At 50.1% G+C, this 226,321-nt stretch overlaps 5 protein-coding genes across 7 annotated transcripts; 2 read left to right on the top strand and 3 right to left on the bottom strand.

Moving 5' to 3' along the window:
• Window positions 1-840: 840 nt before the first annotated feature.
• BSG (basigin (Ok blood group)) lies at window positions 841-32,018 on the top strand. The gene is made up of 9 exons (XM_020794108.3): window positions 841-1,068; window positions 19,757-20,104; window positions 22,095-22,254; window positions 24,688-24,776; window positions 25,704-25,840; window positions 26,147-26,423; window positions 28,925-28,949; window positions 29,733-29,802; window positions 30,854-32,018. The coding sequence occupies exons 1-8, from the start codon at window positions 1,011-1,013 to the stop codon at window positions 29,788-29,790; spliced, it is 1,152 nt and encodes a 383-aa protein (XP_020649767.1). The 5' UTR covers window positions 841-1,010; the 3' UTR covers window positions 29,791-29,802; window positions 30,854-32,018.
• A 10,357-nt stretch (window positions 32,019-42,375) lies between these two features.
• HCN2 (hyperpolarization activated cyclic nucleotide gated potassium and sodium channel 2) lies at window positions 42,376-90,328 on the bottom strand. Its single transcript, XM_072978198.2, has 8 exons — window positions 88,782-90,328; window positions 68,423-68,846; window positions 57,442-57,603; window positions 55,044-55,262; window positions 53,373-53,519; window positions 51,269-51,509; window positions 48,931-49,095; window positions 42,376-47,755 (listed from the first exon to the last, which is right to left on the bottom strand). Exons 1-8 carry the CDS (start codon window positions 89,495-89,497, stop codon window positions 46,734-46,736), a joined length of 3,096 nt encoding a protein of 1,031 aa, XP_072834299.2. The 5' UTR covers window positions 89,498-90,328; the 3' UTR covers window positions 42,376-46,733.
• A 4,216-nt stretch (window positions 90,329-94,544) lies between these two features.
• POLRMT (RNA polymerase mitochondrial) lies at window positions 94,545-129,008 on the bottom strand. Its single transcript, XM_020794159.3, has 21 exons — window positions 128,657-129,008; window positions 126,648-126,743; window positions 125,035-125,675; window positions 124,127-124,257; window positions 122,179-122,368; window positions 121,842-121,988; window positions 119,920-120,081; window positions 113,200-113,370; window positions 112,476-112,715; window positions 110,471-111,256; window positions 110,111-110,233; window positions 109,305-109,427; window positions 107,897-108,076; window positions 106,233-106,319; window positions 105,232-105,345; window positions 101,188-101,240; window positions 100,320-100,418; window positions 99,706-99,778; window positions 98,030-98,121; window positions 97,215-97,288; window positions 94,545-94,991 (listed from the first exon to the last, which is right to left on the bottom strand). Exons 1-21 carry the CDS (start codon window positions 128,991-128,993, stop codon window positions 94,942-94,944), a joined length of 3,969 nt encoding a protein of 1,322 aa, XP_020649818.3. The 5' UTR covers window positions 128,994-129,008; the 3' UTR covers window positions 94,545-94,941.
• Window positions 129,009-131,527: 2,519 nt separating this feature from the next.
• On the top strand, window positions 131,528-140,717 carry GPX4 (glutathione peroxidase 4). The gene is made up of 7 exons (XM_020794161.3): window positions 131,528-131,704; window positions 135,840-135,934; window positions 136,280-136,424; window positions 137,493-137,644; window positions 139,202-139,226; window positions 140,064-140,123; window positions 140,454-140,717. Exons 1-7 carry the CDS (start codon window positions 131,630-131,632, stop codon window positions 140,484-140,486), a joined length of 585 nt encoding a protein of 194 aa, XP_020649820.1. The 5' UTR covers window positions 131,528-131,629; the 3' UTR covers window positions 140,487-140,717.
• Window positions 140,718-147,301: 6,584 nt separating this feature from the next.
• SBNO2 (strawberry notch homolog 2) lies at window positions 147,302-215,832 on the bottom strand. 3 transcript variants are annotated; one of them, XM_072978199.2, is made up of 32 exons: window positions 215,646-215,832; window positions 195,127-195,363; window positions 194,412-194,491; window positions 188,910-189,033; window positions 175,262-175,447; window positions 170,454-170,555; window positions 169,989-170,079; window positions 169,098-169,258; window positions 168,750-168,883; window positions 168,028-168,118; window positions 167,270-167,413; window positions 165,986-166,103; window positions 165,021-165,126; window positions 164,041-164,194; window positions 162,773-162,949; window positions 162,117-162,214; window positions 160,582-160,664; window positions 159,400-159,627; window positions 158,264-158,421; window positions 157,451-157,582; window positions 156,163-156,298; window positions 154,978-155,090; window positions 154,146-154,217; window positions 153,648-153,756; window positions 153,365-153,439; window positions 151,464-151,607; window positions 151,031-151,125; window positions 150,565-150,657; window positions 149,575-149,709; window positions 149,387-149,463; window positions 148,810-149,000; window positions 147,302-148,000 (listed from the first exon to the last, which is right to left on the bottom strand). In XM_072978199.2, the coding sequence occupies exons 2-32, from the start codon at window positions 195,253-195,255 to the stop codon at window positions 147,441-147,443; spliced, it is 4,296 nt and encodes a 1,431-aa protein (XP_072834300.2). In that variant the 5' UTR covers window positions 195,256-195,363; window positions 215,646-215,832; the 3' UTR covers window positions 147,302-147,440. The 3 variants fall into 3 exon arrangements, with proteins under 3 accessions (XP_072834300.2, XP_078235016.1, XP_020649833.3); XM_078378890.1 differs by lacking the exon at window positions 215,646-215,832 and adding an exon at window positions 203,151-203,275; XM_020794174.3 differs by lacking the exons at window positions 188,910-189,033; window positions 194,412-194,491; window positions 195,127-195,363; window positions 215,646-215,832 and adding an exon at window positions 181,183-181,356.
• Between the last annotated feature and the right edge of the window lie 10,489 nt (window positions 215,833-226,321).

Raw genomic sequence — 226,321 nt, forward strand, 5'->3', positions numbered from 1 at the left:
TGATGCCTATGGAAACTGGAGGCGCGTGAGACAGGCCCCGAGGAGGGCCCCATTCCATACACTGGATTTTTGCAATCCCGAGTGTACAAAACATGAAAGCTGGCAGAAGTCATCTGAATCCGTTTAGGCTCTAGATGCGAAGCCATTTGTGCCTTCTTGTTGCCTTCGCCAGAAGTCGATTCCGGTCTGCTGGCCTGGAAACGACGGATTGGCCCTCCAATCGACTGAGATTGACTGCTCCTGAACATGGAGGCTCTGTTTTGTTCCGGTGAAGGGCGATTTGCACCCCCCCCCGAAAGCTCGCCGTTTGTTGTTTTTGGCCTTTTTGTTTTCCACTGCAGTATTTTAAGGGCCGACGGGAGGGGTCGCCTGATCCTGTGTTTGTGTTTGCAAATAATCAGAGTAGGCAATGCAAATAGCCAGCCCAAAGCCGGGGAGCTGGCCGCGGACGGAGGGGCGACGCCGGGGAATGAAGGTCTCGTGTCCCTCCGTGGCCTTCGTAGCTCCCTCCGGAGGGGGCGCCCTCAGCGGCGTCCGGCTCATCGAGTGCTTATTTGAATACGCCTTCCCGATTGGGCGCCTTCCTGGAGTCCGGGTGCGGATTGGTTCTAGGGACGCGCGTGACGGCCGGAAGGTGGCCAAACCGGGGCTCGTTCTACCCGGTTTGACCTCCAACCCCTCCCTTCCCTCGCCTTTTAGCCCCGCCTTTATTTTTTTCTAACTGGCCAATCCTCAACCGGCGTTTTTCTATTGTCTCTGATTGGAGCCGCCCGCCCCCTCCTCGTCCTCTTCTCCCGGCGTTTAATCTCGAATCCCCTCGCTCCCTCACTCCGCCGCCGCCCCTCCTGATTGGGCGTCCATCCCGCCTTTCAGCACCCGGGCACCCAATCGGGAGGAAGGGCGTGCTTGGGGGGGGGGTCCCTCCCTCTCGCGACCCTCCGGCGGGAGCCTGGGCTAAAGCGGAGAAAGGCGCCGAGCGCCAAGGCAGGAGGAGCTCCGGGCGGGACGGGATGTTGCTGACGCTGCTGGGCCTCGTGCTGGGCGCCCTCGGGGGCGCCGCGGCGGCCGGTAAGGGCGGGAAAGGGCGGGAGGGAGCGAGTGAGGGGCCGGAGAAAGGCTTGGCCCCGAGGCGCGAGCCTGCGAGGAGGAGGAGGAGGAGGAGGGTGAGCTTCCTCCTCAGGCGAAACTTAAGACGGCTTTTTTCTGAGGGGAAATTAAGACAATTTTTTTGAGTTGAAATTGTGATTCTTCTGAGGGAAAACGAGGATTCTTCTGAGGGGAAAATATTTATTCTCAGGGAAAGTGAGGATTAGTCTTCAGGAGACATCTTCCTTCTTTGGGGAAATCATGATTCTGAGGGAGCGTCAGGAGGATTCTGGAGAAAAATCATTCTTCTGAGGGAAAGCGAGGATGATTTCTGGAGGGGGATTCTGAGGCGAAACGGGGCCTCCTCTGAGGAGACCCTGCTGCCCCTTCTGAGGGGAAAGCGCGGGTGGGGAGGGTCTGGAGTGGACTGGGAAGCGGGGGGGGGGGGAGGCCGCTGGTCTGACGGGGGCGGGGAGAGGAGAAGGGTCGGGGGAGAGGGGGCCCCGGCAAAACGAGGGGAAGGAAAAGCCCCCCCCATCTCATGGGGCGCGTGGGAGGGGGCTCCGCTTAGCCTCGCCCTCGCGGGGGGGGGAGCCCAAAGTCCTCCTGCTCGCGGCCCGATTGGCTCCGGGAGGGCGGGGGCGCCTTTTTCTGTTTCTTGCGCCCCCTGAAGAGACGGGGAGGGGGTCGGAAGGCCTAGGGGTCGCTTCCCATAAGAGAAAGAAAGAAAACAGCTCCCCCTCCCACGATCGGTGACGCGGGTGGAAGCACGTGGGGTGACGAGAAACGTGGAGAAAGACCTTAACAGACCGGGAGGGGGAGGAGGAACTCACCAGTGGCAGCCCTGAGGGTTCAAAGCCTGCCCGAAAAGTGTAGGTGTGTGTGTGTGGGGGGGGGAGGATCTTCAGCGGAAGAGTCCAAGGGAAGCGGGGGGGGAGGGGAGGGAAACACTCAGCCTCCCTTCCTTCCCAGGTCGGTAAATTGGGTGGGTGGGAGCCTGTGCAGCCTGTATCACTGAAACGTCACAACCGCCCCTCCTCCGAGAGTGCTTTCAGCGCTGTGGGGGAGTGTCTCGATAGCCTCCCTTTGGTTTATGGTGGGAGAAGTTGGGGGGGCACATGTTATGGGTTGGTCTGATGTGGGGGGAGGCATCGGGCAGGGAGAGGGGTCTCATCGTCCGATGAGAGGGTCCGATGTGGGAGGAAGGGGGGGTCTGCCCTGTAATGGGCGAAGGTGGCTAGTTTTATGGGGGGATGAGAGAGCACCCTCCCACAATCTCCAATGGGAGGGGTGGCCTAAGAAGGTCCCCCCATCTTGTCATACAGGAGTGAGGGGGAGAAGAAGGTGGCCTCCCTAAGGCATTGTGTCAGGGATGGGTCTGCCTAGAAGGGGCAGGAGGGGAGAGCCTGTGGAGAAGAGAGGGGAGGGCCCCCTTGTGCAGGGGCAGCTGGGGCGGGCAGAGGAGGGATTGTGTTTGAGGGAAGGTGGAATGGCAGCAGAAGAGGAGGCTGGGCCCTTGAGAGTGGGAAGCCTGATGGGGGTGGAAAGGAAGGAGAAATAAGTGAGGGGATCCCCTCTCTTGTTACTGAAAGAGGGGCCACGGATGCCCCCCCCCCGAGTGTTGCGAGAGGCAGTCCGCATTGTGAAAATTATCAAGGAACAGGGGTACAAAAATTAGTACCAACCTTGAAATGGTTATGTAAACAAATTGTGTAAAAGCATCTTGCGGTCCTGTGGAAGCATGGGCGAAAGGACCACGTCATTCGTTGAGCTGGGCAAGATAGCGAGCATGTGAATATCTTCGGGCAAGGAAGGCCGCCAGCAGCTGAGCGCTGTCCTGCAACACCTGTCCTCTATTGCAATCCCTTGCTCCCTCTCTGGAACTGGGGTGCCCTTTGTTACTGTTTACTTGCAAAGTTGGGGTGCTCCCCCCATCCCACCCTTCTCCTGTTCATAGTTTTCTCTCACAACGGTCTAGCAGAGGGTTACCTTGACATTGGTAATAACTGCAGTATTGTTAGTTTGGCAAAATATAGCCACAATAAATATAACGTGCTGTTGCTTGCAGGCTGCCTGCTTGGATAGATGGAGGAGCTCTGTTCCTTTGCAAATAGCACTTTCAAAGCTGAGAATACAGAAACAGTGCATCTCTGTCGGAGATGTATGCAAAGATGCTTTGCACACATGTCCCTTATATAATAATCCTTGTTGGTGAGGGGGGCAGTTCAGGCCACTCTGGGGGTGAGAGGTGGATGGGCTGTTTTGGCTCTGGCTTCAGAGGCCTTTCCCCCTGTCCTGCGGTGCTTTTCCTACTAGGCGAGCATTTGCAGTTTTGGAAGAAATTCAGTGGAGGCACCGTTAAGCACTCCTGTGGCTTGCTTGCATGCTCTCTGTGTGTGAGAGGACCTTAGCTCCTGAAAAGCAGATCTGCTCCTTGGTTGAGCATCTGAGGCCTAGTTTTTACTCAGAAGACAATCCTGTCACTTCATAGGATTGTTTCCTCATGCAATGAACACCCTCCTTCGTACACAAAATGTTTTTTTATTATTATTATTTTAAAGAAGTGATTCTGATTAGCCTTGGCCCTGGTTTATTTCTGTGTTGTCTGTTGGAGCACTTAATGCCTCTGCTGCAGCCCAGATTCTGTAAGAAGAGAGGTTTTGTGACCCTCCAGGAGCCTCTGACTGGTGTTTGCCCATTATCCTTGCCCATCATGTTTTAGGAGCTGCAGTTTGGAAATTCACAGTTGGGTATCCTTTTGAAGCATGTTGCAGTATGAAGAACTGGCTCTTTATGTATATGTTTTCTTAAAATATGAAGCATATGTAAATATGTCTCCTATCTTAACTAATTAAGTTTGAAGTACTGTGTGTTATCAAGTCCTTAATACATGTGCCTTTTGAGGACACACTATTTTTAAGAGAACAAAAGCAAGCAGCCCATTATTATAAGTCAAAGCAGTCTTATAATTTTCCTTTTGTTACAGGAGGTGGGCAACAGCAGTGGCAGGCACTGCGGAGGTGGAAAAAGAGGGAGGCTTAATAACCCTTTTTTTCTTCTCTGATTTGGAGAGAATTCTTGGTGCTGGGCCAGAGGGTGAAATGTTATGGAATTTCCCTGGTTGGATTTGGAGGAAGTGCTTGAAGGAGAAGATGTATGAAGCACAGGGAAGAAGGTTGTGAGAAACCAGCCTTTTTTTGGGGGGGTGCAGCAGAAAATGCCATTGGGCCCAAATAGGTCAGGGGACGAAAGGTTGTCCAATGCCACACAGGGCTTTGTGAGGTTAAAGCAGTCTTCTGAGGGATTTTGGGAGGATAAAGAAGTACAGTTCCTTTGCTTTTAAAAGGGGCACAGTTGGTATTTGTGCTCTCGCTGTACCAGCTGATATTTAAGATCCTTTGGGAGACAAGTGGCATATAAATATTTTGAGTAAATAAAGAACTGAATGGTCTGGACCGCATTGAGGGAGTTGAGAGCAGTTTGTGTTCCTGTAACGGCCAACATCTGAACAATATATGATTCATCATCTGCTAGTTTGGGCCATCTTTCACTCTAGACTAGAGCATCCAGGTCTTCTTGGACTACAGCTCCCAGAACCCCCCCTGGCCAGCACAGTTGATGGTGAAGGCTCCTGGGAATTGCAGTTCCAAGGACACCTGGGTGACCCAAGGTGGGGAACCAGCCATTTTTGAATATTTTTGGCTATTGCCATAAATGCTATATGAAAAAAATAGGTGGCATCGGGATTGTGTAAGTTGCAGAAAGAACCTTGTAAGCCCCTTTCAAATATGCGAAGGGCCCCCAGGGGGGCACATGCCCCCACTGAGAATGGCTGCTCTAGAGCAGTGGTCCCCAACTTGGACCTCCAGATGTTCTTGGACTACAAATCCCAGAAGCCTTCACCCGCACCTCTGCTGGCCAGGATTTTTGGGAGTTGAAGTCCAAGAACATCTGGAGGCCCGAGGTTGGGGATCACTGCTCTAGAGGATAAAGGAAGCGAGTGCTGTCCTTCTATTCTGGGACAGGAGGAATCACTCAGGTTCTGATTGAAAAGGGGTGGAAAGAAAAGAATTGGAGGGTGCTTTCATTCTCAATAATTAATTCAAAATATAGGTCGTACAGATCTGTAGGCTAGCGATTGCTTTATCATGCTTTACTGCTTGGCTCCTGGAAGGAGCAAGCTCTAGATTTGCGGAAAGTACTGTATTCTCTTGGCCTGTGTGGCTTTCTGCCTTTTCATTGCTTCTAATCGCCCACGAATTAATTTGAATACATATAATACGTGGTGTGAGGAGTTAAAATTGGGAAAGGCTGATATTTTCACTTGACATCCTAAAGAAGCTCTGCCCAGAAGAAATTTATACTCAGTCATGGCTCTTTGAGTGTCCGATCATAGAAGCTGTGGAGAGAGCCATCATTCTTAGCTATTTTTTACAAAGGCATGTTTAATATGCTTTTTTGATCCCTGACAAGAAATGCCATCTCTTCCCAATTGTAAAAAATCTAAAATGTCATTTTAAAGGGTCTCTCCATTCTCTTTGGAATATCTGCCCATTTTTCATGTAGCTGTCAGGTAACGCATTAAAGGTTGCACTCCTGTTCCTGTTTTCTGTTTCCAGTGCAGAGCTGGTCTGATCCTGTTCCTCCTCCTCCCTGCTTGCCCGCAGCTTTTCCCTGGGACCAAATGGTAAAATAAAATACACAGGGCACACACTGCCTTCTTTCTAACTAAGAAGGCAAGGTTGGTGGGAAGGAAATGGGTCTTCAAGCTCAAAAGCTGACTATGCATGGATTATATTCTGGCATTTCAAGGTTTTAAAATTGTTCTCAGCTTGCTTTGAAAGTGATGGGGGTGGGTGAGAACCGTCTTCCTGTGCAAATAAGGTCTGACTTCCTGTTTTTGCTTATCTGAAATAAGCAAGGAGCATTTGTAGGTAGGTCAAAACAAGGACAGGTAACTTGTGTCCTGGGAGGGGCAGATCAGTCTGGATCTGTACACCTTTCTTGTCTTCGGGGCAACGTATGTCTCAGAAGGAAGAATGAAAAGTTGTAATGCAGTTCAAAAATGGGGAGTCCAGAAACAACGTGTCCAAAGTGGTCATTTTCTTTCCATGTTTGTGAAGGGAAAAAATACTGTATTGTATCCTCATCCTCTGCCCACCGTCATAAATCTTTGGCCGTTGAGGTAATAGAGACGACTCTTCTTCCCAATATAGTTCATCTCCGAATGTAGTGTCCTGCAAAATTAGCTGGACATTTAAACTATCACTTCTCAGTAAGGTACTCTTGCTTTTATTGTCTACTTCTGTTTGTTGGTTGGTTTTAACAAAATGGCTAAGGCTTATTAATGTTAAGCTTTAAAACCCAAAGGAACTCCTCAGGATTAAAGAGTTTACAAGTGCAGCCTGGTAGTTAATCAGCTCTCGCATAAAGATCTTTCCTGTGAGAGTCTGAGGACCTGTCTCATTCTGGCAAGCCTTGCTTGTTTTGTCTCCTTCTGCTGCCCGTTAGCAATATTTCTGGTTTTTAAGACTTTTTTTTTTAGAATATCTCAATGTAAATAGCTAGTATTTCTTGTCCTCATTTCTTTATGCAACACTCTTGATATCTGATGGTTGCCAATAAATTTCAACACTGTAAATCTATTCCCCCCCCCCCCACCAGCTTTATGGTTTATTTATTTAAAATATGTTCACCCGGCTTTTTGCCTTAAAAAGGTCCCAAGACAGCTTACCTTTATAAAATACATTATTTAAAGCTAGGTAAATAAAGGAATAGTGAAAAGGATCAAACAGATACCACTATAAAAACGGAAAGGAAAACCAATACCAAAAACACATTCAAACCAACAAGACACAAAAATCTGTTTAAGAACCCCACTCAGGGCCGCCAGTTATTAAGAGAAAGCTCGCCAGAAGCAAAAGGTCTGTGCCTGCTTGTGGAAAGACGGCAAAGATGGGGCCAGCTGGGCCTCCTGCTTCTTCCATCTTCTCTTCCACCCCTGTCCCAGCCCACAGTGACCTCCGGGTGGCATGGGCTTTGCCTCCAGCCCCACCACGCTTTGGTGGCTGTTCCAGGTTTTCAGGGGGCCTGGGGCGCCTGCTCCAGAGAGGCAGGAAGCCTTGTTCACATAGACTCTATGCATTCGCGCTCTGGCGAGGAAAGAGGAAGCGAAGGAGAGGGAGCTATCCTGTTTCGTCTGTTGCAGCAAAAACAGCAAAGAGCCTTCCAGTGCCTGTAAAACTGACAAGTTGTTTGGCATGGGCCCTCAGGGACAGGTAGCCCGCTTCTTCAGAAGGTGCCACTGGCCTTCCTGCTGTGCTTATTTGGAAGTGTATGGCTGGCATTCATCATCTCCGTAGTCATTATATGATATGGCTAACTGATTATAGAAGAGGAAAGCGGTAGGAGGGCCCTCTGTTCCCAGTGAGATTATATGCAAGGGTACCACAGAGCGTTTCCTGGTGGGCTTTCTGTCCTTCTGCCTCTTTATCTGGCTGGATGAGTTCTGTTTGTCTCTGTCAGACCGACATGGGAGTTTCTCACCCGCTGTTCCATGTCCTCCTTCTCCAGCCCTGATAGGCAGGGCCTGTTTGTCCGCCTTCGAGGCCAGGGCGCTTGTTCTCTGGGCCCTAAGGCTTCCTCTGTTGTGGAAGGAACATCAAGACTCGTATAGTTCAGTTTGGTAACTGTGTTGCAGACACCGACCTCTGTGTATGAACCAGGGGATTAATGTTTGATCACACCACTCTTGGAGCAGATCATTAGCTTAGCTGCCCTCAGACCGTTCATGTGACCCAGCTTTTACAGTTAACGTCTCGCTCCTAATGGGACGAAGCCCCGGGAGCTCAGCTGCAAAATGGAAGCCGAGGGCAGCGTTCTTGTGACATAAGCAATGTTGTTTCCAGTGTTTCTCTTTCGCTGGTTAGTTCTGAGGGGCTTCACCTTAGCCGAGGCTGGGAGACGGCTCAGTTTTCTTCTCTTTGGCTAACATTCAGTGGATGTGCGACACTGACTTATATGTTGAACTGTATTGCTTCACCTAGGCTGTGGGTGGGAGCCGTTCCTAGTCAAAAGTTTTTCTCAGCACAGCTCACATGTCCTTTTAACTTGGAAGCCCTGCTGGTTGTGATGAGGACCGCGGGTACAAGGAAGGCCACTGCCAAACTTGGCATTTCTCTTCAGCCCCTTGCCAATTCTCCTCTTGTTTTTACTCTGATTTCTATTTAGACTCAATACCTGGAGTCTTCCACAGAGGCACCCCGCCAAAGTTCAGGAAGTTTCCTGCAAGAAATTAAAGCATTCTGGGAAAGGAAAGGTCTGCTACTTTCTATGCTTAAACAGTTGCCCCTGTATGAGGTTGACCAAATTCATGATGGTATCAAGAAAGGTTTGTGAACGGTGAATCTTTGTGGGAGGGACTGCCTGTGCGAGAGAGCGCATGCCAGTTTTTGTCCTCCTTGCTGTCTGCAGCCTATCCTCTCCTCCCTCTAGTGCAGAAATGGGAGTGTCTGTTTATAGTTGAAGGTGACTTTACTTCAGTGTTAAAGAGGAGGAGATCATGTGTTTATCCTTGGGACAGGGTTATGTATGAGTAGCTCCCTTTCAGAGGCTTGGTCAATGCTCTGCAGGAAGAGAAGTGCATCCATATAGCCCCTTTCCATACCCTGGTGTTGCCCTGGCTGTCCTGGACCCTACAACCCCTGTTCTCCTTAGCAGTGCACTATGAATCTATCGGGCAGGAAAAGGTCACGGCTGGTGTTTTTTTTTTACTGGTTTTCTGAAGATAAAATGGCTGCATATTTGAATACTATATATTAATTTCACTAACTAAGGCACTGCCCTGGCTTGTGGAAGACTAGGATGGCTACTCTATGTGGTTACTTTCTTGACTGTCTTCGTTTACTATCGTTTACTTCCCACCCAATTCTTCAATTTTTCTGAAGTCCCTCTTTTTAAAAGGCTGCACCCTTTGAACCCATTATTCTGACAGCCTAGCAGGGCTGCATCCCTAAGACCTCTGTTTCCTTTTCCCTAGAGTTTAATCAGGAACATACCTATCTGGCTCAAGCGTCCGAGGGCTGAGTGAAGACCTGACCTCCGTCCCATCAGCCGCTCTGCTCTCTCGACTTGGGTGCTGCTTTGGGAATCTCTTGGCTAGCAGTCCCCTTTGGCCTCTCCACGGGGGTCCTCCCGACGCCTTGGCCCTTCTTTCGGGACCTCTTGTACTTGACAGAGGAGGGCTATTTTAACTTGTCTCCCCTGTGAATTCTGGAGTTTATAAGGAGGAGATGAAAGGGCAGCTGGCTTGTCTTGTCCTGTGGCTAACCTAGAAGAGGGCCAGCCCCTGTAACCTTTGCCGCTTGTTGAGTCCATGCATATCTCTGTTGCCCTTCAGAGGAAAGCTATTCCCAGGGTGGCTCATGATAACAGAATCAATGCAATAAACAAAGTAAGCAGAGTAGCCCTAGATTATGCGCTGATTAAATTGTGAGCAAAGCTTCTTTGTTTCGAAAGCTCTATACCAGTGAAAATATGCTTCCAATTGCATAGAAAGCTCAGAGGATTACAGGATGCCCAAGTGCAATGTACATCGTAGCGCCTGCAAAAAAATTCTTAGGGTGCCAGTAAGACTTAACAGGGGTTTTGTTTGACATAAGCTCCCTACGGACTAACCCCCTCTTGGGATCCAGAGGACGCCGCCCCCTCCTTTCACACACCTGAAGCAGTGGTTTAAAATCCACAGAAGCAGATGCCGAATCAAACATTTTGCTGCTTTTCCTGCAGCAAACTAACATGGCATTTGCCCTTGATAATACCATAAAATTTCCCCTTTCCATGAGCTTGCATTTTTCTTTGGAAGGAAGTAAAACAATACTCCAGCCAGCCAGCACCTCTTTCGCACAGAGCGGATTTACAGTATTTTCTATTCCATTGGCATCCCCCCCCCCCCCGCAATCAGAGCAACGCATACAAAATCCACAGATAGGTGATACTTTTCTTGAATCTTCTTTGAAAATAAGAAGTCTTAAGAATTGAAGAGGCAGACATGTGCCGGGCTGTGCCTTTAGCCTTCCTGCGTCCCATTTGGCCTAAGGAGGACTTCTATAATGCTCAGAGGCTTGCTTTTGTGTGTGTGTGTGTGCATTTACAGTTATCCTAGCAAAGCTATAGCTGGCCTGTGGATTTGGAATTAAAGACGAACTGCTGTATTTCAATGTGAGCTTTCGTAGGTCATGTCTGCATCCTTAGACCTTTGCTCCTCTCTTACTTGAGCCACGGAAGCTCCCATAATATCAGGTGTCACAATGTATTTTTCTGTTTGTGTTGAACGATAGGCATACACAGAGTGAGATGGTGGCTTGTTCAGGTTCTTATGTGTCATCAAGTCGCCTCTGACTTACAGTGAGCCCTAATAAGGTGTTTTGGGATATATGAAGTGTTCAAAGAGTTGTTTAGCATTGCCCCCCATCCCACACGCCAGGCTTCCATGGCCAAGTGGAGATTTGATCCCAAGTCTCCTGCGGTCTCCTGAATCCCGAATCTTTGCACAACACCACATTGTTTCATGGTAGCCAGGTTAGTCAGCAGCTCCCTGTGTTAGCACCCAATTTTAGGTTTCAGTTGGTTTCAGTTCTCCGGCAGGGAATAACGGATAAGACAGTGCATCAATCAGACTATATGTGAGTCAATTTTTTTATTAAACATATAGCTGGACCTCGTCTTAAAAGGCAGATCGGGGTCCAATCATCCATGTAGTAAAGCATTTTATAAGATTCTTACACAAAATACAATAAGCACAGCATCCCCTTATTGGTCTCCTGAACCCTATTTGTGCTTGTTGGGTCATCCTATTGGCTGTGGTAGATGTGAGAAAAAATATCCAAATTGCATCCCAGGGTTAGTGGCTGCCAAGTTTGTGAATGTGTGAACCATTGTGTATTTAGAAACATGTTACAATCCTTGCCTGAAGCGCTGTGAATGTTATTCCGAGTTGGCCTTGGTTCTCACAAAGCTGTGTAGGAATGTTTCTGTGAGCACCAAATGGGAAGAGACAGTTCGATACTTTGATACAAAATGCATTGACTATACAAAATGTGTATAAGGTACATATATAGAATCTCATTATAGTAAGGAAATAGTGAAATCATATTTCAATTACAGGTATAAGGTATGATTACTTGTGTAAAATGCTGATTGTGAATGCTAAGTACATGTGAATCAAATAGCATGTGTTGTCTTAAATTGTAAAGCCAGTACTTTGTATATGTTATATCAGAACCTCATCCTTGCCCCCTATCTATCACCTGCTAGCACAAAAAAGTTTTGTGATGTTGTAAAGACCAGCAAATTTATTATAGCATAAGTGTTCATCACATGTGTGAAGTCTTATCCAGAGTTGCACATGGAGGAGTATAATGGTAGACTTCAAACACTGAAGTGGAGGTGGTGGGATGAAATGCAGGAAGGAAGTACTGGATTGGGGCGGGGGGAAGGATTTCTGTGACATGTCACATTTTCTCTGCAACCTACATTTGAACCCATAAGCCATTTCAAATATGTTTATGTGTCATCCGGCCATTCTCACCAGATTACTCATAAACATGTTCCACCCAGAAGCTCAGTGATAGGTTGGGGGGGGGGGATAACATGTCATCGAAAACCTCCCCCAGATAATGAACAAAGAGCTTTCCAGAAGACTTTTGGGGTGGTAACATGAGCATCCTCCTGGACTATTATGGGGCACGGTGTAGACTTTTGATCCAAAATCCACAGTCCTACAGAAAAACTCAGTCCTACTCAAGCCCTCGGAGGCACAGTGAAACCTCTTGCTGAATGAGTTGTTCCATGGTACAGATGCCCGCCTGCCTTCCCTTTGGTCAGCTGGAGAGTGGGCTGGCTGGCTGTTTCTCTTTCCCCAACATTCCCCTTTCTGATTGCATGGCTGTCTGCTCTGTTAGGCAGAAGCCGGCCTCTTTGCTTTCTTGTAGGGCACTGTGGGCCTAGACGGGCAGGTCTATGAACTTCGTAGTGGGTGACATGATTAGGCCCTGTGATGGTGTGGACCGAGCAAGCCCCTGGTTCTGTTCTGTTTCATGGCCCATCGCTGGACATTTACCTTTGGTCATTGAGCGCATGCCTTCTATCCGAGGCCTTTGAGGGCGAAGTCCAGGAGCCTTAATTGCTTAGCGCTTGGAAACAGGACACATAATTAGAGGGTTACCATGTAATCAGGGTAGGATTGATTTAAATCGAATTGATTTGAACCATAGTTTAAAACACTACTCAGAAAAACTCAGTTTAATCATGTGGAGTTTCCCCCCCTCTTCAAAACTCCTGCTTGTTACAGCCTTAATGCAACAATCCTGTATTCATCTGCACCTTTAGGCTAATGTTCTGTGAATAATTCATCTGGACTATGGCCATTGACTGCATAAGATTTACGCAAGTGTTTACTTGCCATTGTGCAATTGATTCTGTGTGTCTGCTTTATTTGGGACTGGCAGTTGGTACTAGCTCCCCCTCATTCTAACATGTATAACCATATATGTTAGAATTTAGCAATTCTATAGCCACTGTATTTCTTATGTACTTATAGAGTGTTCTCCACTGAACTAATGGTTAATCGGCCATTGTCTGAAGATCAATAAACAATAAATCAATAAAAGGCTGCTTCCAGATCTTCCGAAGGAAATAACACATCATTTAGAAAAGATAAACAGATACCCAAAGATGCCTTAAAGGAATGTTTTCTTTTTGGATAATATTGTGGGAAACAGATCTTCAAAGAAATCCCCGTCCAAATTAGCTTTTATGATCCTATATTCTGTATTCTGTTGTTTGGTCGGACTTTTCTTTACCTGTCTTTATTACAATTTACGTATGTCATTAAAAGTATCTCAGCTCGCTGAGTACAGACTTTCCTTAAGAAAAACCTTGCAAGATGACATCTCTTTGGCATTTTCTAACCAAAAAGGCTCTGTGTCGCCATCTGTACACTTTGGAAGAGACAGGTGAAAGGCCTGACTCTGGCTACTCAGATGTTGCCTGGCAGCAGCTAGGGTTCCCACTCTCAGAGGGAGTCAGCATCGTGACTCAAGCAATACCAGAGATTTTATTAAGGCTTCCAAGAATTCCCGACATTACGTCCTGTTTGGGAGGCAGAGGGGCAGGATGGTCCCGGAATAGCTTCAGGTGTCAATCAGTTGTTGCTTCTTGTTTCCACATAGGGCTGCTTAGAAATCCAGTTTGAGAACAGGAAACAGTTTGCTGATATTTTATACACTCTGTAATTTGACAAATTACGCAACACATATTATGCAGGAGCCAGTACTGTAGAACTAGAAATACGTGCCTGGCAAAATCCATCTCGCCATGAACTTTTGGACTTTACATCTAAAAGTAACTTTCCTGGCAAAAATTTGGACTTTGAATTCTTCCCACTGGTACAAACCTAATGAAATGGTGTTTTTATCCACGAAAGCTTGTGTGTCATGTGATGATATTTTGTTGTTGTTGTTTAGTCGTTAAGTCGTATCCGACTCTTCATGACCCCATGGACCAAAGCACGCCTGGCCCTCCTGTCTTCCACTGCCTCCCGTAGTTGTGTCAAATTCATCTTGGTTGCTTCGATGACACTGTCCAACCATCTCATCCTCTGTCGTCCCCTTCTCCTCTTGCCATCGCACTTTCCTAACATCAGGATCTTTTCCAGGGAGTCTTCTCTTCTCATGAGATTACCAAAGTATTGGAGCCTCAGCTTCAGGATCTGTCCTTCCAATGAGCACTCAGGGTTGATTTCCTTCAAAATGGATAGGTTTGTTCTCCTTGCAGTCCAGGGGACTCTCAAGAGTCTCCTCCAGCACCACAGTTCAAAAGCATCCATTCTTCAGTGGTCAGCCTTCTTTATGGTCCAGCTCTCACTTCCATACATCACTACTGGAAAAACCATAGCTTTGACAAGGCAGACCATTATCAGCAAAGTGATGTCTCTGCTTTTTAAGATGCTGTCGAGGTTTGTCATCGCTTTCCTCCCAAGAAGCAGGCGTCTCTTAATTTTGTGGCTGCTGTCTATTTGCCAGGAGGTGATGGGACCAATGGCCAGGATCTTAGTTTTTTTGATGTTGAGCTTCAGACCATTTTTTGCGCTCTCACCCTCATTAAGAGGTTCTTTAAGTCCTCATCACTTTCTGCCATCAGAGTGGTATCATCTGCATATCTGAGGTTGTTGATATTTCTTCCGGCAATCTTAATTCTGCTTTGGGATTAATCCAGTCCAGCCTTTTGCATGATATACAGTGGTGCCTTGCTTAGCGACGTTAATCCGTTCCAAGAAAAATGTTGCTAAGCGATTTCATCGCTAAACAGAATTAAAATAGCTCATAGAAACGCATTAAAATGTGTTTAATGCGTTCCTATCGGCTTAGAAACTGACCCTATGCGAAGATCCTCCATAGGGGCGGCCATTTTCGGTGCCTCTAAAGCAAGGCAAAACAGCAGGAGGCCATTTTGGAACCGCTGATCAGCTGGCCGAAAATCGGGGCTTTGCGATGATCGCTTCCCCACGATCATCGCAAAGCGATTTTTCCCCATAGGGGCCATCGCTAAGCGACCGCTCTGGCGATGGCCAAAACCCCATCGCTAAGCGATTTCATCGCTCAACGGAGCGATCGCTAAGTGAGGCACCACAGTATTCTGCATATAAGTTAAATAAGCAGGGGGACAATATACAACCGTGTCATACTCCTTTCCCAATTTTGAGCCAATCAGTTGTTCCATATCCAGTTCTAACTGTTGCATCCTGTCCCACATATAGATTTCTCAGGAGATAGATGAGGTGATCAGGCACTCCCATTTCTTTAAGGATTTGCCATAGTTTGCTGTGGTTCACACAGTCAAAGGTTTTTGCGTAGTCAGTGAAGCAGAAGTAGATGTTTTTCCGGCACATGTTAGCAATTTGGTCTCTAGTTCCTCTGCCCCTTCAAAATCCAGCTTGTACTTCTGGGAGTTCTCGGTCCACATACTGCTGAAGCCTACCTTGGAGAATTTTGATCATAACCTTGCTAGTGTGTGAAATGAGTGCAATTGTACGGTAGCTGGAGCATTCTTTGGCCTTGCCCTTCTTTGGGATTGGGATGTAGACTGATCTTTTCCAGTCCTGCGGCCACTGCTGAGTTTTCCAAACTTTCTGGCATATTGAGTGTAGCACCTTAACCTCACGATCTTTTAAGATTTTAAATAGTTCAATTGGAATGCCATCACCTCCACTGGCCTTGTTGTTAGCCAAGCTTTCTAAGGCCCACTTGACTTCGCTCTCCAGGAAGTCTGGTTCAAGGTCAGCAACCACACTCTCTGTGTTGTCCAGGATATCCAAGTATTTCAGGTATAGTTTTGTTTCTGTTCATGGGGTTTTCTTGGCAAAGATACTGTGCCAAGTAGCTTGCCAATTCCTGCTCCAGGTGGATCGCGTTGAGTCAGAACTCTCCACTATGACCTGTCTGTCTTGGGTGTCCCTGCACGGCATCGCCCATCGCTTCTCTGAATTACTCAAGCCCCTTCACACAACAAGGCAGCAATCCATGAAGGGCGATATTTTTTTAGTGGTCTATAAAGGTTTTGCCTGTGTCCGTCACAGCCTGTTTTTGTATTTGCATTAAAATCGATGCTCCAGTCCAGGAATTATTAGACCCAATTTGAAAAGCTTCTACAAAAAGAGTTGTTTTTTTTTTCTTGTTTCCCAATACAGATTTAGCATTTGTCATTTGTAATGAGCTCTTTGATTGAGCTAAAACTCTACTGGAGCTTTTAGAAAACAAAAAGGATTGAAACAGTATGCTAGCAAGCAAGCAAGCAAAATAACTTACTTGCTTGGTACTGCTTAAATCCCTTTTATTTCAGTGAAAATAATTGGATTTAAATAAAAACTGCCCTTTAAAAATTTGAAAGAAGTCGTTGGTTTCCTTATATCTCTTGTGTGCAAGAGACTTTGTGGTAATCTGCCTGGCTTTCTAAGTTTATTTTGTTCATTTCATGCTGTGATCTGAGAAATGTTAGCTGTAAGTTGTAAGTCTCTGCCCACCTTGACAAAGAGTTTGGCTTCCAGCAGAAAATATTGCAGTAGGTGATGGAAGCTGGAAGTACATCATTTACCTAGACCCCCAAACCCGGAAAGGTTCAAGGACAGGCATGATATTTCTTATCCTTCTTGACTTAAATTTTTCAGAACTACTTTATAAGTACAGGCTTAAATCTGTACAAGGAGCTGCTCTGATTTAAACAGTATTAGGGTGTGGAACTTGAACGCACAAAACTAAATGTGTGTGAGAAAGTCATACTGTATAAGCTGCTTATTTCTGGTTGGGAGGTCCTCCTGCAGATTTTTTTTTCATTTAGGCTTGTAAATGGATGGTGAGAAAATGGAAGGGGGGGGGGGGAATGTTTCCAGCAGTTGAGCAGAGAAGCTTTTCTAAACTTCTGCTGTGGTCTTCGTGTGGGATGGCTCCTAACTAGTGGAGTTGCTGATCAGTCACATTTAAAAATGGAAGAGACAAAAACTCTAAGCAGTTACATCTCCATATGCCTTTTGGCTTAATTGCCATGTCTGGCTTCAAAGTGCCTGACCAGGCTACCCGGTACCAACCTTACTCTCTCACTGTGGGAAAGCTAGCTGTGCATCTCGGGCTGTAGGTCTTGAAAAATTCACCACATTCCCATCGTGATGTGGGTAGAAAGCTGTAGGCGAGAACACACACACACACACCCTGTCAGCACCACATAAGGACCCCTTTTCTTCAAATGTATTTGTATGTTTGATTTGTACATTGACTTCCTCCCAGAATTTGGACCCAAGGTAAAACTGAACCAAACATATGGATGAAAAATGTGTTTGGGGAAAAAGCAGGCACAGATAAAGACGATCGTGCTAGTTTAACTATGAAATGCTGCTGGGTTTGTTTTTAAACCCTAGAATCTCATTTTTGAAGAAGCACGACACAGATCCATTAAAAATTATTTTATTAAAGTGGCGAGGAGATCCAAGTAGGTCTTCTTCCTTTCCCCCCACAGCCGTCTCCCCGTGGGGAATGCTGTTTCCAATTCCTCTCCCGAAACCTGTCTGCCCTTCTGTTTGCCAGCAGAGCCTCACTCAGTATACCTCAGCTCCCTCCTTCCTGCCTCATCTTGCCCCCACGGCTCCCTGACATGTCCACGGAGAGCTCAGGAGCAACGATTTCCAACATGCTGTTGCTTTTTCATCAGTGACCCCTGAATGGCTCACTTCCTATGAACCAGGAGGCACTGGTGTCATTCCCCACCAGCTTTTTTCCCCCAAGTTACAAAACCAAGTGCTCATCGTCACACTCTGTGAATAGCAGCCACTTCCACCTACTCCATGAAGCAGGGCTTTGTTTTGTCCCTTGCAAATGGGATGCCAAGCCATTTCACAAGGTGACTCCCGACATCCAATGTTACACCCCAACGAGTCTCAGTGGCTAACAAGCATCATTTGGTATAAGCTTCTGTGGGCTACTTCCGTCCAAAGAAGCAGGGTGCAGTCCCTGAAACCTGATGTTAATTTTTTTTTTAATGAGCAATGTTGGAAAGATTTTGAAATAGGATGTATTTCGGCTTTAAGGAAATGATTGCAAGTCCCTGAATGGGAGACTGTTTGAGGGCCTTTGCACATGTTGCCTTGAGTTCTGCCTTGTCGCCTAGTGGTCCAAACTACGCATGCAAGACAGTGGTCTGAACCTGCGTGCAGGACGCCCTGGACCTGCGTCAGTAGCTTCTTTGTTCCAGTTTAACAAAGGGAAGTTTTCAATCCTGGGTGGCCAAGAAATGGAAGCTCTTGGTTCTGATTTAGAAAGAGGAAAAATGAAAACAAGCCCTCAATTTTGGGGGAGTGGGTGTGCTTAGTTCAGCCCACTTTTAGTAGGGGCGTTCCCTTCCTTTCTTCGAATCTTTTACAGCACCAGCATCACCAGGCAGAATAACTGAGTGATTTATACTTTCAATAAAGACATTCAGTTTCCATATCAAGTCCCTCTTGTGACTTCTTTAGACCAGGCGTTTCCCACTTGTGGGTGCTGTTGACCTGCAGTTACAGTGTTTTGTGTTTTGGTACTTCCTTGCTGTGTACGCACAACTTAGTAAAGTGGACTTTGCACCCATTTGCTGTAAAAAGAAAAATGTGACTGTGATTTTATATATGTACAGTATATATTCTCTGGACTCTTTACTGAGGTCATGTGCTAAATTTTGCGAGACCATATGCCTGCAATTCCATTGCTGAGAGACCCAAGGAGGCCAAAGGTTTATGTCACCGAGGAGCTTGGAGAGAGAGTTTATTAAATACGCCGGTAATAAGGGGGCCCCACACAATGCTCCCCAGTCACTCTGGCCCAGGCATGTGCTAGATATTATCCTCATTGGGGTCAGCTGACCACATAGGCCACGCGAGGGTGAGCAAAGAAAGGCTTGTTTCTCTTGCGCAGTGCACACGGGGACACTCGCCCTTGTTTCATGCGCCAACTCTGCCATTGTGCAAAAGGCTTTTGTCCGTGTACTTGGCATGCCTGGAAAAAAGAACCGGACGGTTGTTCTGTGAGAGCAAACTCTTCCATATGGACAATGGCTAAGCTGCGTAACGTCTGTTGACAGTGCTGAAAAGATTTTTGGCATTACTTGGTGAATGACTTTTGTTCCCCCCCCCCCCCCCCGGGTTTTGCAGAAAAGGATAGAGGCAGTGGGCTGGTGTGATGCTTGTACTGTATGAGAGATTTTGAAAAATAAGTTTGTGAGGTCTTTAAAAATGGGTAATAGGCCTTGAAAAAGTTCACCCCTTGCTCCTTTCTGTTGCTTGTATGCAGATACCTCTAAAATGGAAGGAAGCAAGCTGCACGCATCAAGAGTGGGTGTGTGTGTGACCAATTGACGCAAAGACGTCTGTCTCATGATTCCCCTCATTATTTCGCTGCTGGAAATAATCTCTCATGGGAAGAGCAAAGGGTTTTAATTTATGAAAAATGTCCAGAAATGGCTGTTCATATACAAGTTTCCTCAGCCATGGTTGCGTTCGCCCCAAGTGATATAATGCTGCCGTACAAGATCCATCTTTGAAAGCGAGGCCTTGAGGGGTTACACATTGTTCTTGAAGCGTGACCAGCTTGTGTAAGTTTTTTGTGTTGGAAGGCTCCGTGGCTGTTTCTGAAGCCCGTCAAAACATTTTAAGTGAAGGACACAGTAACCAGGTCTCTCTGTCCTAAACCAGTCAGTGCTTCCTTAAATGTGAGACCGTGGGTTGTCTCCACGGTGGGGAGGTTTAACAACAAGGAAGAGCAAAGGAATGGACATGATGATGTCTCAGCGATTGAGCTGTCCTCCCCTTTCTTCTAGACCCATATATAAGCAGAGCCGTACCCTTGGGACATTCTGGTATCAGCAGGAAGGGCATGAGCGGGAGCTTGGTCCTCTCCAGCCTGTTCTGAAATCAAAGCACTTTCTGGGGAGGGGGAGGGAGGCTGTGGGCCAGGCCCTCCGTACTCTTGGGTCGTTCCCTCTTGTGACAGAAGCAATTGTCTCCAGTGTGTCTCTTGAAGTACCATTACTGTTGCTAACCTCTTTGCACTCTTTTCCACTAACGCTTTGCACTACCCCCCTCTTCAACTCGTAGCTGGCTTTATAAAGTCGCCGCTCTCTCAAAAGCAGCTGACAGACGACAGCGTGGAACTCTACTGTGAGGCGGTCGGCAGCCCCATCCCCGAGATCCAGTGGTGGTACGAGGGGGCTGATCCCAACGACACGGCCATCCAGCTCTGGGACGGGGCCTGGCAGGACCGGGTCAAAATCAACGCCACCTACAAGCAGCACTCCACCAGCACCATCTCCATCGCCAACCTCACGCTCAACGACTCGGGCACGTACGAGTGCCGAGCGAGCAATGACCCCGACCGCAACCATTTGTCGAAGAGCCCCAAAATCAAGTGGATCCGTTCCCAGGCGAACGTGATTGTCATTGAGCGTGAGTGCCCAACCCCCTCCCCCCGGGTGTTGGCGTCTGCTTGGGCACGGCGAGGTCTCAAGCTTTGTCACACCTCTGTGCCCCCCTCCCACCCCACTTTTCACCCATGTTCCCTGTGAGAACCCACCGCACCTCCCCTGTGTAGAAAGCAGAGAGATCTCCCCCATCCTCCCCACCGTCAGTGAATGACCTGCTCTGGCCCTACTCAAAAAGGGTTGTAACTCCCCACCACTACCATATCAGCAACCACACCGCCTGCCGATCCCGTAGACCCCAAAGAGCTTTTTTAAAAAAACAAAAACAAACCGTGCCCTTTTCCCTTGGGTCTTCTTGTCAAGAATTGCCAAAACAAGCCTCTTGGCTCCGTGTCCAGCTGCCACAAGTGAACCCAGTCTTTTCCCTTTGGCTGTTACCAATTCTTCCTAGATGTACACCTGCACATATATACCTCTCTCTCTCTCTCTCTCTCTTTCTCTCTCTCTCTCTCTGTTTAGAGTCTTGCTGCTTGGATGCTTTCCTAGGTTGCTCAGGGGCACACGTGGTGGGGTGGGTTAAAACCCTCCGGGTTTTTGGCCTCTCGTGATTGCAACCGTTTTTGAAATGGCCGTACTCTCTCTGCAACACCAATAGCCTGCTTAGTTGTTATGTGCTGTGGAGTGACTGATGAGCTTCCTGACCCTGTTTCTCCTTACCTCGTGCAGAGCTGAAAGTCCAGGCTTCCCATCAGCAAAAGGAAACAGCTTGCTGTAATGACAGAAATGTGGAGCTAACAAATTGGATGTGACATTCCTCTGTTTGGGTATTTGACAACCCCTGCTGTTTCGCTACGGGGTCCTCTTGTCCGGGTTTTTCACATCTGTTTCCAGGAAACCCGGGAGGGCCCTCGAAAGATTGCCGAGGGTTCCTTAATGAGAACATCCGTGAAAGCTCTCTGTCGCCTTGCAGAAGAGAGTCGAGTGTGTTGCAGGGTGCCTGCTCGGGCCACGCAAGGTGACAGTTGTGCAATACCGGGGCCCTTTCTGATGCCTGCGTACTGTCCAGCATGCCCGTCAGTCCCCTGGGGGTGACCTGAGCCTGCTTTAAAATGATTGTGTAATTATTGCTTGGGGGAAAGTCTCAAGAATGTCTTTCAGCCCTGTGGTTCCCCTGCTGGTGGGAGAGGGTGTTGGGGAGATGTGTTTGGGGGGGGGGAGAGGCTTGGCTTGACTTGACTTGGTTACTGACAAGGGGAGGGAAAAGTTTGCAGTCACTTTTAAATGGAATTCCCAGGTGTGATGGTTGGCCGAGACAGAGAACGTTCATTGCTGTTGCGAGCTTGCTCAAGAGAGGGCAAAGGGACCTTGCCATGTTTTTCCATGTGAATTGGCTCCCAATGCCTTTGGGTGGCAACCTCTTTAAGCCCTTGACAGCCCAGCCTGTGTCGAGGAAAAGGGTGTGCCTGCAAGGGCCGTATCTCATACCTCCCTGGACCTCAGACCCACACTGTGTAAGAACATCTTACAAAAACAGGCCAGATTTCCATCCATCTCTTGAGCAGTCTTTATTTTGACTGAAATATTAGCAAACCCGGCCAAAGATATAGAGCAATGAAGATGCAGGCAGCTCCATTTCTTAATCAGTGGAAACTTTTCCTGGAGCCCCTCCTTCAGTTGCATATTTTTGTTTGACTCCCATGTTTTTCGTAATCCTGTCATACGCACATACCCCAATTTCTCTGTTTAAAGTTGGTATGTGTAACATGAGGTACGGTGGAGTGGAAGCTCCTTTAACGCTCACTAGGGAGTGCAGGTTCCCACTCCTGGTTTGCAGCCTCAGCGTTTTGGTTTTGGTGATAATGACACAAAAGTATAAAAGCAAGTTGCTCTTTCTGTGTATACAGGTAACCGAGCAGACGCCTAGGGGTCCTTTATCTCTCCTTGAAAGCTGGAAGGAGTCTGTTTCGGCTGCCTTGTCCTCACTGAGCTTTATTTTCTACTCAAAACAACAACAGGACCTCAGATCTCATCTACTCCGGAAGTAACGTCTGGCTCAAATGTGGTTATTTCCTGTAACATCACTGACCCACCGTCACCCATCAAAAGCCACTACTGGATGAAGGGGGAGACGAGGCTGGATTCGAACGAGACGGCTTTGGGGTTCACCTCATACATGTAGGTAACTCTAGGCCAAGGCATTTGCTCCAAATGATGAATCTCGGAGCGGCATTGTTTCCCCAGAAGCATTTGTTTCTGTTCAGAGACTTTCTGTGCTTAAACATCCTAAAGTAATTTGCAGGTGACAATGCATGCTAAAACTGGTCAGTCAGAACAGTAGAATCCATTACAGCGATTCATTTTAAAAAGAAGCCCAGGGTGGCCAGTATGGCTGACCGTTTGAATCATCAGGAGAACGCTTGAGCAGTCAGTCACACCTTCAGTTAACAGCGGGAACAGTCAAGGCGGGAGGGCCCCCTAATCTGAAGGGGGGGCCCTTTCCACACCCTGTGCACAGACCTCCTTTCCTCCATCTGCAGCCCAAGGAGCTTGGCTCGCCCATAGCAGAGAGATAAAGCAGACCGTCTTGATCTCTGGGGATCCAGAAGGGCGCAGGCAGCCTGCGATCACCTCTTCTGGAGCTGGAACATGGCTTGGGGTTTCATTGACCCCTGTTTTAATGACTGTTTGGCTTGCCAAATCCTTGAATGTGCTGATGCCACCTAAAAAAATAATTTTAAAATCACCCCCCTCGGTGTTGGGGACTCCCTGCAGAAGCCAGAGGCCACGTTGGCAGTGGCCGAGGACGTTTCCCTTTCTCCTTCAGAGCGCTTACTTGGAAGTACGACCTATTGTATCTAATGGGACTTCTTGTCAGGGAAGCACGTACAGGTAGTCCCAGACTCGGGACGGTGGGAGACGGCGCTCTCTGGCTCTTTCAGCTGACGTCTGGCAAGGGAGATGGGGGGGGCACTCCTCGGCTTTTCCTGTGGACAAGAAAGCACACAACGGTGCCCGTCTCTCTCCTGACCTCTCAGAACCTGCTGGGGGCAAGTAGCTGTGCTGCTGGAATCTGGTTTTTGGCAAGCACTTAACCCAGGGAAGGTTTATTTATCCCTCGGGGCTTCACTGAAACGAAGGGTGTCACACAGTGTTTGGGCCCTTGACAAAACCGCCGGCCTGTCCCTCTTGAAGAATAATGCTCTGCGCTAGAGACACGAGGCAGAGGCGCAGACTTGCGTGCCTGGAGAAGTCCAGTCAAGCCAGTCTGCCTCTTAAACCAGTGCTTCCCAACCTGAGGCCCCCAGATGTCCTGGGACCAGCTCCCAGAAATCCTGACCAGGGCAGCTCATGGGGAAGGCTTCTGGGAGCTTGAATCGGAAGAACATCTGAGTTACCCAAGGTTGGGAACCCCTGCCTTAGACTTTGGGTGGGCCCTCTGTGGCCAGCTGTGGCTCTCTTGCCCACCAGTCTTGGTCTCAGTGGGAGGATTTCTGCCTCCTGTCCCTCCCGTCTTGTCCATGTACGCTTTGAGGCCGAACAGCCAGCCGTTTTTGTCTTCCCATTGTTAAACCGAAAACATCGCCCTTGTTTGATATCTCCTGGCTTCCCGTCTGCGTCTCTCTGCTGGCAGAGGCCCAGCGAGCTGGGCAGGCGTCACGTCCTTTTCCACGCGGCTGAGCCGACGTGCCTCTCTCCCCATAGCAACCGGGAGATGAGAAAGGATTAAAGTATTTATATATAGCACTCCCTCACCCTGCAGTCTCCCGTGTCTGCCCTCAATTTTCTATCCGGGCTCCAGGTTGCGAAGAGGCAGAGACACCGGAAGGTTGGCCAGCCTAACCGAGCAGGGCCTTCACCCTTCTTCCGTAACAAGGGCTCACAGCTCTTCCAGCCCCACAACTAAGTCTCCCCCCCCCAACTTTCCCCCCTCTACAAAAGAATGGGGTGTGTTTATGTTCCCTCAGGAGGTCCAGCTAATCCATGGAGTCCGGTCAGAGCAAACTTCCTAACTGAGACGTCCCTGTTAGGGTTACCTCTTCCGCTCAGGATGGATTACCTCTCTCTCCCCCCCCCCCCGCACGCCTTTCTCCCTTTGCGCTTTAAAGCCCCTGAAAGCATTGGTAGGAATTTCATTCCGGAGAGAAGCTGGACGTTCGGGCTGCCTGTGGCGGCTGGGCCCCTGCCAACTCCTTCCCTACCTCTTCTTTTTTTTTCAGTGCCTGTTCTCAAAGGTTGTAGAAAAATAAATCACACCACATGGCGGGGGGTTTAGTCGTTTGCAGTCAGGCTAGGGGTCTCTCCAGATGTGGTTGTGCAGGCTGGGAAGGGTGGGATTTGGAAGGGGAACAAGGTTTCCCCCATCCTTCTTTATAAAGGGGGGGGGGGAGGGAATGCGTGCCCCTCCAGTGGTTGTCAGACTGCAGTTGCATCAACTCTTCCCAAAGGTGTGAGGTATTATGGGAGTTGGAGTCCTACATGATCTCGGGGCACTCAGTTTGGCACCATAACCTCCCACGAGGTACAGAGGTGCCCCCATGTGACCCCCAGAGTGGTCACATGGCATGCACTCTGCTCATGGCACTCTCCCACACTCCTCTCTCATTCCAGGATTGCCAAAGTGGACCCCGAAAGCTCGGGAGAGTACCACTGCGTCTTTGACACCGTTCCCATCTCAAGAGCGACCGTCTACGTGAAAGGTGATCTATGGTCGGACTTTTCTTCCCTACTTCCTTGGTGGGTCACAGAGGGAGGCTTGGCATTTGAACTGCTTCTCTTCCTCTGCTGTCGCTCGTGAGCAGGAAAGGAGGCGCTTGCCTTTCCCACCCATTTGCCACACTGAATAGCCAAAGGAGGGTGGAGTCACCCATTTACCCACCTGGGCCTACTGGGAAGCAGAAGGCAACAGCAGAGCCCCCATTATTCACACAGACGGTCGAACTTTCCCAGCCCCAAGCGCTACAAGCCGGGCTGGGAAAGTTCGAGACCCAAAATAACTTTTGCCAGTGAGTGTGGACGGGACTACGTTAAGTGTTCTGGCGACTTGCTTCGGGGCGCGAGGGGGCACAGCACTTTTATGTTCCTCCACACTTGAAATGAGATCCCAGAATACAGTCCGCTGGATATTTCCTGGCTCGTCGGCCGTGGTGTTGGACCAGCCCTCGTGAGATCCAAGCGCCGGTCTCGAAGGGGTCGTCCAGTCGCCCATTGTGACCTTGGTCACTCTCTCTCTCTCTGTGTGTGATCTACCTCGCAGGGTTGGTGCAGTGATAAGAAGTGTGCCTTGAACAGGTGGCAGGAAAGTCGCAAGACCCTGTCAGTCTGAGCAAGGCCAAGTTGCAGGGAACTCTGTTGACACAGGATGGGCTGGACCGCAAGTCCCCTCTCAACCAGGCTTGGCCACTCTGGCTGCCATTGGAGGCGCTTCTTACCTAGTTCTACCTGGTCAATCCTTGCTTAATATGCACTGGTTGTTGTCCAATAAGTGGCAAACGACAATCGGGTTTTTGTGTGTGACAGTTTGCTCAGCAGCCTGCCCTGACCCTTCTTTACTGTCATTCCCCCATGTGTGGTTCCCCCACCACTCCTCCTCCTCCTCCTCCTCCTCCTTTTTCCTGCTTTTGCAGTTAAGCCCCATGTCTTCGCCTACAAGAAGTCAGAGCACGGGAACGAGAAGGACACAGGCGTGCTGACCTGCAAAAGCCACTCTTACCCTCCTGTCACCCAGTGGTCTTGGTTCAAGGTGGTGGATAACGTGCCGGAGGTGAGCGTCCCGGTGGAAGCGAAACCTTTTATTCTTGCACAAAAACACGGGGTGGGGGTGGAGGTTCTTCCCTGGCTCTGTGAAGCAGGAACGGCTTCCCCAGTCAATTCGCAGTGTCCCCGGCACCTGGCTTCGGAGATGGTCTGGTGGCAAATGGTTTGGCTTTCCCACAGGGGCAAAGTTTGAGCTGCTCTTCAAGAGAGAGACAAACACACAGACAAAGAGACAGGCCGGTATTCGGGAACACTCTCTCTTTTTCACGCTGGCACACAGATCTGATGGCTTTCTTTCTTTCCTTCCGCCCAGCCCATCGTCAACGGCTCCGAGGAGCGGTTCTTCATCAAGTCGGAAGGCAACCGGACGGACCTGCGGATCGTCTCCCTGGACCTCGAGAAGGACCCGGGCGAGTACATGTGCAACGGCACCAACGAGCTGGGCGAAGGGAGCGCGGTGGTGAGCTTGCGGGTTCGCAGCCGCCTGGCAGCCCTGTGGCCGTTCCTGGGCATCGTGGCCGAGGTGCTGGTCCTGGTGACGATCATCTTCATCTATGAGAAGAGGAGAAAGCCCAACGAGGTCCCTGACGGTAAGGAGAGGAGGACGAAACGAGCGTGCTTGAGAGAGAGGCTCTATTAGCATATCAGCTTTCAGAGGCAGGAACCTGAGACCAGGAGGCTTTGGGGTCCTCCGAAACAGGGTCCTTTTCCCTAATTCTTTGCCAAAGGATGGATCGCACCACCTAATCCTGAAAGGGCTACCTTGCTCCCTGTCCCAGCAGAGCGGGCTTCTAAGATCCATCCGTGGTTTTCATCCACCTTGAGATCGGGAAGGGCTTTCCAGATGTTGTTGGGGAACAGCTCTCCTAGGATTCTTCCCTGTTGGCTCCACCGCAGTCCAACCTCTGGAGGAGCATATTTTGACCGTCCAGTAGCAAGAGTGGGTGACACCTTTTATTGGACCACTCTCTCTATATATATATCTCAGTCAAACAGCAAGCTTTCATGGACGAAATCCACTTCCTCAGGCTGCCTCCTTCACAGACAGTCTGGAAAAACTGTAGACAGAAATTGAGGCGACATGGCCGTGAGGTCTTCTGGAGGCTTGGGCCTCGGGTGTCTCTGCAGCGAGACTTGCATTTTTCACACCCTCCTCTTGAGACCAAAAGGCTGCCAGGTCCCTTGTTGGTTGCTTGAAACGTGAAAAGTGCCCTTTTAGCTGGGCGGGTGGGGAAGGACAACCCAAAGACCGAGCAGACCCTCTCACAATGTCAAGGGGTTCTAATTTGGCTCATTCCGCCAAGCGGGGGCAGCCCGTCCTGCCAAATATAAAGTCAGACAGGTGTTTTCACCCAGTGAGTGTGCATTACCCAAAGCCTTTCAGATCTTCTAGGGTTTCTGTTTTGGCAAGGGGGGAAGCAAAGCGCAGCCTTCCAGATGTTACCCAGCTGTCCCCTTTTAAGGGTCTTGAGGGAAGAGTGGTCTGGTGTCACATAGCCAAAAATGGGAAGCACAATGGGAACAGCCTTGTTTTGTTTTGTTGTACTTGATACCTAAGACTTGGGCTGCTCTCCTCCCCCCCCCCCAGCCTGCTTTGATGTTCCACTGGAAGGCAGTGAGTCAATAAAAGAAGCTTTAATTTGCAATCTGGGAGCAAGGCTTTTAACAACAGGGCCTTTGGGAGGTCACTCTTAATTCAGAGGCTCGCTGTCCATCGGAAGTGAGCGGGGGTGGGGTGGGGAGATGGACCAGGCAGAACCCCAGTGGATAAGGAGGGCCTTTTCCCCCTCCTTGGCATTATCTTTGCATTTTCTTCCTTCTTTCTCCTGCTGCGTGTCTCTTTCTTGCGGTAAGTCTACGAGCCAAACCCAGCTGTCCCACCATGTCAGTCTCCTTGCCAGCTCTGTGTGATCCGTCTAGGGCAGCCGTGTGCCAGTTCTAGCGCCAGGATGTAGCCCGCGGTGCATGTATGCAAGAGAGAAGTTGGGCTGTCTTCTCTCATGGGCCGCTTCCCTGTTTCCGAGAAGCTGGCAGGCCTACGTGGGTCTGTCTGCGCCTGGTTCCCCAAGGCCACGCGCTGCTGCTGCTGCTGCTGTTGTTGCGCGCTCCAGTCGCCCTGCAGTGCACAGGCCCCAGCCTGGAGCCTGTGCGTGTGCTTCTGCCTTCTCTGGAGCCTCCCCCTGCTTGCCTGCTTGTACGTACCTACAGGTTTGGGGCTCTAAACCTGCCATACCCTCAAAGCTGGGGTGTCTTGCTCTGAACCTTAACCCGGCCCAAAGCGGTTAGCTCTCTTGAAGATAGTGAAGGGGAATACTCAGCAGTACGGGGAGATCTGACGCTAACCAGCGGCATGCAGGTGGACAACTTGATAGAAGATTTTGGTTTGGAAAAAATACAGTTTTGATTAAAATATGAAAAGTTTTAAGAAGTAACCCATGTAACCTATCCTAGCCACAAGATGAAGGTGTGGACGCTTGAACACAGCTTTCTTTTGTAGCCCTCCTGGTCAACCCCTCTGCTCTTAACCTGCCCCGGGGGTGTGTATGCCGGTGGCTTAAGTATAGTACCTGTGGCCTGGCTGTAATTTCTGGAGAGATTCCCGCAGCCGTTTCTCTCTTTTCAGCCCATACAGCAGCGTCCCCAGGCTCTCAGGCCTGTTCTTGAGTTAAGCCAGAATGCCAAGGCGCCACATTTGCTCCGGGTGTTCCCAAGCGTGGCTTTTGGTTTTTGTCCTTGTGCCGGTTTAAATTTCCATTCAAAGGGGTAAACAGCACCCACAGCGGCTGGTTGGCTCAGCCACTTTCATGTTGAACGTGACAAAGTTGTTAAAGAGAAACATTATATTGTGTCAAGCCACCCTCAGAAGCAGTGGCAGGTGACCTGTTCAGCGGGGGCAGGGGGTTTTCTACTCTTGTAAAGATTTGTGGAGGATTCTTCGCAATTTTAGGAGAGATTCTGCAGGGAGAGTTTTTGGGACCAAGCGAAGGTGGTCCAGGGGCCGAGAGAGCCCAGTGGGTGCCAGTCCAACGGAACTGACTTTCTAACCATGGCTTTCCTTCCTTCCCTTGCCTGTGCCTTCCTCGGCTTGAAGATGACGATGGAGGGTCCGCACCTCTGTAAGTACAGCGATGGGCTCCTTAAAGCTCCAGAGGTGTCTCATGGGGGGGAGGCGGAGAGATGGAACAGCCAGGACTCTGAAGCGCTTAGAAACCACAGGGAAGCACGTGGTTCCTGACAAATGCCTGCAGGTCGGTGGGCTGCTCATTTCAGCCCTCCTGGCCAGGGCAGAAGGACCGAGTAGCTGTAAACAGAAAGAGGGGAAGAGTCCAAAGGGCGCTGAGGGAGGCTGGCCCTCTCTGTTCGGGGTTGGGTTACGAGCCAGGAGCAGGGATGCCATTCCTGGGCGGGCCCTGAGAGTAAAACTGGGCATGAAAGGCCGTCCACCTGCCCAGCTGGCTACTGGCTCTCTTCCTAGCAGGGTCAGGGACCCACTTATCAGCCCTTAGTATGCGGGGGGGGGAAGGTGGGTGAGTGGGTGGGTGTGGCGTTCTTGGTTTCTCAAGAAGTTCAAGGAGAAATGAAAAACATGCAGCTTGCAAATACAAAGGAGAAGCGGCCTCATCTCGCAAGGCTAAGGGCCACATCCTGCCTTTCTTGGTCAAAAGCCGGACACCTTTCAGACCAAGGTGTAGATGCTGGGCGGGCGCTGGCTGTGCCCGGCCAGCCCCTCCTTGTGAGACCCTGGTGGCTGCTTCCTGAACTAGAGCCGTGGCCCAAACGGCTGTTGAACAGGAGCCAGGCCTGCCTCCCGTACTTCATCCCGTGGCGGTTGAGCGGGGCAGTCATCTGCTTGCCTCTGTGCTCCCTGACGGGCCCTGTTGGTTTTCTTTTGCCTCCAGGAAGAGCAACGCTGCGAATCACAAGGACAAGAACATCCGCCAGAGGAACGCCAACTAAGCCGACAGCCAGGTGGGGAGAGAGCCCCGTTTTTTGGGGGGGGGGGGGGAGGCGTTTGTAGCTCCTTCCAAAGTTTGGCCTATCCTCCAAGTCTTCCCCGGCTCAGTAAACGGCTCTGACAGTTCTCCTCTTAGGAGCTTAGTCCTTCTCAGTTGGCCCAAGTTACATTTTCCCATCCTGATGGCCTTCCCCACGTTGCTCAGGGACCAACTCCCATCGTTCCCTGCCAGCACAACCAAGGGCGATGAACATTGGGAGGGTGAGCGTATTTTGCCAGCCCACGAGAGAGGTGGTCGCGCTGGAGTGCAGCAGAGGACCCGAGTTTGAATCATGCTTGAAACATGGCATTTTACTCCCTTGGGTGGTTTTGGTTCAGCCTAGTCTTACTTTACAGGGAAGTTCTGGAGATAGAATTGGGAAAACTCCCATCACATAGACATTCATGATAAAGTCAGAGCAAAAATGTGGCTGGCCAGTTGCTGAGAATTTTCTCCACGGTTCGCTCAGCCTTGTGGATGAAATAACTGGTTTCAGGAGCAGGAAAGAAGAGTTGAATAAGGCCGTTCTAGATGGGTGAGTGGGACACACGGTCAGAAACCTACGACCCTCTCCGCCGAGATCAGCTGGTCCTTGAGCTTCATCGCGCTCGTCCGGAATGGCATAAAGATCCCTTTGTGGGCTGTTGCCTCTTTCACTTCCTTGTCCTCGTCTGGCACATTCTGAGTCGTCCCCATCAGGTGAATCCTGGGGCGCTGCCTTAATATTATTGTTATTATCAATCTCATCCTCATCTTAGAATGGCTGAGCTGGAAAAGAGGACCCTCTGAATCAGGGAGTCCAGCCCCTGTCAGGGAGACTCCGTAGGGGGAATCGAACTCCCCACCTTGGCTCCACAGCCAGAGACCGAAACCCCACTGGAGTGATCCATGTAGCAGCTAAGGGGTACTGAACCCCTACTCCTGGAGGGTTCAGATCAGGGGAAGGCCAAGGGCAGCAGTGGGCTAACCCTCCCTCTAACTGGTCTCTTTTTCTCTATCTCTTTTCTCTCTCTCTCACCTCCCAGGTGACGGGCTAGCTGAGCCTCTTGCTTAGATGTCTCCCCTCTGTGTGCCTGCTGCACCGAGAATTACGCTAGCACATCCTCACAAAGAGTGGTTAGCTTTCACTTTTAAGAGAAACTTAAGCCTGTAGAGTAAACAAAGAAAATTTTCTCTTTTTTTAAAAGGAAAAAAACAGTTGGAGGCATTTTTTTTAACTTGAAAGTTTTAACTTTATCACCTTTTTTGTATTGTTTTTGTTTGGCTTGTTCTTTGGGGGGGCTTCTTGCCGTAGGTCTCCCTATTGAACCTCGGGTGTGAAGGGGACTGGAACTGAGGAAAAGACGTATAGAAAGCAGAAATATATGTATTTCTGTCCTCCGTGAAGCCATTCAACAACCAGCAACCTCTCCTTGCCCCCGCCCTCCCGGCGCGCACACACACACACATACACGCACTCCGAGAAGTGAATAAACCTTAGTCAGGCTTCGTGAGGCGCTCTTTCCTGCCTTTAAAACATCAGGGCTCTGTGTGTGGCAGGGTTGAGACTTTGAAAATCACACTCCCTGCCTTTATGTTGCACCCTTTGAGCCGGACTGCTTTGTTCCGAGGCAGATGGGAGCTGCTCAAGCTCTTGCTGGAGTTGCGATGGGTGTGTGTGTGTGTGTTTGGATTTCCATTGCCTGGGAGAGACTCCTGGCATTTACAGGCCAGGATGGTTTATAGATTGGCCCAGCCCCCCCCCCCAAATAAAGCCAGTGGCCCTTCCTCTTTCTTCCCGGGGGGGCAGGGGACCCCATTCCCTGCCCATTGGCCTCCAGCAGCTCTCACTTTTGCGTCATGAGAGAAAGAGCACGGGCACACGCACACGAAGAGAGAGAGGCGCGCCACATTTCTGGAAGACGAAAGGGCCGCTTCCTCCGCACCTGGCCTTTTGCTGCCCGGGAGGCCGAGTCCCATTTCCAACCTGTGGGTGCCGCCTCCGCTACTGTGATCAGCGGGCCCGGAGCCCCAGGGTGCTTTCTGCTGCCCGACTCCCCTGATGGAGAACTTTGCTCCTTCAACAGCTTCCCGAGTCCGGAAAGGAAGAGGAGGCGCTCACTCCACCCAGGCCTAGGCCACTGTTCAATTTGGTTCCCATGCGAATAGCTCATGTGCTGATTTTGTTCCAATAAAACAGCCTCACTTCTGTTCTGTTTCTCTTTCTCTCTCTCTCTCCCCTACCACTGGTTCTCATCGTTGAGTTCTCGTGTTCAGTTCTGGCTCCTGCCTGATTTGAAGACTTCCAGATGCAGGGTAGACCCCCTAGATCTTAGAGCTGGAGAGCTGGAAGGGACCCTATTATCATCCTCAACTTAACTGCGATCTTGGTACATCAGAGGTGGAAGGGAGCCTCTGGATCATCAAGTCCAGCCCCTAACAAGGAGGCCCAGAGGAGGATTTGGAATTCCCAACCTGTGGCTCTCCGCAGCCAGAGAGACCTCAGCCATTGAGCAACCCAGCGGGTGACGGGCAGAAGAGGGCTGGAGTGGTTGCTTTTCAGATTTGGGGTCACCCCCAGAGGTTGCTGACTTACCCCTTCCAGCAACCCAGCTGGGGGCCTTGTGGAGCTGTGGGTTCAAGAGCAGCCGAGCCTTGCCGTCTGCCTTTTAGAGTGGAAGCAGGGGCTGGAGGCTCCTGTTGGAGAACTGGGCAAGGGAGGAAGAAGAAAAATGGAATTTAGGTGGCTTGGTGGGTGAGAGAGAAGGGAGCCTGGTGGAAAAAACGAGAGAAAAGAGAGAGATGCCAAGAAAGGGGAGGGGGTAGTGATGGGGAGAGAGAGGAGCTTTAAAATATGTCTCACACTGGATTGGGAAGCCAACCTAGGTAAAATAAGTGAGGGGGAATTGGGGAGGGGAGGTGAGCAGGGGATCCCTGGAGCAGGACAGAGAGAGAAGTGTCAGGGAGAACTGCAGAATGAGTTTGATTCCAGGGGACAAACCACAAGCGTTTGGGGCAGGAGGGATGGAGAGAAGGGGGGCTCGTTCTCCTGGGCTCACCCTGGCAGGTTGCACGTGGGCCCTCCCTCCCTCCCTCCCGAGGGTCCTCGTTTGCAAGCCGACCCCTTCGCTGTGCTCAGCGGAAAAACCGAGCGGGGTTTCAAGCTGACTCAGCCCCTGGCTTGTGGGGACCCAGCGTTTGGGTCTGGAACCACCAGCGCTGCTCTTGCCAGGCTGCAAACTGGGACGGGTCACAGGCCCGCCTGGCTCTCCCACCAGGTTTTGGCACTGTTCCCATCGTCCCGTCGCATCGATCCTTCCCACTTGGTAGGACGCCAGCCGGCCTGTGTCCCCGCTGAGTGCTTTCCATTACCCAGATTTGCCCCCAGGGTCGTGTGATCTCAGAAAATCAAGGTCTCCCTCTGGGCCTTGCCAGAGAACGGGGTGCAGAGGAAGATCGGTGTGTTTGATCCCCCCCCCCCAAAATTTGCAATTGTGTGCCTTAGGAAGGGTTACATCTTTGGTAGATAGGGTCCCTCCGAGGTCCCACAAACCAGAGGGGTAGAGAAGCAACCGCTGGCTCCTTTTTCTCTCTGTGTTATCACAAAGAAATCCTCAAATGGGTGTGTGCGCAGTGGGCCCCAGATGTTCTTGGCGGAAAAAGAGCAATTTTTCTTTTTTTTTTTAATGCAAAAAGACACACAACTTTTCAAGGTTTCAGATGAGGTTGCTGTGCTCATCTGTGCTAGCATAACAGGCAAGAACAAAACAAAATCAAAAACTGTTGCACCAGGTTTTAAACCATCTTACTGGTGCCCCCTGTAAAGTCCCATGTAACTTATGGCATCTCATGTCTAGGACCTGCGAGGCATCGCTCGGCTGGCACTTTTGCCAGTTCATTAATTAATTTGAAATATTTCTCCTCAGTTAACCGCAGCAAGCAACACAAACTTTCCGATACAAACGCCCAAAGAGGCATGGGTGATGAGGAAAGCTGGAGACCCCAAGATTTCAAAAACCTTCAAGGGTATCTGCAAATTAAAAAAAATGATACTAGCAAAAATGTTCTGTTAACGAAAACTGCTTGTTACCTTTGTTCCTGTATTACAAACACAGGACACGCACAGTCCTCCAGCAAGCTAAGATTGTTCCTCTGTTAACTGAAAATAGTATATAGTGCAAGTAAAAGTGTTTGCTGAGCTTTGCCCGTCTGTTAACCTGAATTCTTCTGCCAAGGTCAGTGGGACACAGCCTCCGAAAGGTTTTATGGGGCTTTCTGGAGAAGCCTGGCCTCTTGCCGTTTTTCTCTGATGAGCGTTTTCCCCTTGGGTCCAGAAAAGCCAGTAACAAGGCACCATTTGTGATGATTTCCTTTTAATGAGATTAAATCGACTTGTGGAAAGTGGAGAGGAGCAGGGTGAATCGAAAAGCCGGACCGGGGGGGGCAGGGTGGGGGTGTTTGGAAACAGGTCATCTGGCATCAATGAAGGGATTTTTCTTCTCCTTTTTCTGGAGGAAAACTGGCTAGGGCTGCCTCCGTGTGGTCGAAGCAATAAAATCTGCATTTATTTTTGAGTTTCCAACCACACGTGTACAGGACACAGCAGCCACGAGAATTCGGGTTGGTTAACCTTTCTTTTCTTGCGAAGCCATCAACTGCAGATTTGAAGTCCGGATGCAAGAGGCTAACTTAACACCGGAGGAGAGGTTGACTACTCTGGCCGTCTGTCTCATTCCGCTGGGTCAAGCCTCGGCGGAAGAAAGGTGATGACAGCAAAATGCTCCATTTGAGGGCTTGTTTGGAACGGGTTTCCCGTTTTCCTGGGTTGTGGAGTGTCTACGCAACCACATAAAATGGGCACACAATGAGCACAATCTGTAGCACCCGACTCCGGCTTGGACTCTCCTTCGGGGGTTCAGAGTCCATTCCCCCCCCCCAGCACTTACATATACTGGGCAATTGATTAAGCAAAGAGGGTGGAGGTGTTAAGCCCTGGCTGGCTTCTTCGTGGTCCACATTCTGCGTCTGAAAAAGCCCCCACACTTCCAGCAATTTTTAGGCCTCGGGAATGCCTGGCCGCCCGAGGGTGCCTACCAAGAATGGCCGTCTTGGACATTAGTGGGCTGCCATCCGCACCTCACGTCTGCCACCCATCTCCCCAAAGTTTCCTCGGAACAGTCTTCCCTGACCCGGTGCTTTCAGAATGTTTCCGGCTGCAGCTTCCACCGGCCCCATCTGCCATGCACTAAAGTAGAGGACGATGGGCCTCATCAAAATCAGTTGGAGAGTGCCAGACGGGCTGTGGCAGCTTTAGAAAGAAAGTTTGTTTGACCTTGATTGTCCCCCTCGCCTCCCAACCTGCTTTTCCACCATTTCGCTGATGGTTTGATATTCCAGAAGGTAGACTTTTATGTTCCCGCTTAGTTTATAGCATATTCAGAATCATGAGGACTAGCATCTTAATATGATTTTATGGGAAAGGGCCATTGTTTAGTGTAAGGCATCCTAGTATTTTCTGAGAAATAAAACAATGCTTAGCATCTCAAAAGAAAGAGGATCACCCACAGATAACAAGGATCCCTTTGCCAGAAGCGGGGGGGGGGGGGCTGCAGCCGGCCCTAGCAGACTATTCAGGGGCTAGATAGACAAACCCACCCAACAAGGCTATTTTCTGTGGCACCATTCCTAGCTTCCAAATACAACCTTTTCGAACTCAACCAACCAGTCCAGCTTTTGCCTCTTACAACACCCTAAACCGTGCAACCTTCTGGAAGACACAGCTACTCGGAAGCAGAACCCTTTCAATGCAACGGCACTTGCTGCCAGGTGGATCCCAAATCGGCAGAAAATTCCTTGTACTTGACATACTTTGGGAAGCCCCCTGTAAAACCTTTCCATTAATCTTGCTCCGTTCAGGATGTTTATGGCTGGCCAACAGGCCATTGATTAAAACATAATTAATGGCAGAGAAGCAGATATTCTGATCTCTCCATACAAACTTACTGCTCCATTGGGATCCTTCTGCTTCGCAGTTCCATCAAAGTCAGACCATCATCACACTCCTGCCCGCCCCCCCCTCCTTGATTTCCCTGTGAGCTTGGCCTGAAGGTTTCACTTTGGCTTATACTCCACCTCCTGCATCATGCAGGTCCCGAGGGTTATTATGCATAGACATCTGTGATTCCCAGGGTGGTGGAGAAGAGCGGAGAGGGCAACCAAGGTAGGGCACGCCGGTGCAAGAAAAAGTCCATTTGGCTTTAAATCCCTGGTTGTGGTGCATCTTCTGGTGGCTAAGTCGGAGCCTTGCAGCATGGCCAGAAAAGCCCTTAATTCAATATATTGAGGGTCGATTGGACCAGATCCGCCCCAAACCTGAGACTCCATTTGGTGCCAGCTTCGACAGGGCAAACCCAGAATGGGACATGGCTAAAACTACTCCCAGGAGATCATGAGCAAGCGGTGTTTTACATCCCTTGCCTTTTTGCACCGAGGCAGCGGCCCAACTGGAAAAGTTCGCTCTCCGGCCACAACAGACTTTCCAACAGATCAGCACAGGCTGGCCTCTATGCAGAACTAACATAAATGGACACAAAAGCAGAAATTCGAAACAGTGATATTCAGAAACCAGTGGGGGGGGGGTCATTTCGCAGGGTGGCCACCCTGGGAAAAAAATAACTTAGAGAAACTCTGAAAGTAAATGGCTAACAAGGATACCAGAGGTTCGACTCTGCCTTGTTTGGCCCAAATCAAAATAAGGGCCGGAAGAAATATCAACAACCTCCGATATGCAGATGATACCACTCTGATGGCAGAAAGTGAGGAGGAATTAAGGAACCTTGTAATGAGGGTGAAAGAGAAGAGTGCAAAAAACAGCCTGAAACTCAACATCAAAAAAACAGATCATGGCCACTGGTCTCATCACCTCCTGGCAAATAGAAGGGGAAGATATGGAGGCAGTGACAGATTTTATTTTCTTGGGCTCCATGATCACTGCAGATGGAGACAGCAGCCACGAAATTAAAAGACGCCTGCTTCTTGGGAGGAAAGCGATAACAAACCTAGACAGGATCTTAAAAAGCAGAGACATCACCTTGCCAACAAAAGTCCGCATAGTCAAAGCTATGGTTTTTCCTGTTGTGATGTATGGAAGTGAGAGCTGGACCTTAAAGAAAGCTGACCGCCGAAGAATTGATGCCTTTGAATTGTGGTGCTGGAGGAGGCTCTTGAGAATCTCCTGGACTGCAAGGAGAACAAACCTGTCCATTTTGAAGGAAATCAAGCCTGAGTGCTCACTGGAAGGACAGATCCTGAAGCTGAGGCTCCAATACTTTGGCCATCTCCTTGGAAAAGACCCTGATGTTGGGGAAGTGTGAGGGCAAGAGGAGAAGGGGACGACAGAGGATGAGATGGCTGGACAGTGTGAAGCAACCAAGATGAATTTGACACAACTATGGGAGGCAGTGGAAGATAGGAGGGCCTGGCGTGCTCTGGTCCATGGGGTCACGAAGAGTTGGACACGACTAAACGACGATCCCATAAAGACATCCATACAGATTCCTTCATAGCATCAAAACTCTACTGTGCATAATAAAAAATAATCCTGTGCCATCAAGTCAATTCTGACCCTTTTCAGCATCTTCCAGGTACAGAAGACGGTTCCCCCTTTTCCTTCTCTCTGGGGTGCCTCGGGATTTTGCCACTTGCCCAAGGCCACCCAGGCTGGCTCTACCCCCTAGGAGGCACTGAGCAGGATTCGAACTCCCAACCTCGGAGTCAGATACATTTTTTCCCACATCACTGCGAGTTAAAACGCCTTTTCTGCCTTCAGCTAAAAACAACTCCTGTTTGATAAGCAGGAAAACAAAAAATCTTTCCGCTAACATTTCAGGAGTCACCAACTTCGAATTGTACCATCGCTCCTTATTTTTCCAATGGCCCCAAGGTCCTTTGCTGACCGGCCATTTGAAAGCTTCAGATTTTCTGCATCGCACAGCATTGTGCCTCATCCTCGTAACCGGTGTGCGTATAAATTCATGCACCCGAAAAAGGGTTTATGCCCTATAAAAAAACTCCATCATCTTACAGTAGCCACAGGACCCCTGCCTGGCAAGCAGTGTCTGGTGACCTCATTCCCCTATTTCATTCTAATTAAAGCTAATTAAATTTTAGGGGAAATGTCTGACCCTGCATTACTCCCAAGAGGACAGTCTTCCCTTCAAAACTTCAGCCTCTTTTTTTTTTAATGGCACCCAAGTATTCAAGAGGTGTCCTGCACTTCCATTCTGTGTTACGAGAAAACAGAATGAAGCTTCCACCTTACACTAAAATCATCATCATGACTGCCCTCGCTTCTATCATTCTAAAATTCCTATTATAGCAATATCTTTCTAAGGAGATTCTAAGATGGGTGCAAGCTTCTGAAACCTCTAGGTCTCTTATCATTTCCTCTGAAATTTAATTTTAGCACTAAGATTTTGAGTGGAGTGTTTTCATTAGGCTTAGGATGAGCAAAAAGCGGATGGAGGATTTGACTTGGGTCCGTTAAGTCCACTGTGTTCCCCACCTTGGTGGGTTCATCATCAACATCTTGGAACTCCAGCGCTGGGAAGGGACCAGATTGATGATCAAGTCCAGATTTCAGAAACCTCCAGCTGAAAAAAGGGGGTTATGTCCATGAAAGCTCAAGACCTACAAAACTCAAGCATCACAAGATTCTTGGTGATCTCTTAGCACTCCTTAGTGGCCACCTTTGCCTAAAAGTCTTAATATTAAATTCGAGCACAAATGTTTGATTCCCACAAAGCCCTGTGAGCAGAGAATTTCACCAGACAATGTCAGCAGAATCAAACCAGAGGGCCCTTTCTTGATCTCTTTCCAACGCCAGAGTGTTGTATCACAACACCCATCATCCAAAAGCATCTGCAGGCTCCATTTTGCATCGCCAACTGTCTTCAAGAACCAAAACCAGATGTGTTCCGATTAATTGACTTTCTGCCTTCTTGGGCATCTCCAAATTGCATGGCATTTTTTTGTTGGATGAAATTTATTTATTTATTTATTTGCAAGCTTTTTTTAACTGCACCATTACCATGTTATAGAGAGCTCAAAAGCTTTCCTCTCCTCTTAACTTTTTCACACTCCAGTAAAGGTATTTATTTACTCACTCCGAGAAAGACAAACCAGCGGGTTCTAGATCAAATCATGCCTGAGCTCTCTGAAGGTGAAAAAATGAAACTGAGGCTTGTTCCTACTTCGGGCACCTCATGAGAATGCAGGATTCCCTGTAGAAGACAGTGATACTGGCAAAGGTGGAAAGCAGCAGGAGAAGAGGAAGATCCCAATGTCAGATGGACAGACTCCCTAAAGGAAGCCACAACTTTTGAGATTGCAAGAGCTGGGTAGGGCAGTTCAAAACGATATTTTGGAGAGCACCATAAATCGGAAGCAACCTCACGGCACAACCACAATAAAGGTATGACTCAAGCCGTAAATTACTTTAAACACATACATGTGTCTAAAGAAAAAAATGCTTGTTAATGTTTTTTTTAAAAGCATACTTAGAAACAGACACACAGAAACGCAAAGGCCTGACAGATTGTGGCATTTTAAGAGAAATTAGCAAATTAATCCTCAGGATGTGCTTTCATGGACTAGCTGTCCCGTTTCTCAGAGCCAAAAATGCACCCATGAGATTGTAAACTCATTATGCCACCTGGGAAGGAAAAAAAATCATTAGCTACAAAAATAGCATTAAAATGGTAGCCATCTTGATGTTATAGTTGCCCACTGAATAAGGTATTTAAACTACCCTGTGCCATGGTTGTTCTCAATCACATACATACATACGTACATATGTACATACATAACCAGCCAGCCAGCCAGCCAGCTATCGGGGCGGACTTGCGTTTTAACCCCAAATAAACTTTAATCGTCAGTCACATCCAACTACTGTACAACGTTCTGGATGAAAGATTTCCCTGGATGTGGGAGGACGACCACCTCCTATATATTTATTTATTAAATTTATACCCCGCCCCTCTAGACCATGTCTACTTGGGGCGGCTATGAACTCTAGATGGTGGGGATGATGGGAATTGCAATCCCACTCCCCTCTGACATACTGCCAACTCTTCCCCAGGGCTGGTTGGAAGCGGCCTCCTTCCCCCGGCTTCCCCGCCAGCTTCCACTGGGAACTAGCACGGCAAAAGTAACTTTTGCAGCTTCCCAAGAACTGGGAGACGGGTTTGCTCCCAAGCCAAGCTGCTTCTCTGCTGCATGAACCCAGCCGGAGACCGGACAAGGCTCGAGGGCTTGAGCGGCTACTTTTCAGACGTGTCTGCGTTTAGAAATCTCTAGTTTTAAAAGGCACCCATAGGGAAAAGCCTGCCCCATATTTCGGAGAGGCCCCAGCATCCCATTTCATCCCCACCCGGGGGACGGGACCTGAGCCTTTTATTGAGGATCATGAGGACTAGAAACTTTGCCCTAGTAGCATTGGGGGAGCTGGGCCTGGTCTCTCCATGTGTCTCAGACTACAACTCCCACGATCCTTGGTCAAGGATGATGGGTGTCGAAGGCCATCCAGAAAGCCAAAGGTTCCCCACGGTCAGTAAGAGCTGACAACGTTGGGCCAGGTCTCTTCCTTCTCTGCCTCTCTCAAGCACTGGCTGATAATTAAAACAGCATCTGTGCCTTTTAATTAACGGGATGAAAAAGACCCCCTTGACGGATCTCTGCACACTTGACGCCTGTCCCTACCTCTTGTGGTTGTTTTTGTTTCACGGTTCACAAGCTGCATGGGGTGAAAAACGCCCTTAAGATAAGGGGGAAACCCAGCTCATTACGGGCAATTAGGAAGCTTCTGGCAATGATGCATGACTTAACGAAGGCCCCAAAGAAACAGGCTCGGTTGAGGTCTATGGCATTTCCCCCCCCCTCCAATCAACTCTAGTAGGGATCCTTCCTCCCCCCCCCTCCGTCCTTCTGCACCAGTTACAACTCATCAAGGCTGTATTAAAAGGGGAAATCAGAATTAAGAGCATCACAAAACATGAAACCCTTTGAACACATCTGGAGGCAGTGAGGTGCAGTGGTTAGGGTGGTAATGCCACTCCGGGGTTTCAATCAACCTTCCCAGGAGCCCTGCCAGCTGCTGAACCCTAGTCTCCAAATTGGTTCAGCCACCTTGGAGAGCTCCCTAAACTTCGGACTCAAACCCTCACCTTGTGCTCACGGGAACAAAGATGGAACATGAAATAGAATTATAATAAATTGGAGGGTGCATGATTAAGAAAGCGAAACGATTGGGGAGAATAACCTCGTTTGAAAACTTTTCTCCAGGCCTGGCAGGCTGCGCCACAGGGCCAGGGGATGATGGGTATTGTAACCCAACACATCTGGCAGGGTGTCCCGATTAGATTTGTCTGAGTCCAGACCCATGCTCACCTCTTTCGCAGCTCATCTGCTGGTCACAATGTGATGCGACCATGATTCACACACAATGCCACACTACAGGGCATGAGGGGGTGATCAAGGGAGCAGGCAAAAAGACACTGAAGTCAATTAACCGGGGAAATCTGTTACAAACAATGATAATTATCTGCCAGGCAAATCATGTGCCTCTTTCTTCGTTTTATTCTCCAACTCGACAAACTGTGTTTTCTCTCAACTATTATAATAATGTTACAACTGCCGAGCTGGGAGGGACCCCTAAGGGTCATCCAGTCCAGCCTTGTTCATGGAGGCCCGGTGGAGATTTGAACTCCTAACCTTTGGCTCTGCAGCCAGATGCTTAAACTCCTGGGCAATCCGGCAGTTCAAATAGACCTGTGCATCCCAAAAGCCTGCCAAGTTCCATTTTATATCCGATTCCAAGACCTGCAGTCGGATCCGCCAGGTGCACTAAGGTGATCTGCAATTCCCAAATGCTCATCCCCAAATAAAATCTGTGGGTCTTGAAGGCTCATTGCCGATTTAGCTGCAACAGTGTAACACGGCGACCTGTCTGAAAATTCTGGCTTTTGTATTCAAATTCCGCTTCTTTGTTTTTTGCCCCCACATGTGAGATAAAGATGAAATACATCTCGCTTACAAGATCAGGTGTTTTACAGATTGCCACAGTAATAAGCACAAAAATGAAATCAAACTGATACAAGGAAATAAAGCTTTATCCCCCAAAAGCTTAGCAAAACTCAGGTGCTGGGGAACCCTGCAACCAAAATGTAAAATGAATCAAGTTCCTAGTCCTTAAGGTGAGAAAAGTATGTTTGAAAGTGTAAGGGAGTGAGAGAGAGAGAGAATACTGGTTGGTGTTCTACACCGAGGCTGGTTAAAATTGACACAGATTTCGCTCCCACCAACATACAATGTCCAAAATTTCCATGACATGAAGAAAAGCCATGAAGCCAAACAGGAAGGCAGTAGAATCAGCTCCGTAAAATGGCAGACATTTGGGATCCTTATCCTGGTTGCAAACCGGAGGTTCTCCTCCTCTCCCGCTACTCGAATCTGGGGTTCATTTGGCCCCAAGCCAGAAAGAGAAAAGAAAAACACACACCAAACATCACAGTTCAGTTCTGCCATGTTTTATTACACAGGATGGGTCCAGATGAACAGGCGGACGTTTCGTCCGAGGGGCGGAAAAGCAGCCGTTTTTCAGGGGACAGACACCCCCACCGCCCCCCACCGGCCTTTTCAAGCGTCCGCTCCATTTTGCCGGAACCGGACGCTGGTGGGACCTTGGACAGATAAGGTGTGCGGCTGGCAGAGGGGGGGGGGGAATGCTACTGCGGAAGGATGCGCCCCAACTCATAGCTTGCCTCCCCCCTTCTGGGCCTTCCCATAGAAGACACCCCCACCCTGTTACAGAGGTCATTCGTTAGCAGCATAATTAAGGTCACTAAAAAAGGAGATGTTGACATCACCTCTCAGACAACCAAACCGAACCCAAAATGGCAATCTCGGTGGGGAGGGTCCCCGCCAGATATGGGGGGGGCCTGAGCTTGGGGTCCCGAGTGAAAGACACTCCACCGAGTTTCAAGGCCAACCCAGGGGAGAAATTCAAGAATTGCAGCCTGGACTGGCATGAGCTACAGCATGATCCTAAGAAAAGATTTTTTCTCAGAAGGAGGCCCTCGGTGGGGTGGATGCTGCCGGAAGCATGGTCGCGACTGTAGCCCAGCTTGCAAAAACACACACACAAACAAACACACAAAAGACAGCATTTCAAGAACATCTCCCCCCTTTTAAAAAGATTGACCCAACCCTCCTTCTCGGCTGCAATTCCAGCCTTGACTGACATGGGACGGCATTTTTCCTCGCCGTCTCTCCATCCCTGTAGGCTCCTTGCAGGCAGATGCAGAAAGGGACCCTCAGCTATCCCTCTTTCCAGGGCACTCGATTTAAATATATAAAAATATGCTGTCTGCAATTTTTGCATTTTGGGGAAAGGCTGGGATGAACAACTGAAGGCAGGGAGGCTGGCTGGCAGACCCTGGCAGCCAAGGGCTTTGGGTTTTGACCCGAACTTCGCCCAAGCTCTCCAAAGGGGCAGAATTCTACCCCTAGCCTCGCTCTCCTGTAACTTTCGGATTAAAAAGTGGATCCTCCCCCTGAGGGTCAGGCATTCCTTCTAACTTTAGATATTTCTGCAACTGGAAGAGAATATTTCAAGGTATGCTCTGAGGCACTCTTGTCTTTCCACCCTGTGCAGGTTTTAAGGCATTACAAATTGCACTAAAGGTCCTTTTCTTCCAGCTATGAAACGCTGGCGCTATGGCCATTGTGCTTCCTTTCCCAGCCGCCCGGGGCTGTCCCTTGTGCAGCCTGTATCTTGTCACACCAAACTGTTTCGCCCTGGGTTTTATCTGGTCTGGTTATCAAGGTCCTAGCCCTCATTGTTTCCTGGAAGCAGCCAGGAACTGAAAAACCAGAGGAGGCAGTGCAATAACCAAAGCAATAAAACAATTAAAAAAAAAAAAGACACTCTGAGATATGTTTCCTCTCCATTTCGCTTTCCACCTTGGGGTTTGACATTATGGATGTTTAATGCAATCTTGCTGTACTAATATTTGGGGGGGGGGGATGCCTACATTTCCTACAAGGAAAAGGCCAGCTCCATTTGCATCCCCAAAGATACTTCTTGGTTGATTTTCAACTGGCCACTTTCTAGGAAAAAGATCTCCTTAGAAGGAAGAGAGTTTTTTGGGGGGGCAGGGGGGGAGAGACGTTAAGGCTTGAAAGCAGAGACATAAAGAGAGACTATTAAAATCATTCTCCTTGCATATGAAGAACTACTGGTGTCTTCCATTTTGCTTCAAAATATCAAGTTTCTAGACATCATGGTCTAGAAAAAGTGGGCCATAAAGGGCCCCATTGCGCTTCCGGTTGTTTCCAACATGTCTGGTTTTGAACATGTCTGCTTGGAAAACAGAAGGCCAGAGAACACACCATCGCTCCCGCGCTTTCTCGCCTGGCCAGCTTGTTCTCTGCCTTCCCAATTCTCCTAGAAACTCGTAAAATTTGCCTCAAAACTTCCACAAACCGCACCATCGACACACGCAAACTGACACACACACACAAGCCCTGAAAATTAAGAAACTGTATTCCAAAACTGTGCATCCAAATCCCATGTGGATTTCAACCACTGGAACAAAGATTGACGCTTCACTCTTTCACACACTCCCACTGGCAAAACTAGATATATATTCCAGATATATTTTAGGGGACCATGAATAATCCCGGGGAATGACTCTCCCCGGGGACCCTGTTATAAAAGTGTGAATTCAGGCATGTCAGCCTGTCAGTGGGAGAAAAACACTCCGCAGAAGAATGAACGACCCTTCCCTGGATGTTCTATTTATATATAAAAAGAAGATAAACAGAACCACCTAGGCTAAAAGGACTTTCTCTGCATGTTATGGCTGAGAATTTAGCTTTCACAAGGAAAAAGGCACCAGAAAGAAAGAAAGGCATGAAGAAGGAAGGAAGGAGCGAGTTGATGATGGAAGGAAGGAAGGAGGGAGCTGACAATGAACGCAAGGAAGGAAGGAGCTGATGATGGAAGGAAAAAAGGAAGGAGCTGACAATGAATGGAAGGAAGGAGATGATGATGGAAGGAAAAAAGGAAGGAGCTGACAATGAATGGAAGGAAGGAGATGATGATGGAAGGAAGGAAGCTGATGATGGAAGGAAGGAGCTGATGATGGAAGGAAAAAAGGAAGGAGCTGACAATGAATGGAAGGAAGGAGATGATGATGGAAGGAAGGAAGCTGATGATGGAAGGAAGGAGCTGATGATGGAAGGAAAAAAGGAAGGAGCTGACAATGAATGGAAGGAAGGAGATGATGATGGAAGGAAGGAAGCTGATGATGGAAGGAAGGAGCTGATGATGGAAGGAAAAAAGGAAGGAGCTGACAATGAATGGAAGGAAGGAGCTGATGATGGAAGGAAGGAAGCTGATGATGGAAGGTAGAAAGGAAGGAAGGAAGGAAGGTAGAAAGGAAGGAAGGAAGGAAGGAAGGAAGGAAGGAAGGAAGGAAGGAAGGAAGGAAGGAAGGAAGGAAGGAAGGAAGGAGCTGATGGTGGATGGAAGGAAAGAAGGAGCTGATGGATGGAAGGAGATGATGATGGAAGGAAGGAAGCTGATGATGGATGTAAGGAAGGAACGAGCTGATAATGGAAGGAAGGGGCTGATGAATGGAAGGAAGAGTGGGAGGGAGGATGGATTTATGATTGATTGAAAAAAACAATACATACAAATTATTCTCCATGGAAAGACCACCAGAATGATCAATAGAGTCCCCCCCCCCCCATAATACTGCCAGTGCCGACTGGAGACTCCCATTTCCTGGGGGGGTGGGGCATGATGAATCTACTCCATGTTTTCTTCCGAACTTTGCAGGAATTATCCAAGAATTTGAACCCATCTGGGAGAGAAGATTTGGGACTTTGGATCCATCTTGACAGCCAGGGATGGTCCGCCAACTCCCCAAAACAGGTTCCGCACCTCAGATACCACTTGTAAAGTTTGGACCGAAAATGGGAATGGAATCTAGCCACCCACCCACCCCGGTGGGGGAGAATGGGTGGGGGAGAATGGTGTTCCCCAGCCTGAATCCTGCCACCCCAGATAAGTCCTCTGTAAACAACAAAAAGAGTAAGTTTCCGCTAGGAAAAGCGAGAGGACTGTTTGAAAAGGATTTTTCTCTCTTCTGCCTGACCATGCCAAGTTCGGACAAAAGTCCGGAGCAGACCCACCCCCTTCCCCTCGTCTGCATCCCGCCTGATCCTCTTCCTTCGGGGCTCGGCATGGAGCATGGTGTGTAAGGCGCGGCACACACAGTTTTTCCCAAATAGATATACATTATTATTATTTTAGATCTCTATCTATATATATGTATATATTTTACACACATTGGATTAATTTGCGCGAGAAACTAGATATGGCTTTCTGTGATTCAGTCAAGAGCAGGGGAAAGGGGGGGTGAGGTGGAATGGAGACGGTAGCCAAACTTTGGTCAGGAACAATGTGGAAATGGGGGAGACGCCTGCTCCCCCAGATCTTCCCTGGTCTCCCGGCCCAGGAAGCTGTGCGCCCCCCCCCCATTGAGAAGCCCCCTCATCCGGCATCCGCTTGCTTTCCGAGGAGGCAAATTCCCATAGACCGCCTCCCCGTCCTGCCCCAATACAAGAGACAAGAGCAGGTGACCCCCCCGAGGGTCCCGAAGGCCCCCCTCCTTCCCGTCGCCGTTTCGGGGTGAAGGCTGCTTTTTGCAGAGCGAAGGATGGTCAGCATGACAGAAAAGGAGCCACAATGGATTTCACTGAACGGCCCGCTCGTTCGGCCACCCCACGGGGGCTCATGGACTCTTGGACTCCACTTCCCCACGACGCGTGCCCCACGCCCTCCCCACTTGGGGTCAAGGGTCACAAATTGGACGGAAGCTTGGATTTGGCCGCGTCCGTATCTGGAGGAGGGCTGACCCCAGAATCCTTCCGGGCGCTGCCCGAGTCCTGCTGGAGACTGGCTGGGGGGGCCCCCGACCCCGGGGCGGCCGGGGCCATGTGGGGTGGCCCCGGGATGGTGCCACGGGGGGTCGCCTGCGGGGGGCCTCCAGAGCCCGGGGGGCCCGTCGAGGAGGCGGGCGAGGCCCCCTGCCCGGCTGCGATCGAGGTGGTGGACTCATGAGCTGAGAACGGGGGGCTGATGGTCTGGGGGGCCCCGTGGGGGAGGGAGGGCTGGGAGGCCGAGAGGGGCCGGGTCTCCTGGCTGAGGCTGCTGGTGGGCAGGGCCTGGGTGCTTTTGTGGGCCGCCAGGCGCTGTGGTGATCCGGGCGGCTTCGGCTGAGTCAGCGAGAGCTGGGAGCCCGACTGGCCCTTGGCGCCCCCATACGGGAACGTCCGGCTGGCCCGCGGGCTTTGGGAAGGCGGGCTGGAGACGGCGGAGGCTGCAGGCAGCGGTGGCTGTGGTTGTGGCGGCTGTGGCGGTCCGGGCGTGGGCATCGGCGTGTTGGCACTGGGGGGTGTGTGGCGCGGGGCGGCGCCCGGAGGCGGCAGGACGCCAGGCGGCGGCTGCGGGTGGAGCTGTGGCGGGTGGTGGTGCTGCTGGAGCAAGGCCGGCGAGAGGGCGAAGGGCCCCGGGAGGCCACCCGGGTACGGGAGCCGGCGCACCATCCGGGGCGAGCCGAGGCCCACGGGCCCCACCAGCGGGCCGGCCATCTGCGGGCAGAAGCTCATGGCCACCGCCTGCTGGAGGGTGGCAATGGCCGAGGTCACCTGGGGCTGTGGTGGGGCGTAGAGGGAGGCGGCGTGCGGCTGGAACTCTGCCTGTTGGACCATCTCCCGGTCGTACTTGACGATCTCCTGGATGATCTCGTTCTCCTGGTTGTTGAAGACACCCGAGTTGAGGTCGTGCTGGACTTTGTGCAGGAGGATGGAGTTCTTCTTGCCTGAGGAAGACCAAAGGGGGGGGGCGTGAGATGGGGGTCGGACCCACAGGCACCCAAACCCTCGACCGGCCTTGGCGGCTCTCTCTCTCATCCACCGAGATCTCCAAGAGCAGCCTCAGCTCCCACCCATCCTCCTCCTCCTCCTCCTCGTAGAAACCACAGAATAACAAGAGTGGGAAGGGGCCTCTTAAGCCCATCAAATCCAACCCCCGGCTCACGGCAGATCGGCCAAAGGGGCTGTCTCAATTTCTCTTGAAGGCCTGGGAGCATTCACCGCCTCTCGAGGTCGTGGGTCCCATTGTCATACTGCTCTAACGGTTAGGAAGTTTTTTCCCTGAGATTCAGCCCACATCTGGCTTCCTGTCGTTTGAGCTCCTTATTATGCGCCCTGCACTCTGGGATCAACGAGGAGAGATCCTGCCCCTCCTAACTGCTTCTCCCACCACTCGGAATGGACCTAGTTGAGATGTGGGAACCCTCCTGTGTCCCTTAGCCCGTGATTCTCCTGTTTGGAGGCATGCGCTCGCACCCATGGAAGTGAGCCGACGGGAGCCCTCTGCTGAGAATCAGCCCAAAGAACTGGACGCACCAGCCTCTGATGGGGCAGAGGATCTGGCTGGCCCTCCAGATCCCAGAGACCCGTGAGCCTGATCCTGTGGATCGTAGAGAATAATGAAGTTGGAAGGGGCCTCTAAAGCCATCGGGGATACAACCCCTTGCTGAGTGCCGGACAGTGGCCTCGCTTTCTCTTGAAGGCCTCCAGCACTGGAGCGTTCACCACCTCCTAAGAGGAACGGATTCCCTTTTCATACTGCTCTAACAGTTAAGAAGTTTTTCCTGACTGTCAACCGAAATCTGGGTTCCTGCCGCTTGAGCCCATTATTGCACATCCAACACTCCAGAACGACATGACCACCTTTAAGTGGCTCAGGGCAACATCTGAGGAACAGGGAGGGAAGAAAGTGGGAGGCACAACGTTCATTGGCAACCCTAGCATTGAACTGCTTGACTTCTACTTGGGAATGATGAGAGGTCCTTGAGTGAGTTGGGGTCTCCTCAGAGGTGAGCTCTTCCCACCAGGGAGGGAAACCTGGGAGCTACGCTCGTCCTGTGGGTTCGATCCGGCCCTCCTCTCCCATAAACTCCACTCTCCCCCTCCCTTGCCAAGTCTCTACCTATGCGGTCGAGGCGGTCAATGGCCACCGTCTCAAAAGCGCGCCTCATCATGGGGTACTCTTCCAGGACTTCGTTGAAGTTGTCGACCGACAGAGAGTAGAGTCGGCAGTAGGTATCGGCCCGTACACTTGCTGTGCGCCGTCCTCGCGTCAGAAGGCAAATTTCTGGAGAGCGAGAAAGAGAAAAAAAAGAAAGATTGAAAACCAAAATGTGTTCCTCATTTAGAACATAAGATCCCCACCACCCATCTACACATACCCTCTGGGTGAAATACCATCTTCATCCAGCCTCCAAAGGGTTTCAGGATTGGGAGAGACCCTCTATTTCTTTATTTGAAATATGTTTACCCCGCTTTCCTCCTTAAACAGGAACCCAAGCCAGCTAGCAGTATCAAAAGACAATATTGAAAAGCTGGAATGCAAACTTGTTTGACTTGCATGCAAATATCACATCGAACCAATGCCACACTAAAAATGGTGAACAAACTCAACATGCACACAAAACAAATTCAAAGCAACAAGGCACAACCGTCCATTGAAAAACCTCACTCAGGCAGGCAGGCCTTGAGGGAAAGCAAACGGTGTAACTTTTACACCCACAATTGCCGTTAAGAAACCTCCCAAGATGTTCTCTCCGGAAACCTGCGTGGCAAGATTTGACATGCCACAGATCATGCCTATAGAGACGCCTGAACTTCAGTAACTTGCATCCCAAAGTTATACTGTTTGTGTAACTACGCAACAAGATTCCAGTCCCTATGAACTAGCACCTCACTCAATTTTCTGGATTTGTTTGAGGGACGCAGTTCAAGGATCTTGTACCCTTATAATCCAGGAAGAGCCCACAGCTGCCTTTTCGGTTTTTCCTTTTCCTCAATTGTCTCTGCCTGAACGGAGGTCTTATCGGACCCGGACAACTTGCAAACAAGGCTAGCTTGTTGTTTTTTCCTTATCCCTCCCCATTGCTCTTTCCTCTCCTGTGCCGCCTTTTTCATGGCCAACCTAGAGGAGGAGAGCAGGATCGTCTTGTTTGATCAGATGTGGGCGAGCCCTTCCAGCAGAGAAGAAAAGGATGGCACAAATTAGGAACAACAACAAATTTAGCTCTCGCAGTGAGAGAAAACTGGATGTGCCTTTACATCGCCATCTGCCGGTGGGAGAGGACAACGAAGCCACTCCTTGCAGACACGTCATCCCTCTACAACGTGACTGGTTTTAAAAGCTTCCCATCAGACAGACGTTAAAAGAACCTGCCGTGTTTGCCCGGAGGACTGAGAGCTGCAGCCACCTATTAATGCTGCAGTCCTCGTTCGCTCCGGCGGCCCAGGCGACCGACAGCCTTCCAGTTGGCAAGGGGCTGCACCCACACGCTCCTCCTCTTCTCCCCCAACATCTCGCCCCACAGCAGTTCAGGAATAGCAGGCTTTGTGTACCTGACCCCATGGCAAAGGAAGAAGGCTTCCCCAATCACAAGAGCTGGCTGGCTTCTGAGTAGACCCACCGGGTTTTCCCAGGAAGTTCAAACCCAGTTGCAAACCCACCCACCCCTACGATACTGAAGGTGGAACAAGCAATTTGGAGCTGGCCACAGGTGTGGGTAGATATAAAAGTGTTGGTATAGCTTGGTGGGTGGGCGGGGAGGTGGGCAGGTAGGTGAGGAAAAGAGAGAGGGATAAATAATCTTCGATCTTAGGATGGCAGGGCTGGAAGAGACCCTGTGGGGTCATCCAGTCCAGCCCCTGTCAAGTGGGGATTTGAGCTCCCAGCCTCTGGCTCTACAGCCAGATGTTCCCCTATCCCACAGCCCAAGAACAGCCCAGATAACAGCTCCCTTCAGTACAAGAGATTTTGGGGTTTTTGCAAGGTTTTTAAAAACTTCACGACTTGACAAATGTACCACAACTCTCGGAAGCTGTTGTGGTGAACTCACTTCCAACTACTCTTCTATTAAGAATGGGAAGAGGCTGTCTGGTTGGTATCAGTCAGAATTGACTTGGCAGCATATGATGATGATGGTTAGGTAGGTATTGAAGTAGATATGTGATAGATAGATGGATAAAGAGAAGGAAGGAGCTGATCATGGAAGGAAGGATGGACGGACGGACGGACGGATGGACAGAAGGAAGGAAGGGAGCTGATGATAGATGGATGGATGGGTGGATCCATGATGGGATCCTGTAGGAATCTAGAAAGTTCCCTCTGCTGTTATTCCAGGAGGGCCAGGGAGAGATCCGCCCTTGGACGAAGGGCAACTCCCCGCTCGGCCCCACACCTTTCTTAGGCCAGAGTCGCAAAGTGGGATCTTCAGCCTGGGAGACACCCTCCCAGCCGGCCTCACCTCCAAAGTAGGAGCCGTCCGACAGCTTCATCTCCTTGTTCCCTTTGGTCAGGACGCTGACCACCCCATGCTGGATGAAATACATCTTCTTCCCAATGGTCCCTTCCCGGATGATGTAGTCGCCCGGCTGGAAGACCTCAAACTTCAGCTTGGTGAGCATCGCGGTCACAAAGTTGGGGTCGGCATTGGCGAAAAGCGGCATGGAGGCCACCAGCTTCCGGCAGTTGAAGTTGACGATCTCCTGGCGAGCGAGAGGAGAGTTAAATGAAAAAGAGATGAGGATTAGACAGAAACGCCAAGCTTTGGCTGTTCCGAGAAACTGAGGTTCTTTGCACTCCTGAAAAAGAGGAGGAAAATTTCTCAAACCTGACCATAACTAAGCTCGAAAGGAACACATCAGACGTGAACCCTGTGACTTACAACTCGTACTTAATTGCAGCCACAAATTCCATTTACAGTGGGGTCTCTACTTAAGAACGTCCCTACTTAAGAACAATCCAACTTAAGAACAGCTTCATTTGCTAAATTTTGCTTCTACTTGAGAACAGAAATCCAAGATAAGAACAGGAAAAAAAACCTTTCCTGCTCTTTTTTTAACCTTAGGTCATCTTAGGTTAAAAAAAATTCTCCCCCTAGTGGTAGAGTACGTATTAACCAGCTTTGCATTAGTTCCTATGGGAACTAATGCTTCAATGTACGAACGCACCTCTACATAACAAAAAAACAGCCAGAACGGATTAATTGGTTTTCAGTCCATTCCTATGGGAAATTTTGCTTCAACTTAAGAACGTTTCAACTTAAGAACACCATTCCAAAACCGATTAAGTTCTTAAGTAGAGGTTCCACTGTAGTTTCTATGGACGGAAAAGAGCAGATACGGATTAAATGGTTTTCAATGCATTCCTATGGGAAATGCAGATTCAACATAAGAACTTTCCAACTTGAGAACCACCTTCCAATACGGATTAAGTTCTTAAGTAGAGACCCCACTGTAAAAACAACAACATGTAATGAGTTTACTGGTGTCCAATTTTCTCTTTATGGTTTCCAGTTCCTTTTAGAAGTTTCTTTGCATTGTGAGCCAAAATGTCCCAAGTTTTATGCTTCTCTTTTACTAAGTCTTAGTTTTGGGGTACGGGACTCATGGAAAAATAATGTTTTAAAATCTGAAGGAAATACTGTATAAACAGTAAGTAACACAATGGGTTATTGTTTTTCAAAAACTCTGTTATGAAAAATAATTCTCCTGTGTTCCATTCTTAGTTGTTTTACCCTTACTGCTTCATTCCTTTAAAATAAAAACTTCAAAATTTGTAAGGGTGTAGCATAAAATCTGGCATTGGTTGGTTGAGTTTAAGAAAGAAAAACAGCCTATTCAGTCATCAGCAAATGGATTGTCATTAATTAATTAATTAGCATCATTTCAGCCAGCACAAGCCTCAGGTCATTTCGAACAGCTTGTTCACCTGAGTGTTTTGAGTTTTTTGGTTTTTAGTTTAATCAACTGTGAGGCTTCCCTTTCTCGCAAACTCCTTTTACATAGTTTTAAGTCCTGTTCACAGGTGAGAATATCAGATATTAAAAAGGATAGAAGGATTTTGTTGAAGGAAGCAATAGCAGCATTTGATCAATGAATTAAACTAGTAATATAGTGGATTTGCCACTGGGTAATAAAAGAAAGGCAGAAGGCAGTAGGGAAAGAGGAGGACCAAATATGAGATGGATGGACTCCTTAAAGGAAGCCACAGGCTTGTATTTGCAACATCATCATCATAAACAACACACAACATCAGCTTTAAAGTACAGATGAAACAGTGGTATACATTCTTAGTTCTGCTCTGTGGCAGAGAATTATGGACTTTGCAACACTATGGCAAACATCCCATTGCGGATTTATATATCGGCATAAAGGGAAATGACTTGGAAACCCATCGCTCTTTGTTCCCAAGTGCTGGTGGCGTTCCCAGTAATCGTGGCTTCCCAATGCAAGCTGAGACCCAGACCATGTCAGCCGACCGAGGGTCTTGTTTTATTTATTTATTTTATTTTATTAGATTTATACCCCGCCCATCTACTCTGGGTCCTGGGCGGTGCCGCGTTTTACCTCTCGCAAAGGTTCGTTCAGCTCCTCCAAAATGCTGTCTTCATCGAACATCTTCCCCTGGTACCGATGCTCGTAGTAGTCGTGAATTCTCTGGCGGAAGTCAGTGGGCAGCTTGTGGAAGGACATGTACTGTTCCACTTGCTTGTACTGTGTGAGATGGGGAGAAAAAAATTCATCAATGCGTTGCTCCCTTCTTACAAATGCCTTGAGATCCATATTTTGAATGAACCCGACACTCGGTTGTTTCTGGGGGGGGGGGGGGTCTACCGGGGGGGGTGTATGTGGGTCTCCTTCCCATCCGGATCCCTCTAAGGATTTCTGAAGGACAAGACATGTTCAAGGAGTGGCTTCCCACCATCACCCTCAAGACAGTCTCTACGGCTCATCAGGATTTGAACCCAGGTCTCTGTGGCTCTACCCACTGCTCAGTCTGTCACTTCGCCAATCAGTCACAGAAGGCATGGGGCTAAAAAATCAGAATAAATTGCCTTTTTTTAAAAAAGTCTGTCAACCAAAAAGGGGAAAAGACAGGAAAGCCGGCCAGACGTCGGCTTGTTTCAAACTCAGCCCTGCCTGGCAGGTGGCCCGACTGGGAATAAGCCAGCCACACGATCGAGAAAAACCACCCACTGAATCATTTTCCATCAAGAGGACTTTGAGGGACGAAAGCCCCAAGACCACAGCAAACGTGGAAGCCTCTTTTACGCATTATCAGGAAATCCTGGCAGGCAGGGAGAGAGAGAGAGGGAGAGGGTGAGGGAGAAGGAGAGGGACCGGCTTGTTCCCAAGAGGGGCTACCTGCCAAAGACTGCTATTTGCCAAGATGGAGGTGAGAGGATGCCACCCCCACCACCCCCGTCCCCAGGAGAATGCTGCTGCTGAGCAGAAGCCCGACTGGCAGCTGCCTCCCGGTCGTGGCTGCCTCGCGCTTTCCTCTGCAGGAGCCACGAGGGCATGTCAAAACCCAGCAGAGTCCAGAGAACAGAAGTGGAATAAATACATACATACTCACTCCACTGAAGATTTCTGCATTTAAAGCAGGACTCTTATATTCTTCCGTGGAGGGAGATTCCCAACGAAGCTCAGGAAAATGACTTTCCAACAAATACAGTCCAGAAATGTGCTGACAAGGGGCAGTAGGTCATTCTGTGAGGTTTTCAGGGCCCCCCCATTCCCCCCCCAAGTAATTTTTTGCAGCTTCGATTTCACATTTGTAAGAATTCTCAGAGTTTGGGAACCACACACATCTTGAATTGATTTCATTCCTCTGCCGTCTTTCCCCCAGAATTGACTGAGAGCCAAAGTAGCTTCCAGGATGGTTTAAAAGCAGAGCCAATTAAAACAGGTAATAAAACATCAAACATTAAAAACAGAATTCATTAGGGTTTGCATACAACTAAAACTCCTTAAAAACAAAATCAATTAAAAACGGCAGTACTTTTATGCAGAAACTAGTCCGTTAACATTCAACGTGTTCACTTTGTTAACTTTTACTGTTCTTTTAAAAGGTTGGATGCAGTTAATGCAAAAGGAGTGGTTTACGTGTTGACAGGTTAAATCTATGAAATTTGCTTCAAACTCTGAGGAGTCTCATTTCCCTTGGCAGGGATTTTCATGCGCACCCATCGGTTTCCACCCACCCACCCCCACCGCCCCTTATCCATTCCGTACTTTCTCCTGGTACTGCCGCCGGGAAGAGTCCAGGGATTGGATCAGGGCCGTGGCGTGGCCGATGAACATGGCGTAGCAGGTGGCGCCTACGATCATGCTCAGCATGGTCAGCCAGATGTCGGTCATGCTCTCCGGGGCCTGGCGCCCGTAGCCGATGCACAGCATGTGGCTCATGGATTTGAAGAGGGCGAAGGAGTACAGTTCGCTCCACGAATCATTCTGGAGAAGCAAAAAGAAGGCGACTCAGGGTGCGCACCATAGCGCCCGGCCTGTGAGCTACAAGTGTGCAAAGCATGTCGGATTTCACCAGCTGCTTAGCTCATCTTTGCTGCTGATCAGCAAGTGCGGCACCTTTTAATAATAACAATGATCTCAGGACGGCAGAGTTGGACGGGACCCCTAAAGATCATCCAGCCCAGCCCCTGTCAAGAAGACCCCATGGGGGATTCGAACTCCCAACCTTTGGATTCCACAACTAGAGACCAAAACCCCTACGCTATCCAGCCAGCTAAATAACTGAACCTTAACTTGGACATTTCACACCTTCATCCTTATCGTCTTACAACTACAGAGCTGGAAGAGACCCTTAAGGATCATCTGGTCCAGCCCTGGTCCACGAGGCACACAGTGGGGGAATTCGAACTCCCAACCTTTGGCTCCACAGCCAGAGACCTCCACCCGACAGAGCTCTCCAGCAGTTCTTCAGCTGCCTTTCCCCACAACTCTTACATTGTCCATTCACACTCTGGGCACCTTTATCTAGACTGAAAAGTAAAGGATAAACCGTTTTTAACTCAAGAGGGTGGGCGGGTAAGGAATTGTCTTTTGTTTTTCTTATTTTCGCAAGGTTCATCACGGGCCGGGGATGTTTGCAAAAGCCGCTTCTGTGTTTTCAAAAGGATACTTCCTCCTCGGGAGAAAAATATTTTTTGTAGATGGCCAAAGATCTACAGCCACTAAAAACTTCTTTTGTGCTCATAATACTCCTTGCCCCATTCCGGGTAGAGCACCCAGTTTGGATGAACAGGAACTCATAAAGAGTCACGACAGGTCCCGTCCTCCATGGACGAATAATTCGCCCTTTTGCTTTGTATTGGAAAGGACATAAAGAAACCAAAAATCAAAGCGGGAAAGACTCAACACCCAGGGACAGCAAATCACTCAGAGAGGCAACAGGAGAACTCTCCCAGCTTTGAGTTTGTAACAGCCTAAGGCGTTTTGGAGGGATTTCCCAGAACTCAGAACCCTTCGTTTCTGTCTAGCCTTTATTTTTCTAGCTTATGGCTGGGAAGACCTGCGGAGTAGCTGAAATACAAGTCAACCAACAACATAGCCAAAAGACCAGGCTATTTCTGCCTTGGATTTATCGTCTTCAGAAAGACACAACACGAAAGGAAAAACAAATGTGGAGGGAAAAGGAACAACTCAGGCCAATGACCTCCGAGTTCCCATCCCCTTAGCTGAGCCCTGGGGAGTGGGAGGACCAGCGACCGCTCCAGACACCATGGGTTTTCAACCTGGGTGTTGAGTCTTTTACTCTGTGATTTTTGGTTTCTTTACGTCCTTTCCAATACAAAGCAAAAGGGCGAATTATTCGTCCATGGAGGACGGGACCTGTCATGACTCTTTATGAGTTCCTGTTCATCCAAACTGGGAGCCGTCTGATCACTCAGAGAAACTGGCCTGTGGAGGTTATTATTACAACTCCCAACGAATAGCATGGCTGGAAAGACAGCACCAGAAACCAACCACAAAACCACTTGGGTGGTTGGTATCTAAAGAATGATTTGTTCCAATTTTTGCTTTCATTTGACAGGTTCATGGCCCTCTGAGTCCCTATGGGCAAAAAAAAAATAAATAAGAAGAAGTTCTTTTAATCAATGAAGAGGGAATGAATTAAAGGAGCAACAGGAAATGAGGTGTATTCCTAGTCCTCATTGAGGTCTTCAGTGTACACCTAATGATGGACTTATAAAGAGACGACCAGGAAAGAGAGCAGGAGGTTTGAGATGGCTAACATTTCAGAAAGTTTTGTTCCCAAAGAGGAAAAAAGGCGATCTATAAAGGCTTTAAATTGGTTGGTGGCACCCAAGCATGTTCCCGGTATTCACTGAAGTTCTTAATGAACCTCAAAAACAGTAGGATCCTACATATCCATGGGGGAATTGGTTCCAAGCTCTCCCACCACTGCAAATGCTGAAAAAAAAATGAATTACAGTACTGTGTAGTTAACACTATACATATCACATGGTCTCTGGCTCTCTCTAGTGGCCAGTTCTGACAACTTCATCTTTAGAAATATTTTTCTAGGATTTTTCTTTTAATATTTTTCAGAGCGTGGATGAGTGAATCTGTGGATACCGAAGCCGCAGATAAGGGGGTCCTCCTGGGCACCTACCACCATGCCATTGATGGAGACCCAGCAGTCTCTCGGGAAATCCTGCAGCATGGGGACGAGGAACTGGAGGCAGCCATCCCAGTGGCACAAGAGAAGCATCATCCCAATGAGGTTGATGATCCGCATTACGGCACTGGCCAGGTCGTAGGTCATGTGGAAGATCTGCAGCAGAAGGGGCAGAAGGATCGGGGGTGGGTGGGAGGGGAGAGACGAAAGATAAAGAGGAAATTGGTCACCATAAATCCTCACCATCTCTCCCCAACGTGTTGCATCCTCTCTGGCTCTGATTTAGCCTGAATGTTGCAGGGAGCTGTCCTGACAGGTTGAACCCTTCAGCCTCCTCTGGTAAAGTTTGGACTGAGACCCAAAGCAGGTTCACAGTGCTCACAAAATGTATGGAGCGATGTGTGGCGGATGATGAATTAATAGCTTCCTGAAGACGCTATTATGAAGAACAGCCCTCCTTAGGATATATTTTGGGCCCAACAGGAGATGGGCGAGAAAAGACGAGATGCGCTGGGGGAAAAGTTAAAGGCAGTAGGAAAAGAGGAAGAACCCCAATGTGAGATGCATTCACTCCAGAAAGGAACCACAACATTTGAGTTTGCAAAAGCTGAACAGGACTGCTAACGACAGGACGTTTTGGAGGCTGCTCATTGATGGAGTTGGAGGCAACCTGACCACATAATGCCAACAAAAAATCAGAGGTGATTTCAAGGCAAGTAAGAACGATAAAACATATCTAGAAGTCACCCTTTCCAGGGCTTAATCCAGATTTATTCCCATGTCCAGCACGCCACTGATTCCAGTGAGTCTACTTTTAGCATGATTAAATCTGGATCCACCGTACAGTTTTCACGCCCCAGGCCATTTGCAATGTGGACGAAAACGAAAACAGTCAGCGCATCATCCAGAAGCAGCCCATAATACTCATCTCAGAGTGGCTGGGAGTACAATTTAAATCAGGAAAATCAAATGCCTAGAACAGATCCATATCGTTAACCCCAAGGACAGCCTATGGCACAATATAAAACCACCTCCCAGAAAGACACAACCCATAATATTAATCCCAGAGCAGTTTGCAGTATAATTAAAAACAAAACATTTAATAAGATACAGCAATACACTCATTAAAGGTAATAAACCAGCAGCACCATTAGCACAGTGCCCAAAAAAGGATCATAATTAAACACAGCAAAATAAATTTCCGGGTTTTTAAAATATCGTTGCCGCCACCAGCTGTTTCCGAAGTCCAGCCTTTTAAATGGCCAATGAGGATACAGAAAATGAGGGAGGGGGTTGATAGCTAAGATATAATTCAACTGCCCGGGTTTCTTGGTGGGGGAATTTTCACCCCGGATGAAAAAACATTTCTGGCCACTGGAAAGAGGAACAGCTCAGTTGAAAAGTGGCCGCTTCACATGCCATTTATGCTGATATCTTGTAGCAGGGAGTTCCACCATTTAAAGACTATGCTGGGTGAAAAATATCCTTTCTTTTCTTACTGTGGTGAATCCCCCACTTTTTAGCATCAATGGGTTTCTAATTTCCCGAAAAAGAGACAGAGAAGCTTCCCCAGATGTATCTTTCGCACGAAACACCTTGTTTTATACGCTTCAGACATCTCCTGATTTAACCACCTTGTTTTCTAGGTTAATTGGATGCCGTTTTTATCTGCTTTCCTCCATAAATATCCACGCTATGGCCTACATCAAATGTGACGTGGGGGGAACCACTGTGTTTTGGGGTGCTCCCAATACAGTTTGCCAAACACACATTTTGGATCCGCCTCCTCTGGTGGTTTTGGAGTGCATGAGAGAAAGGTTGGAAACTGCTGCACAATTTTGAATTTTTTGTTAGATCCCTCCCAAGAGTAGTCCACCCCCCTTTGCTCATCCACTGGCACTTACAGTCTCCGTCACTCAGCCTGAGACACGAACAGTCGAAAGAAGAAAGGGCTTCATTACTTACGAGTGAACGGATTAAACAACAAACTGACCGACATGACTGCTTTCACCAATAGACTTCACTGCTTCCAACAGACAACACACTCACAGACACAGAGCACTTTGCAATGACAAAGAGAGATGTCAAAATAAATAAAATAAACATATTATAGGATTGAGGTTATACTGTTTCCTTCCCCCTATCGACTCCGAGGGCTGTAACATGCACTCAAAGGCCCTTTCCAAAAGAAAATTCTAATTCTAATTAATCCTCTCAAAAGCATAGATCATTGTTTTTTTTAATGAAAAGTCCCTAAAGAAATAAAACCACAGCAATCTGAGCCGAAGGAAGCATAAATTAATCCCATGTTCGTCAATTTCGACAGGCTAAATTATTCATAGGAACACACACACACCCGTTTTGAGCGGAGGAAAAGCATAATCACTTTTGAATTATACGGATCTCGACTTCAATTATTCCAAATTCCTAAGGTTTCCAATAGGAAAGAAGACGCCCCTCCATGAATCGACTGCAGACTTTCTTGGCCTCGTTCTCTTGGAATTGAAGAGCTGAAATCCACTTGTGAATTTCAAGTCAAAACTCCATGTCGGAAGGGCTTCCGCATTTATTTATTTATTTGTTCGTTCGTTCGTTGTTCTCAGCTGCAATCACACGGATTTCATCCAAGTTGGAAATATGGCTATCCTAAATTTTTTGGTAAAAAAACTTTGAAGTCATGGTTTTGGTGTGAAAACATATTTTTATTTTTTTTTAAAGTTCAAGGGGATTTGAGCAAAGACACATGGTTTTGGGCTGGACTCCCTCACCCTGGGCCATTTTGGCTGGGGATGATGGGAACTGGTGTCCAAAGACTCCTGACAAACCAAAACTTCCCCATCCATGCACTGGTTGCAGATGACAGCATGGGAGCTCAGGCATTTTAACAGTCAGGGTTGGACTAGATGACCTCCTGGATCCCCTTCTGCCTTTGATTCAAAGCACCCGGCGCCCCTAATGAATTATTATTCAGAAATAAACTTTGAGAAAGGCAGTGTGGTCTACGGGAACTTTACAATTGTTCTACCTGTGGGTGGGGAACACTCGGCGGCCCTCCAAATATGTAAGACTACAAGCCTCATCACCCTCACCAAGGAAGGCTAGCAGAGAGGGCTGATGGGAGATGGAGTACAACGAGATTTGCCCAGGGAGGCGGGTTCCCCACTCCTGCTTGAACTGGAAATATACACAAAAAAACACCCAAGCATTTACAAGTGGGTAAGGGCAGGGCATCTCTTGGCTCCCCAGAGAGAAGTGGCTCCAGGATTCGAACCCGCAACCATCCTCATCCTGAATGTAACGTCCTCATCCCATACCACTAAGGCAGCTCCGAATCCCATGAGCACTGAGATGCAAAGCAATTCGGCACAGCACCGGGAACAAATTGTGTGTGTGTGGGGGGAAATCCAGTGCTTTGATGCTAAGATATTCACTTGTTACCTCGTTCAAACCAGCCGGGTAATTACCGGTACCACTGAAATTACAAGAGAGCAGGTCCTCCTAGTGATGCAGTTCAGCTGAGGAACGGAGGTGGACGGATCACACCTTTTAATACGCGATAGAGCCTGCCTGAAACTTAATAATCTTAAAACGGCCGTGCCAGAAAGGAACGATGGCTCATGGAGTCCAGCTGCTGTCAGGGAGGGCCAGAAGGGGATTCAAACTCCCAACCTCTGTCTCTGCAGCCAGAGACCTCAACATAGGACGGAAAAGGATCTGCTGGGATCCAGCGCATCCTGGGGGCTGCATTACGAGGGCAGGGCCCTGCAGGACTTTGAGCCAGGGTGCTAAAACCTAGGGGGCACCAAGATTTCCTGCCAGGAGGATACTGTAAAACCGGTTGGAGTTGTTAACAATCTCACAGGCTGCCTAGAGCAGTTTTCAGAGGAGAAGTAGAAAGGAGTAAGTAGAAAGAATACAAGGGTTTGTTACTTACAGCTGAACCGTTCAAGCAGCCAACTGGTCAACATGACTGCTTTCAGCAAACAGACCTCGACAGCAACCGACAGCTTCCAACAGACTCTTGGGGGGGGGGGAAGGCGCTGAGCAGAGAGGGGAGGCGAATTCAGAGGCAGGAGGGAACCATTGGTTAGTCCTGGATAGAGTGAAAGGTCCCTCTCAGCCACACCTACGAGAGGCAACCTGCGAGGTTGTTAAAAACTCACCCTTTGCTGCCGGAGATTCTTGATCGCTGACCCTGAGAGGCTGGAACTCTTAGGGTTTGAAGTAGAGAAAGCCAAGTCCGCCACCTCAACAAGGGCCCCGTTGTCTTCCAACCACTAGGCAGCCCTCCCAATTTGGCTTCACTTTGCCTGCTTCTCTCCGTCGCGATTCAACACACCGTGCCTGCCATCATCTCCTGACGTCTTGCTCTTTGGGAGAGATCATGTACCTGATTTCCAGGGAACAGATCCTTCCAAAACTTTGACCGCTCACTTCGCTCTACTTGTCAGCAAATAAACAGGCTGCATTGTGAGTCACCGGTTTTATTTTGCTCTTCTCGGTCACCGAACGGCTTTTCCTTCATCTTTCATGAGTGGTGCATGGACGGAGATCGGGAACCCGATACTTATGAAGGGTCTTCCTGCTCCCTCTGCCTGGCTGAAGACCAGCCTCGAACCAACACCACCAAGGTCTGGCAGAAGGGCTGAGCCTCCCGCATGTCGTGTGAAAAGAAGCTTTAGAGGCTGCACACCAAACAAAAGCAGACAAGGTGACGCAGCAGCAAAAAAGGCTAACACCATGGTTGCACCCAGAGAACTCTAGTGTCCCTATCAAGGGCAGCAACATGATCACTCCCTTCTGTTTCAGACAGGACTGGCTGGGAATGATGCGTCCAGTTCTGGGCACAGGTGTTGAAGGAGGACGTCCACAAGCCAGAATGCGTCCGGATACCAAGATGATGCCACTGGCCGTCTGTTGGCTAGGCTCGGGGGGGTTCAGTTACCCCAGTGGCCCCAGGCCGTTGAACATCCGCACAGCCTTCTCGTGGACTCAGAAAGGAGAAGCATGGCATGGGTTGCTGGCATCTTTTTCAAGTCCTTCTGGGCTTGCTCTGCGTGGGGCCTCGTGTCCCAAAGTGAACGTTCTCTCTGTTTGCGCCGCAACCCTTTTTTTGCATGGAGGATGGAGACGCCAGCGGGAGATCCGTGTTTTGCTCTCCGACTGGAGGCTGGAAGGCTCGACCAGGCCTCGGAAACTCTTCCTCAACATGCTTCTCAACCCCCTAAATTGATGAAAAGGAAGGTTTTCATCAACCTTTCTTTGGCTGGACTCCATTGAGTAGAAAGGCAGAAAAGCCGATCCAGGCTAAACACACCAGGAAATGCTCTAAAGGCAAATGAATGTCACGAAAATCTTGGGTTTTCAGGATAGGAGATATTGAGTATATTGTTTTGAAATGCTGTACCTGCAATACAGCCACACGAAACGAGACGTTCGCTGAATTTAAGGTCCCGCTCTCCCCATCTTGATATTCTGCATTTTTTTTCACCCTTTACAGTAAAATTTGCTAACCTTCAAAGAAACGGTCAGAGCAGCCTCGTGACCACTTGTCTGAATCCTTTCAGAGACATGATGTTCCCCCCGCCCCTTTGGTGTGTGTTTCTTCTTCAACCTGAGAGTAAAGACAGCGTGACGAGACATCCCCGCTTAACCCCGTGGCTGAATGAAGCTGTTGGACTTAGCAGGCAAAGTGGGGCCGCCTTCCGAAGGTTGCTTCGACTGCAATGCCCATCCTCCTCCTCTTCACGCCGGCTGAGGCAGATGGGACTTGGAGTACACTGCTATCTTTGCCAACCCCTAATTGAGGCCAAGAAGCAAGCAGCCTTGGGGGCCCTCATTCAGGTGGTACTCCATTGAATTCTATGGGAATTGCTCGTGAGTAGAGGCAAAATTCTTGGGAGGAAAGTGATGACAAACCTCGATAGCATCTTAAAAAGCAGAGACATCACCTTGCCAACAAAAGTCCGAATAGTCAAAGCTATGGTTTTTCCTGTCATGATGTATGGAAGTGAGAGCTGGACCATAAAGAAAGCTGACAGCCGAAGAATTGATGCCTTTGAATTGTGGTGCTGGAGGAGGCTCTTGAGAGTCCCCTGGACTGCAAGGAGAACAAACCTATCAGTTCTAAAGGAAATCAACCCTGAGTGCTCACTGGAAGGACAGATTCTGAAGCTGAGGCTCCAGTACTTTGGCCATCTCATGAGAAGAAAAGAGTCCTTGGAAAACACCCTGATGTTAGGAACATGTGAAGGCAGGAAGAGAAGGGAATAACAGAAGACAAGATGGCTGGACAGTGTCATCAAAGCTACCAGAATGAATTTGACCCAACTCCGTGAGGCAGTGGAAGATAGGAGGGCCTGGTGTGCTCTGGTCCATGGGGTCACGAAGAGTCGGACACGACTAAATGACTAAACAACAACAACAAGAGGGGACCCGGCTGGTGGAGGCCCAGGACGGCAGCCTTCAGAAAACAAAAGAGTTTATGTAGCTTCAGGCTATTTTGTAAACAGAAAACAAGACAGGTCTCTGCTCTCAAGGAGATTACAGATTTTCAGGTATCTGCAATATGTGAATCACCAAACATCCTCTTATAGAGTCTTTGAAATCTTTCCCACAGGAATGTGACCAAGACTTTCAACACAATCCTTTGGCCAAGAGCTTTGTCATTTTTTCCCTCTCCCCCCCTCTCCCCCTCCCTCTCTGCCACAAGGCCGTTTTAAGGGGCTGATTTCTGTCCTGGTGGAAGCGTCGCTTGGCGTTTAATGCTGCTTGGATGACCTGCTTCAGCACATCACGGGTTTTAATTCTGCTCATCCATGGTTCCGGGCAAACGAAGGGCAATCGGGATCTGCAGAGGAGTCCAGAGACTCAGGTCTGAAATCCACAGTGTGGCCGAGTTGATTCAAAAGGGGGATAGAGTGGAGGAGGCGAAGGAAACCCAAATGCAGACCAACTCGGATGCAGGAGGGAAAGCTTTGGCGGATGGGGGGCAAAGAGGGAAAGGAGGCACCTTGGGATGGCTGGGAATCTGCGCCGTGAGCTCCAGGATCCAGCTGTCCTTCTGCATTGCAGAAGGCGCTTCCGGAGGAGGGCTGGAATGGCACAGTCGGCTCACAGCGAAGCTCGTACGGCCTTTACCGTTTGGTCTCTGCAGCCCCAGTTTGGCCCCCATCATCCTCTCTCTACAAGGTGGGATCTGGGACTCAAGGCAGAGTCTCCCCTCCTCCCTTGTGTGGGGTGGGAGGGAGAACCGGGCTGGGACAAGATGCTCCTTGCGGGACCCTCCCGCTCGGCTCTGCGGCAAAACCCGGTGCCGTCGGCCGGGCACAATCCCCGGGAGATGTTGGTGATCAGGCGACCAGTGCTGTGGCCGAGCCTGGCCCAGCTCCAGCAGGAACAAACCTTTCCGGCTGCCCCAAGAACCCACTTCCGATGAACGCAAGAGGCATCGGAAAACCCACACTGGGTTCAATCACGAGTCCGTCTTCCCCTGGACCCCCGTTTCTGGTGGGGGTTGGCAGGAGCCCCCAAGGAAGCCCGCAAATGGGACACAAGAAAACAGCCGGCCACTGGTGGGGTGCTGAACCCCTGGCCTGACAGGCGTATCTCCAGCCCCCCCAGCCAGCCAGCCTACAGCTGAGCCAAAAATGCAAGGACTTCCGGGCCAGCAACGTCCAGAGGGCCACAGGCGGCCCACCCCACGTTAAAACCAGCTGGCCATTCGGATGACACCTCCCATCGTCTCCGACCACTGCACCTGCTGGCCGGGATTTTCTGGGAGCGGAAATCCGAAGCGACTCGTGGCTCAGGGCTTAAACTGCAGCCGAAACTCGGCTCACGACCCGGGTTCCACCCCTGGCCACCGGCTTGAGGTTCACTCAGCCTTCCGGCCTTCCAAGACCCGAGGGAAGGGGCTCTGGGTCGCCTGCGTCATTATGCATCACCCACCCAGCGAGCACTTTCCGCGCTATGAGGTGGAAGACCTCCGGGTAAGATTTCAGACACAAAGGGGAACAGACGCCTGTCCAATATTCCTGTAGAGGAAAAGACTGGCTTAGATGACAAGGGAAAACAACCTTCCAGACTCTGGGGGAGCGCAGTTCCCAGCATCTCTCCTCACTGGCTAAGGCTGATGGGAGCTGTAGTCAAACAAAGTCTTCTGGCCCATCCCAGCCCTAATGCCGGATCCGCGCCTCCTCGGCATGGTTCCGACAGGTTGGGAGACGTGGCTGTGTTGACCCCAAGACGTTTCTCCGCCTGAAGCAGAGAGTGGTTTTGGCACCTTCCACCCGAGACAACGGCCGGCCGCCATCCCCGGCTAGTGCCAGCCCCTGGGTTTCGGCAGATCGGTCTGAGAAGGGCTTCCGTGGGGGGCTTTCCCACACCAGCTTAGGTCCTGGGTTCGCCTTCGGTGGCCGGCCCCTCTGCCATTGTGAAGCAACTCAAATTCAGTGCAGGCAAAGAGAACTACTGAAACTCTGGAACCTTCCACCTGAGCCGGTAGGGAAACCTCCATCCTAGCCCCCTCCTCTTACCCCCAAGATGATGGGACATGTTTCCTCCCAGTGGCATGGGGTTCCACTGGAGAGGGAACCAGCCACCTTTCAAAACTTCCCATAGCTCCCTTAGGTCATGGGGGGCCGGGCGGTTTCAAGAGGCCCAGGACCTCCCAGAACCGGTCGTCGTTTTTATATACTGTATATATATAATGGATCTATATATTGAGGACCCAGAAAGCTCCCTTGCTCCCTAGTGGCAGATTTTTAAAAAAATTAAAAACAATCAAAGTGAGGGTCCTGAAAGCCGGCCCTTCGGGGCTCCCCCTTCAAGGACCCAGAGGGGGATTTCGGAACCAAAATGCTTCATTTACATCGGAAAAAGAGGGGGACCCTCTGCTGACCCCTCCCTCCAGGCCCCGGTGCCACGCTTTTGAGTTTCCCAGAATGCCTTTGCCTGGCCTCAGCGCCAGGCCTGCCAATTCTGGAGGCAGTCGGTTCCACAGGCACACAGCTGGTGTGCAGCAGAACCACTGGCCAAAAAGTTCAGCCTAAACCCGTGTCGGCACATATATCTCTGACGGTCGCTTGAAATATGTTCATTTTTTCCAGAGACCCATGTAGCAGGATCTTTATAGGGGGGTCTCAGCTGTTTTATCAGCCTGTCCCACCTCACAGGGCTGTCGTGAAAAGAAGTAAAGCAATATGGAGCTGAGAACCAGGTTTTCGACCCATGGGAGACAAAACAGCCATGTCCCTTTTTTAGAAGGAAACTGTGGGTTTTAAAAACTCTCCTAAATAAAACATTATGATTACAATTAATAAAATGACTCTTTAAACCAGGGGTGTCCAACCTTTCACCTTCCCTGGGCCACTAGCTGTCCTTTGCAGCCCCGCTCCAAGCACGCTTACCAGCAGCTGCGATCTCAAACAGCAGAGGCTGCCAGCTTCGACTCCGGCGGCTTTATGGGGCCGGGAGGGGGTCCACCTATTGACGGGGACGGCGCAATGCAGTCACGCAGCCCCCCCTGTCCCCTCCCCTCCCACTCCTTCTTTCCCTCTCTCCCCCTCTCCTGTTGTGACATGCCCCGGCCACATTCCAGCCGCAAGCACCGTCAGTGAATTTTGAAACTTTGGAATTTCTTAAAAAATAAAACATTGCACTGGGCCGTATTATGAGCCAACCTGGGCTGCATGCGGCCCGTGGGCCGTGGGTTGGACAAGCCTGCTTTAAACCCTTCTTTTCCCCACTGGAAAATATTATTCAGTAATTATTTTATTTAACAGACTTTAAAAACTCTTTTAAGTTACTGCAAAGCAGAGGTAAAGTGGGGCAGGGGGAAAAGAGGAAGACCCACATGTGAGATGGGCTGACTCAGGAAAAGAAGCCACAGCCTCGCGCCCACAGTAACGGAGCAGGGCCATTAATGACTGGATTTTTCTGGAGGCCACTCATTCAAAGGGCTCCGATAAACCAGAAACACCATGATGGCACGTGACGACAACCAGCGCAAGAAACCGCTGTTCGTTTCAGAGCATCAGACCAAACGATGTTTTAACAGCAAATGCATTATGAAAGAGAATCGCAAAGGAGTAACACAACAAGCGTTACAAGAGGGAAAGAAAACCAGATTATGCCGGTATTTTTAAAAGGTGGGGCAGCATCTCTTATGAGAACACAGATGATTGGGGGGGCAGCCTTGAGCCAGATATGGGCCAGGGCTTTTCCATCTGGTGTGCAGGCCTCTGTCATTATCTCCCTTCAGCAATTAGAGATAAGAGCTCATTTGAAGCCAAACCTCTGGTTTGTGTTCTAGGATGCCAGAGTAGGCAACGGGGGGTTTCAAACGTGAACCGAGCTGCATCCTGCATGCTTAGTGAGGAAATAAAACATCCAAATTGGTAAAGATTACATCTGGAGCCACCCTCTTCACTTTGACCCCACGCTTGCGCCTTGCCAAGTTCTCAAACATTCAGTTTAAAATAGTTAAGACACACTTTCCCAAACTAGAAAAAGTCAGGCCAGAAATTCATTCCCCCCCCCCACAATCAAAATAGAAAAAACCCCCACAAAAGCTAGGGAAATTTGAAGGCAGTCAGAAAAGAGGAAGACTGAACATGAGATGGTTGGACTCAATAAAGGAAGCCACAGCCTGGGGGTTGTAAGACTTGAGTGGGGCTGTTAATGAGAGAGCCTTCCAGATATCATTTATTCAAAGAGTCACCATAAGTCAGAAACAACTAGATGGCACATCATAGCAACGATCCACTCTTATACCTTAACTTCCACTCCACATAGACACTTTAACTTCCACTCCACATAGACACTTTAACTTCAACCCAACATAGACACAAGAAGGGATTCTATGAAGAGAAACATTCTCTCTTGAGTCCATTAAACACTTGATGGGACTTCCTTCCCACCAAATCCAAATCACTCTAGACTGGGCTCCCTCCCCAGTGGCATCTCCTCTTACCTCTTCCCACTGGTGGATATAACGGATGAGCCGAGATAGGCGAAGCAAACGCAGCAAGCTGAGGATTTTAGTGAAACGGACAATGCGCAAGGCCCGGGCTGTCTTGTAGACCTCCGAATCAATCCCTTTCTCCACAATTAGGAAGATATAATCCACCGGGATGGAGGAGACGAAATCCACCACGAACCACGTCTTCAGGTATTTCTTCTTGATCCGCTCTGGATCCAAGATGATTTCCGTATTGTCCTCGATCACGATGCCCGTCCGGAAGTTCATCACCAGATCCATCAGGAAGAAAGTGTCGGAGACCACATTGAAGACGATCCACGGGGCCGTGGTCTCGTCTTTGAAGAAGGTGATGCCCACGGGGATGATGATGAGGTTGCCCACCATGAAGAGGAGCATGGTGAAATCCCAGTAGAACCTACCAAGAGGAGGAGGAGAAAAAGCAGCATAAGAACAGGAGAAACCACCCCAAAATTGAAGCTGAATTGTTTCTCCATGTGGCCTCCTATCGCTGGCTCTGACCGGCAACTGCCGTCCAGAGACCTCCAGCCCTATGGAGCAGATGAACCCTCTTGAGTGTACACTTTGGATCAACAGCTCTCTAGAGGTCGTCTGAGAAGGTTTCTCCCAGCTAACCTCCCACACGCTCCTTTTGACCTGAAATGAAGGAGACTGAATCTGCATGTTTTTGCCCAAAAGCTAGTGGCTTAACCCTGGGAGATGTCCTTCTTCAAAATACACTATTTCTAGTCCTCATGATGCTGAATTACTGTAGCAGTAAATTTAAATTGAAACTTTCCCTTAGAGGAGGTTGAAGTGGCTGCCTAGGGAGGCCGGTGCTGCCTGCTCTGACCAGCAGCTACTCTTTCCAGGGATTTTCGGCCCGGATGGGTTTTTCCCATCCCACAATCCTCACTCCTTTCAAACTGGAGGTCCTGGGGTGGGATGGGGGCTTCCCCTCTATTCAAGAGGCATCGGCGCCGGCTCGTTCATCCAACCGGACCGCCACGCGTGGCGTAGGTGTCAGACCATCTCTCACACTGGCCTACTTAGCAGGGCTGTTCTGCGAACGGAGCAAGGAGACCTGATGCCTTAAAGTAACCGGAGCAAAAATACATCAGCCTTTCCATCAGGCTTCTTCAAAATCTCCCTTTTTAAAACCTGTTTTTCAAGCTTCTCCTACTTATAATAATAAGAATAAAGGAAGGCTACAATAATAAATAAATAATTTATTATTGTAACCTTCCTTTATTCTTTAAAACTATAAGCTGCCTTGGATCCTTTAGACCGCATGTAAATATTTTTAAATAAATACAGTACATACTGAGCTCATAGAAATGCAAATAAAAAGAGATAACCAAAGGAAACTGAAGGAACGTGTGTGTTGATATATCTCGCTGCCTTTCCTCATAGCCACTCCACATCTGCTCTCACCGTCTTCCACCACTCCCTGATCGAGAGCTTTCATTTCACGATGGAAAGAGCAGCAAAATACAAGGTTTGTGGCCGAGCAAGATCTGAACTCAGGACCCCAAAATCTACAGGCTTTGGAGGGTACACCAGCTTCAATGCCTCGACACCCCGATTCATTTAAAAAAAAATCTTTAAGATTTAAAGACGACAATCCGGGGCTGCTTCGCCCGGATAAACATCCGATCCCACTAGGAATTTTCTGTTATCAGAGTCCCCCCGTAGGTGGAATGACCCCGGGAGGCTTTTCAGGTCTCGGGAGAAGGAAGGGGGGGAATCAAGGGGGTCCCCCCAAAAGGAATATCTGGGACAACCCTTTCTTTAAAAGCAAAATCACATTTCCTTCCAATCTAGAAAGAGGCATTGCCTGAAATTCCCACAATCGTACCTTTTTTTGTGTGTGCAGGAAATGGCAAGAAATGTTAAACTTCTTCCTTCCTATCACCGTCGAACACACATGCAAATATGAAACCGGGATTTTTTTAAATATATATTTTTTAGAAATAGGGAAGAAAAGAACTGTCACTCTTTGACATTGAGAGCAGCTTGCGTGGGGAATGTTGTCGCAGTGACTGGTAGGAATGTCACCGGCGCACAGCTATGACCTCAGGGAAGCAGCCAATGCACCCGTCAAGTCTCCCCCCCAAAAAATATCCCATCCAGGGGGTTACCAGGAAGGGGGGGGTTAGGATGATCCAGAAAGCAAGCAAATTTGCTTTAATCCAGCCTCATGACTTCCCAGCCCAAGTCTGTGAAACCCCAAGAGCAGAACCGAAGCTTAACAGCCTCCATTTCCTGCAATTTCCCAGTGGCTTGGATTTTAGGGATAGACTGCTCCTGAGGCTGGGGGCGCCCCTCGTCCTTTGCCACCACCATGAGGTTTATGGATAAGCCGAGGGGGGGGGGAAATCCTTTTCCGCCTCGGGGCCTGATTCAAGGACCCACATACTTCCAGAGAGTGACACGCGGAGGGCCTGCCACAGTCGCCTGTTTGAGCTTTAAAATCCACCAGTAATTGAGGGGAAACATGCGGGAAATTTGAGATAAGATAAATTCCCAGGGGGGGGGGGGAGAGAGGCTGGATTCAGCAGGAAGTTTTGAGGTTCCCGATGCCCCCCCCCCAACGTAAAGGAGAATTTCCCGACTGCCCATCCGGAATCTGTGACACCCCCCACACACACACACGTGTGTATTTGACCGGGTTCACTTCCACCCGCTCGCCCCCAAAGATGCTCAAACCAACAGGGAAGGCCCATTCTCACGTTCCACACACCGAGACCTCCTCCCCCTCCCGGCCATTTTCGCTTGCCTTTGTCATGCCTCCTGAGATGGATCGCTGTACTTTGGCCTACGTGGGGTTGGCTGGACATGGGTTCGAGTCCCCGCGGATGCAGGAAATTTAAAATAACTCTGCATGATTCAATTTGCATCATAGAATAACACTGTGGGGACAGAAATCAATGCTCTTTCCATGCCGGGAAATTTTTTTCCCCCCTCTATACTTCAAAGATTAGAATTTGCATTTTTTCTTTATTTAAAAAGAAAAAGCGGGCTGTGATCTGTTCCTTAAGGGGGCTCAGCTCCGTTTTGTGGCTCTCGCAAAACCAGTTCGGCCCGGCTTCGGCGAGGCAAATTTTGGAAGCCATCGAACAGATGGGGAAGGCGAGGCCCGGCCTTTTGACGGTCTGGATCTCTGTCTTCAGCTGGCCCGCCGGTTCTTTCCTTCCCTCCTCCTCCTCCTGCGCCAGTGAAGAGCCAAACCTGGCAGGCAGCCGGATCCCAAGGGGGCAGCTGCCAAGGCCGGGCTGCGTCCTTGGAGGGCGGCCAAAGCAACCCCTCACCCCCCCTTGCCCTCCAAAAAAAGGACCCTGATGTCTGCATTTGTCCAGTTCTTCCTCCGGGCAATTTGGAGGGAGAAGCGCAAGGGAGGACAGAAGGCAGGAAATGAAGGCAGGGGTGCGGAGTGGAGGAGAAGGATTTTTTTAAATTGTTGTTTTTAAATTTTTATTAAAACAAAAACAATTACAACAACAAAAATACAAAAAATATTGCTGTTTGAGACTACATTCTAACATGCACCCCATACCGACGGGACCCCATTGAACAATTTTTATTGCAAATTTCCTTTGTAAAATTGTATGGATTGCTTTGCTTTGCTTTGTTTAGAGGCTTTCCCCTTTCCTTTCACTAATACAAATTCAACAAATCTACCCCAAATAGCATAAAAATATTAGAACTTATTTCCCCTTTTTTCATCTGGAGTTCTGTAGTCAATTTATCATTTAATGCGATGTCCCATACTTCACTATACCAATCTTCTAATTTAATATCATTTTTGTCTTTCCAAAACCTAGCTATTAATATTCTAGCACTTGTCATAAAATTGTTGATAAATTCTTTCGAATAATAATCTAAATCTGCTTTGTCAAAAATTGACAATAAAGCAATTTTAGCATTAAATTCGATACCTTTTCCAAATATATCACATGTTTCCTTAAAAATTAGTTTCCAAAATTTCTTAACATTTTTACAATCCCACCACATATGATAATACGTACCAATTTTCTCATCACATTTCCAACAAGCTTTAGGGTATGCTGATTATTGTATTCAATTCTACAGGAGTCAAATACCATCTTAAACAGATTTTAAAAGATTCCTTTATTCTTATCAACATTAATACAGTATTAAAACTCTCATCCTCCACATTTTTATCCAGTCCTCTATTTTAATTTCTGTCTTTAAATCATTTTCCCAAATTAATTTCAAACCTTCTGTTCCCCATTCTTTTTCGTCTTGTTCCAAAATGTTATATATTCTACTTACTACTTCCTTCATCATTAGATCTTTCTGCATATCTTCATGTGATGACAGAAATTGTTCGTACTTAGGGGAAGAGAAGAAAGGGGAGGAAAGGGAAGGGAAAAGGAAGGAAGGAAGGAAGGAAGGAAGGAAGGAAGGAAGGAAAGGAAAAGGAAAGGAAAAGGAAAGGAAAAGGAAGGAGAAAAGGAAAAAGAAGGAAGGAAGGAAGGAAGGAAGGAAGGAAGGAAGGAAGGAAGGAAGGAAGGAAGGAAGGAAGGAACGAAGGAAGGAAGGAAGGAAGGAAGGAAGGAAGGAAGGAAGGAAGGAAGGAAAGGAAAGGAAAGGAAAGGAAAAGGAAGGAGGAAAGGAAAAAGAGGAAAAGGAAAAGGAAGGAAGGAAGGAAGGAAGGAAAAGAAAAAGAAGGAAGGAAGGAAGGAAGGAAGGAAGGAAGGAAGGAAGGAAGGAAGGAAGGAAGGAAGGAAGGAAGGAAAAGGAAGGAAGGAGGAAAGGAAAAAGAGGGAAAGGAAAAGGAAGGAAGGAAGGAAGGAAGGAAGGAAGGAAGGAAGGAAGGAAGGAAGGAAGGAAGGAAGGAAGGAAGGAAGGAAGGAAGGAAGGAAGGAAGGAAGGAAGGAAGGAAGGAAGGAAAGGAAAAGGAAGGAAGGAGGAAAGGAAAGGGAAGGAAGGAAAAGAAAAAGAAGGAAGGAAGGAAGGAGAAAAGGAAGGAAGGAGAAAAGGAAAAAGAAGGAAGGAAGGAAGGAAGGAAGGAAGGAAGGAAGGAAAGGAAAGGAAGGAAGGAAGGAAGGAAGGAAGGAAGGAAGGAAGGAAGGAAGGAAGGAAGGAAGGAGAAAAGAAAGGAAGGAGAAAAGGAAAAGGAAGGAAAGAAAATAAAGGAAGGAAGGAATGGAAAAGGAAGGAAAGGAAAAGGAAGGAAGGAAGGAGAAAAGGAAAAGGAAGCAAGGAAGGAAAGAAAGGAAAAAGAAGCAAGGAAGGGAAAAGGAAGCAAGGAAGAAAGGAAAAGGAAAGAAGGAAGGAAGGAAGCAAACACACAAGTGGAAGCAATCACTAAAAAGAGAGGAGGGGAGTCCAAAGGCAGCCGCCCATTGTGGAAGGCAGGGCAGGATCGAAAGAAGGGAAGAGTAAAGAGATGCCCGACAACGCATTAGCCAAGAAAGGAGTGTTCAAAATGACATTGGTGGCAGAGAGGCCCTGGGGGAAGGCCGGAGGGAAGGAAGAGGGGACTGCAGGCGAGGAGAAGAGAAGCAGGAGGGAAGGGGGGGCTGTTCCAAAAGCCAAGGTCCCCTGGGTTGTGTGTGTGTGTCACACAGGCAGAGGTTGACCGGAGGGACCGGGTGCCAAGATCCAGAGGCCGTCGGCTGGCCACGTTCTCTCTGCAGCCCCTGACCCTCACAGGCATAGAGGGTTCGCGCCACCTTCTCCCCTGACCGTCTTGCTCCCGAAAGGTGCCGAGGCTCCTCTCTAGACAGAGGAAGGAGGACCTCCGGCCGGGCCTGGATTCAGCCTCGGTCTGGTTTGGCCTCTGGCGAGGGCTGAAACGATGGCTCGACAGAAAGGAATGGAATGACAGGGCAGGCGGGGAAAAATCCCACAGAGGGAGTCGAAGCTCAGCTGTCCCAGGATTTATGGCTGACAACCTTGCCCCTACTTGTCTTGTGCTGAAAAAGCTCCCAGGGGCTTGAGCATGTGCAGAGTGCCTTTCCTCAAACAGTGGGGCCGTCAGACCCGGAGGGGAGGCAGCTTCAGATCCAGGACATCTCAGAGGTCTAGAATGATGATTGGGAGGAGGCTAAAACCCAAACGGTCCAATTCTTAACCATCTCTCCCCACCCTCAACTAAGGAACACCCTGAGCTTTTGGGAAGAGGCAGGTTAAAAAAGAGAGAGAGAGAGAGAGAGAGAGAACCATCGTTTGAAAACCAGATTTGTGAACTTTTTTGTGGGTGACTAAATTTTATATTCTGTTTTACTTCTAGTGAGCTTAGGGTGTCGCTGTCTCTATTTCCATCTTGCTCCTTCTTCTGCACCCCCACCCTGTGAGGTAGCTCAGTCCAAAAGAAACAGTGAGCAGTTCCAGGTCCTCCAGCCCATTTTAGGGCCCGGTGCAGACTTGAACCCACCTCTTCCTGAGCCCTAGTCTGAAGCCTCCGAGGCCTTCGGTCTCTCTGCTTCGGCCCCAGGGGGCTTTTGTACTTTGGGAGACAAAGGAGCAAAGAGGAGAATACCGGGAGCCAGAATGGATGGACCCCTAGAAAAACACAGGAAGCACTTAAGAGCCGGATGAATAATGCACAGCCAAAGGCTTTCGCTCTTCCTAGACATCATCTCCAAAGCATTTTGAAAGCAGCCCCAGAGAGGAAAGGAGGTGGGCCAAGTCGGTGCTCGGGGAGGGCGCCTCCAGGAACGTCTCTCGGGGCTTCTCTTCTCCGGAAAACAAAATGGTCCTAACAGCCTGATACAACACCTTGAAGAGGGTGACACTGATTTCACGGTAAGCTTCAGCTCGGGGGCTTTCTGGAGGCTCAATGGATCCCCCATCATGATAAGCTGTGAGGCGCCTGATGTTGGAAATGGGTTCCATTTCCCATCGTCCCCCAACACATGCTCGCCAGGGATGATGGGAAACTGGCAGGAGGGTGGCCATAAATTTCCGGCCATTCCCTTGGGAACAGTCTTGGGTCTCTGTGAGAGAGACTTGGATGGCTGAGGTTCAGCACCAAGGAGAGTTCCCCAGGCTCTGGTCTGTTACATGGAACGGAACGAACATTCCCACACAGGCGCCCAAATATTACCTTCTGAGATGATCGCCATCTTCTTTGGGCAGTCATAAGAGCCAGAAACTTGTGACGTTTCTGTGCTTTGGAAAAAAAAATTGCGATCCTCAGGAAAACTCAGATGATCTGTCTATGCTGAAAGATTGATTCACCCCCCCCCATTGCCACTTTTTGCTTCATCATCTGCTGGGGGGGAGATTTTCCTCAAAGCTGGGTGCTGAAATTTTAACGACTGCCACGATTTTGCTTTTCCCGGCAGACAAATTCTCCCCCTCTTCTCCCACCCCAAGTTCCCGCTCATTCTGCAGCAAATCTGTTATTATTCCTAGCAATCACCTCTTCCTTGGGGAGAGGCGATCAGGGTTGGAGGGGGTGGGTTATAAGAGGCGACAGTCCTGTTTTAAATAATTTTTAAAAGGCCCTTCAGAGGATGGCCTTCCGGCTCTTAATGGGTCAAGAGGAAACCCCGAGATCCTGGGGGAAGCTGCAGGCAGAGCCCCAATTCCTCCGTTAGATCCGCCGTTCAGTTGGGTCCCAAATGCAAGGGCCAAATTTTCAGCCACGGTGCCTTTTCTTGAACGACAATAAAAATAACAGCAAACTGATGGCAACACAAACGTAATTGTGTGAGGAGCAGGAACCACACAAAGGGATACAGAAAACGGTCTACAGGTAAAACAGAATGCAATTGGGCGTCCTGGTCTGGTCTCTCCCAAAAAACAGATACTGGGAACCTCTGACTCACTCTGTGTCTCCCACATTGTTCAGAAACCATGGTGATACATAATAAGAGGACATTTAAACATTTTAAATACAGTAGGATTCCCCATCAATTCCAAGCCTCCATGCAAAAAAACCACTGTTAGTAAACCTGATACACAACATGGTCTCTGGCGCCCTCAAGTGCCCAGTTCTGGAAATTACAGCACAGAAATGCATATTTCTGATTTTTCTTTTCTTTTAAATTTTTTCCAGAGCACAGACAAGGGAAATTGTGGATACTGATCCCATGGACACGGGGATCCTCCTGTACCTCATACAGAGCTCAGCTGAGCTTTGCAGGGCAAAAAATCTTTGCATGGAATTAAGCTGAATGAAGGCTCCCTTTGCATTTAAACAAGGCTAAGCTGCCCTTCGAGTCTCTTGCGCGAGTGAATCCCAAGGGACAGAATCAAGACCCATCTACATGAAGGGCAACTCCATGCCCTCAACGCCTTCTCGGTTCGGACCTGTCAGAAAAAAATGTGGGAGGGAAAAAACATCTCTGAGCCCTTCTAAAATGAACCGAGAAGCAGTAAGAGCCATCAAGCTGACAGCAAAGGATGATGAGACATTTTAAATGCTGTTCCATCAACCGCAGGGGCCCGTTTCCCCCCGCCCACCCCCCACCCCAGCTTCATGGTTTGCTGGTGAACTGAATGCCTGTTAGCTCTCAGCTTGAGCTGTTGGCCTCTCTAAATTGATTCCTTTTTCAAATCACTTGATGTACATTTACTTCCTTACACAGAACAATCATTGTCCTCCTTATTTCTGTTTGTTTTAAACCTATTTTTTAAAAAGCAGCAGAATAACTCAGAGGATGGAGGGAATGGGGAGTTCATGACATTACGGGTGTTAGCCAGTCAGTGCTCCCCATGCTTAGAATCCGCAGTTAAAAGTGAGAACTGTTCAGTGGTAGAGCTCAACCGAGGGAACAAAAGGCATGGTTGAAGGGCTGGATCACACAGAAGAGGTGCTCTCTGGGGCCAATCCTATGATAGGTGCAGAGGCAGTAGGGCATAGAGGTTAGAGTACTGGACTGGGAAGATCCTGCACCTATCCCCTGCTGAGCCCACACAACTCCTTGGTTTCCTTTGTATCAGTCCTCCCAGAGGCCTCCCAGGAGGAAAAACAGATTATGACAGCAAACTGCTGGATAACTCAGAGGTTTAGGCATCTGTCTGTGGAGCCAGAGGCTGGGGGTTCAAATTCCCCACTGCACTTCCCTGACAAGGACTGGACTCAATAACCCCTAGGGTCCCTTCTAGCTCTGTGATTCTAAAATGACTGATACATTAGGACCCCCATATCGGCAGGATCAGTATCCATGGTTTCACTTATCCATAGTCTGAAAATATTAAAAATATTAAAAGGGAAAAAAAATACTGAAACAACTATTTTCATGTGTAATATCAGAACTGGTCACTAGTGGGAACCATGCTTTGAATGCTTGCTACTATAGAATACATAGCATGGCCTCTGGCACCCTCTCATGGCCAGTTCTGGTAATGCATGTAAACAAAACTTTTTCCCCTTTTACCATGCTACCGATACAGTGGTGCCTCCCTTGACGAGGATAATCCGTTCCAGCGAAATCACTGTAGAGCGAAATCCTTGTCAAGTGAAATAAAAAAGCCCACTGAAACGCATTGAAAACCGCTCAATGCGTTCCAATGGGCTAAATACCTCAGCGTCCATTGAAGACCCTCCATAGGGCAGCCATTTTTCGATGCCTGTGCAGCAAAAAATCCATCCTAAAGCACAGCGGGGAGCCATTTTACACAGCAGCTGGCCATTTTGAAACCCGACGATCAGCTATTTTGATCGTCGTAATACGAAGAATCAGTTCCCGAAGCAGGGAACCGATCGTCGGGAAGTGAATTTTGCCCATTAAAACATTGTTTTGCAATCACAAAAGTGATCACAAAAACCTCACCGTCAAGCGGATTCATCGTTTAACAAGGTAATTGTTAAGCAAGGCACAACTGTATAGCATTTGTTATTATCCCACAGTTTTCAGTATCCACAGGGGGTTTGGAACCAATCCCCAGTGGATATGGGGGTCCTACTGTAAATGCAAGCGTATTTGACGGAACATAGCACGTGGGAGTCTCCAAAACAAGACCAACCACTACTGGATGGTGCCACTTTGACCACGCACACACACAAAGCAACCTGAGAATTCTACGTGCATTTTCCGATTCTAACAAACACTCTTAAACGTCTCTTGCCCGGAGCGCTTATTATCGCATCTCTCCTCCCTGAATTTTCCCCTTTCAATTAGATTTAGAGCACTAATAAGATCCACCGGCTTATCCTGCCTCATAATTCCATCTTTGCTCTTACGGCATTCAACATTTCCTTATGGCCTGGTCCAAGGCTTCCCCCACGCTGCCCCCCATCCCCAACATCCAGGGATGATGATGCATAAGCTTGGGGGGGAAACCCAATAATTTAACATCTGTCCCCATTCAAATGATCTTTCGGGGCTGCTTCATCCCAGCCTGAATGAAAACCACAGGCTCTTCGGGCAGGTCCCTGAATCCAACCTGGACATGAACAGATGCCATTTAAAGGTGAATTAATTTTTAATCTTCAGAGTAACAGGCCAGGGTGGGGAGAGGAACAGCAAACATGGATTCCATTACGCTGATCAGATTTTCTAACGGGGCCGTGAAAAAGCTTGACATGAATCCTTTATGATGCTCTGTAATAATACTTTTTAACGGCACAGCACTTTAAAAAAAGATAGATAGATAGATAGATAGATAGATAGATAGATAGATAGATAGATAGATAGATAGATAGATAGATAGATAGATAGATAGATAGATAGATAGATAGATAGATAGATAGATAGATAGATAGATAGATAGATAGATAGACAGACAGATAGACAGACAGATAGATAGATAAAGAGCAGTGCATAGAGACGGTTTCACTGGCTAAGCTGAAATGGCTAAGAACCTGGCTTTTTTCACAAGTTAAACCCGCCTGGCTGAAGGAGGTAAAAAAGTTAATTTGAAAAGCCAATAGCCAGCCTCTGAAAGTAATTACAGTTTTAAATAAGGAAACAAATTTAACTTTACTAGGAGAGAATGGATTCCTGAGAGTAACTAAAATAGTTACTTGTGATTTACTTGAAAAACAAACACACACACACACTTATCACAATACCCCAAGATGCTCGTCGAGGGTCTAAGATGCAATCTTTTCTCATCTACCTAAACATCATCCCGACACCCATCACAAGAAATGAACTACAAATTTTACACTTACTTACTTACTTACTTACTTACTTACTTACTTACTTACTTACTTACTTACTTACTTACTTACTTACTTACTTACTTACTTACTTACTTACTTACTTATTTGATTTATGCCCCGCCTATCTGGCCCGCCGGACCACTCTAGGCGGCTGGACCACTCTATTTTGAGACCACTCTTATTGAGTTACAGCTATAAAAGGTAAAGTGATAACTATCAAAAGTAACAAAGAGCTACAACTCCACCATGTAGTAACCGTAAACTGTAACTATAACAATTATATAGTTACTCCTGTCTAGTTACAACTATAAAAGGCACAGTTATAAGATAACCATAAAAAGTAACTAAAAGTTTCATTTCTGCCATTTAGTAACCCCAAAATATAACTATAAAAATGTTACTGCGATTAAACTACAACTACAAAAGTTACCTTTATACGATAACTATGAAAAGTAACACAAAGTAACAGTTTCGCCACAAAAGAAATGAAAAAGCACATTAAGTCATAGGATCATGGCCAGAATCCTATTGGGCTAATTGCTGCTAATTGCCAAACTGCTGAGCTCCCCTTGCTGATGCAACTGGGCTTGTGCAACGGGGCTGGTGCAACTGGGCAGGACCCGAGACATGCCCTGGAACCACGTCAATTAGCTGCAGTTGACCGCAGCATGTTACAGGAACTTTATGCCAACGTCAAGGAACTTCTGCCCAATGTGACTTTGTTAAAGCTTTCCATGAAGCAGTGGGGAGAGGAGTGGATGGTGGGTCAGACCAAGACTCAGGAGTCCCCACAAACAGAAACCTAGCAGGCAAGAAGCAGCAGCCTAGACCAGCATTTTGCCTGCCGCGTCTTGTTTTTAAACACCCTTTATGGCCCCAATACATGACTTTCCAGATGGCAAGCGTTCCATCCGAGCAAAGCCACAGAGATGACAAAACGAGGAAAGATGACCAAAGATGTTGCCGGTCTGAATTTCAGATCCTCGGAGACATCAGCCGATGCAATGCCAGCTCTCAGAGGCCCGGACAAAGATTCGTCCCACCCTCGAGGTCGGAACAGCAAGGTCAACCAAGGACACACGGCCGTCTGCTCACTCCGACCCCCATCCTCCACCGCCACCTTGGCCGGACACAGGGCGTTTCGCCTCGTTTTCAGATGCATGGCCTGTTCAGAATATTCAACCGGGAAAGTGGCCAGCTGGCTGGCGGAACTGGCCGAGACTAGATCATGGGCCGTGCTCACCGCAAAAGCTGTCGAAACAAATCCGATGCTATTGCCGAAGAGAAAGACTTTAGAAAATTTGCTATTTCTGGAAAAGAGACTCAGGGCCTTCTTGTTCTCTAGATGAGGAGAGAGAGGTCCCTCTCATGATTTCAATAAAGTGTTTTTAAAAGTATTTTTTTTTCTCAAGTGGGAAGCATGAGGGTGGCTGGGTCGGACCTGCGGCTTCGCCTCCCTGCACCCAGTCAGCGTTAATAAAGCCCATGCTTCCTAACACGACAGGCACCCCCACAATGAACCTCACACGGTTTAATCGCCAACAGGAACTTGGCCGTTATTTTCCCAGAAGCGATCTAAGACACCAGGAAATACTAACTTCACCTAGAATTATCTCCTGTGTTTTTTGTTTGTTTGTTTTCCGGCTCCTAAAACGAGCGGGTCCAAAATTCGCATCGGAAGAGCAGGGTTCCAGAGCCTGCACAGAGCGCCACAGAGTCAGTTTCGCGGAGCTGCGGTCGGAAGGGCCGTCGTCTTTTTAATTCCAATCCCGTCTCCATGCCACCTTTCCACAAACCGAAATGGCGCTCTTAAACCACCCCCCCGGCCCACTGTTACCCTCTCAACAACTGACAAAACACAGCCCTGCAAGGTAGGCTTAGCCCCAATGGCCAAAGGCCTTCAAAGGCTGGCATTTTCTCGGGTTCCAAATAACAATTGCCCCATAAGGAACATCGCCCCCCTCATGGTCTGCTCCCGTTCCACTTCCAAGGATACTACAACGGTATAGATAAGAACTCTTAAGAAACTTTGAAAAGATGTTTACCTACAACCCTGTGCTGTGGGAGATCAGAATCGAGATCATCCACACTCTTGGATTTCCAATCACCACTTTCTGGATGCAGGATTCTCTGGAAAATGCCATCCTGCTGGGAAAGGCGGAAGGCAGCAGGAAAAGAGGAACACCCAATGTGAGATGAACTGACTCCATAAAGGAAACCACGACTTTTGAGCTTGCAAGAACCGAGCAGGGCCCTGGAGGACGGGAGGTTTTGGAGAGCCCTCCTTCAGGGGCTCGCCCAAAGTCAGAGGCGACGCCAACACACCCTTTATTTAAGTTTCTAAAAAAAGGTCTCGTGAAAAAGGGGGTGATGAAAACGGGAAGGATCCCCGAATCACAGCCGGAAAGCCCTGCTAAAGACCTCCCCACCCCCCGTGCTTACACCCACCATGAGCATGGAGTTTTTGCAAAAGGTTTGCAAAAGGGATCATGCCGTGCATCGGTCCCCTGAAATCAAGGGACGCCCCGACCCATTCTTTCCTCCTGGGCTTGCCAGTTTCAGAGTGGGGGAATACAAGAGAAGATTGGGGGGGGGGGAGAAAGAGGGTGAGAAAAATGGGTTTTCTTCTCTTCCGCCCCCCTTTCTTTTTCTCCCCCCCCCCACCAGAAGAAATCCACCACCTGAGCAGCCAAAATGACACCCCCCCCCACGAAACCCTGACTTCTTTCTTTGCTCAGCCAGGGGAACGAGCTGCCTTCTGTGCCGGCTCTTCCTCCTACCTTCCCACTCGCTGTCACCTTTCAAGGGTGAAAAGCAGAAGAGCGAGACAGGGAGAGGAGGCGAAAGGGACACGTTGGCTCGGAAAACCCAAAGAAAAGGCCATTTATTTTTCCTCTTTCTCTCCCTCTCCCCAACCTCTTTTTTTTTTCCCCTTCTGAAAAAGGGATTTTTGGGGCCCTTCTGGAACCACCCCGGGAAGAAAGGGGTTTTCTGAGATCTGGAAAAAAAGAGGCAGAGGGTTGGGAATCGAGGCCCACGCGCAGAGCGGTGGAGGAGGGAAGGAGAACCGGCAGCTCGGGTTTTTTAAGACGGTCTCAAACCAGCGTGGTCTCTCCAAGGTGCCCTGTGTTCATTCTGCAAAAAAATAAAAATAAAACAAAAACACCCCACATTTTTTTGAAAAACCACTAGGACGAAAAAGAGTTTCTGATGTGCAATACATTGATTTTTTTTTTCTGGGTGGGAAATGGAAAATAAAGATAGGTTTCTCTCTCTCTCTCTCTTGGGGAATCCTGGCTCCAGTCTCCTCCCTTTTCAAAAAACAAAAGATGTTTTAGTGTTCCGCCATTCAGCTCCCGGGAATCAGATGATTCCCCCTCCCCATGGCCTCTGAAGGGCACCAGGGTCGTCTCCCCATGAAAAATGTCACCTGCCGTAGCACAGCATGCACAGGCCATAACCTTCTCCCTTAAAGATTTCCTGGCCATCTGCAATGTTTTCTGGTTCCTCTCCTCTCTGCCAGAGCCAGCTCAAAAGACGGGCCCTGCCGGACTCAAAACTTTGCCGGCTTGATCTATTTTACTGGTCCCGCAAAAATATCACTAACTCCTGGCTGGTTTTTTAGATGTGGTCCGAGAACCGCAGAGCTCTTTACCCACATTTTATTTTATTTTTTAAAAATGAGCTCCCATTGTTGCTCGAGTGAAATCTCTTCCCCACAACCCTGCGAGGGAGGACAGGCCAGAGGAGAGAAAGAGAAAGACCGGCACATGGTCCACCAGGGCATTTCAACGTGGGAAGAAGGGCCTTGACCCACTGGAGCAGGTTTCAGAGGAAGGCAAGGAGGAGGAGGAGGATCAGGGGACTGGAAACGGGAGCCCTATAGGAAGGAGGAAGAGAGACGGAAAGAACTGGGCAGGTTTGGTCGGAGGGAAAAGAAGGCGGAGGGAGTCAATCCAGCCCTGTCAAGGAGGGCCGGGGGGTGGGTGGGTGATGGGGAGGAATCGAACTCCCAACCTCATGGTGCCAGCATCATCCCAAACATCACGCCTGCTCACCAAAGAAGCATATATTATGCCAAAAAATACTGACTTCTGCTGGAGGAGAGTTCTGCAGAGAAACACCGTGGGCAGCCAGAAAAGTGAAGGGTGTGTGTATGCGTGTGCGTGTGCGTGTGTCCTAGACCAAATTGAGCCTGGAGGCAGAAAGGCTGAAAACGAGGTCGTCATGTTTGGGACAGGTGGCGAGAAAGGCAGGATTCTTGGGGAAACCGAGGCCATCCTGCTGGGAAAGGCAGAAGGGAGCAGGCAAAGAGGAAGGCCGTCATGCAAGATGGGTCAACTCCCTCAAGGAACCACGACTTTTGAGCTTGCAAGAGCTCAGCACGGCCACGGAGGATGGGGTGTTGCGGAGAGTGCTCCTTGCCTGGGGTCGCCAGGAATCGGGAGTGGCTGGACGGCACACCCCGACAACCGCAGCTCGATTTCTGGGGGGGGGGGCTTGGAGCAAAGCCCCATTTCCCCCTGCCCTACTTGCTGCTCTTGTGATGAGGGGGGAATCCAGGTCACCCCCAATCCTAGAAAGCCAAAGTCACTGATCGCACCTGGCCCTGTGCAATCTTAGCATGCTGGAAGTGTTGAGGCACAGCGACAATCCCCCCCCCCCACCTCACCAACCTTTTCCCTTCCCTACATCTCGGCCTCCCAAACACACCAATAATAAAGGCTTCCCTTTCCCAGCACCCTTGCAAACTCAAAAGTCATGGTTTCCTTGAGGGGGTCTCTCCATCTCGCCTTCTTCTTCTCCTGCTGCCTTTCCCAGCCTGATTGTCTCTTCCAGGGAATTCTGCCCAGTATATTTGTTGGGGACACCAGTTCAGGGAGGTCCTGGTGCCCCCCCCAGAGAGAGGCATGGGGGGAAAGTGAGCGAACACCGGGACCCTCTCCAGGGACTCGCCAGCCCCCTTCCAGCAACATTCAACAGCGCTCGGAAAATCAGGCGTTTTCAACCCAAGGATGACTGACTGGGATAATCTGGTTTTGTACTGACAGTGGTAGCTCCAGAATCGTCATTATTCTAAGGCTGATAATAACCACATTCTTAGAACAGCAGAGCTGGACCGGACCCCCAAGGATCATCCAGTCCATCCCCTCTCAAAGGGGGCCTCGTGGGGGATTTGAAGCCTCAGACGCTGCAGCCAGAGAGACCTCCGCCCGACCCCCCCGGAGCTGCCCAGCGTGATCCTCTGGCAATGCCAAATTACGGTAGGCCAAAGGACTACAAAGTCCATGGCCTCACCGTTCCATGCAGGGAGGTTGTTAGGGAAAGGACGTGAGCCACTATGGAGCCCAGCTTCCTCTCTGGAAGCTTCCCTTGCCCGGCGGGGAAGGAAGGGTCCCATTTCCCCCCATACCCGGCTGTATCTGAAGCAGACTTTCGGGGCGGGGGACCCACTTATAACCCTCCACCAAACCCAGAACGGCCGGGATGAATGGAGTGGAATCAATAGGTTTTTTATAAAAAATGGGGAACCACAAAGCCCATCGCCCTGGAGTAAGGAGACTGGGCTTCTCATCTCCGGACCCAACCTCTCAGGCAAGCATCCCCGCCTCCCCCGGGATTCACTTCCAGCCGCTCGACCGTTTTTTTTAACAGGATTTGACAATCCTGAAGGTGGTTTTTACTTCAGAACAAGCGAGGCCCATCAGGATTGGGGCCTCCGCCGGGCGACTCTTCCCCCACCGGAGGTTGACCCCAGCCCCTCTCTCGGAAACCCTTCCCGATTCCAGAGGTTCGCCCCCCCCCCAAGCAGTTCAGGCTTCTTCCTACAAACTTGGATCCTATATGCGTTCAGCCTCCCACGATTCTGCAGAGTCATCTTTCCAAGACATAAAAACACAACCCCAAAACCCATGTTTCAGTTTTTCCTCCACTCACTGCTATTCCTTCCCCCACAAAGCCACCAAAACAAAAAACAAAAAAAACACAAAAAACCAACAACAACAACAACCTGAAATTATTCCAGAAGGGTGAACAGAAACATGACAGCCCTCCCCCCAAACACCCCCACAAAAAAGCCTGGAATCACCTTCCTGGGTCCTTAATTTCACAGCACATGATTCTTCCCTTTCCAGATCCTGAAAATGGAAGTTTGGGGGCAGGTCTACTTGAGGGAAAACCACGAAATGGGGAGAGAATTAAACTTTGGGACAAAGTTACGGAAGAAAAGCACACCATCCCGGGCCCGGATGCAAACGGCGTTCCATCCAAGCCTCCAAGATCTTCAAAGATCCACGTTCTCCCCCCAGCCGTGTCCCTGCGGAGGGGGGAGGCGGCGCAAATGGAGGGGCCCGCGTGGGTGCCGCTGCTTTTGTGACCGATTTTGGGACAGCATTATCCATGTCCAAGCATTTGCAATGGGCCAACCTCCCTTTCATAGACACCTCAAGGGCCGTCCCTCGATCATCTCTCCATCCTTTCTTGTAAAATTGGCATTTCCAGGCCCTTGCGTTGATCCCGCCGGGACGTTATTGCCACGTGGATTTGGCCCATGGAGGGTCCTCGGACTCAGACAACAAAGAGGTCGGAGAGTGCGGAGAGAAAAATGAGTGTTTCCTTCTGGGAAACAGGATCCCAGGGGGTAAAGGGTCAAGTTTCTAGTCCTCAGGTCCAAAGCTTTACCGCTTCCTTCTGAGGTCTTCCTCATGCCTCCCTGAAACTTTCACCATCCCTCTCTCGGAAAGCACCTGACGACACGGAGGTCCTTGCCTCGAATTCGCATCTCTTCCGCCACCTTTTCCCTGCAGTGCAGGAGGAACCCTCTCCAAAATCCACCGCGGAGGGTCCCGAACCTACCACGCATCCTTCGCCACGAGCTCCCTGCGCTAATTACCTCAGGCCACCCGCCAGCCCTTCGTTAGCACAGCACAGGTTGTGGCTGAGAGTGTTTTGTAAACCCTATCAAAGGATTCACCCAGCCGTTCGGGTCACTGTCCTTCAAGGTGGTCCTGAGCCCCTGAATGACCCGTGGGTGACCAGTCCCTCCCTCGCTACCCCCTAAGTGAGGTGGCTAATTGTTGCAGTGATCTCCTTGTTATCGTTGTTCCAGGATAGTTACCCCATCTCTCTCTCTCTCTCTCTCTCTGCCATCCCACGGCCCTATAAGCAAGGGGAACGAGGCCTGTCTGACATCTCCAATCCCTGTTCTGTATCCTTTTCTGGCCTTACTCCAAGGTAGTTACCCCAGACCTTCCCTCGCTTCTGTCTCGCTCAAAACCGACAGACTCCTGTCCCCGTGTTCCCTGCTCTGTCACCCTGGGAATCCATGCCGAGTTTTATTCCGAAGCGTGCAAGGAGACAGCACTGGACTCAAAAGGGCATCTGTGCCTCAGGCAGCTCGGTTAAAGTTCGGAGTAAAACCCAGAATGGGTCTCCCTCTCCCGCAAAAGCAGCCTCCAAGCAGCTGCTCCAGGTCACCCCCACATAATCTTTCCAAGGTAGGGAAAGTGCCCCCCGCTCGCCACATAGTACGGGGGGGGCGCACTGTCCCACCCAACTCTCTTTGCCACTGTCTCAAAAGAGTTACCCCCCATCTCTCCATGAAACACAGCCACCTTTGGGAGAAAAACAGGGCAGAGGACACTGCCTAAATTGCCACAGCACGGCCACTCCGGAAATGCTGCAACCGGTGGTAGTTACCCTGAGTTAGTTACCCCCGATAGATGCCTCTCACTGCCCGACCTCAGAAGTTCCAGTAAGGAGGAGCCTGGTAGTCGATGGCCTTCTCACCACGCCTGTGAGGTAGTCACTTCAACGTCTCTTTATATCTGGGGTAATTACCCCAGCTTTCTCCTCCTTGGTTCCCTTTCCAAAGCCTTTTCTCCCCCCACCCAAAAAATGCGCCCAAGGCCAGCAGAGCAGCCAATGCAAAGGGGAAAATCCAGTCAACGACCCTCTGAGTTAATTACCCTGAGGTAATTGCCTTGAATGCTCCAGCCTTCTCGCCCAGCTTGCCTGAGACAACTCCCACCCAGGTGCCGTTGAGCTGACAGCTGGACAGGAGAGCCACCTGAAGTAATTACCCTGTAATTATTATTAACCCACATATTTTTGCTCTGGCTCCCATTCCCTACACAGGAAATTGCCAGCTGCCCCTGCTCATCCCCCCTGGACTATCTGCCCCAATTCCTGCTCCCTTACCTCCAGTCTGGCCTGACCTCCATGCACAAAACCTACCTCATCCATATCTGTGGTAATTACCCTGAAATAATTGCCTCCCTTCCCTAGGTGCTTTGCCCAGTTTGTCTGAGAGGACCGACCCGGACAGCTCCTTTCTTGCCTCTGCTGAGGGAACGACTCTGATCACTGCCCTGGAATAGCTACCCTGATCTCTTATCTATAACACCACCTGCCTTTTGCTTTATGCCGCTGAATCACCCGTCCCAACTTCTTCAAAGCAACACTTTTTTCAAAACCCTTCCTGGCATTACTGAGGTAATTGTTCCAGGGTAAGCACTCTGTTCCAGGGTAAGCACACAACTCTTGCTTCTCACCCATCCCTTCCCCCCCAAAAAACCTCTTCCACAGGCACAAATATCTCCCTCTCTACTACTAACTACCCCGTGATAACTATCCCGGGAACAAGCAGCTCAGAGGTTGGTACTGCCTGTATGCAACCCCCCAACACACACACACACACACACACACACACACAGGGTGTCCATGGCCTCTTGACACCCTTGCAAAGCCACCAGGAGGAAATCCACCCATCAACTACTGGGGTAATTACCCCCAGAGTGAGCACACCAGAGGTCAATACCTCTCCCGTTTCCATAGACAACACCCTGCCCGCCCGCCCCCCGTGCGCCCTGCCCAGCTCTGGCTCTCTTGGGCCTGAAACCTCTTCCGTGCTTTGCAACATAAAACTACCCTGGAAACAAACTGAGGTAACAGCCCAGGTGTAGGCAGGGACTCCCAGCTTTAGGACCACAAACACAGGCGCAAGATGTCCCCACGCACTTCCTGCTCCCTCCAACCCCCCCCCCCCCCCGGTGCTGCTTCTGGGCCTAACTCCCCGCCTTGGAAACTAAGAGGACCACTACCCTGAGGTAAAAGTGCCCCCGGAGGTCACGACCCCTCTGTCTACGCCTGTCATGCCCTCCCTCCGGTGCTGAAAGCGAGGGTGCCCAGTTCTGGGAGGGCAGCTGCTCCGGGGTAACTGCCTCGGGGTGGGGTAGGGTGAGGTGGGGGGGGAAATCCGCTTGCCTGAAGTCGCTGTAGGGGTGGATGATCCAGGCGCCGGCCGACTTGACGCGCTCCTGCTCGCGCTCCACCGCCTTCTGGGAGCCGAACATCCGCAGCGAGAACTTGTTCACCCCGGGCTGCAGCATGGCGCCCAGCTGGCGCTGCAGGAAGGTGGCCGGGACGCCCCCGACCCCGACCCCGACCCCGGGGGGCAGCCCCTCGCCCGCCCCCGCCCCCGCCCCCTCCCCCTCGCCGGGGGCCGCCCCCCCTTCCTCGGCCGCCTTGGGCGAGCAGGAGGCCGCCCCGTCGCACGAGAAGGAGACCTTGGCCACCGGTGGCGGCGGCGGGGCGGGGGGCGCTGCGGGCGGCGGCGCGGGGGCCGGGGTCGGGGCCGGGGCTGCGCTGTCGCCGTCCCCCCCTTGGCCCCCGCCCGCCCGCCGGCACTCGCCGTTCGAGGAGCCGCCGCCGGGGCCGCCGGGGCCGCCCGCCCGCCGGCCGCCCATGCTGCAGCCCCGCCGCAGCGCCAGCCCCCGACGCCGCCCCGGGGCCGCCCCGGACCCCGACCCCGACGCCGGCCCCGGCGAGGAGGAGGCGGAGGAGGAGGAGGACGAAGAAGAAGAGGGCGCCGCCGCCGCTGCCGCCGCCGAAGGGGCTGCGGCGGAGGATGCTGAGGATGCTGATGCGGCAGTGGCTGCAGAAGCCCCGCCGCCGCCGCCGCCGCCGCCGCCGGTCCGCATGGCGCTGGACGGCGCCGACCCCCTCCCGGCAGAAAGCAGGCAGGCAGTCGAGGCGGAGGGAGAGGGAGGGAGGGAGCCCTGCGCACCCCTGCCTGCTGCCGGTGCCGCAGGGAGGCCGGGGGAGGGGCCGGGGCTCCGTGGGTTGGAGGGAGGGAGGGAAGGAGCCCGGAGGAAGAAGGCGGGAAAGGCAAGGAGAAGGAAGGTCAAGGGGAGGGGAGGGGAGGGGAGGGGGGGACCCCGGGAAGGGAAAGGCAGGAAAGGGCGACGAGGGAGAGGAAGGCCGGAGGAAAGCGACCAGGAACTCCGGAGGAAGGGTCAAGGAAGAGAAGGAGGACTCAAGGGCAAGAAGGAAGGAAGATGATGGATAAAGGGAAGGAGGAAGGGGAGAGGAAGCAAGAAACAAGAAAGGGCCAAGGTCAAGAGAAAGTGGGAAGTGGGGGGGAGCACAAGGAAAGGGGGGAGGAGGGGGAGGAAATAAAGGGAGGGGAAGGGAAAGGGGGCCCTGAAAAGGAAGGAAGGGGGCTGCTTCCTCCTGGTGGCTTTCCGGAGGGAAGGAAATGAGAAGGAAGGGACAAGAGACTGGAGGTTAGGAAGAGGAAGAAAGGGAAGGGGGGGGGGAAAGCAGGAAATAATTATCCTTGCCCAGGAGGGGAAGCAAGACTGGAAGGATCAATCTGCCTGTTTCATCCCTTCCCCCAGCTGGGGCTTTCTGCATGTGCTCAACTACAGGTCCCATCAGCCTCCCTCCCACCCACCCTCTGGCAGGGAGCAGAGAGCCAAGGCCAACCCATGAAAGAGACAGGCCCGGTGACATATCCACATGCCCCTCCCGAAAAATACTCCCCCCCAAAAAAATGATAATATCATGGGATCTAAACGAAGGGACTCCAGGTCCCATCGTCCTCAAAGGGTGGGGGTGCTCATTCATTGCGGGCCAGAACGTAGCAGTGGTTGGGTGGCTCCTGAGAAGGGGTCGATGGATCCACTCTGGGATTTGCTCTGAACATTACTGAAGGTTTCAGAGGGCCTGAGCCAAGCTCTGGTGGTGGTGGAGCTGCTCCAGCATTCCCTGGGACCTTTCCAAAGGCGGCCTCAGATTCAGCACCTTGGGGAGCATCCGTCAAGTTCGGCATGAAACCCAAAGCGGATACCCAATCGGAGCCAGCTGCCTCCGTTCTGACACGATCGCCTCCCTGGCGCCCAATTGCACCCAGTGCAACCCCCAAATTTATGGGCCAAACGATGGGGTTCCCCCCATCATCCCCTGATCTTGCGTCTCCTCTCCAGAACAATGATTGGATGGAGGAGGGGGGGAGTATTAGTGTCACAGCCCATAATACTCAGGTCCTGCGATAGAGACCAGTCTCATTTGAAACACAAATGCGGAGGAGTCTTTCGGAATCTGGAAGGGGGGGTAAGGAGAAAAGATTAGGCTCAGGGCTGATCACATGATAAAAAAATTTTGTGGGAAAACCATCCGCTTTCAGGATAGTGTACAGCGTACATTTTCCTTTGCAGGAGTGAGTGTGGGAGAAACAACAAACCCTCCTGAGGCAGGACGCTCCTTCTTCTCAGCTCTAAATCCCCATTTTACCAACAGAAAAACTGAGAAACGGCCAAACACACCCATCCTGCCAATTTAGGATGATTTTCACATTTCGCCCACCCCCACCCCCGGACAAATCTTTAAGGAAAAGAAAGCCGTGCTATTATTAAGCAGGTCTTGGCAGCTTTCCAGAGGCTTTGGGACTACAATTCCCAGCATTCTTCCCTCACAACTTGTGCTGGGAATTGTAGTCTTGTTACCTCTAAATATCTCACCCCTTTGGGGAAGAAAAATACACATAGTTGGGTGATCACTGCTGCCACCGAGAAGCTCTGGATTCAAATCCTCCCGCTGAGCAATGAGAGGCTCTGGATTCAAATCCTCCCGCTCAGCAATGAAGCTTGTGGGTTGACCTTGAGTCCGCTCCTGCACTCTTGGGATGATCTACCTTATAAGACTGTTGTTCAGGTATAAGAGGGGAGAACTAGGCATCCCCCCTTAGCAGCTACGTGGGGCAAACCGAACGAAACATTCTTTCAGGTCTTGAAAAACAGGAGAACGGGATGCAATGGCGCCCCCAATTCTACGGCTGCTTCTTGGGACAGCTTGGACCCTCAGGAAATCCCTCTAACATTTAAATTGCAGTTTGGATACGAGATCCTACCCTTTGCTAGGACCAGCTTGGTCTAGCTTCCTGTTCAAAAAGGCTCCCAGCAGGCACTGGGGCAGGAAGTGGACACTTGGGCGAGCTTGGCCTCAAAGCCTTCTAGCTCAGGCCTTGTTGCCCAGGCATGCCACACTGAGGGGTCTGTAAGGTGTAAGTCGGGGGGGGAGAACTCCCAGAATAGGGAATTATGGGCTATGCAGTCCAAGCAATTTTAAAAAAAACATTCCTGATGGTGTCTGCCATTTTAACGTCCCACAATGCCCCTGGACTAATATAGCAAAGCTATATCAGATGTTACTAGTTAAATACATGATTCACAAAACCTGGAAATGTTGGCAGACGGGGTTGGTAATACAATTCCCATCATTGTAGGAAGTTGCGGATTCTGGGCACTGTAGTGGAACACAGGATGAGTTCCAGCCTCTTGTTATGCATGCATGCATGTGGATGTACTTGTATATATAATTTCGCATTCTCTTCTAGCCGTTTCCCCCATAGAAGTAACTATGGTTTTGTGTTTGATCGGTCACTTTCCCACCACCAAAGTTAGGGTGTCCAACCTGGTTAAATATCATTTAGTCAATTTATTTCTTAAAAAGCAAACCAACCATTCTGGTGATTTAGAGGGGAACCTATTCTGAATCATAGGGTCAAATATATTCTAAAAGGAACCCATTTCATTATTTCTAGGCATTCAATTTGTAGTTGTGATCATACCAGTAATTCTTTACATTGCGTATTGATTTCGTCCTTACCGAAGGTTTTGTAACACGGAAGGGAATCTTCTCTCCGATGCCCGCTCACGGCCGGTTCTGACATTGCACCTTGGAAATCTCTCTCTCTCTCTCATGGCAATCGTCCAAATTTTATACCATTAACTGAAATTTGTATTTTACTTTCCAAGGCTATTATTTATCATGCTGCTGTTCACATATTTGAAAGTAATTCTTTTGTAATCTGTTTCTATTGCTGCTTATCAAGTCCTGATGCGTCATCTTAGCCAAAAAAGGTTTTGTTAAATAAGAATATTTTTTTACAGATATTTGGGGAGAATTTATAGATCAAGATTAAAAGGAAAATACGAGATTTGTATGGGGCAGAAAACTAACTTATCTTCAAAGGGGCACAGGATGTGACAACACATTTTATTGCTCGTTATGCATGTTAGGTTGTTCGTGAATGACTTTTGTACTGTATATAGTTTTGTTTGTTATCTCTTTGGTCCTTTTTTGTCTTGCAATTTTTCAAATAAATATATTTAAAAAGGAAATAGTTCTAACAGTGCAAAATAAAAACCAAAACAAGACTACCCTCTATTTCTTTACCTTTTCTCCCCCACCTTTAACGTAAAAGGAAGCGAAAATATAAGGAAGAAACAGAAATTTGTTTTCAACTTTTATGCCCGTTCAAGGCACCAATCAATCAATCAATCATGCACTCGACTGATCAATCTTTGTTGATCTGGCCCAACCGCACTCTTAACGTGCACACATTTTCATATATTTCTACATTAAGCATTATTCCGCCGGTGACTCTTTCCTGTTCCAACCTACTGGGTTCTGTTCCTTGGCCACTAGCAACTGGGAAATGACGTCACCAACCAGCGACGGGGCACCCCGTTGGTTCTGGAGTGCGTTCCCGATGGCCAGCTGCGGCCGATGGGAGTTGTAGTAGAAAACGTTGCAGAAAGAAATGCGACCATCTGCCTAGCTACTAGGAAACGGAGCTGTGGGGGTTCTCCCTCAACTCCTCCCGTCATGTTCCAACATTCCGAGTCCAGCCAAATGGGAAAAGAAGCAAACGTGTGATTTAAACACAACCACAACGCACAAATTCTGTCCTGCGGCCTCATTTGACCGAGGGGGGGGACTAAAAACCTCCCTCCTTTTCAGGCCCTTCCAACAGCCACCTTTTTGTTCCTTTTGCTAAAGAACGAGAGGGCCATCTAGGCGATGACGGAACTTCCCTGTTCAGGGGCAGTCTACCTCAGCTGGGCAAACTTATGCATGACTCCTTACAGTGGCCACTTGAGTGTATGTCTGTGTTGTATACAGCAACCCACCTCATCAGGATAGGTCCCAGCGCCAATTCGGCCGCATTTCCATTTTGACCCTCCCCGAAAGGGAGGGGGCAGAAATATTTCAATTCATACCTAAATTCGCCGCAAAGCCCTTCCGGAGCTGGCTGAAATGTGCCGGAATATTAGAAGCTGACACACAGAGAGAAGGGGAGGTGGTTTAACCATCAATTTGCATCTTTCGTGAACTGGGTTTAAGCCGCAAGCCGCAGCAAACAGGGAAGGTGTGGGGGGGAACCAAATTAAAATTACTTTTAAGCCCTCCTGTGAATAGCACACCCTCCCCTGCAAAGAGTGAGGCTTTCAAACGGCTAATTGACATTTCCCATTAAGGAGCCACATTTTAATTTTAGACCAAGAACGATGACACACATTTCTGGTCTTTCAGCCGCTTTGCCTCCAGATGCCAGGCAAAGGAGACAGGGCTTGGAATCCCATGGTCCCCTGGCCTCCCTGGCTGGGGATGGTGGGAGGTGGAGTCTCACCACCACTAGAAAGCCACCTGAACCCATTTTGTGCCCAAGGCCTCCCCAGCCAGCTCTTCTCATGGAAGGCCTAGTGGGGGGGGGGGGGGGGAGGGATTCGAACTCCCAACCTCAGACCGAGATGTCAAACGCCAAGCTCTCCAGCTAGACCGAAACAGAGGAAAGGATCCTAACCGAAAATGGAACGCAGGGGAGCAGAGCTGAGGGACCCCGGGACCCCATACCATTCCGGGTGCTGCCCTTCCTGGAGAGTCACAATGAGCCCGGAAAAGTTAGTGTTTTGGGATTTTTATTAACCATTTGCCCAAACTCCTTGCCGTGAAGAAGAGGATACGGGATCAGATCCAGATGGCAGGGAAATCTGGACCAGTCCATTGCATGCCCTTCGGGGCAAGTGTTTGCCCGCCCGCCTTTGCTCAAAACCCTCCGCGCCCCGACCAGCCTGGGGCTGGGGAGCTTTGAGTCCCCCCAGGTGCCGACGGGGGCTTCTGGTCCATTCCTGGAAGAATTTGCCCCCCATGGCCCCCAAAACAAAAAGGGGCGAGGAAGACCACGGTGGCCTGCCGAAGGGCAGGACTGGAGCCATCCAGCGTCAGCACCACCGGATCCGAGTTCCACAACAGATGATGGGGAGGAAGCCCCAGGAAGGGGCTCCCAGCGTGGCCCGGATCAGCTGAAGAAGTAGGTGGAATCCTTCACTTTTTGTAAGTCGAAATCACCTGAAAGAGAGGAAGAAAAAGGGACACATGAATAGACAACAGGGAGCAGGGGGGAAGGACCTTAAAGCTGCTTTTTTTGTGGGGGGGGCGTGGCCCTCTGGATGATGGGTTTTGTGTTCAGCTTTATTTTGCTTAAAGGGACGTGGTGGCGCTGTGGGCTAAACCGCAGAAGCCTGTGCTGCAGGGTCAAAAGACCAAGCAGTCATAAGATCGAATCCACGTGACGGAGTGAGCTCCCATTGCTTGTCCCAGCTCCCGCCAACCTAGCGGTTCGAAAGCATGCAAATGCGAGTAGATAAATAGGGACCACCTCGGTGGGAAGGTAAACAACGTTCCGTGTCTAAATCACACTGGCCATGTGACCACAGAAGATTGTCTTCGGACAAACGCTGGCTCTATGGCTTGGAAACGGGGATGAGCACCGCCCCCTAGAGTCGAACACGACTGGACAAAAATTGTCAAGGGGAACCTTTACCTTTACCTTATTTTGCTTAAAGGATTGCCGCTGTCTTAGGTGGGTAGAACTGGAAGGGACCCCTAAGGGTCATCCAGCCCAGCCCACGGGGGGATTCAAACTCCCAACCTCTGGCTCCGCAGCCAGAAACCTAAACGGGTGAGCTCTCTAGCCAGCCACATTGCAGATACCAAGGTATATTTTCACATGCACAAAGGAAAGAACAGAGTCTGGTGGGGCCTTAAACACTAGCAAGCTTCACTTGGCACAAGCTTTTCTAGGATCAGGTCCTCAGGCCGAGGACCCCAGGAAATGCCCCCACCCCCATCAACCTTGTTAGACTCCCGCCGGCAGGAAGAGGACCCGTGGTGGGTTTTGCTGCAGAAGACTTAACCTAGGAATGCCCGGGGTCGGGGGGGGGCAAACAAATACTATAAGAAAAACTGTAAATAAATCTAATTCCCCCCTCCAATCTCATCCCCATGACACAACAGTTGAAAAATTCCCCACCCACGTTGAGAACGGCACCATCAAGAAGATTAAAAACAGCAGCAAAATCCCAGACCGCCGAGCACCTTTGATCCACCGCCTCCTTTTGGTTAAAAAAAGAACGGCACAAGCATTCTTGAGGAGCCTGGACAGTTTAAAAAATTGTGTTTTTTTTTTAAAAAAAACACACCACCCTCCACCTCCTTGGCTGAGAAAACAACCAGAGACAAAAGGACGCCAACCATCTTCCGGGCAACCTGCCACGGAACACCTCGGGAGGTCCATGTTCCACGGCTGGGAGGGGGGCACAGAGAGCAGCAAGAGAACATGGCAGGCATCCGGGCACGGGAGGAGGGATTTTGACGATCAAAGCGCTGACTCCCTGCCTTGCAGTCTCCTGGAGGAGAAAGGGGTCAGGGGGGCGGCAAACCTCCCGGGGCCCACAAAGCCTCGGGGAGAGGGGGACCCTCCCCCCAAAAAAGCCCGAAGCCTGGCGATGGGTGGAAAGGGCATCCTAGCACCCCCGCCCCCAAGTGTGGTGGGTTCTTGTGCATCACTTAAATTTAAAAAATAAACACACCTGCACAAAACCCATCTTCGTTGGTGAATCAGATTAAAAATAGCTGGAGTCTCTCGTGGCAAGCCATGGGTTAAAAAAATTAATTGACCTGTTAGGAAAAAAAACGCTGGAACTGAACCAAAGCAGGCCAGGAAGGCCCGTCCCGTCGCTTTCCACCTCCCGCGCCAAAGAGGGACGCAGCCCCTTGTTCGGACGACTGACTTCTAAAGCTCTGTGGTCACCGGTGCTCACGGGCCCCATACAGAAGGGGATAAATCCAGGCAGCGACTGAGTCAGCCGACGGATATATACAAGTTGGGTCGACAGAAAAAAGGCCGGCAGGAGATGAGCGAACCAAAGAGGCTTAAGAGATAAGGCCGGAGCGCAGGCAAATGCCCGGGAAGGCAGCCGTTCTGGAAACCTCTCCCCCCCACCCCAGATTTTGGGACTGCTTTAGACCTGACTGCTGAAATCAGACCGACACAATTGTACAAGGTGCACTTTCCTGGCCACATCGGTTCCAAAAATTGCCCTTAAATATAACCTTTGACAAGTAACTATGTGCTCCTCTTTGGTTTCAAGTCATCAGACATAAAAAGGACCACTGTAATTACTATGTAACTACAGGTTATCACCCCAAAGTAACTAGTTACAAGTAACTAAGTTACTTATAACTAGTTACATCAACACGCCAACCAAGCAAGGTGATTCGTTCTCCTACCTTTTGGAGGGATGTCAGACAGCCGTTCCATGAGTTTTTCACGTAGCCCACTGTTCTTATTCGTTGTGTTCATCCTGGGTGAGAAAATTGGGATTTAGGAGTTTGGTTTGGAGAGAGATGTTGGCAGTGAAGAATTAAGAATTTAAGTAAGAGCTAAAGAACTAAATCTTGCTGATCTCCCACAGTCATTCTCTTCGTTCAATCCTGTCATCAAGGATGGCTAATGTAACTGTGAAGCTGTGAGATGTCAGGCTTGCTAGTATAGAACACCAGGAAAATACAGAAAAGGCCCGTTTCAGAAAGACTGTTTTTTGGGGGGGGGGGGCGGGGGTGCCATCCCACATCAAATGCGGCTATTTCCAGCCGCCAGGCTGTAAAAAAAAAACATATTTGGTTCCTGAGGTCTAAAACAGCATCATGCATCCACCCCCTCCCCGATGCGGCTGCCACAAAGCTTGAAGGCAATGTTTCCCAGACTTGGCTGGTCCGTGGACTATGACTCCCTGAAGCCTTCACCACGGGCTGTGCTGACCACGATTTCCAGACCAACTTTTAAGGGAATCCAAGTTTTTCCCACATTTTAAGAAATACAGCGAGACCACTGTATCTGCAGGATCGGTATCCATGTTTTCAGTGATCCACTGCCTGAAAATATTAAAACTAAAACCCCAGAAATACGCTTGTCCAAGGTATATGACCAGAACACTCTCTCTCTCTCTCTCTCTCTCTCTGTGTGTGTGTGTGTGTGTGTGTGTTGCTGCTGCTGCTGCTGCTGCTTATGTTTAAAGCGAAAAGCTAAAGCAGGCTACACTCACAGAGATCCGGCACAATATTTCTTCAACATAAACTGAGAGAGGTCTTCCAGGATGGGCTGTTGATGCAGCCTCACAAACTGTTCACGACACACCTGGAACATCAAGGGTTGGAAAAAATTAAAATTAAAATAAATAAATGCAGCTTGTACCAGCCTTCTGCATCATCATGGGCTCAGTCGACAAGCCAGATTTGGGCTGAATCTCGGGAAAAACTTCCTAACTGTTAGAGCAGGATGACGGCGGGACCCCACGACCTTATTAGATTTATATACCGTCCATCTAGAACGTGTCTCCTCTGAGCGGTTTACATAGAACACATCTTTGTCCATTCAATTTTTTTTAAAGGTCTCTGAATCAGGGCGAAAGAGCAACTCCACCTCCCCGTATTTCGAAGGCCTTATTTGTCAAGGGCTGCAGAGACGGGAAACCCCAAACAGGGGCCTTGTTTCTGCAAACATCCCAAAAACCCGCGTCTGCATTTGGCAATGACCCCAGATTTCACCTCCTGCAGAGGATGCCGTTCTGTCCCTTCAGCGCTGCCTGGAGACTGTACTGGAACGGATGCAGTTGAATGGGTTGAGGCTGAACCCGGACAAGACGAAGATATCCAGGGTGGGTGGTCCTTCCATCAGCAGCGTGGGTGACTCCCTTTCTTTTGGGGGGTCAACCCTCACCGCAAAGAGCGAGGTTCGCAGCTTGGGGATACACCTGGACCCGGCGCTTACCATGGAAACCCAGGTAGCATCCATGGTCCGTTCTGCCTATTTTCACCTGTGGCGGATTGCCCAGCTGCGACCATATCTTGACGGGAGGGGGCCCTCACTACTCTTGTCCATGCGCTCGTAATCTCGAGATTAGACCATTGTAATGCACTCTACGTGGGGCTGCCTTTGGGATTGATGCGGAAACTTCAAATGGTGCAAAATGCGGCAGCCAGGCTCCTTAGTGGGGTGAGGAAATATCAGCATATCTCCCCCACCCTGGCTGCTTTGCATTGGTTGCCCATTCGTTTCCGCATTGATTTCAAAGTTTTAATGATGACGTATAAAGCCCTAAACGGTTTGGGACCTCGATACCTGGCAGATCACCTTCTCCCACCCAGGTCTACTCAAATCACCCGACAAAGCCAGCAGGGACGGCTGAGGGGCCTTATGCCGAGAGAGTCCCGGAAGGAAAGAACAAGAAACCAGGCCTTCTCAGCAGTGCCCCCTCGGCTATGGAATACTCTTCCAACGGAAATCTGCCTGGCTCCCTCTCTGGGTGTTTTTAAAAGCCATTTAAAAACTTGGCTATTTAGGCAGGCCTTCCCTCCAGTCAATTAATTGTTTCGTTTCTTTAATTTCCCATCTTGAGAATGTATATATCTACTAGTTAGTTGGTTGTATTATTAGGTTTTAGTAAGTATATTATTCTATTGTATTTTATCATTTTTTGTAAGCCGCCCCCGAGTAGACTTTGTCTAGAGGAGCGGGGTATAAGTCTAAATAAAGTAAAAGTAAAGATTTTTGGCAAAGCACCAATGGCCAGACAGGTCTACGGAGCTGAAGCCATTAGCTAAAATGAACAAACTGTCCGAGGCATCATCCCAAAACCACGGCCCCGGGGGGGGGGGGGGTTGCTTTTACAGGGTCCCGGCAGGACCTCCGGTTTCAGGGGAAGGAGCCAAGCAGCCTTACCCGATTCATGATGTCGACCATCGCCGCGTGGGTCCAGTAACAATCGTGCACTGAGGCAAACGTCAGCCCCAGCCTAAGAGACCCGGAAGAAGAGGAAACAGCAAAATTAAAATAAATTCTGAGCCTCTTTCTTGGTTCCCAGATTTAACTTCCTTGAACCTGGTTTCATAAATGCAAAAATGCAACATCGCAGGGAGAGGCAAACCTTCTACAAACAACCCGCGAGCGCTCTCTCTGATTTGAATTTCGGGCATTCCACGATGGCTAGTCTGTTGTTTCCCTCCCCTGGACACCCGAGGGAGCCAAGGCTGGACTCCTCTTTTCCTCGGATCATAGAGGCCCGAGAAAGGGAGGATTCCAGAAAGAAAAGTGGCCGTTTCCCACCTGTTTGCCGGGGCAGCCTCAAACATTCGTAACTAAATCATTATCTAGGAATGCGAGGAGGCGGCTCACGTTTTATGGCCTGCTCGGAACCAGGAACCATGGCCCCCTCTCTGTGCGAAGCAGACCATTCTGAGTTAGCTTCTTCCCCGCTTCTTCTCTGCCTCCATCTGCCTTGCAACACCACCTGGCCTCACGCAAAAGCCCACGGGCCTGCCTCTTGCCCTCCATACCTGTGGCAATGCAAAGCGGTGAGCATCATGTGCGTGGAATCCAGGGAATGGATGAAGTTGGGAGGGAAGGCGTTCTTCTGTTTCATCGTGTTGGGTTTCCTACAAAGAACGAGGAGTCAAGCTTTGGGGTTTAAGGGCCCCAAGTCGCTCTTTCGAGACGGAAAGACACAATATTTCACTGTAGGAAAATCTTAATCAAGTACACAGCCTCCGTGGCTTTTGCTTCTACGGGTTTGGGCTGCTGAGTCGAAAAATTCTGGGCTGTAACCATGACGGGGTTTGGACAGGCGCCTCTGACGGTTTGCAATAATGGCACGGCTGAACCCGCTAGCTGCTGTTATTAGACAGCTTTACGAGCTTATCAAGTGGTCTTAGTTCTTTAGGATTGGTACTTTCAGATGCCTTGTTTCCAGTGTTTTATGGACAATGGGAAGCAAGGTTCTACCCTTAAAGAAAGTCTGTAGATTTTTAAAAAATATACTGCAGAGGGAGCCCTTTGTCTGAATTCCAGATCCAGCCTAGCCCACTCCGGACTTTGCTTTACAGAATCTCTAATACAGCTGGAGCAAGGGAAGGAGGCCAACCTTTTAGTCAAAATGGACATGGAAACCAAGCAAGCTCTAAATACTATCAAATCCATTTCATGCACACCTTGTCAGGAAAGAAAAGGGGCCGCACTGGACAGGACAAGTCTCGCTCAACAACACGAACATCTCATGGAGATTAGTTCCAGGTAGCTGGGGGCCTCCAGACACATTTTGACTACAAAGCCCACCACCCCTGAACATCGGACAGGCCAGCTGCTGGGTGCTAGAATACACCAAGGGACGGTGTAAGGAAAAAGCATTCCCCCAACAGACATACTCACTGGTTGGTGTCGCAGGAGAATTTCAGGTTGACAGCTTGCATTTTGGTCTTCAGCTGATGGGGGAGAGAAAAAGGGGCGGGGGAAAACAGGCCAGGTTCAAAGATGTGGAAAGACTGAGGCCCAGGAGCTGAAGAAAATATGAACACGCCATGCAACCATACCATTGCAAAGGTTCTCAGAAATGTGAAGCCTGTCTCTTTAAGAAACAAGCCCCACAGACAGCAAAGGCAAAGTGTTCATCCTAAATCTATCCCCCATAGACTGCTGGTGCGCTGCTCAAAGCTTTCCCCCAGGAAACTGGGAGAAGACACGTTCCACCAAAAAGCCAGTCTCTTATAAGAGTGGGTGGGTTTAGAAAGCCACCGTTTCTACCCCATAAGGGCTGCCCCATAACTTTCTGAAGCTTTAAAAGCCTGCAGGAATGGGGAGGAGGAAGAATAGCTATAATGAAAAGTGTGTCCGAAGAAAGTCTTCACTGTTTCTTTGTGTGAGAAATATAATATGAAAAGCTATCATCTGCCATAATTATCCAGTGTTTTGATCCGCCTTATTTATTTATTTACTTCAAATATTTTTATCTTGCCTTTCTCCTAAAAACGGGATTCCAGGTGGCTTGCATCATTAAAAAAAAGCCAGTACTTGAAGGCTAAAAGTAGTAAATTATTCAAATATTTTAAAAAATGAAATAAATGTATCAAAAGTATTAGATAAAAACAGAATAAAAGAGATTTAAAACATACATATGCACACTGTTTAATTTCTACGAATTGCATTTCTATTCCACATTTCAAGAATGACTACCGGTACATACATATAAAATATTTGGAACCAAGCAGCTGAAATAAGTGGAAAGGCTTTGCTTAATAGTTTTAATAATATTTCTCTTGTGTGAATCATTCTCAGCGGGATGTGTTTTCAGCGATTAACTGCCTCCTTCTGGGATCTAAAACAAACGCATCTGAATTGGTCCCCGTGAGCTTTAAAAATCATCCCTATGTATTTCTACAGGCACACAAACATGATGCATTTTTTCCACTTATGCATGATCTCCACTTGCTTTTAATAATGCAAAAAAGAGAAAAAGGATAACTGAACACACACATACGAAGGGTAGGTGTGCAATAATAATAACATAAATGTAAAAATCTATTCACCATTTTAGCTTCATTAAACATTATGCATGTTGACAGTCACACAAAGAAAGCTGAGAAAGCTCAAATTAATTTATTCTAAACCCAGTCTTATACTTCCCTTCAAATTGTAGTCATGGTTCCAGATGCATATTAAAAAAAAACCCCAAACCTAAAATGATTTTTTAAAAACTCACTTTAAGAAAACTAAAATAATTTTTATAAAAGTTATTTTAGGAAAACAAAAATAACTCCTTCTTCCTTCTTTTTATATTATTCTTTCTTCTTTTATTTACTCCTTCCTTCCCGAAAATGCTCCAGAATGCTATAAACAATTAAGCTGGATTCAAAACATATCTTTAAAACAGTTTGGCCACACAGCTTTGCAAACTCTAAAATAACAATTAAAGGTGCACCAAAATACTGCAGTTGTAAGGTTATTTGTAATTTTTTAAATATTTTTGCAAAATGTGAAGTTACTGTTCTTTGAATTTTTATTTTATTTCTGCAAAAAACACATCTCTCTCTCTCTCTCTCTCTCTCTCTCTCTCTCTGTGTGTGTGTGTGTGTGTGTGTGTGTGTGTGTTTATACACAGAAAATCTACAGATTTGGGAAAGGGAGGTAGAGCTCGCTTGACTGCCACCCACCCACCTTCCCACCCTCTGAGGCAGGCCTCCTTGTTAATCACGGCATTAAAAAAAAAAGAGGAAAAGTCACCTTGTATTTGCCCCCCCCCCCGCCCTGGCCTGGCCGCTTTCTGCTGACTCACGCTCTGCCACCTGCTGACTCATGCCTTAGGCTCTGCAAAACACTGACTCATGCACCTTGTTTTTTACTGACCCAGCAGAGCCCTGCACCCGGCTTTCATAGAGTGGCACCTTTTTCTCCCCCTCCCCCCGTTCCCGAAGGAACACCTCGAACCCAGCCCCAACCTCTTCAAGAGAAGCAGAAACAGAAGACCACAATCCCCATTTCTAGCCTCCTCTTCTTTCTTTCTTTCTTTCCTTCCCAACCCCTCAATTTATCACCATCATCTTAGAACGGTAGAGCCGGAAGGGACCCCTAAGGATCATCCAATCCAGCCCCTAGTCAAGGAGACACACAGTGTGGGATTCGAACTCCCAGCCTCTGGCCTCTGCAGAAAGAGACCTCAATCCCTAAGCTATCCACCATCATGATCATCCTCTTAGAATGGCAGAGCTGGAAAGGCCCCCTAAGGATCATCCAGTTCAGGCCCTGTCCAGGCGGCCTTGTGGGGGGATTCGAACTCCCAACCTTCAGATTCCACAGCCAGAGACCAAAACCTCTAAGCTATCTGGCATTCGGGAGCGGGATTCGGGTTGCTCTCAGGCCACGTGCCGGGACTCCACCGACCCACCCCTTCCTTGTGGCCAGGAAAATTCAACAGCCCTCACGGATGTCCATTGTAAACACTATTGCAAGGGGGGGGGGTTCCACCTTTTTAACCTTCGGTGAAACCTGTTGCTCTCGTCCTAACGAGGACAAGTCATAAAGGTCAGGAACTGGTCCATGAACGAGAGAAAATTATTAGGATAAACAAGAATGATTGCAATTTTGCAGCAGAGCAGTCTGGGTCGCCTGCACCCCCCCCCCCACCGCCCGGTTCCTGCCCTCCAGATTCAGCCTTGTGGAATCCAGAGGGGAACCAAGGCAGGAGGTGCACCGGACGTCCTCTCGCTCTTTCACTGGGGGGGTGGGGAGGAAAGCAGACACTATATCTCCAAGCCACTAAACGTCCAGAGCAGCTGCAAGATAGCCGGGTTCAAATCCGGGTTCAACCACTGATGGCTCGCCTGGCCTCTTCTACCTCGCAGGGTTGTCGGGGGAGCACAGAATAAGGCAGGGGTGGGGAAAAGCCAAGACGTCTCGGCCCGCTGACCTACAAAGTGTTCCGACAGCGGCCGCAAAACGACAACCTTCCCTCCCTTACCCCACATCCCCACCCAGTGCAAAGCTGGGGTGAAACTGGGAATTCTGATGGACACACCTAGGAAGGGCGTCCAGCCCCCAGGGCTGGTTTTTGGTGCACTCAAAAAGCTGCAGGAAGGGAAGGGAGGCAGTAAGCCTCTTTTTAAGCGAAATCCCTCTTCCACCAGCAGAAACCCAGCCATCATGGAGAACAGCCCCAGGACTGAAGTTATTCGGGCAGAAAGAACTGGAGTTGGTTTGGCTAGGGTTAAAGAAATCACTGGGATCCTAAACACTGGGCATTTTTCGCACTCGGTTCTTGCCACCCGTTCTTAGGAAAGCAAAATTAACAACTGCAGGCCGACAGGTTTGAACGGCAACCGAGAGCGTGCGGCTAACGGTCCAGTTAGGTGAAGACCGTTCGCTCTTTCACTCTACTGGTTTTCTTATTCGGTGATCTTCTCAGAACCACTTTGGGGGATGCAAAGAGAAGACAAGAGGAGTCCCTGTATCTATGGGATCGGTATCTGTGGTTTCACTTATCCACAGTCTGAAAATATTAAAAAGAGAAAAGGGGAAAAAAGCATATTTCCACAATGTAATGACCTAAACTTGCCACCGGAGGGAGTAAGAATCCATACTATGGGTAGGATTCACTATTATCCACAGTTTTTAGCATCCACATGGGACTTGGAACCAATCCCCCATAGATACAAGGGTCCTCCTGGAAATCACACCAAGGATAAGATGCAAAATGACCCACCATAAGCTTTGAGAAATGTTTCTTAAAACAAGTCTCACACCGCTGCAGGTAAAACCAGAGAACTAGAAACATAAGTTTATTTTAAACGAGAAGGTAGTTTTCTGGAATATCAGAGATGACCCTAAAAAGCCGACTAAGAAAGGGGAGGCTTCCCATCCGTTCTACAGGGCTCCCCCTCTGGCCTCCCTCTGCCTCCTCGCCTGTCCTGCACCCTGACTTACTGTTAAGGATTTAGAGCGACGGTACGGCTGGATGACTGGAAGTCCCAACGGGGTCACCCACTCCACCACCTGCCCCGATTTGGCAATGAGCGTGGCGCACTCCGTCAGCCAAGCCTGCGGGAGAAAAAAACCAGGTGTGAATGAGAGTTTGGGAGTTCGAATCCCCCAACCCCCCGGGACTCCTTGACGGGGCTGGCCTTGATGATCCACAGGGCCCCTCTCTGTGCTGTTGTTTCATGAGGAGGAGGAACTACGAGGGGAGAAAGATGAGGAAGAGGGGAAGCTTAGGGACTAAGAAAGATTATCAATCTATCTATCATTACTTTTTTTCTTATCTATCTATCATTACTTCTTTTTCTTATCTATTGATCTATCATTACTTCTTTTTCTTATCCATCCATCCATCCATCCATCTATCCGTCCATCCATCCATCACATTGAGGGGGAAAAAGAGACAGGGAATCTTAAGTATGTTTGTGATTCGAAGGCAGCCGGGAAGGACTTTAAACATTCCTTGGAGGAAAAATCAAGAGCGAAAAATCTGGGCTCTCAAATGGCCACAGAGCCACTCTTATGGACCAGACATTCCACTTTCAAGGGGGAACTAAGGCTTTTTGAAGGCAATGCTGTGATGTGAAGGAAGATGCCACGTAGATTTGTTCATTTATTTTTAAAATGCCAATCAAAAGAACACACCTCACTGCGATTCTAAGAGTTACGAGGATTTGCTTTTTAAATTGAGAGGAAAAATAATTCTAACGGCAGTTAAGGGAGGCTTCTGGGCTAGAAACTCCCCCCCCCCTTTTTTGGCAGCTTCATAAACTAGCATCTTTTTTTTAAAGAGAGCATTTCTTAGAATGTACTAGCACAATCTGCAGGCGTAAAGGAAGATTAAACCAATAGATCAGAGAGAGAAAAACAGCAGGAAGTCTCAGAGGAACAACAACGTTATTCCACCCACTTAAGGGGGAAAAAGGCAATTAATACTTTACTTTTTTTACCTGGATTTCCCGAGTCCCTGTAAACATCTCCCGGAGGCTGTCGAAAACCTGCTTGACAAGATAGTGAGAAGCTTCCCATGTATATTTCTGGAAAGAAGGAAAGTGGTGTGAATACGAGGGAAGGCAAAAAGTGGCCCCTAAGATCTTCAAGGTATTTTTCAGGTTCATCTTTCCCCTTAAATGTTAGCCTTTCGGGCACAGTCAATGACACTCAAACTTGGTAAATGTTATTTTTTGGCTCTCTCTTCCCAGGCAACTTCCAGAACACTCCAACGTAAATAAGAACTACAGAGCTGGGCGGGACCCTCGAGATCATCCAGTCCAGCCCTTGACCACTGGGGGATTCGAAGCCCCAACTTCTGGCTTTGCAAATCGGAGAATCTAACTCCACCAGTCCCAGAGACCTTCCCCATCCCAGGTAGCAAATCAAGGTCAAACAAGGGCTAAGAAGACAGAAAATGCCCCAGTGAGATGACACAAAACAATATATTAAGATGATTAAAACACGTCTTCCTTCATTAACGCCTGGCATTTTAAATGTCCAGGCAGTGATACGACATCATTAAAAATGGCGTGAATCACTGATTAGAGAAAAACAACGAGCGGCAAAAAAACACAGATTTTTAAAGAAGCCTACACAGCTGAAAAAGGTCCAGAAGTGAACTGCCTTTACGCACAATAAAAAGAGGAAAGTGACAGCATGGGGAAAGGGGTTAGAGGGAGACGTAGGCGGCTCAGGAATGAGACCCCTTTGCTCACAGAGAGATTCCCAATCATCATACTGGGACCTTGGAACGAACACACACACACACACACCCCGGTCTCATTCGACCAACCTAGAAGGGCTGTTGGGGCCACCCACATGGAATCGACTGTTGAATAACATGATTTAATTGATTCAAGTCCGGTTTGGACCCATGCATAGAATCCTAGGATGACGGAATTGGGAAGGGGGGGGGCAGTCCCGTTATTGTACCGTTAGGAAGTCCACACACACACACACACACACCAAGATTCAACCTAAATGGCCCATGGTTGCGTGACCTGCCCCTTGGGATGATGGAGGGCAGATCCTGCTAGGGATTGTCTGGGGTTGTTTGGGGTCATTGTTAAAGCAGCTTTGACCTGCTTTTAATAATTCAATTGCATTTTAATCAGCATTAACAGGTTTGTTTGTTTTTTAATTGATTAGTTATCATGTTTTTGATTCTATTCCTTTTAATGCTGGGAGCTGCCTTGCTTCCCCTTATGCGGAGAAAAGCGGACCTGAAAATAAAGGAATAAAATACTGTAATAAATAAAAAGAAACAGCAATGAGTGGAATAGAGGGGGTCTGAGCCAACCCGGGTTCTAATTCTGCCAGAGCGATCGAACACTTGGGGTGGCCTCAGGGCCAGCCACGCTCAGTCTCCGGCTGACTGGCCTACCTCAAAAGGTGACAGTCGGGCCGAACCTGGCCGAAGGCAACGCCATCGACCCCTTGCTTTGAAATCACCAGAGGAAAGCTGGCCGGTGACCCGAGGAAGGAAGGAAAGAAGGAAGAAAGGACAGACAGAAGGGAGGGAGGGAGGGAGGGAGGGAGGAAGAAAGGAAGGAAGAAAGGAAGGAAGGAAGGAAACACGGAAGGAAGGAAGGGACAGATGACGATCAAAGACAGACAAGACCTGGGGGAAGCTGTCCATCTCCTTCAGGCGCTTCTCGATCTGGAGGCGCCCCCCGTAGCGGGTGACCCCGTACACCACTGTCATCACGGTCTGTTTGACCACCTTGCGGCTGATGAACCCCTCCAAGATTTCAGCGACCCGGATTCCGCACTCGGCGTCTTGCTTCCGGAAGAGCTCCACCTGCCGGAGGGAGGGGGAGGGGGAGATGGTCAAGGGAAAAAGGGAACCAGAGGCAGGTGATTATGGGGTGGCGGTCCAGCCGGGGCTGGGGGGGGGCAGAGGGAGAAAAAGAGGCACCTCCAGCCAGCGGCAGACTTGTCCAGTTGGAGGCCTGAGCAGGAGAATGACAAACTTGTTATTATTTATTATCCTTTAATATACGGGAGGGCTGCGGTATCCGTGAAGGATCACTTCCAGGTAGACACAGCAGATACAACGCACATATGTGCATCTCTCTCTCTCTCTCTCTCTCTCTCTCTCTCTCTCTCTCTCTCTCACACACACACACACACACACACACACACACACACACACACACACACACAGAGCGACAGAGAAAAAAAGTCTGTAGTTCCCTCTAGTGGCCAGTTCTGACAGTACACCTTAGAAATCGGTACTTGGGGGGGCTGCGATTTCATATTTTCAGGCAGCTGATAAGTGACACTGCGGGTACTGATCCCAGAGAGGGCGGTCCTGCTCTGATGCCTTTCTCCTAGAATCTCACGCTCCCTCACAAAAGGGTTTAAAATGGGACATTTTACAAAAATCTTACCGGTTGAGGCAATTAATTTCCAAAGGCCTGTTTGAGGTGGGGTGGGGTGGGGGGTGAAGAGAGCTTCTTAAGGGCTGTGTTCAGAGAAAGTATTGCTGCAAGGTCACCCCTGTCCTCAGGCCAATTATCTGAGCTTGGATGGGCAATTAAGGGCCATTACCTTTACAAAAGACCCGCTCCTCAATTTTGTATTTTGTATGTGTGTGTGTTTTGGATAGAACAGGTGCCAGGTGAGGTCAAAACACCTGGTGAGGTGGCTGTGGGGGATTGCAATGATGCACCCCGGTACTTCCAAGTGGACCCCTGAGCCACCCATCGTACGGGGCTCCGGATTTGGCCCACGTCTTCCATAAAAGGGTAGACAGAGGAAAGGAGGAAGCAGCTGAAGACAAAGGAGGGAGGGGGGGCGGTTTCCTATGCCTCTGGTTCCCTAAGGTACACTGCTCATGGACACAGAGGTTCCACTGGGTCCCCTGAAGAGACTGGGACTTTCTGGGCTGCAGGGAATTCGAATTCTGAGCTTGAGTACTTTTATTTAAGGACAAATGGAGAGGGTTTGAGGGCTCAAAGAAGGTTCTTCAATCCAGCCTGGCCTGCCCACTCCCATCAGGGGCTACCCAACGTTCAGTTCCTCACCCGCTGAGCCACCACGCTGTAGACATCCTGAGGCACGTCGTCCGGCAAAAGGTTGACCGAGGCGGCTCCGATCACGTCCCGCCCGAGGGCAGCGTAGTGTTGAAGCCCGTTGCAAGAACCATCCTGCAAAGAAGGAGGAGAAGAAGGGAGAGGGGCAGGAAATCACCCGCTGAGCACTGTCGGAAAAATGCAGCGAAGCCCGACACTCCCTAATGAAGCCTGATACGAAAGCCACCGACTCTCTTTCCCCTCATCCTGAGTGTGTAACAAACCGAGACAGACCATGCCCAGCCATGGAAGTTCCACTTCCCTCCATGAAAAACTTAAACGGGTGGAACCTGAAACAAGGTTTTCTCCCCAGGCCATTTTCAGAGCTGGATGGACCCGAAGGCCGACGAGCGAGACCTAAAAAGTTGCTTCAATATTTTATCCTCAAGGTCTCTCTCGATGGAACTAGTCCTTAAAAGAGATGCTTGGGTTTCTTGCTCCCCCCCCTCCCGAAAATTAAAGAAAAACCACACAAACTCATGGTTGTATCGTGAGAAAGATGGCACAGCCCTCCGGGGGACATGAGTGAGCCAGATGCAGCCTCAAGGCGGAGCGCCCCTGATCTCTGGGCCCCATGCTGGACGTTAGAACCTCCATGTCTCAGCACAGCCTGCTGCTTCTGGAGGCGATTCCCTCCTCGTGGATTGAGGCGCTTCCCAAGCGCGGCTGGTCAAAAGGGGACGACCCCAGGAGACCTCCAGACTGCTCCCCCCCGTCCCACCCCGAGGTTGCCCAGGCTGGACCCCCCACCCCCATACCTGGTGAACGGGGAAATGGGAGATGTAGGCGGCCGGATCCGGCGATCTCACGGCGTTGGCGATCTCCATGGAGCACGCTAAGACCTGCCATGGCTCCTCCATGCCCATCCACCACTTCCGGCCCTGGGAGGAAAAGTTTTTTAAAAAAACATTAAAAAGGAAGGAAGAGGAGAAGCGGAAACTTTGCAAAATGGGTTTAATTCAAAGTTTAGTCCCCCCCCCCCGTCTTTACAGGCATCCGAGCCAACACAGCTGGCAGCGAGGGTGGCGTCTGGGAGTCGCAACCCAAACCCCTCCCTGCCTGAGACCGGGATCCCCCGTGCCCCCGAGGGCCTGCTTCTCGAGCTGGACCAAACGCACCGTCAGTGGCCGGTCGGCGGAGTCCAGGATGTCATCCAGGATCTGGTTGGCGTAGGCCAGCCGCTCGGCCAGTGGGGACCGCTTCTTCAGCCCAGTGAGGTTGACAAGGTGGATCTTGAGCCAGTCCAGGCCGCGGGGGCCGAGGGGCCTCCCTTCCCCGAGGAGGAGAAGGGCCCGTGTGAGGTCGCCCCCCAGGTGGTTGAAGTGGGGCGGGCAGGGGTACGTCCGGCCCCGGAAGTCCAGGTTGTGGGGGAACCAGAAGACGCGGCCCCGGAAGTGGCTGGCGATGGAGAGCTTGTAGAGGACGTCCATCCGCTGGCTGTAGGTCTCGGCCGCTCTCTTCCGCCACTGCGCATGCTCCCGCTTCAGCTCCGCCTTGGTCAGGGGACCCCGGCCTTCGGGGAGGCCCTGGGGAGGCCGGGGGGCCTCCGAGGGCGGTGGGGGGACCCCCAGCTTCACGTTGCCCTTGTCGTTGAAGATGGCGACGACGAGGTCCAAGATGGGGCCGTTGACCTGCCATGGGCAGTTGCCCAACTGGTTGAGCGCGTCAAAGACGGCGCCCAGGCGGGGGCGGGAGCACTGGCGCAGCACCTGCTGCCGGTGGGCAGCCCCGTCCAGCAGCCGGATCAGCAGGGCCGAGGAGGCGAGGTAGGCACCGGCCTGAGCGGAGATCCAGGGCACCGGCGGGCACAGCATGGGGAGGACGGAGGCGTCGAAGGCGAGGCCCGTGTCGGCTGCCTCCGAGGAGAGCCGGAGGACGATGGGGTGCAGCCGGAGGAACCCCACCTGCAGGAGGGCAAGCGGGGAAAGGGAGGGCCGGAGGGAGGGAGGGAGGGATAGAGGGAGGTAGCTCAGCCCAGTGCTCTCCAGCGACAGGACTGAAACCACACCCCAATCCCATCATCAACATCATCATCATCTATTTATGTATTTATTTATTTATTTATTGAAACAAGAGCCCCTCGGGAACGCAAGTGTCCCTGCCAGGTTTCCTTCCCCTGTCGCAGCGTTTTCTCTCCAAAATAGGCCGAGAGACGTCCTGCAAGGGTTTCCTAAAGAAAGCATTTCATGTTATGCCAGTTCACGTAACGCCCAACATTTCCACCAGGGCACGTCCGATTTAAATTCAAATGAACTCAAGTCACAGTTTAAAAATTTTAAGATTTTTTTGTTCATGGTTTAAATTTAAATAAAAAAATTAAATGATTTAAATCAATTTTTAAAAAAAATAATTTCTTTTTTATCCACCCTGGTATCTGCTTGCCTTCCTAACGCAATCTATGATTTCCCTTCACGGGGCTGGGAAGAAGCCCGCATTTTATTGTTTTACAATACCCTTTGCTGGAGGTGAAGATGAGTAGAAGTCTTTTTAGTTTTCAGACCACAGCCTGTTTTCCTAGGACACACTGGTGGACTTTACTATATGACAGACCATAGGAAGAGACTTAACTTCCTCTAATACCTGTGTATAATTTGCTAATGCTACTATACAGAATTCCCCAGACGTGTTGTCTTAAAATCCTACTGTATTTTTCAGGCCAGCGAAAAGCCATCAGTGTAAATCTCAGCCAGGAAGCTCCCCGTGTTAACAAGAGGGATTTTCCATTCTGCGGCAGGTTGTCGAATGGCAGACACCGAAGGCAGCTGACTTCCAAAGCTGCCGAGATTTCTGGCAAAGGCCGACACTGGCGGATTTGGATTGGCGGCAACGGACCTTTCTTGACCAGGGCGATGGTCAATCTCTCCAGCACTTAATTCAAAGACAGCCCTGCTTCTCTGCTCTGTTCTCTCCCCCCACTCACCGCTCTGGAGTCAGTTGAGGTCTGTTGGTGAAAACAGTCGTGTTTGTCAGTCTGCTGTAGATGTATAAGTAAATGAAACTAATTTTTAAAAAATTCTTCTTCCAACAGAGGTCTCAGACTGAATCACCGAGACTGTAAGTGCCCGCGCTGGATGCCAGTTAAAAAGAGCCCAGATCAACCTCTTCCACCCAGGCGGCCATTACCTGCCAGGTGCCACGGAAAGAGTAGACGTGGTAGAGAGCTGGGATAAGCTTCTTCTCCGCTTTGGGCATCAGGAGGTTGCTCTCCACCTTGAGAACTTGGACCAGCAGCTCCACCAGGTGGATGCCCAGCTGGACCAAGACTTGCGTGGGCCAGAGGTACCCCTGACCCACCAGGGCCAGGTCGCAGCCAACCTCTGCGCCCACTTTCTCCCAGTACTCGCGCGGCAGGAAGTTGTCCGGCTGCAAAGAAAGAGAGGATGTGTTGCGGCTTGGTTGGGCGAACAGGCGGGTAACACCGCGTGGGGCACGGAAGCCGGAAACCAGGGAGGAGCCTGGTGGAGAAGGGGGCGGGGCCTGGCAGAGAAAGGGGTGGGGCCTCCTGGAGAAGGGGTGGGGCCTGGTGGAGAAGGGGTGGGGCCTGGTGGAGAAGGGGTGGGGCCTGGCAAAGCAGGGGGTGGAGCCCAATGGGATCAAGCGGAAGGACAGCAGGGCAGACCGTGGTCTCCGCAGGGGGAAATAAACACTCCAAAGCTCCTAAGGATTGAAAGATCACCTCGCGGTGGAGCTCAGGGGTGAAGGCGGCAGCGCCTGAGGTTCAGAGTTTGATTCCCAAAGGGGCTCTCCCAGACAGGGACTGGATGACCTCCAGCGTCCCTTCCCAGCTCTGCCGTTCCACTATTATCCCTGTTCTTATCGTTTTAATTAGGACTACTGCTACCACTACCTTTGTGTCTTTCGCGAGAAGTTGGACGTAACGGCCGTAGATGCTCTCAATCTTCCCCAACAAACGGCTGTGGATTTTCTTCTGGATGAGGTACCGGGCGTAGATCTTGTTGCCCAGCTCATGGGCGATGGTGGTGAGAGACTCTCCCACGGGGGGGAGAGTGGAGAGCATCTGGAAAGCAGAGGTTTTTGTGGTAAAGGTAAAGAGGGAAATATTCTACCCCAGCCAAGGAAAAAGACCAACAAAGCTGAAATATTAACCAATGCAGGAACTCTAAGTTTTAAATCTAAAACTGGATTGAAGACGGGACCTCAAGAAAGGTGTGATATCTGGCTTTAATTTCAGACGTAAGACTGTTAAGATGTATTGGTAGTAGGACCCATTGGCGGATGAGTTGCAAGGCCCTCCAGCGGACGCGGAAGTATGCTGATTATAGCAAACGCTATTTTAAGAGCAAAGACAGGACGGTGTCTGCCTCCCTCTAGTGGCCAGTTCTGGTAACATCACCTTTGGATATAAATATTTCACGGCTTTTATTTCTAATATTTTTAGTATTTTCAGACTGTGGATAAGTGAATCCGTGGATAATGATCCCACAGATACAGGGGTCCGACTCTACCACTTTCCTCACTTTCTTCTGCCTCTTACAGCTGCACTTCATCTTTCCTTACAAACAGTGCACGGTCCAACACCTGAACCAACACCAACCCGGCGGGGTAGGTCTGAAAGGGAGCCGGCTGCTTGTCATTAAACAGCGCCTTTCTTATTAAACAGCGTTCGGCTCCTGCCCGCGCAGAGCAATTGCTGATCTTTGCAAGACCCGGAATGACGAGATCGGAGGGGGAAGCTGGCGCCGAATACTCGGCCCGGCAGCCTCAGGTCTTTGGCGAACGGCACAGAGGGTGGCTCTGCCTTCCAGGGTCATTGTGCGGAGGGGTAGGACACAGCAGGAAAGAAAGCCGAGATGGAAAAGGAATAAACCCAGCAACCTGTGGGGAACGTGGCCGGCCTGGTCTCGGTTGTCATGAATTTGATTATGAAAATAGAATAGAATTGTATTTCATAAGATTTATTTCAGAGCTGCAACGAAAAAGCTAGAAATCTGCTTGTGTCCAGGTGCTAATTAGAGAGAAAAATGTGCAAGGTCAGTTCTTCTCCAGCTAAAGAAAAAAAAATTAAGAAGAGCAAGCTGACCCTTATCTTATCTCAGCTCCGATGGACAAGGACATAACTTCTTAATTTAAGGAAGATGGGAGAGAAGGAGAAGGAGAAGGACGGAGAAGAGATGGAAGAGAGAGACGACACCGAGCGAAATGCAGCCGACAGAACTTTAATCAAAAGGATTGCGTAAGAATGCTTATTTAAGATAGACATTTTATTGTTTTCACTTTATAGAGGAAATAACTGGTGGCTAAGGCTGGGGGTTATTTTGGAAATACTAAATGACGTTAAACTAAGCTTGTTGAAATGTTATCTTTTGTAATAAAATATAAAAAGACAAATTGTCTGTAAGCTGTCTCCTTGTTTAGACCAAGCTACAGTAGTAAATTGGATATTTTTGAACTAAGATTGTTTTGATCTGGCCACATTACCATATTACCAAATGAGGGTCCTAAAGTAAATAAAGAGGAAGAGCAGACCTTCCAGATTGTTTATTTAAAATCGAGACAGACTTGGGTGAAGGAGTGTGAAGTCGCCTAGAGCAAAATTACAGGACCCGGTTTTGCTGGCAATAGGGACTGATCATTCTGAATCCCTCTCTGTCTCGTGTAAAGGCAGTTCTTAGGAACGCTTTTACCACATGGTGGCATCTTGGGATCTGAGCCTTACGTGCCGTGTTTACAGTATAGTGGCAGATGGGATTTGATTTACAAGCCATGGTGGCTGTGTTTGGATACAAATCCATGTGCTGTGTTTATGCCATGCTGGCAGCTTAAATATTTGCGCTTTGCTCAAGGGCTGAATTAGCGCTGGTAATTGTTTTATGAAGGCAGATGTGTGAGCAAGCAGATACACACTGCTAAATAAAGGACAAGAGAAACTTCTCTGGCGTGAGCTTCAGAGCTAAGCAGGGAAGGTTGTAAATTATTGTGACTGGAGAAGACTCCTATGCAGAAAGCTCAGGCTAAAGTAATGCAAGGAGAGATTCTGCCAGTGGCTTAAGAGTTCTAAGGAACAAGCATTGTGCTGTTTAAAAAGTGCCAGCTCGTTTCACTCAGGTGACAGAGTGGCAAAATTGTTTTGAGTGTAGCAGGAGTCTATAAGGAGCAGCCAGGATAATAAAAGTAATTTAAGAGTAATTAAATAAAATTAAAAAAGGAAAATTTCCTACCCCAAGCCAGAGCCAAAAGGATTTCCTGAAGGGAAAGTAGGATTAGTCAAGGCTGACAGTTTAATTGTTTTATTGCTCCTCCCGTGCTTCGGCTAAGGCTGCAGGGAGAGAGGAAAAAAAAGGAAAAATGGCTTTTAGCAGTCGGTTTTCACTGCCTGAAGTATCAGTGGATAAGGAGATTTTGTCAGCAATGGAGCATAGTTCTTTACTGCAGAGTGGAGCAAGATCAACAACTATTAGTAGATCGCTACAGATACCCAAAGAATTTCATATGAGGAGTGCTGTCACAAGATTTACTGAAGAAGATGCCCAAAGGTTAATGGAAGCAAATCTAGAAGTAGTTAAACCTAAAGTAATGCCAAGAAGGGCACAGCAGTACACTGGGGCGGAACAAGTTCCTATTCAGCAGGACCTGCTAACAGAGAAGATTCTTGTGGATGGCCAGAAGTCAGTCATAGGAAGAGGAATTTTAAAACGCCCAGATGATCAATTTGGGGCTGAAAGAGCTGCTTCTTTCCAGTTACCAGGTGGATTGCAAACGGACAGATTGTTGACTCACCAAAGAGAAGACGCTGTCCTGAGAGTTTTGGCAAATGATCCAGATGACACATGGTCCAAATTACGGGAAGCAGGACTTCCAGAGGAGGAAGAAGAAATAGTAGAAGCAGTTCAAACGGGCCTGCCTGCCCAAGAAAAAATTCCTAATGAAGAAATAACCACACAGAGGGGAACAGCTGGAGCAGAGGCTGACATTAGTGGCAATGCTGCAGACCGGTCAACTCTAGAGAATAAGTTAGCTGAAGTGATGGCTGATTTATTAGCTTGCCAGAAACAATGGGTGAATGCACACACAGCTAATGAACTTCAAACAAGAAGATACCACGAAATGAAACTACAGATTTTAGAGAAGCAAATTGCTGAGAAACAACAAGCCAGAGACTCAATATCTAACATTGACAGGAGAAACCTACCATATTACCAAGAGGGCGATGACATTTTTTCATTTTTGTCACTTTTTGAATCTTCGTGTGCTGATCTGAATGTGCCAACACAATTATATTTAAAACTTCTACGATCACAAGTTTCCGGGGAGTTAGCCACCATTTTAGCAAGAAGTTCCAGCCAAAATTTAACTTGGGAACAGTTTAAAATTTTGGTTTACCAAAGAGAAGGTTTTACACCAGAACTGCTAAGGCAACAGTTTAGAAAATTGAGGAAGACCCCTCAAATGAGTTATTCTGCCCTTGCTGATCAAATAGAGGTGTTAGGCGACCGTTGGTTAGAGGCTGCCAAGGTCAATACATTCAAGGACTTAAGAATGCTACTGTATATAGAACATTTTCTAAATTTAGTACCACCAGAGTTAAAGAGTAGCTTATTGGAGAAAAATTGCACAGACCTCCAAACGTTGGCGCTCAAAACCGATGAATTAATTTCCTTCAAGAAGAGTGAACCTATTACCAGAGGAAGGCCTATTCCAGAAGTGCTTAGAAGGCAGAGTCAATACGAATCCAAGAAGACAGTGGTTCCTGAACCAAGACAGTCTTTTGCTGGAGAGCGAAGAAGCATGGGCCCTAGCCAGACTAGGTCACCCTTGACTTGCTTTCAATGCGGAGGAGCCCATTTAAAAAGGGATTGTCCACGACTGGCGGGATCAACTAATCAAGAGGAGAAGCCAGTTGGCAAAACCCCGTTACCTGCCCCACGGAGATTTCAGCAGACACCCTTACCAGCACCAAGGAAATTCGAGAAGGCACCCATACCGACCCAACGGAAATTCAAATCAACTACCCCAAAGGTTAACTATCTCAGTGCAACATCTCTAGAAATACCAGAAGAACAACCAGCAGAACCACATGTAGTTAATCAACTAAGGAATGTGCCACCCCAGCGACAAGGAGGAGTCAAGCCAAATTTTTCTGAAGCCAGTGAAATGCAAGCAACGGAGCCAAGGATTGTGCCAAGGATAATGGGCTTACAAGTAGCTCAAGTCTCTACAACAGTAAACCAACAGACATCCTCAGGGGAGAAATTTTCAGTTATAGAGCCCAGTAGCATCCTACCGGAAGAACAGTTATATTGGTCACTGAAAAGTTTTTCAGAACCCGTAACCCTACATTTTGCTTCAGGAGATATAACCATAAACGCCTCTCGAGATACCGCCGCGGACATTTCTTCGATTAACAAACAGTTTGTGGATCCAGAACTAATCTTGAATAACCTGAGATGTCCAGTGAAAACATATGGATCAGGAGAAATAATCGAGAGATTCGTACCATTAGTCTACGTGCAAATTAGCTACAAAAATTGGAAAGGCGCAAAATATCTATTAGTGCATGAAGGTAAACCTGATTTTTTATTGGGAAACGATCTAGCATTTCTTAACCACCAACACACTTTAAAATCAGCTTCCATACAAGCAGTGACACGTGCGCGAAGCAAAGCAATAGAGCAAGTCCCAACTGAAGATAACTCTGAGGAGCAATCAGATGGACATGTAACGCAACATCAACCCCTTGCAGATGAAACGGATAGTACAACTGAGATAAAAACTGAACCAGAGGATTTACTAGTACCAATGGGATCAGAGGAATTCAAACAAAAACAGATGGAAGACCCTACATTGGATTCTTTGAGGTCTCAAGCCGACAGTTACGCGGTACAACCGGTACAACAAAAAGTAACCTTTTTGTGGGGACAAAATGGACTATTGTACCGAGAATATTTTCCCAAATCAAATGATCAAGCGGAACCAGTACAACAACTAGTCATTCCAAGAGAGTACAGAGAAAGAATTCTGCAACTTGCCCATGATAGTCCAAGTAGCGGACATCTTGGAATTCAAAAAACTTTAAGTAGGATTTCGCAGCATTTTTATTGGCCCGGCATTTCCAAAAACGTCAAGGACTATGTTAATACCTGTAATTATTGTCAGAGAACAGGGAAACGGACTGATTGTACAAAACAAAAATACTATCATGACAAGAAGGCCCGTCACCGAGAGTTTGCAGTGGGTGATATGGTATTGGTACTAAACCCGCTCAGACCTTCAAAATTGGAAGTAGTCTGGGAAGGTCCAGGGGAAATCATACAAAAAGTGGGAAATGTGAATTATCTTGTGAAAATGTTAAATTCATCCAAGAAACCAGTAATGTATCATGTAAATAGTTTAAAAATGTATAGAAACAGATCTGCAAATAATTCTAATTGTAACAATGTGGGGAGAAAAATCGAACATAATGTAACAGATCGTTGAAAAATTGTATGCTGATATAATATGGTTACCTTGAATTTATGGTTAAAATTAACTAACGTGCTTATTTTTCTGTATACTCATAGAGATATTTAGCTAAAAGAACAAATGGTTACTATTAATCAACTTGTTTACTTGTCTGTATATTGATAGAGATAGGCATTACTGTTATGAGTTTAATAATTTGTTAAGATAATTGTAAGTTCACATGTAGTCTTGTTAACTTTTCATAATCAAATGTTAAGTAAGTATAAAAATAAGAACTCTAATAGTTCTGTATTTTGTATCTTTAAGGGGGGGCGTGTCATGAATTTGATTATGAAAATAGAATAGAATTGTATTTCATAAGATTTATTTCAGAGCTGCAACGAAAAAGCTAGAAATCTGCTTGTGTCCAGGTGCTAATTAGAGAGAAAAATGTGCAAGGTCAGTTCTTCTCCAGCTAAAGAAAAAAAAAATTAAGAAGAGCAAGCTGACCCTTATCTTATCTCAGCTCCGATGGACAAGGACATAACTTCTTAATTTAAGGAAGATGGGAGAGAAGGAGAAGGAGAAGGACGGAGAAGAGATGGAAGAGAGAGACGACACCAAGCGAAATGCAGCCGACAGAACTTTAATCAAAAGGATTGCGTAAGAATGCTTATTTAAGATAGACATTTTATTGTTTTCACTTTATAGAGGAAATAACTGGTGGCTAAGGCTGGGGGTTATTTTGGAAATACTAAATGACGTTAAACTAAGCTTGTTGAAATGTTATCTTTTGTAATAAAATATAAAAAGACAAATTGTCTGTAAGCTGTCTCCTTGTTTAGACCAAGCTACAGTAGTAAATTGGATATTTTTGAACTAAGATTGTTTTGATCTGGCCACATTACCATATTACCATATGAGGGTCCTAAAGTAAATAAAGAGGAAGAGCAGACCTTCCAGATTGTTTATTTAAAATCGAGACAGACTTGGGTGAAGGAGTGTGAAGTTGCCTAGAGCAAAATTACAGGACCCGGTTTTGCTGGCAATAGGGACTGATCATTCTGAATCCCTCTCTGTCTCGTGTAAAGGCAGTTCTTAGGAACGCTTTTACCACATCGGTCACCTTTCCGTCCCGGGAAAATGGGCACAACCTGGCGGGTTTTACCTGCATCATGATGTCCACGTACTCTTTTTCTGGAATCACGCAAAAGAAGGGGTACAAGTTGATCTGGTTCGTCTTCTTCATTTCCATGTGGAGCTTGGATTTCTGGAAGCTTCGGAGGAGATCCGCCTTCCAGCGGGAACGGAGCGTGTCCAGGAGCATCCGCTGCATCGGGACGGAGGAAAAGGAAAAAGAAAAAAATAATAAGCCACGCTAAGGGGACGGCGCATCTCCCTCAACCCAAAGAGTCCATTATTTTGGGGGCAGGCGGCTGAATAAGGAAAGAACGTCTGAAAGGCAGCAAGGCCCCTTCGAGCCCTGGGGGGATTTGCCCAAGGCACTGCGGACTGGCTGCCAGGCTGGGGGATGATGGAGGCTGGAGTCCAAATCTGGGGGGGGTTTCAGACTGTTGGGCTTTAAGAGGAAGATGGGCACCATTTGAAGGCCAACCTATTCATCGGAGACGTTAAAATCAGGACCCCCATATCCATGGGATCAGCAGCCAGTTTCACTTATCTGAAAATATTAAAAGAAAAAAAATTCACATTGTAGTTACAGGAACTGGCCCCTAGAGGGAGCCAGAAGCCAATCTAGGTATAGGGTTGGCTATTATCCACAGTCTTCAGCATCCATGGGGCGGGGAATGTGGAATTGATCCCCTATGGATATGGGGGTCCAATTGTAAATTTTAAAGAAAGCTTTTTCAACGTTCTCAAGGTGAGCTACCAGGGGTTTCTAGCTGTGGTGCCCGAGGTTGGGAGTTCGAATTCCCCCACTGGGCCTCCTTGGACTTGGTGATCTATAGCAGTGCTTCTTAATCTTGGGTTACTCAGGTGTTTTTGGACTGCAACTCCCAGAAGCCTTCACCATCAGCTCTGCTGGCTGGGGTTTCTGGGAGTTGCAGTTCAAAAACACCTGAGTAACCCAAGGTTAAGAACCACTGATCTATAGGAGTCTCATCCACTTCTGCAGTTATGAGATCATTAAAATGATTTAGCCTCTCAGTTTTGCATCAGAGCTGAGACTGGGCAAGGAGGCTGTCTGTCTGAGCCTCAACACCCAGGCTCCACTGAAGTTCTGGCCGTCTTTGCTCCCTCCTATTTCAGAAACACAATCCTGGGGCTGCCTTCTGCTACTTTGACCCGGCAGAATTGGTGCACCCTGGGGTTGAAAAAAATAAAATAAAGGCAGTTATTTAAAGGCGGCTTAATGCATTAAAAAAACAGTATTAGAAGCTAAGAACAACAACGATGATCACGTGCGTCATCAATTCCGACTTAAGGCAACCTTTTCCCCAGGATTATCCCGGTAGAGAATAGTCAGAAGTGCTTTCCCCCTCCCTTCTTCCGCGGGGCAAGGCGGTGGGGGAAATCTCTCGGATTGGGCCCACTTGCCCCCAAGGCCACACAGGCCGGTTCTTAAGCCCAGGAAGCTCAGTGAGAATTCGAACTCCCAGCCTCTGGTTCCACAGTCAGACGCCCGAGCTCTCCAACCAGCCGAATCAAGTAAATTAGAATAGAGAAGCCTGCCGTCTATCTTTACAGCAGCCCTCCTCGACCATGTTTGGTGTTTTTTTTTTCTTTTGGCCTTAGCCACAACCTCAATAGGGAAGAAATACAGGCCAAGTCAGGAATGCCTCAGCCGCCAAAGGAAGGTGGTGTTTGGAGAATGGTTTCCAGGCAGTGGCTCCCCCTTTCCAACACGGCAGGGCCCCCGTTGACAGCGAAACCCCAAATCCTCGGCCATCGTGCGGACAGAGCCGTAATCCGACCGATCTGGAGGGAGGTGGAGATGCGATCCCCCCGCCGTACGGCGCGCGAGGTCTCGCCTGCTGTGCCCGAGCCAAAGCTTCTCTACATTCATTTATCCCCCTCCACCACCACCACCCGCAAAGTGTGAACGCAAACCCCAGCCGCCCTGTTTACCGCCTGGACGATTCTCTCTGTGACAGGAGTCTTCTGCACCGATTGGATATTGATCGTGCCAGAGGTCTCCAGGGCCAGCTGCTGCTGGAACCGCTCTCGAAGGTCTTGAGCAGTGAAATCCAACTTGGGATAAGAGACACAGTTCCTCTGGGGGAATCGAATCAAGAGAGAGAAGCTTTTTAGTGTTGGGGGGGGGGAGAGAGAGAGAGACTGCTTTTTTCTTACCAAAGGGGCCCTGGCATTTTTTGTAAAATATCGACATTTCCGAGAGACTTTTCGACATCCGCCAGGCTTCCCGCCACGCCTCCCAGCCACCGGCAAGAAATCTCCGGCTCACCTGGGCGTAGAAATCTTGGAGGAGGGGGATGGTGCAGGCGCCTGTCCTGCGAGGCGGCCGCGGCGGCTGGAAGTCCGGCACGATCACCCTGATGGCCTTCAGCGCCATCTCCACCTCATCCTCTTGGTACAGGCCTTCGGGGAAAAGCCCTTCCAGAGAGTAGCCATCGTTCCGGAGCTGCGCCAGACATCTGGGGCGAAGGAGGAAAAAGGTGGGGCCTTCTGATGCAGGGCTGGTTGACACCGGAGAGCCCGCAGCACCACCGACCGGCGGGGGGGTGTGTGTGCGGAGGAGATTCCCCCGCTTTGTACCTTAAAGATCTAACCCTACATGCTAGAACTGAGCAATGACATAGCCAATATTTTTCTGTCTAGTGTCCCAGCAAACTACGGATTGGCCGTTTCTTCGAAGGATAAAGTTCCCGTCTGTTGCACCCTCCTTCCTTCAGCAAATGGTACCGTAAAACAATAAAAGGTTCCCTTCCGGATCTCCTGGAGGAAATGACATGTCATTTAGAGAAGACAGAAACTCAAAGATGCCTCAACAGGATAATATCCTGGGAAACAGGCCTTCAAAGATGTGTCCATCCAAATTAAACGTTTATGCTCTATGTATGTTCTGTACAGGAGAACCCCTGTATCGATGAGGGACTCATTCCAAGCTTCCCCCTGCGGATGCCGAAAACTGCAGATAATAGCAAACGCGCTACACAACAGTCTCCGGCTCCTTATAGTGGCCATTTCTGGCAATGACATCAGGGAAATATCAACAGCATTTCTCAGATTTTTCTTTTTAATATGTTTAAGATTTTCAGACCGGGGAATAAGTGACACCATAGAGAGCAAACCCTGCTGATACAGGGCCCCCCCCCCCGGTGTCTATTTACTCTGCATTTCTTTGTTTCCTCCGATTTTCAGGCTGCAGGCTAAAAGCTCACGGCAAAACCCCATCCGTCAGAAGGAAAATGGCAGGGTTTGTTTTTTAAATTGTCCAGTGGTGCATTACGCATCTTGGCATGCAAGTTGTAGACAGAGTCAGAATGAGGGCACACAGACCCCTTGTGCCAGGTTAGATAGGCATCAATAAAATTCTGGCCTCTGAAGCGAAGTGTTTATTTTCAAGTTGGCCTTTGCTGGGACAGCTCTTGGACAGACACATCCTCTCCGGAAAGGAGATATATCACCTGGCAGACGGTTCAAACCTCACACGTTATATTCAGAGACGGCTTTGTCTCAAACAAGGAATTCAGATCCATCCGCTTTTATCAGAAGGCCTGCTTTCGGCTCTGAGGGAACCGGCTAGACTTGGATTAGGGAGACCGAGCTGTCTTGAACCTGGGGTTAATAATTTTTGGAGGGAGCAGAGGTTGGTCTACAGAATTTACCACCCCCATGTCCATCCCATGACAGTGAAGGCCTTCAAGAAGCACGGCGGATCGGATTTAAATGAAATTGACTGAAATCACGATTTAAATCACGTTTAAAACTTTGAAAAACTTTTTTTTAATGACTGAAATGTTTAAAAAATCATTTTGAATGATTCAAATCATGATTTCAATCAATTTGATTATTTAAAAAATGATTTAAAAAAAATCATCCACCAGAAGGTTAAAGGTCTCTGTAATCCAGTACCCTCCTTCAATGTGGGATGTCTTCAGGAAGTGAGAGAAGCAGGGGATCTTCAGAGGGAGACCCTCAAAGGAATAGGAGGTTCTACCTCATCATCCTTGAGACTGGGACCAACCCTACCTCCCTCTTGCCCTTTAGAGGACAGCCTACAGTCTCTAAGGGGCATGACCCGTCTTATGCATTTATGCACTACACACCGGCCGCGAGGTAGAGTCAGGCGATCAAGAACAGGTGACCCCGCATTGCCCGGAGGGTTTCTGGGGCTTCGTCAGCCCTCCCAGCTGCTTTGGAGGTTTTACGTACAAAAGCGTGGTCGTTACCTCTCGATTAAGTCGGGGTGGGTTTCGGAGCGCCCCATGCAACTTAGCACAGCCACGTAGGAATCCGGGTTCGGGTCCAGTCCCACTTCGTCCAGCATCCGGAACACAGAGGCCACCTGCCGGAGGGCGCCCTGGGAGGAGGGGGAAGACGTTGGGAAAACAGAGGGGGGAACCGGACGCTCGACATTCGACCGCTTGGTGCTCAGCCACTGGCCCACGGCCGCCTGGGCTTTCTCCACCCCCTGCGAGGGAGGTGGAAAGGGAGAACCAGGGACTGGGGCCAGGCTGACGGGGTGCGCTCCGCCGGGACAGGATTCAACCCAGGGGTCTTCCCGGTTCCCAAGCCATGGTGCCGCCCTGCCTGGCTCACAACCGCTTCCACGTGAGTCCTGAAACTGGGGTGCAGCGGCGCTCACGGTGCAAAAGCAAACCCCACGTGGCTGCCTGCATACTGGGGGGAATCATCGCCCCACGTGGCGCGAAGGCGAAGGAAGGGCGACTGACATGGTCAAAGAGGTGAATCCTGAACTCAACCCCTTGGGGCTCAGCTCTGTGGGTGCGAGTGCGGACGGGCGCATGACATCAAACCAAGTCTGATGGACGGTGACCCTTTTCAGGGTTTCCGAGGCAGAGACGTGGCTGATCCTTCCCTTCTTTGGGGGGTGGGGGGGGAGATCCCTGGGACCAATGTGCAGCTTTTGCTCAAGGCCACCCAGGCTGGCACTTCTCCCCCCCCCCCGGGAGGCAAACCATGGGGGGGATTCAAACTCCCAACCTCCGGCTCTGCAGCCTGAGACCTCAACCCCTGCGCGATCCAGCCAGCTGGTGCCAGGATCGAGTCCTCCAGAAGGAGGCTGCGCCCGCCGACCTAGCAGGCCAAGAGAAAACATGCCAGACAGGACAGCTACCTGCTTGGCCTGGCCGTGCATGACGAGGTTGTACATCCGGAGGTCCAGCACCTTTTGCCGGCGGTGGTGGTAGAAGGCGAGGCACCGCTGGGCGCGGTCGAGCTGTCGCAAGAAGACGCAGGTCTCCAGGTAGGCCAAAAGGCTCAGCCGGAAGTTCTCGTCGCCCTTCGCCTCCGCGGGGGCCGGCGGCTGCTCTGGGCGAGCCTCCACTTCCTCCCGGTGACCGAGGGCGGGCTTGGCGGGGGCCAGTCCTTCCTCAGAGGCGCTGCTCGGCAGTCGCTTTCCTTTCGTCTGGCCGGGTCCCATCTTCAGGGCAGGGGGCAAGTCATCGCTCTCTTTTGGCGGGGACCGGCTCGGCTTGGCCTTGGCCCCTGAGGAGTCCCTCCACCTCAGCCCGGTCTGCAGTTCCTCGAGCTGCTTCCGCTTCACCAGTCGCTCTCGGTGCAGCTTCTCCATCCACCGGCTCGGCGGGGTGACGCCGCGGTCGTCGTCCTTCGGGGCCGGCTTTTTTGGCACCCACGCCTTCGGCAATGGGGCGGCCGGCTGACCGGCGCCCCTCCTCAGCCCGGACACGAAGACCCGCTCCACCAGCGCCTCTGGCCCCGTGTCGGCCTGCAGCTGCTTCACCCTCGCTTCCAAGACTGGGGAGACAGCAAAGCCAAAGGGAAGAAAGGCCACAAGGCTGATTTTGACACAGAAAGCGCCGGCTGGACTTTGAAACGTTATTTAAAGCGTTCTTTACGCCCCTTACTCTTTTTGCCCTGCCTTTCCCCTGAAAGAGGAGCCAAAGGAGCTTGCGTCGTTAAAAACACAAATATGAAAAGCTAAAAGCAGTGGATTATTCAAATATTAAAAAAGAACGAATAAGCCTATATTTCAAAGGTTAGGTAAAAGCAGAATTAAAACAGATTCAGAAGCAAGAAAATTCAAACCACCCCGTTCTTACAACCCTCTTACGCAGTTGGTCATTAAGGGAGAGGAAGGTCTTGTTGGTTTGCCTGCAGAAGGAGAGCCCAGATGGGGCCAGGCTGGCCTCCAGTGGCAGAGAGTTCCAGAGTCTCTCTCTCTATATAAAGAAGAAGGCCCTCCTCTCCTGGGTGCCCACAAAATGGACCTGTGAAGGTGGTGAGACCAAGGGAAAAAGGCCTGACCTGATAAAACGCCTGCCTTCTGCAGGTGTTAACTATGGAACAGGATTTTAGCAAAAGAAGCCCTATGCATTTATTACCAATTATTGATGTTTTCCCCAATGGCCTTAAGGTGCTGTAGCCAGCTAACTTCTTTTCTGTTTCCAGCATCACACCAGCCCAGCGGGAAAGATCGGGGTGGCAGAAGGAGTGTGGGTTTTTCATGACAGAGGATTTGAACCCAGTACCCTGCGACCAGACAAGACCCTAACCACAAGATGTTCAGCTCTTGCTTTGGAGAAACCACCTCGTTTTTCACTGGCTGCCAGTCCTTTAGACAGGATACAGAATGCGGTGTGTGTGTGTTTTGGTTGCAGGACTTAATGGGAGATTCAGTGATTGTGGCCACAAAGGTGCGTGACGAGGGTACAAACGGCTGCCTTTATTTCCACTGGTGTAGATTCTTTTTTAAAAATACTTACTTACCTTCCACTAACTCCACCTGTTCCCAGAGCAGTTTTTTCCGGGCTTCTTCCTTCATCTCAGTCAATGAGTAACTCCTTAACCCGACCCGCAGGCTTTCTGTAAGGCAAGGAGGAGGTGTGTTCAGAACCTCAGAAGTTACATTTTTAGGAACTCTCGCCCCTTAGATTCACCTGCTGGCTTTGTTAGGAAAAAAAATTGCAAAACCAGGGTAGGACAATGTTTTGGGGAGACAGCCACGACTTCCCTGCTGAGCAACAGTCCTAGATCAAAACACCACGCTAAGTTTCTGGTCCTCAAGATTCTGAAAACACTGCCGGTTTAAACCACAAGGCAGGAAATTTGGCTTACAAGGATTCAGTGGCTCACCTTAAGGGTCAGACAAAGTCTCCCACAGGTGATCAGGGAACAAAATCCTGTTTTATGCCACAGGGTATTAAGATGTGCACAAATGAGCGACGGAAAATACAGTATATCTGAATTTTATTTTGCCCAACCCTGGTTCTTAAACCAGGAGAACTTGTCAAAACCTGGGAAACTCATGCGGGGTTGTTCTTCCACAAGGGCAGAATGCAAGCAGGAAGCTGGCCAGCAGCAGCAACCACAACATTAAAAGCAAAAGGGGGAAATTAGGGCCGCTTTCGAGGACAGTAAGATTCACGAGGATGAGAACAACAATAATAATAGGTTGACGGAACTGAGCAGGAAAAAAGGCACGTGTGTAGGGGAGAAAGGCAGCAGCACTTTAAAAACTAACAGATTTCTCCCCTGATCAGTTTTTGTGGATTAAAAGGCCACTTTCTGAGATTTGGAAGGTCACATTAAAACAAATTTCCTAATTATTCACATGCTATCGCACTTTTTCTATCCATTGTCTCTGTTTTTGCATCCCCCCTCCCTTTTCATTCGCTGACACGCTAACAGAGAAATCTGATTTTTTTTCCTAGTTGCTGGCCCCCTGCTTTTTAAAAAAAAAGTTTAAAACCACTTGTTATTTTATGTACCCACAAACTGGGACCAATTTATCATGACCATGGGGTGAGGGAGGTGAACACGCCCCCAAGGAGTTTCCATGGCCAGATCTGATCCCAGGTCAAGGAAGCCTAGTTCCTCCCTCTTATCCACTACTCACCACACACCACTGGGCCATCAAATCAGTTCTGATTTATAGCCACCATTTTCAGGGTCTCCCAAGTAGAAAATACTCAGAAGTGATTTATCCTTCCCTTCTCCTGGGACGAGGTGCCAGCCCAAGGATAACCAAGCTCTTCTCCCAGGAGGGGGATTCAAACTCTGAACCTGTGGCTCCACAGCCAGAGACCCCAAACTCCCCCCATCTCCGAGGTCTATAAGGATGACAGTATCATTTTAGCGTAACCACTCGGGATTAATCCAGGTAGAAGCAACCCTTCGAAATAAACGATCCCACGGCTGTGTGGCAGATTTCCAAACTCCCTACAAAAGGAAGGAGGGGACGATCCGGACGAGACTGTGAAAGGACCAAACAACAGAAGCCGAACCCCAAAAGGTTACTTCAGGACCCAAAGCAGAATCACATGCCCCCCCCCAACATGGCAATATTCCCACCCATTGAAATTCAGGATCCGCAGAGGGTGGGCGGGCTTTTTGTTTTGGAGGGTGGGGAGCGGCTGGGGGGGGCATCTGCTGCTAGACTTTCAGCCCCAGAAAAGCCAGGTTTAAAAGAGAATCACCACTCCCCCCCCCAAATAAGGAGGAGGTGAGACCCTCCCTTTATATAAAGGGAGCAGAATAGAGAATATAATATACATTGAATATAACAGAAAGGTGGAACTGCCAGACGCACCCCCCAAGAAAGAGGGGCACCAGCTCTCCTCCTGTGGCAAGACATATGGGGGGCTGAGCTGTGGGGGGGCCATGCAGCCCCCCATGAAGAGTGGGGTTCAGGAATTCACCCCTTTCCACAAATGGGGGCGCTGGAAGTGTGGGGGGCTAATTCCTAACCCCGCCCCCTTACCTCTGGCCACACCTACCTGTACCCCGCAGCAGCGCCCCCTGCAGCTTCAACATGGACATGGCCCCCCTTTGCCCCCCACTAAGCCCCCCACATTTCTGCCTAGCCTGCTCCAGGCAACCCACATTGCCTCCCCGCCTGGTGCGCTTGCGCGGCGCGCTCGCTCCTCCCGGCTCCTCCTCCCTGTGCCTTCCTGACCCGCTCCGCCAATCGGCTGCCAGCGTGGGAAGGGGCCGCGGAGGCTGCCCCGGGACTACGTCTCCCAGCAGGCGCTGCGAGGAACGGGATCCAGGCCGCGTGGAGCGGTGCCTAGATGAAATAAAAGAAAGAGTGAGGGAGCGGCTCGGAGAGGTCATTTCCGGGTCCGCACTTTTATTTTTAAGTATATTTTGAAGACTGGAAAAGTGAATTTAGTTTTAATTACCGTCGCTATCGCTGCTTCCTTTTTTGGGAGTAGAGCATCCAGAATCCTCCAACCAGCCTTTGGACTACAGTTCCCAGAACCTCCCAGTCAGCATTCTGAGTTTTGTAATAATAATAAAAAAGTTCCAAGTTGTGTGGGGGGGAATTATTATTTTCATTAATTTCTATGGGGAGAGATGATATTGTAAATATTCGGGGGACTGGGGGTAAAGGAAAATTCAAGCCACTGCTGCCAGTAATTAATTGCTGCCAATGTCATTAATTTATTTATTACTTCATTTTTTAAAATAAATATTCATTGATTCAAAATATTTTCCCCCACCTTTCTCCTTTAAAAAGACCTGACTATCAGAGATCACTGATGTTTCTTCCACCAATTCCCACTCTTCCTACATCTGAATCTTGCCTGGCTTTCCATATGAGATGTTCTGCATGCAGATTGAATGGATCAGGGGATAAAATGCACCTTTGTCTGACCCCCTTGGCCTGGAGGAAATTGTGATGTTTTTCTACATTCCCAAAGCTTCTCACCCACACCCAGAAAAAGAAAAAAGAGAAGGAAAAAAATGGATTGGGCTCCTGTAGCTTTAATAATTGTTTTAATCATTTAAGAGTGGAAGAAATTTCATCAGGTTGCAAGTATGGATGCAAGCTACACCTGCTGAAAGTTCATCCACCTGTAACTATTAAAGATAATACTTGCTCTCTTTTTCTCGAGGGATTACCTGTCACTATTAAAGATACAGAAACCTGGCTCTCTTTTTCTCAAGGGATTCCCCCCTCCAGCCTGATCCCCTCCATTCGTGTAAAGAAAATAGGCCAGTCAAGACCAAGGATTCCAAGTTCTTGCTATCCAATTTTTTTTATTTTTGTTTTTAAACACTTAGAAATAGCCTTCCTTCACAAATAAGCCACTCCTGTGTTACCCCGTTCTCTCTGCCGAACGATTCTGGACCCTTATATGGCACAAGCCTTTCAGGGGAGATACGACTCTTAAGCCATAAACCTTCCCTCCTTTCAGCTGGCAGAGATTTAATCCAGGGTTTAATAAGGCAGGCCGGGAGGGAGGCAGCTTCCAAGGCAGCCTTGTGACGGAATCCTGTGTGAACACAGCAGTTGTCACAGGGTGTGGGCAGGACAGGCTGCCGGAGGCTTGCAAGAGCCCTGTGAAATGGTAAGCCTCCATCACACACACACACGCACCACAAAGTGGGCTGTAGCCACTTAACTTTAATTTTTCTCTTGATTCCACAGAGCGAGTGGTCTAAGCGTACAGCAGAGAACAAAAATCCATTTTGTTGTGCTCTGTTGCTTTAAATGTGTTATAATATTTATCATTATTTAAATCATTTAAAACATTTTTAGCCCGTCTTTCTCCTTAAAAAGAACCCAAGGTGGCAAAATTTGGATTTTATTTACTATTTGAATATAATAGTTGTTTAATTCTTTTTTTACAGATGTTTAAAGCCTGTTTATTTCCTTTTCATTATTATTATTTTATTTAATATTAAAACTAAAATGCAAATTTAATAGCTACACACAATGCACATTGGACTTTCCCCACCCATGTCACCACCTTCACCCTTGAGACTAAGTGACCCGAAATATAAATTTATACCCCCTTTTCACCTTTACCTCTCCAAAAATACTGTACAAAGATTCTTTTGCTGGCTTTTCCAATTAGAAAAGACATGATTCCAAGTATGAATTCCACACATCTTTGAAATCATTAGACTTTATCATTCCTCTTCTTTTCTTTTCATATGTTAACTTATAATTAATTGCTAAACTCCACATTTATTTATACCAATCTTCCAGATTGATTTGTCACTTTTCCACAATTCTTTACAAATATTTGTCTTGCTACTGTAACCGTAACAACTAACTCTTTCTGATCTTTTTAAGAGGGTCATTCTTAATCTTATATATATATAAAATTTGGAGGACAATAATTGGTAATATATTTTTTAAAAGTTGTATACTTATTGTTTTACCTTTTAAATACTGTATTGTGTTTTTAAGCACTGAAGCTGCTTGGAGGGTTCCTTTTAAGGAGAAAGGTGGGGCAGAAATATTTTAAATAAATAAAATAAAAGAAGGAATTGGTGAGGAAACTTTGAAAAAGGAGCAGTCAGCTGTGGCCAGAAGAGGAGCAGGGCCGAGGCCACGAAAGGAGATTCTCCTGTGGCCGCTTGGGTACCACCTGCATCTCGCAAAGATGCTCCAGATGTTTATCAACACCCCCCTCCGGGCTCCGGGATGCAGGTGTTTCTGATTGGATCGCTTGCCTGCCTATCCGACCCGTGGCGTAGTCGGTTGGAGCGTTGCCAGAGGGGGCGGGCGGGCAGGAGTCGGCCGTTGCGAAACGCAGGGACCCCGCCCACCCGGGGGCCTCCGATTCGCCGGAAGGCGAGCGGAGCGGCTTGGATGACACGGTGGGCGGGACCGCGGTGGGCGGCGGTGGCCTCTGATTGGCCGCCTCCCGGATCGGAAAGGCGGTGTCTTGTGGGGAGGCCGTGCGGAGGGAGGAGGAAGAGGAGGAGGAGCTGGGAGGTAAAAGCCTCGCGAAATGAGCTTGAGGCGCTTATTGAGGCGGACTCTGTTGTGTGGTGCGGTTGCCACTCGAGGCCTGACCCGGACCATGGTGAGTAAGAACGCTCCGCTTGGCTCTGCTAGGCCTCTTTCCCCGACCTTACCCTTCTAGCCCCTCTCCTCTATAATCCTACCATAGAGACTCCTTGGGTGGGACCAGAGCGTCTCCCCAGGAGGGACCCCCCCTCCCGAAAAAAACTGCCTTTTATTTCTCAAAGTCCTTTCCTCAGAGCCTTTGAAATCTTATGTTGCCTTCCTTGCAAGCAAACGCCTCCTTCCTTCCCCTGAAAGGGGTGATCGGGCATTTCTTCCCCCCCATCATTCCCTGGGTTGTTTAAATCCTGGGGCCCAAAATTCCCATAATTCCCTCTTAGAAGAAAGCCTGGGTTCCCATAATTCTACTGGTGCAAAATTCCCATAATCCTCTGGCAAAGAAAGCCTAATGCCCTTGATGGGGTGTCTTATCTCCTTAATGGACTGGTTCCCTAATTTCCCCCTAATTTCTTGCCCATTTTTTCCCTTCTGCTTTCTGCAAGATTGACTAATATAGATCAGAAAAAAATTAAAACGCCTTGGGCAAGGTACAGTACATTATATGTGCTGCTTTTCTAGCTATCTGGCTTTCCAAAGTGGTTTTAGAAGAATATGATGTGACTAGTCATAAACCTTTAAAAGCCACCTGGAAATATCTTTTTCTGCAAATGCAAAACATCTTTTTTTGCATTTTTCTGCAAATGCAAAACATCTTTTTTTGCAAATGCAAAAAAAAAAAATTGGGGGAAGTGCCATTCATTAGGAACCACCAAGTCTGATCCTGCGTTGTAATTTTCCAGAAAAATAATAATAAGGTAGCAGAAACTTTTCTCTTTCTTTACTGGTTTATAATGTTTATACCTCGTCTTTCTCCTTTAAAAAAAAGGGGGTTCCAAGGTTAATTAAAGAGGTTCATGAGAGCATACTGGTTTCTGCTTTCAGGGAAGGAAAAAGAGGCATGCGTTTGATGCAGCCTGTTTTTGCCCCCTCCAGACTCTCTCTGCCGAACGATTCTGGACCCTTATATGGCACAAGCCTTTCGGGGGAGATACGACTCTTAAGCCATAAACCTTCCCTCCTTGGGGGCCCCTCCAGCCTTTGCGACGGCCAGAGGCAGACACAAAGCAGAGCAAAGACACACACGCTCCTGTGAAAAATCAATTTTCTGTGTCCTGTGTCTTTATACCCTCCTCTTTTTGTCATGTGCTTCTCTTTTCATGCGTCACTCCTGCATGGTAGTAGGATTATGGTTTTTGTAAGTCCTCTTGGCTTTCCTTGCCTGCTGCATGGCTTTTCCCAGCAGAGGAAGCTCTGCTCCCTAATGTGGGCTGCCCCTAGACAACCGCAAGGTGTAAATGGGAGCTGTTGGATAACTTGGCCACCCCTCCCAGAACTTCTCGGAGCTATGCGCAGCTGGAGCACAGGCAATTATCCGCAATTAAAACGCTGCCTTCCAATTAGTTGGAACACTGAGGTTCCCACTGTCGAGCTGTCGGCTGTGGTTTTGTTAAACCCTGGAAGTCATAAATAAAAGCTAGCCCAGCAAACAGAAAGAGAGAGAACTTGCTTGGAACGGATTTGCATTTCAAATTGATCCATTTCCACTCTGCAGAGGATGCGCTGGCATGGCTGATATTAAGAGGAAAGGTCAGGCCTATTTGGCGGAACCCACTGGGGGGTGTCTGTGAGCAGGGACCCGCCAAGAATCTCTCCTGAGAAGACTGTTAGTCCCAATTAATAGGGAACGGCACAACAAGAAGTAGGTTGAGATGCGCCAGGGTGCTAACCTGGCACCCAGAGCTGAGACGCTGCCCCTTGGTGGGATTTTGATGATTCAACACCTCTGTAAACCCCGTGGATCCTAGATGGGATTAAGAATGGGATTTAGCCTCAATTCAAGCACAGAATCGGCTTATGTGTTTTAAACCTGAAATAGAATTAGGATGAGTGACTTCCCAGCAAATAGGCGCGGAACTGGATCCTACCATCCCAGAATTCAAGGTCCTTTAAAAGCCAGGCAAAGGAAAAAAGGGGTTTACAGCCTGAGTGTCAACATCGCCAGGGGTGAGAGCAAAAATCACCTTGTTTCTCCCTGCGGAATTGATTCCCCACTGGTTGTTCTTGACAGGGGCTGGATTGGATGACCTCTAGAGGCTCTCCAGTTGTAAGAGTCGTATTGTTCTCATCTGGTAGATGGAGCAAAGAGAAATATTGGCAAAGGTTAGACTCCAGGGGCTCTGTTTTCATGCCATTTTTGCTCAGACAGAGATCAGAAGCCCTTTGCCACATCTTGTGGCAAGGGGTTCCACAAATTTGTCATATGCATGGGGCAAACCTTTTTCTCACAGCCTGGAGGCGCTGCTTGTGAATTGTATCAGGGGATGCTCTGTTCCAGTGCAGGCAGTGGAGGAACATGATTATCTCCTGCTCCCTTGACCACTTCGAAATGTGCCCCTGCTGGGCGGCTAACAAAAACGAGCCTTCCCGAAAACTGTGGAAGGGGAGCCAGGGGCTAGAAAGGTGCTGTCTGGAAACCCATCGGCAGAACTCTAGGTAACGGTTTCCAAAGAAATTGGCCCGTTTTGGCCAAAGGGAAAAATATGGCCAAATAGTACAGCCTTTTAAAGGCTCACCGTTTTGTCTCAAGTATGAGCTTTTGCGGATAGAAATCCACTTCTTCAGATGTGTGTTTGTGTAAATATGTAGGGGGTATATAATGTATACTTGTTCTTCTCTTAAGGTTAATAAAATTGTATTTGAATGAGGCAGGGTACCAGACCGGTGGATGATGATGGGCCTTCTCCTCCCGCTTCCAATGGAATTTGCCTCCTTTATTGCATTATTATTATTGTTGTTGTTGTAAGTGTTGCTGAAACCCCGAGGCCGATCTCCAGCGGGGGCAAGGGGGAAGTGGCCCGTCACGTGGGCCTGCATCTGCTGCAGTGCCAAGGAGGGTGTGCGAAGGGGCCCAGAGACTCTCCACCTTTGTCTTTCTTGGCTGGAGACCCGGCTGTACCAAATCTGGAGCGCTTCGGCGAGATTTCACTGGGTTGCTTCCTCCTCGGCAGAATCTGTTCCCCTCTCGGTTCTCTTTCCCCGGATGGGCCTGGCTGTAAAAAGTCGGGAGAGTTGGGCCCGAAACGATCGCCTTTCTGGCCTGGTGGATTTGGGGGTTTTAGGCTTCGGCTTCATCTGTCCCTCCTGAGCCAGCCAGGAAAGGGCGGGGAGCAGCTGGAGAGAGGCCAGCCAGCCCACTCACCCCCTCGTGGGATGATGAAGCTTTTAGTAAGCCAAAGGCTTTGCCCATCTTGCAGATCAGTAAGAGCAAAGGTCAGGCAGCGAGGAGCAATTCAAATCCCTGCAATCTCTTGTCCCCTTTTAATTGGCAGAGCAAAGACAGAAGGGCGGGGACCTTAATCTTCCCTTCATGCTCCTTAGTGACATCAAAGAGCAAAAGCTGTCCTAGCCTTGGAACTCATATGTTACTCGAGTCCCCTTTATCAGGAGAAAAGCAGCCCGTAAATAAATAAATGCATTGACAATCGGATTGCTGTTGCCTATGTTAAACAGGAGGACAAGCGAGGGGTGGGTCTTTTTTTTATGTAGTTTTTGCAACATTTTGAACTGTTCTCCTTAGCCCTTCTGCCTAAAGGGGAAAGGAGCACATTTATGTTAACGTGTTAACATCTAGCGTGTTGTTTCCAAACTCTGCCATCCTGGCTAAGAATTCCTTCGGCCTCCACCCCCATCTCTCTTCCCAAGATCTGAAGTGCCCTCTGGCGATATCTGCCTGGTGACAAATAGGCAGCAGTGACCTCTGGCAGCGCCAGGAGCAAATCTGCGGCAGTTTTCCTCTGCCCCAAAGGGAGTGATTGTTCCAGTGGGACTGGGGTTGTGCGGTTGTGTCCTAATTATTGCTACATTCGGTCTCTGGATCCTCAGCCCGGGTTTTCTCGTTGTCTCTCTCTCTAGTTCACGGGCCAGAATCCTGCCAGTTCTTGGCACGGGTGTAAATGTTATCAATCCAAGCCCATTCTTTGTCTTGGATGACTGAAACGAGGAGAGCAGAGAAAAGAGTTGTTTTGGAATGGGTTTTGGGGGGGGAGGCTCTCCTGCGTCCTCTAAGCTGACCTTCGGTTTCTCCACCCCGGCAGTGCGCCCAGGAAACGGACTGGCAGTCGGCCAAATCCATCTACGAGTTCCATGCCATGGATATTGACGGGAATGACGTCTCTCTGGAGAAATACCGGCAAGTACCCGGGGGGGGGAGAGGAGGGGAGCAGCTATCCTAGTTGGGGTCATCCCTGCAGTACGGGTGCTCTTTGACTCCAGCGATCAGAAGGAAGGTTGGGTGGAGGACATAAGTCTGAGTATGTGTAATAATGAGCTTAAAGTGGCAGAGCTGAAAAGGGACCCTGTGGGTCATCCAGTCCAGCCCCTGTTAAGGAGGCCCAGTGGAGGATTCGAACTCTTGATCTCTCCCCCTGAGCTCTCCAGCAGTTTTTCTACATTGCTCAGGATGGCCGCCGGTACGTGGTGCCCCCCTCCCCTCGCTGGCTGTGCGTGACCGCCTCCCTGCTCTTCTCTCTTCCAGGGGCTACGTCTGCATCATCACCAACGTGGCCTCAAAGTGAGGCAAGACGGGCGTAAACTACACTCAGTTTGTTGACCTCTACGGCCGATACGCTGAGAGAGGTTTACGCATCCTGGCTTTCCCCTGCAACCAGTTTGGCAAACAGGTACGGTGGGGGGGGGGTGTCTGGGGAGGGGAACAGGAGCCAGCGCCTGCTCTCCCCCGAGAAAGGAAGGGCCGGGCCAAAACGCCTCCACTCTGGGATCCCCTTCCAGAAACACGCTCTATTCGATGAACGGGGTTTGAAGCTAGAAAACCGAACCTCCGAAGTGGGGAAGTCACTTTAAAATTTAAAAACAAAAACTTTTAAAAGTTTTTAAACAAGTGATTTAACAATTGTTTAGAATAGTGACTGGGACACACAGAGGTCCTTAAGCGATGGATTGTTTACCGCTCCCTTGAAAATATTACAAAATAGGAATTAGAAACCTATTGCATTACCAACACAGCATTGTTCCTTTGGTGTCAGTTTCCACCAGTGGACAGAGTGAGGGGGACCAGGACTCAGAGGGCTGTGTTTGAATCTCTGCTCGGCCGTGGAACCTCGCTGGCAATGGGGGATGGGGGTTCAACCCACTCCTTAAATACCCCACATCATATATCTCGGAAGCCATGTTAGTGTTGTCGTTGGCTGGTTTTGCCTTGATCAGACCACAACACACACAAACGAAATCCCACAATTAAAACTAACACCGGCTGCTTACCTGGCGGCCGTTCTGCCAGTGGGTAAGATGTAGCAGGATTTGGGCCGCTGATTCTTTGAGTTTCCTGGGGTTCAGAAGGTAGATGCTGAAAAAGGGGAAAGATGATAACTCAACAAGGCAGGCTGTACCTTTTCTAACCCTAAAAGTAACTAAAACTGTTAGAGTTTTAGTGCAAGATGGGCAACTGGATTGTGACCTAGTTATGTAGGATAAAAAATATGCTCATCGTCCTTTTGGAACAGCAGGACTGGAAAGGGACCCTTTGCATCAACAAGGAGGCACCGTTGGGGCAGGGGGGAGGATGCTGGCCCCACACCTTTTGCCAACTGGGGTGCTTTGGCCCCCTCTTGGCTCATGGCAGGACCGGCCCTGGTGGGAGGGACTGCCTCTTGCTACCGAGTCTCTCTCTCTCTCTCCTTCCACCTCCAGGTAATTAATTAACTTTGTTTTTTTAAAAACAAACAACACAGGAGCCCGGTACAAACGAGGAGATTAAAGCTTTTGCTGCCGGCTACGGGGTGAAGTTTGACATGTTCAGCAAGATCGACGTGAATGGGGACGGTGCCCACCCTCTCTGGAAGTGGATGAAGAGCCAGCCGAAAGGCAGGGGGACGATGGGAAAGTGAGTCCTCGCCAGTAAGGGGGAAAGGTTTGGCTAGTTCTTTTTAAAAAGCTGATGTATCCCCATTCGTGGTTCTCAACATGTTGGGGGTTGTGTTTTTACTGAGTGTCCCCCTCCACTTCCCCGGGGCTGGAATGGCCGTGCGTCGCCTCCGTGGGGCAACTTTGGAGCCCAGGCTTCCCGATCATCTCAGAATTAGGCCACAAAAGGTTCACGCTTACAAGCTCTCCTTTTGGGAAACCAAGCTTCTAGTCCTCAGTGTGGTAGGACAGAAGATGACATAGACTCTTGTTTTTTAAAGAGTTGTGGGGTGGTGGAAGCCAGCCTCCATTTTGTCTTTTTTTTTTTCCTTCAGAGAGAGAGAGTGAGTGAGTGCAGGCTTGATCTGATTCAGGACCCACTTGTTTTTTTGTTCTTTCTGGCTGTCCACGGCATCAGCAAAGCTCTCCCCCAGCACCACATTTCAAACACATAATTCCCCCCCCCCATCAGCTTTCTTTGCTGTCCCGATTTCACACCAACACTTAACGATCGGAAATACGTGGAGGATCTTGGAGAGTTTTTCCTTTTATGTTTTTTTAACTTTATTTCTCTTCCACTTTTCTCCCCCCCCCCCAAAAAAAAAGGACCAAAGGCTGCTTACAGACAATTACAAGGCCCAACTAAAAACCAAACTACAGTCCTAAAAGACAATTAAAACAGGGGTTGAAAAGCTGCTACTTAAAAGCAGTTTAAAGGCAGGCTTACCTCCCTGTGAGTAAAATGATGGGTAAATCTCACATCCAGAACTATGGAGGAACAGGCAGGCAAAACGTTAAGAAATTGAATAGATTTTTAAACCTGAGCCTGGTTTTCTTCTAGCTTGTTCATGTTTTTAAATGCTGACCTTGTTCAGTTATTAATCATAGATTTGCATCCCTTTGTCCTGTGAGCTGCCCGGAGTCCCCTATTTGGGATAAACCGTGGCAACATCAATAAAGCATATTTGGGAGAGGATGGCGTTTGGAAATGCTGAATCACAGTTCCAGGAAAACCAGACAGGAGATGACTGATCCCCTGTTAGGAAGGGCGAATCTTTGAGCTTTCTCCTCTTGAGACGGAAGGACCGCCACGACTCAGCTGACCGGCCCGTTTGGTTGGGCAGGAAATGTTCAGAACCGACCGCAAGGCTAGACCTGGCATTTATTATCATTTAATGGTTCAGAGGGGGCCCGAGAGACTCACGTCAGCCTGATGGACGCTGCAGAGTTTTGACTTCAGCAATTTTCATGGTTTCCTTCAGCACCTTGATTTCAAGAAACAGGCCATCAACGGCTTCTGTGCTTCACATATGAAGTCACAGGAGAACATGGATGCTTCAGGCACCGTTATCTTAGCGTAATCAGGAGAAATTTGCCTTTTTCTTCTCTTTCCCCCGCCAGCCAGTCCCATCCTCCCCAGCCCAGAGGGGGAAGGACGATAGGGGTTGTGGTAGCTTTGCCAAAACACTTCTGGAGTGGTCTTGGATCCCTTTGATTGTAAAAGTAAAAGGTGCCTTATTTTCTCCCCTCTCTACAGCGCGATCAAGTGGAACTTCAGCAAGGTGAGTCTTTTTGGCTTCGGTCCTCCAGAGATCCCCTGAATAGTGACTTGTAAGAAAAACTGTTGGAAGTTATGATTCTCCTTCCTGTGTGCTGCTCCTGAACATGGAGGTTCTGTCTTGGGCCCAAATAGCCAAGTTTTAGTTCTTTTCCTGGGGGGTCTGTCTGTGGATGGGGAAACGTTGGGTTTTCCTGACCCTTCTGGGATTTTTCCTGGCAGCCACGCTGTCCTCTTCCCCCCCCCCCTTGTGAAGCCAAGGATTGGCCTTTTTAGCAGATGTTTTGTCCCTTTTACCCCCTCGGTTCTAGAAAGCTGAAATCCTCCTGTTTGGCTCACTGACCATCAGCCCCAATAAATAGGCTGGGATTTTGGCTTCCACCCTGGGGTGTTGGCTCTTCCCTCCAGGAAATTCTCTTTTAGACTGGAAAGAAAATCCCCTCTTGTCTCTAAAGCAAAAACAAAACAAGAAAAAAAAAACCTGTTTTTTTTTTAATCCTTTCCTCCAAGGGGAAAACATTGCAGCTGCTTTAAGCTTTGTGTTTTCTTTTATATTTTTTTTCTTCCCCCTTCTGGCGTCATAGCCTGGAGGGGGTCACCATTTGGGACTACAACCTCCACCCTCCCCCAGTTGGGAATCTTGAAGGTTGTTGTCCCGAAAAAGTTCCTCCTCCATGGGGCCTCTGATACACACCCACAAACTCACAGAAATGTGTTGGGGGATAGTTCTCCTTTGGTAGGAGAACCTCTCAAGTCTCAAAGCGAACTGAGGGGGGCGCTTTTTCCGGGAAGATGCAGACGTGCCTTTCGCTCACCTGTTCTCCCTCCTTCCCTTTTCCAGTTCCTCATCAACAAAGAGGGCCAAGTGGTGAAGAGGTACAGTCCCATGGATGACCCCTTCGTAAGTCCCCCCCCCCTTCTTTGACTTTCTTTTTTGCCTCTGGTGGGGAGGGAGACCCGTTGCCTGAACACCGCCAGCGTGGTGCTTTTTGTTTTCTTCCCAGGATCTGGCTTGGGGGGGGCATGCAAACCTAGAATTTCGGAGAGGGGAGGCACGCAGGATGGGGTTGTGTTGATTGGATTTTAGTATCTCTTTCTAGATCGAAAGAGGGTATAGAAAGAGAAGTCAGTCTGTCGAGACCCCCAAAATGGCCACATTAGGCAGACAGCTGTTGTGTTGGCACGGCTGGGAGGGGGGGCAACCTCACCGCCCCGTGTCTTTCCTCCGCAGGTGATCGAGAAGGATCTGCCCACTTACCTGTAAGACGGACTCTCTGTGGCCAGGATGGATCCCGCACTCTGCCGCTCCTCCCGTTTTCCTGGGATGCTCAGCTCCAATGACGGCTTGCCTTGAAACCAAACCTTTCTTGGTGGGGCAGGCCCGAAAACCCAGCGCGAGCCTTGCAGGGAACCGGAAGCACTGGTGGCGGGGCTGTGGGGCACCCCTTCAGCTGCGTAGCAATAAAAAAAATCAGATATTTTTTCCTCCTCAAAAGTGTGGCCTGGACTCTGTGCTAGAGGGAAGTACAAGCGTGTGTATGGGTTTTTTGCGTAAATTATTCCAAGTGTTAAAAAGTGACCTAAAGAGGGCTGGTCTGCTTACCCCAGCGTTGTCTGCTCCGACCGACAGCAGATTCGAGGCTAATCCTAGCCCATAAAAAGCCTTTGTCCTCACCTGTGTGCTGAGCAATTGGGGGCTCTTTTGCACTCAGGGCTGAGCTAGTTCTGCCTCCCATAAATAAGACCCCAGCCCTCCCAGCAGTGATGTCAGTGGGATACGACCTGTATACCTCACCCACTAGGCTCTTTTGCCTCAGGCTGATGGAAGCTGTCTCCCCCCCCCCCCCCCGGATCAGGACGACAGATCTCCTCTGGACTACATGAAAGGGCTGGTTTAGTCACCTTTTCCCGTGTCTCACGGGGAGAAAGGGTGGTGCTTAAAGACTACAATTTCCATCATTCCCAGATCACAGCTCATGGTGGCTTCAGCAGACAGGGGTCCTGGCTCCGAGCCTTAGAACGAGCCCAAGTTTAAGTCAGGCGGTGGGGCTGTAACCCCCATTCTCCCTGGCTGCAGGGGCTAATGGGCTTTGGAGTCCAGAAACATATAAAAGGCCACAGGTTCTCAGCTGGTGGATTATACCAGCAGGAGAGCGTCCTGGCCGCTCTTGGTTAAGGTTAAGGGGGATGGGACAAACTGCCCCCAACCCCACCTTGCCTCAGCCTCCCCCCCGGATCCGTCCCGCATGTTTTCCTCCTGGCTCAGGGTGGCATGCCAAAGGGAAGCCACCATTCCTTGGACTGGCAGCGTCGGATGCCAATGCAACCAGCCACCCAAGGGAGCTTGCTGAATTACGCACTTCCCTCTTTATCAGCCACTCTGAAGCTTATTATCTCTGGAATTGGTCGCTTGAGTTTCCGTCCTCCTCTTTCGGGGCCGTTGGGGCAGAATTGAGACCCTTCTCTTCTGGAATCTTCTTTCCCAACAAAGCCCCCCCCCCCCAAAAAAAGGAGGGCAGGAAGGCAGTGGGCTTCCAACTCCGCTCTCTGCCTAAGCCCCTTTTATTCCAAGATAGACTGCTCTGGAATCTGGAGGGGCCACATCACGGCCAGCAGCGCCTGATGAGATTTTACCCTGCTCTGCCACGGTTTGATCTAAGAATTCACCCTTTTACACCTGCATGGCCATCAAACCATCCCCCCAAAACCAGCGGAAGTTTTTCTCTCTGCCCCGAATCCCCCAAAGCTTCATAGGGGAAGGGTGACCAGGGTTCCTTCCACCTGCGGTCTAAAGCCACGGCAGGATTATGACCTTCCACGTCCTGTTGAACAGAGGGGGATGCGGCCGTCCAAGGAAAACGGGGGGGGGGGTGTCTTGGAAGGCTTCGTCGGATGCAATCCTGCACCTTCACGGGGCCCTTTTTTTTGCTCCTTGCTTCCAATGTTTTAAAAACAAAGGCGGTGGTGATCGGGCAAGTGCAGATCAGAGAGATCAGAAATTGGGCCACGCTCCGTGGCCAGGCATGGTGAAGAGAGCGCCCCAGGACAGAGCTTCGAATCTCGCGGATCCTGACCGGCAGGATTGGTCCCTTGGGAAAATTTGCTTGGTGTGTGAGCATGGCAGCTACTTTTCCACTCTCCCCCCCCTTCTCCGGCGTCTTGAACCCAGGATTCTGCCTCCAGGTTGGGCAATGAGGCCTCGGGGGCTCCCTAAAGGTCATCTAAAGATCACGACTAACCTTTACCAATCTAAGATGAAGGCTGCTAGTCCATCTTACTTCGCTGTCCGGATAAGCGAAGCTTCTAATCACCAGGTGAAATTTTTTCATATAATTTGCGATCTTTCCAGAACTGGTCATGGTGATTGGCCTCCCACTAGCATCTCACCTGACCAATTTGCAGCCTTTTTAAAAATCAAAAGTGGATGCCATCCACCGGGATCTTGCCCCCTATTTGGAAACAGTAGCTCGAGCCAAGACATCCAGCGCTCCATCTTGCCCGATGAGACTTCGCCACGTTCAGCCTGTGATGTCAGACATGGTGGACAGAGTGCTTGACCACTGTCGTGCCACCACCTCCTCCCTTGACCCTTGCCCGGCCTGGCTAATATAACATCTGAATGGGCTATGGCAATAATTAATGGGTCTCTCCAGGAGGGCAAGGTTCCCTTTGCCCTCAAGGAGACATTCTTTAGGCCCATTAGGAAGAAACTGAGCTTGGTGATGGATGATATTGCCAATTATAGGCTCGCTGCCAATGTTTCTTTCCTTAGCACAAGGTAGTTGAGAGGGTGGTCTCCGATCAGCTGCAGGCTCTTCTGGATGAAACCTAGGCCCTGGATCCGTTCCAGTTGGGCTTCAGGCCGTGCCACGGCATGGAAACAGCATTGGTTGCCCTGTTTGACGACCTGCAGAGGGAAGCCGATGGGCAAAATGTCTCTGCTGGTCCTCCTCGAGATCTCAGCCACTTTTCATACTGTCAACTAGGCTCTCCAAGTTGGGAATCAGTGGCCTGGCTCCGTTCCTTCTTGGAGGGCCATCCTCAGAGAGTTCAGCTTGGGGAGAATGTCTCGGTCCCGTGGAGCCCCAATTGTGGGGTCCCGTAGGGCTCAATTCTCTCTCCAGTGCTGTTTTAACATCTACATAGGAGGCTGCTGGGAGGGCTCATCAGAGAATGTGGGGTTTCGTGTCATCAATACGCTGATGACGCCCGGCTCGACATCTTGTTTCCAACAACAGTGGATGCTGTCTCGTCCCTTGAGTGCTGCCAGGAGGCCATTCAGCAATGGATGCAGGGGAATGGACTGAATCCGGGCAAGACGGAGGTCCTTCGGGTGGGCACCCAAGACATCAGTGGTTTGGGAAACTCCCTGTTTTTTGGGGGTGGTGACTCTCACCACAAAGAGTGAGGTTTGCAGCTTGGGAGTCCATCTGGACCTGGCGCTCACCATGGAGAGCCAGGTGTCGTCAGTGGTCCGCTCCACCAATTACCATCTGTGGCGGACTACTCAGCTGCATCCCTATCTTGATGTGGGGGTGCTCACCACTTTGGTCCATGCGCTCGTATTCTCGATATTAGACTACTGTAATGCGCTCTACGTGGGGCTGCCTTTGAGACTGATACAGAAACTTCAGATGGTACAAAATGTGGCAGCCAGACTTCTCACGGGAGTGAAAAGGTACCAACCTATTTCCCCCACGCTGGCCGCCCATCTGTTTCCGCGTTGATTTCAAAGTTCTTATGATGACATATAAATCCCTAAATGGTTTAGGACCTCGATATCTGGCAGAGCGCCTCCTCCCACCCAGTTCTGCCAAAGACACACATTCTAGCCAAGCCAGGCCGCTGAGGGGGCCTAACGCCAAGGGAGGCCCGGAAGGAAAGAATAAGGAACCGGGCCTTCTCGGCAGTGGCCCCTCGCCTCTGGAACAACTTGCCCCTGGAGATCCACCTGGCTCCCTCTCTGGGTGTCTTTAGAAGTAAACTAAAGACATGACTGTTTAGGCAGGCTTTTCCTCCTGCTGTATCTTAATATTTACATTTTCACATCTTGGACTTTTGCATGTTCATTGTTTCTACTGTTTTTAAATTTTGTAATGCCGCCCAGCGTAGACTATATGTCTAGATCGGCGGGATATAAATCTAATAAAATAAATAAATCTAGACGGGTCCCAGAGAGCCCCGGCCCCTTTAGGCCCATGGCGCCCCATACGTACGTACAGACAGATAACACCCTCCATGTCATTGTGGTTCTCCATCTGGGCTGAAATGGCAATGTTTTAATCCTTCTCCATACAAATAGAAAATTCCAGAATAATTAACTCCAAAGGCACATTGTTTTTAAACATCTTTTCAACCCCCATAAGGAAAAAAAAGACGAACCCCCCCCTCGTTTGCTTGGGGTTTTTTTTTACATATATACAACTTCTAATCGTTATAAATAGGCTTAGAAAATAATAACAACGAGCGGAGGAAGATTAGAAAGTGCCCACGAGGGAAAGGCAGACAGAAAGGGGGCCGGGGTTGGGAGGGGGTTGAAGAGGGAAGGATTGTGTGTGTTTTTTTCATTAAAAAATTTACATACAATCAGTAGAAACAAACAGTGTAATAATTTAGTTAAAAAGTAGCAGTTACAGATTATCATCGTTATTTGTCTTCCTGACATAATGCCGGGGGTGGGGGGGATCTAAAGAGAGGGAGGTTTTGGCGAGCGATGCCCTCCCCTCGCCTCCCGAGAAAGGAAATTGCACAGCTCGGTTTTGAATTGGACGACCCTCAAAGAGCCATGGGGAGGGTGTGGGGGGGCAGATAAAATAATTTCAACATCCGGAAGGAGCCATGGGCCAAAGGGGTTTCCAGTTGCATGCAAAACTTGGGGATCACAGCCTTCCTACGAGGCCGTTGCATAAGTTTTTTTAAATTTCTGCATAATTTTGGTGGCCAGGATGGGATGTCCATGGGAGCTAAAAGCAACCTTTGGGACACTTGAGTCTGATACACACACACACACACACACAGAGGCATGCATATGTACACACTTCCTTTTTTTTCCCTGAGATTTTTGCACTCCCTGACTCACCGAACGCGAGGGATCCTTCCCCTCATAAGGACTAGGAGCTTGGGCTTTGCTTCGAGGTCAGCTGCCGCGGGGGAGGGGGCAGAATGCGATTCTCAAAATCACCATCCCAACTTTTCCCAAACTGGTGCCTTCCTGACGGTCTCTCTCTCACCCTCCCCCTTATCCTGCACCACCACCACCCCAACGATGAGGAAGGATGGGCCCCAGAGTAGAAAACCGCTGGGAAGCACCAGGCCAGGCCCACAGCCCAAGGAGCCGGTGAACGTGTTCGGGGAAAGAGGTCCCCGGTTCATGAGATCCGACAGGTGTGCATGGCTCCAAACACTCGCTCCAAATTTCGGAATCGCCCCTCCGGGAAAGAGCTTTGTAAAATTTGCCTCGAGGTGGCAGGGAAGCCAGAGGAGCGAGAGGAGCTGCTGGGAAAGGGGGGGTCCCACTTTCCACCCACGCCACCGAAGGAAGAGGTTGCTGCTGGGGGGCCCGCAGGCCAGCGAGGGTCCTGCCCTCCGGCCCTCGGGACACCCCCGAAAGGCACCTGCTCCGGCTTCCTTCCACCTCGACAGGTTGGCGAGCCAGAATGTGCCAGTGGTGGTGGTGGGGGGGTGGTTCAAGGGTGCCGGGGTCCAAAAAAGGGGGTCCGACCCCAGCCTACCCCCCCCGGGAGACAGTGGGGTTTGAGCCGGAGGGCAGCACCCGGGCTTGGCCTTCCCTGAGGTCCGGAGGGAGATGGGGCATAATGGGCCTGTAGAGCGCATAGAGGAGGGGAAAGGGGTGCCAGCAAAGGGGATGCCCTTTGGGAGCCCCACCATACCTGGAAAAGAAAGGGTCTCTACCGGGACGTCCAGAGACACACTGGGGCTCAGGAGTCCCAGGTTCGAATCCCTGCTCGACCACAGAAAAGTCAGGGGAGGGGAGGGGGGACTGGTTAATGCCACTCCTTAAATGATCTCAATTCCTCTGAAGGTAAGCCAGCTTCAATCGGACGGCACGCAACACACCCATACACACACACACACACACACACACATAAAAATAAGCAAACCCCCCCCCATTTTTCCTGTCACGCATCCCAGTGTAAAGTTCCTAGGACAGATTCACACGCACCCCACTTAACAAAGGGGTGCATGGAAAAACACAGTGGTCGGATAGGCTGAGCTTTAAAAAAACAACACCCTCCAATACCCACCGGTCAGGATCCCAGAAAGAAAAAAAATGCCAATTTTTACGCGATTATCATGCTTTGATCAGGGAAACAGAAGTGTTTGAAAAATTATCCACTTTGCACCAAACGTCTGACAAGACGGTCGAGTTTCTGAAGTTTGCTCACACATCCCACCACCCTGGCACGTGTCTCCCTGCCTCCATGAGGTCTAGAAACACAGGCATGCCTTTCACCTGACCTGCAGCACAGAGAGACCTATGGGCCCCTAAACGCTTCAGCTCCCCCCCCCCCACCTCCGGGGCCAAAGGGGGAAAAAAACACAGGAAACTGTGAGAAGTGTCCAGAAAACCTCTTGATTTTGGCTGCGATGGATCAGAAGGGCCTCCCGCACCCCTCTCCTGAGAAAATGGGATTTATTATTATTTTTAAAAAGGGATATAAAGATCTTAGCTTTTGAGATTTGTTAGTTCATAAAAGAGGAAGTGGGTAAGATTGGGCGGGATTAGCAAAGCGCCACCCCCATAAGGTGCCTGAGTGTCCCCCCCTCCCCAAAATCTTAGGCATGGCTGCAACCCCCTTTCCCCCCCCCCCCCGCTGCTGGGGACCCCCCCTTGATACATCTCTCTCTCTCTCTCGAGTCATATAGACACAGATATAAAAATTTAGTAAAGATGTGACTGCCTATTCTATATAAATAAACTTTGCTTTGTTAAGTATACATTTTCTCTGTCCCATCCCTGTTTTCTTTTCTTTTTTCCTTTTAAAAAAAGACAGATGTGGTCCATTCCAAAGAGAGGGTTGAAAAACAAAACCCTCGAACACAGGATGCTTCCCCAGTTGGCCTTGCCAGCTCCCGCACAGCAGCGTTCCCGAGACCGGAAGCTTCTTCGCGAGGTTGTGAAAGAAGGCAGAGCGGGAAGGGGGGGGAATCGCATGAGGACCCCCACCCCAGGGCCGCCCGACACCCCCTCCCGGACTCAGCTGGTGTTGTAATAGTTTGGAAACGGGCCACTGAACTGGATGACGCTCTGGCGCTCCCGGGCGGCGCTGGCACTCTCTTCCAGCCCCATGCCGAGCGAGCTCAGCATCATCTGCTCCAGGATCTCCTTGTAGTTGATGTCCTGGCTGGGCAAGGAGAAGCTATCTGGCAGGGGCGGCCCAGGCCCTGGCATCGGGGGCAAGGGTTCGTGGTGGGAGGGGGAGCCGAGGGCCAAGCTGCTGCCGCCCCCCAGAGCCGATGGGTTGAAGGGCGCGGGGAAGCTGAACGTCTGCGACGGATGCTCGGCCCACAGGTCCGGGAGTGCCTCGCTGAGCGGGCTGTAGGTCAGGTCCAGAATCTCCTCCGCTGGCGGGGGCAGCGAGGAAGGCAGGAGGGCTGGGCCCCCCGAGGTCTGGCCGAGGTCCCGCGGCTGAAGGGGGGGCGGGAAGGCCGGGGTGGGTGCCGGGCGGGGCTGGCTGCGCTTCTCTTTCACGTCTGCGTCCATCTGCTGGAGTTTGCTCAGCACCTGCTGGACGCAGGTCTCGGGGATCTTGATCCCTGTAGGAGGAGGAAAGGATGGGCAGAAGGAAGTGGGGGAAGGGCCCACCGTCACGAGGGTGTCACTGGGAGGAGGGGGGACGGCCCCAGGGGGAAGCCCACCCACCCCCCCGGCTCGGCAGGCTGACCACTGAAAGCAAACATTCGGCATGAGCTTGTGGGAGGATAAAAATCACTTCTTCAGATGTACCTCAAAACCGGGCGTAGAGTGCCAGAAAATGATAAAGGAATGCCACCAGATTCAATGGCCTATCCCCAGGCGTATTTCTTAAGGTGAAAATGGAGCTTGGAGTGTGTGTTTGTGTGTGTTGTGTGTCTGCGTGTGTGTCTGCGGTTAACTTCTAGGACATCCGTTTTTCATTTTTCTGCCCTCCCGATGAGTATGCCTCAAGAAAAGCAATCCTTCAATCCCGGACGCTCACGCCGAAGGTTTGATTTCAGTGGTCTACGGAAGGCATTGTATCTCCGGAACATTTGTGAGCGAGGGAAAGGATGACGGAAGACAGAAGCATACAGAGGTGGCGGTGGGGAAAAGCAGAAAGGCAAGACGCCAGGCGGGAGACCTGACACGAACGAGGTCCCGATGGCAAAATTCCGCTCCTCGGCATGCAGAATTTTGATACCATTTTGGAGCTGATTCTACCCACCCACCCAGTCTGTTGGGGGGCTGTGCCCTCCCTATGCGCACACGCACACACACTGCTTCTAGCCTCTGGATGGGCTACATGAGAACTGCCGCCGCCCCCCCCCGGCACCCACAGTCCCCACCTGGCCAGGGTCTCCCCACCCACCACCGACGTGAGGCTCACCAACTTGCTTCTTCTTCTCCTTGGTCTTCAGGCGGACGATTTGCAGGTAGCTGGTGTTGGTGATGTCAGCCATGATGCCGGCGATCTGGCTCCAGACCCGCAGCAGCGACCCGCACAGCATGTAGTAGTGCCGCAGGCGGGTGCCTTGCGAGCACTCCTTCCCTTCCCGGACCAGTTTGCAGTGGCCATTCCTTTTTGTTTTTGAAAGGAGAAGAAAAGGAGGCAAGGCTGAGCCGGCAAAGGGCGGCAGCTGGTATTCAGCTCCGTGCCAACGGGAGAGATGGTCAGGGCACCACCAGCCTCTCACGACGAACGAGAGAGCGGGAACCTCCGGATTCTAGGGCTTTGAGTCCCCAAAACCAGAACATGCAACACGCTTGACAAAACAGCCGTGCACAATTCCTGCCCTTTGGCCTTTCAGGAGCCCGCCAGGCTCATGGATTTTTTCCTGTGTTTTGGAAGCCATGGCCGAACACCTCCACCCCTCCAGAAAAGGGCTCAAGACCTGCTTTCTCCTCGCTCTCCCTCTGACGCCTCCTGCCATCCGTGCCCCCCCCCGCCACCCGAGTCAACTTACCACACGGCGTGGTTGCAATACTCCAGGGAGAAAGCGTAGCTGCTCTCCCAGTGCTCTTGGGCCTCTTCCGGCGACACCTGCGGGAAACACCGAGAACCAACGTCAAGGCAGGCCCCTCTTTCCCCATTTAAAGACAGAGGGAGGTGGGGGGCAGGGGATCCGGCCCGCAGGATCCTGGGGGGGCTCACCTTTCTGTACTTCCGGAGGAGGCTCTCCAAGCTCTCTGGCTGGCTGTGCTTGCCGATGTTGGGCTTATAGACGGTGAAATGATGCTTCCCATGGCTCTGATCCGCCAGCAGGCAGGTGTACTTGGTGCCCCGCACCTGGAAGGGGAGGGGGTGTCACAAGGCACACAATCTATTCGGGGGGGGTGGCATGGTGGGGAGCCCATCCCCTCCGTGATGTTTCAGGCGAGGCAACGACGCCTGAGGCCCTCTCCGGCGGCTCGACAAGGATGGGCTTGGTTTTTCCTCCTCCCTCCCCATCCCATCAGCCTTTTGTGTCGGGTCTTCTGGGGGCCGTGAAGCCCAGAACCCAAGGCTCCGATGTTTTTTTCCTTAATCTACTTTGATAACCATCCTCATTCTCTCCCCCTCGGGGTATACTCTTTACGCAGACTTACAGGCTCAGACAAAGACGGGGCGCTCTGAGAATGAGGTCAAGGGCCCGTTTTCGGATTGGCCAGCAACCCGAGGGCACTTGGCCCAAAAGGGGGTGAGAAGCGGCGGGCCGGGCCTTAAGAGGCGACTTGGCAGGCTGCATTCATCTTTTTTTTAATGATTCCCTTTTTTACTTTTAAAAATACAGTAAGACCTCTGTAATCCACCGGATGCGGGGTTCCTATATCCACGGTTTTGGGTCTCCACGGTACTTTGTGGAATGAATCCCCTACACCCTCAAAGTTCCTCTCCTACGCTAGGAATGCCCTGTAAAAGGCGCTCCAATTTATTTTTTGCCTGCTAAAAGATGGAGTTACCTGTGAATTTAAAAAAAAATTAAAAAGGGGGAAAAGCCCTTCTCCTGCCCTCTAGTGGCCAAAACAAAAATATTTTTTTAAAAAAAACACATACAGTACATATTTTTGGTGGGGTACATGGAGGTCCAATGATGCCAGGTGTGTGTGTCTTGAAACACCGCAGAATTATCCCCTCCTGCCCGCGGCACCCTCCTCCGCTCACCTTATGGGAGAGGTAGAAACCGTCGTGCGGGCCCGTCAGGTGGAGCGACTTCTCGGCAGCCTCCTCCCACTTCATGCCTCGGTCGACGCTGATCTGTTGCCGCGGGGGGGGGGATGGAAGGGGGCAGAGGGGGAACACTTTTGTGAGCATTAAAGAGGGTCCTCAACTCGGAGACCTAGAGAGCCGCCCCAGCAAGATGCAAAAACACCCGCTCTTCTTCCAGGAATTTTCCTTGAGGATTAGACCCTTATTTTCCTGCTTGCTTGGTGAATATCCTACGGGGTCAGCTATGGACAACTGCTGCCCCGTGTAGATGGGGGGGGGGGGGGACGGGGATGGACAGACACCCTGCTTGGGTCCCTCAGATTACTGTTCCCAGCAGCCCTGGGCAGCAAAACCTATAGCCTGGGGTCCAGACCCATCTGGAGGGCCACAGACACCCCCCCCCGATTCTTCCCATTCTTACCTTGTAAAAGACCACCTGCCCATCCTGCGGGTGACCGGGCGTCAGGAAAACCTCTTTGCTCTCTTCGTAGATCTCATCAATGCCGGGGGCAAGGTCTGTGGGGGTGGTGGTGAGAAAGACGACCCCATGTCAGCAGGGTCGGGGCGAGGAAGCCTGCCTCTCCCCCCCCCTCAGCAAAAAAGGCACACATCCTGAATGTTCTTGACAGTCGGCAGGCCCTGGCGTCATCCTCGGGAAAAGGCTAGCAGGAGTTCCTTGGCTAAGGAAGCCCCTTCCATGGGGGGGGCACCCAATAGAAGGGCGGGTCACGCCCGAGGGGCCACGGGCACCCTCCCTGGGAGGCAGCCGCTGTTGGGGAGCCTCCGTCTGGGCTTCGTCTCGTTAAAGGGTGTGCCCATCTTCCCCCCGCAAAGCCCCTGGGCCCGCTGCTCACCTAGAATCCCCATGTCGTATTTGCCGTCCTTCTTGTCCCGGTTGATCAGGTAGTCGAAAGTGTCGCTGAAATATTGGAAGAGCAGGTTCTGCTGGTGGACCTCCAGACCCAGGATGCGGTTCAGGAACTTGGTGATGGAACAATCTGGGGGGGGGGGGATGAAAAAGAGGAGACCATCCATCCGGTCAAGTGCTCCTCACCGGCCGGCTTGTCCCACCACCACCCCTTCACCCAAGACGACCACTTCTTTTTTTTCTCAATTGACGTTAGGGTCAAATGATAGAAAACTACACAACCAAAATGAAGGGTGCAGAGAAAAATAGAATTTTACACTGGGTTGGATTGCATTTTATTGTTTAATAAGGAGTATTTTATTATGGATGTGAGCTTCTGTGCTCTCTTTGGAGAAAAGCCCAGCAGATTGATGAAAATTTATTGATCTAAAATACAGTCGTGCCCTGCTAGACTATGACTTCGCAAAACGACGAATCCGCATGATTTTTTGTGATTGCTATAGCGCTTCGCAAAACAATCTTTCCTATGGCGATTTTCGCTGGACGATGTTTAGATCCATGCTTCGCAAGGCTTTTTTTCCCCTCGGCACCGCTGCTTCGCAAGACAACGATTTTCACAGATAGGTCCGCGACTCGCAAAACAGGTGTTTTCAGGACCAATGTTTTGCAAGACAGCAATTCTAACAGCTGATCGGCGCTTCGCAAAATGGCTTCCCTATGGGCGATTTTCGCAAAACGACGACTATTAAACGAATTTCAATGGGAAAACACTTTTCACAAGACGATGTTTTCACAAGACAGCGATTTCAATGGAACAGATTAGCATCATCTTGCGGGGCACCACTATATTATCACCTCACCTTTCCTCCTAAAAAAGGGGGGGGCAAGGTGGCTTACATAATTAAAACCAAGCTACGGAAAGTCAAAACATGTCAGTGACGCAAAAGTTAAAGAAGACTAAAGCTTTGAGGAGGAAAGGTGGCATAGAACTAAATTAAATACAGTACAAATAAATAAATAATACTGTGGTGCCTCACAAGCCGAATGTAATTCGTTCTGCGAGAAACGCTGTCTTGCGAAAAAACAGTCTTGCGAAAAAACAGTCTTGCGAAAAGCCGCTTCCCGTGAGGCGTTCGTCTTGCGAGGCACCAGTGTATCCCTGTATATTTAGGTAAAAGCTTTTCCCCCCCAAGCAAAGTGGGGGAAAATATTGACGAAAGGGGATTAAATGGCCTAGAAAGCCTCCATGTGCCATTGCTGTCTATCTGATCCATCTTCCGCAGTTGAGAAGATCGGTAAGGTCCCAAGTCTGTCGACGTAAAGACCCTGGGCATTTCTCCATCCCATGTTCTGACCTCCAAGGTTGAATCCTGCCACGAGGCCATGGAGAATTCACTGCACAAAGTCTTGAATACACAGGGGACAGACTTTGGGATGCTTTGGGGGGTTCGTTCCGCCCGGGACCCCGACTGCCAGCTGCGGGCCATGGTGGTGCCCCCCCCCCGAAAGCAGCTTGACCCAGCGGATGCCGGGCGAGGCAGAGCCACCTCTTTGGGCAGGCTTTGGGCAATCAGAACGAACAAGTCCCTGAATCCCAGTTTTCCTTTACAAACTTCAGATTGTTTTCGACATTCTGTGTCCTTTTCATCCTTCAAGGTGTTTCAATCAGTTTTCTGGTTTTTTAATGTACAACGTATCGTGTGTGTTTTTTAAAAAAATCTGTTTTTCTTCCAATCCCGGGAAAGACAGCCCCGAAATAAGATTGACGGATAAAATAAATCCGAGGGACCTGGGAGGCGGCGAGGCCTCAGAGAAAGCAAAGGCACCCTCGCCCGCCCAGAGGCCCAAGGACCTCGGGTTTTCCTGACCGTAGGGGGGATTGCATACCTTTCTCGATGGTCACGTTGCCGAAGCGCATCTCCTTGCAGCAGATCCCCACCGAGAGAAGGTTTTGCTTCATTTCTGGAAAGGTCCCGATCCAGCGGGGGCAGAGGGAGAAGAAAAGGGAAGAGTGTCAGGTTTCGGAGGCACCGCAGAAATGCCCATGGAGTCTCCTTCCTGGCCTGGCGCTCGGCCCCCCCCCCGCCATGTCTCCTGCCACCACCGTCTCCCCGCTTTCTGGTTCACGCCCGCCTTCCCCGCTTCCTGCTTTTCCGTCCGATCCGCTTACCCTGGAAGAAGGCCGCGTCCCCTTTCTCGTAACCCTTGGGCACCGGGACCCGGTTCTCCATCTGGCCAAGGATGGTGAGCAGGATTTTCTCCAGAGCTCGGGACCCGTACTAGACAGTGTGGTTTTGGGGAGGGGAGAGAAGACAGGCACAGAGTGAGCCCACTCGCAACCCCCCCCAGGCCGGCCCGAGAAAACCCCGCATCCTGTTGGGTGGGGTGCCAAGCCGGAGGACGATGGGAAAAGCAGGTGGTTGTCCTCAGCACCCAACCGCTGTCAAACGGGGTACTCTGTGACTCAAGGTGGCCTGATCCAGTCAGCAGGTGACCCCCCCGAACCTCCCCCCCCAGCGGTGATGAGTGGATTTCCTGCCCTGGGAAGGGGAAGTTCCCCAAAAAGCCTTGGATATGAAGGCTTTGAAAACGGGCAACAGCCATATGGGAAATATGGGAAAACCTCCAAAAGGTCTCCCCTCCCCCCCCCCCCGGGCCAAGGCCTCACCTTGTTCTCAAAGTTGTATTTGCTGAGATCCCTGGACTCCGTGGCTCTCCTGTCCCCGTGGGTCAAGGCACCCTGGCACGAGAGGGAGAAGGGAGGGGAGACACAGGGAGAGCATCTTTTTAAGGGTTCGCAACAGCTGAGCGAGATCCTGCCCGTGTGGGGACCCCCCGCAGCCACCGGGATGTCCGCTTGCCCAGCCCTCCCCGTTCTGTGACGCGGTCGGCTTTGATGGCTTTCCCACTTCTCTCTGGATCTTAATGGTCTTTGCAGCAGGACGGCTGCTGTGAGTTTGGACTCATTGACTTTGTCCAGCTAGATGTGGTTTGACGTGTTTTCAAGACATCTACCAGCCGCCTTGAGCTGGCTGGAGAGCTCAGGGGTTTAGGTCTCTGGTTGAGGAGCCGGAGGCTGGGAGTTCAAATCCCACCACCACCACCACTGGGCCCTCCTAGGAGAAAAGCCAGCCGGGGTAGCCTTGGGGCCAGCTGCACAGCAGTCCCTCGGCAAGCCACAGAAGAAGGGAGGGATTCTGAGGATTGTTTCCTTGGAAAACCCCAGAAAGGGTGGCCACAACTCAGAACTGATTCGATGGCCCGCCATGGTTATTGATTAAGCTGCTCTCTTTGAGCTAAAAAGGGGGGCCACCGTTGTGGGTAAAGAAAGGCAGAAATAAACATTTCCCTCCCGGCACCCGACCCGTTTCTGTTTTCCCACCAACACAACCACCCCATGGAAGCCACAAGCCACCCGCCCTGGACTCCACCACGGATCGCTCACAGGCGGTGCGGGATTCGAAAAACGGCTCGGGATGGAGAAGAGAACGGACACTCACGAGGCTCTCCAGGCGCTTGGCCACGATGGAAGCGAACCGGCGCTCTCCAGCCAACTCAGAGATGAGGAAGATGTACTCCGGCGCATGGACCTGGTTGGAACGGTGCGTCCGACCTTGGGGGTGGGGCGAAAAGGCAAATTTTTTTTGTGGCAGGAAAAAAAACCCGGGGGTTGTTTCTCCGGATCCGGTATGACTACAACTTCCATCGGGCCTCACCACTGGCTACCCTGACTGGGGCTGATGGGAACTGGAAGCATCTTGAAGGAAACCGCCTCCACCCCTGTGACTTGGGGGAGGAGCTTCAGCTTGTGGTTCGTTTTCCTCCCATTGCGATTCCTCTCAGAGGGAGACATCTGGATCTATCTCTCCGCAATAACTATGCCCCCCCGGTCGCTTCTGCCTTATAGACTGGAGGCGGTTTCTCTCTGGGACAGTGCCGCTGGCCCAAGGCCCCCCAGGCTGGCTCTTCTCCCTGGGGAGGCACGTGGTGGGGGATTCAAACTCCCAACTTCTGGCGCTGCAGCCAGAGACCTGAAGGCCCGTGAGCTCTCCCAGCCAGCCTGGCCCCCGCTCAGCTCCACATTTTATCAGAGGGTTAAAAATCTGAAAAATCTGCATCTAAGCAGCTTGTGTTTCGTGCAAAGGTCATAAATCTGTGCCTGATTTATACTAATTTCTCTCTCTGTTCTTCACCGCTTCCAGACCTGGGCAGACATAAGAAGTGGATTATTTATTTACTTATTATGTTATGTTAATTTAAAGGCCGTCTTTCTCCTAAAAGATCTATAGCGGTTTCTAGCATGAAAACATGCAAAGTTAATAAAGCTAAAATAATAAATTGTTACTTTTTTAGAAAAAGCATTACACAAAGATAGTATTAAATCTTGTAAGGAAAAGCCATATTGAAAAGCAACAGCCCCTTTAGACTTCCGAGAGATTCACTTGCATTACACATCAAGTAATGCAAGTGATAAGAACAAGGAAAAAAAGTAATTTTTTTTTAAAGTAAGGAAGTGGGAAATGGCTGAATTTTACCCTTAACAACACACTGTATGCTATTTTTATTATATTTTATTACATAGATACATACATACACGTGTATTTTTATAACTTTTTAAAAAGAACTTTTTAAAAACATGTATACCCACAAACATATATCTATATCTATATATTAAGAAGACTTACCAAATTGCTGAATTGCTCGGTCTGCGCTCCAGGGCAATTCCAGAGTCATGTGGACGCGCCGTTTTTGGTTTTTTACCCGTCTGTCCGCTTGGAGAGAAATCCCTGAGCTAGAGGCCTCGGAGATTATTGCTACGAGCTGGAGAAGAGGAAGAAAAAGAAAGCACATGAGAGCAGCAGCAGAAATGGCCACACGACAAACAGTTCTTCTGGGAAAAGTCGGGGAGAATTCCAAGTCTTTTCACGATTCCAGTGGGTTTTGATAAGTGCCTTTCCTCCCATGGCCTCAAGGTGGCGCCCATGGACCTCCCTCGCCTCCTACTTTTGCCTCATAACAAACCTATGAGGTAGACCACTCTGTGGGAGAAAGCAAGGAGGGGAGAGAGAGGCAAGCAGCCCAACCGGGACATTTCATGGTTTTGCGAGGCTTCAGTCTAAGGCTCTAACCACTGAACAACATAGCTCTCCATTTCTGAGGTTCTCCTCCTTTTCTGGGCAAGAGGGGACCAAAGAGACACTTAATAGACTCCAAGATGAAGTAAGAAGAGTAACTCAGTAAACCGGGGGTGATTTGGACACAGGACACATTTCCTGTGACTGTGGAGAAACTCAATCTGTACAGCATTCCTGTCCATGCAATTCATGCCCCACCACGTGCACGAAAGAAGATCCAGCCAACAGCTGAGACCACGCGATCGACGTTGCCCACTGCGGGTCAAAAACCACTTTCATGATCTGAACATTTGAAGTGGTTTTCCTTTCCACCTCTCTGGCACAGATGGCCCAGAATATTAAAACTGTGCAAGGCTCAGATAGGAAGAAAAAAAAGATCTGGACAACCCATCTAGACCAGGAAGGGCTGGGCGGATGAGCACCCCTTCGAAACACATCCTCCAAAATCTGGCCTTTCCCCCCCCCTTAAGGAATAAGGAAACATGTCTAAATCCTCCAGGGAAAAAGTAATGCCTTACTGTTGTTTGGAAAGATTGCGGCTGCCACCTCCTCTCTCTAAACAGGAATGGGTTTCAGGGATTGGTGCCACTCTGGCCATGTTAACTGCAACCCATAAACCCCATTCACAACCTCCTTTCTTGACCAATTCCTGTTGTTGTTGTTCTGTCGCATCCAGCGCACAGTGACCGCTGTGAACGGGCAACCTCCAAAATGGCCCTGCTCAGCTCTTGCAAAGTCAAGGGCCGTGTTTTCCTGGAGGAGTGGGTCCGTCCCATGGTGTCTTCCTCTACTCATGCTGCCCTTCCACACCCTAAAGCCCCCCCCCCAGTCTGCTCACCTTTTCTCCGTTCATGAACCTCTCTTTCTCCTTGAGGTTCACGTTGTCGATGGAAAGGCCGGGCTCGGCCCTCGTCTCGAACACCACGGAGCCATCGGGCTGGCGCACCACACGCCCTTTCCGACCGGTCATCTGGGCAGGAAGGAAGAAGGGGGCGAGTGAGCACCATGGAAGAAGACCCTCTTGCCTGCACCCACCACCACCCCTGGCCCCCAGCCACTCTCCCAGGACCGGGAAACGGAGAAAACTCAATCCGAGTTGCCATTCAGATATCGGGGAGGGAGAGTCCAGACGCCTGGCCTTGAGTTTCTAAGCTTCAGGAGCTTGGGATTCTTTATTGTTGTTTTTCCTCCTTGGGGACTACAGATCCCAGAATCCCTTTGGGAGCACAACAGGGGATTCTGGAAGTTGTAGTCCAACAGATCCAAACTTTCTCAAGCCCTGGGATTGGATTCCGGAAGGCGTGGGCCACAGGGCGAATGTGCGCCACCAGATTCTCTGCGGCTGCCTTCCTTGCTTGCGGATGAGCCAAGATCCACAAGACGCCTTCCTCTCATCTCCATCCCCAGGCTGAGGACGAGGAGAAGAAGGACCACCCGCTCCGCCAGGCTTTGCCTCTCTCCACCTCTCTGCCAAGCCCCTCGAGCACCCTGCCTGCTTGTGCCTGGGTTGCTCCCTTTTCCTCTTCCCGCCGCATCCCCCTTTCCTTGCATGTCGTCCTTGGTGGCCCTAGAATGAGGGAGACGGAGGCCCAGCCTCAAAAAACGGGGCATGAAGACAGCCAAGGAATTAATTCGCTAACAAACGGCTCACCTCTGCCACGTATTCCGGGCCGCCGAAATGATCTATCAGTTCATCTAAGGTATTAAGAGGTAGTTCCTTGCCCAGGGCCTTGACTTTCGAGAGGAGGTCCTGCTTCAACTTCTCCACGTGCTCGAGGGCCCCGGAGCCCTGCGGCGCCCACAGGCTGCCTGTACAGAAAGGGGCAACGGATGGAAGCAGGGAAATTAAAGCCTTTGTGGTTATTGGAGCGCTAGACGCCGGCAAAATAGGAATCACAAAGTAAAAAAAGGAAAGGAAAAAATAAAGGAAAAAAAATGGCGATGACGCCTGAAATGGGTTGGTCACCTTCTTAGAAACGGGATGCTTCTCCCTTCGATAACACAGGGGGTGGGTGGGTAAGAATCTATGTTCAGAATCTGTAACTTTTAGCCCCCCCCCCCGAACGCCTGGCCAGGTGGCGTAAAAGGTACCCTCGTATTGGGGGGGGGGCAACAGAGGCGTGAGCTCTCCTCCCCTCTCCCTGCCCCATGAGCCAGGCATCGCAATGACCTCCCCTGGCCCAGCCCCCACATACAGCCCCCAGGCCAGGGGAGGTGGCTGGCCGGCCCTCCGCCATCGGACCAGGGGCCACAGCACCGGCCCCAGTAAGTCCAACACACATACATGCATGCCCTTTCCCGGGCCACTTCTGGCAGATGAGAAGCTGCACAGCGAATCTTTATTGCTGTGAAATATTTATTTAATGAAAAAATACTTGTGTATCACCCAAACTCATGCAATTCCAGGGAGAAGGGGATTGAGGCCATGAGCCCATTACTGACCGACACCAGCGTTCAGTCACACAACAGGCACGGTTGCGGTGACCAGCTACTAGCTGAGGGAGTCATCGCTCTCATTCCTGCCCACGCGCCCGCTGGGTGACTTGGCACGAGGCAGGAAGCTCAAGCAGCAACTTCTTAACTGGCGGCCACACCCCGTCACAGTCGATGGGGAGAAAGAATTCGGTTCTGGCCACGAGCATGAGGGAGGGACCTTAGGGACACTAGCCGCCTGCTTCCTATGGCACTGGACTCTCGTTTCATCTCACCCTCTCCTGCCATGCCAGCACCACCACACGCTCAGGGTCGTGCTGGGGAGGTGGCGGCGGCCGCCTGAGCAACCCTCACCTCGCTCTTCGCCCAGGAAGCAGCCGTTGGCGGGGCTGCGCTCGACCAAAACCACGTCGTCATTCTCAAATAGAGACTCGGGAGAGGAGTTGAAGTCGCTCTCCAGGCCCGGCTCAGAGTCGGAGCTGCTGTCGGAGCTGATCTTGATGACGGCGCCGCCGAAGAAGGTGTTGCCAAAGTCGCAGGTGGGCTTAGCAGCTTTGGGGCCGCCACGGACTCTCTGTTTCCCTGCAAGGCCGAGGGGGAAGGCCATTAGAAGGGCTGGCAAAGTCCAGATGGGGGCCTGACGAGGGTCCGTTCGAGATGCCCACCACCACCAGGCTCCATCCCAACTGGAACCACTTCCCGTATCGTCTGCTACTCTCAGGGAAGAAGTAGAGTCTACCTAAGGCTGAAGCTTGGCGGGGGTGGAGGAAAGATAGAGAAAAAAAACCTCCACATCCTCATATGGCATAGACTTGATTCGAATCATCCCTCTCTCCCCTATGTTTCTTTTCAAACCAGGTTATAAACAACAACCCATGACAAATATCACACAGCATCATCATCCTATAGAACAGCAGAGCTGGAAGGTGCTCTGTGGATCATCGAACCCAGCCCCAGCCATGGTTCTGGCCACTGAATCAACCGCTGTAAGTTCAGCAGACTCTTCCGTCAAGTATCCCCCCTGGTCAGAACTAGATATTTAAGCCTCAAGAGGTAAAAGCTGTGGTATAGCACAGTAACAGTGGTTTAGTCGATAAATCAAATTAATCCATGCAGGAAGAAATGAGAGGAGGAAACAAGAGAGAAAAGAGGAAACAAGAGAGAAAAGAGGAAACAAGAGAGAAAGCAAAAGACTAGGCCTGCTGTATTATTATTATTATTATTATTTAAAATATTCTTACACCACCTTTCTCCTTAAAAAGGACCCAAGCGGTTTACATCATGAAAATACAATAGAAGAACAAGATAGTTGAAAAGGTGAGGACCCCACCTTTGGGAAGGGAATGGCCCAGGAAAAATAAAAATGAAAGCCAGATGGAGCTGCAAAAGGCAAGTGGCGGAGAGGAAGGTGGGGGAGACAGGAAGGGAAAAGTTGAGGAGCAGGAAAGGGACGTCAAACTGCCACCACCACCCCCAAGAAGGGTCTTGAGGAACTAGGATTTGGGGGGGCAGGAAGGGGGGGAAGAAGGGTCTTACGTTTTCTTTTAATGCCAGTTCCTCTCTCTCTTTTTCTTTTGGTTGAAGGGAAGTGCTTCTGAATTAGGGAGAGGAAGACGCCTCTGAAAGTTAAGATGGAAATGATTTTATTCCCGCTGTCCGGAGAGCGAATTCTTGCGAACCGCATTTTTTTTAAAGTGAAGCTACCAGAAGAGAAAAGGAAAGAAAAGACCAACCCAAAACAGTGAAGCAGAATAATCTCTTCAGCCCTTGCCCTGGGCAAACACGTTCTGTGACATGAAAGCAGCTGAGCCAATCGGGCGATGCCTGGCGGGTACAACCCCCTTGGCTAAGCTGCTGTGATGTCACAGCATGTTTGCCTAGGGTCAGGGAACGGGGGCAGGGAAATGGGGGCCTAGCACCAGGGTTTGCTTGCTGGGGGGGGCGAGGGAAGAGGGCTTGAACCCTACAGAGGACCCAGAAAAAGGAAGAATGGGCTCAGAAGGATGGGAGGCCCACGGGAGTGGGGCCAGAAAAGGGGAGCTGGCAAACTTTGATGGGGACGTGGGACGTGGGGGTGGCGACCTCTGAAAGGTCCTGCGCTTCACAACCAGGCTCAGGTTTTGCAAGTTCCAGGCTGTGGCTTCCATGGTGGAGCCAACCCGTCTCGTCTCCACTTGTCCTCCGTCCCTTCTGCTTTTGTCAGCATGGCCATCTTGCTCGGCTTCTGATGGAGGGCGTTGTAGGGGGGGGGAGGAGGAGGAGGAGGAGGGAAGGAGGCCCACGAGAACCAAAGCCATTTCCCACCCCGGGGGGGGGGGGAGAACTTTGGCCCTCCTGCTGTCCAGGCCCGGAATTCCCACCAGCCTCCCGGCATGCTGTGGGTCTCATGGTCTGGTTGCCAGGAGAGGGAGAGAGAAAAAAGCCAGGTTGCGCATCAAACCCAGCTCCTCCCCCCCGCCTGGACTACAAATCCCACAATCCATGCCAGGGAGTATGGGAGTGGCCGTTCAACACCAGCAACATCGCCCCAGTGTATGACTCCCACAGATGTAGCTTTGTTGGGGGGGCGGGGGGGGAAGAACCAGCGGGGAGGAAGGGGGAAGGAAAGACGCATCGGGTGGGTGGGTGGCATGGATGCAGAGGAGGGGAGAAAATACAGGGATGGGATGGTGTGGGTCTCCGATTCTCCCCCCAGCCCCCCACATCACTTCTGGGTGGGGGGAAACCAAGAACGCCCAGTGGTTGGGATGAGCAAAGCCACGTGTGCACAAAACTGGATGGTGACCGAAAGGGGGAAAAAAGGACTTTCAAAGACATAAAGAAATGAGGAAGGTAGAACGGGTGGATTTATGCACCCGACCCAGCGTGGGTTTCGTTCGTTGTTGTTTCAAACTCGACGGGACGAGGAGGAGTCCAGGACACCAAAATAACCATTTTCGCCTCAGAAAAGCCCCGATTTGGTAACCCAGGACCACGGACGTGGGGCTGGGGAGAGGAACCTCGTGCAAAGCTGAGCGCCTTGATGGGGAGATTCAGGGTGGGGTGGGGGGTGTCGGACAGGCAGGACTCACTCGGCGGCTGAAACGAAGCAGTTCAGCCGCCCCTCGTTCTCGTCCAGGACCTCCCGGGTCCGGGCTTCACCAGTGGACTGCAAGCCGATCACGACGCACTGTGGAAGAGGGAGAAGGGAAGTCAAGGGGATGGCCAGAGAAGACGGGAGCCCGGGGGGGGGGGGGAGTGAAGCGTTTCTTGAAAATCGCCCTCCCCCTTTTTTTAAAAAATGATGATGAAAACCAGAACTCTGGGCTTTTCAATGAGCGCTCAGATTCTTAATTCGTTCTGTATTCTGGATGGCTTGGGCTTCATCACCCCTCAGCCTCAGAGTCAGCGTGACTCATGCTGAGGGGTGATGGGTCTTGTAGTCACACACACACACACACACACACACACACACACACACACACACACACACACACACACCACCACCACCACCACCACCACCACCACCACCGCTTTCCATCAGCGTCAGCCTTTCCACACCCACACAGTAGGGCAAGAGAAGCAGCCCGGGCAGGACATCCATGGTGGTTTCTTCACCCTTGCTGGATTCCGTCCGGGTGGGAGGAGAAGGCCGCTGCTGAGCGCATACAGCCCCTCAAGTTTGGCACGCCGCCTCACCCCACCCGCAGGTCTCCCCAGGCACAGCCCTGGGCGCGTCCGAGTTCACCTTGTCTTTGCTCAGCTCCTCCTTGGCCAGCTCGACCAGGCGCCGGACTTTGGCGGCGATGCAGAGGTACTTGAAGAAGCGCTGGTGGGCCGACCAGAACTGGCCCCACAGGGACTTGCGAGACTCTAAGCCCATCCGATCGGCCGCTTGTTGGAAAACCACGAGGGCTTCAGCCCACTGCAGACGGGGGGAAAAGAAACAAGCCGGTGACCCTTGGCTTCGGGCGGCCACAGAGGTGGCCTTCGATTGAGAACCACCACATTTTCCGGACACGGTCAGCAACTCTGGCCCTCTCTGTGTTTCTGGCCACTAATTCTACCTCCATTCATTATATCTACGCCAGTCACTTTTTCTCACTCTGATCTACCGACATGCTGGGTTCTTGCGATGATAAAGTGCTGCAGGGGGCGTCACACACCTGCCATCTTGTCAACAGATGTGATTCTCCTTGGAAGAAGCTCCTCTCCCTTCGGCCTGCAGGCAAGTTGCCCCATACCCTCTGAGGCTGTTTTTTTTTCCTTACACCATCAGGAAATTTTAAGGGAGTATTGGGGACACAGAAGCGGGCCGGATAGCTCACTGGCTTAGGTCTCCGGCTATGGAGTCAGAAGCTGGGAGTTCGAATCCCATACGGTGTGCCTCCAGGGAGAAGAGCCAGCCTGGGTAGCCTTGGGCCAACGGCACCGTCCCAGGAGAAGGGAAGGGGGAAACCCCTTTTGAGGACTCTCACCACCAGTCAGAATTAATTTGAAGGCACATGATTACTATCAGGACACAGAAACCTCCAAGGGGGGTGGATCTGCAGGTTGCATGAGATTTCTAACTCACGCTATTCCCAAAACCTGATTTAGAACCATGAGGACTAGAAACTTGATTGATCTTTAGTGAAAGGGCCAGCTTAGTGGCGGAGAACACAGCTTTTCATGGGGATATTTCAATCCAAGAAGCATACACTTGAGTGAATCTCAGGTGCTGGGAGATACTCTCCTTACAGCACCCTAAAGAACTGCTACCAGTTAAAAGCAGGGTCGCTAAAATGCCCGTGCGGCACAGAACCGGGGCAGGCAGCTTCTTTCGCCCATCCAACCTCATCCGGTTCATCATACGCCAAAAAGCCAAGATGGGACCCGCAACTAGAAAGACATGGGTTACGGAAGGCCAAAGACTCCCGGAGGGCAGAAGGCGGCTCGAACGGGAACTCCAAGCTGCGCAGGACCCAAGCGGCAAAGCTGTCCCGGTCGGGAGGCGCAACAAACACTGGGGCTTACCAGCTGAGCGGCCTTATTGTAGACCAGCTTATATTCCTGGTCCAGCGGAATCTCTTCGATTCGGAAAGTGACTCCGGAAAAGCTGAGCTGCCGGGCGATGTACATCCCGCTCACCTTCATGTCCATGGCGACAATTTCCATTGCACCCACACCCCTGGAAGGCAGGAACGGGGGAGGCGGGTGAGAATGACGAGCGGGGGCCCAAAACCTGGAACCAGATGTTTCCCACCAGGCAGGCCGCCGAGAAGGCTCGAACTCCTCTGCGGGGCAAAACTCGCAAGAGCTCAGTGGAGTGGAGGCCTCCGGCTGCGGGGCCATAGGTCAGGAGTTTGAATCCTACACTGGGCTTCCTTGACAGGGGATGGCCTGGACGATCCGGGGGGGGGGGGGTTCGCCTCCAGCCCTGCAGTGGTTTATTCTTATTCTTAAATAATGCCAGCCACAGTCCATCAACACAATAAAAAGGGTGACTGCTTGGAAACCCTCGGGACCATCCAGTCCAGCTCCTGCCAAGGAGGCCCGGGGCTCTTCAGCTGGTGACCCCCAGCAGCCCGGTGTGTGTGTGTGGGGGTGGAGCCAGCATCCCAGCCCAAAAATCCCAAACCTCATCCCAGGCCCCTCTAGCTGGACATCCTGGATTGAGGGTAAAAGAGGAAAAAATCCACAGAAAAGCTGCCGGTCAGAGTGGGCAATACCAGACTAGGCCCAGCTGGGGGGCCCTCAGCTGTATTTACTGATCCACTCCCATCAGTGTGATGGGATTTGTTGTGCCACAGCGGCCCCTGGGCACCAACATCATGTTTGCCTCGAGAGGCAGGCTATCTTTTCAGGAAATCTTCATCAACCAGAGGAGGAGGAGGGCCTCCCAAGCTCTCTTGGGTGTGTGCCTTGGGCAGACCCGGCGCCTGCAAGACGTGGGAGGGATTCCGTGGGGAAGCCCAGAGGAGGCGGTGGGGCGCCTGCCCCTCGGATGGACGTACCGCTTCTCAATGGCGTGGAGGAAGTCGTCGAACGACCGGAAGGGGGTGCCGTCCCCCCAAATCCCCAACCGGCTCATGTAGATCATGTTCTTTGGCTCGGAGGCACCTGCCGGGGCAAGAAGACGGTGGAGGCTGACCGGACGCGGGAGAAGGTGATCACCGCCCCGTGGGTCTCCGGGTACCCCCCCTCCACTCCCTTCTCCAAAAAAAGGGGTTCTGTCCCCATCTCCCTTTCCGTCCTCCCTTCAAACCGGCTGATCGATTCCCCCAAATGGGTTGTGGGGGGCTCCCAGCACTGGGTCCTCCAGATGGCTTTGGGCTACGATTCCCAGAAGCCTTCCCTCACGAGGACGCCTGGCTAGGATTTCTGGGAGTTGTGGTCCGGGAACACCCAGAAGGACACCTGGATTCAAAAGGGCTTCCTCTCCGGCCGAGCAGCCAGAGGGGACTGTTTGGAGAACGTTGGCCGAGGGGGAACTGAGCCAAAGTGTCTCGCTTCCCAAACGGAGCCAAACCGGAGCCCCTTTGGGACCTCCACTGTCACGAGAAGAGCGCCATGGTCTTTCCGTATTTTTACCGCCAAAGTGGGGGTGAATCGCACAGCAGGAAAAGAGGACGGCCAAACAGGAGATGGATGGACCTCCATCAAGGAAGCCACTTGCGGGCTTGAGTTTGCATGAGCTGAGCCGAGGGGCCGAGGACAGGGCCTCTTGGAGAGCGCTCGTCCGTAGGATCGCCATACGTTTGAAGCAACTGGATGGTACAGCGCAACAAACCGCGTGGGGCCTGAACTCGGAACCACCGGAACCTCCACCCACTGGGTACTGCCGGCCGTTTCAATGATATTTTACTGGGAGGAGAGAGGAGTCGCTCTTGATGAACGTGGCCTCCCTGGGTGCCTCAAAGAGGCCGCAACTGTGCCCGGCGGAGCCCCGGCTGGCCGGCCGGCTGCCCCAGCTTCTCACCTGTGGCGCTGGCGTAGACAACCCGGGAGCCAGGCAGCTTGTTCTGCAGGTCCAGCACGGCTTTCCCCATCTTGGTGGAGTTGGCGTTCTTCGCCTTGTGGCACTCGTCGAACACAATCTGGGCGCAGGCGGGCGTTAAGGAGCCAAGCTTGGAAGAGGGTGGGGAAATCTCAGATTGCCCCCCCGGGGGGGCGGGGGGAAGGAGGCGACGCCGACCTGCCCGAGCCCATCCTGGTTGGGTGGAGACCACGGCTGGTGAGCCATGGTCATCCTCTCCTGGGCTGCAGCACCCAGAACCCTCGGGACAATGTTTCACAGCTACTGGATGAGGATTGTGGGCATTGTAGTAAAAAAAAATCCGAAATATTTTGGCCAAGACCAGGCATCAAAACAAAATCACTCAAAGAAGTTGGGAGCAAAGTTCACAAAGACCTTTCCTTTAGCTGGGGGCGGGGCTGAGAAAAAACACTTCTAGTTGCAAGAAAATGTTTAAAAATATATCATTCAAATTTCAAACCGGATAAAAAGGCTTGGAAAGGACTCCTCTCGGCAGGGTTTTCTCCCACCCCCGCTGGCTGCACCGTTTTAATTCTAATTCTTTGGCGGACATAAGACCATTGTTTCCTACAGATGAAGCCCGCCCTCCCCCCGGCAAACTGGAACTAGCCGCTGGAACAACGAGGACTAGGAACGCCTTCTGGCTGAATTAAAAAGGCCAAAGATAAGCAACTTTGAGAGCGGCAGAAAGCCATGTCCGACAGCAAAGTCATTTGAACTTACTTTATGCAAATAGAAGTGACACAAACACACACACAAAAATAAAAACATGCTTCATGGAAAGGCGTGCACCCCTGCAAACTGATGAATATTTTGCTCACAGTGGGGAAAGCGTAAATTTTGAAGTGAAGAAGGCGGCAGGGGGGGGGGGGGAAGAATGGTCCTTAGAGTCGCCCTTGCCCATAAGGAAGAGTCCAAAGGGGCAGGCTGTTCGGTCAGTGCAGGGCAACAATTGAGAGGCGAGTCTTTTTTAAGGTCAATGCCTCTTCACTGCCCATTTAAGACCAAACCCGCCCTCCAATACTTTCAATAGCTCGCGGATAGCTTGCAAGACTATACTGTTGGGCAAGGGGGGGGGAGGAATCTATTTCTCCCCCTGCCGTTTGTGGGGACCGCTGCCATGCTCAAAGGGAAGCCAGAGAGAGGGGTAGTGGAGGACCTCCCAGCCTGGTCACTCAAAAGGCAAGCTCCGGGGGGGGGGGAGCTGATCTGTCTCTCTCAGGATACCACACCCTCAAAGTCCTCCTTGCACCAATCCAGGATCTGCTTCAGCCGTGTCCGGTGCAGGCCGCCGGCCTGGCTTTCGCCGATCAGGGCGGAGTAAGTGGCAAATAACACGCCTTCTGAGGTAGCTGTGTCTCCGTACTTAATCTGGGTTGAGAAGAAGAGACGAGATCGGTCAGAGCAGACGCACAACTCTTGTGCACGGGGAAGAAAAGACAGAGAGAGAGGAAGTCGCCTGGCGAGGATTTACGATTTTCCTCTGGCTGCTTATGCCACCCCGAGTCAATGCGCTCAGCACCTTTCCATCTCCTGATCCTCTTTTTATTATTCTTATTCTTATTCCTACTCCTCCTACTCCTACTCCTCAGGGCAGCCAGAATTGAACCTGGCATCATCCCTATGTAACAGCCGATGCTCCGATTCCTGATCTATACATTTTCTTTCCAAATGCAGGACCCCAGCTGTTTATGGGGGGGGCGCTGAGCATTTACAGGCCAACCAAAAGGAGATGAAAAGTGTTCAAAAGCACCCCAAAAACGGGACGCCGTTTTGTGCTGATGACGGAAAGCCCCATCTCGCTTAACAGCTTCTATCTTTCCAGTCCCAAACGTGCGCGCTCGGGATTTCTCCGCCTACATCCTCCCACTTCAGATGGTTTTATTCTAAAAAGTATGCATATGTGTGCGTGTGGGTGGGTGTGCGCGCATGCACGCACACATGGGTGCAGAGCTGAAAGGGAGGAAAAAGAGAACATGCGGTACCTTATTTAAAGCATGGACCGGAATGTAGGGGGCATCAATATCCTTCAGGTCCCTCTCAGCATCGTATTTGAGATCGTTTGAGGCGCTGAACCTAAAAGGAAAGCACGCACAAAAGCTGTGGCCGTATGACCTTAACTATCCTCTATCGCATGAGACTGTCCATCAGCCCAGTACTGACAGGCAGTGGGGTCTAGTGGGTAGAGGGACCGAGTGAACACTCAGGCGACACTATCTCCCCCACAGTGGGATTTCTTGGCCAAGCAGGGATTTGAATCCTGCTCTCACTGTGTCGCGCTGACTCTCATATATGAGATATACGCAGGGCTTTGAGCACCCAGTTCAAAGGACAGAATTGGGGATTTTTAAAAAATATATACTGGACTACAAATCCAACAATTCCCCATTCGAGATCTACCTGCCGGCAGAGACCTTACACATACCACAATGTGGCTCACCCTGGATTGGAGGCCCAGCTTGGCCTAGCTTCCGATTCAGAAAGAAGGACTCCCAGGTGGCACTGGGGCAAGAAGTGTGGACGCTTGGGCCTTGCTAGGCCTAGCTTGGCCTCAAAGCCTTCCAGCTCAGGCTTGGTCGCCCAGGCGAGCCACACTGAGGTGTCTGTAAGATGTGTGGCAGTCAGTAGAACTGCCACAGTGGAGAATTATGGGATTTGTAGTCCATCAAGTCCACAGAGAGAGAGAGACACACACACACAAACTCACCACAAAGATTTTTTCCTTCCCTTCAGATAGTTTTCAAAAATGATCCCTGCTACCGTTCGGCCTTTTCCAACTCCAGCGCCGTCGCCGATGAGGAATCCGGCCCTTTGCCCGTTGGGGAGTAAAACTTCATGTTGCTGCATAACCCAGGAGGAAAGGAAAAAAGAGGGGAGGAAGGGTCCGATTAAGGGTCCACACTAAATGCCAATCTTCCATAGGGTGTGGGGTTTGAATCCGAGCCCTCCCCGCAAGCGTGAGCCTGCAAACGACAGAGACGTTGGCCGCCGGGGGAGGGCTTTCGGTGAGATTCCTAGAGATTTTAGGGGGTCCCCCTTTTCTGATCAGGCGTACCTGGCAGGCGTACGTAATGGCTTCCAGCTGTAGTGCGGAGAGCAACCCGTTGTCAGCGACGGATGCAGGGAGGGAGAGGGTGTAGGTGATGTCCGGAGGCGGGACGCTGGAGAGGGTGCTCGTTTCAACCACTCGGTCTGGGTGCTGCTTCCCAAGTTTCACTGGAAGCCGAGACAGAAGAGAAGGCTGTCAGCGGTTGGAAGAAGCCTGAATCTGCGGCAGGGGCTGGAAGGCAGCTTCGAGGACCCCATGGCTCAGCCAGAAAGGCAAACAAGAGGCTCCTGGAGCAGATCGCGCCTGCCCTCTCTTCTGGAGGCAAAAAGGTTGGCATGAAGGCTCCAGGCACCTCGTGAGAAGGCAGGACTCGCTGGAAAAGACTGTTGTGCTGGGAAAGGCCGAAGGCAGCAAGAAAAGAGGAAGGCTAAACACGAGAGGGACTGACACACTAAAAAAAAGCCACAGGCGTGAGTCGGCAAGAGCTGGGCAGGACCTTTCAGAGGCCACTCGCACATGGCCTCGCCGCAAGTCGGGCAACGGGATGGGGCGCAACCCAAGCAAACGCTGGTGCTTTGGGAGCAACAGATTTGAGACCATGCCCTGCAGGGTGAAACTGTGCAACACAGTGGCTCGGTCAACACAGCGGCTGGAAGTGGGGACACCTCAAACACCGGCGCCCAGCGAGAGAGCCACCTTCCTGGCCTCTCAAGGTCCACACGTTCCACCGGGGTCTTGGGCTTCTCGCTGGACCAAAAGGCGTCCAAAGATGGAGACGCCACCGGGATCGGAATGGTTTCCACAGAGCTTCCGCACAGAAGGAGCCAACAAGACCAGGAACCCCCCAGACCGGGCCGAAGGCCCGAAGACGGATCGGCTCCTGGCAGCCGGACTCACATTTGGAAGGGACGTAGTCAGCGTAAGTCTCCGCGTGACCGAGCTCTTCCGTCTCGTCGTCTTCCTCCTCCTCTTCTACCTGAGTTTGGGACTGGAAGGGAAAAAAGAAAGACCCCAGACCTCGGTGAGGCCCCGAAGTAGCAGCGCCGGCCGAAGGGAGCCCGTGGCGGCCCGCAGAAAGCGCACTTCCATAGGAGAAAGAGCCTCCGGGGTCGCCGGTTCCCCAACTGATCCATCTCGCAGGGCGGTCGTGAAAACCCAGCGAGAAGGAGGGGGGGTTGCTCAAGGGAGGGAAAGCAGGGGCGTCCACAGGAACAAGCGCCCCACCAAATGGACGAGAAGGCAAACCCTTTCCCAGTAAAAACAAAAGAGAAAGCAGAAAAAGAAGAATGGAGAGAGAGAGAGAGACAGATTGGTGTCCCTCCGCCAGCATCAAAGGGGAGAAATCTGCTTTTTTTTCCCTACCTGAATCGTTGCAAGGAGGGGCGTGTGAGTGTCAGGAGCAGCGGCAACGTGGTTATTGATTCCCTGTAAACCCTCCAAGCCTTCCAGATCGGGAGGCAAGAGCTGGAAAGAGATTGTTTGATTGATTGACTGACTGACTCACTGATTGATTCATTCATTTGTTCATTCATTCCATTGATACACAGTACTGCTCTGTAAGTGCAGTGGACCACTCTGGGTGGTTTTGCAATAGAATCAAATACAATAAGCATGAAGTAAGGAGGAAAAGCCACAACGAGGAGGACAGACACGGAAGAGAAATCACAATTTTGGGTCCCAGGGAGGCAAAAGGCTCCTGCCGGATCCAAGCAAAGGTCTCTCCTCAATCCAGCTGCCCAAACGAAATCGAAAGACTCCTCCCAGTGGGAGCCGACTCATCGAATGAATGGGATTTACACTCATTTAATGGCCTCAATTAAATACCTATTCACAAGCAGAGGAGACCCACGGGGTGTCGTCAAATTGCCTCCAAGGACTGGCAAACCCCTGAATGACCAACCTCCAAAATGTCCCTCGCTTTCCCCTACCCTCAGAGTCTCATCTTCCAGCACTATCTCTTGTTTCATTTTGCACCGGCCCGGCCATCTAGTCACCTCTGGGAACTCTGTGAATGGGCAACCTTCCGAAACATCCCATCCTCCACAACCCTGCTCAGCCCTTGCAAACTCAAAAGTTGTGGTCCTTTAGGGAGTCTGTCCATCTCATGTTGGGTCTTCCTCTTTTCCTGCTGCCTTCCCCCTTTCCCAGCAGGATGGTCTTTTCCAGGGAACCCTGCCTTCTCATGAGGTGACCAAAGGAAGACAGCTTCAGTTTCAACCTTTTTGCCTCCAGAGAGAGTTCAGGCTTGATTTGATCTTGTTCGTCTTTCTGGAAGTCCAGGGTATCTGAAATGCTTCAAATAAATCCATGTTTTCCCCTGCCAGCTTTCTTTACTGTCCAGCTTTCCCACTGATTTACTGAAGCTGCTGTAAATCCCACATGGAAGTTGCTCTCTTCCAGAGCTGTGATCACTTTCCACTATGGCCGCTTTTAGGGAGGACACGAAGAGACGTCTTCTCAAACCAGCAGACCATGTTTAGCTGACGGTGATGATTTTAGCTCTTTGCAGGTTTAACGGATCTGCATGCTACTGGTGATCACGTTTGGTTTTACTGGATTTTGATGTTTACTAGGCTTTTTCTAAAGGGACGTGGTGGCGCCCTTTGAACCGCAGAAGCCTCTGGGCTGCAAGGTCAGAAGACCAGCCATTGTAAGATCGGATCCACGTGGCGGAGTGAGTTCCCGTCGCTTGTCCCAGCTCCTGCCAACCTAGCCGTTCAAAAGCATGTAAAAATGCAAGTCAATAAATAGGTGCCACCAGGGTGGGAAGGTAAACGGCGTTCCGTGTCTAGTCGCGCTGGCCACATGACCACGGAAGATTGTCTTCGGACAAACGCTGGCTCCACAGTTTGGAGACTGGGATGAGCACCCTGGAGTCAGACACGACTGGACTCAACGTTAAGGGGAACCTTTACCTTTACCTATGGCTTTCTCACTATTTTGTGGTAGGGCCTTTTCCAGCTCCACAATTCTCTCTTTCTACAACTGTCAGGGCATACGTTCATTCAAAAGGTGGCGCTGGAGCTTGGCAGAGGGCACGGGCCACCAAAAAAAGACCGACAAGGAGCTGCAAAATCATATTAAGCCTCACTAGAAGCTCAAATGGCTAGATCGAGGTTAGTCCTTGATCAGAAGGCCACACGATCTGGAAAAGACCCTCATGCCCAGAAAGGCAGAAGGAAGGGCAGCCGGAAAAGAGGAGGACCCAACACAAGAGGAACCGACTCCCTCCAGGAAACCACGACGTTTGATTTTGCAAGAGTTGAGCAGAGCCGTGGAGGGCGGGAGGTTTTGGAAATCGCTCCTTTGTGGGGTCGCCATGAGTCAGAAATCATCTGATAATCCATAACAACAACTACTGCACGGCTGTAAGCGGCTTTGAGGACTACCTAGTATTTGTTTATCTATTCATTTTACCCCGCTTTTTTCCTTGAAAAGGAAGGAACCCAAGGCAGCTTCCACCCTTAAAAAACAATGATTAAAAGGCTAAAAACAGGAAGTATACAAATACTGAAAAAAGAACTAAGCCCATGCCACACTGTAAGTGGGAAACCAAGATCCACACCAAAACCGGATTCAAAGCAACAAGGCGCACAGAAAAGGCCAAACAAATTGTGGCCCTTGCTTATTTTCTTGAAGGACCACCAGTTTTGCCATTCCTGTCCCCCTTTTTCCCTTTTCCTTCTGCCAACGTAGCCTTTCCCTCTCTGCTTTCTGCCATTGAGTCTTGCTGTGTTTCTTTTGATGGATAAGTGGCGCTCGTTTATGAGCTACACAAACACACACACACACCCCTCACTTCTCCTCCGATGGTGGGATACGTATGTACAGGCGGCCCCCCTCGGTGCTCACAACTGCCTGTGAATTTCACGGGCTCAGCAGGGACCAGACCCCAGCCGCCCCCTCTCCTGCATCAGAAAGGTTTCGATTTTATCGATTTTAAAGACTTCTCAAATGTTATGTCCTGGTTTCTTTATCTGAGCGGCCCTGGGGCTGCAAGACCTAAAAGTGGGCTCTGGCTAGTTCGGAGACCAAGGGCTATCAAGAGTCACCCCAAATGTGCCATCAAAGCCACGTGGGCCTTTAAAAAAAAAAAAAAACCTGATTCCACGGAACTCTCTTCCCTTCTTGCAGGAGGACAGCAATGAAAATCAGAGGGTTGCCAACCCTGGCGTTGCTCAAGGGGGGTCGGGGAGGGCAGTGGCCGGCGCTGCCAAAGACACGTGTCCCCAAAGCAGAAGTGAAATATGGGAAAACCAACCAGGCACCAGCATGCTGTAATGATTTCCCCTTTTTTTCTTTTCTGAAAGGAAAAAAAAAACCCACACACATACACACAAAAAAACACACAACCAACCCTCTTTCATTTCCTGGAACTCTGAGTCACGATTACCAGCAGGAAGTTGGACAAGAAAATGAGGGGAGGTTGTCTATGTTCCTGAGCAAGCAGCTGGAATCCACAGGTACTCAAGGAGTCACGCTACTGCGATCATCACCGGTCCTGGGTCACTGGCAGGAAGACATGAAAAGCTGGGGAGAGCGGGGGGGGGGGGCGGTTGGGAACGCTTCGGCAAAAAATTATATGGATGGACGCCAGGTGAGCGAGGTTGGCTCGGCAGCTCAAGGAACCGGCGTCGCCGATTTATCAGGCTGGGTGAAGTCTCCTGAATGCCAGGCGACGACTCGGATTACAGACGTGCACAGCTAGAAGGGAAACTCGGAGGTCCTCTAGTCTGACCCACCCCACTGCAGGAAATCGACAGTGAGAGAATCTGGGAGGGATGGCCGCCGACCTCAGCTGAAAAACTTCCAGTTAAAAACAGCCCATGATTTGGAGGTCCTTTACTCACGTTCTTACATAGGTCTCCCTCCACACCTTTCATGTACACCTGTCTTCATGGTGTGGATACACCTGCCTGCCTCTCATCCATCCATCCATCCATTCATCCAAATATATTTATCCTGCTTTTCTCCTAATATTTAAAAGCTAAAAACAGGACATGGACATGTACTAAAAAGGATTAAGTACCACACTAAAACACAGTAAAAAAGCAACACCAAAAACACACTCCAAGCTGTAAGGCACAACCATCCATTAAAAAAACCCTCTTGGGCAGGCAATCATCACAAGGAAGGCTTGCCTGAAGAGAAAGGTCTTTGGAGAGCCCAGTCGGGGCCAGGCGGGCCTCCAGTGGCAGGGAGTTCCAGAGTCTCAAGGAGCAGCCACCGAGAAGAAAGGACTCCTCTGCCGGGTGCCGACACAAGGGACCTGTGAAGGTGGCGGTACCGAGGGAAAAGGCCTCTCCGGATGAAACGTAATGGCTTGGCAGGCTGATCAAGGGAGACCCCAAGCCAAGCCATTGAGAGCTTTATAGGTTGAAACCGACACTTTGAATGGCGCCCGGCCAGGAACCGGCCGCCCATGGATGTGACAGGGTAATTCGGGGATCCCAGTGACCAGCCCCATTTTGTCACCCGGCTGCTGCCCTTTTGCAGCCATGGAAGTTTCCAGACACTTTCCAAAGGCACACAGAGCGTCATAGGAATTCATGACTTTTTGTGAACGAAAACACACTTTTTAAAAAAAAGGTGGAGTAAATATTACAGGAAAAAAAGTTTCTAGCAACAAACAAGAGAGGATTCCTGGAAAAAAACGCAAAATCGGGATACAACAAACTGCAGGAATTGCATGAAAAGCGCGCACACACCAGATATTTAACCCAAACACGGCCAACATGCAGATGGCCAGTGAAACAACACACGCCCAGCATCTCAAATATAAAACTATGACAGCAGTTGTCTGTCTTGTGTTTCAGCAAAAGGATGTGAAACTCTGTTCTGATTGGGGAAAACTGCCAACCTCGAGCAGGATTTTCTGGAAAAGACCATCCTGCTGGGAAAGCAGGGAAAGAGGAAGACACCCCCCCATGCGAGATAGACAGACTCCCTAAAGGAAACCACAACTTTTGAGTTTGCAAGTGTTGGGAAGGGTTGCAGAGGGCAGGGCACCGGGGAGAGCACTTGTCCATGGGGTCTCCCGGAGCCGAGGGTAACTTGACGGGACACAACGACAAACCAAAAGAAGGCAGTTTGCACTGAACAAGACAGAGGAGAGAAATCAGGTGATGTCAGGCAGAGAGATGGAGATGGATCCCACCCTAAGGGCTGACCTCTATTTGGTTCTGCTGCGGCTGCGGCTGCTGCTGCTGCTGCTGGGTGCTGACATCCCAGAGGGTGGGCACGTGGCTGAGGTGGTCGGCCGGCAGGAAGTCCTGAGTGTCGGCGATGTCCGAGAGGGAGTCGGCGGGAGAGGAGAAGAGCGAGTTGCTGGAGAGGTCATTGAGGTATGCCGAATCCTGAGGGGACAAAAGAGGCAGGCGTCACCCACCCTTACGCCAGGGAGGGGCCGAGGCCAGGCTGGGCGTCCCAGCGGGTCACCAGCCACCAACAGCATCCGGCACGGAGGCAAGAACAAACCTCGGCCATCCTATCCCATTGGACTACACCTCCCCTCATCCCCAGCTGGCTTGTTGGACTACACCTCCTATCATCCCCAGCCAGCCAAACCGCCCCTTGTGTCCTCTAGTGGAAAAAACATATTAATTTTTTTTTTATGGGGAGGATTCCAGGAGTACTGGAAATACGACAAAACAGCTCCATGTCATATTGCCTGGGGAGCAAAAGGAGGTTTTGGACACCCCAATTTCCCTCCTCCCCCCCCCCACAGAAATGCCAGCCAATCACGCAAGGGGTGTGTGGGGCTGTTTTGCAGGCTCTTCCCGCCTGATTTGCAGACAGTCTGCAAACCCCTCCACAGGTGCATTCAATCAGCGGGAGGGCTGTGTCAATCCAGCCACTCAGATGGGCCGGCCGGCTTCCCACCTGAATTGCAGTGACACCCCCACCCCACACCCCACCCCGGGCTCTCTTCAGCCCTTCCAAAGACAAACTAAGATCCTAGTCCTCATGACTCTGAATAAAAACTCTGATCTAAACAGACAAGGTCAGAATCTACCCCCACCTACCCACATATGTATTGTCGGCTCTGAGTGGTGGTAGCTTTCCAGAATCTGCTCATCAACTCACCCCCTGATTCGGTGGTTTTTGTTTTGTTTTGTTTTGTTTTTTGGTGGCAATATTGGACCTTTGAATCCAGGACCTCCTGCATCTCAACCAGGTGATCCGTCGCTGAGTTAAGAAAGGAAAACATCTGCCAAGGGTTTTCTCTGGAAAGCTGTGCCCGGCCTTAACGCCCCCACAAAAACTGACAAAGGGAAAACAAATCTAGTCCTCCTTCCGTCCCACCCGGGCTGTTTAAGATGCTGCGAATGGATTTGGTCTTGGCACCCAGAGGCTTCGGAGCCAATTTTTCCTCTTTTGGGGAAATCAGCTCCCCTCCCCCCCCCCCCCCGTGGTTGCAGACCCTAAAATGAAGCACCTTTATTTCTGTATTTCTGAGAAGCAGCCGTGCTAGCCCGTTTCAGCTGCAACCTAAAGCAAAAAAAAATAATTAAATATTGTGCCCCTTTTAAAACCAACAGTTTCATTCCAGCCGTGAACGCTTCGTCGCAATTTGAAGAAGTGGACTTCCGTCTATGACAAGAACCAGACCAGAGGGCGTCCGTCGTTCCTAAAGGCCTCGCTCTGCTTTCAATCTCAGTTCTCCCTCTTGAATATTTTGCCGCGTTTTTAAAATCCTCCACTGGTCCAGGTCTAATTCAGCCACAGTCTTAACAACAACAAAAAAACGCACTGCGATAAACACCACATGGGGAAATATAAGAAAACAAGGCGAAGCAGGAGTCCCGTAATCAACTCACAAAGGGGTCAAAAAGCATGAGACGACGGATGGTCCGTCTTGAAATCCCGAACAACAGCCTGATAAGGCGGGCCAAGAGTGGGCAGGGAAGGCCCAGAAATGGCGATGCCTCCCCAGCCGCCGCCTGCCTTCGTTGCAGGTGCCTGGGCCTGGAGAACTTTGAAATAAACTGTTCTTATTAATAACCGTAGTTCGTCTTTAGTTTTCACCATTTGGGGGAGGGGGGAAGAGGAAAAAGGGGAAGGAAAAACAAGACATACTCTGCAGCCGAACGAGGGCTCCCAGTTTGGAACCCAGCTGGGAAAAAGCAGAGAATTGAGTCCTAAAATGTTAGATTGGGAGGGGAACCTCAAAAGTCATCCAGTCCAGCCCGCCACCAAGACAGGGCAATCCAAAGCAAAAAGATTCCCCCCACCGGGGCCCCCATGCAGCTTCCGTTTAAAAACTTCCCTCCCAAATGAAAAGAAACACCACACCGGCCAAATTGTTGTGAACAGCCTTATAGCCAGGAAGGTTCAGTCACCGTAAACGCCATTTTTCTCCCCTTCTGGGTCAAGTGGGGAGTGTACAGTCCCATGACCTATCCTTCCTCAGTAAAATATGACGCCCTCCTCGCCTCTTCCCATCAGGACTGCCCTGTGGAACTCCCTGCCACAAGAGGCAGTGGCCACAGGAGCAGCAGCTTCTGGCTCAAGGTGGCTTTAGAGCCGAATCGCACCGTTTCTCAGAGGAGGCAGCGACGCCTGATGGAACAGCCGTCAGCCACGACTCTTACAAGATGGACCAACCACCAAAGGCTGGCTAGCGAGGCTAAGGAGCAAGGAGGCCTGGTTCCATAACTTAGTCCACGGTCAGCCGGGGTCACGGCAAGATACAGCCATGAACAAACCTAGCATGCCAAATTATTTATTTTCTTTTATTTATACCCTGCCCATCTAGACCAAAGGTCTACTCAAATCCAGCATGACTTCCTTTAGCATGTTTTCAGCAAGGAGAAAGAGGAGGGATTTGCTCACCAGCTGTCACACAACCGTCCTTCTGCGGATCGCATACTCCCCGTTTACTGGCAAACGGGGAACGGAGCGGGTTGCCTCTGGAACGCCTTTTCAAAATCCATCTTAACAATAATGAAATGAGCCACAGCATTTCCGGCTGGGTCCAACCTGGTGGCAACCAGGATTTTGCACCATTCAAACCCCAGACCTGCGTTTTCCTCTTCCCTCCTCTCCCTTTCCTTGGGCACCACATCGTCCTCCCACCCTGACAGGTGACCTGACGGCCAGCCAGTTCATTAAAACCTGATGCTCTCCACGGCCCGAGGCTGATATGGAGTCATTCCGTAAATGCCGCTGGGAAGGATGAACCCCATCGGATCAGAGCGAGGCCTCTGGCTCTCCTAGCCACCTCTGCCCTCCACCTCTGCTTTCACTCTTGCCTGACTCGAGAATGGAAGTCCTTCGGGGCAGAGACCCACCGCCACTGTAAGAAGCACCACGCACGCAGACGCCACTTACAGAGAGATGGCCCGGCGCTGGCAGCGGGCCCCTTTGCTGAGCGTGGTCGTCAAAGAGCACCAGCTGGTGGAGGGGGGCAGAGTCAGGAACGGGGGGAGCACACCAAGAGGGGCAGAAATACTAGGGGGGGGACCGAATCCGAGAGGGTCCAAACCCCTATTCGGCCAGGAAAGCTCATGGACATTGATAAGAACCCAACAGGTGGCTTTTGACAGCTGCTCACCGAATAACTCGGAAGGAGGACGAAGACAGCAGAGCTACCGCGACAAGTCTCCCACATCTGGTCCTCTGGGGTGGACTGCCTCTGAAGAGGGAGGTTCCTCTTTTTGTGACCCATCCTCTTCCACAGAGCACCCCGATCCCTCCCAGGACCGTGGCCAAGTGGGGTTTTGCCACTGATAAGCTCCACAACACCATTGAAACCTTTGCAAATCTAAGCGCTGGGGGAAATCTCGGCACCAAACCCACGCAAAATCTTTTCAAAACCCAAGCAACACAGACCCAGCTTGGTCTTTAAGGTGCTTTTTTTTTTTTTTTTACAATACGGTGCAGCAGAAAAAGAACTCCAGCCCCATTTAAGAGGACGGGAGCATAAAAGATGTTCTGAACAGTGGCATTTCACACAGGGTGACCTCCGACATTTCCCAACTTCCTGATCGGTCAAGCAGCTAAGACCCAAGAGAACCCCAGTGATGTTGCCCTGGCAGCTCAAACTCGAACTCAGAACTGGAAATGGCAGGAGCAGAAAGGGATCCCAGGCTCAGAAAAGAGGAAGGAGGGTTTTGGAAAGAAAGAAAGAAAGAAAACATGCAGAAAAGGTCCAGTACCCCATTTCGCCCCTGACACCCCCCTCCCTGTAACCACGAATCCTGAGACTTTAACACGGCACTCAAAGCGTCTAGAGAAATAGACAATAATATCCTTTTGCAAAATTAAACGTGTTCGTTTTATAGGTGCCACAAGATGCTTTTCCACAAATCCTTTCGCTGAGGTTAAGCGTCTCCTTGTCCCGAGCCGGCAGTTTTCTAGAAGATCAGCCCCTTTTGTCCGCTCGGGGCCGCCACGAGTTCGCATTGACTCAACCGCTTTCTAAAGGGATCCGGGGTCAAAATTCAGCAGCACATGATGGCATCATTCAAGTGCTACCCTCATTAAAGTGCTCCCGACAGGCAGGAAACCCGGCAAGAGGCCCCCACGACGTTTCGGTTGAGCCGATTTCTAGGGTGCCTCTCCGAGTCGGCTTCCCTGTTCTGCCCAAAGAGACTTTAAGGCTTGGCCAAGAAGGGGCAGTTGGGGGAATTCGAACTCTCCCCCTTCTGCCTCTGTAGCCGGACGCCTCAACCGCTGGGCTCTCCAGCTTGGTCCGGTTAATATCTGCTCTTTCGCAGGAGAACGTTTCTCCTCCGACCACCTTTTGCTCTTCCTTCCACGTCTTTCTCTTCCTGATCCTTTCTCAACCCTTTCCCCCCCATTGTAAACACAGGCATTTAAAGAAGGGGGCCAGGTGGGGTGGGGGGGGGTCCCTTTCCTCCTGAAACACCCGGGAGCCTCTGACCGACCACTCTGGGCTCACGCGAGGCGGAGTGGTGGTGGTTTGAAAAGGGCAGGATCTGCCCAGGGGGGCATCCTGGGTGAAAAGCAAACAAGGAACTAAGAGATAAGGTGCCTGTTCAGGAAAAAAAGAAAGAAAAGCAGCAAAATTATGAAACGGATTCAGTGGCTTCGGCACCCGGCCGCAGAGCCAGAGGCGGGGAGTTTGAATCCCACCCACCCAGCCCCGGACTGGATGATCCAGCCCTGGAAGCCCTAAGATGATGGTTTTAACATGGGCGCAGACTTTGAGGAATTGTTCCTCTCCCCCCCCCCGCCTGCCAGGGACAGCCGAGGGGGGCAAAATGGAGAAAACCGAGGCAGGGTGTGCGAGTGTGTGTGTGGGGGGGTGCAGATTGGGTGCAGTAGAGGGCCGGAGGCAGACGGAGTCTTTCTCTCTCTCTCTCTCCCTCCTTCCTTCTCCTGGACTGACACGCGGCTGGAAGGCTCGCCCGCCCCTCTCCACCCTCTCTGCCTGGGGAACGTTTCAGAAGAGACCCCACACCTGGGAACCCGGCGCCAGACCCTCCCAGAGGCGTGAGGTGAAGCTCACCCCCTCCGGCGAAGACGTACCCGGGTGAGGGTAGCTTTCGTGTGCCCCGGAGGCGTGCCAGGGCTGGTCTGCCTTGCCCAAAGGGAGTTGACATGTTTGCTCAGACCGGACCGGGCGCCCGGAGAAACACACACAGAGACACAGACACCCCGACCCACTCGGGACCATCAAGGCAGGGAAAGGAGTCTGGACTTTGCTCCCGGGGAAGGTCAGTGGGGTCAGCCTTTTTTTAGAGCGCCCTTTCCCTGCTGCAGATGGATTGGCACTCATGTGTGCATCTATCTGTGCGTGTGGAATACACGCGCTCGTGTCCAAGGGTCAGCCTTATGCTTAGAGGGACGGCAGCGAGAACCAAGCATCCTGTGGCACCCTCCAGCCGACGGCAGGGCCAGCAAAAAAGGGCCGCCTGCTTCGCCAGTGGCACCGGACGGCCGAGGAGGAGAGCCGGCCGGAGCAAAGGAGGGGGAAAATCACTAAGTGGCCACAAAGCTTTTATGGTATGGCCGCCACTCTCTTTGCGTGTGTGTCTGTGTGTGTGCCGTGTTCCCTCCCCACCACCCAAAAAAGGAGCAAAACCAATTGGGGGGGGGGGGAGAAACAAGCAGAAAAAGTTACCTTGAAGAGAGAGGCGTACTTGAGCCAAAATTGCATTTCAGACATAATAAGCCGGCATGCGAGGCAGGGCGAGGCGAGGCGGACCCGAGCAAAGAGGGGGAGCAGATGTTCTCAGCACCCAAGGGCGACAGGTCTGGTTTCATGACAGCGAGGAGGAGACGGCCGTTGGGAGAGCCAGGGCGCAGCGAGGTTTTTAAGAATTGGCCCTGAATCAGAGACAGCAAACTGGGGGGGGGGGGGGGAGAGAGAGAGAGCTCCGGGCAAGGGAGGGAGGGAGGGAGGAGGAGGGTGGCAGACGTGGGGGGGGCTGGAAGAAAGCCACCCCAGCCTGTTCACACACACCCCTTTCCAGGCCTCTCCTCCCCCGTGATAAAAAAGCCCATCACGATTGGTGTCGTCAGAAAGGGAAGGCATGGACTTCCTTTAAATCCAGCCCGGCTGACTTTCAGGAAATGAAGCGCTGCCTGGTAAGTCAGTGCATTTACTGGCAGTGAGAACAGAATTACTGTATGTCCTGCAATTTAAACCACAGAGCCACTGTAAACAAAAAAGTAAGAGAGAGAGAAAAGGGGGGGGGGAGAGAGAGAGATACCAGCAGCAACTCGGGTTCAAGGGCAGATTGAAAAGCTCGGCCTTCGTTCCTTCCAACTCTTCTCTCCTAGCTCCATGCTCACCCCCTCCAGCAAAAAAACCCCAAACCAACAGAAAAGTTTTTATCCCTCCCTCCCAAGCTATGCTTTAAAAAGAAGTAGAAGAAAAGTCTAGCGGGCTGGGTGAACTGAAACCTGAAGGTTAAATTTAGCCTGAGGATCGTCAGACAGACTGCACTTAAAAAGGAACTGACTTGGGTTTTCGCTCCAAACCAGCTGCTGGAGCAGCAATATGTTGTTGGAAAGGAATGAGACCAGTTCGGCCACGCTTGCCTGCTCGTATTTGGAACGGCCCAAACAGAAATTGAACGCAGGACCGGTAAATAAGTTCCAAAATCTGCAGACTGTAATGCTTATCGGGACCCACCACCCTGCACGACGATGTGTAAACATTTGAATAATCCCTGAGTCGTCTTTAGACTAGGCAGTTAAAAAGCCTTCATGATGAAGAGTTCCAGTGGAACCCTGAAGCTGGCACCCTTGTGTATTATAACTCTTGTTGGGTGCCAGATCAATCTGAGTTCAATCACCATTTAAATTCTAAAAAACTCAATTTAATTTTTTAAAATCAATCTGGTGGTGTTTTTTTTTTTTTTTTTTTTAAACTGATTTTTATCCATCCTGGTTGGGTCTATGCAAATCATCACCCACCTGTGGATTGTGAGTTTATATATATAAAATCCTTTTAGCTGAAAAACATTTTTATTCAGAAATTCAGACAAAGCTCTGGCTGACAGGGAGGGGGCTTTTAACCAGAGTATTTCTCTGATGTATTCTTGGATGCATTATAACTACTTTAAATCTGTTTTATGCTTTTGTTGCTTGGATTTCATGCGATGCTACCACTGCTAAGTCCCCATTCTTTGGGAGAGAGAGAGAAAAAACAAACAGAGGGATAACTTGAAATAACCCACAAAATATCTAAAATCAAAGCTCTGTTCCCGATGTCAAACTGAAACAGAAGCTGAAAAATTATTTTTAAAAACCGCTGTGAAATTCAAATCAGAACAGAACTAGATTTTCTTCTTCTTCTTCTTCTTCGTCTTCTTAAAAAACAGCAAATTATGGTTCATGGAAAGAGTTTTATTTAAACGCACGCAGGCATACCCAATGTAGGACACTTACAGGCCTCGTCCGCCATGAATCATGACGAACTTTTGTGAATTAATACCTGGAAGAGGTTTATGGGTTAATTTTGCTCTTTAAATACTCCCCGGGTGTCCCTAAAAGATTTCGGCTTTCTAAAGAGACGAGGGCTCACGGTTAAGAACCCAGGCATGCTGTTTTTGAAAAGTTTCGAAAATCAGCCGGCAGCAAGGGGATGGAAACCTTTTCCGAAACGAGACTTCATCGCCAGGGAGGGAAACATCTGGGGAAAGGCAGCTGGCGAAGGGGCAGAATCGTTGAGAACGGGTGAGCCGTGGATGGTGCTCAACATGAAACTGACAGGACCTGGTGGAAGGCAGCTTTCTAGTGACACCAGGTCTCCATCTAGAACCCTGAGGACTAACATCTTAGCCTACAGAGCCCTTCAATGCTGGAGCGATTCTAGAGAAAGCCGGAGAGCCCTCTGCCATATCTACACTGACTGGGAAGGTGTGTTTTCCTCCATTCCTCTTTCAGTCACTCCTGACCACAACCATATCATCGCTGGTCTATTTCTTTGCGATATCGTCTTAATTATCTTTGAGCGGCAGAGCTGGAAGGGACCCTGGGGGTCATCCAGTCCAGCCCCTGCAAACGAATTCTCGCCATTTAAACTGGAATAGGCGAAATGTTAAAAACAAACACGGATAGGAAGGGAATGGCCCCAGATCCTGCCTGCTTATGCCGGCTGGCACTTGACGCCCGTCAGTGTAACTCTCAAAGGCTAATCCCTGCCTGTGAAGAAGTCAGCGCAGGGTGCCGGCATTCTTCTCCGAGCGGCAACACACAGACCCCAACTGCAACGCTCCTTCGCTGGCAGATCAACATCTACCGCCTTGCACCAGCAGAAAAACACGCACGATTCCAGATGGAAGGTGGGTATTAATTGCAAGTGGGAAAGGGGGAGCACAAGCCAGCCCCTGGTTGAAACAGCTCTGCAGAAAAGGGCACTCTGTGTATGCTCAGAGGTACCCACGGCGTGCCATGAAGGGGCTTCTCTATTCATACCACAGGGAAATGCATGGGATGGGTCAGGCCATAAAAGGTATATGTCATCTAGCTAGATAGCTTTGGGTATCCGGCTGTGGAGTCCGGGGTTGGGAGTTCGAATCCCCACGGGGGCCTCCTTGACAGGGTGAGACCTAATTATCTACCAGGTCCCTTCCCGCTCTGCCATTCTCAGAGGATGACAATTATATTTAAAGCACTGACGAGCCAAAGGGAAATGAGACGCAGCCTTAAGTCCCACATCCAGACAAGACTGGGAGCCAATTTGGGAGAAAATAGAGAAATCAGTGGGGCAGCGGGCAGGCAGGAAGGGATTCTAATAAATGCTTCTGGGTGGGTCTCGGCAATAATAAAAAAAAAGAGTTGGGGAAGAACGTGGGATGAGGATCCATCCAGGGCAACCGGTTTGGCAGGCTCCTCCAGAGGAGGCCACCCCGAAGCCGGATGCTCCCTGGGAGGACATTCGGGTGGAAGGGCCCCTCCGCTCTTGGGAAGCCAAGCTGGCCAACAAACAAATCCCAACTCTCCTTCCTCCCCCCCCCCAACGCCAGTCCCGTCCCTCGGCTGTCATTTACGAGGGCGCGTTTCTTTGCCAGCCCCTTTGTTTATCCCTTCCCGAAGGTTTCCCCGGGGTGGAGCAACGTCTACCGAATGGCTTTTATTAGGAGCCCAGAGAGCGCAATAGTAATGGTCAGTCCACCATGCGAGGACAGACGGCGACCCATTTAAAGCTTTTCCAAGGAGGGAAATACTCAGAAGTGGATTCCCCTCCCCTTCTTCTTATGGGGACAGCTATTACCCAGCCCCCCCCCCAGGCTGGTTCTTCTCCCCCAGGAGGCACCCAGTGGGGGATTCGAACGCCGAAACTCTGGCTCCGCAGCCAGAGACCTCTGAGCTCTCCAGCCTCTTAGGATGAATCAGAACTGCACAGCCTACCTCACAGGGGTGGCGCATAGATAAAAGGGGAGGCAGAGGAGAACCAAGCCCGGTGGGTTGCACTCTCCGGAAGGAAGAAAAGAGAAAGCGAGAGAGGGGCTAAGCAAGCAAAGCGGAGCCAACCCAAAAGAAATATACAGTGGTGCATCGCAAGACGAGCGCTTCGTTTAACAATGAAATTGCAAAAGCAATCGCAAAACAATGTTTCCTATGGGGTTTTTTCGCTTTGCAATGATCGGTTACCTGCTTCGCTAACCGATTATCGCAAAACGAAGATTTTTGCACAGCTGATTGGCGGTTTCAAAATGGCCGCCAGGTAAAAAAAATGGCCGCCTGCTGTTTTCTGGAACGGATTCCTCGCTGCACGGGCAGCGAAAATGGCCGTGCTATGGAAGATCTTCGCTGGACAGTGAGTTTCAAGCCCATAGAAACGTATTAATCAGGTTTTAATGCGTTTCTATGGGCTTTTTAAAATCGCTTCACGATGTTTCCGTTCTACAGCGATTTCACTGGAACAAATTAACATCGTAATGCGAGGCACCACTGTAGTTATTTATTTATTGCCTTTATGCCCGGCCTTTCCACTAAAATACAAAACAATTTAAAAAGAGCCCTCAAAGTGGTTTGCAAATTAGAAAATAACAGGAACAAATAAAATCACTTCGAGAAGGCATAGGATGGGGCAAAGACAAACTCACCCCCATCGGGTACATGGCCAATTTGAAAAAAAACTTTCCATTTTGAAAGTTTTCCTCGCCGTACTTGAATGAGGAAAAGCAGGAAAAAGAACAATAAAGGACCTGATAGATAGACAGATAGACAGACATAAGGCACAACCCTGTCATCACTCAGCAATGGGCTAGACTGCACTTGTGCATGGAGGTTCCATTCCCAACTAACAGGCCCAATGAGAACACAGGAAGAGACTAGGGCCTCTCTAGCCGCCACAGGATACAGGCCAAACAGGACATAATGCAAGAGTCCTCGCTCCTATTGTCCTGCCGCTAAAACTGTTACTGAGAGATAGACTGCTCATGAACACGGAGGCTCCATCTCTCTCTAACGTCCCAAAGACGACCCAGGGAGCAGCAAGGATTCAGCATCAGACCAAGGACTTATTCCATCTATTGTTGACAGAGGGGGTCAACCACCTGCCAGGAGGACATGCGGGCAGCAGCCCCTCTCCTGAACCCAAAGTGGAATTTTATAAGCCAACTGCCTCCAATGCCAGAGATCACACACAGCATAAAGGCAGGGCGGGCAGAAGATCACTTGATCCTCTCTATGAGCTGATCTAACCAGTGGTTCCTAAACCTTTTTCGGGGGGAGGGCATCATCCCGCAACCCGACACACTCAGAATTTTTTTAAAAAGCCAATTTATCATTCCAAAATTAAAAAAAAAACTTACAAGGACAAAATGAGGGCAGGTATTTTAAATGGCAAATCAGTCCTGCTCGTGTTTCTTGACACAAAAACGGAATAAAAATGCAGTTCACCCGAAGCAGCAGCAGCAGCAGAAAGAACAGAAACCGAACAGAGAGGTTGATGCTGTAACTCAGTCTTAATACCATGTGCCGGGGGGGGGGGGGGGTTGCACACCTCCCTCAGTTTGGAAACCAAGGATCCAGTCCCCTTTTAAAGCCAAAAGTAGAGCATGTGCAGAAATCCAATCCCTAACAAACAAGCCCAAAAATAATCTAAGAAAGAAAAAACTCAGAAGTCTCATGTGACCATTCATAATCTAAGACAGGGTGCCCAAGAGCATGGAGGTTCCATTTGGGGAATATGCCAGGCTTTTTAAAAGGTGGGCTTTGCTTTCTTTGATCCTGGTTCTTTCATCACACCACGGATCCCTGCTGTGGTAAGCCAAAACCCATCTCGTTGTGTCCAAACCCCTGCCCCCCCGAAACAAGCCACGGTTCCTTAGGAAGCAGTAAACCACCATTAGAAGGCTTGCTTTAGCTGATCAACCTGGGCCTCTTCAAACCATGGCCTGCGGTGACACTCGCACGCAAGATGTCGGCTCGTTCTTGGCTTGTTCCCCCATCACCTGATCTGAACTCAGGAGCTGACAAAAGGGGTGGGAAAGAAACTCAAAAGAAAGAAACCAAGAGGATGGGTGCTTGGCCACGGCTTGTTTGATCACCTGCTGTGAAACTCCAGGGCTTCGCCAAGAAACTCTGGTTAAGGCAAACCATGGTTTATCGTGACATGTGGAGGTTAATTAATATGCGGTTGATGCAACTGGGTGCTATCTTCTGCCACCAAAACTACCAGTTCAGACCTATCCCCATATATCTCAAAGGCGGGGGCGGGGGGGTTACCTTTGAGTAGACCCACACAGAATGGCATTCTAAGTGCCGATATCAATCTCCCGATATCAATCTCCCGGGGAGAATGTTCAGCAGCCCAGGAATGAGAAAGTGGGGCCTCCTTCCCTCCCTCTTGACTTCAAAGACCAGCAATTAACCTCATTACATCTTAACGGCCTCAAGACAAACGTGACCTATGAGGCCCTGGTTTCTGTTGGAATGGTGTCTCAGCCATAACTTCAAATTAATTGCACTTTAATTGCTACCAGCTAAGCCACTGCATACCGTCAACCACACCTGCCTGTTCTATTTTCAGCCCCCCCTCCCCCCCCAAAATTAGCATGAAGTCTGGAATTCCATGCCATAATTTCAGGTCTGAAAAAACTCTCCGTGGATCAACAACCACCCGTGACATAGCCAAACGACAAGCCGCTATAAAGCCAATTGGAGGCAACTGAAGACCCAACACAGGTGGTGAAATGGTTCGTTAGGTCTCTGGAGGCAGAAGTTGGGAGTTCGAATCCTCCCCCCCCCCAACTGGGCCTCCGGCAAGCAGAGCCCAGCCTGGCTGGCCTCGGCCAATTTGAACAGACCCCAGGATGCGCCTGGAGGAAAGGAAAAGTAGTGACCACAACATAGAAAAACCTGGAAATTGTTCCGAACTGACTTGAGGGCACATAATTCACCACCATCATCTTTGCACTGCAGAAATGGAAGGGACCCCATCATCATCGTTGTAGTCATTTTAGAACTGCAGAGCCGGAAGGGACCACTAAGGATCACCACGTCCAGCCTCCGTCCAGGAGGACCAGTGGGGGATTCGAATTCCCAACCTCTGGCTCTGCAGCCACAGACCTAAAACCCCTGAGCTATATTCGCATATATTATATATGTTATTTCCAAAAAGGGCTAGGAAGATCCGAAGCAGAACAGTTAGTACAAATAAAATATATATATGTATAGACGTCTGAAGCAGGAGTTAGGGAGACGAGAAGCACGGACTTACAGGAGACCCATCCGAGTCACCAAAAAGTCAAACCAAAGGCCCGGGGGTGTGTGTTCAATGCAAACCTGAGCTAAAAGCAGCCACTTGAAAGAGGAGCTCCTGATTCCAGAACCAAAACCCCTCTGGAACAGGTCTTTCTCCCCTCCACACACAACAAAGGCTCCGGGGTGTATCCGAAACGTCCATGTGGGGTATAACCATTTGCCTCCATTTTTCCCCATGTGTACCTAAGATAAACCTCAAGTGTACTGCTCACTTGCCTAAAATGTTTATAAATAAACATTTAACAGATAAATAAACAGATAAACAAACGCAGAAAAGCCTATCCCAAAAGACGCCTTTTTACCAATTTAAAGCAAAAGATCGCTCGTTTAAGCCTGTTTTCAGCTCCCCCCAAACGCCATCCCCCCACAGCACAAAACCCCAGCCAAATCCAAACCAGCCGTGGTGAAACCCACGCCGCAGGTTCAAGGGGTGTTCCCCCCTTCCTTGTTGCACAGCACAGCTATCCCCTCTCCCATCATCTTCCGTCATCCTCTCTGCAACCGGCAAAACCTCAAAACCAGGGGGGCTTCTCCCCCATTCGGGAGGAAGAAAACCCACTGCCATCCAAGACAGAAACAGAGCGATAGACGAGGGTCATAAAGGACGGACAGCTGTCCTCTTACCTGAGGAAAATCGCCGTTTTTGGGTAAGAAATCGGAAAACCCCAGCGTCGCATAGTTGGTATCCGGAAAAAGCTGCCCGCCGATGGAATTTGCATAGAAATCTGAAGTGGTATTAAAATATTGCCTGTTGAAAGGGAAGACGGAAAGGGAAGAGACAAAAGGAAAATAATTAATTGGGACACACCAAGGTCTGCCTGCTCCTTTCCCCTCCACAAAACATATTTAAGAACTCCAGGTATCATTTTTATATAACAGCTTACAGGCCACCTTACTTCCGAGAAGGGGACTCAAGGCGGTGCCTGATATTAAAAAGAAGGGAATTAAAAACACAGTAAATTATACATTTTTACTCTGTCTCCAGTTTCAAGGCTGCCTTTTCCAACAGAGGGAAAAAATAAATAAATACCCAAATGGGGTGAAAAGATAACAAAAGGAATACAACAGGAAGTTTGATGCCATCGCCTGCGGCCTGAATACAGACGAAAGCTTTCTTCACTTCCTTCTTCGGCCGCTTTTAGGAAAGGTGTGAAGGCACTACTTTTTTAGTGGCCTTCCGACCCGTTTCAATTCCTTCGACCGGTTTCAGCCTTTCCCGACAGCGCCACGACCGGATGCTTTATCACTTTAAGTGACGCGAGCAGTGGGATCCTGCCATTTGGTGGAAATGTTTGACTTCTCGTGCGGCTTTTTGTAATCCTGTGGCTCTGGGCTCCTGATTTTCGCGACGCTTTGCCGTGATGGCCAAGCTCTGGCCAAGACCCCCTAGAAGCGGAAAGGAGGGCCGGAAACACACCAAATAAAAGCAGGAATAGGAAAAGGACACCCCCAACCCCCGGTTGAGGTGTGCCGGCCGTTCCCTTTAACTGGACCCTCCTACCTATGTTGAAGCCTTCAGCACAGCGTGGCTGATGAACCTGGCTTTTTTCTACCTGGGCCGTTTCCAGGCATTCCTGCCACAGTCTTTCCAGCTTGTTTTCTGTAAAGGTTCGGTAGGTTGGTGGGTAGAGGGTGGGTGGTCTTGTACAAACCCTGGGGTTCCCCCGAGGCCTGCCTGTCCCTCCCCTCTTGGGTGTGGGTGGCTCTGCTTCGGTGATATGAAGCATCCGAATTGAAAAAAGAAACCCACACAAAAGGATGTGGTCTCCGGCTGCCGGGGCCAGGAGTTCGAATCCCCTTCCCCGGGAGAAGAGCCAGCCTGGGAGGCCTTGGGCAAGCTGCACATTGGTCCCAGGAGAAGGGAGGTCAGCCACTTCTCTGTATTCGCTGCCTGGGAAATCCTGAAAAGGGTCTCGCCGTCAGTCAGAATGGACTCAGAATGGTAGAGTCGGAAGGGACCCTAAAGGTCATCCAATCCAGCCCATCAGGGAAGCCCAGTGGAGGAATCAAACATCCCAATCTTGGGCTCCACAGCCATATATCTAAACCATGGAACTATCCCACATCGAACTGGACATGATGATTATTATGGATTTCAAGTGAGAAATCAAGTCTGAAGGGAAGACTCTCGTCAAGAGACGAGACACAGCAGAGAGAAGCCGTGTGGTTGGGCAGCCTGGGTTCACAGGATTGAAGGTCCCCCTGGGAGGTTTCGATTGACCAAGACCCACCGGTTCACCCCACCCTGATCTCAGCTCTCCTTGCAGAAGCGGAGGGAAGCTTGTTCTTCCATGCGCAATCAAGGGCCATTAGCTTGGCAAAAGACCTGCTCCCAGAGGAGCATCAAAAGGGCTAGGCTAGGACCTGTTTGATCCACCCAGGGGGCCTGACTTTTCAGACCCTGGGGGGAAGATAAATTATTCTGTCCCTCCCCCCAAAAAAAGATGGCGCTGTCACTCAACTCCTGGACAGATGGACGGACAGACATCACATCACACCCTGACTGATTCCATTTCAGGGATTCGATGCCCTCAAGCCGTTCATCCTCCTTAAACTCCTTCAGAATGGCAGAGGCACCCCATTCGTGTTTCACACAGGCAGAGGTGCGGAGGGGACCTCATTTAGATCAGGGTTAGAATCGGCTGAGAGAGCACAGAAGGATCGGCACCAGAGATCCCACCACCACCCCCGACTCTGGGATTTAACTCCCCGTAAACTTTCCAGGACTTGCCGCCGACTTCAGTGGACAGGAAGGATGGGGGAATGAAGAAGGCTGCCATCTACCAACGTTTCTGTCAAATAACCCTTATTGAAAAGTCTTTTAAGAGGCCAACAGAGAGATCAGACAGAACAAAAAGTGTCAGGATCTGACAAGTGTCAGGATCTGACAAGATCCAAGATCATCCATGCCTACTTTATGAGAAAGCAGACGGGCGGGGGGGGGGGGGCAGGATTCTTCCTCCCAGGTTTTAAAAAGGCATTTGGCCCAACAGGCCCCACAGCACCCCCTGGGGGGGAAAGGGGGAATTACAAGGCCGCTGATGTCTCTTCACCCCGGGAGACCTCCAGGGCTCATTTCTGCCCTCCTTTGGCCGTCAAAGCACAAATTCAAGGGGTCCGCTGGCTGACGGACCGCCTGGGGGGACGGCACGGGCCGCTCAGAAGGGAAGGAAGGAAATGGGGAGCCCCAAGCAGATTCTGCCCCCTGCTCTAAACTCTTGCTCGTTTTCTCCCCACAGCAGGACCCTATCTATCGCGGCTGCCCCATCAAGCCACTTACCTGCCTTTAAAAACTAAAAATAAAGAACATGGATTCACTTGTTTTCCTAGAAAGTGGAGGTGGAAGGGACCTCGAAGGGCATCCAGTCCAACCCCGCGGGTTCAAATCAAAGCCACTGAAGCGATACATACACGTTTTCCAGTCGGCTCTGACCCCATGCTATGGGGCAGAATATGAGCAGCACCCTTTGGTTTTGCTTTCTACTGATATAAGTGGCCTGGGATTCTTTTTAAGGAGAAAAGCGTGGTGAAAAATATTTCAAATAAATAAATAAATGTTCTGCACCCCGGAGGCAGGGAAGGCTCGCATCCTGGCTTTGCCTCCAAGAGCCGCCCAGTCTGGACGGAACGGTGTGGGAAACGGCTCGGCATGAGCCGAGAGCGTCTCCGGGTGGAGGAAAAGAAAACCAACTGACTGATTGACCAGGTCAGTCCCGTCCTCTGCTGCCCAGGGCAGCTCTTGCAAACTCAGCCTTGGGGCTTCCTTGATGGAGTCCATCCGTTTCACATGTGATATTCCTCTTTTCCTACTGCCCTCCGCCTTCAACAGCATCACTGTCTTTTCCAGGGAATCCTGCCTTCTCGTGAGTTGCCCAAAGTAGGAACAGCCTCAGCTTCATTGTGGGGGCGGGGTGTTTTTTTGCTCCCGGAGATAGCTCAGGCTGGATTTGACAAAGAGGAGGCCAAGGCGGGTAAAACCACGTTCCCAGAAACCGTTGCCCACGAGAGAGAGAGAGAGAGAGAGAGAGAGCGGGGTGAGAGGGGCCACTTGGGAAGCAAACAGCGGGGAGGGTCAATCAATAAACTCTGCTCAATAGGCAGTACGGGGGGGGGGGAGAGAGAGAAGGAGAAGGAAAGACAAGAGGAACTTCGGTTAACAACTCCCAGGAGGGACTGAGAAAGTGAATTTACAGGAATTCTCTTGAAAGGGGGGAAAAAGCCCATTCCAAGCATGGCCAGATGTGGCGGCCACCCAATTGCGCAGAAGGCAGCTGGACTTCTCGTGCCAAAGTCTTCCTGAATTCGGGCAACCAGGAGGCAAGAGGGGAGAGAGAGAGAGAGAGAGAGAGAGAGAGAGAGAGAGACTCTGGACCCGAGTCCCCTTCTCCCTGCGCATGGGGCCAAGACAGGCGTTGTCAAGCATGGACCCGCACACCAGACTGAGCCATGCTCAGACTGAAACTCCCCCCCAGCCACTGAATGGACCTGCAGCCGATCCCATTTTAAAGGCTGGAAGTCTGGAAGTTTCTTCCCCTCCGCATGACCCTGGCTTTCCCCCATCCACTCCTGCTCACAAGCCCGCTGCCTCGGATCAGGCCTGCCATGATGAGGGCCGGTGTGAGGTTCCCGCTCAACACCCCTGACCTGGCGCAACGCAGAGGGAAGCTGGAGCCACATCCCGCCTCGGTGGGCAAATGAGTCTCCTATCTCTTTGGGAAATAGTCCCTGGACTACAATGCCCAGAATCCCCCAGCTCCCTGTCGATGGCATTACCTCCCCCCCCCCTTTGTGAAATTCCTGGGGCTAGATCTGCTTCAGAGGAGACAGAGAAGCCAGCAAGGCCTTCCGAAAGATAAAACAGCAGCCTGAAAGGATCCTGGCATGTTCCAGGAGGGCTGATTTATTGCAGAAAATGTCTTTCTGGTGACCAATCCACTTCTTCCAATGGCGGGCCAGTGGACCCGATCCCCCTCGACTGTAAATGGGCTGATGGAGCCGGCTGAAATCTCTCTCACACAGATATTGATCGGCGAGTTCATGTTGGCTTCGTTTTCACTTTGCCCCTGGGTTTTTGTCACTATTGAGATTTTCAAAACCCTAAAATCAAGGCTGGAGAGAAGGCAGATCTGGGGAGCCGCCCGTCCCTCAAAATAATTCTTCTGGGCTCTGCCCCATGAGACAGGATGCGCACCACCATCAGAATCACCAATGGAGCTCCTGGATCACAGCAAACCTCTAGCTAGAGCCACAAGGACTAGAAGCTTGAGAGTTTGTTAGAAGGAGGAACGCGGGTTGGTGGTAAAAGCAGCCGTGAGCAGAAAACTGCAGGTCGAATCCCCACCATCTCCAGTTAGAAAAGATCAGGGAAGAAGTGCTGGAGCCTGTGAAACACTTTATTTTAGTTGCCTTTTCCAAAAGTTTGAAGTAAGGACACCTAGCATCCTGCTAAGGTTTTGCTGACGGTTTTCGTCTAAGCCACAAAATATTCCAAAAACGAAGAGATGAATGCATTAATTTTAACACAGGTTTTCACGGACGATAGTCTGCCTTTTCCAACCCTAATTGGGGTTTTGAGATTGGTGAGAAATTTGAAAAAAGGCTCGCCGTGGGCCTTCCACTCCTCCTGTGAGTTTCTCTGGTCAATCTGGGATTCAAACTCAAGTCTCTCTAGTCCTATTCCAATACTACTGTATCCACCAGGCCTCACTGGCTCTCTAATTTCATTAGCAACATCGGTTAATAAGGCAGGAGTGCTTAACACTGCTGCTGACAACACAACCACCCAGGCAGAAGACCGATGAATCTGTCAAGAGTGGGATGAACAAACCCTGATCTTGGTTCAAACCACTGGGGACAAACTCAAACTTCCAAATGAATGATGAGCCCGCAAACTCTCATCCAGTCCTCCACTGATGTTTTCCTGCCCCACTGACGGCTATTTTTTCATAACGCCTTCTCCACGTGTCCCCGATCTCCTTTGACAGCCCCTTTTGTGCATGCCTGGGGAAGGACAGACTGGAGGACATACCCTTTTCTGCCCTCTGCCCCACCCACAAATACTGCCACCCCAAAAAGGGAAACTCTCCCCATCTCTAAAATGCAACAAAAAACAGAGAAGACGCTTACTGGTTATTGTTCAAGAACGACGGCGCTGTGTACGGAGCCGTTGAATATGGAGTTGGAGTCCACCATTCGGAAGGGGAATTCTGCAAAGACAGGAAGGGAAGGGAAGGGAAGGGTTAAATCCAGGGGCCAGAATCTGGGCTTAACATTTAGACAACCGTCAGCTGCGAGGACTGTGGTCCACAAAAACAGCCTATGAGAAACAAGGCTGGGATAAATCTAGGCCTGGTAGAACTAAAACACACACACACATATACTGTATAAAAATTAAGGATGAAAAAAAATCCATATTTTTAAGACTCAGGAGATCCTGAAAGAGGAGAGGTTGAGGAAACACCGAGTCAAAAAGACAGCTGGGTGAACTGCTGGAGAGCTCCCAGGTGGAGGTCTCTGACTGAGGTGCGGAGTTCGAATCCACCACTTGGCCTCTTTGAGAAGGGCTGGGCTGGATGATCCTTACAGGTCCCCCTTCCACCTCTGCCATTCTAAGATGTTGTTGCTGCTGCTGCTGCTGTTATTATTGGCTGAATATGTCAGCCTCCTTGGATCTTTTCATGCACCTGAGCCACACACCCCTCGAAACCATCAGGTTGGCAAAATCAGAGGGGAGGGGAAGGAAAGGGGGAAAAGGAGGGTGGGAGAAAGAGGACAAACTCTCAGGACACTTTAAAGATGACCAGATTTCTTCCACTCCCGAAGGGAGGGAGGGCGCACTCACCTCTAAGGCAGGCATGCTGAGCTGGGCCTGAACGAGGGGCACCCCGTACAGAGCGGTGCCAGACGGCTGGTGGGTACAGGATGAGTGGTAGCTTCTTCCCCCATCCATGGCCAGGCACAACGCGGGCATCAGGCTTCGGGTTGCTTCATGGAGGATACCAGGCGCTGCCAGAGCCCCAGGAGACGCAAGGAGGAGAAGACTGAGGTTTTATCTAGGCCCATTGCTCTGCCATATGTCCTAAGGAAAGAGAAAGAGGGGTGGGGGAAGGCATCAATGATGTTATTTAGAGCATGCCTACCCTGTTGCTTGGCCAATTGGGCTGCTGGCGCAGCTTATGCATCGGCAGAGAAAACAGGGCCACGCCAGCTCCTGCGGGGCTCACGGGCTGAGAAAGCCACAACATGAAAGGAAAGGAGGTGCGGAAGGATAAGGAAGAAGACAAGCACTCTGTTCTTCAGCAGAGCTGGAGGCCTGGCTCCTTTTCAAGCCTCTTGGGGAGCTGCTTTAGGACAGTCCCAGCAAGCTCACAAGCGACTACATTGGCCGGTAGCTCTCCTGTACTGGTTTTACACAGTGTGTAGGGGCAGCTACCTTTCCTTTCTCCTTCCACTCGGCCTCCTAAGCTGAAGGCGGAGGGGGAACCGGACTCTGTGTGCCCAAGCCAAGCGGCCGTCCGGCAGGCAAGAGGGCTGGAGACTCCCCGACGAAGCCTGGACCCGTGGCAGGCTCAAGCGATCCAAGGACAGAGCCGAAGGCAGGGGCTTGCCATCGCATGCGTACAGGCAAAAGCAGCGCTCATGCATTCCTCACCAAAGGAGCCACTTCCCTTCATGTGGAATTTAAAGCATTTCTCCAAAAGTGCACCTCAAAGTGTCAGAAACTTGCAATCCCAGAAACCGGGAGGGGGGGGGTCCAAACCGGTGTAGCGAGCAGCCACCGCCCGACCCGGCAGGCTTTCCGTCGACAAAACGGCCATTCCCTCCGGCTGGTCCGAGTCTGGAAAAGTGGCTGCAGCCAAGGGCAATGATTTCCAGACGACTCCCAGGTTTCCCTGGAGTCACAAAAAAGGTGCAAGGCCAGCCTCTGCTCCCGGCCAGCCTCTGGTTTCGGCTGATACTTGGAGCTGCGATCACAAAATGTCGCTCCCCTCACATCCCACCCTTTTCCCGAGCGGCGCAACCGGGGCTGGCTGCAGAAGAGCTGGCTGCCATTCCTCGGGTTTAGCGCTTAAAGCCTGACTTGGCACCAGATGTTCATTGTTCTAATGATCTTAGAAAAGCTGAGATGGAAGGGGGATCTCTAAAGACCATCCAGTCCAGCCTCTGTCAAGGAGGCACCGTGGGGGGATTCGAACTCCCAACCTCGGGCTCCACACCCACAGAGCTATCCACTCTGAGCCATCAAGTCACAGCTGACTTCCAACAACCCTAGTAGGGTCTGCAAGGCTATGAGGAGTGGTTTTTACTATTTCTACCATCGCCGCCTGGTCAGTTTCTATGACTGAGTGGGGATTTAAACCCAGGCCTGGCGCTCTACACCCACTCAGGCAGGTCTACTAGCTGTTTTCAAAGTATGATCCTGGAGGCAGAGGACCGCAATGTATGAAATAAAGATCTTAAGTTCTCCAAGTTAAGGAATGAGAGTGCCTCTGAGCATAGACCGAGAGCTTGCCGTCTTTCACAGCCAAAGCCCACTCTCTTGGGATTTTCTCCACCTTTGGTGCTTCCAGCTGCCACAAAATGGCCCAGAGATGTACTACCTTCAGACCAGGTAGATGAAACCAAGCTCTGGCACAGCTAATTGATCATGATAAGAAAAAAAAGCAGATTTAACTGTTTTCAGGTGAAGGGCCAGGGAGGAGGTTGCCCGCCTTTCCACCTCTGTGACTCTGGGCTGCTTTGCTTCCAGATCAAGGCAGCCTGATTTAAGGTCTTCTACTGAAAAAAAAAATCGATAGCCATTTAAAAAAAAGCCCAAAAGACCCAGAAAATTAATATCAGAAGAAGAAATGATGATGCCAGCATCTCACAGAACACCTGGTTTTCGAAACATCCCTCTCCTGGACAGCTTTCCACCTGGAAGGCCACAACTTCGTCTCTGAAATATCGTCGCTTTAAAGGAATAATTTGTTTTCACTGAGTTTTTTTATTGCAACACTCTATGGCCCTATTTACAGTATAATCTTTCTTTTTTTAAAAAAAATCAGCTGCCTTCGTTCCCCTCCCCCTTTTTGGGGGGACAAAAGAGGATCAAAACAGGATCAAGTCCTCCGTGGAAAGATTTAGCCCTCTGGGTTCCTTGCGGGAATTAGAACTCTGAAAGTCATCTCTCACACTCAGGCCCGCCAGCCTGGGCTAAGGAGGAGGAGGAGGTACGCCCTGCACATCTGGAGGTGTTCCCTTCAAACATCTGGAGAGCGCCTGGGGAGGTGGGGAAAGCGGCTTTCATCAGAGAGGGTTGATTTCACAAGCTCCTGGGGGGTGTGTGTGTGCAGGAGCCGAAATAGCTGACATTCCTCAGAAAGGGACAAAAGTGGTTTCGTTAGAGAGGAACCAGCTTTTGAGGAATCAGCCTTTCTCTCTTTGTGCAGAAAGTAGGGAAGGATCCCATATGTATTAAACCCGCATCAAATCAAACAAGGCTTTGTTTCCCCATTTACCAAGAGGAACTGCCAGCCAGGCCTGGATCAAATCAAGCCTGCACATTCTCTCTCTCCGGAAGGCAAAAAAGGTTGAAAACAGAGGCTGTCCTCCTTTGGTCACCTCGTAAGAAGGCAGGGTTACCCTGGAGAAGACCCTCCTGCTGGGAAAAGGGGGGAAGGCAGCAGGAAAAGAGGAAGACCCCCGTGTGAGAGGGACGGACTCCCTAAAGGAAACCACGACTTTCAAGTTTGCAAGAGCGGAGCAGGACCGTCAAAGACATTCACAGAGTCAACACAAGTTGGAGGAGCCTTGATAGCACACAACAACAATAACAACAAATATTTTAGTCCAGCCCAGCTTGACCAGTGGTTGCCAACGGTCTGTCCCCAGAACACCTTTGCAATGCCTGGGTTTCCCAGCTGCCGATGACCCTGGGCCCCCCTCCCTAGCGAAGCTTTGTCGACTGTAGAAATGTCAACCGCTGCAGTCCAAAAACCACAAGGAAGAAATCAAATGATTTTATGGCACGTTTGGGAAGCATGTAGCCCGGTGGGGGTTCCTCCACGACAAGTCCCATCATCCTGCCCTGCTCTAGATAATTAGCGGCCGCCGAGTCCATTTCTGCCAGGAAGGGATGGGAAGTTTTAAATCACTCATTTTTTTCCTCAAAGCGAAAGACAAATGGGTGTCCTTTACGAGGGAGCGGTCGCTCTCGCTTTTTAACGAGGCCATAAAAGGTTCCCTGCTGCCTTTAACAAGCGCACCCAAACAGAGTGTGGTTTATGGAACTCACTGCCACAAGGGGCAGCGGGGGGGGGGGAAGCAGAACTCAAGGTTGTGCAAATAGGTAGAGTTTGGGCTGTTATGCTCTCAAAGGAAAGACCTGAGAAATTTGCACCGGGCCAAATCATCTGGAGCAATCTGCTCTTTGTTGTTATTTATTTCCATTTAAAATATTCTTTACCCTGCGTCCAACATCAAAAGAACACTTGAGTGGCCAAAGCAGTCAAGACACAAATGTTGAAGCGGAACGGAACGAACAGCATACATCAAAACGGCTCACAAAATCCCTTTTGAAACTCAGGACGATAGAGCTTCCATGTGCAGGAGCAAGAGCGCACGGACCTAAGAGCAACGAGCCATGTGTGCTTTTCAGGAGGCCTTGGGGCCAGCCCGGAGAAGAGCGAAGTCAGAACATCCCAATTGAAGCCCCCCTCGCGCGGGAAATGCCTCCCATCTCCATCCACGTGGCTACTTCTCAATACTCCACGGTGCCAACTTGGAAGGGGGGGGCTCTTCCCACTTCCCTCCCAGCCCACCTCTGTGTGCCATCCTCCCTATTTTTTTTTTAATTTCCAGCCCGGAACAGCTTTTGATAGGAAAAGATTGAGCAACCGGTTCCCGTAAGAGCTGCAGATGCTCGGCTTCTCTTACTTACGGTTTCACGAAGGGTAACTTATTATGACGAGTATAAAATCAATAGCAGAAAAAGAAAGGGAGGGAGGGAGGAAGACGAACCCTCCACCCCATTTCTGCATTATCTTGCAGCCTCCACTCCTTCAACCTTTCGCTTGCAAGCCTGCCGAGTTCCATAAATGGCCTTTTCTCCCTTTAAGAAAGAGAAACTTTTGCTCAGTTCTGCCGGAAAAATGAAAGGACAGATTGAGAAGTCTGTAAACAAGGGGGGGGGGGTGAATTCTAGAAACCCCCCTCTGCCCTGTGAATATTTAAGTGCTTAAAGAAAAACAAAAAGAAATTATCCCGGTTCAAGTTTCTAGCCCTCAACGAGAAAAAGATCTCTTTTTCTATCAGCACTGAGCGTCACCAAAACGGTGCCAAGGAAAGCCAGGTTCTGCTGCCATTTCCATCCCTATGGCCAAGTTTATTTATTTATTTATTTGATTTATTGGGTGGATCCGTGACATTTACTCTCCCTGGTCTCGTGGTTTACTTCCAAAAGCAACTGGCTTCCTTGCTGAGCTCTGCAGCTTCCCCACATCCTGGAAATTAACAGCCGGCTCTTCCTAGTTTTTACAAAATCAGTTACCTTTGATGACTTGCAGCAAATTCTCACTCGCCACCAGCCTCTAAGATGTGTCATGGTAAAGGTGGGGTGAAAGGGAACTAACTATCTCTCTCTCTCTCTCTCTCTCTCTTTTGAAAGCCAATCAGGACTGGAAACTTACTTTTAAATAAAACAAACCCAAATAATCCACTCCCTAGTCATTATGGAGGGTCTAGTTCTGCTCGCGGGGTCAAAGCCTGGGTGCAGAAACGCATCAAACGCAGGCAATCTGCAAGACCAAACTAGGAGGATCTGAATGTGTGGAAAGAACGCCGGGCCCTTCCTTGCTACCTTAACCATACTGTGTAGTTGTAGAGGGAGGTTTCCTAGATTTCAGATTCTGGGACCATGCCAAATATCCCAGCTTTCTGTCCTCGCACTCAGATCCTTCCTGTTCTCAAACCCTTTGGAAGCCGGAACAGAATCTCCACTTGTTCAAGACTGAAAGAGTCGGCCGACTGACCCCAGCGCTATAACCACTCCACCTGCTTCCCGCAGCCATGCCGAAATGCGATCCCCCCAACGATCCGGTGCACACTGAACAGGAGCGAGCGGCTCCTAAAGAGGAGGTGTTTAATTATCCGCCTTGATCAGTTTTTCGCTGGCTCCGGAGGGATGATGACGGGTGGCGCAGACCAGATGCGGAGGCTGGACCGCCGGGATGGAAGAACAGCAGGAATCGCTTTGGCCGGGGGGAGGGGGGGGAATAACACACAACCGGGGAACCGGGCCATTTCCAAACCCGGGTGGGGTGAAATTGCCATGAAACCCATCGTTCCTTACTTGCATCCAGGACTGCCTTTGCACGCGAAGGGAAGAAAGCCTTTGCCACTTCCTTGTGTGTGCCACAAGGCGGCAGGGGCACAGAGAGGGAGTCAAAGGGAGGCCGTTCGCTTTCTCTTTTCTTATTACTGCTTGTTAGATCTCAGTCCTGGCTTCTTTCCCCATTGGGAGGTCAAGGCTGTGTACACAACTCCCCTTGCCAATGCTACGCACCAACACACACACACACACACACGCACACGCACGCACGCGCACACACACACACACACCTCCCAGGTAATTCGAGCAGGGCAAACTGGGGGAAAGAAACTGGCCCAAATTGTTTCACAATTCTTGAGTACAGACGTGAAAAGCCTGAACATTTTGGGACGGGGGGGAGAATGTGTGGGGTTTCTCTCCAGTTTTCTTTTTTAAATAGAAACCTGGGAGGTTTTCTTTCCCCATGTTTTCCTTTAAAAAAAAAAAAGGCTTTTACATTTCTACTCAGTGGGAGCTAGAACCTTGGTTTCCTTTGTCCCAGCTTAATGCCCTCATGTAGAGCCAGAGGTTGGGAGTTCGAATCCCCCCCACACATGGCCTCCTTGACAGGGGCTGGACTGGATGACCTTTACTGGATGAACAAACACAGCCCCCTGTCTGCCCCCCCCCCGAGTTCCACTATCTTCGATTCTCCATAAACTGTTCAGCAACTGCAGAAGCTCCTTTTAAAAAAAAAAAACATAAAGAGACATACAGATATCCCTGCTGGGGGTCCGTATTTTTATATTAAGTGAGCGCAAAATCCGGTGGTTGGTGGAAATGAGCTGAAGATCATCAGGCAAGATTTGAGGAACAGATCTAAGACACTCAAAACCTTGCACTTGTTAATAAAGATGCTACTATAAGACGGACACCAGAGGTTGGGAGTTCGAATCCCGCACCACCCTCCGGGGACTCCTTGACAGTGGAGTCGATGATACAATAGGGCCCCCCTTCTGCTCTGTTGGTGCATGATGATGATGATGATTTTGTGCCTGGGTTTTCCTGTTTGCCTTCTACCTCCTCATTCCTATTTTTCCAACTCAAATCATTTGTCTTTCACGGGCACCAGAGCTGCTCGGTGTGTGTGTGTGCGTGTGTGTGCGTGTGTGAGAGAGAGAATCCAGAAGTGTGGCATCAAAACCTTTTATCGGTTCTCCAACTTCCCAGCATCTCCGAAGACGCCCCGTGACCAAAAAGGGGCTGTTGGGTCAGGAAAAGCAGAGTTTCTGTCCCAGGCGTGCCAGTGGGGCGCCAAGGAGGAGGCCACCCCAAATCCCAGAGAGGGGCAGGCGGAAAGACCAAGGAAGATCCTCTATCTGAGGCAGTTTCAGTCAGCCCGTTCCTAAAAACCATGAGGGCCAGCGTCTTACCCTATCTTCAGAGGGGGAAAGCGTGCCATTTCCAGAATTTCCTCAAAACATGAGGACTGGAGCCTTGTGTTCTTCTAGAGGGAAGAACCGCAGCTCTGACGTGGGAACACAGGCTTGGGAGGGCAAAATCTTCCGGGTCTGACCCCCTTCGAGACCGTCTCCGAGGAGGACTGGGCACGTCTCTGCCGGAAAGTGCGCTAAGGAAAATTTGGGGGGGGGGGTGTCACAAGACCAGCTTCTCTCCCATGGGGCCGGCCAGAAAAGGCATCCCCCAAATCCACAAAGGCTTTTGGGCGGGTGGCCCACATCGGATCAACGAACCGCTTGTCCCAACACTGCGAGAAGCATCCTTTCCTTTCTCAGCTTTGGTTGTGGCTGGGGGAAAGGCTCCCCTCCATGCATTGCCTCGAGAGCCAGAATCTGGCCCAAGCATCTCTGTAAAGGGAGTGATGACCGGTGCTCTCTCTGGCAGTCTCACGGAGAACATCTCCCAGCCCATCATCCTCTTTGCTTTGCCCACCAGGTGCCGTCAAGCCACCCTCGACTCATGCCCCCCCTCCAAAGGAGGGCTCTCCCAAATCTCCCGTCCTCCATAGCCCTGCACAGCTCTTGCAAACTCAAAAGTCGGGGTTCCTTTAGGGAGTCCGTCTGTCTCGGGTCTTCCTCTTTCCCAGCACGAGGGTCTTTTCCAGAGAATCCTGACATCTCCTGTTGGGCTCAACACAGCCTCTGCCTCAAAGCTTTTTTCTCTCCGGGCTTCAACTGCCCTGGGACCCGCTTGTTCATCTTTCTGGCGATCCAGGATATTTGCAAAAGCACCCCCTCCTTTCGAAACAGAACCGAGTGGGCACATAGGCCTCCAGGTGCAGTTCGACTGCAATGACCAGCAGAGTCGGGTGGGGTGGGGGGCAAAGGACAATGGGAACTGCAACCCCATGCGATCTTCAGGGTCCCACATTCCCCAAACCCTGTTTTAAATCCAACAGCAGGAGACGCCAAGCCGATGAAAGTCCAAGGAAGGAAACACACACATACCCAAAATTTGATGAACAGCACATGTAGCATGCACCCCTGGGCGTAGGAACCGGCTGCTAAGAAATTCCTAAGAAAGCAGAATGCCCTTCTGGCTTTTTCCAGACTTACCCTTTTCAGCTCCAACGTCCTGCTTGGAACCTCACCCGTTACAGAACAGAAAAACCAAAGCAAAATTTGTGCTGACCAAGGAGAGGACGTCAAGGGACGGGCCTCGGTTCCATTCCCGGCCACTTTCTCTGGCTGAACGGCTCACGTGCAAAGCTAGCTTTGGGAGACGGGTCGCCAGGGGCGAGAAGAGCTCTCCGGCAGGTTAGCAAGCGAGCAGGTGGCTGGAAGAGAAATCGCATTCTCTAACAACGCCCAGAAAGCAAGCTACTGTAGTATCATTTTGGCAGGCATTAATAGCCCCTTTTCAGGTTTATTTACAAGCCGAGTTGAAGCTTTTCTTCCTCTTGCATGTTTATACTGGCCCGGGAAAGATACCAAGCTGTCTGCAAACCACAGTTTGCTAATTCAGGAACCGGCCGTGGAGATATTAAGCTTTCCCTTCCATCACCAGTCCCCTTGTTCGTTGTAAACACAATTAGCACTGTTGGATTCCATGGAAACACAGGAAATCCACAGGATGTGGTAGAGCAGTCCAGATTCCTGGAAACTCTTCTGCTTTCAGTTTTTTTAAAAGCCAGGTTTCTAGTCCTTATGATGACAGAAACATGTTTGAGGAGAGGGGCGCAACACCTCGACGTTTCGAAGGGCAAAGCAGTCCAGAGATGGGCGAAAAAAGATCGCCACTTCCTCCATCTCTGTGTTGAATCAGGGGAGCTGGGCGGGCTTGCTCAGCCCCATCTCCAGCAAAACGGGAATAAAGAAACGGATGGCACTAAACAGAGTATAAGGACAGAATTGTGCCAGGAAAAAGGAAGTGCTAACCATCTGTGCAATCTGAATCATCTAAACATCTTTGCAGCCCTGAATCAAGAGTTAGAGGCATCCAGGTGATCCCACATCTGACTAGTTCCGGGTCCAAGATTACAGTTCCCAAGCAAACAGGGGAAGGCTTCATCCATGAAGCCCAGAACTGCCTCCATTTCACAGGCAGAAGCTCTCCAGGGCTGTTAACTATTAAAACACGGCATGTGGCCATCATTTGGGGAGATTTGGTGGCAATTTTCCATTTTTAATTTAATTTTTTAAGTACGCTTTTGCTTTTAAACAAATAACAGGTGAGAAATCGTAGAGGCAACGTGTTACGAGTACAAGAAATAATCATGTGCAACTCTCCTTTCCAAAAGAAAAGGAATCTCACAAACGCAGGTGTTTTTAAAAGTGTCCTGCCCAACCAGCGGCCACATCACCCTTTTCCAAAAAAAAAGGGGGGGAGTCCTTCGGCCTGCAGAGCCAAGGAAACCATGGCAGACTCCGGCGCACAGAAAGAGGACACGCTCGGCTTAACTTCTACGCCATCCTCTCATGGAAAAAGATCTGCCATCAAAGCCCAAGAGAAAGAGGGAGAAAAAGAGAGAACAGCGGCTCCAAAGGAGGGGGGTTACAGATAGACTGCCTCCAAGCTTAGAAGCTCCATTCCAGTGTCAAAGCCCAGATGCAGGAACTGCCTTGAACTGATTTGTGTCCTGTCTAGTACACTATTACCTCCATCAGCAAGGGAGAGAACTGGGCCCTCCAGAGGTTGAAGGACTCCAGGCCCTATCATCCTCTGTCACTTTGCTATGCAGGCTCGGACCAGGAGAAGTTACAGTCGAGGGGGAGTTCCCCGTTCTCCTTTGAGACGTCACCAACCCAGCCTGGCCCTCCACTCTGGTGAGTTATGAATGACACAGTTTAAATAAAGATTCTAGTCCTCATGACCAGTGGTTCTTAACCTTTGTTACTCGGACGCTTTTGAACTGCAACTCCCAGAAACCCCAGTCAGGACAGCTGCTGATGAAGGCTTTTGGGAGTTGCAGTCCAAAACTCCTGAGTAACCCAAGGTTAAGAACCAGTGCTCATGACTGAGCAGGCAGATTTCAATTAAAACAGAAAACTCCCTTCTGCAAAGGCTGAGGTGGCAGCTCTCCATGGGGGTTAAACTTAGGGTTCTTTCGGGGGCCCCATTGGGAGGTCTGTTCCACAGACAAAGCAGGTAACCTCTCTACCAGGCCCTTCTTGAAAAGCAATGAGAGGCTCAGTCTACCCATCTTTCGACTCCCCCTCTCCCCAACACACTAACCCTCCTCACCATGAACCCCCAGTTCCCCGTCAACCTCCTTCCGTGGCTCAGCCTGTTGCTCCCTCCACCCAGGAATCCTTCGGTTCCTCAGAACCAGGAGCATGACAGGAAACTGAACACTCAAAGGCCGAACATCCAGGACAAGCGTTCGCGCAGCCGAAGGAAGACCTGGCCAACCCCCACCAGCCTTTGGGGAAGTGAATGAATTCCTTGCCACCCTTGGTTTTTTTTTTTTAACAAAAGAGAGAAACTTGTCAGAGAATTCCCTCTCTGTTCGCCTGGCATTCATGCTCAGCTCGCCAAAGGCAACCAGGCGAATGCCTGCTTAGATCTCTGATGCCCACCGGCAGAGGTGCCTATAAGGTGGGAGGGCAGAGAAGGTTTCCCTCACCCAAAGACACTAACTCCCATGGGCCCATCCAGCGTGGCCAACAGTCGGGGATGACGGGTTACGTATTCCCCCACTTGAGCGCTTGGCCCCTCAGCCCGTTCTCTGCGACAGCCACCCTTTCCAGCAAACCCAGGAGCTGGCGCACATCCCTGGAGCTGAGCAAAGGCCACCCCATTTACAGAAAAGCCCCCAAATATCCTCCGAGCATTTATGTGTGCTGTCATCACCCGTAACAGGCACCTTTTATCGGCAGCATTAAATCCAACTGGCGCTTCGCACCTATTTAATGCAAATGCCGATACACGAGACATTACGAGAGTCATCGAGGGCGCGCGCTGGGTCCAGAAGCAGCACGGCGTTTAAAATTTTATCACCGTCCAGCAAACTCCTGGACTCCAGAGCTTGTTTTTCAAGCCTTCGGCTCAGCTCAGGCCAACCATGCCGCATCACACGCGTCACGCTGCTTGTGTCAAGAGGACCGAAGTCCAATCCGGGTGTTTGGGGTTACTTTCTTTCCCCCGGTGCCGGCCGAGGAAGCAGCGCTGTGCCAGGGACGTTTGGGGCTGAAGCCATCAGCGCCAGGAACGTCAACCCCACTTCCCTTCAGCTGCAAAGAAGAAAGTGAAGCAGAGTTTCTTCAAACCAACCAAAAATCATGAATTACTTAACAATAGCTACTGAACGAATAGCGGGGGGAGCCGTGTGTGGCCATGATCAAATTTAAAGGCAAGACCAGGCGATGTACCTTCCCAGGCTACTCATCAGAAACCAAAAATCATTCACTCTGCGAGATTTTGGTGGGTAAATCCCCATGTCTTCAAAGCAAGAGACGAACGTCCCAACAATCATGGCAAGATGGGGTTTGCCAGGCGGATGTTCTTAGAGGTAAACTTCTGGGCCAGACGAATTTTCTCCAGGGCCTCTGTGCCGTAAGCTGTGTTTCCGCTCACTCCCCGGTCTGCCCGCCTGAGGCCAAAGGAGGGCTCGGGATGCCCTCCGGACGAAGAGGGCGTGCGCTGAACTTCACCCTGCCCGGGAGCAAAGAGGGCCCTCCGCTTGGAGAACCGTCACCGTTCTCCTCCTGTGCTAATCATGCCTGTTCTGACGAAAGGCCACCCTTTTCAGATAAAGAGTGCTCAGAAGAAAGTGGGAAGAGATCTCTGGGATGGCGCAGCTGGTCCAAGCCCCCCCCCCCCCGGCTGGCTCTCCTCCGCAGGAGTCACACAGTTGGGGATTCAATCTCCCAACCTTCAGCTCCACAGCCAGAGACCTAACTCACTGAGTTAGCCAGCCAGGATCTGCTCGGGCACAGAGAATCACGCACGCACGCACGCGCACACAAAATGCCATTCATACAAACAGGCCTGGCACCCACCGACCTTGTGAGCCCAGCGTTTCAGAGACAAACCCCTTGCCTTCCGATTCAGAGGGAGACGGGATAGCCCGAGGTCAGGGGAGTCGGAGACCCCTGGAAACGCTGGTTGATTTCTCCAGAGGGGAGCCGGATTGAATCTCCAAGTTTCTGCCCACGATTGCTTTTTTTAAAAATAACTCTTAATCATTATCATCTTAGAAGCACAGAGCGGGAAGGGACCCCCCCCCAAGGATCATTCCAGCCCCGCCCCTGTCAAGGAGGCCTGGGAGGGATTTGAACTCACCACCTCTGGCTCCGCAGCCAGAGACCTAAGCCACTGCATCCCCCACAAAAAAGAGATTTTATATACCCCACCACCATCAACCTCTTGCTATCTAAGACTATAAGCTTAGGCTGCAGAGCCACAGGGTTGGGAGTTCGATTCCCCCACGGGGCCTCCTTGTCAGGGGCTGGACTAGATGGTCCTTAGGGTCCCCTTCCAGTCTTATTTTCCAAAGCACCAAAAACGTTAAAGAGAGAGGAACCCAGGGCACTTTCTCTGCCACCATGGGGAGAGGAACAAGGCGACTCCTGACCATCCCGTGTAGGGTGATGACACAGAATACCTAAACCATCTACCCCCTCCTGCTTTTCCAAGGGCAGTCGGGCGCCACTATGGGGCAGAACCTCGCATGGAAGAGACAAGCCCATCTTGCCCTGGGGCATAAAATGGGGCCTCCCCAATGGGGGGGGTGTTCCCAGATGTTCTTAGATTACAACTCCCAGAAGCCTTTGCCACCCGCTGTGACAACCAGGGATTCTGGGAGTTGTAGTCCCAAACCACCTGGGGACCCAAGGTCAGGAGTCACTGGCCTAAAATGACCCCCAAGAAGTTTGTTTCATGGCTGACTAAAAGAAAAGGGGAGGGGGTTAAAAAAGGACCCTGTTTCTAGATTTGCACACGGGAAGCAGCTTCCAACTGGCAGGACCTCTTGCTTCCAGGTGTTCAGATTTTGCAACCTGAGGCATTTCAGGTTCCTGACCTCTTGCCCTCGCTTCTCATGATGTCGGGGGGGGGGGGGACCAACAACAAAAAACGAGAAGGTCTGAGCATCCCGGAGGGGCGGCTCCTCAGCTCGGCTGCCCATCCACTTGCAAGGGCTACCGAGAGAACCAACGCTGGACAACTCTTTCCCCCCTTGCTTCCTCCACCGCCAAACAATAATTCTCTTTTGCAACGGAAATCTTCCGGGGTGTTTCTGGGGTGTGTCTGTGTGTGGTTTTTTTAAGCCAGAACTTAAGAGCCACTTCTTTGCTCCTGGTTCAAAGCGAAGTCACTCGGAAAGCCATCTGTTCAGAGGAAGAGGAAGCCAAAGGAATATGCAAATGCCCACAAGCTCCCCCTTCCTTAACCATCAACACTATCTTAGAATGGGAGAGTAGGAAGGGACTCTCTGGGTCATCCAGTCCAACCCCTGCCAGGGAGGCCCAACGGGGGATTCAAACCCTCAACCTCCAGCTCTGCAGCTAAAGACCTCCGCCCGACGAAGCTAGCCAGCAGTTAATAGAATAATGGAGCTTTTCCAGATGCTTGGAAGAAAGCACTCTGTAGCAGCTAAAGCAGAGTCTTCCTTTACGTCAGCGCGGAAGACTACAAGTTCCACTGTGGCTGTGGGGGGGGGGGGGAATGATGGATGCTGTACTCCAGCCCATCTGGAGGGTGTTTGATTGCAGCACGGTGGGGGGATTTCAGTGGGCTTAGGGGACCAGGGTGGATGAAAATGGTGATTTTAAAAATGATTTTTAAAAGTTTTAAATGGATTTTTAAAAATTTATACTGTAAAAAAAATATCCAGTTTTTTAATAATTTAAATCAGGACAGATTGATTCAGAATAAATCCACCCTGCCTCCAGCTCCTGTTTTGGGCCACACTGGCCCTGGGACAGGTCAGAAACATCCATTTTAACGTAGGCAAAGAAAACCCACCCATGGCTTTTCACTGTTTCTTTCTTCTTCTGATCGAAGGAAAAGAAGAAGATCCAATACGAGATAGACCGGCTCTCTAAAGGAAGCCACGACTTTTGCATTTGCAAGGGCTGACAGGGCAGTGGAGGACAGGAGATTTCGGAAAGTTCTCCTTCACAGGTTTGCCATGAGTTGGAAGCAATGTGATGGCACATAACAACAGCCGCCACCTTTGATTGCCACGTTTCTGCCTGCAAGAAGAAGAAGCCGGGGCAAACAAAATAATTTCTCTTCCCCTAGAGACACTTCCGGGCTTTCCCAACCCAAGTTTTTGTTGCAGTAAGAACCTTTTCTTGCACAAAATCGCAACAGCCCCGTACTTCTTTGTGAGGTCTCTGAAAAGCAGAAGCCCGGAATCGGTCTGTTGTCTATCTCTGACCCATCCACTGGGCCTTCCACACATGGACAGGCTTCAATTTTCAAACGAAAGGCAGGTTTGTAGAGAGGAACTTTCCATCCACCCCCCCCCCAAAAAAAACACCTCCATTTACTTTGACGGGGGGGGGAGAAAACCCTGCTCCTTCTCTTGCTCTTGTGCCCAAGCCAGGAAGTGACAAGAGGTGGCAATTCCTGGGCTGTTGTCTTCACAGGTGGAGACGGATTGACCCAGCGGTGAGCGTTCTTCACGTCCTCTTCCTCCCCTTCCTGGGGTCTCTCTAGGCTCATCATCCTAAACCCCAGCAAGCAGGGAGAGAAAACCTCCCTAGCAAAAGTTCTGGGATGGTTACGTGACCAAAGTCACCTTTATCTGACAAGATCAGGCGGTTCCGGGCGTCATCAAAGCAGGTCCCGGGTGCCCAGGGGCTAGGTCGCCATTTCACCCACCACCCAACCTGATCTCCCCGCTGCCCAGAGGGAACTCCTGAGCAGGCCCAACGCCCCACCCTTGGGAGAGGGAGAGGCCAGAGGCCAGGCATAGGCACCCCACCCCGCCCGCGCTTGGCCCCGGGCACCCCTGACTCGGCTCTGCGAGGAGGTTGCTCCGGGAAGTGACTCAGAGCCAGGCACACCTTTTGGGGATTCCCTGGAGATTTCCAAGGATTAATCAATACACAGCGAGGGCAGGTGAAAGGGCAGGGAAGAGAAAGAACGCAGAGAGAAGAGGATCTTAAAGAGACACACACAAAGTGTACGAACGACCAACGGGGCCCAAAGATTGGCCAGAGAGACCTCTCCTGAGAGCGGAAGTGGCGGCCCGAGGCAGACACAGCATTAGCCTCACCAGGGGAGTAAAACAGTGAGGTCTCCGTTAGTGTGTTTTCTGCCCCCCCTGGAACCATCCAAGAGGCACCCAGATTACCAAAACATCCCCCACCCCAGAAACCGAAGACAGCGAAATCGGGAGCTGCTAAATATCCATCTCAAGGGCTGGCAAATAGGTGCGCTCCATGATGTCACACATTCACCGGTTCCCAGCACAGCGGCCATAGTGGAGGAGGTGGCAAGGACCCCAGGGCTGGAGGCATCCTGGAGGACATCAGACCTCCGTCTCTCAGATATACTTACTTATTTAAAATATTCTTTACCCCACCTTTCACCTTAAAAAGGACCCAAGGCAGCTTACATCACTAAAAGACGGCATTTAAAACAGAAAACGGCAAGCATATAAATATTGACGGGACCAGACACTGAGAAACAGAAGCAACACCAAAACACACTCATAGCAGAAAGACACCACAGTCCATTAAAAAAACCCCACTCGGGCAGCTGTTCACTCACTAAAGCTTTCCCGGAGGCTTTAGGTTGTCTGCCGAAGGACAAGAAAGATGGGGCCCGCCTGGCCTCCAGTGGGAGGGAGTTCCACAGGCTGGGAGCTTTCACTTGGGAATCCTGCCTTGAGCAGGGGGTTGGACCTGAGGGCCCCAGCAGCCCCTTCCACAACTCCATGACATGTTAAAGGGGGCTTGCCAGATCTGGGAGCTCCTGGCAGCTGCCGTTCACATTTTTCTGGGTAAGAGGAGAACAGAATCAGCCTCAGCCCGCTTTGGACACCCCTAAGGGCTAAGACAACGGCTGCACGGTCAATCTCCGACATATTCCACACGAGAGGCCGTGCTGGGGCAGTCGGTCTTCGGGAGACCTCCATCTTTCCCATTTTGAGTGTGGGTAATAAACACGAGCAATTTGAAAAATGGGAAAATTAGGGCAGGACCAAGGCCCTCTTTTTCATCTCGGCTTGTGAATCGCATAAAAAGATGGGTCGGGCAAAAAACAATACGGCGATCCGCCCAGCGCTTCCTGTCTCATTCGGCAGGAAGCTCAAAAGCCATACCTCATGAACACATGAGCTTTTGACACCGTGTCTTCCCCAACAATCCATGTCGGCCTTTTCTGCCCTCCACCAAGTCCTCCTAAGAGCCCTGCAAGGTGGGCCGGTCCAAGACCCTGTGGCCGGCCCAAGGCCCAAGAACCCCAGTAGTCGCAAGCGCCCTGCCTTCACCAGATCGGCTGGGGGATCTTGCCCACGTTGGAACAGCTCCAAAACGGGAGCTGGGCTTCATTTATCTCGGGGTGAAAGAGGTGGCCCGAAGCCCCACCTTTGTCTCCCGCAAAAGGTCAAAGGGACATTGATGGGCCACCGCCTCGTCTTATCACGGAGCAAGTCCGGTTGGGAGGCCTCCCGGGGCTTCCTGGGTCCAGAGGGGGCCTGGAGTCCCAGTCTCCCGAGACGTCGCCCAGGGACTGAAGCACTGAAACCCCCCCTCCCCAGCTTGAACATCAAAGACCAAACTACGAACTGGCCTCCACTTCGTCACTACCTCGGGGGACAGGGATGGAAGGAGCGAACGTAGGGGAAACCTTTCCTTCAGGATACGGCAGGCCCAATCCTGCTCCGTTCTGCCTTTCTAGCAAACAGCTGGGAGGATCCCGGTCAATAGTTACAAGCCCGGATGTCCAACAACTGTCCTTGGATGAGTGGCCTGCGCCCGCATGCCTGATGGCGTGACTCACTCTTGCAAGCAGCAAGTCATCAAATCACCAACCCCCAGCTCGCGCAAATGGGAGTCTTTGCCCATGGGAAGAGGCAAAAAAGTGGAAACGGAGGCTCTCCTCCTGCAGGCACCTCACGAAGAGGCAGGACTCTTTGGAAAAGACCCTCCTGCTGAGAAAGGCAGAAGGCAGCAGGGAAAGAGGAAGACCCCCCCCATGTGAGATGGACGGACTCCCTAAAGGGAACCACAGGCTTGCATTTGCAAGAGCTGAGCCAGGCTGTGAAGGATGGGACCTTCTGGAAAGAGCGTCCCTTCATGGGGTGGCCATAAGTTAGGAGAGACTTGCCGGCACGCCACCACAGCAACGGAAGTACTATCAGTGGGATCCTGGCCCACTTAAATAAAAGTATTCAGCCTGGCATTCACAGAAGCCAAGTGGCTGGCACCCATTCTCCCTGGGTGCCAACACTGGGGACCTACCAAATCCATCCGGGCGAGAATTCTGCTCCAGAGCTTAAGCAGGACGAAGCCAGGGTTCAGTCGCACAGCAGGACCTCAGGGGCGAGGCAGAAGTACGCCCCTCACTGGGCCGCAAAATGACTCACGACAAAGCCATCCTCTCTCAGATGGGACAGAAACCAAACACTTTCAGACAAAGAGGAGGGAAAGAATTTTTCCCCCCAAGCTAACCCGCTCTGCCAGCCAAGTGGAGCATCTCCAGCTGCCTTAGATTTTCGGCCCAAGGACAGAAGAGCTGCTCTTAAAATATGCCTCCAGCTTGTTCGCCTCTTTAAAGACTATCAACAGACGGACACAGAGAAGGGCCCCCGCTTCAGAGCTTGAGGAAAAAGGATCCGCAGCCCAAGAAAGAAAGAGGGGGGTGGGAAGGGGAGGAGAAAAAGGACAGGGGTGTCGAGGTGAAAAAAGGATCTGGCCCTCACAGACCGTTCCAACAGTATGATCCTCCCTCCCTCGCCCCTTAAATCGACACAGGAAGGAGAAGCAAGGAAGTCGATACAGTTAATAAAAATAAATCATGTGCTTTCAAGCCCATTCTGACTTACGTTGACCCTTTCCAGGATTTCCCAGGTAAGGAATACACAGAAGTGGTTTCCCCTTCCAGAGTGCCCGGGGACTCTGCCTCTGGCCCAAGGCCACCCAGGCTGGTTCTCCTTGAAGAAGGCACTGAAGGGGGATTTGAACACCCAACCTCAGGCTCTGCAGCCCAAGACTTAAACCTCTGAGCTATCCAGCCAGCTCTTTTTACCTGTTGCCGCTTTTGGATGACCAAAAGTGGCAACAGGAAGTAGGAGCTGCTTTTTTTTAATGACACCTGGTATGGGAAGTGTCAATGAAGAAGGGAAAATAAGTGCTTTTTTCTCACAAAAATGATCCAATAAAGTTAAATTGTGCAAGGTTTGGGTGGAGGAAGAAAGGTATTTGTGAGATATCCCATGGCCATGCCAAGGAATTCATTGCCACCGGCAAAAGGGAGAGGGTCTCTGCTGGGCCGGCAGAGTAGGGACATGGCTATTAGCCACGGTTTAACAGAAGAGTGCCATGTTGCCCCCAGATTCTGGATCATGTGTTTCTGAGTGCAACTTAGGTTGATCTGGTCTCATTTCAGAACGGTGTTTGGGGAAACAAGAGGGTGGTTTCTGTCCTTACCAAACGGAGGGGAAAATCAGAAGGCAGAAGGTGGAAGCAGGGCCGCCCGGTTCCTCTCTCTCACCCCACTGTGGACAAGACAGGGAGAGTCAATCTTTGCTCCCTAACTTCCAAGAAAGGGAGTTACAACAGCCAGATGAGATGCATGGATTTAACAGAAAGGGGGAAATGACTTGACTTAGCTAACTGTATTTAGAACAGGGTGAATTTGATCTGGCGGTGTGTTCAAAATTAGGGTGGATCAAAAATCCATGGTTTTTTAAATTACGATTTAATTTAAAAAAAAAAACAGATTTTTGTGTGCCTTAAATTTAAAAATGCTTTTTAAAAAAAATGTAAATTGTGATTTAAAACAATTTGATTTTTTAAAAGATTTTTTTAATCCACTCTGATTCTGAACATACCATTAGGAGACAAAATGTACTGGAAAGGACAATAATGGTGGGAAAAGTGGAAGGCAATTCGAAAAGAGGAAGACCCGATAGGAGATGGATCGACTCCATCCTGGAAACGATGGGTTTTGGTTTGCAAAGACCTGAGTAGGGCTGTTATTGACCACAACTTTTGGGGGTTATTAATCATAGGGTTGTTATGGGTTGGAACAGACTTAGTGGGAAAAAGGATGAGCGAGAAACAGATCAACAAAAGACAGAGATACACATAGAAATAAGCATATACACAGGTCTCAACGCAAGTAGCTTTTACACCAGCAGATCAAAGTGTGTGAGGGGGGGGGGAGGAACCTGCATGCTTCACAAAAATAATCCATGGGGTGCATAGTATGAGTCACTGTCCACAGAAGGACTTTCACCATCAACTTATTTATCCATAGAATAATCATAACAACCACCACGCCAGAGACCTAAACCCCTGAGCTATCCATCATCATCATTATCATCATCATCTTAGAACTACACAACTGGAAGGGACCTTAAGGAAGGGGAAAGGGGGGGCAGCATGGGAACCAAGATACAACCGACAGAAGCAATGAAAACGAAGCCACAGAAAAGGGAATATACAGGTTTGTGTCACTTAAACAGCTGATCAAATCCATCATCCTCCTGCAGGAACTGCCATACCACCCAGGGCATGGAGGTGCCCCTTTTCTGGCCTGTGAGTCCCAAGAGGTGCCCCCTCCAGTCAGTCCAAAACAAGAAGGAACACCTACCCACCGCCAGTTTCTGGGTGGATAAAAAGCAATATTTTTTTAAGCATCAAATGGATTTCAGTCGAAAAAGTTCAGAATTCCAGTTTCGGGGGAAACCCTGGTCACTCTTCTCTAGGCAGCCAAGCCTCTCCCCACTGAGACCCTGGGGGGGGGAGTTAGCGAAAGGAGCCCCCAACCAAGAAAAAAATTGGGGCATCCATCAAATCCAATCCAATTTTTAAAAGGGACAAAATTACATTAAAAGGGGAGAGAGGGATGAAAACAAGAGAGAAACATGTATACAGAAATGGGGGGTAGAGAGAAAAGAAATGGGGGTCTCTCTCTCCTCCCCCCCCTCTTTTAACTTTCTCCTTTCTGAACTTGATTTCATGGGCGCCTCCTTTCCTCCCAAAGTGGGGCCCAGAAGGGGAGAGGCGCAGGCTGGATGGGGGGGAGAAAAAGTAGCGGCTCCCCTTGCGCCCCCCCACGTCATGAGGGAAAAGAAGGGAAAGGGGGCTGGGGGGAGACAGGGAGGAAGGTAAAAGGGAAGGAACGGGAGGAAATAAGGGGGAGTCTGGGGCTGAGGGGAAAGGGGGGGTCTGTCCCTCCCCCAGGCATGGGGCCCCCTCCTCACAGAGGTGCCTCTCCTTTCTTCCCCCCCCCCCCGGCAACCAGAAAGAGACGGGGGAAGCCCTTAATTCTAGGGGGGGAGTTAGCTGGGACAAGTGGGGGGTTAGTAAAACGGGAGAGGGGGAAGAGGAGGGGGCGAAGGGGGAGGGGAAAGAGGGACCTCCGCAAAAGAAGGGGGGCTGAGGGGTCGCCTGAGGTCATTCCCGAGGGAGGGGGCGCCCTCTCACCTCGTCGTCGCTTTCCTTCCCCCAAGGCCAAGAACGGACCGGCGAGGGGCGGTAGAAATAATAGCGGCGGCGGCGGGGGGGGGACCGCGGCCTGACGGACTCCCGACCCCTCGGTCAGCGCGGGCCGCTCCGGCTCCTTCCCACTTCCGGGTCTGCGGACGCCATCTTGGGAGGGCGAAGGCGGACTTCCGGTCGTGGGCCAGAGAGGGGCGGGGCACTCCATGCTAAACGATGGCGACATTTCCGGTTTTCTCTTCCGGGACTCGACTCGGTTACGTCACGGGGGCGAGAAGTTACGCAAAAAACAATACTTGAAAGGCCGCCCCTCTTGGCAAGAAGTACAATCAGTTACGAAAAGGATGTATAAAAAGTCTATTGAAAGTGAAAAATGTGAAATCTATGTTTTTTATACTCTCTTCTATCGGAAACCGGACCCTTCTCTATGTTCTGCTGGAAGAGGGCCGCTCTAGCCTCCTGGAGGGTGATGTCAGGAAAAGGGCGGAAGTGAAGGATGACGCTCTAGAGGGCGGGACGCCAGAAAGAAGGCAGGGCGGGGCTATGCCCCTCCCTTAAGCTACAGTCCACTTCCCTCTTTCCCTTCCTCCTGATGGCCACCAAAATGATTAATCCTGATTATTATTTCCCAAGACAGGAGTGTCCCGTATCGATCAGCCATGTGAGAGTGAGCTCTGCAAGGGCCTGGAACCTTGCCTTTTTTTTTCAATCAACCGATTCTCAGTTTCATTTCTACATTCAAACAAATTAAATGAGTTGGCTTTCGTCCTCCAAGGCTCCTCACTCAGAGTAGCCAGGAAAGAGAGCGAGAGGTGGGACCCTTTTGGAAAGAAAAGGCCAACCCGCAGGATCATCCTCTTGTCCCTTGAAAGGCCTTTGGCATCCCTCGGCCCACAGCACGCGAGGGGACCCCACCAGGGTGCAGTCAAAAGGCCGAGGGATGCGAAAACCACCCTCCCGTTTTCATGCACACACCCGTTCCCATCAGCCTGAGCAAGCCAAGCCATGGAACGGCCCAGGAGGATGGGAGTTAACAGCCAATCCAGTGTTCGAATGCCCACCCCTGAAATGATTAAACTTCAGCTCCAGTTTAATAACATTTTAAACATCACTGACTCACTTAAACTCAACTGCAGTGGAAAGAAGGAGGGACCCAAACCCTTGAACATATATATTACAGGACTCAGTAAAAAAAGACATGTTGTTCATACCAGACTGGGAGACCAGGGTTCGACTCCCCACTGGCTCATAAGCTTATTAGGTCACCGAGTCCCTTTCCTCTTTCTTTCCGCCTGTCCCACCTTGCAAGGTGGTTGTAAAAACATTTTTTTTAAAGAGCAGGGGGATAGAAAGCCATATAGGAATGATCCTATGGAAAAGCGGGGGCAGAAAGGTAACTAATAAATTGAACATTAATAAATACGGAACACTTTTCCTACCTTTGGAATGCAAAGACGGGGAATGACAGATCCAGAAAGTCCAGTAAAATCAAAGGAAGGAAATCAGACACATTAAGGGTTATAGGAAGATTCTTACAATAAGTCTTTCTGGAGATGCTTCAGAGTTTGGAGGCTGGGAGGCGTTTGCACCGACTCAATGCAAAGCCTATTTCTTCCGGAAAGCCTCCACTTGGTTTTTCCTAGGAGCCTGTGTGTAAGGTCTGCTTGACGTCTCTTCTCAGAAATCTACCTCAGAATCCCAAGGCTGTTATCTAATCAATAAACCTTGGCTTGATTACTCTCATCCAAGGAAAGAAGTTTGACATTTAAAGTTTTCAGCAGGGCCCAGAGCTTTGGCATTTGAGTAGAAAGGCTGGGTGAGCATTTTAAACTTTTTGCTGTCTGGGCAGGAAGGAAGGAGGGACAACATTTAGGGAAAACTTAGACAACTTAGATGATCACAAACCAAGATGGGCAGTTGGACAACACTTTCCTTAGAACAAGACAGAAACATCGCCCAAGGGTGCATGCGTTGGAATTTTCCAGAATTCTTCATCAGATGAAACAGTTTTTTTAAAAGACTAAATACAGTCCCTGAAACATACAAACGGATCTCATAGTCACGGCATCTGCAGGGGGGTTGTTGTGATGATCAAACAGAGACAAGGAGAGCCAGGAGCTAATTAAAATGCTGCAAGTGTCAAACAGAAATAAAGCCAAAAGCAAGGATTGCATGCAGTGGCTTGGGATTTACCCACCCGCCGTGACCGGCACAGGTCTGCTGGCCTCCACATTTCTTGCTAGGCTTGGTGATTTTTCGCCTTCCTGTTTCAACAAGTGGTTGTTATTCCCAAAGTGGCATGTGGGCAGCTGAATTAATACACACACACACAAATCTATTGCAAAAAAGCACAAAATTGAAAGTGCTGGACAATCATCCTGTGAAGACACGGCTTAAATTTCGTTTTAGGAAAGTAACAATGATATTCCCGTACCCGATTAAAGTGGTTGCTGGTCATGGGTTCACCTCGGGGGCTGCTTCTTCCCGGAGGATCCCCCAGGAGCATGGCGGCGTGCTCGATTTTGGAACCATCAGCACCAAAGGCAGAGTGGGAAGGCAGACAAGGTCCATGAATAAAACAGAAGCCTTGTCTCGTGGTGGCTGAAATTCAAAACCGTGTCCACCGCCACCGACAGACAGCAGGCCAGTTCCAGTTTCATTCAGCACCACATCAAGAAGAAACATCCTCCCTCTTAAGAGGAAGCAGAATGTTTTCTTAGTCAGATTTGGCTCCAGACTGGAACTCACTGCCATGGTAAAACTGCACCAACAGGTGCAAACTTTAGAATGACACAAGAGTCTTTGTCTGGGCATCACCTCTCAGCTCCTGAAGGAAAGCAGACATTGTTGCAGAGTTTTGAATTTCTGGTTAAATTCTTTTTGTTACGCAGCAGAAGTAGAGAGACTCATAGAGGAGACTAGCTTCAAGTTCCTCAGATCATTCACCCCTTTCTCCTGAACTGGCCCTTACAGTCTCAATCATTCACTCCAAGACATTTCTAGAAGAATACAAACTTTTCAGTACTTACGGTTGCAAACAGATCAACAGCAAACAGATGACATAACAAACCAAAGAGAGGCAAAGAAAAACCCCAGCGGAGAGGCGGGGCCCTCTTTGAAATTTAGAGGCAGGAGGAAATGATTGGTTTGTGTGGGATAGACTGACAGTGAAGCCAGCCCTGAAAAGTTCCCCCTAGTCAAACAAACTATAGACAGCATGCGAAGTTGTAAAAAGTATTGGCCCAATGATGGAAGTCTCAGGATTCACCCACTATCCCCCGCATTGTAGACATCTAGGGTTAAGGAAGAGTTCTGTATAATTCCTTAAGCCACCTATTGTAGTGGAAACCAGTCTCAAAGCTAATTCTCTTGTGCTCTTCCTCCACCCTTCTACCTCCCAGGAGGAGAGACCAGCCAAGACCTTCTAGACTGTGTGGATGATGGGATACCATGTCCTAATGGAACAGTCAGAAACAACAAGATATACGCCACCAAGTGCAAGTTTTTTGAATTCACTAAAAAGTTTATGAAGTTTCCTTGCTTTGCAAGAAGAATGGTGTGGAGGTCATAAGGCGGGGAGGGAAGAGGGAGGAAAGTCCCAAACTAACCAACTCTGATTTTTCTTGGCTTACCAGTACACAGTGAATATTTCAATAGCTCTCTCTCTCTCTCTCTCTCTCTCTCTCTGTGTGTGTGTGTGTGTGTGTGTTTTGCAGCAGTTCTTCCTTCTTTTCTTCCTCACTCAGGCTTTGGCTTCACTTTCTTTTTCAGTTCCAACCCCCCCCCCCCCCCGCTGAAGTTTCACTTTCTCCTTTTACAATTCTCAGTGCATGGAGTGAGGATCACGAGGAAATGACAGGATCTTCCTGTTGTCCTTACGAACAACCACCATCATTCCTTCAATGAGTGGCTCTGTGAATGAGTGGACAGCCCTCCTTGCTCAGCTCCTGCAAACTCAAAGCAGAGGTTCCTTCAGAGGATCCAGCCCTCTCGCGTAGCATCTTCCTCTCTTCCTGCTGCTTCTGGCTTTTCTGATCCGAAGAAGGAACCTGTTTTTAAGATTTTCCTGGTAGAAAAACGCGGTGCTTAGCCAAAGTGCAAAATCATGGGGTGGGCTCAGATTTCCTGGGAGGAAAGTCTTCAGCAACAAGAAACTCACCGATGGGCACCAACAGGGCCGGCAAACATTTATCTAGGAGTCGCTGGGCAAAAGCCTGCTTCCAAGCAAATCTCTGGATCAGGGAAAGTCAGGGAAAGAGGACCTCGGGTTTGGTGAACTGAACCCAACTTTCAAGGTGATTCAAGCCAGTCGCTCTCCTACAGTCGTTTTCTCATCATCATCATCATCTTGAGCTGGAGAGCTGGGAGGGACCCTGTGGATCACTGCATTTAATGTGGATGCTCCCTTGGTACTAAGGGGGGGGGGAAGCCAAATGAATGGAGAGCGTCTGAAACAGACCAATACTGTATGTCAGTGTATAGAAACTAGGCAAGAAATACCTAACCTGTAAGGAAGTCAACCCTGGATTGGAATTTGTGCCATCTAAGGGACCAGCACTAAAGAAGGGCTTGTTACACCCAGAGCTCAGTGTCTCCGCTAATTCTATGAAGCTAAGGCCCAAGCAATAAAAATAATAAGCGAACAGTTTCTTGGAGATAAGATAAGTGTACCCTCGGGTGCCCAGCAGGGTGGGGGACCCCGAGATCAACAGGGTTAAAAATTTTATACGTTTCTAAAAAGCAAACCAAAGTATGCAGCAGTTTATTGGTCTTTGAGGACTTATGTGCATGGGTTTAAATTCGTCGCGTCTCAGCAAAGAAGTTAGTTTCTCATGTACAGAGCAGCTGATCTCTCAAGAATGTTGAATCTTTCTTACTAATTGCCACTTTTTCTTCTTTGGCATTTGCTCCCTTCTTACATGCTTCTTAATTTCAAGCCTGTTTAAACACCCCGCTTGCTTAATTGCAGAAACCTGACCCACCGTGTGTGCATGGCCGAGGTTTCCTATCTGCTAAATTGAGTGTGCTTTTGCTACGGATCTGCAAAAACAGGATTCAGAAAGAATAAAGGGAATCAGGTCCTGTTCAGGTGGGAGCCGAAATAAGACTCCAGGAATTCTCAAGAATAGGAAGGTATGTGGAGCCTTTTCCAGTTTTTACTATTTCTTTTCATAGCCAACCTTCATCAAACCCATCACTCAGTAAATAAACCAGAGCATGAAATACTCAATGACAAGCACAGTAGGTCAGGAGAAAGCAGCTTTCTCTGGGAAAGGCGATAACCCCGGGGAAAGAGGAAGTAAGTAGGAAAAGAAGAAGGCTGGACATGAGATGGGCCGACTCTGTGAAGGAAACCACAGTCTTGAGTTTGTAAGACCTGAGCCAGGCTGTTAATGAGAAGCTTCCAGAGGCTCCTGATTCGTAGGATCACCATAAAATCTGAAGCCACTTGATAGCCTGCTAGTAAGAACAACAGCATTCGGACCTCCAAAATACAACCGTACCCATCGGCAACAGCGATGACAAAATTACCAGACAGGATTGGTACAAAATATCTAGGGTTGTTCCACCTTCTTCAATGATCTTATAGTTATTTTTAATGCAATTGATTGTAGATCTAGGGGGGAGGGAGGGAGACTTTTCCTTTCAGTACTTGTCGAGCCCAGACGGGGAAAGGGCTGCCAGTGGGGAAGTTGTTGGATTTGTCACAACTTTATTGGCAGTTGTGCAGGTGAGGAGGCCTGACTGCCATCTTCCTCAGTGCCCTGTAGATGCTTGGGACACCAAGTCCCATCTGTGACAAACCCAGACCTACTGGGATCTGCCACACGTTAACTAAGCTGCCACCAACCATTCCCTATAAGAAGTCACACAGACCAGGGATGGATTTTTAAACAAATAAAAGAGTAAGGTTTATTTAAATACAACACACAGGGAAAATAAAATGATCAGGTGAATAAGATATAGTAACGTGGCTTATTCTCATTCATACATGCACACAGTTTGGTTCACACAGAACCCTTAACTTGAAGCACAGACCCTGAACCTATCAGTTCTGGCTAACCAACAGACACCTGAACCTATCAGGTTGGTACTCTGACACACAGTAGTACCCTGTCTGACACACAGACTCCCACACCAGCTTCTTCTTCCCAGCTGCTGCTTCTTCACATCCCCGCGTCTCCTCACAGGCATCACATATATATACAGTACAGCCCCTCCTCCTGATGTCCCGCCTTCCACTCCCCATAGGATGGAACTTTCCCTCCAAACCCATGACAGACAGGTAACATCAGTGCTGTATGTAACACCTCCCCTCTTTATAAGTTGTTTTGTAGGGGGAAAGCTAAGGTGCTTTTTCCCAAAAAACAACCTGGATAAAACACACAACAACAATTATACATACCATATCATACTTACTTATACTTACATTCTAAGTTAACCATAGCAATTAGGCATTTAAACATTTACCATATACATTACATCAATTTACCTTTATTCATACAAACCAAGTTCAAAAAACAGGTACATTTAACTTTTTGTCATCAATATATATACATAGTCCATGTTTCTTTCGCCGTCTTCATTCTTCAGGTCTTCTTGACAAGGCGTCAGCAACACAGTTCACTGACCCTCTGACCACCTTCACTTCAAAGTCATAGTCCTGTAGGTTTAAAGCCCACCTCATAAGTTTGCTATTGTGGGTTTTCATTGTCTTTAACCATTGCAGTGGTGAATGGTCAGTGCACAGAACAAAATGTCTTCCCCAGATGTAAGGCTTGGCCTTCTGGATCGCGTAGACTATGGCCAAACACTCCTTCTCCACGGTTGCCAAATGTCTCTCACCTTTTTGAAGTTTCCTACTCAGGTAGGACACTGGATGCTGGTCACCATTCTCATCCTCCTGGCACAGAACTGCTCTTACCCCGCTGTTAGACGCATCGGTGTAGATGATGAACTCCCGGTCGACGTCTGGAGCACGCAGCACTGGATACTGGACGAGCGCCTCCTTCAACCTCTGGAACGCCGCCTCACAGTCGCTGGTCCACGGGATGCGGTCATCAGCCATCTTCCTCGTCAGATCGGTCAGCGGAGCCGCAATCTCGCTAAACCTCGGGATGAACTTTCTGTAGTAGCCCACCAACCCAAGAAATGATTTGACTTTTTTCTTGGTGTTGGGTCTGGGCCAATCACGAACAGCTTCTATTTTGGCCTCTAGGGGTTTTATCACTCCTCCCCCTACCTTGTGACCCAAGTATTTTCTTTCTGGGATACCCAGCTGCAGTTTGCTCTCTCTGCAGGGCCTAGGCCAAAGCACTTCCTCCCCTGGGCCAAAGTGCCTCTCACTGGCTCTCTGGTCATCCCAAGCTTTCTTTCTGACCTTTTGAGCTTGCAGGGTCTCTGCTGCTAGCTCTAGGTTTCTCTTTAGGTCCTTCCTCAAAGAGTCTATATATGTCACAACGTCTTGTGGGTCATCCTGGGTGATCTGCTCCCAATTTTGTTTGATCAAATCAAGGGGCCCTTTCACCCTTCTCCCAAATAAAAGTTCAAATGGACTGAACCCGGTACTGGCTTGTGGCACTGATCGATAAGCAAACAAAAGGGATTGCAGCTTCTGGTCCCAATTGTTTGGATTCTCTGCCAAGTAAGCCCTAATCATGCGCATTAGAGTCCCATTGAACTTCTCAGTTAACCCATTACTTTCAGGATGATAGGCAGTGGTTTCCTTGTGCTTAATTCCACAGATTTGCCATAAGCGTTTCATGAGCTTTGATGTGAACGATGCTCCCAAATCTGTGATTATTTCTGAGGCAAATCCCATCCTGGACATATACCCCACCAAGGCATCTGCCACTGTGTTAGTTTCAATGTTAGTCAAGGGTATGGCTTCAGGGTACCTCGTGGCATGGTCCACAATGGTGAGAATGAACCTGTTCCCCCTCTTTGTGGCCTTGGGCAAAGGTCCCACAATATCCACCCCTATGCATTTGAACGGAGTGTCAATCACAGGCAAAGGGCACAACTTTGCTTTGGTCCTGTCACGGCTATTCCCCTGCCTTTGACACACATCACATTGTTTACAGAACTCCCTGATCTGCTTCCCTATGTCAGGCCAGTAAAAATTCTGTGTGATTCTCTGCTGTGTTTTGTTCACCCCTAAGTGTGCAGCAAACATGTCAGAGTGCCCCCTTTGTAAGATCATGGGGCGATACTTTTCAGGTACCACCAGCTGACTTCTGATCCCATCTCCCCCTGTTGAGATATTCCTCAGGGTCTCTCTATATAAAATCCCCTTTTTCTCCAGAAATCTCACTGGGGTTTCAGGTGTTAGCTGGGCGTCAGTCACCTGTTCAAAACACTTTTGGAGAGTGGCGTCTGCCTTTTGCTCTTGTCCAAATCTGCTGTCTGTGGTTAAGGTTTCCACCACAGCTTCTGAACTCCCCCCACCTGCTTCCGTCTCTGGCTCATCATTACCCCCCTGAACTGTCCCCGTGGTGGCTTGTGAACGTGTAATCACTAGCACCCGTTTCACATGTTCAGCCAGGTCATTTCCCACGAGCACGGCTGCTGGCAGAGTCGATGAAATTGCTAGCCGCCAAACTCCCCTCCAGCCTTGAAAGTTGACAGGTACCTCCGCGATTGGCAGTGAGATTACCTGCCCCTCAATCCCTGCCACCTTCATGCTCTCATTTGGGATTACATACTCCCTAGGAATAATATCTGGATGGCACAGGGTCACCTGGGAACAAGTGTCCCGCAGCCCCCTATACTGACGGTCAAGTATTCCTACGTCCACCCCTGCTGTCTCAAACACCTGAGAATCTGTTCTCACCAGCAGGCAGCGCCTGACCTCTACAAGAGGACCATTTTCCTCAGCCTGATCAGCAGATGTCACTGTTCCAGATTGAGTAGCCATGGCAGCAGGCTCCCTCAGTGACAATGAGCCTTGCTCTTTCTGGACACAGAACACAGCTTTTGGCTTGGTCCCACTCGAATCCTGAGGCACAATTCCTTTTATCTGCTTCCATTTCTCACACCCTGAGATTAGATGGCCCTTTCCCTGACAGAAATAACATTTTCTGCTGTACTTGGAGTCTTTCTCATCTGGTTTTGGTTTTCCCTCCAAAATCTGGTTCCTGGACTGGCTCTGCCCAGAAGTTTTATCAACAAAATGGCTGCCCATTTTTGGCAGGCTCTGAACTAACCCTTTGGAGTACTTAGGGTCCCATGTTTCCCTCATGTTTTCTTCAGAATAATTCAGGTTTTGACGTTGTGCCTTAACCTGTGTGCCTTCTTTTGGTTTCTTTTCCAGCTCCTTTTGCTTAGCCTCAAACTCAACCCTGATCTGTAAAATTTCTTCCTCAGCCCTAGCTTTTATCTCTTTTACTTTTTCTTCAGTCTTATCTCTGATTTCTTTTAATTTAATGTCTTTTTGCTGATTATATTTTTCAAGATCTTGCTCACTTTGTCTGGCCTGAGCCTCATACTTTTCTCTTTCCGCAATTTCTTCAACTGATAAATTGTTGTTTCTCTTATTGAGGAATGTTAATTCTAATTGTGCCATTCTAATTCTGTGTTTCAGTTCCATCTCTTCTATCCTCATGGCCATTTCCCTTTTCCTGGCATCTGCCTCTGCCTGACTGATTTCAGCTCTTTCTCTGGCCTCCCTTTCCATTCTCTCTATTTCAAATTGCCTCATCCTCAGTTCATGCTGTTGGGCTATGAGCATTTTTTTGAGTTCTGGGTTCTGTTCTCCCGTGCTGTCCTCCTGCACTGAGCCAAATTCATCCTCAGAACCTTGGTCTACCTGGGGTTCCCTCACTTCACCCATTTCTGCCATTTGGCTTCGAGTCAAGGGCATAATCCCCCCCCAGAGCAGGCTGCTTTAAAAAGTCAAGCCTCAAAATAAAACGACCACTTTTTTTTTCTTTTGCCTCAGAACCAGCTTTCTATAGATTACTGCTGTTCTTCAGCACTACTGTAACTTGCAACAGTTGCGAGCCAGAGTCTACCCCCCTCTGCTGGGCCTCTCAGCAGGCAAGCTAGCTCACTGCTATTTTACAGTTTTGCCTCAGCTTTTTTCCCGCCAAAAACAGGCTGCCTCAGAGCACCCTAATCTAGTCCCCAATCTGAGGTTACACGTTCTTCTACTAGTGCACCCCCCCGTGAGGTACACCTAGAAGATTACCTACGTGCTCTCAGATTGTCCCTGACTAGACCCCCCTTGCTCTGGGCACACTTGCCAAGGCTTTGCTGGACCGCTGGACAACTGGACCAGTCGTATCCCACACGCTGGACACCAATCAATGTGACAAACCCAGACCTACTGGGATCTGCCACACGTTAACTAAGCTGCCACCAACCATTCCCTATAAGAAGTCACACAGACCAGGGATGGATTTTTAAACAAATAAAAGAGTAAGGTTTATTTAAATACAACACACAGGGAAAATAAAATGATCAGGTGAATAAGATATAGTAACGTGGCTTATTCTCATTCATACATGCACACAGTTTGGTTCACACAGAACCCTTAACTTGAAGCACAGACCCTGAACCTATCAGTTCTGGCTAACCAACAGACACCTGAACCTATCAGGTTGGTACTCTGACACACAGTAGTACCCTGTCTGACACACAGACTCCCACACCAGCTTCTT

Source organism: Pogona vitticeps, chromosome 7, assembly GCF_051106095.1.
Source record: "Pogona vitticeps strain Pit_001003342236 chromosome 7, PviZW2.1, whole genome shotgun sequence".
Lineage (NCBI taxonomy): Eukaryota > Metazoa > Chordata > Lepidosauria > Squamata > Agamidae > Pogona > Pogona vitticeps.

Excerpts from the sequence above, each read along its gene's own strand:
- SBNO2 (XM_072978199.2), bottom strand. The coding sequence starts at position 195,255 with ATGCCCGCGTTGTGCCTGGCCATGGATGGGGGAAGAAGCTACCACTCA. Across the intron at positions 194,492-195,126 it reads TCAGCATGCCTGCCTTAGAG|AATTCCCCTTCCGAATGGTG; the intron begins GTGAGTGCGCCC and ends CTGTCTTTGCAG. Across the intron at positions 151,608-153,364 it reads CAACGTGACCATCGAGAAAG|ATTGTTCCATCACCAAGTTC; the intron begins GTATGCAATCCC and ends CCCCCCCCCCAG.
- BSG (XM_020794108.3), top strand. The coding sequence starts at position 1,011 with ATGTTGCTGACGCTGCTGGGCCTCGTGCTGGGCGCCCTCGGGGGCGCC. Across the intron at positions 24,777-25,703 it reads AGCGACCGTCTACGTGAAAG|TTAAGCCCCATGTCTTCGCC; the intron begins GTGATCTATGGT and ends CTGCTTTTGCAG. Across the intron at positions 25,841-26,146 it reads TGGTGGATAACGTGCCGGAG|CCCATCGTCAACGGCTCCGA; the intron begins GTGAGCGTCCCG and ends CCTTCCGCCCAG.
- HCN2 (XM_072978198.2), bottom strand. The coding sequence starts at position 89,497 with ATGCGGACCGGCGGCGGCGGCGGCGGCGGCGGCGGGGCTTCTGCAGCC. Across the intron at positions 57,604-68,422 it reads ATATCCACCAGTGGGAAGAG|ATCTTCCACATGACCTACGA; the intron begins GTAAGAGGAGAT and ends CTTCTGCTGCAG. Across the intron at positions 55,263-57,441 it reads TCTCCATCAATGGCATGGTG|AATGATTCGTGGAGCGAACT; the intron begins GTAGGTGCCCAG and ends TTGCTTCTCCAG.
- POLRMT (XM_020794159.3), bottom strand. The coding sequence starts at position 128,993 with ATGACCTCTCCGAGCCGCTCCCTCACTCTTTCTTTTATTTCATCTAGG. Across the intron at positions 121,989-122,178 it reads TCCAAGATTTCTACGCCCAG|AGGAACTGTGTCTCTTATCC; the intron begins GTGAGCCGGAGA and ends CGATTCCCCCAG. Across the intron at positions 99,779-100,319 it reads ACCGCTTTGCATTGCCACAG|GCTGGGGCTGACGTTTGCCT; the intron begins GTATGGAGGGCA and ends CGGGTCTCTTAG.